The sequence below is a fragment of the Pezoporus flaviventris genome, unplaced genomic scaffold (genome assembly GCF_033815535.1).
Source record: "Pezoporus flaviventris isolate CSIRO_AGI_PZ_B2104156 unplaced genomic scaffold, CSIRO_AGI_Pfla_v1 ptg000020l, whole genome shotgun sequence".
Lineage (NCBI taxonomy): Eukaryota > Metazoa > Chordata > Aves > Psittaciformes > Psittacidae > Pezoporus > Pezoporus flaviventris.
In genome coordinates, this window is record NW_026892568.1 from 4,825,117 (window position 1) to 5,034,043 (window position 208,927).

Genomic DNA, 208,927 nt, shown 5'->3' on the forward strand with positions numbered 1-208,927 from the left:
CTGGCAGCAGATGAAGACCCGGCAACATGAGCTGTAAAGCAATCCTTGCTAAGTGATCCTAATGGTATCAGAATTTCACAACCGATTTAAAAATCAAGCATGATGGATACTCAGGATGCTTTGCTTTCACAGAAAGAATGGGGTCTTCCTTAGGAATGAATTCCATGTTACATACCAGTTGTTTTTTGTGACTCTTAGGAGGCACAACTGAGGGTGGTATTGCTCCCATTTTGGTTTAGGCTGGCTTTAGGCTACAGTTGGCCCAGTAAGTTGAGCTGCACTACACCACCAGCATTACCAGGGCTTCATATTAATTTTCTCCTCCAGCCAGCAAGATACTTCTCCAACGCAGACTCAAATGAACACAGCTGATGAAAAAGCTCAAGCTGAATGCATGGAGCACAGGTTACAGTTTACACAGAAGTCATGTTTTCTGTTTCAGCACTGGAATACTTCATACGCTTATAATAACTGAAGACATTGAAGTATTTCTTTTAGACATTAAGCTTGAATACCAACCATTAAAATCTACTTGCTTACACAAAACATTGGAGAAAGTTGAAACAACTTGCCTGAAAATTTATCAGGTACATTTATTAAGGAAAAACATTCAAAAAAGACATGTTCTATTAATTTATTTTTTTTTTAGCTTCCATATAAAATAAAAAATTAACTTGTTTGATTTTGCCAGCACACACATCTGCAGGTTACAACACCTAGGGGAAGATTAGTACAGAGAATTTAGTTAGTATCTGCCAGTTAGCCATCACAACATGCAGAAGACATGCTTCCAGTCTGACCGAGTTTAGCTTTCAACCATTAACACATTTTGGGGTCTAACAGAACTACTGTATTACTGTCAAGGCTCCAGGTCTTTCCAGTTTCCCAAGAAGAGTACAATAAAATCCTGTCTGCACACAAACTATGATTCAAACTTCAGTAATTTATGTAACCTAAGCTGGAAAGTGAGCGTGGTCTCACGACTTCAGAACAGCATCAAGCCAAGTATCTGCCAGCCTACAGCTCTTTTTAACAGCAGTGCCTATGAGTTTGAGTTAAATATGTTAAGATTTTTAACACTGTTGTCAACAGGACTGAGCAGCAGTTTAGTTGAACTACCAACTCCCTGTAAAAGTATTATTGGAAAAGCAGAGATGGAGAAGACAGCCCTCACTCCTGCCCATCATGTGGAGCCTACTCCATGAGTGCTCCAGACAGAACAGTTTCGGATTACTCAGTATCAAGAAATTCTTACTGCCAGATATAAAAGAGTGGAGGTAGCAAAATCAAAATAAGGTTCCTCAAGACAACGTTGTCACAGTTTTAATGCTTGTACCTCAGTTTCTGGTTCATCTTCTCCTCTATCTTCTAAAAATCTGAATAATGTTTCAGCCTGAAGGGAAAAAAAAAAAAAAGTTGAGACATTTAAAATTTTTCAGTAACCTGTTGAGTGAACAACACAAAGAAGCAACCACTTCTTCACTGAGCCTGACCACCGCTCACAGGATGGCAGAATGGGTTTTGAGGTTGGCAGGGACCTCCAGAAGTCACCTGGTCCACACCTCTGCTCAAAGAAGGGCAAGAGATAGCTGCCCTGGGCCATGTTCAGATGGCTTTTGAGTATCTCCAAGGATGGAGTCTCCACAGCCTGAGCAATGTGTGCCAGCACTCAGCCACCCTCCCTCCAACGATGCTCTTCATTCTGCCTTTACAACTGGAACAAAGCGATGGCACAGATGTTAACACTGAAGCATAGATCATCTTTTAATCCTCTGAACTGTTTTTCTCATGGGAAGAGCACCCAATATCTGCCTTTCTGCAGCCTATGAATTTCAGAAAGGGACAATGACTTCTGTAGAGATGTCTGCAGCAGTATCCTATATTCAGCCAAACAAGCCTCACTCTCCAGAAAGGAAAGCCAACTCTGCACTCAGTAAAGTCATCAGGTAAAACTCAGTTCATTTGTCAAACCTTATCTACCAGTCATCTGCCCCATCTTACAAAATACAACCACGTTATCCGGGATTAATGAACCTAACTTAGTACATACCTAAATAACAAAGCTTTGCCTTTGTTATTTGCTATAGAGAAATAGCCACTTCTGGGAGAAAAGTCCATAGATTGAGCAAGATAAATCTGTTTTCTTCTGAACACTGGGAAGTTTGAGAATACAGTATACGAAGGAATGTGTACCTATTGAGAAACAGGTCATTAGTTACACCAATTAGGAAAAAAAAACACTAAAATTCATATTAAAGTACAAATTTAAAATAGAAGGTCAATGTTAAGTTCAAATGTTCGGTTATATTCCTATCCTATATCACTCGCATATAGAGTTCTAGAGAAAAGGTGCAGGGAACACATTCCAAAGCCAGTTATTACAACTCATTTATTTTCAAGTAATTACATGTAAGCAGTAAAATATGCTTCCAAACCCTCAGATTAATTCAATAGTTCCACTATTGTCTTGAATTCTGACAAGCATGGCAAAATTTTGAATAAACTATGGAAAACACCACACAGTAAGCCCAGTTAACAGCTGCTGAAAATTCACGTTGTATGCTGAGCTCTATTTACACCACTGAAATAAAGGCATTCTTAAAAGGGAAAAACAAAAGGGAAACTACACCATAAGATGTTATTTTCAGAACAACTTCCCTGAAAAAAAAACTTCATTATAAATGTAAGGTATCTTGTACATGAACTGATACGCTCTGTCTAGCAAACTGTGCAGTCCATCTGCTCTCGGTTATCAGTTTTGTCATGTCACCAGCAACATTTCTGATCAAGATACAAAAAGCTTGCACTAAAGCTGCACATACCAGTTTGACAGCCTCATCGGTTTCACGGGAAGCCACTGCCAGGATTTCTGTGGTGGGATTGAAGGTCACACACGTAGCAGATGTCACAAGGTTCATTATGGCTTTGACTGGCTTAGGACGGTGTTCTTTGAGACAGCCATCGGTAGTATATAAATTTACAACTCCAGAAGCTGAACTGCAGAAAGAAATTAACAAAGGCTGTATCAAGAAAACACATTTACAGCACATACTACCTTGTTATTTATAGTCACATATCCAATCATTTACTGAAGTTTGTAACAGTATTTTGTGTGGATCTTGATTTTGCTTTGGAGTTTATAACAGTATTTAGTGGAGTTTATATTTGGGATTCTTTTTTATTTATAAAGACACATGCTTAAGTGTGGAGAGCTTTGATAAGCCCATCTCTTTCACAGCATCAATTCAACGCAATGAGAGCTTGGTATCAAAAGACTCAAAAAAAATCAAAAGCTTGAATCTTTCAAATACCCTCTAAAGTTCATGTAAAATTCCTCTTCTACAGTGGACTAAGAAAATGCATACTGTACTTAATATGTGCTAGTCTGATTTAAAAGAATCCTTGCGCTAGTTGAACTTGCATCTTGGTAAGTACATGTGGGAAAACACTTTCAAGCTCGTGGCTTGAGTTGAAGCATGGTTTCAAATGCTAACATGCTATCTTGCAGAAGCCAAATTAGGAGCCTAGAAAAGAGAACTAGAAAAGGGGGAAGAGCCTCAATCAACATTTGTACTACAGAATTTGTGATTTCAGTCAGTATGATTTCAAAATTAGCTTCTAAAGCCATATATGGCAGCAGTAATACATTAGGAGTGATACTGGTGGTGTGCGTTATGGTATTTTAGATACACACAGAACAAATTAGGTTATTATCATAAAAGAGGCAATATTCATCTATTTACCTCTACTCTGACCTTATAAAAACAAACTTCTTTCATGTTTCCACACTCTCACCAGCCACCAGTAAGTTTACCGATGAACTTCTAGATGAAACAGGAGGAAGTTGTCAAATCCATGTCACTTACCCACATGCCACATACTGGTTATTTTTTGAAAGAGCGATGCACTTCCCTTCCAAAGAGCCTTCATCTTCAAATTTGTGTAGACACTTTCTGCTTCTCACATCCCAAATGAAAACTTCGCCTTCCTCTGGTTGCAGAACAAATCAGATCACAGAAACCATAGAGAGAGAACACATTTGTTGTCTGTTTTGTTATAATGAATTTCATTAGATGACAACTATTATCTCATTCATAACTATCAAATACAGGGTGTTTAAAGAAACAAAAACAAACAACTAAAGGCATACTAAAATAGTTAACTATTATTTAATAATTGATCATTTGGTTGTATTTTTAGGCCAGATACTGGCATAGTCTTTTAGCCGTCTTTGTAAAACAATGACTTAGAATAACTTATGCAACTTAAATAGGATTATGATTAGTGATGTTAGAGAGAATACTTACTTGAATAGCTATATACTTTACTGCTGTCTGGAGTGAAAGCTGATGCAGTGCATCTTCCATTTACTTTCATAGTGCTAATCAGCTCCTTTGTCTACAGGATGAACAACAATGGTAACAATGATTCTACCAAAAATCTGTAGTAAAGCTGCTGCCATACTCCTGTCCCACAAAAATACTGAGTTAGCTACACTGACATTAAAAGAACAACATCAACATTTTCAGTGCCTAAAGACCAGAGCACAAGCCCACGGTCATGAGTCCACGCTCAATTTGTTATTGCTCCATTACAGAAATGAGCATCCTTTTTAAGAAGTATTTTTCTTAGTAAAAGTTTAGAACGAAACCAGCTGTCATCGTATGGCATTTTGAAATTGAACTGAAGAAATTCTGTATGCATGATGAATCACAGTAGATGGCGTGATTCACGAACACAGTATATCGGCATGCACTAGTGCTGCTCCCAAAAAAGCAGTCTTATGTTTCTCCCACCCTCAGTTGCCTGTTTCCATGCTGACACCATTCCTTTTGCCAGCACAGTGTTCGTGCAAGCAGCTGACATACAACTGTTCCCAGTGATAGCTTAAAAACCTGTCAAACTCTGGCCTTAGCTACATACCTTAGTCTCATACCTTTGCTTTCACCAAGAGCTTTTAAGATTAAACATAACTCATCAGATTCAAGAGGGGAAAGATACCAAGGAAATAAAGCTACATGAACCACGAAGAGAAACTACCTTCATTGACAACAAGTGAAGGTAGCCTGAAGTTCCAGTTACAAGCATGAATGATCCATCTGGAGAGAGTTCGAAGCTTCTGAGGAATCTTTCCTCCACACCTTTAAAAAGAGATTCAGAACTTCAAATGGGCATAATTTACTTTTTCCTCAACTTTCAAAGACACAATGCATATGGATAAGACTGCTTCAGCTTTTCATTTCTGCAGTACACTGTCACAGTAAAGCTACAACTCAACTTTGTTTATGTGCAACAATTGGCTTTTAATATCCCAGATTAAAGCTACTGGTACACGAGTAGAGATCCCTGAAGACAAGTTAAAAATACAACCTCCAACAATTCACTGCATTTCCTTTTAAAGCCAATTCATATCCATCTCTATTTGAGACAGCTTCAACTACACCCAGACTCTTACAGCACTATGAAACGTACCTCTTACTTTCTGTATAGGAATGATATTTCCACTCATCATGTCATACACAAAGAACATTCTGTGGTGAGTACCAGTGGCTATAACATGCTCTCCATCAACACTGAAGCAAGCCTTATAAATTGGAAAACTCTCTAAGTAGATGCTCTGTATTTTTGGATTCTTTATACCATCAACCTTCAAAAACAAACAGATTCTATTAAGGAACATACCAAATACTTCTGCATAGAAAAATCATATCAACTAGCCAGTACAAGAGACTTAAACAGTAAGAGACAGACCAGTTCGAAGCATTAATCTCCTCTTCTCAATCTACAAATAACCTGGCTCTAGCTCTTCACCCTGTATATCAGGCACTCCCAGCCTTCCCGGATGTTATTTCACACCTTTTACCCTTCCCTGACTTGCACAGGCTGTGGTCAAATAGTCACTTCTATTGTGCTTCTCCAATGGAAATATTTATGTTGTATTGTTCTTTCCTGCAATCCCTACTTCAGATATACTTATAAAAAAAGTTCCATATTAGAGGCCATTTACATCCTATAGATTGAAATTCTTCACCTGAAAGAGCGACACGGATCGATCATGTCCAGCAGTCATGACTACTTGAGCAGATGGATGAAACTGCACGGTTGCCAGTCTTCCATCAGCAAAACGTTCCTGATTAGCAGGCAAGCAGATCCCCATCTGAAACACAGAGCAAGCAGTTAAAAGAACCCCATGTAACTGACATTTTTGCTTATTCTGGCGAACAGCAAATTTAATTGCCCTTTATTCTGCAAGAGCAAGATCTCAAACCCTGAACTTTTTGATGGCACAAGTAGAACAGACAAAGTTACTTCAATGCAGCAGTGTAGACAGAAGATGAACTAGCCAGCCGCTCTACTGACTTTGAAATTAACAGTCTGTGTAAAACTAGCTGCATTCAGACGTGTCTGAAATAGCTGTAGGACAGAGCTATACTGAAGAAGCACTCATTTAAAGCTGTCATTTCTCAAGGGCCATTTCAGAAGCCTCAAAGCTGTGGGACAATGATACCCCTCCTGTACAGAAATTAAAATCCTACAAGATGCTACTTTATCATACATAAAATGATTCTCATGTCAAACAACACATCTCAATTTGTTTCATGCTTCCATGATATGAACTGCTCAATCTGTCAAATTATTCACCCTCCAGGGTTTCCAGTTACAGAAACGAAGAAGAAATTCACACAATCACAAATTCTAACACTCAAATATCAACAAAGAAGCCAAAGCATGCATATGGGTCAAACTGAAGCGGAAAGATGAGGGTCGCCTTTACCTTCAAAATACCTCTTGGCAGGGACTCTGAATTTGTCACAAAATTGCCAGTCCTGCGCAGGAGATCATCATCTTCATCACTCTCACCTCATAAAAACAAAGTGCATTGAACATTCCCAAATCTTCATTCACGAATTCAAGGCATCATCATCATCATAGTTGAACAGACTAAATCCAAAAACACTTCCACATTAAAAGCTAGAAAATCCTTACAGAAACAAATTAAATCAAAGCACACTGAAGGAAGGAATAAAGCTGACTTTTGCAGCATATTAGCATACTACTGAATCTGAGAAAACATGAAAATATTTCAGCTGAATAGGAAAACACAGCAACACTTATTAGAGTAGTAATGGATTTATATTTACTATCACTTGCAGTCTTTTTGGATTTCTTCCTGTTTTCCAAGTCAGCCCAGGCAGGAACTCCTCCCATAGCTCGCTGAAACCTAGCAAGAGAAGGGTGAGGGGGTAAGAGGGGAAAAAAGAACTTTTTTGAGAAAGCAATTTCCTTCTATGCATTAAGTACTTACAAGATGTACAATCTGCAGGATCATTTGCATTTGCAACACTACAGAAGTTTGCTAAAATTTCACTCAGCTTTCTGTGTTTTGCTGACTTCCTAAATGTGAAACTAAAGCAAAACTGGTACCAAGCATTTAAGCACTCTTCTTTGGAGTGATACATGCTAATACCGTGACAACCCAAACACATCTACTTTGCTATTCCTATTTCAGCTCATTCTTATACACCATACTAAGGGAGCATCTTCAATCACACTATTTACAACACAGTGCATCACTACAACAAACTTTGGCGTAACTCCCTAGAAGACAAATTAGTTAGAGCTCCTCTCCTAAAACAAGTATTAAACCAGACAACATTAATGCATATTTTATTCATTATTCTTGGTATTAGTTTGGAATTACAAGCACTGCAGATACTGTAAGAAGCACTAGCTTTAATCAGGGCATATAAATACAGCAGGTAAAGAAGAAAGTGACTTTGAACAAGGCCAAATGCAAGGTCTAGCACATGGGTTCAGGGCAGTCCCAAGATGAACTATAGGCTGGGCATAAGAGCTTGAGAGCAGCCATAAGGACTTGGGGATGCTGGTTGACAAGAAGCTCAACATGAGCCAGCAGTGCACACCTGCAGACCAGAAAGTCAACCATATGCTGGGCTGCATCAAAACAAATAACAGCAGGCTGAGGGAGGGGATTCTCCCCCTCTACTCCACTCTCACACAACCCCAAGTGCGGTTCTGCACCAAGCTCTGGGGCCCCCAGCACACCAGAGATGAGGTCATGAAGATGCTGCAAGGGCTGGAGCAGCTCTGCTCTGGAGACAGGCTGAAAGAGCTGGGCTGGTTCAGCCTGGATGAGAGAAGGCTCTGGGGAGACCTTGTAACAGTCTCCCAACACCTAAACGGCACCTACAAGAAATCTGGAGAGGGACTTTTTACAAACGCCTGCAGTGACAGGTCCTTTCCAACCCAAACCACTCCAGGATTCTATGAACATCTCATAAGCTTATTTCATATTAAGAAAACTAACAAAACTCACTGTTCTTCAAGCCTTCTTTTTAGCTTTTTCTTAGTAAGGGTCTTCTCAGCATCGCTTTTCATGAAGTCTCTCCTATACCTATGGGTCATATCAACACTAGAGGGAAAAAACACATAAGAACATGAAGATTACTCAAACTGAAGCTGCTTTCTATTACTCTTAAGTATGACATCCAGTTCTTACCTTCAAACTTGAACTTACTTTTCCTCTGCTTCATCATCTTCATCCACCCAGGCTGGCTTTTTTGTCAGTAAATTACCTTTTGCTTCATTTTCTACTTCTGAATCACTGGAGTCCTTCTGGAGAGTTTCCCACTCTGGAGCATTAAGCTGAAAACAACCAAAGGGGCCATTTTAGCCCAGCTACGGATGGCTACAGGGAGATGCAGAGAGAAAAGATGCAGGGACAAAGAGACTGGGAAAGCTCCACAACGCTCCTGGTCGGGGCCTCAGGTGAGGCCCAGGGCAAGATCTGCCCGCGGGGCCCCGAGCCCTACCCGCTGAGGGCCAGCCAGGCACTGCAGCAAGTCATCCTCCTCCACGTTGACGCTGTCACCGAACACCAGTTCCTCCAGGTCCCGCTCCGCACCTGACGCGCAGGAGAGCTCCTTCAGGTGCTGGGCTCGGCGAACCGCCTCCGCGGCCGCCTGCCTGGCCGCCGCCCGCTCAGCTGCTGCAGCCGCAGCGGCCACCGCTAGGCTATCGCTCCGCCGCGTCACCGTTTTCGCCGTTTTCGCCATTTTCGCCGTTTTTTTCCCGTTATTTTTCTTCCTCCCGCCCGCGGGGGCAGCCGGGCCCGAACGACGCGGACCCATTCCACGCCGCATCCCTGCTCACCGGAACACGTGTTCGCAAGTCACGTGACATTTCATCTATACCCTCCCTAAGCCCTGTTCCCGGGGTGTGATAGGCTCGTGCCGCTGCCCCTCCTTAGCCCACGTGATTCCGGACGCTGTCGTCTGCCATAAGGCACTGTCACGTGATCTTTTTTCTTTGCCTTTCTTCCTCCACCCTCCCACTCCGCTTTCCGCGTGACGCGGCCCATGGCCGGGCGGCTCCATTGCGGGCCCAGAGAGGGTTCCCCCTTCCCGCGTGACAACAGCCGCCGCTCACCGGCGGCCCCACGGCTGCCCTAAGTTTTCCGCCGTTCCCCAAAAGGCAAAACGAGCCCCGGCGGAGCTGCTTTTGCGCCCTCAACCTCTGCCCCTGAGCCGAGCTCCCCCCCCCGCTTCCGAATGGTTTCCCCCAGAGGGCTGTACGGAGGGCGAGGAAGCCCCAAACAGGCTGGAGGCCAATGGTTGCGCGCCGCGCCTGCGCAGCGCCGCCATGCTAATGTTGTTGATGTTCCGGCGCACGGAGTTGGGGCTCTTCCTCCGGCGCGCTGAGAGGCTGAACTTTGCGGGCCGCCTCCTGCCCCGCCGGGCCCGGCCCCTCGCAGGGGGAGGCGGCAGGCGGAGGGGGCCGAGCCGAGGGGAGGGGGCAGAGGCAGCGGGCGTCTCCTGCCCATGAGGGCCTGATGGAAAACACAAAGGACCTGGTGAGTACCACAGCCCGGGGAGGGGGGGGGCGTGCTGAGGGGGCGAGCGGCTCCTGCGCCGCCTGAAGACAGCGGTGGAGGGCAGCCTGAGGGGCTAATGCCTGTGCCCGAGATCGGCCGCGGTCCCTGTGTGTGAGGGGAGCAGCTCCGGCACCCCCGGTTTGTGGGGGGGGGACGGCGCGGCTCTGTAAGGGGCCGCGGAAAGTTGCTTGTGGGCAGCCCCGCGGAGCCGAGCCGTGCTGCGGGGAGCCCCCGGGCGCTGTGCGGTGCCCCGGAGCCGGGGGTGAAGGGGTAAAGCCGGTCTGTCACCCGCGGAGGGGCCGCGGGCACGTGGGGGCGGGCAGCGGCGCGTCCCCTTTGTTGTGCGGGCGGAGCGCTGCCCCGGCCCCTAGGGCCGCGCTGGGTTTTTCTCCTCCCTCTCCTCCTGCTTCCTGCCGGCTCTCGGGATCGACAGGGAAAAGTTTCAGGCAGTCTCGTCCTGAGCGGTTCAGGCGCACTCGGACGCGGTTCTCGCAGTGATCCGCCGAGGTGCTGGCTTCTCAGCAACTTCCTTCTGTCGATAAAGCCTTTAAGGTTTAGTTTTCCAGTGGTGCTCATTTCAAGTGCTGTAGAGCATCCTTGAATATTAGCACTTCAAAAGCTTAGGGTTGTTTGCATCCAGTTCCCACCTCTATATAATTTTAATGACTATTAGTATCGTGACTTTGTTCTCGATGTGAAGAGCTGTAAACCCGTGAAACCAGTTTCACTTTCAGGCTGTTGCTGGGAATGTTTTAAAGTGTAGCAATTTCTGACCAGTGTGGCTTTAAAATAGAAAAGTCCTATTACAAAGCATATGTTGATTATGGTTAGAAACTACTGCGTGTGAAAAAGTAGTTCATTTGAAAATAATGATTAAAAATGTGGGTGGCAGCACTTGTGATTGTTTTCTTCACCTTTAGAAGCAGTTAAGGCTTCAGGGCAGTCTTCTGTGTATTAAACTAAAATTACTTTGCAGGTTTGAGAACCTGTATTTGCTCATTTGTTGCATTTGTTTATAACAGTCTGATTTTGCGGGTGAGGAAGGGCAATAAAAAGGCTGAGTCCAATCAGGATCGTCAAATGGGCACTAAACCAATATATTCCTTTTAAGAAGGCTATCAGCTTGGTAGGTTAGCGGTCTCTCTGCTCGTTGTTTCTGCCTAGGGATCATATTGAGGAAGTGTGGAATGTGAGCTATAGGGAAGCATAGCAGAGATGTGTGCTCTCCTAAATGGTAGTTATTGTTTATGCCACAAGAATAGTTGAGGTGGTGGTGTTGAGAGCATAAAGGCTTGTGCACAGGACTGTAGACTGAAATTAAGAATTCTCTTCATTGTTGTTCCCTAAAGAAGATCTAGATGACAATGTAGACAAAAGTTCCCTCTCCTTAGCCTTCATTTCTCTTACCTTCTAAAATTTGATTCAATTTTGCAAGGCTTTTGATACCTTCTGCAAAGTACTACTGCATACCTTCATTTCTCAGGTAAGTTTCACTGGGCATGTGTAATGTTTTGCTGAATCTGGCTCTGAGCACATGGAATGAATTCTGGTGTTGAAGACTTTAGTTTTGGGTTGGTGATGGTTTTTGGGTTGTTTTATTTTGCATTCAATTAGTTTGCTTTCTTTTGTTTTTATTGGAAACACAGTGTTTAAAGCAAAGTATTTGCCTCTTCCAGATACTCTTGCAAAAGCTTTGTAGAAGCGTAATGGAGTTTGTAAAAGATTTTCCGTTTTCTCAAAGCTCAGCTATTTCACATATTAATCATTACCTCCCCTCCAAAATCGCCTGCTAATTTGATATATTTTTTTATGAAAGAGTCTCCCCTCATGTGTGAAACCCTCTGGGGAAGAGGCTATGGACAAAACCATTGGCAAACAGCAGAAACTGGCTTCAGACAAAATGCTGTCATACATAGCAAATGAAGAGACAGGAAAAAACATTTCTGTAATTTTCCAGCAGAGATTTTACTTATAATAAGAGTGGAAGGCACATTTCCAGATAGAGGTGAGTTGCTTATATTAAAAAAAGTAAGTTTGGTTGGTTCTGATTTCCAGGAATCCCGAGATGTTTAGCGTTGGGTTTTTTTTGTTTGTTTGTATGTAACAAAAGCTGAAAGTATGTTTTCTCTCAATTGGTACCATGTTTGAATTTTCCTTTTTTGTCATGCTACAAGGCACAATTAGATTTCAGTTCCTCGGGGGGCAAGCTAGGATTACTATGGTAAATTATTTTGGCCAGTTTATGGTCAGAAGAGTTGTAATAAATTAGTTCTCTCATCTTGTTTCCTTAATGCTGACATCCAGAGCTAAAACTAAGCTTGTAGCATAAAACATCCATGAACTTTGGAAAACAAAAGCTGTGCATCAGATTTAATACCGACTTGGAAATCCACAATGGGAAATTCACTGTCTCTGAAGGATAGGTGATTAAAGTAAATCTGTCTTATCACAGGCCTTTGGCTTGAAGGTTGTGGTGACCTCACTGTTGACCTTGGCCTCAGATACCATCTGTCCATACTTCTGTCATGTTTCGGGGGGTTAGAGCTGAATATAGAAAGTGATGCCTATCTGTATAGGTGCTGGTAGGCCTTTGTTAAGTTACAGCTCATGTACTCGAGCTATAAATTGTGCCATTCTGAATTCAAGCACTGAATGAACTCAGTAGTAACAACAATGGGTATGAGTGGTTTAAAACCTTCCTGTGGTGGTGGATCATCTTGCTTTGGCCAGGATGCATTTACTTGGGGGCAAGAGATTTGCTTATTTAATAATGGGGTTTTTTTGTATAGCAAGTTTTCACCTTGAAAACACTTTAAGTTTTGCCAATACTTGAGCATAGTCTTCATCAAGACACTAAAACAATTTTCTGAGTAAGTATTTGATGTCTAACAAACACTAAATGGTGTTTTGGGTGTGCATTGTTCACCCTTTGTGACCAGTTTTTTTGTGCTGAAAGAGTAGTAGAGAATGTATGATACAGTGTGCTGATATCAAATTCAATTGCATCTATATAAGACTATGTGTTAAAGAGGGTGAGAAACTAGTTATTTAGAGTTGCCTTCCTGCTTTTAGAGAAACCAGTTTCCTTAAGTATATTCTTTTATCGTGCCATTTGCCTTGTGTAATGGTTAATTAAAAATCTATCTTAAAAATACATTGTTGCCAAGTATTCACAGGGAGCAGAGGAAGAACAGGAAAGTGGGAAGTTGGGCAGAGTAAGAAAGCAGTTCTTAAGAGCTCCTTTCCCCACCCACCCCTTCAATAAAGAAAAGTATGCAAGAAAACCCCCAAGCAAATAGTGGTACAGGCTTATTTGCCAGTCCTGCTTACCCGGGAGCTTTTATTGCTCTTTAAAAATCTTCCCTGTTGAGGAGCTGGTAATCTTACTAGGAAAATAAGTCTTAGCCAGTATGCCTGAAAGTTTTCCTTGTTCTTTTCTTTGTGCATTGCTTCTGCTTAACATACTGGTAGATTCTGCTAGTGGGGGTTTAGCTGCCACTCTTTTGGTACTAACCAGCTACAAGGTTCTGTGTTTTATAGTAAGCCAGGTTCTTGCACAAACCCTGTTTTTTAGACAGGCAGGATGCTGTTCCCTCACTGAGGGACACTAATCTGGTTCAGTTTTGAGGAAATGATTTTGAGCGTGATTCTTAATGCTAAATCCAGCTTCTCAGAGTAGGAAATTCTTTTGTTCTCTTCTATGCCTATATTGTGAAACATGGTTGTAATTGTTAGATTAAGTTACTGCTACTGTTAATCTCTGGTGGCTTTTCTGAGTAGAAGACTGCATTCTCACGGACAATGTCTCAGAATTCAGTGAGAACACCTTGCAGGGTAATAAACTATTCTTTCTGATGCCTCCGTTCTCAGAGGTCCCATAGCTACCATGGTCAGACAAACAAGGCACTGCTAGTCAGCTAGTAGGGCACACTGCTGCTCATCACTTGCAAGGCAGGGATTGCCAGCTGCTGCTGTTGCTGAAGCAGCTGCTTTATCTCTGTTATGGCTTGGTTTGAGGCATATATTGCCCTTCCTATTTTGACCTTTGAGTTCAGAGCTGGGCGCCTGCTTTTTTCCATTTCGGATGTTAGAGGTCCTATTCTTTTGCAAACTCCATCAAAGTTCTGCAGGAAGTGTTGTTGGAGATTCCACATGGTGTTCCCTTGTTTCTAAAAATGCTGTGATTCAACATGGGTTAAAAAGAACCTTGGTGGTTTTTATTATCAAAATAGACATGTTTTGATCTGCTCTAGCAAAATGCCAGCATAGGTATTTGCATGTCACCTTCCCTAACTTCCACCTACTTCTGTGCACAAAGTACTTAGTATTTTTTTGTTGTTGGAAAAAATACACCTTTTCCAAGTCTCACAAAACATATTTTGAGTAGTTTCCCCAGAACTGAAGTCCAGATAATAGCTATAAATGAAAAATGTCCTTCTTAAATGATCTGGCAAACAAGGTAATATTCAGGCAAAAGTTTGACCAAAAATATTCTATTAATTTTTAAAACAATAACCAAAGCTGCAGTATTGGCTCACTCGTACCTTGAACTGAGACACTTTAGCCAAATATAAAGGGAAAAGTGACATGAGACTTGTTTTGACTGTCATTAAACACAACAAACTTGATGATTGTTACTTAGGAATTTGTATGATGCTGAAGAATTATTATCTTAGTAGGGGGTCCAACTTTCCATATAGAAAATGTTTTCTTTCTCCTCTGGGGATATTTTGGCAAAGATGGCTTGGCAGTAATTTTGAAGTTCTAAATATATGTGATGCAGAAAAAGAACACAAAAGAGCCAACTGCTTATGGTATCTGCGATTGTAATCGTGTACCATGCTTCCACTTGCTTACGGTAGCCCGTCTTCCCTCTGTGCCATTGGTCTCACCTCCAGCTTCCCATTTCTCCTTTCACCTTTTCTTGCCCTGGGAGCAGTACTGGCTAGAGAGTTTCTCAGCTGTAGTACTGGGAGTTGGAGGGACTGGGAATGGGCTTCACATCTGTTCCTTCTGAGCTGCTACAGCATTTCAGACCTCTGTCAGCAAAGTACTGGGCAAAGCAGAACTGCCATGTTAGTCCAGATTTCTCCAATGGAAAAGGGATGTCCCAGAACTGCCTGCACTAAAGGGTTGAAGTATTCCTTTATGTGGGATGAGGCCCTAATCTCTAGGGAAATCAGATCAGCTGATTTATGAAGGCTGAGTGAAGAAGAAAGGAGATTGTCTGGATTCTGAAACCCATCCATAATCATAGAATCCTAGAATGGTTTGGGTTGAAAGGGACCTTAGAGGTCATCTAGTTCCAGTCCCCTGCCATGGGCAGGGACACCTTCTACTAGAGCAGGTTGTTCCAAGCCCCATCCAACCTGGCCTTGAACACTGCCAGGGATGGGGCAGCCACAGCTTCTCTGGGCACCCTGTGCCAGTGCCTCAGCACCCTCGCAGGGAAGAATTTCTTCCTGATACCTAATCTAAGTCTCCCCTCTGTCCCCCTTGTTCTGTCACTCCTTGCCCTTGTAGAAGGCATCCTGATACTCTGGTGTGGTGAACAGCTCATGTAATAATTGTGTTTTATTTCTTAGCAGAGACTGTGGTCAAGGGAAGTTAAATACTGTGAGACATTAAGGAGTTTGTGAAATCGTGAGGATGATGACTAGTCTTCATGTTCTGATCTGTAAATTACTGGCACTGTTGGCAGAACACTGTATCCATGGCAACGTTGTGCTCAACTTCTGCCTTGATCCATGCACACGTGCACAAACAAATAACTGATCTTGGCTCTTGATGGCTCACAGCATCAGTAATATGGCACCGGGATCACTCCTTGCCAGTGCAGGTCAGGACTCGGTTTTGTTCCGTCATCACTCGGTGTTCCCTCCGATGACTGTGATTGTTACCCTTGCTACTTCAGGCAGATGTCAGTTCCTTCAAGGGATTGTCAAGTTATGCCCTATGCTAAGTTTTGATGGGTTTTGATATCATTGACTCATTGGCTGAGGAACATGTGCATAATTAACATTGCACTGATTCTATTGTTGTTTTATTTCAGAGCTGCTTTAAGTGTGTTATATCTGTTTACCTTATTGCATAACCTTTTGTGTTTACTGGGTTTTTTTGTTTCTTCTTTTAATGGAATGCTAGGATTGGATCAGTGTGGAAACCAGGTTTTCCCTTTTAACTATAAGGAAATCCTTCCATAATAGGATTTAGTCGAATTGCAAAGGAGAATGGAGAATATTATAATAAAGGGATAGCACGGCAGGAAAAGGCTCGGATGAGATCCAACAATAAAATTGTTCAGGCGTATACTCTCTAGGAAAGGGATTTGGGGAATTACTGTGATGAAATCTTAAAGCTATGAATCCAAGTGCAATTTAAGAAGCGAAAGTCCAGTCAACATTATTATTTTTCTGTCCACAATGGCTTTTAAATAAAATTAGCTCTTGGAAAAGGAAGTAGAAGCAAAGGCTTTCATAATAGTTTTTTCTTGTTTCTTGGCTGTACTTCGTTCTCCCAACTTGTGTTTCTATTGTAGAATTTTCCTTTGTCTTCTCTTTATCTGTTATTTCCTCTCAAACTTCATAAATACTATTGAGAAGAATGGAAATGCTTTGATTATTTCTTTTTTAGCTTAATGAAGGCAGCTCATGTAGCTTCAGTCTTGTTTCTATAGAGCTGTGCAAGATATTAATGAAGTGAAAATTTGCACTGTATTAAAATGCATGTATTGGATGTGCAGCAGAAAGAAAATGTTTATGCTTCAATGTCTTGTGATTTCCAGCAAAGGCATTGTTTATACTTCAGTGTCTTTGCTGGAAATTGCTTCACTCTTATGCATTCTTCCAAACTGTGTGGTTTTATTTGACCTTAGTTTTTTGGGATTTAGGAAAACTCCATTATGTAACAAGTTTTTGTGTGACAGTGGCAAATTAGTCACCTTTCTATCTTTCAGCATTTATACGGACTCTATTGCCATAGTAACTGAGCTCTTCATAGTTGTTAATGTATTAATCCTCAGAACATCCCTGTGAGGTAGAGAGGTATTCCTGACTCGCACGTGAGACGTTGAATCAGAGGGAAGCCGGGTGATTTATGGATAACCCCACAAGCCAAGGAGAGCAGAGATATACTCTCATTTCTGTTCCTGTGGCATAAGTGCCCTCTTGGTTGAACTGCGTTTTCTCTGCCCAGCTTTCTCAAATGAATGAATTTTAGTGAAATTGGCTGCAGCCATCTGGAATGGGCTCATTTGCATATAAGATCTGTGGAGCTGTCATTATTCAGCACATCAGGTTTAATGAACTCTAAAGATACCACGGAAGAAAATGTATGGACTGCTACTGTGTATTCTCAGTGGATTGTGAGAGAGATTTTTCTTCCTTGGTATCACAATACTGAAAATTGGCTGGTTTTAATATCAGTGTAGTATACCAATACTAATTAAATTGGCAATATATGGTTCCTATCTCTGTGCTCATAGAGCAGTTTGTTATTACATCTGCTTTTGAAGGCTGACTGACCTTTGAAACTTTTTAAGCTTGACTTTTGGAAATATTTGCATTCAGAATCCTCTGCTATTCTTGGGATTTTTTTGTTTGTTTTGTTTTTAGACAGAACATACTTCACGTGCAGAAAGGAAAAGACGTGATTCATTCGGGATGTTTGACGGTTATGATAGTTGTAGTGAGGACACCAGCAGCAGCTCCAGTTCAGATGAGAGTGAAGAGGAGGTTGCTCCTTTGCCGTCCAGTCTCCCAATTATAAAGAACAATGGACAGGTCTATACTTATCCAGATGGCAAATCTGGCATGGGTAAGTAGGTGGTGCATGAATACAAAGAGTCTGATACTGGTATTTTTTAGTCTGTGTTGTAAGTTGTGAGGGTCCAATCCTAGATGTTGGCCCTTATTGAAAAGGGATCAAAATGTTTGTTTTCAGAGGGAAAATACAGTTTGTTTTGGGAGGGGGAATTGTTTGATTTTTAGCTAAACTGAAATGAGATTAGTTTTGAAAACTGCTATCAGGAAAGAAAGAGAATGGGAACATCCACCTTCCCTTCAACTGTGTGTTGTGTGTATATGCCCATGCATGTGTATGTTCTTATGTACATTGCTTCTACTCTTTGAGCTTTGAGGAAAATGTCGGAGTGTTCTCTGTGCTTGGGCATATATTCTCTCTACCCTTTGTTATATATACGATATGTTAAAATATATTTCTTCCTATACTAGGAAGACTTCATTACTGCTACTGTATGAAGTCTGTTAGTGTATACCTGTTCACCACCCACTGTGAATTGTAAAAGGGATTATTTTTATCATTGATGAAAAAATATTTTAGCCAGAATCATTAGTGATTAATAGAGCACTCTCTGGTTAGGATCTCGGTATTGTCCTCTTGGCATAAGTTGGTCCACAAACTCTTATTCATCAGTGGGTGATGCTGCCAACCTCTAAAGCATGTGACTACAGCTAAAAGTGGTGGGCTGGGGTACTTTAGGTATACATAATACATATAATGATAATATTATATAATTTATGATTCAGAAAAGAGATCCCGTTTCATTGTGGGTAGGAAGTATTAAATATTTAGAGGAAATCAAGATTGGCAGACCCAGATTCAAAGCAGATGTTTGAGAACCATGGAAACACAGAAATCTGCTATGGCTGGGTCATTCATTTTTGCAACCAGTGCAAAATTAATAGGGAGCAGAAAGGAGGAACTGTTTCACCAATGGTTCGCAGTGTTTCACTGACGTTTGTGCTGGTGTTCTTATTTGAAGTCAGGGTTTTGGTGCAATTCTCATGTTCAAAGCCTCAAACTATTTGGTGATGCCACCTACAGGACCTTCCTCGTATCGTTTTCTGATTTTTTTTTTTTTTTTTTTTTTTTTTTTTTTACTGAGGTCTTTATTACACTCTTTAACATTCGGCTTTTTCTGTCCTGGTCAGCTACATGCGAGATGTGTGGAATGGTTGGTGTCCGTGACGCTTTTTACTCTAAAACGAAACGCTTCTGCAGTGTATCGTGCTCTAGAAGTTATTCATCCAACTCCAAGAAGGCCAGCATTCTGGCCAGGCTTCAGGTAGCGGTACAGACACCATTTTCCTTATATACTTATTATAGTCTGTATTCATAAAATGTCTACATCAGTAAGACTTGCCAGCTGTTTTAAGATAAGTCAAGTTTCTTTACACATTGAAATTTTCATATAAGTGATTTTGTAAGCCAGAACTGTATTAGTAACAAAAAAATTGCTTTCATAAGCAGAGCAAATTACAGAGAATATTGAGTCCTTATTTCATTTCTGCTGCAGTGGCCCTTCTGCAGGAAAAAGATGAGGAAAAATCTTCAGTCTGCAATGTAGTGACTTTAAATTCCATGCATGTCATAGCCAAGATACTCTCTGGCTTTAGAAAGCATGAAGATTTACTTAGCGTTGTTGTGATTTGGTTTTGAGGGTGCTCACAACTATATAGATTTGCAAAATGGGGTCTGGTCTGTTCACCTAAAATATTAAGTAATCATAAAGGTGTATTTATAACATTGCAGAAAAGAGATAGAAATGTCAAAAAATACCATTATATCCAGTCTCAAGTTTATTGCAACAAATGCCATAAGTATAAATTAGATGAAAAGTTCTTCCTTTTGACCTGCTTTTAAAATATATCTTTTTTTCAGGTAAACAACAATGAATCTATAATGCTGTTCAAGTCGGAATACTAGTACAAAAGGCATTTTTGGACGTTCTTTGCTGCTGGTTTTTAAACTTACTAATTATTATATGTAATTTTGTGATACTTAGATGAGTTCCATTCTATGTTGGTCTAATTGTAGTTAAATCTACCAGAGATATACTACAGAGCTATGGAAAGTTCCTGATGGGAGTTTGAAAAGACTTTATTTACTTAGCTTTTTTTGTTTTAGGGTAAACCTCCAACAAAGAAGGCTAAAGTTCTACAGAAACAACCTTTAGTGGCTAAATTAGCAGCATATGCTCAGTACCAAGCAACTTTACAAAACCAGGCAAAGACTAAAGCAGGTAATGGCATTATGAACATTGCTGAAACAAATTCTTGGTAAGGCAAGATTCATTAGCAGCTTCCTAAATAAAATAACTTTCTCTTAGCAGCTGTCCCTGTGGAAGGTTTCAGCTGGGGTAACTACATCAATAGCAATAGCTTTACAGCAGCTCCTGTTACCTGTTTTAAACATGTAAGTATTTTTCAATATGTGCTATCCTTTTGTGTGTGTGCGTGAGAGAGAGAGTCCCTGTTAGTTCTGTAATTAAGCTTTGCAAAATACTCGTATCCAAATATGCTTCATGGCCTTGACTGTGAAACTTATAAATTGTGTTAGTGTGACTACTTTTGATTTTGATCTGTCCTTTAAAACCATTCTGAACACCATCACTTACTCTTATGATGCTGCCATAATCAAAGCAACATAAAAGGATTCTTAAACATGTATCAAGTTATTTATTCAAGGCGCAAAATCATCAAATGCACTATAGAGTAACAAAGCAATTCATGCTGTGTTAGAAAAAGTTGCAAAAGGCTTTCTAGATCACATCAAGCTTGCTCCATTATGTTGCACTGATCGTTTGGTTACGTATTTGTATTTGAGGTTTATTTTTTCCTTAGGTTAGTGAGAGTCTCCCTGAGAGTCATGCTGCCAGGTGGTGTAGAAATAGACAAAAACAAAGGCTTTTTGTAAATCTGAAATTAGAGGTTGGTTTTCTCTGATTTAGAGTTAGAACATTCCAAACAAAGAGTTCTCAGTTATTACAGAATGTAATTAGGGATGAGGAAAATATTTAGCAGCATCTGTCCTTAATGTGCTTATTAAACTCCAATTATTAAATCTCTTTAAACATTGTCAGGACTTTCTGTTTCATAAGAAAAGACTTTCTGACATGGTGTTTTCTCACTTTTTATTTGGGACGTTGCAGTGTTCATCTTCTTACAAAAGTTTTATGTTGCTCAAAATTATCTGATGAAAACTGCAGTCAAAACAAACATTTTTGTTTCATGGAACTTTTCCATAAGGGAGAAGAGACACATTTTCTGTCCAGTTCTGGAATTCATGCTGAGCCCTGTCAAGCCGTAAATCAGTAGGAGTTGAGGGCTCGTGGCAGTTGGCTCTTTCTGAATAGCACCATTTATGCTCAGAGGCCTTCACCATTGCCCGGGACAGAGCCTTGCATTAGTAGAACTTCATGAACTTGTATCAAATTCCGTGTGCTGAAGTAAGCACTTTGCTTCCACTGTTATATACATGCTGTAATAACCGATTTCATAAGTAAGTATCAAAAGATATTGTTTGATAATGTGAGCTGTGCCGTTACAACAAATTCTTCATGATGTATGGTATCCTTAATTAGATACAGCTACAATAGTTAGGTCACTTGTAATATGGACCATTATAGCATAATTTACAAGGAGTTCATCTTTCTTACTGCTCTCACTAAGTCAAATGGTATGACAATAATGTGAGCAGATACAATACTGATGTTAGCATTTTTACCTTGAAAATTTTCACAAGCTACATGGCAACAGTGCTATTAAGCCTCAATGTTGTTCCTTTTCTGTCCCTGTTTTCCTTTTTCACAAGTAAAATGCAACTCCTGCAGACTCCTTAGGAGATTTCTACTTCTTTGGTGGGCATTAGTTAGTATTTAAGGTGTTATTTGTATTTAGTTTTACTGAAATTATTTCATTGAAAAAGATTATTTAAACCAGTCGGAATCTGACAAGACATTGGTAATCTCTTGTTAAACCCTTCTCTCTCTTCCGTTCTCCATTGATGATTAAAAGAAACAATACTCTTTTTGTCTGTCTGGAAAGATTATTCCTGTTTTCTGTGTGCTGTATCGCTTTGATTCATTAAAGTTTGTACTGATGTTTGTTAGTTTTATGGATTCCATGCACATCTTGTGTGTGCCCATAAGAATGAACATAGAAATTTACTCTGTTCAAAACAAAAGTTTTGAGGTGACAAGAAAATCACAACGTACACTTCAATTTGTTGTTAAATGAAATATGTATCTAGTTATACTGGGTGTATCTATGTGGATATTTGGTAGGGAACATTGGCGCAATATTAAAGAAAAATTAAGGGAATTATGAGATGTGGGATTTGACTTATTAATATATTTATTTTTAATGACCTGGCATACCAGTATTTCAGGTCTAATGTAATTTTCCCAGATCAGTTCTTTTTTTGCCTGGAGAATTATTTCCTTTTCAATTTAAAACAGTTACATTTTAGAATTAACACATTTGAATCTTGAAGTTCTATCTCTTTCTTTGTATGAGAGAATTTCAAAGTCTTTTGATGTCTTTAATGTGTTTTGTTTTTTTTATACTTCCCCATTAACATCATCCTAGACTCAGTGCTTTGTACAGTAATGAAATTTACTAGCAGTAGTACAATTACACCCCTTTATAGTTTGGTAAACTGAAGTAGAGAAGCTGCTTTGGTTTATGTCATATAGGAAGCCTGTGACAAAGCCAGAACTACTGTTTGTGCACCTTCAGCCTCTTATTTTCTTTAGTTGTGTTGAATTGCCTTCATCAGACACACAACAGTAGCTGATACGAGGAGGAAAACTCCTTAGTTTCATGTTTTTAATATTGTGTTATAGCTTAGTCACATGCACTCTGCTCATTGCTAACCTCCATTCCAATTTCACTTTCTTCCAAACAGTTTCTACTTTTTTCTATATTTGCTTTGATTAGCTCAAAGCATTCCTAGAACAAAAGCAAATGCAATGCTTTGAGTGATTTTCAGTACTACTTAATGCACAACTTTATGCACAATTAGTAGTCATTATTCTTTTCCTCTCTGTTGCTAGTGAGATGCATGTTTCCTGAACTTAAGAATTTTTCAGTCTTTCTTCCATTTGAGTGTTATTCTGAGCAGAAATACTTCCATTCTCCTGGTTTCTTTGTTACAAAAATAAATATATAAAGGAATGTTTTGCTCGAAGGGAGCTGTTCCAGGGTTTTACACTAGGTGGCAGTGCCTTGCTGTGAGCTCTTCCTGTTAAACGTCTTGCACGTTGTCTTCTCCGGCATTGCCCTTTGTTGGGGTTCTGTTCACACACAAGGTTAGGCATAGTATCCTCACACTGAAGGAATTGTAGCAGCACTTTGCCATTAAAAGCCTGATTCAAGTTTTCAAGTCTGAAATCATGGCAATGTCGGTGCCATCCAAAACCTTCAGAAGCCAATTATTTAACCCCAAGGTATTTGCTCAACTGGGCACACGGACATAAGTAGCCTTTAGGCGCTCCTGTCAAACAGGCCCTTCCTGATTGCAACTTACCTTGCAGAGAAGGCAGCTGCCACTCACAGATAAACCCTCCCAGTTCATCTCCCGGAGCAGGAAGTGATGAACCAGATTTTCCTTGTTTGGGAGTGACACGAAGTGGATCTCTTCGTCACGAGTCTGAAAGGTAAATTTGTTCTTACCTGTAAATTGTGGTTCTGCTAGTTCGCACTATGCCAATCCAGACTTCAGAGTTGCCCTTCCAGCCAGCACTTACACAGTGCTTTTTGAGTTTTTTATAGCACTGTGCAAACATTGATTGATTAATTAGATGAAGACAGAGAAGACATGAAGGAAGATGGCTGTTACAGCCCTGGTTGATCCAGTCTTCCTCCCTTAATATTCACAATGACTGAGAAAGACAAAGGTGGAACAGTATACTAAGTATACTGTAAACCACCAGTCCAGGACAGCAGCGTAATCTGGCATTTCAGTAGTGATGCTACACAGGATGACTTCCTTATCCTAAAGGGTGGGCCATATGGATTGGTGTAGGAGAACTAGCAGAACCAATATTTTCACAGTCAAGGACAAATTTAACTTTCTGCTATTTCCCTCTATACCAATCCACGTTTCCATTACCAATTGATGTGAGAAGTGTTTCCATATACTTTTCTCTCCGAATCAGCTGAATAGATGAGCAGGCAGTAAAATATATTTTGGTTAAGTTCAGCTGGATTATGAAATTATTCAGCACTATTTTTGACTGTTTGCCCTCATTTGTATGTCTATAGAAGGCAACAAGATTTACTAAAATATGCACTTTGAAAAGTTTATTTCCCCAATTCAGAAATCTACATGTGTCAATTTAGAGCTTATAGTGAACGTGTGATAGGACTTGATTAAGAAGCTGTATCTGCAGATTTTGTATGTGAAAGTAAGCCATCATCTTTGGAGCTGGTTTTTTTCATCTCTGCCAGATGGCAGAAAAGAGCTCTGCAGTCTAGTCTGGTGTAGATGGGACATAGCAGAACATGAAGAGACCAGGCTTCAAGAATCAGAAACTGGCATACTTGTAATAACTTATTTTTCCTTTAATAGTTAAAACTATTTTTGGTTTTGCATGCCTAGCCTCAAGTATTTCTACTAGTGCAGGGTATCCCTTTTTAAGCTAAGTTTGGCTTTTAGTGCTGCTAGTCGGCTGTTGCTGATTACCAGCAAAATTCCAGTCATTCGGGATTAATCAAAGTTTCACTTGGAGCTCTCAGCCAAAACTTTATGAAGTTGGAGGCTGTTCTCACTGAGAGTAGGTTCTCTGTGTTTGCAAAGAGCTTTGTAAATAAGACACAGCCTTGGAACACTGTCTGCACACTATGGTGCAGAACCAGAGGGTCCCTTCAGTTGTCCCTGTGATACCTGAATATTCTCTGAACTGATAAAAATATATTTGCTCAGAACACCTATGAAGTTATATGACTGTTGTTCTGAAATACCCCAAATCTGAATATTTCCCTTCTTGGTGGTCTCAAGTTTAATCTACACTGCATCATTTTCTGTTTTGTTACCAACCTAACTTCAGTTGAGTCACTTGTAAGGTTCTTCAGCACTGTGCATTTCTGATATCTCTACAGTACCATCCTTGACTATCTTTTCATGATGCTCAGTTCAACAAAACTAGCTTTTTTGAGGTAGCAAACTAAATGCAGCTTATTTCCAGTTTCCATAAATCCTTGGTAGTTTATCAGGCATGTATTCCTTTCTGTTATTAACATGTTAGTGTGAGCCTTGAGGACAGTGTGAGGAATCTAGCAGAGCGTTTCCTTTTGGCATTCATCAAAAAGGTGCCACTTATAAGCACCTTCTGATCTTTTGCTTACTTGATGGAATGATCACTTGCCCCTTCCTCTGAAAGGACGTGAGCCAGTGAGTGATGAGCCCCACCATAATAAATCACTGGGATAGAGTCAAAATGTAACTTTTAGGCATTTTTTTCAGGAACATTTCTGCTTTATGGAATTTAAAGATTTTGGTGTCTGTCGTACAGGTATAAATTTATAAAGTACCATAATTTTGTTGTAAGTAGAATTGCAGGGGAATTACACCATTCCCATTAGAAGCACTAGCTTGCACCTACTTGAAACAGTAAAGCTGACCTGTGAGTATATGCAATATTTATTTGTGCTTTACAGATTTTTAGACTTGAAATCTTATAGTTTTTCCAGGAAAAACACAGTAATAATTGTCAACAATTACAATACTGCACATAAGCTTCAAATCAAAACTAGGTTTTCACAGAGTGTTTTCTAAACGTAAGCTTATGTTTTATCATGTATTTTGATTGTTTTGTCTTAAGACCTGCAAAAACACTGATATAATAACAAATTAATTATTTTAATGTGATGAACTGGTGTCTTTCTCCCCCCACCTTAAATGATAGGCACCTATGGGGACATGCTGGGGTGATATCTCAGAAGGAGTGCGGGTGGAGGTTCCAAACACTGACTGCAGCCTACCTACCAAAGTCTTCTGGATAGCTGGAATTGTAAAATTGGCAGGTAAATTTATTTTATTTGAAATTATTAAAATGATCAAAATAACTGTGTGAAGGGAGCTAATGATTGAGTCAGTGGTCACCTGGTTAGTATAATTTTAGTATAATCCCAGTGGTTAGGTTATTAGAGCTGCATCAATAGGTTAAATGTTTTAGCACTATCACTATGTTATATACTGTTCCCCAGGGTCTTCAGTGATGCTTGAGAATGCCTGGGGCTTTTTTTTGTATTTTGGGTTGGTTTTGTATTGCCTCAGTGCAATAAAAGTAGTGCAGAGTGAGAAGTAGACTGTATAATGGCAAGTAACTGTTATTGGTTAGAGTTAAAAATTCAAGACCACATAGCTATGGTATGAAAAAAACAGATCCTGTAGGTAATAAATTAATTTTGTTGTCCTACACTTTACTTCTAAAGGGTTATAAAATTTTTAATTAAAATTTGACTTGCATGATGGCGCATGCACACTTACTGAAACTATCCGTTCTGTGCATCAATAGCATGCAGACAAGTGCCATAAGAATAACATTCTATAAAAAGTCATAGTCTAGGAAATCTCATGTAATATACATTAAGATTGGCAAAGAAAAGCTAATATGTACTTTATAATCTTGTTCAATTTTTATCTGCTTTACATGGGATTGCTTTCTTTCAGGCTACAATGCACTGCTAAGATATGAAGGCTTTGAAAATGATTCAAGTCTTGACTTCTGGTGCAACGTTTGTGGTTCTGACATCCACCCAGTTGGTTGGTGTGCAACCAGTGGGAAGCCCCTAGTTCCTCCTCGAAGTATGTAAATAGTAGCCTTACCCATTGATATGAAGGTTGCTTTATTACACTAGATTTGCTCATGGTCCAGATACCAAAGTATTTTCTTACCATAGCAACTCTATCAACAGTTACGAATAAATCATTTTATTTTGTGGAAAAATAAAGACTCGACTGATGCTGAAAGTGTTTCTTGGAGTAGCCCATCTGATGTGACTTAAAGCTTTTAAGATGCAGGTGGAAGCAGTTAGCTGATCAGTGATGTGATCATGCACTGATTTTATTTATATTTAGTCATTACATTCTTTGCCCTGATGTACCCATAAACTAATCTTGGGTAGCATTCATTCTCTAAAGAGGTTTTTGTCATTATTGTCATCCAGGCTTTTTAATAGTCATCTGGGATTTCTTCTTTACATATTCCAGACTCTAATGTTGTCTCTAACGGACACAATTAAAAATCAGTGGCTTATTTTTTCCCCTTCATTTGCAACAGCCATCCAACACAAATACACAAACTGGAAAGCTTTTCTAGTGAAACGACTTACTGGTGCCAAAACACTTCCTCCTGACTTTTCTCAGAAGGTAAGGCTGATGCAATATCAATGATGTAATGTAACCAAAATTGCAGCACAATGTGAAGAACTGAAGTATCTTTCAATGGCACATAGCTCCTTTTGATACAGTAGTTTCTTCCCTTAAATACAGTTTTCCTTACAATCTCTGTTCTCCATTTATGTCAGCACTTGTCAGTATGTGTTTGGAAAACTGTTTCCTCTGGCAGAAAGTAATTTTCTTTTAAAATTTGTTAGTCTGTTTTAATTTTAAAATACCCCAATTTAAAAATAAATGAATAAACCCCAAACCAAAAGTGCCAGTCAGCTACCCTGTGATACATAAAACCAATTAAAACTAATTTTTCTAATTCAAGAATGGGTTTTGTCATGTACTATTTCAAGAAACTGAACAAAATGCATTCATATAGCATGTACCTAGATGCAATAAAGGACATGCTTTTAAATGTTAATATATTTCATCTGCTCTGGACTAGATTTTTTTGCTGTCTGTAGGTCATATCTTTTAAGTGTGGCAGCTGCCTGTATATAGTGTGCTGTAAGTTTACTTCCTAATATGATGAGATATTACATAGCTTTCAGTAGGAATATTGTTGTCTTACACTGCATCTAGTATTAAAGAGTGAAGAACAAGGAACACATTTCTGCAGTTGTTCATTTCTAGTTAAAAATTGGCTCTGTTGGAAGCCAAATTAGATTGGCAAGATCTCAATACTTGGATTTAACAATGGAAATGGCAAGTGACAAATACTTACTTTTAAACAGAATGTGTGTTCTCAAGGCATATTAACATCTATTTCCATTCTTTTTCTTTCTTTTTGATATATTATCAGGAAATATGTTTGTGAGTGACCAGTTTTAATTATGTTGAAGGTTTGTTTTCCATGCCTTTTATATTAAATTATTTTAATTCTATTTTGTATTTTGCGTGGATGAAAAAATAGAAAAACAATCTTGGGGAGCTTGTTAAAATAATTTTTCAATGTAATTTTATCCATTTTTCACAACTGAGCAAACGTTCATTACATCACTGGAAGATTCCTGTAACCTATGTGAGAACTGTTATTAGAGGCTGTACTTGATACAATTAGAGCATTGTAGGATCTATTCTACACTTTTTTGAAGCTTTTCATTCTTCCCCATGAACAGTGAAATACAAGAGTAGTCCTTTGTGTCATTTTTGCAGGTTGCTTAGAAAGTACTTGAATTAAATGAGAAGCACATTGATACCAGCTTTACTTGCAGAAGACACATGGCTAAAGAAAACCACAGTATATTCTTACTGAATGGCTTTTTCTCCCTATTACTTTAAGGTGTCTGAGAGTATGCAGTATCCCTTCAAAACTTCCATGAGAGTAGAAGTTGTTGACAAAACACACCTTTGTCGAACAAGGGTAGCAGTTGTAGAATGTGTCATTGGGGGACGATTAAGATTGGTGAATGAAGAAAGTGACGACAAAACTGATGACTTCTGGTGCCATATGTACAGTCCCCTCATACATCATATTGGTTGGTCTCGAAGTATAGGACACAGATTTAAAAGATCTGGTAAGCTTGTTGTGGGTTAGAGGTGTCTTTGTGGGCAGTATTGGCTTGGAGATGTCCGACTTAAGCAGTTCTGTCACTTTACATAATTAATAAAACTATCTTGAATAATGATCTTTAAAAATTTATAGTGTGGTCCAGGGGGTTTAACAGTTATATTACATTTGGGAGTTTAAGTTACAAGTATAAATGGTATATTTTATAGCATTGGAAAAAAGCAAATTAATTATAGGTTGATTTGTGGTATGTCAATGGGATGCAGCAATAACCAGAGGTTAACAAACTGTCTAACCAGGAAAACCTTGAACTACGTTATTCAAACATGGTAAACCTCATGATGATACCTGGAATTACAGAGTCTTGCTCCACAAACTCCTCATTTCTTCACATCTGCCCTTGTACAATGCAACATGGATAAAGTCTGGTTTTTAATATTTCTCTGCTCTGTTGAGCTTGTGTCTCTTGTCGAAAACAGAATTCCTGTAACACATGCACAAGGCATCCTTCGAGGGAAGCCTTCAGTTTTCCAAGTGCTTCAACTTTGACTGAAACCATTTAGAAATAAGAGTGATTAAAGAAATCAAGAGCAGTGCTGCTTCCCAAAAGTGGTGTCTCTAGCAGAGTTCCAGGGGTTGCCCTTGGAAAGTAGTATTGAACAGTTGGCTAAACCCAGCTATATATAAAACCGTATCCTTTTCTGTCATAACATAGTGCAAAGTAGTTACCAGTTTCTTGCAAAAGCTTCTCTGTGCATTTGCATCAATTCTGTGACATAATCAAGTGGTCTTGTAAATATTGGATTTGGGGTTTTTCTATAAATGTGATGGTGTTGTAGAGGTATTGCAGGAAGACATCAATAAGGAAAATAGCTGGATTATGGCCTTCAGAATTTTGTGGCAATCCCATTATAAACTATGTGCCTCCCATGCTAGTGATTGCACTGTTTAAGTTAACATTCAGAATGCATACTGTCTGCTATTAACAAAACTTCTGAGTAACATCTACTATTATTCCTTGTAGATATTACAAAGAAACAGGATGGACATTTTGATGCACCCCCACATTTATTTATGAAGGTGAGTTTGCTGGCAGGAACACTCTTTTCTCAGAGTTGATTTAGGACTTAAGTCCAGCCCAGCACGTTACTTTTATTCAAGCTCTTGCCTCATTTGGCCTCCTTAACATAAGCAGGGATGATACAGCAGGTATTTCCATCTGTTGCTTTGGCAGTGTGGGGTTACGTTTTGTTCCAGGCTTATTAGAGTCTTAGCTTCTGGTGCTGTTATCTGATTCTTTAGGTAAAAGAGGTTGATGCAGCTGGAGAATTTTTTAAAGAAGGGATGAAATTGGAAGCTATAGACCCCTTAAACCTTTCGGCAATATGTGTGGCAACCATTAGAAAGGTAAGAAAGCAAATGTGTATTTTGGGAAGCTAGACAGGAATCCTTTATTTATTCAGTTTTATTCAGGCTTGAAACGAACTCAAAACCAAAATAAATGCAGTTCATTCGTGTAGTGGATGTTTATGGAATATGTCCAGTCACTGCTTACATACAACTACTATGAAAAAGACAGTATTCAGGTAAATTTTTGTTTTGACTTTAAACCCTGGAAATTCAGCCATACCTTTAATTAGAGCATGTTTGTGAGATTGATTGTGCTAATTCTACCAAGTATTTTGCAACTGAAACCTCATCTTGCTTACTTGCAGAAGCCAATGAAGACATTTTAAGGGTATACTTCTTTCCTAGCTTGATTGAAAGGGAGCTCATCCATGTGAAATCTATTTTAAAAGAGTAAGAAAATGAGAAGTAGCTTAGCAGAATTGTATAACCTTACCAGTGAGGAGTGCAGTTACGATTTTGAGTCTTTTGTCTCATTAATGGTGTACAGAATATCTTTGCAAGCTAAAGAGTAGGCTGAATTATAGGGCTTTAGAAGTAGAACTGATGTTCATGACTAGAGATCAGGAAAGGGAAATGTTCATCTCCTAACTTTGCTGTTAACAAAGGTACATCTGACAATAGTGCACCCAGACCTGGAGACAGGTATGATCTGAGATTTTTTTGTTCTGTTGCAATTGAATGTCCTTCTAAGTGTGCTTCCATTATGATTGAGTTACTTTTCACTCTTTTGAAACATGGCATGCTTTCTTTCTAGCCTTATCACACAGTTCAAGGTATTTAATGTAAAATTTTGTTTTTCTTCACAAAGGTTTTAGCAGATGGCTATCTTATGATTGGGATTGATGGCTCAGAAGCAGCAGATGGGTCTGATTGGTTTTGTTACCATGCCACTTCCCCTTCTATTTTCCCTGTTGGTTTCTGTGAAATTAACATGATTGAACTAACTCCACCCAGAGGTACATATAGCATTCTGACCACATTTTATTTTGAATATTTTTCAGTGATATTGTATGTGCCATATGCTTTGTTTCTTAACTCATTCGACAAAATTCGTGTCACTTTTTAGGACTTTCTCAAGTCTGAAACAGATACAACAGCGTAACTTCAAAGTAATCTACAACAGAGATGACAAACCTCCCATTTAGAAAGAGTCAAATTGAACATTGATTCTCTGGCTAAAGTAATTTGCTTTTGCTGTCAGAAACTGAGGATAGCCATTGGTTGAATGGTACATCCATTAAGTGAATGGGAAGTATGCTTGTTACTAAAAGGACTGTTTAGAACATGGCTTTGCTTGGGAAGTCCTGGCCATCAAAAGGATTGAGAAGCGTTGTAAAGAATCTCAGGCTTAGTCTAATTCACAGCAATACCAGAATATGCATAAACTTGAGCTTTGAGGAAGTAACCGTGGGAGCTGTATGTTGCATAATCCCTTCCGTGAGAGAAAGCTGTCTGTCCACTAGCACATATGCCTACAGAAGACTGTATTGCCTTCATTCTTCCATTTTATTGTCTTGGTCTAGTGATTTATAAAGGATTGTTACTAGCTGTGTAACAGCAGATAATAATGGTTTTCTATTTATTTTATTTTCTCCATTCTCATTCTTGCAGGCTTCTACTTCATTGAATTGATTTTCTAGGTAATAACGACAAAGACAGTGTAATGCAACATGAAGAAAATAATTTCATATCATTTTCATTATTGCACACTAATGAATCTGTCATTGCTGAGTATGTGGAAAGTGCAATTGGACAGATTTACTGCTATTTTTCAGTCAGTTCATATAGTGAATTTATTGCCTACAAATTCATGGGCATAATCAGCCCTAAAAAATAGGTGGTGCAAGAGTCTCTTGAAATAAAGTGAGAGGAAAAAGCATGCATATCAATACCTATCAGTCAGTTTAGAAAGAAATACATCAAGTTGCTGATACAGAATAGGAAAACCGCTTCTTGCTGTGATGAAACTCGTTCTCATTACTTTTCAGACACTACTTACGCTATAGAATGTGAATTTTGTTGTTAGCACATTTATGATTCTTCTGTGTTTCTTTTATCATGGCAACTTTATCCTTTCTATACCTGTATTTTTTCCCTTTTGTTGCAGTTTTCCATAGTGGTTCTGTATCACCCACTGAGCCATGATTAAAAATTGCACACGCAATAATCTAAAAGTCATTTGAAAGAGGAATTAACAGGAGTAAAATACAGAACATAATGCACATTAACATATTTAATAGGATCACAGTAATCAAAGCTTCTTAGTTCTTACGAGAGGTGTATTTTGCTTTCCAAGTAATGGGCTTGAAAATGGAGTTTCTGAATTCTGACTACTCCAGCAAGGACCACGTGCACATGTCTGTAGTGTGTGGTGAGAAGTTAAATAAATTGCATAGAGATATGTTGATCTAGCCAGGAGCTGTGCATTAACAGGAAAGCATTAATACACAGCACTGATACATTACTGCCCTTAGTGATTTTTAGCTTTTCAGCTACATCTATTCATGCAAATATTGCATACCTATTGTGAACACTTTTCCAGATTGCATGTAGCGGTGCAGATAAGTCACTGTGAAATCATTGGACTTTATACTCATTCCTTCCAAACATCTTCATCTCAGGCTGGAATCAGTAGAAGATGCTTAGACACTTTGAAGAATGGAATTGCATTTTGGGCTGCCTCATGAGTCTGAGTCAGCAGAACTGAGCTAAGACCCAGTGGGAGCTCTCTGCCCCCCCTAGATGAGATCCAGCCGTTTCCTGTAGCTCCACATGCCCTGCCCATTGCACTCAATCTGTTCAGGATGTTCAACGCTGCTTATGACTACCAAGAAATCTTTCAAGCTGTTGTTGCTCCACCTAGAGTTTGAGAACTGTTGGTTTAAGTAGCTGTAGAAGTTGCCCAAAAGTCCTGCTTATTTTATGCATATTCAGTAGGCAGACAAAACCTAAATATATTTGGGAGATTTTTCTTTATAATACCCTTTAAAATTAAAGGGAAAAGATCCTGTAATTTTCCATGTTATGGCTGGGTTTACGTTTACTTTAAAATATTCATGCTTGTACTTACCACTCTGTTCCTAACAATTCAGGTGTTTAAATAGTGGAGCTCTTTCCCCCTAGGAAAGACACTGGATGTGCTTAATTCCATGATCTGTTCTGGGTCATTTGTGTGGGGTATTATAGAGATCAAGGATCTACGTGGACAGAAAGCTTCAAGTATGAGTGATTAATTGTAACATTAAATGACACTTTCCATGTTATCCAGAGGCTCATTCATCTTGTTTGTTGCAAGTGGGCAACATCCAGGAGACTGTCTTGCCCTTTAGACAAAGCTCAGAGGGTGGAAGTTTCTGATGTTAATGTTTTGTTTCTTTGTTGTCTTTTTAGCCATAACACAGTGCCAGTAAGGTATTTTTGTTGTTGTTCTTATGCCTGATGTTTGCAGTTGATGTATGTAAATATTGTTTCCAATTCACAGGTTATGCAAAACTCCCTTTTAAATGGTTTGACTACCTCAGGGAAACTGACTCAATAGCAGCACCTGTAAAGCTCTTCAACAAGGTAATAAACATTCTACATCTTTAAATGGAATTAGCATTTTCTTTACATTTCTATTTGTAATCAGTGGGATTGACCCATTTCATTAAGTGCAAATTTGAAAAACTAAGGCAACAGAGACTTACAGAAGTAAGAACCAGTTAAATCTATTAAGCTTCAATGTTTGTGAAATGTGAAGTAGAGTGTATATGAAACTTGGTATTTCCCTACATGAATTTAACTGAAACACTTATTCCAGTATTGTGCTTAAACCATTTCAGTTAACATGTTTGCTTACTGCTTTTTGCCTTATTTGCTTTTCCAGGAAGTTCCAAACCATGGGTTTCATGTTGGAATGAAACTGGAGGCTGTTGATCTGATGGAACCTCGCCTGGTATGTGTGGCCACAGTAACTCGCATTATCCATCGTCTTCTGAGAATACACTTTGATGGATGGGAAGATGAGTATGATCAGTGGGTGGACTGCGAGTCCCCAGACCTCTATCCAGTGGGATGGTGTCAGCTAACTGGATATCCACTACAGCCGCCAGCGCCACAGTGTAAGTTCCTGCCTTGTCAAGAACGTAACAGTTGCTTCTGGTCCTTGTTCTTCAGTGATGATTTTCTGTAACTTCATCCTTTTCAAGTCGGGTCCCCAGCCGTAACAAAAAACAGAACAAGGTCTTGCTAATGCTTGGCAGTATACAGTTCTGATCTTTCCCACCTTGACTTGTAAAGTACTTCTGGGTGCTTTTGTGGCTACTATTTCTTTTAATGCCAGAAGATGCTTGTTTGATGCAGGGGGAAAAACCTGCTACTTACTCATCAGTTGTGGATGATATCACTGAGAGTTTCTGTTGCTTTAAGTTTGCAAATATACATGCTTTACATACTGGATTTGGTGGAACTCTGTGTGTGCATTGCTATTCATGTGCAGAAGTATTTATGTGGTAAGTGCATCAAGACTAGTCCTGCCAGGTTAAGTTATATGATTATAATTGATAACTCTGTTTCTGCAAACTTAGCATTTAGTGAGAGGGCAACAGTAGTTTCTGTTAGTAATTTAATGGGAGGCTTTTTCCATAACAAACATACTCTGCTTTTGTTCAGTCACTAGGGGAAAACTTTAGTAACTGTGTAACAGCTTTGATACGTTCTGAAGTGGTTTTCCAAAATTTAAAGTTTAATTCTAAACTTTAATTTAGAATTTTGAATCCTTTTGCAGCATCAAGAGACAGCCAGTCGAGTTCCTCGAAACAGAAGAAAAAAGCTAAATCACAGCAGTATAAAGGACATAAAAAAAGTGGGTGACAAAGTAGCATTTGCACTTTACCTGTTGTTTAAAAAGTTTGTGGTCTCTCTCTAAGTGCCTATTCGATTTGGGAATGTTTGTGTGAAAACTGGTGTTATGCTTAAAGGTGCAGTATGCCATAAAAGAAACTTTTTCACTGAGAATAACCCATTTTTGTAACTAGCAACAAGGTAGATGTTGCTGCTAATAACCTGTATTAATTGTAGATGGACAACTGTTACAATAGTTGTGATATTCACACATAATTTTAATTTAATAATACATTGACTGTGTAGGTGGACTGCCTTACACAGAATACTCAGGTATCAATTAACACACTTTTACCTCTGCTTTTTGTAACACAGGTGTAGCAATAAGAACCAAGTTACTCGGGTCAGAAAGAATGAGTTGTAGAAAACTTACATTACCATCTACTTGGTTCAGTTTTAACACGAAAGTGACTTATTTGCTGTTTAATTTTTTTTATCTGAGACATCTGTGGGAATCTGTATGTAAATAAGATTTTGATATGGTTATTTTCAGAAGTAATAAACAGCACTGCTGGATGTGACTATTCTTGTCACAGTAAAACATAGTGATGACGTATTTAAGAATCTGAAGCATTCAGATTCTTTCCACAGTAATTGTTTCTTTTGGGATCAAATTATCTTCAAAGTTCACAACCAGTTTGAAATTGCACAAATGCACATTTTGCATTTGTTCATCTTTTTATTTCCATGATGGTTGGTTTAAGCTGAAAATCTGTTTTATATGAGTAAAATACAGGGTGTAGAGATAGCCAGTGGTGGGACCTTCTCCCACCATTCTTCTCAGGAAATCAGATGCATCTATATTCTCTCCTCTAAGCAATATTATGGTTTCATATGGCAGTTTCATTCCAAAGGTTCTCAAGTCAGTTTTCCAATAATCTGATAGTTTTGAAAGGCAGCTACCTCTTGAGTAAAGAGCAAGAGCAATAACAGCCGTTGTACAAGAAATGCTTGTGCAAGAGGTGATGAGACTATAGACCTACCCTGTGTTCTTAAGAGCTGCACTGTTTTCAAATGATGTCTACCTCAAGTTCTTACAATATCTTTCTTTAAGAAGAACCAATTGCAACTCGGGGTGGGAGGTTTTTTTTCTGCTACATGAGAATGAGGTTTGTCCTTATAAAAGTAGATAGTCTTGTTCCAGACAGCCTAAGTATGTATTACATTTGGAGCATCAACTCATTATGCTCATTCTCTTGATGTTTTCTTAAAAACTAGAGTATTGAATAGAAGGTGCATTATTTTACACTGCAGACATCTGGGCAGATCAACTACAGAAAACTCAAGACACATTTGTGTGAGCTTTAGCTCTATTTCATCTACTTCTCTCGTTTCAAATCTTACTATGTTTGAACAGTAGTTTGTTGTAATAAGATGAATTCACTGATTCCTGTTCCATCGCAGATGTAGCTGTCAGGGAAGGGCCCATTGGCCTGGGATAGGAAAAAAAAGATACCTTGTTTCTGAGTAGGAGCTGAAGCTAAACTCTTGAGTCAGGTCTGCCCTAGCTTCCTGCAGTGATTCTGAGAATTGTGTCAAATGAGATTAAAACTCTAGTTTTATCTCGGGCTTTCCCTGTGATAGAAGGATTCACTTCAGTGAAGGACTGTGCTGCAGTTGTGTAGGACTAATGTCTTCCCAGTCCATTTGTGAATGGATCTATTAAGGCAATCTAGAACCTGCTTCACTAGTCATTGCCGAAAGCAGCCTTTGCCATTTTGATCTTTGGACGTAAAGAGAAGTTGACCAGTGAGTGCCACAGATAAAGCAGGTTTCTGGGAAGTTCCTATGACCTCCTGTTAGGTGCCTCAAACATTGCACTGTTTCTGCTTTCTGCTCTTAGAGGAAATAAACAGTAAAATGCAGATCCTCTTCAGAATCTTGCAGTGGTATTTTCTAAATAGAATTTGGGTACAGAAGAGCTGAAGCTGATCTGAGAACATCAGTCTGAAAAGCTATGAGTGCTGTTGCCTTAATCTAGGGAAAGGTGCCTATACCACTAGTTGCCTTTGTGTAGGACCTGTTTTTGAATAATTCTGGGCTGTCTGAGCAAATTTTTAGCACACTTTGCTAGACCATCCTGCTCCTTACCTCATCCCTCTCCTTTCACCCAACAGCTCTGCAAAAGTTTCTTGATATCTGTCTTTGTAAGTGCAACACAAACACTGTAAAGGAAATTCCTCTTATCTAGTGCCATAGGAAGATTTATTCCAGGGGAATTCATTCTTCACTTCTTACTATCTGAAGTAAATTTGGGCTGTGAAAACAAGGAAGAACTTCCAGTGGTTTTGGAGAGTCTACTAAGAAATCTATTTAATCATCAGAAGATGAGAGAACAAGGTCATGAAGAGTTATAGTTGGCTGCCTCCTACGTGTTTGTTGGTTTTTTCCTAAGTAGGTTATGGCAACAGAAGTGCTGAGTCACAGGAAACAATCCTGAGAAAATGTTTTCTGTAGCCTTATATTGTTCAGTACTTGTAAATAAAAAATAGTCTTATTTGAAAAGGATTTCAGTCATAAAACTGTATAATGCAGCAGTAATGGAAAGTAACCACAGATTATTGACAGGAAACTCTCTTAATTAAACTAGATTATTTTTAGCACAGAGAGGTGTTACCTCCACATATTTTCTCATGTACTCACAAGGCACTCCAGAATGTCTTCAGGTCATTCTGCTGTGGATAATGATGAAGACAGCTAGTGCAGTATTTCATCTCCTTGCTGACTCCATTGAGAAGTGAGTAGCTTGTATTCAGTATGAAGCAGAACTGATAATAGTGAACTCTGCTGTAATGGGATCATGGTAAAAGAGAAGGAAGTTTGACTCCTGTTCTACTGTGCCACTACAGAAACTGGTATAACCAGCAGGATTAACACTCACATAAACACTGAATTTCTCGGTGAACAGTCAGAGCTACCTAATGCACTTTAACCCAAGCGTTTATTTTAGTTTGACTTGATGTTTAGAGAGGAAGATACCAGTTGGGAAGAAACCTGTCAGTTTGTCCAGCCCACCCATGACAGGTGAGGTGCAGAGGAGCTTCTCTGGTGATGAAGAGTTGATTCCTCCTCCATATCGAACCCTTCCAGCAGAGACAGCCCCGGAGGCCTTCCAGCCTCCCAGGACTAGCCAAGAGTTCAGTCCCAGCCTCAAAACAGGTAACTAGCCACATCAGCCTCTGTTACTGCAGAGGGAAATGATGGACAGGGTGGGGAACTACCCATAGTCTAGCATGTAACATGCTGACTCATCAAATCTCTTTTTCCTTTTTGTTCTTTAAGTTTTGGTTGGTTTTTATTTTTTTCTGTTAGAGAGCCTCTCAATCTCACTGACACACCATGTCACTGAATTAATCATAGGAAGCTATTGCAGCTGGGTTAGAACTTCATAGCAGGTCATATTGCAGGTTGTTGAGGCACAGAGGAACTCTGCAGAGTTTTAAAATGCACTCTATAACTGAATGGTAGTGAGAATTTGGGAAAACTTGATGTAGGCAGGGAGTTAGCGTGGATTGTATTTTGCAGAGGAAATAACTGTAGACTGACTGCTTTTTGTTTTCATGTCAGAAAAGCAGTTATTTGGGAAGAGACCTTAAAAATGGAAGATGATTTGAAAAGTTGTGGGTTACTAATATAGGAAATACTTAGGAAGTAATTTGTCCTTTCAGATTTTGATCTTGTCATAAAACCTGGCTTCTTTTAAGTATCAACAGTGCAAGTGTGCATCTGTATGAGTAAGCAGAGAAAAACTCAAAAAAAAATTATTTATCAGTAATATTAAGTGGATTAAAGTTTTGGGTTTATTTAAGGATAGTTTATGTAACGTAATCAGTCCACTGCAAGGACCTGTTAGGGTTTTTGTCTCTTCCCTTTTCCTAACATATGGCAATAGGCTGTAGCAACTAAACAAATACATCTAACAAATGTGGTTTAGTGATGGGATCTGCTGGACAAATGAGATTATGTTCTCCCTGCAGGACAGTTACCAGGTTGATAGATTTAGCTTCATATTTGCTTGATTTACACTCCTGTAAACTTGCTAAAGTTCAAGGAGGCTGCCAGTATTGGCACTTCCCTTGGCTGTAGAGCAGTCAGAACAGTTCTTGTCCATCTGTGTCTGTTAACACACCGGGACACAGTAACCTGCTTGCCTTCTTTAAACCCTAAGGACAAATCTCGACTCTTCTCCGCACATCTCTCAATGCTTCTCAAGAACTTCATTTTTACTCCAGGTTGCTGCTCATGTACCTGTCCTTTAGCAAAGTCTTTGATGCAGAAGAGAAGCCTTGCTTAGGAGAGAATGTTCTGGAGCGCTTGTTTCTGCACAGCTTTTCTTCTCTTACTGCAAATCTGCACCAGTATTGCATTCATGTAGTGCACAGACACACAGTCTGAGTGTTCTGTGTCACTCAGTATCTGAGTTCCTATGAAACACCCCTATTCCTTTGTTTGTGACACCCAGTGCTTTCTATGATCATTTTGGGGTAACTTTTTAAAGTTCTGAATTTTGGTGAGGCTGGGAAAAATTACTTGTGTTATAGGCTTGTTATTATCCAAAGGTCTTTAAGTCTGGGGAAGAGGAGGCCATAACCCTGATATGGTATTATAAGTTAATGTATTTGAGATCAGCTGGAATGTATTAATTGCATAGGTAATCCTCAGCATCATGCACTGCCTCGTGTTTTAGTAGCCATAGAAAGGATGTAGGCACATTGCAGGAGATGTTTGATTTGGAGGATTTGGCTTTGAATGGAAGTACTGGAAGATTAGTAGCAAGAGGCATCTGCTGTAAAGCGTCTTGTCTCATGCTCATTAAAGAGCTCTTGCCTTTTGTACTGTCATAAGCACAGGAGGAGGTTTCGGTACTTCATCTTAGTAGTATGAAGTGGTTTTGCTCTGTTCCTTTGCATGCACGAGTACCTCTCATCTTTCAGTCATATGAAATGATCTTTTAAGCACTGAAATGCAACTGTTGTACTGCCTCACTTTTGAAAAGAGCCCATAGCCAGCCTGGCAGAGGAGGAGAGTGTTAGAAGAGACTCACCCTGCTTCTGCACATACTCTAGACCATGCTGCTCCATTCCATGTTGATGTTTGGGGGGTGAATGACATTGCATGAGACAGTCTTCCTCTATCTCCAGGCAAATCACTGCAACTGTTTAAAGGGGGGTACCTTGTGCAACTGCATTGCTTTTACTTACAACATGATCGGTCAGTTCACTTCCATTAGACTTTTTATTCTTTCAAGTAACTTTTGTTGTATAGCTGTAGTTAAGCTTTTCTCATAGAGGACTGTAGTTAAAAGCTATATAATAGGGACAAATGAAGCTAAGTGTTATTAAATATCTAAATGTAAGGATTTCAGTTCAGATTAGCCATAGGCAAGCCAAATTATGGAGACTGCTATTACTCTTGTACCTGCAGAAGCATTCTGCAAGTACTGGGGAGAGGAGAAAAAGAACATGCCTGGTGGAGGTTAGATTGTATCCCTGACCTCTGGGTAGCGTTTGCTTGAGGTATTAACAGCATATTCAAGTATCCCATTATGTGTCTTATTTAGACAGCATGTTTTTTTGCCCTCCACAGATCAAGATTCTTGATCAGAATTGGGTGTGATTCAAGGGAAAGTGTTCAGAAGAAGAAAAAAGGCAGCCAGAAACTGGGCTTTGTAGGTGGGAGGATTAAAGTAATATTAATAAAATTAATAATATTAAATTAATATTTTAATTTAATGTAGCACAAGAGTTTGTTTCCACAGGGAAGATGACATAGAAAAATAATAAAAGAACAATCAAATGGCTTTTAAGTTATTGCAGGGTTGCTAGTAGCAACTAGCTAGTAACTAACTAGTAGATTATGGGTTGGGTTTTTTTCCCCTCACTGCATATTTCTGCATTTTCACACACAGATAATGCATAGAAACTGTGTATTCAGAAGCTGTAATGTTCTTCTCATTCATTCAGTCAGAGAACCATTATTTGTTTATAACCAACCCTAACCCTTTAATGTGGGTACTGCACCTTTAATGAAAGACATAACATGTTTTATTTTGAGTGTTGCTTTCACTGTGTTCATATTTTGGTAATTGTCACTATTCATTAATGAAACTGGAAAAGTAATTATGACATTGCTATTCATAACATCTATTTTTATGTCTTAGATCTCATTTCTATTTAATTTGCACAAAAGAAGAGAGAAGATTGAAACTACAAAAAAAAATGTTTTGCTTGAATGAAACTTCTGGGATCTTAAAATGTTAATGATACATTGACAAAGATTTCATAATATATTTTCTTATCTCACTTAGACCACTGACAATAATTGAGCTAAGTAATGTGAGTTTAGATTGTATATGGCCAACAGTTAATCTTACTCTTACTTGTATAAAGACTAAATAGGAGGTAAACAGTAAAATAAGTGTCTGAGCAACATCGTTATTCCTGTGCTTCAACCAGTGTTTTAAAATACTGAATTCTGCAGAAAACCCTGTAGAGAATATATTACTGTATGTAGTTTGTTCAAATATGTTAATATTAGAGCATAACTTAATGTTTAATTTATGGTCAGAAAGCATCTGCTTTCAGTAGGATACTGAGTGTTAAAAGAAGAATGCAGAATATAAGGAAATGGGAAATCTGGGATCTGTTCCCAGTTTAAATAATATTACATAAATTTAAGGAAAATTTTACTTCCTTTAAAATTTATACATCTTTCATGTTCATCTTTAATTTTTAGTGACTTCATTGCAACTGAAGGAGGAGTTGCTAGACGGGGAAGAATACAGCTTCCTTCAAGGAGCATCTGATCAGGAAAGCAACGGATCTGCCAGTTACTACATCAAACAAGAACCATGAGGCAGCTCAGAGAAGTGAGGGGCAGAGAACTGGTGACAGGAAAAGCCTTTCTCCAAGCCTGACTGATTTTGCTCCCACTTGGAGGGTGCAGTTCAGGTGACTGTACCTGGGGCACTTTGCTAACTGTAGATGAGTTAGACTCAGTCCAGAACTTTTTTTGGAAGGGCGGGGAAACTATTTTAGTGAAAAAGATTTTTCAATTTATTAAAAAAACGGGATAAAAAGGACACTTTTGTGTTGTATTTGAAGCTTTTGAAAGAATTTTGTAATATTTTCAAGTTCAGATTTATTGTGCATTGTTAACAAGAACTGAAAATCTAATTTTTTGGTAAGATTAAAGTTTAATTAGCATGATTGTGGGAAGCGGTTGGAGGAAGCTATAGGTGCAAATACAAAAGAACTGTCATTACAAATGAACCTTTTTGGTACAAGTTGGGGAGACTTTTAGACTCTTGTGAACTGCACTGGTCACGCCTCTGTTTTTTTGGTTTATTTGGGTTTTTTAATTGTGAAAATAAGGCATTTAAGCCCTAATTTAGAGGCATAAATTGTTTGTGGAAGATAGTCATGTAAAGCTCTACTCAATGAGTAGCCCCAGTTGCAACGGAGCCATCGCCTGAGGATTTTAACTTTTCAAGATGTTTTTCTTTAGTTTAAAATACCTTTATATATATATATAAGATTTTTTGTGGTTTTAAGTTCCTTAGGGTCTGATTCAGTGCCCGTCAATATCAGTAGCCTTGTCTCCAATGACTGCAGTGGTCATTGGATTGGGACTATGAAGCTCTTCTCTGTACATGAATGTCTGTAGACTTGGAATGCTTCAGCAAATGTTTACAGAGCCCTATGCCAAACTGGAACTTCAGCAAATCCCCTTATTTGAAAGATTGATTTTAGCTATAAATTTAGACTAAAGAAGAAACTTAGACAAACAGTAGCTCAGGCCTCCCTTAGTCATGGGAAGGAACTTCTGAGTATTCCTTCTGATGTTTTTTCCCATTCAGAATAACCCAGCTGTTTCCTTACCATCTTACATGTTTATTTGTGAACATTCAAACCTGATGTTCCACGTGGTTTCAGGTGAGCTAAAAGGAGCCATACATTGTAGGTTAAAAAGAGTTCCGTTCCGCACAGCCTGCAATATTCCTTTCTTGCTGCAATAGCATAATATGGAAGGTGAGACTTGAGAACAGTATGTAAATCATATGCTGTCTAGTATATAATTCATAAACTGGATTTGCTTATTGCCTGGAATCCTTGTGTCTCACTTCTAGTATCCCATTAGCCCCACCTGCTTAACTGTCCAGGTTTTTTAAAGGCAATGTGAAAGGGTGGGAACAACTACCAGTATAATCCAGAGTATTTAGCATGAGCTCTTAGTTCGGATTCCATCCTTCCATGTTTTTTAACCTTTGTACTTTTTTGTAACTGATGTCATTCATGGTGTTGAATAACGAAATTGTTCAACCCTGCAGAGCTGTGACTGGGAAAATGTGCATCAAGAGCTTTAGCTTTTACCAGTAAGGTTCATTAACTAAACTCTCAGGAATTAACTGCGTATGTTCTACAAGTGCTTCTGGGTCTTCACAGGTCCCCCTTTCAGAGCAGTACAATGATCATCTGACTCTTGACCGTAAATTAGGGCTTAAAAGAGAAACTAATCAAAATGATTAACATCTGTGTTCCTACAGCCTAAGAAATGCTTTAAGGATATGAACCCACAGAGCCCCAGGAGACCATTTTTGTATATTGTTGTTTAAGCTTAAAAAACAAACCAAGTGCATAGAAAGTTGAAAACCAGCAATTTGATTATTTTCTAAAATATTGCTCTAACTTTGGGTACATAGTATTGGTGATATGCACAGGTTTACCTCATTCTATGCAAGAGGGGTTAATTATGTAAAGTTTTGTATTTACTACTGGAAGTAAAACTGTCCTGTATAGTGTAGGAATGTCTGGAATTCTTTTCTCCCTTACTGGTAACGTTTCTTAAATCATGACCCCTGTTTACCAACAGCTTCTTATATTGACAGAATCTGGTTATCCGATGATAAGTGTCTGTAACTTCAGATGGTGAAGACATTTTAGCTTTCTAAAATAGCCATAAAAAGGACTTTGTCCGGCTTGGTAGACTTCGAATATGTTATGTCAGCTTCTGACGTATCCACAGCTTTTCTTTTGAACAGCCTGGATTGGAGGAGTAGGATTAGAGACCATTGCAATGACACTTTGAGCCTTGACTAACTTCTTTTTCCCCCGTGTTCTCAATTTTAACCTACTTTACAATCCAGCTCTGCAAGCACTGACGTGGTTTGGTAAGTACCTCGCTATTGATTTTTATTGTTTATAATGCAGAGCCTTGCAGATTGTCCCAGTCAAGCTGAACCAAGGTTGGCACAATCTTGCTTTCTTCTCTCATCTTCTGACTTAAGTCAAAAAACTGTTGCATTAATTTGTGTTTTATTATGTGGAAGCTCAGGCTGCTAATAAGGTATATTGCCAAGTCTGTGAACCTTGGGCTTCTGTGTGTTGCCCAGGCTTGTACCTGACTTCTAAGTTACGGTTTTCAAATGTCAAGAGGGAAAACTAGCACTTACATTGAACACACTTCCTGTGTGGAGAAATGTTAAGAATCAGATTTGAAGTCTCTCAGTCTTTATAATGTTCTTTTAAAATGGGTATTTTATTCACTAAACACTAAAGGATGTGAGTTGAAGCATTTTCGGATACATGTGTAGCTTCAGTATGAGTTGGGTGAAATCTCTCATGTTTCTGAATTCCAGATGTACCTTAATTGTCAAGTACAGTGAAACCTGTCCAAAGCAAACCATGTAAAGAGCCAATTGAAGTCACTTCGGAGAGGATTAAGGAGAACCCAAGCAAAATTATGCTGGGTATTTAGAGTAGTCTCTTAAGGAGCAGGCAGCTGGCTGTGGTACCCACGGAGTAGGCTTCACTGTAGTCAGTAACATGGCTCTTGGTGTGTTTATCTTCACTTTAAGCCATGTGAGGTGGCTAGAAGAGCAGCCAAGCATTGGACATCTGAAATCTTCAGTGGGGTCAAACTGATTTCAGTATTGGGCACAGCTGGTGTTCATACGCCTACGGTAGTGCAAGTGGTAACTTACTTTGTGGCTACCCTTCTGTTACTGCTCGGAATCCTTCTGCTGGTCTTTGGGTTTTATGTTATTTTCAATACAGGTCTTTTAACCTTGCTGCATCTGAGGAAAGCTAAAGCAGTTACCGATTCCTTGTCCTACGGATACTAACACGGGTTTCAGTGTTTGTTTGGTTTTTTTATTGTTGTTTTTATGTGATGTGAATACCCTCTCCCGTCAATATTTGTACGATGGTGCTAATATATTTGGTAACAATCCTTTATTGGGAAGGGATTTTAAAAAAAACTGTGATTGAAACTGAATTTTTCTTCCTTTTCATATTTAACACAAAAAACCACAGCCATTTATACAAGCAAAAGGCATCAGCTTTGGCCCCTGGGAAAACGTTGGGGGCGGGAATCAAGATTAAATGGGATTTTTACATCATTTCTGTATGTATTTGATATATAGATCAATATCTGTACAAATTTAATCTTTTATTTTCTTGGTAATTTGTGTGGTCAATGAGAGAGTTATTTAAAGCTTTCTCATGCAGTGTACATAACTAAGTGAAAAAAATGCTTTTGGAGAAATTAATGTTCCTTTCATTTTTATGAGACTGCAGATTTTCAGCATGGATGTGAAAAGCATTAAAATTATAACTTTGTGTACAAGATGAAAATAATTCACTAAATTTGCCTTTTTTACACAAAATAAAAATGACAAAAAGTCTTTTGCTGAATAGTGATTTGTTTCGCTGTAGAATGCACCCCTTGGCATGTACATAAACACATTCCAGCTTGCTTTCTTTAGTGGCTTTAAACTGACAAGAAGGGGAGATTTGAGATGAGTTTATGCAGTTCTTCCCTGTGAGGGTGGTGAGGCACTGGTACAGGGTGTCCAGCAAAGCTGTGGCTGCCCTATCCCTGGCAGTGGACTCTTATTTCACAGTTGGTATTAATAGCTGTGTAGGAAGGGACATTTTTGTCATGGGGTAGCACTCATTTTTCTTCTAGTTCAGTTCTGCTGTGGTGGGAGTAGCTCGAGCATCCCTTCAGGCCTCCCTTTGCAAGCTGGCTTTGTGACTAATGTACTTTTGCAGCATTCAGAGCAACGGTGTAGTCAACAAAAGTCACTGGATTATTATTGATATGCCTATATGTGATAGACAGTTGGTGTTAACTAATCCTCCTACACAAGGCAAATACTGAACAACCAAGTCAGCTGTTTTATGTGGCCACCTGAACACAGCAGACTGTTTTACAGTGAACACACCACAACACAATTACTTCATATGAATTTATTTGACAGTGCTGAAAACGACTAAGATAACCGTGGTTGCTCCCAGGTAGTAGCTGGAATGAGATGATGCGTTTAGAAGGCACAAGTTACTGTGGCAACTCAATTCACTCATAGATCCAGTCATGTGCACAAGACTTGAAGTCAACGAGCTCTGCCGGTTTGAACCACAGGTTGATCTCCTTCTGCGCGCTCTCCACAGAGTCACTACCGTGAATGATGTTTCTGGGGAAGGAGAGAAGCACATTGTTCACATAAAAACGCACTTCATCAACCTAAGAAGTTCTTAAGCAAAACCATGAAGCATCTAGAGCTGCACGACTGCTACTGCAGGTACAATGCTCAGACACCCCCTCTGGAAATGCTACTGAAGCCTGGCAGGGTGACTACAGCTACTGTGCTACAACAGCCACTGCCGCCGACTGATCTTACACAAAGCTCTGATGAGGAGAGGCTGTTCAAAACAAATCAGTTTTGTGCCAAGCCATTTCCTTAAGTAGCAGTTAAGGGTTGCGACCTGTAAATAGAACACCATCAGACCAGGACAGCTACCCACAGTCTTGACTCTCTAGAATCAAAGACTACCACTGTGGAGTTGTTAATCTCTATTGGTAACAAGCTGAGCACAAACCTTCCTACTTGAATGCAGAAGTCACCACGGATGGTACCAGGCTTGGAGTCTGCAGGGTTTGTTTCCCCCAGCATCACTCTCCCAGTTTTAACCACATTGAGTCCTTCCCATACCTTAAATAAAAACAAACAAATCCCATTTAGCATTGCTTACACGAAATACCAAAGATTAAGCTTTGCTAATCACACACTTTGCACAGAAACAAGGGCTCTACCATGAAGAAAATTAACCCAGCCTAGAGCCTTTTCACTACCTAAATGGGCTGACAAGAGGGACTTTTTTTACAATGGCCTGTAGGGACATGAGATCTTAGGCAGAAGTTCTTCCCTGTGAGGGTGCTGAGGTGCTGGCACAGGGTGCCCAGAGAAGCTGTGGCTGCCCCATCCCTGGCAGTGTTCAAGGCCAGGTTGGACACAGGGGCTTGGAGCAAGCTGCTCTAGTGGAAGGTGTCCCTGCCTGCTCAGGGCAGGGGGTTGGAACTAGATTCTAGGATTCTCTCTTAGGCCTGTAACAACGACTTAAGAAAACACACAGGGACTGAAAGTGACTGTGAAAAGGACTTTCACCACTGTGACTCCAGCAAAGATGCTTCACCACACCTCAGTTAACTGATGTACAAGGCCAACTTCAAAACCCTTCTGTTGGCCAGGGTAAGGGCAGCCTGAGCAGGTGCTCCTCATCGGCTACAGTGAGAACTGGAGGAGAAGCTATTAGGGCAATTGTATTGTTTTGGGGGCAGTGCAGAAGAGTGACACAAAGATGGGTTTCTGACCCTTTTTTGCCAAAAACAGAAGATCATTTGGTGCATGCTAAGCATTTTAATGCGTACTTTATACATGCACACTTTCTTGTTAATACATAGTAACTTCCTATGTGCTTGTCTTCACTATTTTGCCACTACCAGAACTGTTCAGGGTGAGAAAGTGTTACTGCAACAGTATCTCTGAGTATTTTACATTTACAGAGCAAGATGAATAAGAATGTAGCCCTCAAGTAAAACAAAGCCACTTACCATGGCCACAACAGGTCCAGAGTTCATGTATTTAACCAAACCAGGGTAGAACGGTCTGTCTTTCAGGTCAATGTAATGTTGCTTCAGAAGGTCTTCAGAGGCCTTTAAAAGAGAAGTTGTAACATTATGTATCGTTCCACAAAAGGTATCACTGCTGCGAGACTACAGCATCAGAGATGGGATCCATCAGTCATTAACACTACCGGCAGCTGCTGCAATGCTGTTACGGGTTTCAATGGAAGTTCCTAATGTACAATCAGAGGAGAGCACAATGCACTATCGTCAGTGCTGTGCGGCGTCAAACTATTTGCATTACAGCAACCCTCCGAGCATCTGGATCTGTGGATGTCATTCCCCAACGCAGCCTTCCACTCAAGGTCACTTCCTCGCTCTCAGTTAGGTGCCATTAACCCATTTGAGCACAATTTGTCTGCTTGGGAAATGGCAGATACCAAACGTTCGTGCGCGACCCTCAGCTCGGCCTCACGGCTGAGGCAACCCCGGATCCCCGTTCTGATGCAGGAGGAGCCGGACACACGTGTGTGTGTGCGCGGATGCAAGCACCGCTTCGGGCAGGCGAGGGGCAGCGCCCGGCGCAGGGGACTTACGTGCACCAGCTTCATGGCCACGAGGCGGAAACCCTTCTGCTCGAACCGCTTGATGATCTCCCCCACCAGCCCGCGCTGGACGCCGTCGGGTTTGATGGCGATGAAGGTGCGCTCGTTGTTGGCCGCCATCGCGCTGCGGGGCACAGGGGAGCGATCGGCCTCAAGGTCGGCGGGACCCGGAGCCCGCCCCGCCCGCGCACACGTGGCACCGGGATCGCGGCGTGCCCCGTCCCGTCCCGTCCCGTCCACCCCCTCCCGGGCCCCGCTCCCGCCCGGCCCCGCCGCTGGCCGGGACGAGGCCCGCAGGCCGCTGCCGCCGCGCCCGGCACTACGGAAGCCCGCCTGCCTTAAGGCGCAGGCCGCTGGCGAGGCCCGCACCCCTCACGGAGCGGACTGGAGCCCGGAGGCCCGGGCCTCGCCTCGCCTCACCTCTCTGGAGCTCCCGCAGCCGCTGCTTTCCCCACCGCAGCCGCCGAAGGAAGAGGAGGAGGCGGCTGCGGGCGGTCTCCGGATCCCCCGCCCTGCGCAGAGGAGGAGCCGCCGGGCCTGCGGCGCTTGGGGGCGGGCCTGCCCGGGCTGGGGGCTCGCTTCGGCGCTCGCCCGCCCACTCCCGCCAGAGCGGGGCCTGGGGCTGGTCTGGACCGAGCTGGGGCTGGTGGCGGCCGCTGAGCCCTGGCCGGGGCCCCGCCTGGCAGGCGGCCGGGCCGTGTGTGCCAAGCGGCACCTGTCGCGTTGGAGGGGGATTCGCTTGCAGCTGCAGCGCTGGGGCCATCGTTGTTCTCTGCAGTGCCCGCACTGAGGACGTTTGGTTGCGCTAAATCAGGTTTGGCTCGCAGGGTCCTGCTTTGCCGTTCTCAGAGGCAGCCCCACGGGCTGCTGACCCAGCAGCACCCTCACAGCTGCGGGAAATGGTGTCCTCGCAGAACAGGGGTGCTGGAGCTGTAAGCCACGCGAGTTACCGGTGGTTCTGTGGGCATGCGGGGACATGAAGCTGCGAAGTGTCAAAATGCAGGTGTAAAATTGCACAGCCCCTGGCCTTGCGTGGTAGCAACAGTGAGAAGAGTGGAGCTACTGTTCATTATGTTTACTATGTGGCCTTTTACTAATCCACAGCTTGAGCTGGTTATGATCGCGTGCCACAGGTGCAGCACTAGTGCCTTACCCTGTGCGGCACTTGTGCAGTCACAGGACACTTGGTGAAACTGGATGTGCTCACTGCGCATGAGGATGTGGGCACTGACCCACACTGCAGATGAGGAGTGTGGGCACTGACCTCCTCTCAGTCCCAACCCATGACACTCAGCAGCCGCTTTCTGTTGCTCTCCAGATAACCCAGATTTCTCCATTTTGTAGTAAGCAGATCAAGAAAAAGAAATCTCAAGTAATCCTTTGAGCAAAAGGGGGACTGGAGACTCATCTCGTGCACAGGTTTGTTTCAGCTTCCCTTTTCTCCATCAGCTTTTAACTTAGTTATGTATCTTCTGTAACACTGAATATTTTCAGAAGAGAAGCTACAACTTCACCTACAGTTTGGTAGTCAGGGAATTGTTCCCTCTCTTTATAGTCACTGATTAGACCTAAAACAGTACCATGAAAATTTCCTTTTATTTCACTTAAGAAACAGCGAATGTTGTTTTGTTATGCACCGTCTCTTTTTAGGAGCTAGGTATCTTCATCAAGTATCACAAGCATCGAATTCAGCATTCGTTACACAGCTCAGTATCTGACAACTCACTGTAGGAAAAAACATGTAGGAGTTTGGACAGCTGATTTAATGAAACTCTCTTGCTTTTATTGAATACAAGGTTGCAGGTAGATAAATACATCATGTTGACCCCAACACATTTCTTGTTCCTTATCCAGTGAGTATTTGTTGTGAAAAGTTCTGCCAGAGGTTGATGATGTTTTCTGATAGGAGCAGACGCCTCTACTGCAATACATTCAGCATTATTACAACTCTGTTTCTTTACATGAATGGATAAATTACAAAAACTAATTCTAAAGTCACTTCTGAAATACCTTATCCAAAAGCAGCTTTGTAATTCCAACTAAGAGCACAAATAACATAGCTCAGTTATCAGCTGTTCAGTCAGTAAAGCAAACCACACCGTTGCCAGAGGACTGCTAGAGTAAAGTGCTTGAAGGTAGATCTGCTTCATCCATCCTCACATTAATCTTCTTTTCACATAAAAGGGCATTTAGGAAGCTTGGCCGATTAATCCTCCCCTAAAATGCTAAATAAATCCCATGTGGGGGAACCAAAGCCAGTTAAAAGGGTGTCAATCCCAAGGAAAATTCTCATTTTACTCAAAGCTCTGCTCTGTGTATGGGCACAGCACACTGCAGAGAAATACATACCCTTTCTTCTGCAGTGTATTGGGCACGGGGAGCCACTTCACTTGATATCAAGTTCAATCTGCAACATTTGGGCACGTTATCAATATATTACTAGTTGTCCCCTAACAATTTAACAATGTAAACCTTTGACACTGATCCATTTGCATATTTATTTACCCAATAAATTATTACCTTTTTTTTTCCTATTTACCAAAATACCCCTTTTGTCTACAGAGTATTTTTGAAAAAAAAACACATGTATTATATGCTCTGTGTTTTAATATCACACCTCTCACCCTCAGAAGCATCTTTTTCAAAGTATATTTCCATCTCTAACCTGGCAGCTTTTTAACCAAAGCAGCAGCAAACACTGGCTATATTTAATATTCACAACCAAGCGATCTCGCAGGTTTCTGAGGCAGGTTTCTACCCGTGTATATGAGGGGCTCTGCAGTAGCTACAGGCTGGCAGCTCCTCACAGGCAGTGAGGATATCAGCAGGAGCAGCCTTGGTTTTATTCATAGATCCATTCATGAGCACAGCTTCGGTAATCAACCAGTTCCTCAGGAGCAAACCATAAATTGATCTCTGTCTCAGCACTTTCAACAGAATCACTTCCATGAATGATGTTCCTAGGAAAAGAAAAGGTGGGTATAAAAGTAACATAATCCTCAAGTGCAAAACAAAGTAAGCATCTTTTTTTGAAGAGGTATCCATTGTGGAGAGAAGTTTTAAGTAAGTGTAAAGTAGTAGTGAGGACAGAGCATGCAGTCCCAGCTTTGCTCATCATTTTTGTCAAGAGGGGAGACCAGAATTCAATTTCCATCCTTAGGTAATAACATTACATGGGCAGAGGGAACGGGAGCTCCTTCCGTAAGACAGAGAAGGATGGAACACAGTTCCTACATGCATCATGACATACCACTGGACACATTCAGTGTCTTTAGATGATATCAATCATTGCAAAACATACCTTCCAACCTGAACACAGAGGTCACCACGGATAGTGCCAGGCTTTGAATCGAATGGATTAGTTTCCCCCAGCATCACTCTTCCTGTCTTAATCACATTAAGACCTTCCCACACCTTAAAGAAAATATCAATTGAGATCAGTAGATGAAGAGTTAATCAAACCCTCCCCGATGACACAATGCTGTCCATCACAGCACAGATACCATCTGAATATTTGTAATAACAAGACATACTTTATCTCTGATTTTCCATCAGCTTTTTGAAGTGTCTACTGAAGTTCTCCCCTCCCGCACAAAACCTTTTCCCACTGAGGGTGGGAAGAGAATGATTTTAAATCTCAGTATGGTAAATGGCCTCACAGTGCTGCTCGCTGAAGGTCTAGATCTCCAGCTTAACTATGTTACAAATACACTATCAAGGAGAAAAAAAGAAAACCCTTCTAATAAAGCCAGATAGAAAAAAACTTTCAAAGTTGCTGTCACTTAGGAGTACAGTAAATCTATTCTGCCATTGTTTTTCAGCTTGCTTAATGCATGGCATTTCACAGTGGGGTTTTGTGCAGGTTTACTGTCTCTCAGTGTCCCCACTTTTGTCCCACCTTTACCCTTGCCCTCCTCCTCAACATAGTGACCCAGAGCAGAAAAAGCTTATGAAAAAGGATTAAAGGAGTTAACATCTCATCTTCCCAATGACAGTATTTGAGTGGGGATTTTTAAGTCCTTTAAACAGAAATAAACCAGAATTACGCAAGTAAGACAACATTACTGCAGGTACAACAATTAAATAGTATATTTTTCTTAGCTGAGCTTCGTTCTCAAGAACTCACCATGGCTACCACAGGGCCGGAGTGCATGTACTGCACCAGGCCATCGTAGAATGGCCGGTCCTTCAGGTCAATGTAGTGCTCCCTCAGAAGTTCTTCAGAGGCCTGCATTAAAAACCAGCCAACCATCAAAAAACGCTTACTGTAAGAACTTAAGAGCATGCTAAAATCACACAGATTAACCACAGAGCATGGCTAATCCTGAAACTTGCATGCACTTGAAAATGCAGCATTTCTGGTATCTTCCTAGAAGTACTTCTGGTCACTATGGATTTGATCAGTTTGCTTCAGCCACAGCTCAACTTAGAAGAGTATCTTTCACCAACACAGACTACTTCTGTGAGCTGGTATTTGTTAAAGCTATTCAGAGACATTTATTAGGTATAGGATGCCCCTAAAAGAATATTCTCTTCTGACTAAGGACATCAGGTTACTAAAATTAGCGTGCTTAGCACGTCTAAAGCATTTAGCCAGAGCTGGGAATTGGAACTGTTCCAAAACCATTCAGGTTTAATTGTTCTGTAGACTACATCTGCCATTACAACATGCTGCTCTGGTGTAAGGGTGCAGTTGGTATGCAAAAGGAGATGTACAAATGCAGGAAAGCTTACGTGTATTAATTTCATGGCCACCAGTTTGAAGCCTTTCTGTTCAAACCGCTTGATGATCTCTCCCACCAGACCCCTCTGGACCCCATCAGGCTTGATGGCAATGAAGGTGCGCTCGGTGATAGAAGCCATCGTCCTAATGAGAAAGGGAATAAAAGGTGTTATTCCAGGATCAGCAAGCAAATACAGTCACAGCCCTGTGTCCTGCATAGCATCAGCTCTCGTTAGAACCATACTGTCTGCATCTGAAGGTCAGTAACCCGGGATCTGCACCGGTTTGACAGTCACTCACTCTGCGTGGGTTTACACAAGTGCTACGCAAGGAAGTTTAAAACGATGACAGTGTGGCAAGCCTGCAATTAGCAAGTATTAAAGCAGAATGTATGGTAAGGACTGTCACAGATAGAGCTCCAAGTGCCGCCCGGGACGCTCTCACCTGCGATTTCAGGCAAAGGAGGTTGAATAAGTCCCTATGTGTAACTTTGATGTGTAAAGCGATGGGTCAGTTTTGAACACGGTTTCTCTGCATGTGTGTGTCTGTAGGTAGGGATGTATCCGCTGTGTGTGTGGGGGTATGCGCGTGTAGGTCCCCCCACCCGTGTGCGCAGGTAAGGCACAGGAGCTCGGGGAAGCCCTCCCGAGGGGCCCGCAGGGGACGCGGTCAGTGACCGGGCGCAGACCAGCGCTGCCCGCACCGCCCCTGTGCCCCACGGAGCCGCGGGGGGGGGAGGATTCCGGGCCCGGCCGAGCCCCACCGCCCCTCTTCCCCCCGCCCCGTCCCGCCGCCCGTCTCACCTGCAGCGGGCCCCGGCTGGCTCTGTGGGCCCGGCGCTGCCGCCGCTACCGGCTTAGCCCGGAGCCACCCCCGCCGCAAGCCGAGCCGGCCGGTTGCCATGGTGACAGCGCGGCCTCCCGCCTGCAGGGGGCACCAGGCCGGGGCCCCGGGTGTCGCCGCTCCAGCCGCCCGGCTCTCACCGTGCTCCGCAGGCCTGGTGTGCAGCCCGCGGCCCGGAGCGGTCGCTGCCGGGAGTCGAACCCCTCCGGCGGGTACTGAAGGTGCGGGTGCCCGGCAGAGGCGTTTGTAGGCGTTGCAGCGTTAGCTGCTGGGTTTCAGTCCTTATTTCACAGAAGGCGCTTACAGTTATGTTAATAAACCCCTGATTTTGCTCTGCTTTCCTTAAGTGTCCGCTTTAAAGAAGGCAGTTGGGTTTGGCTTGTGGTTGGTTTTCTTGTTTGGTTGTTTTGGGTTTTTTTTTCTGGTTATACTGTATTAGCTCTCCGAGTCAAAAGGCCCTTCAGCAATTTACCACTCAATCGTTTTGCCCTGAGCATTTTATTCCCTTTGGAGAGAGCCCAGGATAAAACATCCGGATCCCCAGTTCTTGCATTCACAGCGTGTGCTGCTGGGAGGAAATCTGAGCTGCTCCTGGGTTTGTTTCTCCAAATGGGATGAATTCCGTGGGCTCCACTCCATGTCCCTTCGTGAAAGGAAGATAATGTGGATTTCACTTCCCTCTGGGCAGGACTTACAAGGGATAAGTTTAGCATTTTGATAGGGTGGATTTCCTTCCTTGGGATCCCTTCGCCTCAATCCTATACACATCCATGTCTCAGTTCTAGTTCTGATGGGAGAATCTGGATCTGACACAGCATCTATTCAGATAACATTTACTAGTATTTGGGGGTCTTTTTTTCCCCCAGGTATCATCATGCTCCAATGTACTCATTTTCTCATGGTCTCTGATTCAATGTAAGATGTTTAAAACCCCCACATCATTGCAAATCACCCCCACAGCATTGTACATTCCAGCAAGTTGTGTCCCGTCCCGTTCCCCCCCCCCCCAAGTCATTTTGGATTTGAAGTTTCTCTCTGGATAATGTCAACCCACTATAGTCTGTTGTATCGATACCCATTTATTTAACCTATTTCACACTACTAAACCAAACATTAATGCTGTAATCCTCACTAAGGCAAAATAATCTTTAACAATAGAAAAAGTCTCTAGAAACAGGATGCTTAGAAAAATAATCACTTAAAAGCAGCAATAGGACATCTATTTACAGCCTTGGTAAAACTATGTCATTTAACGATTACAGCTTAGGACCTGCCAGAAGGTGGGCAAGCACTGTCTGCAGCTTTCCCATAGATCTGCTCTGTGATCTTTGCCAAGTCTTTTAACCTCATTAAATAAGGGTCATCTTTGGCACTTTTGAGATTAATCCACGATTAGCAGAGCATGTCGTGCATTGCGCAGTACACGAAACACCGCAGAAGTGTTTCCTTGTTAGTGTTAACTGTATAAATGAGCAGTTTTTGCTGGTTGAAAATTCTACCAATATTACTAAATTACATTGAAAATCCCATATTTAGCTAAAATGCAAAGAAGGAGACAGTCTAGCCAAGTAACTTCCTAAAAGCAGACCATGGGGAGAGAAAGCAAAGACCTTCAGAGAGTTCAGTGAGTGAACTAAGTATAATGACGGAGCTCAAGGCATTTACATATTACTTGAAATCAGTAGAGATTTTTAAAGCCGGCCTGAGGCAAAAGGCTGTGAATGTCTCTGAAGGTCAGCAGAATTCCAACAAAGCTCCTGGCTCTGCTGTTGTGGCTGATCGCAGCTCACAGCCCCTATCTGTACCACTCACAGCATTTGAGGAGTACTCACTGGGACTCAGTTTGTGCTGTGCACTGCTTGCTCCTCATAACCACACTCATAAGTCTGATGTCTTTTGTTGCTCGTGGTTATACTACTCTTCCCTTAGTGCAGCATTGCTATTATTTATCTGCTTTTAGCTTGATTTCTGTTGTGCTTTAAGGTATAAAGCACCACAGAATTAAGCTCTTACAAAGATTTCTTCATCTGGGTAATGTCCCAGTGAAGCTCTTCTCACCCCATCCTGATCCAAGGGGTAGTTTCCTTCCCTAGTAAATTGCAAACCAATTTACTTTTGAACAAACTGGTATTTCTAAGAATAAGGAATATAACTTTTCTTGTTAACCAGAAAAATAATTTCTTTCATAGGCAGTTCTTTCTCCAAGAGTATAATGACATTTTACTCCAGTAGTTACCACAGCCAGCCACTGCTTTCAAGCTACAAAACCTATAGTATCAGGTTTCTTCGTGCTGTTTCATATGCTTGATTAGTTTACTAACTTGACAGGTCATCATCAAGGTCCTTTAATCTCCTGGCAAGCAACTAGGGTATCATTCTGTAACCTGTCCTATTTTTAGTCCATCCCCGAGTTTCTGGTCTCACACTGACTGTGAGGTGCACATCATAAAACACAATCACAATGGAAAGACTATTAATAAGATATATATTTACACCACTTAAATTTGTCTCCCAGGTAATTTTTCTGTTGTTCATCTTTTGAAATACTTCATTTATCCATGTTAGAACCCCCCCAGCTGACTAGAAATAAAATGTGAGCACAAATGGCTCTTTTCTACTTGTACTCATCAGTCTGATTGCAACTCTAATGGCAACAGCCTGCCTGTTTCATGACAGACTTGCTCCAGCTGTGAAAGAAAACCACATCTATCCATTTTGCTAATAGAAACAGGACAAAAATAGCATATCCTCAGAGACCCCGTCCCTTACAGGCTGTCGGCAGACACCTTGACCCATTTCTGCCATCTGTCAGAGCGGATGTCTTCTGAGCTGATGCACTTGTGCAATTTGCCCAGTGTGATGGCAATAACTGTAAAACTCTACATAGGGAAAAGGATCTCTGCTGCAATTCAAGATGATTGGTGTTTGCATCCCCACAGTAATCTGCAGCTGCTTAGAGCTGTCCTCACATTATGGGGTATTCCACATGAATAGCATGGTGAGCTCAAGGTTAAAAGTCCACTGCAATTAGCTACGGGCTGGTAGCCTTGTCCTGGGAGCAGAACTGAGTTACCTCTGGGCTTCGGCTGTTTGCAGGCTTCCTACAGGATTTATTCATGCTCAGGTAAAAAACCACAAGTCAACAACCCCCACCCCAAAGGCGCTCAGTGTCCTCCGCGATACAAACAACTGCAGTGAAGGGAAATGATGTATGATTTCAAGGGAGAGAGGAATTCTGAGCTTCCCTCAGCACTTCTGCAGCAAGTAAAGACTCTAATCTGTAGTAGACAGCAGGCAAACAAGGAGAAGTTGCAGTTTTCCACAGCGGATAACTGCTGAAGAAAAATAGTAAAAAAAAATTGTCTTTTCATAGGGATCATTTCCAGTAATTTAAATGAAAATTGCACTTGAGGAAATGAGAGTAGGAAATTACACACTGTATCTTTTTAAACTTATTTTTTAGCTAAAATGATTTAACAATTCAAGGGCAATCAGCTTTTCTTTTCTTTTGCCATATTTAGAAATAAATGTGTACTTTAACTGCCTATGCCCTGGCTTCACTATGTTAAACATTAGCTTAGGAGGATGGTGTCTAAACAGAACTTCCAAGAAATCCAATATATGGGGCTGGACTCTTTTCTTCTTCCTCATTATTCCTGTGCAGGTCCACTAGCTTAGTGCATAAGAAGACAACAGAGCATACATGTTTAAAGCATTGTTACTTGTCTTAGAATCAGTCCACGTGAGAGCAAACACAGTGCTAACCTCTAGTGCTCTCCAGTGGAAAACAATGCCATCACCTCAAAGTTCACCACTTCTCATTGCTTTATTCAGTGCTGCCATCGGGTTCCTTAACTCCCTTGTACACAAAATACTCCTACTTAATGAAAAATAGTGATTTTCCCAATTAGGAATTGTGTCCTAAAGGTTGTGCCAGGGGAGGTTTAGGTTGGATATTGGGAAAAATGAAGGGCTGTCAAGCACTGGATCAGGCTGCCCAGGGAAGTGCTGGAGTCACCATCCCTGGAGGTGTTTAAAAGACTGATGTGTAGATGTGGCACTGAGGGATGTGATTTAGTGGTAGACTGGGCAGTGCTGGGTTAACGGTTGGACTCGAGGATCCTAAAGGTTTCCTTTTCCTAAAGGATTCTATGATAAAAGTAAGGGATGTGAAGCAGCGCTGAAGCTTTTCAATCTCAGAAGGTGTTTTCAACTTTACTATGAATGTCTAGAATAGCTCATACCATTCCCATGACAAAGCACATGATCCAGAATGCACTTCACTGTCCCAAATCCCTGGAAAACCAATCTTAGTAACTGCAAGATGCTTTCTAAGCCGTGTTATTGCAAATAAACCAGGATTCCTGATACCTGGAGACCTTATCAGAAATAAGGGTTCCTTTCGCTGTCAGATGAGCCAGCACAGCAACCCAGGAGGGGTTTGGGAGCCGCCAAGTCCTGAACCCTGGGTTTAGCACCGTCAGTCATTCCCACATGAGTCACTCCATCTGTTTATGCCTCTGTGGGTGCAGCAAGTAAGTAACGGCGCTTCCCGGGAGCTGTCAGTAGCACCTCCTCACATCTTCCGTTCAGAGATGAAGGTTTAATCACGCGGCCCCCCGGGTCGGAGCTCGGCCTCCCGCTCCACAACCCAACACCCTAACGCCGCACTCCGTGCCAGCAGAGCTCCGCCCCACACCGGGCGCATCGCCTATGGCTCCGGTGCTCCCACCCCGGCCCTGCGGAACCCGATGGAGGACGCGGCGGCACCAGGACCCCTCCATCCCCGCAGCCGCCGCCATGGCCCCACCCGCCCGGCGCGGCCCCGCCTCTCCCGCCTGACGCGCGCCCCGCCCCGGCGCGGCGGGTGAGGTCAGTGCCGTGCGCCGCCGCTGTCCGCCCCCCGGGCTGCAGGCGAGGCCCCGCCGCAGAGGCAGGAGGAGCCGCCGGGAGCGCGCTGAGCTGCTGCCGCCCCGCCGGGCCCCGCGAGGGAAGGCGCTCGCCGGCAGCCATGGAGCTGGCGGACGGCGTGGTTTACCAGGAGGACCCCGGCGGCCCCGGCCCCGCCATGATGTCGGAGAGGGTGTCGGGGCTGGCGGGCTCCATCTACCGCGAGTTCGAGCGGCTCATCGGGCGCTACGACGAGGAGGTGGTGGCCGAGCTGATGCCGCTGGTGGTGGCCGTGCTGGAGAACCTGGACTCGGTGTGCGCACACAGCCAGGAGACCAGCGTGGAGCTGGAGCTGCTGCGGGACGACAACGAGCAGCTCCTCACGCAGTACGAGCGAGAGAAGGCGCTGCGCAAGCAGGCCGAGGAGGTGAGGGCGGGCGCCGGGCCCGGAGCCGGTGGAGGGCGGGGGCCCGTTCCCGAGGCGGGCGGTGGCTCCGCGCTTCTTCCTCCGCGCAGGCGGGGGGCACTTCCTGCCCGGCGCGGCGGCGGTGGGGCTGCCGAAGGCGGGGGGGAGCTGCGGCACCCGGGCCCGGGGAGCGCCGCGGCCCGGTGGCGGCTCCTGCCGGTTCCACGGAAGGAGGCCCCGGCGGTGCGGGCTGTATCTGCCTGAGCGGCCCGGGGCCACCGAGGGACGGGTTCGGGTCTTGATGCGTTTGTGGAGCGGGCAGGCGGGGAGCGCCGTCCCTGCCCGTGCCGCGGGAGAGCCGGTACGTGGTGCTCCGGGCAGTACCGGGTGGCCGGGGAGCGCGGTCGGTGACGGAGCTGCCGTGTGTGTCCTGTCCCTAGCACCGCTTCTCTTGGAGGCCTCTTAAGTAACTCTGCCTAAGTGCTGGTCAGCAGGTTCAGAGGAGAAAAGCAGCCCTGCTTTGCAGAGCAGACGAGGACCCACGGACTGTCTTCTCTGCTCTTCCACTTTCCCTTTGGATTTTCCCCTTGTCAGGAGGCAGGTTGTTCGTGTCAAAGCGGTTGTAAAGGGTATTTACAACCAACAGGGAGAATGCATGGGAAAACCCATGGAAATCTCTGCTGTGTGAAGTTCTTCGGAGTTGGTGCATAGAAGCTGCAGTCAGCAACAGGTGGTGCAGGCTGTTCAATGACACAGGCTCTGCCTTTGGGTGTTGCTGCAAAAACTGAAATAAAAATACCTAAGAACTATTTCAGCATAAATAAGCTTGTGAAGCATTCTTTTCTGCGAGATTATAAAGCACTACAATAGAAAGCGGCTCTGCAGGACAACTTCCTCCAGTTCATTGTCTTGCTAAACTCCTGTAGGGAATTGGATTGACAGCATTATCTGTAACAGAACAAGCCATCTTATAAGTCTATTTCCAGACTTGGTGTTCTGTGCTTATCTCTGTGGGGTGTTTAGTTTCTAAATTTCCCCAAAATCAGAATGACAACACCAACACTGAGGGGTGGAGACAATATTGACAATGAAATCTAATTGGGAAACTTCAGCCCTGTACAAATATTTGTACATGGTACTGTTACAAGTGAGGGCAAAATGTTGTCTGCACATTGTTGCAGTGCTTTATCAGTTTGTTACAATCAGTGTGGTGTGAACTGTGTCCCTCCAGCTCTTGGACCAATAGACCGTTCCTCTTCCTTGTCAAACATGGGTTGTTGTAGGATGCCGTATGGATTTCAGTCTGGGGCCTGTTGCCATAAAGAATCAGTTGCTAGTTCTGACACAAGCTGCATGTGAAAGGCTTTTTTAGCAAACACTTTATTAAGAGCATAAGAGGACTGATAAGTATTTTCTGAACTAATTAATGAGAAAATCAATTGGGCTTAAAACACAGGCAACACTTGCCAGGTTGAAAACAAGCAGGACTTGGGAAGAGCAGCAGAAACATAATGTGATGAAATAGAATATGGTGCTAATTGTGGCAGTGTGGCTCTGCAGGAGCTGTATGTACTGATGCTGGTAGTGTATTTCGCTGCCATCCCTGTTCCTTTGTGTCATGTTACATTAACTTGAAGGCACTGGTGTTATGTAGTCTAAAGACTAGTACTCATGCTGCAAGACACTTTACTAATGCTTTCCAAAGTGCAGTTAGACCAAAGACCATGTTTTCACCTGTAAGCACAAAGGTCACCTGTTATGTGCTGTGCATATGTGAAGGTGTCTGTCATAGATACAGCACAGTATGTTCATGACAGGTAGATGGTTTATTCAGGTCTGATCATTGCACATTTTTTATGAATGTGGAGATAATCTGATGGGTGCAGTATGGTTGAAACAGAAGGAAGGACATGAATATAGCACTGTTTTTCTTGGACAACAAGTTACTGGCTTAGTGTGTAACTTTCCTTGTGGAGGTTGCTTGTGTAAGCTGACAGCAAAATGGAGAATTTTGAGCTACTAAGTTCAGTATTCCATACCATCTGTTCTGACTGCCCTGAAGAATTAACATATCCCTTTTTACTTTCTGCTTGCTGCTTAGGAATTTTTGTTTGCAGCAGTATCTAGATGAATATGAATAGCTTATTATTTGAATAGGCATCTCCTTATATCATTATCCATGTTACTAAAGACACATCGTGAAAGCTGTTGCCTGTGGGCTTCTGTTAAGGTGATTTCAGAAGTTCTGGGCCTACTTCTCAGTCCTCTGGGCAGCAGTCATCATCTTTTTAGTTGCTGTGAAGTCCCTTGTCTGACTCTTACCATGGTATGTTTTGTGATATGACTGAAGTAATAGAGGAACCAGCTGTTCTGCTTACAGTTCTGCATAACTCATCTTCCCACTTAGTGAATGCTAGGCAGCACACCCTGCCACAAAGAAGTGGGAGAGGAAGAACATTTTGGGGTTCTGCTATTTTATACACTAGTAAGCTTGACTCCTCTAGAAGTACATGGCTCCATACCTGCGTGTATGGTGCTGGCAGAAGGTGGTTTGTGTAGACTTGGTAACAAGATAAAATCTGCTCCTTCTAGCCATGTCAGGCTGTCCAGTGTATCTTTTAGCTTCTCTGCTGTTGGTGGAATTAAGCTGTTCTTGAGATCTTATGTTAAATATGTGGTTGCTACTTCACAACCATGAAAAAGGATTCAACACCATGAAAATCAGTCGAGGCAGCCATCAAGTTCACTTTTCTTACTGTTCCCAAAGTTAACTTTCTTTCTTAGGATTGTATGTTAAGTAAACACTCTGCAGTAAGAGTTTTAAGTATTTTATGGGAGAACAAAACTGAGATCCATTGTACAGAAAGTTTGCTAAAGTAGTGTGAAAGTTACTATGTTGTTTTCAGGAACATGTGTTTTTCTCTGCCCCAAGTCCAGCTGAGCTGGCTTTGTAGTTAATTCTCTTTACCTACTCCAGGAAGAACTTGCCATTGGCTGAAAGGCTGGCATTCACTGCAGTAAAAATTACTGAAGGGCATGTCATAGGGTAATGAAGACTGCCAAGTAGGTGGAACCCTGACATCGGATACGCTTGGTGTTGGAACTGGATTGTGTGACTGGAAAGCAAGTTAAAATATAAGGAAACAGAAGATAAATGGAGGAAAAGATGTTTCATTTGGCTGGCACTATATTCCTGAGTGATTAAATGGTTGTATGCATATGGGAGGACTCCAAATGTGTATGCTGTGTTGTTCCATTGTGTAGTCTGAGTTTGTATTTATTACAGTGTTTATTGCTGGAAACTTTAAGTAGATTAAAATGGATGACAAAGACTGAACCTTATTGGTGAAGTACTTTTTATTGGAGGTCTTTAAGAGCAGGGTAGGCAAATGTTTGTCTGAAATGCCATAGTTGATACTTGCCTGGAGAAAATGGGAAGGATTAAATGGGAGTTGCCAAACATAGTTTCTGAAGGTATCACAGGCTTGGATTTCAGCAGCAGGCACATGCAGGAGGAGGCGTGCATCATATCCTGTGCTTATGCCTCATCATATCCTTATCAAAATTAGGATCCAGGCATCAACACTGAACATCTGAGCCTTGAAACAAGCCAACCTGTTAAGGACCATTCTAGCCATATATTCTGTAATGGTGTGGTATTGGGTGTGATTGTTTTAGAGATGGATATCCTTCAGCTTGTTCTTAAAGAAAAAAGCACCAAGAATGTCTCACTTCTTGTTAGAGTTGTAAGATACGGCGTTGTGGCTTAGGCAGGATGTCAGTTAAAATGAGGAAAGCTAGAAGTTTGTCTGCCTTGTTATTTTGTGTAACCAGTAGCTCAGGATGAAACAAGAGTATGTCTAATATCCATATTTTGAGTGGCTAACATGTTCCTACATATGTTGTTGCATTTATGTTAAACAGCGCAGGTGGTGTCCAATGTTTGAATATATTGTCAAGGTAAATAAATAAAAGAAGAAAAAGGTCTTTCAGTGTGGGTGCTCAGCCTACCTTTGGCTTGCCTGGTCCTGCTGTCATAGAATGGTTTGGGTTGGAAAGGACTTCAGGATCATCGAGTTCCAGCCCCCCTGCTGTGGGTAGGGATGCCTCACACTTTAGTCATACAAGTGTACTCATGACAAGGTGATCGATATTCTAGGGCTCTGCCTCTGTTACCACCACCGGAAGAAGAGATGAAACCAAATAGAAACAAAGTCTAAAGTATTCAATCCATGATTTGATAAGGTGTAGTTTTCAGCAGAGGAAAAACAAGTTATCCAGCTCTACTTATAAAAATGCTTTGAAGAGATGTAACTTAAATTCTAACTTGAACAAATCGAAGGTAAACTAGTGGAAGGTAACAAAAGCATATAATACAAATCTTGTTTTAATCCTTGCGGTTGAAGGACTTCAGAGGAAATATTGTCTATCTTTAGTTCCATGAGTAACAATGACATTGATGACTTTGAACGGCTGTTTATTCAAAAGTGTAATCGTCACTGGTCTTTTGCAAGCTAAGACACATCTGACTTTGGGAAATCATCAGAGAAGCAACTAAACAAAGATGTTACAGTTCTGTAATTCTTCTTTCATATTTTCCCATGTTGAATGTAACAAACCATGTGGGTCTTTAGCCTCAGTGCCAAATTTGTGTCAAACTTTGAAGCCCTTTTCTATACGGGAGCCTGCTAAGAATAAGCCAGACATGACTTGAATATTTAATATAAAAGGGGCAAAACTTTTGTATCATTTGCTGCCAAGGAGACGTGGAACAAGTTGAAAGTTGGAGTTTTTCAGCACGGCACTGACAAATTAATCTTCCCAAACTTTGTGTTGAGGGGGGTGAAAGACTTTTCCACATCTCTCTTTTTCTGAAGCGGGAGAACTCATTACAGAACCCAAAGCAATGCTACCTGGGCTCATGTCAGCTGTTTCTCAATTGTTTCATGGTTTAGCTTCAAGCACAGTCATATGAACACCATCCCTAGTCCTGTGATAGCCTTGTCTGAAAGGAACTCTTGTTCCACTTCATAGATTTTGATGCATTTCTGCAATCCAAGTAACATTTTAAGCAGAACCTCTTCTGATGACCCTGCTGAAGCTGTTTTCATAGGGTTACGAGTGTCTGCTTTTGTAAAAGCTATAGAAGTGGCTAAAGCTCTTTAAAAGTCAGTGTGAACATTTAAAGTATTTTTTGCCGCGAAGTTTTCCTAGCAATACGCAGGAAAACACATTCAAATCACCTATAACATCCCTTTTTTTAAGTTGCTGCCTCCTCTGTCTCTTTGCTTCCATGTGGTACCCAGCTGCAGGTTGCTTTCTCACCCTTCAGCTATCTTGGATGTCTGGGTTTTTTTTGTGCAAAGGCTTGTTCTGTGCTCTTCCTCCCTGTATAACGGGCCTTCTGCGTAACTTGTGTTTTGTGGCCTTGCCTTCCCTTTGCAGCGCAGAATAGAGTGTACTACATATCCAAAGATATCGTTGGCTCCTGGTGTTCTTTGTGCTAGCAGTACATGTTGAATTTCTGAAGGTTTTGGTTAAGAAAAATAGCAAAAAAACCTGCTGTTATGATGAACTGGGAACTTTAATGCAATAAAACATAAACACTGATGTATGCAGCAGTGAGACACAAAGGAAGCCAAGGTAAGCAGCAGAGGATGGTGATCAGCACAATTGCAGAATGCTTGGGAATAGTTTTCTTTGCAGTTGGATGATTGTAGGAGATGGTTATTAAGTATTTGATGAATACTCTAAGCATTTATCATTTATATATCAAATGATAAAAGATTGGGTGGGAATGAAAAGACAGCATGTCATTTTGGTTTGCCCTGTTGCTGGCGTGTCCCTACTGCAGTGTCAGTCCCCTTGTGGTTTACAGGTGAGGATAAGCTTCACCAGTGTTCAGTCACATCTAAGGATGCTAAGACTTTCTGTATTCATGTGCAGTGTTGGCAGGCAAGTGTGTGAAGTTAGGGAAGGAGGAAATAATTCATATTTATGTTAGTCCCAAGCAGTCTTCATTGAAGTCGTTGGCGCTTAGTTGATAGCGATTACACAGAGTAGCCAAGGTGGGATGCTTGACTGGTGGATGCTGGGCTAAAATAGGGTTCTTCATGTTTAAATGTGGGCTGTAGATGTGTTTAGGTAACCTGCTTGCACCCTTCCCTGCTGTGAAGGACTGCTGTCCTGTTTCCTACATGCTGCTTAAAGTGGAAGTCTTTTTAAAAATGAATCTAGGAATGATCTCTTTTCTTTCTTTTCGGAGAAAGAACTTTGCTCAGGCTTAAAAAAACCCAAACCTGTCATTAATTGTTGACTTTAACTTCACTTTTTTTTTTGTTTAGAAATTCATCGAGTTTGAAGATTCTCAAGAACAGGAGAAAAAGGACTTGCAGACCAGAGTGGAAGCACTAGAATCACAGACGCGACAGCTCGAGCTAAAAGCGAAAAACTATGCTGATCAAAGTAAGTAAAATATATTGCACTCCCTGTAACTGATGGTAGTGTGTGAACTTCTGTTCTGTGAAATGATAGCACAGGTATTTAGCACATGTATTGTCTGATACCTGTATTTTCACAGATAACTGGGTTTAACTCTTGTGTAACATTGTTTTCCTTAATATTAAGGCAAACAAATCAGATATAAGCTTGTGACTTGTAATCTGATTCTTCTGCTATCCTACTTGTGGTTGTTTTACCTTTAGACCATGCCATTTTCATATTTACCTACTTTTTCAGGAGAAAACCTGAACGTGTAGAACTTGTTCCCTGGTTAGTGATTATAAAACAAGCAAATTTTCTTCCCATTAAACTGTTTGTGCTGGAAATAAATGTAGCCTTCAGGTTTAGAAGCACTACTGGGATGAGAATGCTATTGATGCCAATTTTCATTAGCTTTTGTATAATTTCTGCTGCATTATTTATTTCTACAAGGCACTTAGTTTTTACAGAAAGAGTTAGGGGAGAATACTTCCACTTCTAGAGATGTTCTGTGTAATTTACAGAAGCTTGTGTAAGTTTTGGAAGAAGGATAACAATGATCAGTTCTCCTGATACACTGGAAGTTACAGCGTGAATACACTGCAGCTTAGACATTCTGCTGAACTGCTTCTTAGCCAGGTACAGTCATTGAATGAAGCTGAATCACCAGCTTTTCTACTACTAGTTGAGTAAAGAGTGGAGGAAGAAAAATACTCAACGCCACACAAATCTCGTTTCATCTCTCTCACCGCCAGTCTTAAATTGAAGATGGAAGACCTATGCTGCTAGTTTTTTCTGTGAGTGTTAATCATGCAATGAAAGTTCTGATTTCTGTTTTCATTTATCCTTTTTGGCACAGTGTAGAAATAGTAATCAATATGAATTAATGGAACATTTTGTCAAGCTTCTGAGCTAACTTCTCTTGACATGAGACTATCTTGTCTATCAATTATTATACAGCTTTTATTGCTAGGCCATACAGAAATGTAAAGCAAGACTGAAGCAAGCCTGATAAGGTTGAGATAAGCTCAGTTGCAAGAAGCAGAGTGTCAGTTGTCAAAGTAGCCCCTTTTCACAATTCTTTCTTCCATTATTTCTACTCAGCCACCTTCTCTGCCCATAAGGCAACAAGCTGTAGCTCTCTTTTGGAACGGAAGGTATAATAATCTTCCTGTAAAGTTTAATTTTCAGTGGCATGAGTGAGTCTATAGCAGGGTAGAAGTACTAGTGCACGAGTGTTAAGATTAAAGTGGGTGACGTGCAGAGCTGAGCCTTTCTGAAACCTCAGTTGTTTAGAATGTTGTTGGCAAATCTTAGAGGTGTGTACTTCAGGTCCATTGCAGTTAAAACATTCTTGGATTCTGTACTGTGATGGAGGAACCCTTCAAGCAGTCTTTTCTAGTGAAGACAGGGATGATTGTTTCCCAGGAATGCATCTTTAAAGGTCAAGTCAAGCTAAAATGGAGAATTGAAAGCATATTGTAGAGACTGGTATCAGAAATGCTGTGTTGCTTGTGAATAGGAATGTGTATGTATTTAAAAGCAACAGCAAAGGGGAAAAGAAAACATTGGAAGGAGAGCCGAGTGGTCTGTTTTCCTAACGAAGCACACTGTTTCCAGAAGGCCTCTGCTCTAAGCCTGCAGCTCAAACAACTTGTTAATGGGAGACCCTGTACTCTAACAACAAGATTATGGTGTCAAGATTGCCTGATGTCATATAAGCCTTTACTTTTTCTATTACTGTAATAAAAAGTACAAAGTAGATGCACAGAAAACTAATTTGAATTCCTGGCAATGTATGTGGCAGCACACCTGGAGTTTCTCTTACACAGAAGTTGCACTTACCATATGCTGATGTGCACAGCACTGTTCTATGTTGTTCTGCTAATCTGTTATTGTGAATTTCTTGGTTTTGCCTTGAATATTAAGCCTTCAGTGTATGATTTAAAAGTTTTAATTACATTGTGTGTATATATATGTGTGTGTGTATCTTTATAATGGGATACATTTGCATGAGAAACTCAGTTGTTCTGATAGAACCGCTGAGTGTTGGCTAGAACTGCTTGGTGTTTATTTGTAAGAAATAGTGTTGGTGAAAACAGTTGTACTAACTTAAAGTTCTGGCGTTGGAGCACTGACTTTTAAACAGTTCCAAAATGGTTTTATTGAAGAAAAACCTCTTGTGATGGCTAAGATGTGACTCTGGAGAAGCAATAGGGTTGTGTTGAACATTGAGTTTTGCTTATCATTTGGGTTGGTAAGTTGTCTGAGACAACATGAAAGACTGTTGCAGAGATTTTCACATGCTGCTGATGCAGAGCAAGATCAAAGGGGGTTTAAGCACAGCTGTTGAGTACCTAATGAATATTATGCAAGTGAACTGGGTTTTTTAGCACTCTCCATTTCTAGGGTATGAAAACTATATGAGTGTACATATTGATGAAGTAGTCTAAATTTACCTTTTGTTTTCTGATTTATAGCAAGGTGATTTGTATGTCCTATGATAACAGAGGTACCAATGTGTCATTTTAACTCACTGGATGCAGCTACAAGTCATCTCGCTATATTTTTCTCTTCTACTTCCTATGCTACTACTGCCTGTGCACCTGAATTAGTCTGTGGTATTGCCAATTGGTACCCTGTCAACATGGAGAATGGTGATAGTATTATCGCTGATAATGGGAATTGCAAAGCCTGGCACACAGCAAGTAAGCAAATAATACCAGGCTTTGCTCTTTTTGTGTCAGTGCAGAGTCTTAGATAAGCAACATCAGTTTATGACATGATGACAACAAGAAAGACTTGTCGCCTCATGTAGTACTTTAACTACCAGACTTCCTGCTTCTTGTAGACCACTTCCTGTGCTCTGTGTTTTTCCTCAAACAACCAAGGCCTGTAAGAACAAGTTTTGTCTATTAAAGCATTTTAATTCATTGCCATAAACACTGTCCAACCTAGAGCATGTAGTGAAGGCAAGTTAGCCCTGGGATAGGGCAGCTCTTAAGTTATATGGTCTGGTTCCACATGATTGTATATGCTTAAATGTGCATGCCAGATAAAATTGCTCAAGAACCCACAATTTTGTAATGTCTTGAATTATAAGTGCTTGGTTTTGCAATCTTTGTGGCTCTCACACTAAAGAAAAAGAAATAATTGAAGTGCAAATAAATATTTCTTTTTCTTTATCATGTGGGATTGCATTAATAGCTATATATGCAACCAGCTGGGTGGGGATAAATCTGCCATTTGAAATTGAAGAAGTGAAATAAGCTTATTTTGTCAATCAGTTTCTAAGTTCCTGTGGTTCACTGATGGTTTTCATTGCATTACAAACTCAGGCAGTTGCTTTCAGCCACCTCCTAGATGGGTGAACTACCCTACTCTGCTTTTCTGTAGGAGAAAATGGAAAGAGGGAGCAATGAGTGTGTGATCTGGTGACACTGCTGGGAGGAGTGTGAGCCATGGTAGGTGATGAAATCCTGAGTGCTGGGTATTGAGTTACCAGTCTTGTGTGATGTGTAGCACTCGGTCCTCATATTTGGTGCATTGTGGTGGGTGCCTAAGTTTGCTGCCAAAAAAGTGTGACGTGTTGCATCCTGGGATGTGTTGGTAAACTTCAAACTGCTTAAAGGAGAGCAGAGGTGTAAGGATTTGTGACTTCTATTTGAGTGCAGGAATGTGCTGCAGTGGTGTGGGTCGCTGGCCTGTGATCCACCTCCTCGTCTCGTTTTGCGCTACTGCTCTTCTCCTTAACCATCTGTGGTACCTCTGCCCTCACGTCAATGTGTGCTGGCTCTCAGCTCTACCTGTGCAGGGACCAGAGGAAAGCACCTATGCTCTCAGGGGGTCTGTGGCTTGTGGCAGTTAAAGCAAGTTAAATATCACAGAGTTCCTGGAGGTTTGTGTAGGGATGGTGTTGGTTCAGGCAGAGTTTTTGGAAGTGGGTTGTCAGCACGCTTGTGCTGAGTGTGAGCAAACGTCTTATTTTGGTTTCGTGACTTGACTTTCATGGATTATCTTTCTCAACAGCAGAGGGCAGCTCTGAATGGTGTGGAGGGGCACGGAGCATGGAAATGCCAGGGTTCCAAAAACATATTCAACATAAATGTTTAATACTTAACATTATTAAATTTATATTAAACGTTATTAAATGTTTAATAATGTTAAATATTAATAAATTTAATAATGTTAAATAAATTTAATAATGCTTAATACTTAAATTTTTCTCTTCTCCTTCCCTTCTGCTCAGTGATGAGTCTGAGGCAGACACCAGTCTTGATACAGTTTTATGTGTTTCTTACAAGAGGTTGTATATATCTGACTTTAACATTATTTCAAGTCTGCTGTGGTGAGACTTCTTCTGCTTGTAATTAGTTTGCAGCGTTGGAATGCTTCAAATTTCAGCCTTTAATCTGGAAAACCAGGCACATGGAGCTGTTAAAATCTTGTAATAGAAATCCACAGCTCTCTTGTCGAGGCACACTCTAAGGGCACATGATACTGCTTTGGATACTGCTCAGTCTCCAGTTACTGAAGGGGATAAGAGCCTTTCGTGCTCATGTGATGTGCTACTGAGCTCTGGGGGCACTACAGAGGTTTAATTTATTTCCCTTTCTTGCCTCCCTTTTTGGGAACGTTGTTTCTTTCTATGTATTACAGGCTGTGAGTTAATTATTTTGGCATAGAAGACACCTGTAGGGTGTTTGGGCTTACTACAGGAATGAAACAGTTTCGGGTGTGCTTTCTGGAGGGATCCTTCTCAGAGTAACTTACTTATAAGAGTATCTGAAAAGCATGATGTCTGCATGGTTGAGGTTCTTTCAGATGGAGGTGGTAGGCTGTGGGAGTAGAAAGATTTGGTTCCTTTTCTGGATCTGCCTAGTGTTGAATTACAACCAAGGTAATGTACTGCATTTGACAGGACAAACAAAACGCTCATGTATTTCCATAGCTCAGTTTATTAAATCTTGGCTTTTTAATTTCTGCTCAAGTGAGATGATATTTGGGGAAAATAAAAAAGGTTTTTTAGGCAAACAGAAACCTCAAAACCCGACAAAACAACGAAAAACCAAGAAGCAGCTCTTGCTTTTCAGAAACCGAATGTTGTGACGCAACTGTTGGGGTGATTGTATTTCCTATGTCAGGTGACATTACGCAGCAATTGCTGTTGCTTGCTGTAGGTTTTATTTGGAATATGAGACGAACGTTTTGGCAGCCGACCTAAAAACATGCAGATTTGATTTCCTTGGAAGCTTAGCAGAACTATCGCTTTTGTCGGCTTCAAGGGAAAATGCAAGACCCAGTTCTGTTATCTGCAGATGTTATTTGGTATTTGATTTTCATCTGAGCTAAGCAGATACCAGCATTACGGTAACATACACCCAGGTAGACAGCCTCTTGATATAATCTGAAGGCATCTGATACTCTGAGATACACCTGCATAGAGCTGCAGCAGCAAATTAACACAGACCTGTCTAGTTAGGAGGGAGACTTAATGCAAACTTTCAGCTGGGAAAGCTCGTTTTGGTTTTGACTCGAGTTGTGATCTGTGCACATGGTGATGTGAATAAGTAAACTGGCATGAAATACATCTGTCGGTAATGCTATTTCTAGGTATGGCTCAGCCCTGTATTTATTCTAAGGAATACAAGAAAGCTTTTCAGTAGGTCCTTGAAAGAAGTTGAAGAGTTAAGGTTTGTTCAGTGGGGGTCTGGATTGCGCCTACTTAGTTTTCAAAGGCTGAAACAGCAGAACTAATCTGCTGTCCAACAAAGAAGAAACAACAGCTTGGCTTCTTGTATTTCTTCATTAACAAATTAGGAGCTTACTGTTTACTGCTTCTTTCTCTGTGCAGCAGTTTCTCATCCACATGGGTTTATTTACAAGCACATTCCCCACTGCCCTTCCCTCCACTGTGCCTTAGGTATCATTGGTGAAACTTGAAGAATTACAGAATCCCAGACTGGTTTGGGTTGGAAGGGACCTTAAAGCTCACCCAGTTCCATCCCCCTGTCACGGGCAGGGACACCTTCCACTGGAGCAGGTTGCTCTAAGCCCCGTCCGACCTGGCCTTGAGCACTGCCAGGGATGGGGCAGCCACAGCTTCTCTGGGCACCCTGTGCCAGTGTCTTGCTATATTGAGTGTTTCAGTAAGGGGAGATGTGTGAGCATCAAACTCTATTTGAAAGGAAGGCTTTGTTTCGGACTAAAGCATTTCTCAGTTGCCTTCTTGCTGCCTTATGCTGGGAAGTCACAGGAGTACCTGCTGTGCGTCTTGTTTCTGGAGTCAGTAGCCAGCAGATGGAGCAGGGGGTACAGTAACAGAGTCATGCTACAAGGCTGGAGGTGAAAATAAAATGGAGTAGAAAATTAGAGCAGCCGTTGGCCTGCTTTAAAGTTGTCTATTAATATACATGAACAAAAGTGATGAGAGGAGGTTGAAATCCACTGACGTATAATTAACTGCTCATATCCTTTTTTAAATGAAGAAGTATTGTGCTAGTGGTTTAGGTGTTGGAGTTTGTTATAATAATTCTGTTGCTGTACATGTCGCAGTCATGAAGAAAATGGCTTTAAATGTCTTCTGGAATTTTAAGTCCCTGTGTTGTCGCTGGTTATCTGGTTTTAAAAACTGGTCTAGTCTGCTGCAGCTTCTGTGCTCAGGCTGACTTCATGTTGGATTTCCTCAAAAAGTGACTGGTTTCAATAGCCAAATGTATAAATGGAGCCTCCCACTGTTTTCAAAACAGTCAGTCAAAACTTTTCTCATTGAAACGCTGTTTTGACCAGAGATTTGGAGTGAAGTTGGTGCTGGATCCAAATGCTTTTTAACCTGATTTTGAGTAAAAGCTGGCTTGTATATATCCTTGTTCATCTGAATTTCAAACCCTGAGAGGAATCTCCTGGCATATGGTTGTCTTTGTATTAGAAGTTGTAGCAGAACATTTAAGGAGATCTTTTAAGTTCTGTATCAGGTTTGTGGTGATAAATTTCACTGATCTTGTGACTCGGAGACATAGTGAATACTTGAACAGTCCAGAAGCGTGAGAGATAAGACCATGCAGCTGTATGCATTGATACTTGCTATCAAAAGAGCATTCTTGACAGCTAAATTATGTTTGTATTTTAAAGTGCCTTGCTTTTAAACTGAGAAGTAGACTTCTAGTTTGCAGTACTAAGAGCTACTTGAAGATGTCAGTCTTGCTAAGGAGTGGGATTTATCACTTGCTTTACAAATCAGTTTTCTGTGCTGCTTATTTCCAGATGTTATCTCTTTCAGGTTAAATACTTGTTTGATAGCTTCAGCCCCAGTTTCAATCCATGGTTCAGGTGTGTGCTCTTCAGCAACTACGTAATAGGTCTAAAGGTCTTATTGGATCCTGAGATTGATTATGCTTGATCTATGTCTAAACTTTAGCATAGGACCTGCTTTTAAGAATGGAGCTGGACGAAAGCTGTGCAAGGAGAGCCTTCAGATAGTCTAGTGCTAGGAAAGTCTCATTAATGAGCTGGATCTCTGTCCTGGCTTGTGTAGCAGGAATTTGTAATTCCTCTTGAAGGCATTGTACCAGTTGGATTTGGCATTCTAGCAGGTGTGTTTCTCTTTCTCCCCCTCAGGCTTATCAGCAGTTTGAGGCAGAGGACAACATACAGATGGAGGGTGTTCCAATCTTGGTAAAAGCCATCAGACTTGGGAGGTAAGCTCTGATTTTTGAACAGGCAGGGCGGGCAGCTTTGCTGCCTCATTCCTCGTAACGCTGTCAGGAGGCAGAAACTCCAGAGGCTTCTCTCTAGATTGCTATATTTAATCTCCCGTTTTTAGGTGTGATTGGTTTGATTTGAGAGAACTCGATTAGGTTTGGTACTTCAGGTCACTGAATGTGTTAGGATATTGCCAGTGCTGGAGAAGGTTGGAAGTAGCCCTTAGGCATGAGTTTGTGGTGTTGCTCCAGTGGGGTGCTTCTTCATCAGCCTTAAAACTACTGGAATATTTGCATTTTATGCTCGTACTTATGATGCTGGAAGACCTTCAGAATTTTTCCATGTAGACTTTAACCATGAGTAGTGAAACTTTTTTGATGTATGTTATATTCTGCACATGTAATGTCTTACACAATGAACTTTTGCTGTCTTCTGTGATTTTAACAAGGATATAATGGCTTTATAAAGACATTACAACAAAAAGAATGGATATTTTGCTTTTAGGATATACATCGTCAAACTTTTTATCATCTGCTTGACATCTTAGTGGGGAAAGTCTTAGACTGAAATATCCGAGGAGCTGTTTTTGTTGTTAGTGAAGTCAGATCGATGGGAACTGTGTCTGGCTGCTGCTTTGCAGACCCAGCATGTCGGGCAGTGCCAGTGCCCAGCTCCATTCCTCCTGAGGGGGGATGTTATCAGCGTGGTGCCAGACTTCCACTCTTTGTGTGCTGGTGGAGTAAAGTGGAACTGCGGACAATTGGTTTTAAATGTACTTGTAGGTATCAGTGGATGGTGTTTTATTTTGGTCTCCTATTTAGTTACCTGTTACTGTTGATGGGAATATACCTTTAGTAGTGGCTTAATATGTTTCTCCATGGCTTTGGGGCAAGAATCTGGTGGTCTTCCTCAAAATCCTTCTGGCTGTTCTTCACTAGGTTCAAGTCTCTTTTATGTTCAAGTCTGTAGTGGTCTCCAGCCCTCAGGGAATATTTGATCCTCTTCCAAAGTGTTTAGCTGGAAAAGAGAAACATACTCTGTTGGTTGTTTTGTCAAGATCAAGGCATGTTTTTGGTAGAATAGATTTCCGGTGTTGTGTATCGTCCTGCTGGTGTTGGAAAAGCCTGGTTTGAGGATTATTGATGTGGTGTCTGTTGTGGGTATATAAACTTAGTGTGCATCTGCTTACCACTGGAACTTCCAGCTCTAGGACTGTAACATGTTACGCAGCTGGAAGTGGCTTCCAGAAGAAAATGCTGAATGTCAATTACATCATCTTCTAGGGCCTTTCTTTTAACCTTTGTAAGTAACAAAAATAGTTACAGGATTAATGGAGATACCCTCTTTAACGATGCAGTACCCATAACAATGTATATTTGTCTTCTGTGACTTGGGGAGCTACTTAAAATTGGACTGCAGAGGGAGAAAATGGTGTGCTTTCTTATGGAACCTCAACCCTTGTGTGAACTGTTTGTTGTGTCCGTGATGGCAGGAAACACTTTTGTGGATTTAAGGAAGGTAGCTACAAAGAAGGTGTTTGTGACACCAAATGTGGTGTTAGTCTTCATTGAGAGTGCTGTGTCAAGTACTTTTTCCCAGAATGCACTGGATAAAATTAATCTCTAGGAGCTGGCTGTGCTGTCTAGACACGAGCATACCAACAGCCTCGGGGTGCATCACTGTGGTTTCTTTGCCAGTTCCTGGTAAGGCGGTATTGAACCATGATTTCCCATCCAGCATGGAGCAGTGGTGGTTCCCAGGAGGCAGTGTGGCTGCCGGCCTCCCCCTGGGTGCTTGTTTCTAGGAGAGGGACCTGGTTTCACGAAGCATGAAGCCAATTAGTCATGCAGTCTGCACTTTCTGACTTCAGGCTATTTGCCTCTCCTAAAGCAGGTTTAGCACAGTGGAAGCATTTCCAGGCCCTTGGTCTGCGGGGAAGGAAGACGTGCTGGGAGCTGTAATGCAGAGCCCAGAGATGGTGGATTCCCAAGTGAGCTCGGCCATTGCTGGTTGGGGTATGGGCAGCTAAAGCCATTGAGTTCTGCCTTGTAGCTGCTGACGGGTTGTTGCTAGGATGGCTGCGATGGTCAGCTGTTGTAAAATGTAATTACTTCTGACTACAATGCTGGTGGATAAATCTGTTTTGTCACATCTTCACTTTGTAACTATGAATTCTGACACTTGTTTCTGTAGGCGCTTAGCACAAACTTCCATATAACCTCCCTTTAAATGTATGAGGAAGTTTAAAACATCCGTTGCCTAAAACTAGTAAACTAAAATCTTCCATTCATTAGGTGTTGTGTGTCAAAAACAGTGTATGTATGTATTGTGCTTTTATGTTTTTATGTATGTTGTGCTGTCAGAACTTGTACATACGTACAGCTATTTGACCTAAAGGGGTTTTTGTTTAGTTTGATAACAATGCAGAAATGAAAGTGTTCAGTCTTGTGTTAGTATAAATCAAATTTGATACAATAGGTATTTATAGGTGGAGTGCAAAAGGTGTTGTTAAGGAACTTAATGTTCTTACGAGAGCAAGATTAGATTAGGAGCTAACAATGTTTACACAGGTTTGAGTGAGTGGACAATTGTGTATTCTGGTTCCAGCATTTGGTTCTGGCAGAGATTGTTTTTTCTTAATTGAAAATACTTGCAGTAAAGTATTGTGCCCAAATACAGAGGTAAGGAGCAAAAAGCAATGGCATAGTGAAAATTCATTTCAGAAGACCCAGTTGGCACTATGAAGATGTGCAAATGGCAGACAAGGTGCTGGCATTTGTCCTCAGATAACGTGCATTTGGCAACGAGTCTTTGGAGATGGATAACTATGAATTTCAAGTTTCCCAGGGGTATTTAAACGTGCAAGTGGAATAAGAGAAGCTCAGTTATGGAACTTGAAATGTCCTTATGTTGCATAAATATCGTGCCTAGAAGTACCTAAACAAATAGATGGAAATTGATTCTAAGCAGCAAAAAAATGTTTTCTGTTTTGAGTAGAAACAGTAAGTTGTGGGAAGAAAATTCTGAATTCCTTCAGCTTTTCTGCAGGTTAATTGCACGGGGCCATTGCAGTTTGTTACAGTTAATCTGTTAATATGGACTCATTGTCTCAAAGTTCTACTAAATCTGCTAGGTGTATTGCTCGTTTCTTGGAATACCTACAGAAATATTCAGATATTTTCTTTTCCTTAATCTATTGCCTTTAATGCTCAGTGGAATATGAGTGGGTGCCAGCAGAACTCTTCATTTCTGTACTACAGCATATGACTTGCAGCTATTTTAGACAATACCTAGTTCTGATTTGCCCTAGTTAAACACCTCTGGAGATGATGGGTTCTAGGAAACCAGTGTGGAGCCTTAGCTGGAGCTCACAGCTCTCATCTGAGACTGTAGGTACATGATGTGGCTTCTCCCTCTTCCTGTGATTCCCATGTGCGCATGTGAACCAGGCTGGATTGATGGGAGCAGTGGTGTCCTTGAATATAAAAATCCCCTCTCATTGGACTTCCAGTCAGCTAGGGAAGATAAGGTTGGGTTTTTAATGAGAATTGCAGATTGTAAGCTTGTGCTGCTGTTGATGTACTTGGGAAACTCAAGCAATGAGAGTTTAAAAACACAAGAACCAACAAGCTTTATATCCTGGTCTTTGTTCTTCACTGCTAAGAATACTCTTATCACTGATCTGGTTGCCTGGTCCCAGGCAAGTCCATCTTATTTACTAGAACTCTGCACTGAATTTTAATTCTTGTGTATTTTTCTTCCAGTTAGCAGACTTGAGGAGAGGGAAGCAGAACTCAAGAAAGAATACAATGCACTTCATTCAAGACATACAGAGGTAGGTTGTTATGCCATGGTAAATTCAGGGAATCTGTAAAAATGTAATCTGTGGAAAACTCTTGTGAGCAGCTGGGAAAATTACTGGATGGATTGGTTTATTCACTGATGCTTGGATGCTTGTATTGCTAATGTTAGTTGTAACCGGGCTTCATCTGGCTATGTAGTTTTTTCCTCATTTACATCTAAGTGTCTGTTTCTCCACGTTAGTTTGATTATGCATTTGTCCATTTTGTAGCTTTGTCAGAGAATCAGAAGTTTTAAAAAACAGGAATTTACTTTTTCCTATTTCAAAGTTGGTTCTTCAAAGAAATAGGAAGGCAATTGCAATTTCAGTACTCTGCAGCAGTTTTCTGTGCTGGTTTTACTTGCACCGTGGAGGGAACAAAAACTCACCTCCTACTGAGATTCATGATTAAAGGAAGTCCCTGCCAGACTAATTGATAGCTGTTGAAAACAGGGTTTGCTAATGAACATGGGAGAAGTTTGACTCTGTTAAATAAATAAGCCACAATTTTCAAGTTGGTTCTAAAGCATAAAGGGACTTGCAGTGCTTTGATTTTTAGTAGCAGGTCATCTTCCCCATGCACCAAAGCTTGCTGCCTGACTGGTATACTTATTTTAGTGAGGGAATCATTGTTCTCTGAATAATTCTTACTAATCTGAAGTCCCAGTATCGAGTACAGTTCTCTTCCTTGCTCTGATTGGCTTTGTTTGAGAGGTAGACTAGCTGCTTTTAGATCATCACCCTCAAGAAAGGGAATGCAGTGCTGACTGTTCCTAATTCAAAAGACCACATATGGGGAAAGGGAAAGCAAATACAGATGTCACATTTGGTTACCTTTAATACTTCCTTAGCCATCTTAAGATGAGCTGACAGCAGCTGAAGGTGGCTTGGAACCACAACTAGCATGTAGCTTGAGTATTGTGTGGCAAGACTTCTATAGCTCTTAAATGAAAATATTAATGTATTTTCTGAAATCTTAATGTATTTAACATCATGTTTGTTACTAAATAACAGCTGTAGAATGCTGCATCTGTTGAAAATGGAAATCTAAGTAAACTGAAAGGCTTAATGCTCCCTAATTAGTTTTACACCTTTTTGAATTGGAAGTACTGTGTGCTTGCAGGGTTTTGGCTTATTTTAGTTAGAACATCTGAGTACTATTACTATAGAAATGGCACTAACTGAATGTATTGGGCACCATTAATTCAATGAAATGCTAATGAAATGTTCTGGATATCTTTTTACGTAGGTCTTGCTCCAAAACGGACAACAGCCTCTGCTGGTTTGATTCCAATTTATTAAATGCTTTTGCATCTTAAATTCACTTTCTTTGGTGTAGGGAGAGGTGTTTCCTTGGGCTTTATTGTTACTGAGGTGACTATGTCCTTTCTTCATAAAGAAATAGGTTGTAATGCAACATGGTATATTCACACCTCTGTGCTCCTACGAGCAGGTCTCATGCTTTCTGCACTTCTTACTTCTTTCTGTCTTTGCTTCCCCAGTCTCAGCATTATTTATTTTTGTCATTTTTAATGTTTCAACTCCCCCTTTGTTTAGAAAATACTTGGCTTCTAAAAACAAACACCTTCAGGTTAGGGTGTTTCTGCTTTTGTCTACATAGACTTGGGTCCCTGCTTTTAGGTGACAGGCGTGTGTACATGTTACTTACTAGAAATGCACACAAGTCTCAGGCCACCAGCTGGCAGCTGCTGAAATGCAGCAGGATATTGAAGATAGAACATGGAGATTTGATGGGGGACTGGGTTTGTGGGCTGTGAAAGCTTGGGTCTGGGCTGGGAACTAAGGACAAAGAACAGCTACCAGTGGTGTGGTTGTTGATAAAAGGTTGGGAGCCTTTCTGACAACCGTGTGACTAACCTTAGGAAGTTAACTACCTGTTCCTTATTTGCTGAGACATTTTTGAGTGCAATGAGAGACTGTTGTGAATCTTGGACAGTATGGGCTTCCTGCTATATCTCGCTTTAGTCATGGACTGAAATGTCAGGAGGTCAGCACCTTAATGCTGGTATCTGCTGAGTGTTTAAGACCTGGGGACTGAAATCCCTGGGGCCTGGAGAGGACTGGTAACAGCACCCATCTTGCCCTATCCCCTTTGATTCCCTGGTTCCCTTTCTCCAAATGAATTGTAGTGTGTTAGGTCTGTGTAGTAACTTTTTTAATGCAAGATACTTCGGCAAATATCCAACCTACTTTAAGCATTAAGTTACGAACTTTATTGGCTTAAATATTTCTATCACAATACTTGTTTCTGAAGCCTTTCATGTCCTTCTAGGAAGGAATATGTTTTTCCTTCTGAATCAGCTTCACCATTGTCTTTGCAAGTGATCCAGCTTTGGTACTTACTGCCATGGCAATTGTTTTTATTTCAATTGACCAAATAATGAGCAGAGCATTAGAAAGTGGGTTTTTTTGGGTAGCTCTAAGATGTTGGCAGTGATTACTTTGACAGATGTCTTGTTAAAAATGCAGCCTGACTACATTTTCTGCAATCTGGATTTCTAGCAGTTTTCCTCTAATTCTGCCTGTCTTCAGTATTTGCTTCCCTCTATTCTCCCTTGATTCTTAAATTTAGAGTGTAGTATTTCAGACTGTGTCTTTCTGTTCCAACTCTTGAGTTCACTGAGGTTCTGTAGCTGTGTCCTCTTTTGGCACTAACCCTACTTGCCTTTAAGAGGAAAATTTTTCACAATGAGGACAATCAGCCATAGGAATAATCTCCCCAGGGAGTGGTGGGTTCTTCACCATTGGACACTTTTAAGATTTGCCTGGGACATCTAGTCTAAGTCATGCGTTGTCTGGAAAGGTTGGACAGGATGATCCTTGAGGTCCCTTCCATCCTCATGCTCTGTAATTCTATGCTTCTGTCTGTGGTTACCTCTTTGCCACAAGATCACTGCTCTGCAAGCTTGCTAGCTCAGCAGCTCACAGGAGTTTCACCTCAACAGTTTCAGTTGAATGGACCAAGACCTACATCAACTGACCCACGGAAAGCTACACCTGTGATGTGAACTGGAGAGCTGAATCCTTCACTGCAGCGTCATTGAGATGTATACACGGTGTCTCTGCAGCTGCAGCTCGGTAGAGCTCTGGGAAGAGCCTTTAGCCTTCTTCACCCTTCCTTTAAATTAGCTTCTGTCTTTCTCGTTGCTCTCCATAGAGTGGGAGATGAGCTAATGGGTTTGAATGCGATGTATTCCCTTAAGCTTCCTCCCCCAGTAAGTCTGTGCTTGAGCTAACTGCCTGGATTTTAAATGGACTGGAGTATGATAACCTGAGCAGTTGCATTGGCAGGTTGGAAGGTGGAGTGTAGCTGCGCATTGTAGCAGGTAGTGAAGAGCATAAATGTTCAGTCAGAACAGAATGTACACATGCAGCCTGAACATATTCTTACATCTGTATCATGATCCCCTGCTTAGCTAACATACTGTCATCCATGGTCTTCCTCTGCTTGCAGCATATCTTGATCTTGTGCTGATCTTCCTCTGTTCTAATGCTCTCAACAGATGAGCAATAAAACAGTATGCTGGAATCTAACTATGCAAAGTCTTGTTTCTGTCTTTCTCTGGCTACAAAGGACCAGATGCGGGAAGCAGTAATAGAGCCACAGTGCTGTGTGCTCTAAGATAGATTAGACTTCTGCGCCAGAAGGCTAATCCAGAAATCTTCAGACTTTTGCTTTACAGACTTAGAAAGGAATTTTGCTACTCAGTTATGAATTTATCTCATACTATTTTATTAAATAGAAAACTGACTTGTTATACTGCCTGTCTAAAGGCAGTCCTGTCTTCTTACATACCTCTTGGTGCTTTTTTACCTTTGCTGCAAGAGATGATGCCCTGCTGCTAGTGACTTTTAGAGCAAGCCCACTGAGTTAGGAGGAAAACTATTTTTGCATAGTTGATGGGGCACGCTTCATAACTATGGTGCTGGTGTCCTAAAGGCTTGGCAGAAGGCTGTTTTATGACTCAGTTGGGAAAGTGAGGCAAAGCAGTACTGTAGCATCTACTTGAGATTTAACTAACACCTGTGGCATCTCTATCACAAATTTCCAAAGTAACATTCCTTTTTTTCCATTTAAGGAAGTGTTTCTTTTTATCCTTTGGGAAACACAAAACTAAGATGGTTCAGTATCTCTTTCCCTGACACAGAATATGGGCTTAGTTTAATGAAGCATAATTGGGCCATGGAAGTTTCTCTGTGTTTTGCACTGATACAGTGTGACAGAGCAGCAAGCCTGTCTCTGGCACTGGGAATGGATTTTGTTGGGTTCATCTGGTTAAGTGTATCCCCAGCAAGTCCCTGTGCAAGGAAACAGCCTTCTAAGTGGATTTGACTAGTTACAGTTGTGGGTAAGGATGGGTACCAGTCCTGGTGTTTTTGAGATGAGACTTAAGCTACCTGTTCAAGCAAATAGTTTTTCCAAAGCTTTATGCTAAGTGTTAGCAGCTTGATTTATGAAGCCTGGATTTAACATCTTTGCATGCTGTTGTATCTGCCAGCAACATCATCTTGTATGTGGATAAAGGTGGGCCAAGCTCACCAGTGGGAATGATGCTTTTACTTAGGTGACAAGCTCACCACGAATCCTGAAAGGTAAAAGGTAGTTACATGGAAGTGTTTAGGACTTGTGTTCTGCATCAAGTTGATTCTAGAAATGTCTGTTACCTTAATAAATCTAGATTATGTGGGGCACAAAAAGATCTATATATACACAGTTGGTCACACATTCCCAAAGGGAGGAGCCGCTTGTGCCAAACTTGATGGAGTCAGCAGAGCAAACAGCGAGGGCTGTAGCACTGAGCCTGGTCTGACACCAGAAGAATTACAAAGACCTGTCCTGGGGGAGTTAAAGCGTTGACACAAAAAGGAAGGAGGAGTGAAAGAGAGAGGAAGGTATAAAGGAGATGCTCTCAACCTGGTTAAGGAAAAGGTGCAGGTAACAGTAACCACGAGATGATGTATTCACATTTGTTTGTGACAAAGTACTAAGGTTTTGTGCGTTGAGAGTGGTCGTATTTGTAAGGGCAGGAATAGAAACTAGTGACAGGATGGTAACTGTCGTTCAGTGAATGAAGTTTAAGACTTAGAGAAACCTCTGGCACTTTTTGCAGTTGTAGACGTTGTCACGTGCCACATGAGGAAACCAATCTGAGTGCTTTTGAGATGGACAGACATTGCATGGTTGTCACTTGCATTCAAATGGAATGGCTTTTATATTTGGACTTTAACATCTTTAGAAGCTCCTTGTGGTCAGTTTGTACACGTTGTGCCCTGAAATGAGCTAACATATGAACTGTGAAGTGCTGTTAACTAAGGTAATTCCTCTAAATTCTGAGTTTATCTTTAATCCCCTCAGCTAATATGGTAGTTGAGCAATGTAATTAACTACAACAGTGGGAGATGGTCAGTATTTATGACATCTTCTTTGGAACATTTGATCATATTTGAAGTAGTTGCAGATTTCAGGGGCAGCCAGGTGAGCTGTCAGGAGAAAAAGGTTATTCTATGATTGCACACTGACTGCAATTCTTACAGAAGAGAAAGGCAGTAGATGTAGTCCTTTATTGATCAGCTGTACCTTAGTGTAACTTCATTAAGAATTCTCCTGAGTAGAGAGCAATTAAATCAATCTAATTCTATTTTTAAATTGTAATAGTAAAACACTTTGCTTTGGATAGCTGAGTAATCTCAAAGCATAGCAACACTTGGATCAGATTTTTGAGCTCTGAGAACTCTGGTGCGTTAGTTCATAGGTTTTATTTGGATCAGGATGGTGCTTCAGGGATATGCTGAACCTCAAAGTAATTTAAATTGAGATAATCCATGGAGGTTATCTGGTTCAGATCCCAGTGGTTTTGGGGGGACTCTTTAAAGGTTTGATGTAGATGGGCAGTGAGCTGCCTTCCCAGTAAACTACAGTATTTAATTTAGTATTTCAACTGGTTTCTAGTAGTTGTGAATCCATGTGCTATGTTTCTACAGATTTGCTTATTCTGCCATCAGCATCATTTTCATCTGCAGAACAACACTAAACCACATAGTCCTTTGAACTGACCTACCCTCCAGCCTCTGTATGTGGATAATAAATGTGATGAGACATTTCAGTAAACAAGAGAACAGGCTGAGAGGAGGGAATCAAGTAGGTTAAACCATGTACTTTACAAAACATGGAAGTTATGCAGGTTTTACTGACCCTGCTCTTTTTTCCCCGATGTGTTAGTTGTTCCCTGGAAGGGTACTGGTTACGTAGCTCCTGTTCAGTAGCTAAAAAGCACCACACATGTTGTGTTTAACATTTTACTGTGAGAAACCAATTAGTGTGCTGCAAATTAAAGTGTTTGCAGGCACATCAGCTTTTGTTCTGTAATATCTCCTTTTCCTGGTGAGGGGATACATGAACAGATAAAGCAGAGCCTAGATACAGAATGGTCTAATGTGGGTTTCAAAGTCATGCATTTTTTTTCCTAGGATTTCTAAACTAATTTGGATTACAGTAAACCTGTGCAAAACTGCACTGGAACCATTGGAACATTGAATTTTAGTTGCTTTGGAAGAAACAGGAAAACCAAGAAATATGGATAGTTGAAAGTGAAGCTTTCAATTCTTTCGAATTGCTTCTGTGTGTGAGCAAGCATTAAAAAAATCAGAAAACAAATAAGATGATCCTAGTGAAATGCTGCATTTCTATCATTTTGTTGGAGGATAACTGTAAGCTTTTGACAGCAGTTAAAGTATATTATATAATGTTTCTCTAAAAATAGCAAGAATTTTTTCTGGTCTGATTTATATTATTTAGTTCAGGTGAATGCTGGGAAAACCAGGATCTGTACATAACCAGTACTTATTTTATAGACTCTCCATCAATCAGGGTATCTTAAGCCAGTTTACTCCAGCAGAAAAATCCAAGTAGGTATTCACATACAGCTAATGCTGGCAAACAGTGTTTGTGGAGAAGCTGATGGTAACTGAAGGTAGTAGTATCTAAAGGTCAAGCGTATGGACTTCAGACGCATCAACCCTGACTTGAAAGTAACGTGGAGATGCAGGTTTCAAGGTCCTGCTGAATTTAGTTCTAGTAAGTGTAACTGCCCCCAGAATGAAACGTTATGTAGTATTGGTTGTGGTAATAAAGCTCTCCTAAAAGCGTGTGTATAGTCTCTCTACAATACCAGAAGACACTAGTTTTATGGAACAGGTATTTTTTTTCCATAGGAAGCCATTAAGATACAACCTGAATACCTCTCAGGAAGAAAAGTACACTGAAATCTTCTGCAGTGCACCTGTGATTTGTTTCTTTTTCTCATGTACTGAGTGCCCTATTCATCTGTGAATGTGAGGGCAGAAATGCTAAAAATACCATGTCTCATGTAGGCTTCTCTTCGGGCTTTCCCAGCTTTCATTTCAAGGACATAATACGTCCAAATTAACCTTTTGGAGTGATGCAGCGATACCTGCAACTTCTCCCAGTGCATGTCCTGGATCAGTTACACGCTGAGCAGCATCATCCTTTGGCTGATTGGAATCCGGGTCTGTTAAATAAGTCATGACTGCAGGAGTTAGCATGTTGGCCTGGGGCTGTTGCTCTTAAGAGAAAGAGCAAGCAAGAAAAACTCTTCAGTGCTGAAAATCCACCTGCACTTGCTCATTTTTGAGATGTCAGTTTAGATGATGTAAAACCAGGCTTCACTTCTAGGAAATACAGAAAGCTTCAATTTGAATATTAGCAGAAAAAAAAGAGATGCTGACTTCAAATTTCTGCCAACAGAAATAACCCGAGTCTTAGATTGTCGATTTATTACGCTTAATATTTGAAGTACATGTTGTCTGACCTTCACAGTACTTTGCAATTAGGTTGTAGGCTTGTTGTGTCACACGATAAATGTTAATATCTGCCAGATATAGAGGTCTTAAACAGCCTCCAGAATGGATTTGACCATGGTACTTCTGTTCAAAACTCCTTTGTAATATCACATGCACTTTGTGTGCCCTTAAGATGTTCCCTGTGCGTGAATGCACAAGTAAGTTCTCCAATTTATTTATTATGGGCTTCTCTTCTGGTTTGTGGTTTTACACGCTGCATAATTTTGCTGCTTCTTTCACCTATGGCTTTAATGCTTCTGAATGCCTTTACTATTTTTAGCATTACAGGGGGAGATTATATTGTACTGGCCAAGAATTATGTGGTTGTAGTAGAAGTAGATGTAGTTAAATATTTCTTGTTGTTTCTCTGTCCTTTTAAACAGATGATTCACAATTATATGGAGCACTTGGAAAGAACTAAACTTCATCAGCTAACAGGGGGTGATCAGCTCGAATCCACACCACACAGTAGAATTAGGTAAGCTATTGCTCTCACCCTGAAATGAAAGAGAAAAAATCCGTTCATTTGTGTTTGCAAGACTTTGTTCTTTAATCCTACAACAACGGTTTGGCTGAATCAGAAAGATTTGTTGTATGATTGGAATGTGGTAAGAGAATAGTGTAGAAATCGGTAGAAAGAGGCTTTTGCTGTTGCGCTGTTAAATGTCGAGATACACTTTGTACATCAGCCTTAAATGATTTTGGCTTTTTGGAGTGTTTGCATTCAGGTAGGCAGGGAAAATGTCAGCAGCTGTCCCAAAATAATGGCTATCCTGCCATGGCTTTGTGTACGGGTTGGTGGAGGTGTGCGTCGTGAGACCCGCTTGTTCTAAGGGCTTGATGTGAATATATTATGCAGATTTTGAAGCTTTCTAGCCTATGAACTCTGCGTGGAAGGAGGGGAGAATAACTCCAGGGCTGGCTGTGTCTCTGCGTTGCTGCATCGATGCTGCGAGGGGGAGGAGAGCGGTGATGTCATTGCTCTGGAGCTGCTGCAGAAGAGTGGAAAGCTGCTGCTGATGGCATTGTTTTTGTGGCAGCGGCTGAATGACAGACTTTGCCTACAAAGATACACCCTTGGCCCCTGTGTAGCCTTCTCGGTTCCGGCGTTTCACCATGCCAGCACAGCGCCATGAATCCTGGATGCATGCTGCTATTTGTGTTTGGCTTCGTTGGCGGGGCGGTGGTCATTAATTCTGCTATCCTGGTGTCTCTCTCGGTTTTGCTGCTAGTGCACTTTTCTATTTCTACTGGTGTGCCAGCTCTGACGCAGAACCTACCAAGGATACTCAGGTACTCTGCCCTACTGAACCTTGGCTTCATGTGCTCTATGTTCTCTGCTTTCCATTTTCCTTTCATGCAGAAAGAGCAAGGATAAATTAGAGGTGTCAGTTGTGTATAGATTTCAAATTCTTTTGTAAACTTGTTTATGGACTGGGATATAGCAATATAGGTTTTTTTATACGCTCAGATTTCATTGCCTTCTAAGTAAGTACAAGGTCAGTTTATGTGTATCTCTTAGAAAGGTATTACAATGGTTTATTGTAGCCTGCAGAAAAAGCTGCAATAATGTCAAGGATAAAGCTCCTGTTCGGTGTATTGTCAGGTACGTGGCTGGTCTTGATAGCCATAAATGTATACAGTCTGAGGCCTTGTACTATTAAATTTCACCTTTTACAGTCCAAACACCTATGTAAGATCAGTTAACTGATGATCACAAACCCACAGAAATTAGTTGATCATATTATTTTTAAGAAACCTGATTATTGGTCAGTGAGGGGAAAAAGAAAATCTTTATTTAAGCATCAGGGCTATTAAAGCTCATTCACTATTGTTCAGCCAAATGTTATCCTCTCCTCTTTTTCTATACTTGTATGGCTAGTTGCCAGCTCTGTCTGTCCCCCCTCAAGTTATGTTCTGTTTGTCCTAGTTGCCTGGAGCAGTAGCAGAGATGCATTAGAATGTTGTGACCAAAAGTAATCTTGACATGGTTTAGTGCTGCAATTACCAATGGAGAAGAGCTGGGAAAGTTTTAAAATGCAGCTTTCTGACCTGAAAACTTGACATACTTTAACTGTGGGTGTAAATTTAATAGTAAACCTTATGTATAAAGTGGAAAATGCTGGGAAAATAGTGTTCTCTGAGAGCTGTGTGACTAATACATGGTATATGTAGACTTTCTGTAGTAGATGCATTTAACGTCCATCTCTCAGCACAGAAGAGTTCTTCCAAAGGTTAAAAGCCAATCAATAGATGAAAGAAATACCAGTTATTAATAACTGAAAATAAATATGTATGAATATTTAAATACAAAGAAATACAATAGATTTGAAGCATAACTCTGTAGATTGATCTAGTTGGTAAGGCTGTGTTTGCTTAAAAGGAGGGGGGGAAATCCAAACCCGAAACAGATAACCACCAACTCTAAAAAAGCAAAGCAAAATATTGAGCTTCAGTAACTTTTATTAGACTTTATATTGAAGCAAGCAGATGGCTTAAGAAGTAGGGGTTTTGCAATGTGCTTTTGTTCCCCTAGGGAATATTTAATGGGTTTGAGGGGTTTTTGAGGAAGCAATGCTTTTTCCCGCCCTTAGTAATTGCTTTTAGGAATTGCAGGAATTGGGCTGCAGTTCCTTAGTCTTCATTTAAAAAAGATAAAAATACAGGATGAAGGAATCTAATTGTAGAAGAATTGTTTCTGCTTTTCAGATTTTATAACGCAGCATCTGGTTGCTTATCCTAAATGCTTCAATACCTCACTTCAGAATATTAGTTTAGACTTTAAAAACACGTGCCTGCCTCCCGCTCGCTGCTGTATTTCAAGGTGTTTCTCGGACACTGGAGGAGTAGAAGGGGTTCTTTGCTTCCCAGCCAGCAACCAGGGAAATAAGTTGAAATTGCTTCAGTTGAATTGGGTAATTTCTTCTAATGCAGATACATGAATAATAACCTTCATTCCCAAATTACCCCCCCCCTTTCAAATTTCGTTCACTCCGTCGCCTTGCAGTGCACCTGAACTATGTTTTAGCACATCAAAATATGTTCAGTATAAAATTGATGTAAAACTATTCCATAAAGAAGGCAAATGTCAGTGGTGTGTGTGTTTTTTGTCACTCATTTTGTTTAAATTCTCTCTTCTGAAGACCACAAAGAAGATGGGCTTTGTGGCATATCCTGCAAGTAAGCAAATCTGCCTGCTCTGAGCCATTGCTCTGGGAGGCGTTTCCCAGGGCGAATGCACAATGTAGGCTTTATCACCGGCTTTCTCTGCCCCTGAAGGGCAGCTTTTTCCTCCTCTTGTTGCTGGATTCCTTAACCAATGAAAGGGTTTCAGGCTGTCTTTCGACATAATCTAAGCTTGTGTGGCGTGTCTTTTGTTCCCCACACACATTAGAGTGGTGGGAAACCTGAAGAAAAGCAGAACCTGTTAACAATAGCAGGAACCCTTGGAATCAGATTCTCTTTAGTTCTGTGGCTGTTTTTCATGATGACTTCTCAGCACACTTAGTTTGCAGGTGCTGAACAGTATCTGATGCTTTTTATTTTCTAATCCTGACTGATCTTGCTTTACTTTGCTAAACCACCTCGAAATTAGTGACCTAACTTGAAATAATATTTATGAAAGGCCAAGATAGATGTGATGTGAGAATTAGTTGCTAAGATTTTTGTGACAAGGGGCATCTTTGTTATACCTGTACTGGAAAGGTTCATGCAATTAAAATTGTTTTGCTCTTTGAACATTGTTTTCTTGGCAATGTAAAATTAACAAAAGGAGTTTATTGCTTAATTGCTAAATACAATCTGTTCTTGGCTACGTTTTCTTATATGTAACAGGAAAAAAAACCCAAATCCAATGAAATTTATAGGATTTTTTGCTTTTCAATATTCCCTGTAATGCTTTTGCATATAATTCATATGCAAGTACTAATTCTGCACAGAATTTTACCTAGGTTGTGTTTCATTCATGAAAAGCCTTGCAAAAGAAAGTATATGTGGTTGTGATTTGCCATTTATGATGCTGAAATGTGAGATCTTAATAGTTTGGATTATCTCTGCAGGGTACTCTACAAGCAATGTTTTCTCAAGCATAATTTTCTGCCATCGCTTATGCACATTTTTATCTTTGTCTTCAGTATCCTTAGAGCTGTGCTAGTTGATTACAGTCCTTTCTTCTGTGTTTCATTGTTCTGACTGAACAAATAATTTGCTTTATCTCAATTCTATGCCTGGCTGGTATTTTTCCTTTTCAGGGCTGGCTGTAGCATCCTCTGAATTGCATTCTGCACACTGTTTTTGTCTCTTGCTAGCAGGAAGAATTAATCCTTTTGTTCACTGGTCACGCTACTGATGGCAGGATTGACTTGGGGATATTCTTTTTTAGAGGGTCAATATATGAAGCTTTTGACTTTCCAAACATTATTTGCTATAGGGAAGTGATAAAGGTAGCAGAGATGGTGAAGAGTTGAGATGAAGTAATTTGCCTTACTAACACAAGCTTTTGTATAGCTTTAGGGTGAAGTGAGAGTGTTAAGACTGCTCAGTTTTTGGCTATGCTAGTTTTTAACATCTGTAATTCCTTGATCCAGTTGTTTTCAGTTACACAAATCCATGTAATTCCTGTGATCTTCAGGAGAAAGATACCATGCGTTTTGAGAAGAGTTGGACTTCAGGCTGATTTTTTACAACTTCAGCAAATGCTTCAGTTAAGGATTTAGCTTTTGCTGTTGGTGGTACTGTATCTTGCATAAAATGTGCAAAATGATCTTTCTAAGAGTTGCTGCTAAAAACCATAGTTTGAAATAAGGAAGCAGTTTCATCTTGCATTCCTCTTTGTATTGCAATTCTGTAAAACTTTTATTGCTATAGGTTAGCTACAGTACAATCAATAACTGCTATCTAAAGCCATGGAATAGACTGTTTGCAATCAGATGATGTGAAATGCTGTAATAGCATTCGGTTTGTACATTGTGTATTTAATAGAGCACAGTGTATGAATGTTTGAACCTATAATTTTACCAATTCCCAGCTGGTTTCAGAGGTGTGCAGGAGAATCAATAGTGGGACATCTGAAATGGCTGATGAAACCTGTCTGTCTCTTTCAAACAGAAAGGAGCGTCCGATATCACTGGGCATCTTCCCATTACCTCCAGGAGATGCACTGCTTACGCCTGACACACAGAGAGAAGCGGGGGAAACGCCTGGGTCAGAGCACTGGAAATTCCATGAGCTAAGCCAGCCACGGTCCCACACAAGCCTGAAGGTGAGCACTCAGCTTGGCTGCCTTACGTGCTCGGAGAAGCTCCCATAAACAGGTTATAGGTTGTTGGTGGGGAAAGAAAGCAAATCTAAGAGGAGCTCGGAAAACCCTAGATCACCTTTGTATGAGCCAGATATGTTGCTTACTCAAATGAGCTTTGAAGGAACTTACTGGAAGAAACAGAGCTTGGGTTGTGTTTTCCAAGTGAGTGGTAATACAGGCTACATCTTCTCTTACTCATAGGAGTGGGTTTTTTCTTTCTAAGGAGCCTTTCCAAAAGGTCAGTCACTTGTTCTTTACGCATTAGATATGTAACTAGATAGTTGTAAACGGGTCTGTTGGTTTATTACTGTTTTAGAAGGAAAGCTTTGATTACTACACAGGCAGTACTCTTAAAGCAGCCTCTGTTACTATCAGGCATAGAGCGTAGGTATACCACAGAGCTGAGAATGACCTAACTTTCCTAAATTAGGCAGTGATTATGATTTCCCTTACATGTAGCTTGGCCATAATTCCTGCAATTGTTCAGTGTTCCAACAGTGAGCGGGTGGCATAGAACAAGCTGCAGACATGGAAAAATGGGGGAGTGGTGGTGGAGTGTGATGAATCTGGCAGTCAGGACTAGGGTGCACAGCGGGAGGAGGGAGCTGCAGGGTGGCGAATAACCCCACAATGTGTAAAGTCTCCCTATATATTTATGTCAATGAGGGTTTTTCTTTGGAAGACTGTGAATGTACTGTTAGTTCTGAAAAGGCAGTCAGCTGAGGGGAATTTCCTCTGAAGTGAACTTCATACCTAGCAGGGAAATACTAAACTGATAAGAATCAAAAAGCTAACCACAAATCATTGGAACCCAGTTTTTTTTTCTCCTAAAGGTCATATGGAGATAATCTGAAGTATAAGTAATGGTTAATTATAACCATATCAAAGTAATAAAAAGGAGTTTGGATCAAAAAAATCTGTCACTTAAGCTCTTGGCTAGGACCATTTGTGTATCTTAAATTTGTCCTACACCAGTTAACATCAATAGATTAACAGACTTCACAAGAGCTGACTGAAATACAGCTTCAGAGTAGGTGGAGACAAGGTATAAAGGGAATTCTCTGATCCCATCCTGTCCCCTGAGAAAATTATATTGGTTACTATATATTGTCAAAATAGGCTTCTTGGTGTAGTTCTAAAGATAATGCACTGCTAAAAGAGAATTCACAGCACAGACTGTTATCTTTCAAACCTAGTTAGGGTAAGTTGATTAGGTCCAAAGCAGCATCTTTGGTTTTAGATGAATGTAAAGTACTTCTGAAGTCATAACCAGGATTTGAAACTTTTTTCTCTGAGTACTTTTATTTCCTCTGAATACTTTCAACATGAAGTATAAGGCACAAGCAAGATTCTGCTGCTTTGAGGCATCTGTTTTTGCTTTCATGCATGAACATTTAATTAATGGTGTCTCTTCTAAAAGTATCACAAAGAGAAGGTGTCAGGAGAAACGCAGACGGAAAAGACCGAGTACTCTGTAGCTCGTATAGTAGTGACATTGCTGGATATCGTTGTAAGACAACGATACAGTTAGCTACCATTCATTCTCTTCTGCTTATTTCTCCAAAGCATTGCAGATGAGCTGCTACTTCAGATTTAATTATCTCATTTTTAAACTAATTGTCCTTTTCCAGGCAAAGTCTTTTGGCAACATTGCCAAAAAAGTCCGAATTGCTAAGCCAACATAGCAGTGACTTTCAGATGCTTAGGCTTTGAGATATTTTGATTAATTCATTGTCACTTAATGGAATTGTTTCATTTTCATTAGTTGTAGAACAAACATTCATGATTGTTTAATCAGCAGTCTGCAAGAGTTAGCTAACAAAATAAAAAATGCAGTAAAGTCAGGAATGTAAAATAGATGGGATTATTTGAAATTCCCATACGGAAAAGACCATTCTCTTCGCTGGTTTCTCTTGTGCTATCAAGCTGTTTTTCTTGAGCTTTGTGTTGGAAGTCGGTGATCAGTCTGTGCTGCATCAGTTAGTGGATGCTTTCGGAATACAAAGATGTAGAAATGTTTGAACAGAGCCAACAGCTCCACTGAGGTTTTATTCCTTGTTTGTGTGAGCTCTGGAGTCCCTTGGTGAGGGGTAGCATTTCCTCCCTCCTGTATCTGCTTGCTGAAGTATGAATCATTATCCAGTGGCTGAACTTCACCAACCCAAGAGGCAATTGAGTAAATTGTGTAGCTTTCCTTCCTTTCTTGTCTTAAAGGGACACATTGAGAGATGCATTTAGGGGCATTTGTTATTTGACTGTATTTGTGAATAATTTTGTCAGAATATCAAATATTATTAATTGTGGGGTTTGTATTTTACTAAAAAAGGATGGAACCTGGAATAATTGATAGGCAGGTTTTGAAATGCTGAATTTTGTGTCTAGGGCTTGCAAATTCCATGTGGGGATGTCATTATAGGATAAAAGCTTTATATTGATGCTGATAAACAGAAATGTGTGTTTTCCTGCCTACCCCCATGAATTAAAATCTTACCTTTCCAGGAAGTTCCAAAAGTAAATGTTTTGAGGTTATAATTCTTGGTAATCTTATCCTGTGTACAAATAGGGGAATGTGTGTCTGTATGCAGGTCTTACTTTCTTTTAAATAACCTTAAAATTCAGTTTCCCTTCCTTTTGAAAAAGGGATGCTGGCAGTATGATGAATTTGTGCTACATAAAACCTAAACTTGCTTCATTCCTGCCAGGTTCAGGTTTCCTGAGCCAACAGATACATTCTCCTTAAATGTCACAGACTTGTCTGGGAGCTTTGCTTTCACCTTCAGTTCCCAGACAAGACCCTAAAAGAACCTGTTATCAAAACTTACCAACCTACCTTCACTTTGCACATACCAGCCTCCTTGTTTCACCTTGATCTTTACCAAGGAGATTCCTCTAACTGTATGCTAGAAAATACTGGCCTAAACAGACTAATTTGTTTTCATATCTTCAGTGAGCTCATTTGGTGTTACGTCTGTTTAAGTCATAATCAAGACCTCTGCATGTTGGTGTGGCTCTCGTGCTGAATGGGGGGTAAAATGTGAATGAGAGGAGACAAGCTGCAGAAGAGGGCTGTTAGTAATATCAGGTAGTAGCCTCTAGTTATGTCGAACACAGTCACCTCCCCTCGAGCACAGTGCCTGATGCAGCCCTGTCTGAGTAATGGTCGTAATTGTGAGTCCAGGAGCTGGATTAATAGCCAGACTTGTGGTTCTTGATGCACTGTCACTGACATGTAAACTGTTGCCAGTAATCAACTTTTAAGGAGGAGCTGTTTACCAATATTCCATAGTTGATCTGAATTTAACCAGACAAGCAGTCACTGCAGCTCAGTGTCTCCTTCCCAATGTCATCCAGGGCTTAGAGTTAAGATTGGGAAGCATGTAAAAACAGTCTGAATGCAAATACTGTACATGTATATCAGTAAAGTCATTGTTCTGCATCGGTGCTTTAATGTTGACTTTTAAGATGATGATTGAAGGTATCATGCACATTTAGCAAAATTGATTTGATACCAGCTTTGGGAAGATTGAGCAGTTCATTGTGCAGCTAGGAGGATTACTAATAAGGGAATACTGCCTGTTGTCTAGGAGGCTTTACCAGAAAACCACCATAAAGTTGTGACTGTTACTATCACCTGAGGTCAAACATTAACATTAAAAACAAGGGCATGTTTTATGTGGCTATAGCCTCCCTAAGAGAAGTGAAACAGCCATAGTCTAAAGATGAATCTGGCAGTACTGGCTTATTCTTCCCAGTCCTGTTTCTTTGCATTTGTGTATTCTTTTGTAAAATACAGTAATTTTGTTATTTGTTCTTCTGTTTATATGTCAAACTGTTCTAATAATTCGAGTTCATTTTTTTAATGGCAATTGCTGTATTTTAGGATGAGCTCTCTGATGTTAGCCAAGCAGCCTCAAAATCTACTACTCCAGCATCCACAGCTGCTTCAGATGTACCTGTACTGCCTGCTGAAACTCCTCAGAAGGAAGATGTTGAAGGGCTTGCAAAGGGCGCAGATATGCCGAATGAGAAGCTGGACATAGGCAAGAATATTGAAGTACAGGTAGCTCAAGAGACAAGAAACGTGTCCACTGGTGAGCTGCTTTAACTCTTTAGTATATGTTTCCTAAGGAGCTCATTTAGTCTGTTATGAAATACCTTAATTATTGTGTCACAAATGAGAAATCATTTTTGACTCTGGTTTTAGGAATACAGAGTTTTGGTAAGAGATACAGGTCTGTTGTTTATGGGTAGCTTTAGCCCTTATTTTTCTAGAATAAGAATCATTTATGACATTTCCTTGTAAACAACAGAAGTGACACTCATCCAGACATAAAAATTCATGAGATGATAGACATCTTCTTGGTTTGAGTTGCAGACATAGTGGGAAGTAACTGGCATTGGATGGCATATGGTGAATTCAGGAGATACTTAGAAATTCCACTGTCTGCACTATCAAAATCTGTAGGTCTTAATTAATTACCTTGATAAGTCCTTGAACAGAAGTTTACTGAACTGGTGATAGATTAGTAGCAACTGCATGCAGGTAATGTCGTTAAGTGTGGTGATCTTGTTTATGGAGATGTACCACTTGCTTTTCCCTAGGTGGAAATGAAAATGAAGAAAAATCTGAAGTTCAGGCAATCATTGAATCAACTCCTGAGTTGGATATGGATAAAGATCTCAGCGGATATAAGGGTTCTAGGTGAGTTGTGTGTTATGATCGGAGTAGGAAGACCGATTTTTAGAAGGTACCAGCCTTCAGTTTGGAACTTGTGACTTGTTTAGAAACTTTACCAGACTGAGATCATGCTTTATATAATGAATCTCCTACATCTGTGGCCTTATTTCCCCAAGTTCCTTCTGAGGTTTTAACTACAACAGCAGTTCTTTATTCTCTTGCTACACCTGATGAATGTTCAGGGTATTTCATTTAACAGCTCACTTAAGAATGTTTACCTATTCTTTCTGTATTTCAAGCAAAGGGTCTAACTAAAAGGCCTTTTCTCAGTAGATCCAGGTTTCAAGGTACTAGCAGTTTCCAAGCTGGGACCTTGTGTTTTCACCCATATCTTTAAAATCTGGATTTATGGTTGACTTTCCAAGGTTACAGCATTTGTTCATCAGATTGTGATGGAGGAATCCCAGTGTTAGCAGAATGCATTTGTCTGAGTCTGCTTCATTGCAGGCTTTTCCTTGTGAAGTATGGCATTTATTTCGTAAGCTCTAGAGCCCCATGAAATAAATGCACAAATACTGTTTGAATAGTGTGTGTGGGGTGCCTGATCTTTTAGGCAACCCTGGAAAAAATTTAGGGTCTAGCCCCAAGTCCTTCAAATACATTATGTATCTGTGTATTTCACTCCTGTGATGAGGTAGAGAGAAATTACCTTGTATACTGAAGGTTAATGGCATAAAATCGTTGTGTGAAAGGAGCCCCTTTTCTGGACAGAGGAATATTTGATCTCTGTTTGGTTCTCTTGCATTCCTGTTATATGAAATGACCTTCAGTTTGGCTGAGCTGTTTGTTCTTCAGGCATTCAGGCTGACTAAGTCCTGACAGGGCTGAATTTCTCTGTGCCTAAAGGTGATACACTCTAATTTATTAAAGTCCTGAGCAGCTCAGTATCAGCAGCTACCTCAAGTTTGGGATCCTGATGCCAAAGTAATAATTGAAAATAGAATCTAGGACTCTCTGCCAGCTGAAAGCTCATGAGAATTTTACTTCTGGATTTTTTTGGGGAGGTAACAAATGAACTGGTAAAACCAGAGATGGAGCTTTCTTCATTGTGGGAATGTTTTCCTTCTGCTTTTTGATGTCTTGTTTTAATTCTTTGAATAGCACTCCTACCAAAGGCATAGAGAACAAAGCATTTGACCGTAACACAGAGTCACTCTTTGAAGAGCTGTCATCTGCTGGTTCTGGCCTAATTGGAGATGTGGATGAAGGTGCAGATTTACTGGGTAAGAAAGGTTATTTAAAGATGCAGCTTACAGGAACTTTTCTTGTTAGTGGAGTGCTTAATTATCCTTGCTGGATTTACTGTTAGGATTCATTTGCATTAAAATCATTTGAGTATCATCTGAAGATGGTCACTGGAATGCAAAATAGCAGGAGAAAGTGTTTGTTGTTTCTTTCAATATAATGATACCAGCCTTAATCTTTTGGGGCACTTCTCTGTGGTATTCTCTGTTTCAGTTTTCCCTCTGTTCTCTGACACAAGGGTTTTTATCTCAAACGAGGATGTCTGTCTTGAGCTGGTTTTAAGTAGTTTAATGCAGATTGTGCCCAGTCTTTAATGGCCGGGCTGTATCACCTCTCTATGGAATTTAACTTGTAGGAGAGGATTGCAGCAGAATGCAGTCGTGGTAATTTGAGAATCAAGCCATTAACTGGAAGGGGAGGGGAAACCCACACTTCTCCCCCTGCTACTTGTGTGCTGACTGAGCAAAATACAAGTTTTGGGAATATGAGTTGATCAGGAGCAAAAAGGTCATTAAAGGCATCTTTCTGTAAACAACATGACAAGATATTTCTGGCTATATTGATGTTCAGGCCTCATTTTGAGATGATGAAAGCTGGTACTATGGAATGTATGAAATGCAAATGCAACTCGAAACGGGTTGTATACAGAAAATCAGCCATTTGCTTTTGTTGTCTGGCGCGGCAGAAATACAGATTGTCAGTAGTATTACTTAGAACTGTTGTGTGTGCAATCTGGATTTCTGGTTGTTCAGTGTTCCACCAGAAACTTACTATACATCAAGTAGGTGATGTTTCTGCAGAGTTTTACTCACCAGGGGTAATGGGCCTATCTCCAGTCTGAGATGGCTTTTCTTTGTCACTCTGCTGGCTTGAGCAGTGAGGACCATTACATCCTTGTTGGAACATACTTAATCCAAACCTCTTGCACTCTGTTGTCATATGGCCAACTAATGACACATTCTGCATGCAGAAATGCAGATACTGGGGAAATACTAACTTCATCCATTAGCTATGTGATTAATTATTTAAAGAAATCGAATTACTGTTAGGACTTCTGATAATAGATGCTTTGTTTTCCATGGGCAAAAATAATAACCTTTTTAGTGTAACCTATCAAAATACTGTCACTGACTACTTTGCCACTAAACTATTACAGTGTGTGCAAAATGAGCCCATTGTTATAACTGCATTTGTAACATAGAATGTGCTGGTCTAAAAGTTTTACTATACAGTCATCATTTCACTCTGAGCACAACCATAGTCCAGATTACTCTCTATTACTTAAGAGCCCCATCTACAACCAGGATAACCAGTGTGTTGCGAGCATTTGGATCTGTTCTAAGAAAGCATTAAAATTCAGTTTGGAGTTCTGTCCAAGTAGTTAATTGGGATTCTCTAATCTGTTTTCTCTTGGGCTGCATACCCAGGGGAATATTCTGGTGTGTATGCTTCTTTCTTAACACAAGTTCACTGAAACCTGTTGCTTCTGCAGTTAGGCTGTTCTTGGCTGCTGCGCTCATCAAATACATTCTCTGCATTTTTTCCCTGCTTGGTAACATATTTTTTTTTTGCCTTTGCACTCTGGCTTTCTGATTTTTGTTCTTGCATTATAAAGGGAGTTGAAACCTGGTGGGAAGTGATCCCAGGTGCTTTTATCTGTGAATACTGGAAACATTTAAAAAGCAATAACCACTTGAATAAAACCTCTCAATGAGTGTAGTGCACAGGATATATCCAAATATTGGTAAAACAGCAATAGCTGATCCAAGTTCCTTCGCTATTAAATGTAATTTAAATCCAAAACTCAGAGAGAGGAATTCCAAAAGTGGGAACTTTGGCTTCCATGTTTACTTCTAGATGCCCTTTTTTGTTGTCCAAATATCCAAGTCATCTCTTAGCAAACTTACTTGCAAGATTGTGCTCATACAGTAATTTAAAAGGCTTCCATCATTAATTTTTCCATTAGTTAATATTGGATCAGCATAATTCCTGTTGTCAGTGTAGTGATTATTTTTGCTGTGCAAGATGCAAAATAATTAGTTTTTTGCCTGAAAGTTTTTATCTTTTTTTGTATATATATTTTTCTTTAAATCCTGCAAATTTTGTGATTTTTAGGCATGCAAACAGGAGGGTGAGAAATTGATTTTTCCATAGTAGCATTTTGATTTGAAACTCTTACTGAATGGCTTCGCGTTTCTTCCAAGTACTGGGCTTCTAAATTATTTTGCAGAAAATGAGTTAGACTTTTCTTAGGTTACTGGTTTTTATAAGAGTCTAACCAGTAGAAATGGTTGTGACAAACTTTAACATCTGTCTCTTGTATAAATCCTGCTTCTAATCACATCCCATTGCCCTTTGATTTCTTTGGTAGCGCCTTTGTTTTAATTCGCTCTTACCTCATAAGTCTAAATCTTCTATTGCTCTTCGCTCATACTACACCTTACATGAACTGTTTCTTGTTCTTGTTTTTGCTCTACATGGAATGCATGGGCTTTAAAGACCATAATTTCTTTGGTAAGGTATCATTTGCTCTGGGGAAATCTGCAGGGCTTTTACAATCTGAGCTTTATAATTCAGCATGTCTTGTGTCTATAACTGGTATACTTTTGTGTTTAATGTGGTATAAAAGACAGCTGAGCATTTTAAACGTAGCTTTGTGTGCTGATACTTCTCAGTAATGCTGTGGTTGTTTTGATTTAGTAGTACTATAATCTTCAAAGTGGATAGAGTAGGTGGAGATAGCACTAGGCTCTAGTCTGTGGCTAGCCAGGGTTGCCTTTAAACTGTAATTGAAGTCAGACTGGGAAGAAGGTGGAGGGAAAAGCTAATTGTAGAAGGTACGTCAGTCCTGAAACTTCAGATAGCTCACAGCCTTACTGACAAACTTGTCATACCTACAATTCAGCTGGTTTTAGACAGTGGCAAAACATAAGTTTTATAAAAGCATCCATTTTATCTGCTAATTTCATATGTTTGTTTCCTTTAAAAAGGAATGGGTCGTGAGGTTGAAAACCTTATTTTGGAGAACACTCAGCTGTTGGAGACAAAGTAAGTGAGAATATAGGATGTAAAAAAAATCCTGGCCTTCTCTGTTGTATTTTGTTCTATCTTTAATATCTTCATACACAGAAAATGGAAGTTATACAAATGTACTTTCAGTTCCAAGAGTAGTGGTGCTCCAAGTAGTTTGAGTCTGCAGGTCTATCTGGCTAAATATATAGCTTAATTATTCTAGAATTCTGGTATTATTCTGGAAATTAGGGATCTAAGAAGCCAGAGCTGCTTTTTGTTACTGCTACAAGAAATGCAGTACTATGTCCTAGTGTGATCCACTCCCTGTACAGTTACAGGTGTAACTGCAGAAGCTAATCCTTTGGAGCACTCTTGAGAAACCTCTAAGCAAACTGTTCTGATTTATCAGTCCTTTATTTTCTAATACAGAGTTGTGAATGTGTTTGGGCATTAGAGATTTGAGGGGGAGAGAGTTTGACCTGGTTTAGAGAGCTGTACTTTTTACAGCAGCTCTGTGTAAGAAACTTGTAGGCCTTCAAGAACGTGTGTCCACAGTCATCCTTGTAATGGTGTATTTTAAATGTTTGTGTAGAAATGCACTGAATGTAGTGAAGAATGATTTGATAGCAAAGGTGGATGAGTTGACCTGCGAGAAGGATGTACTACAAGGTGAATTGGAGGCTGTAAAACAAGCAAAACAAAAGCTTGAAGAGAAGAATAAGGAACTGGAAGAAGAGCTGAGGAAGTAAGTTTAATGCCACGGTTGTAAAAAAGATGGATAAAAAAGCCCCACTGTGGTATCTAATGCAGCTATCTTTCATTTTGTATTTAGAGCTCGTGCAGAAGCAGAGGAGGCAAGACAGAAAGCTAAAGAGGATGATGATGTAGGTGTATGTGTGTATGTGGGTTTTTGTATTTATAATTTACAGTGGGACGTTATAAGCTCACATGTGTTGAGTGAGTGCTGCTAAACTTTACTGCTTAATCAGTAGTGAACTTCCTCTGTGTATAGAAAAGATAGAGGATCTAAAGAGCACAAGTAAACTTAAACACACCATGTCTAGTTTTCTTTCCTTCCTCTCTGCCCATTATTGTTACGTTCTTTATATTGAGCTGGTTTTATTCAGATTATGCTACATACAAAGGATGGGAGGAGAGGAAGGTAAAAGCAAGTCAGTTTTACAAAGCCCCAAATGATTTGGAATCTGGAGTTGTGCCCTAAACTGACTCTTACTGGAAAGCAGAGGCTGACTCTGCAAGGCCCTACTGTGCTCCTTTGTTTGTCCTATGTTTGTTTTTTTGTGTGTTCAGAGTGATGTCCCCACTGCTCAGCGGAAGCGTTTTACTCGTGTTGAAATGGCCCGTGTTCTGATGGAAAGAAATCAGTATAAGGAGAGGTTGATGGAGCTTCAGGAAGCTGTCCGATGGACTGAGATGATAAGGTAAAAGGCTCTTCCTAGAGCTCCTTGGATTTTACAGACTTTTGATTTATATTTTTTTTTAGCTGCAGAGTGATCTGGTCAGTGGGTTTTGAGGCCTTAATTGGCCTTCTGCTTGTATCCCCACATGCCCATGAACAACTTTGGTTGTAAGTTTAAACCTCATAGCAGCCTTCCAGTACCTGAAGGGGCCTACAAGGATGCCAGAGAGGGACTCTTCAGCAGGGACTGTAGTGATAGGACAAGGGGGGATCAGTTTAAATTTAAACAGGGGAAGTTCAAGTTAGGTATAAGGAAGAAGCTCTTTCCTGTGAGGGTGGTGAGGCACTGGAACAGGCTGCCCAAAGAAGTGGTAAATGCTCCATCCCTGGCAGTGCACAAGGACAGGTTGGACAGAACCTTGGGTAACACGATCTAGTGTGAGGCATCCCTGCCCATGGCAGGGAGCTGGAACTAGATGATCTTAAGGTTCTTTCCAACCCTAACTATTCTGTGAATCTAAGTTATGGGCATATAATTTAACATTGTCTAAATAGGTTCTTGGTGAGACCTCAGTGAAGATGCATTACTTTGTATGATGTACAGTAAGCATCCCTTGAAGAAATATGTGTATTCTGGAACAAAACTTGGTAATTGTAAATAAGATTAATTTGGTGGGCAGGAAAAATTGATGTGTGTGTGTGCGCGCACATCTTAAAACAGTGGGTCCAGTTGTCTAAACAGGAATAACATACAGTCTTCAGACTGAGTGTAATCCATTTGTAAGGACTTATCTTAAACAGCTTTAAAAGTGTGCAAGGTTTATTAAATAAAAACACTAAAGATGGTCATTTGGTCTAATTTGCATCCTGAATATTGAGTTGTCTGGAAGGTATGATTTTCAAAGCAAAAGTGTTCTGCTTTGGAGCTCAGCCCAGCTCGTTCTTGACACTTCCCACATGTCCAGAGGGAACACTGTCATTTGGTGCCGCCTGCTGTCAGGCAGAACAATGGCATTTGATTTTTCTGTTGTCCTCAATCCCTGTGAGCCATTTGAGTCTGAGAGGAAGAATACGAATTCCCAAGCAGACATGGCCTGCTTTTCTATAGGTCTTTATCTGCTGTAGAAATCCTCTCCTATCTCTGTTACTGTGTCTGTGGCTTCAGGAGCAATCACTTTGTAATTTTTTTCAGTGATGTGTTGAAGAATAAGAGGTTTTAAAATAAAAAGCAGTGGTTAAAATATTAAAGAAGTAGGAGGCAGAGGAATTTAGGATGGTTTCCTGTTTTCTTCTAGCTGTTTTCATTGCAAAGTGTTACACAAATTTGTCTCTTCTGTCTGAAAAGCACTCACCAGTTGTGTGTTTGATGCAAGTAAATGTGGATGATGTTTCCTGTGTTACTCCAGTTCACTTAGTGAGAATTGCAGTATTGTGCTCTGATCAGAAAAGAAGTGGCAATGGGAAGAAACAGGCTTTGATACTTTTGATGTGTTATCCTGTTTTTTTTTTTTAAGAGTTACACACTGTTCCTTTCCTTTTTTTAATTAATGCTTACTCAGTAAAGTTGGAATTCATTTCTTGTAGAGCATCGAGAGAAAATCCAGCCATGCAAGAAAAGAAGAGATCAAGCATTTGGCAATTGTAAGTATTGAAACGCAGCTCACTGGCGAAACCAAATAAAAGACCCTCACTAATTAGCTGGCACATTTCTATATGTTAGCTAATTATCTTTTGGCAGATGAAGATGTCTTAACTCTTCTCCTCTTGTTACCTAGCATGCCAGCTCGGTAAGGCTGTTCTTGAAGACAGAATGTATCGTAAGCTGCATCACGTAGTGAATGGCTGTGCACTTTGTGAAGTTAAATGCCAAAGTGCTGTATTTTTTTATTCTAGCCTGATATGCACCAGGACTCTTGTTCTGATTGTTATATTACTATTCTTTTTAATGGTGAAAAATAGAAACCTGAATAGCTCGTGTGGATTGCATTTATTTCAGCTTCCTTCTGTGAAGTCCAGCTTAATGGTTGTTTAATCTCTCCATTCTAACTTCAAGCTCTTTAAATATGGAAGTGTTATTCACAACAAAATAACTTGTCAAATAATGCTTTTGATTTAGTGGTTTGCTGATAACTGTTCTCTTTTAGCCTGGGAAATGGAGTTTTTAAAGTGCTCTGTGCATGAACTAATATGCTTCATAAAACTGTCTTCCAGATGTGATGCTCACATCCTAATTTTGTTGGTTCCCTGTAGATGCTCATTCAAGATGCAGATCCCATTAAATCAATAGACAAATGGGATAATAATTCCTTGAGAATTTTTCTTACTGACATGAGTTTCTATGCTTTGAGAGTGTTGCTGAGTGTGGTGGCTGATGCTATGTTGAGCTCCAGTTTTAGTCTAACTGGCTTGAGCAGGCTAGCATATGCAGTGTTTTGTCTGCATAGTTAAATTTAGATGCAACTTGCAAGTCTTAATTTCCATCTTTGTTTTCTTCTAGCTTTAGCAGGCTCTTCAGTTCATCTAGCAATACAGCTAAGAAACCAGAACCTCCTGTCAATGTAAAATACAATGCTCCAACCTCACATATTACTCCATCAGTCAAGAAAAGAAGCAGCACCTTATCTCAGTTACCCAGTGACAAATCTAAAGCCTTTGAATTCCTCAGTGAAGAGTAAGACATTTGCTTTTATCATCCTAGATATGCTTTATCAAGTATTCTTTTATTCCTCTGAGATAAATAGTATGCTGATAAGTGAAGTATAATGTTCTGAAATGAGTGTTGATACATAAGAAATTAACATGGTGCAGACTGAAAGGCATTGCTGGATGAGAACTTTGGGAGCCTGGCAGTAGTATTCTATTTGGTAAATATCACTGCCTTTCATAAAAGTGCATTTAGGCACAGGATGCAGCACTTGGTACACTTTTATATACAAGTGGTATAGCTGAGCAATAACTGTACAGGTACTTTCACTTTAAATTCAGTGGAAAAATAGAACAACATGAGTCAGGCTAGCAAGTGTCTATTATTTTTCCCTCCTGTCCTTCTTTTTTGGCAATGTATACTTTTGGCTTACAACTTTTAAAGCTTCTAGTGGAGGTACATGACCCAAGTTTATTGTCTTTAAGGATGCTGATAACAGACTTTCTGGTTTTGCCTGTCTTTCACAGGTCTCTTAGAAATAGCCTACAGGAAACCTGGTGTTCTGTAGGTGATGTGTGAGAAACTAGCGATCTCTTTGGTAACCCAGTGCTTCCACAGAGGTCTTGTATTGAGTTTGACAGCAACTCCCACTAAACAAAAGATTTTAAAGAACATAAATAATAGGTTCTTTAATAATGATTCTTCCCTAGAACTGAAGCCAGTTTAGCCTCACGCAGAGAGCAGAAGAGAGAGCAGTATCGCCAAGTGAAAGCACATGTTCAGAAAGAGGATGGTAGAGTGCAAGCATTTGGCTGGAGTCTACCTCAGAAGTACAAACAGGTATAAGGCTCATGTTTTCAAATGTAGTGGTAACAACTTCATGTTTTGTGAAATTTGAACAGGGAATAATTTAAAAGCTTGTGCTTTGTGGTTAAAAGAGTCTTTCTAATAAAAACCACAGGGCAAAGCTCTTAATTGTGTTTAATGAAGTCTGATCAATTGATTCCAAAGATTGTAAAACTCTTTTAAATAGGAAAACCTTTCTGTTTCTTCTTTTTTTCCCTAGGTGGCAAATGGTGGCCAGGGTGACAATAAGATGAAGAACTTGCCTGTACCTGTTTACCTGAGACCTTTAGATGAGAAGGATACCTCTATGAAGGTAGGGTGTACTTACAGTGATGATAAAGAGACTCAGATACCCTGTAATTTGAATAGTCTTATTTTGGCCTCAGTTGTTTTCTTTTTTTAAATAAAGATGTTTCTTTCTAAAGCATAGGCGAATTGTAAGTTAAGCTTCAGTAGAAATGTACATGACTTCAAGGTTAATGAATTCCTTAAAATGGACTACATATATATAGTGATTAGTAATCATTAATAAGCATTTTTGAAGTTTAACATGTAAGTGAAGTATTTATTTTTCTTTCAAGCTGTGGTGTGCTGTAGGGGTAAACCTGTCAGGAGGGAAGACACGGGACGGTGGGTCTGTGGTTGGTGCTAGTGTGTTCTACAATGATGTGGCTGGTACGGACGCAGATGGCAACAAGCAGCAAACAGGATCTCAAAGTAGCTTAGACAGACTAGATCAAGAGCTCAAGGTAACGTCACCTGAAAGGCATGTTGAATAGTTTATATAGTTAAACATCTTTACAAAATGTTAATCTACAGTTATATGATAATCAGGCTTATTACAATTAGGCTTATTTTTCTTGGGTAGTCACCACCCCAAGTTGTTTGGGTTATTGAATCCAGCTACAAAAATACTGGGATTATTTCCTGTGTACCAGCTTGCTGGCAAATCTGAGGAGCAAATCAATTTTGCATCAAAATCATGCACTTCTCATACTAGTCCTGCCAGCTTTAAAAGGCATTTGTTGACAGAATTGTTCATGTTCTGACTGCCATTTAAAATAAGGGATTTTAGGTGTCTCTGGCATTATTTAAGCATGTGTTAGTCTTCATGTTTTCATGAGGAAGCAATGAATAGAATTCATATTAAGAACATAAAAACAAACCTTAACTTGGAAGTGCTCTGGGACATCACATTAATCTGTGGTGATACTGAGTATGGTAGCTGGCATGTAATTATGTTCTTATGTAGCTTTATACTTGTCTAATTGTGTAATTGTGCAGTATAATTTTCTATAGTTTTCTACACAAGCATAAAATATGAAGGGGTCTTGTATTCCAGATATGTAGAGAACAAGTACCTATATGTGTTTTTACAATGGCATTAAAGATATTTAACGTATCATATTTATGTATCATTCAGTAGTTGGTAATGCAAGAACATACAAAACCAAAGGTAATAGTTCTATTCTTGTCCCCCTTGCTGTTGTTTTTCACTTCTGTTTTGCCTTTATTCTCCTTCAGGACCAGCAGAAGGAGCTGAAACATCAGGAAGAATTGTCCAGTCTAGTTTGGATCTGTACTAGCACACATTCTGCTACAAAAGTTATCATTATTGATGCTAATCAACCAGGAAATATTCTGGACAGTTTCATTGTTTGCAATTCTCACGTGCTTTGTATTGCCAGTGTACCAGGTAAAGACCTGTGATGGTTTAGCTCTTACTTTAACTGCGTCTTATTTGGATTTTCTTATGCAATGAAGGACCAAAGATGGGGTAATTGGTTTAATAAAATGTCACTGTAACAGCAAGAAAAAGTGTTTAGTTGTAGAGGAAACTATTGGATTTCTCCTGTTCCACTCTTTGGTTACTTTCTGACCTGAATTAACTCAAAGGTAGAGAGGTGTCAATGACCAAGACTATTTTGTCTGCTATATTATAAATTGTGCAATAGTGCCAGTGCTGTATGGAAATAAGCAGTTGGTACTTGTTGACACATCATAAAGGAAAAATGTTGGCTTTTTAGACCTTCAGCCTCTTGGAGATAAGGAGCAGATCTTGGAACTTCCTATAGGGGGAATCCTTGTTACATTGAGAGTGTATGTGGATAGTGTACTGAGGGTAGTGTAATAGGAGGATATTATAGTTCTGGAGAAGAACTGATTGTGCTTTTGGATTTCTTGGGTTTTGGCTTATGCTTATTGAAGATGATGCTTTTACTTTGTGAGCTTTGTCAGCATCTTTAATGTCTGCTAATCATGTTAATATAGGATCGTAGATAGGTATCTGTGTGTTGAATCTCAGTTGCTGGAGAGTTCATTCAGTTTGAAGCTTAGTTTGTGACTAGATAGAAAATTGAGTCACCTTTATCCCTTCAAGAAGTGTGAGTTTAATCTCTTTCAGGAGCAAGGGAAACCGACTATCCTGCAGGAGAAGAAGGGTCTCAAGAAGCAGATCCCAGTCAAGTGGACAAGTCCTCTCTGTGTGGAAGCATGACTAGCAACAGCTCTGCAGAAACGGATAGCTTGCTGGGAGGAATAACAGTGGTTGGCTGTACTGCAGAGGGTGTTACAGGGGCGCCTGTAGCTCATGATGCAAATGGTGCCTCACCAATGACAGATAAACAGTCAGGTATGAAAACCTTACGTGTGCCAGGGATGGCCAAACACCACGAGGTGTAAGTGAAAGATTAATGGTGTAAGTATTTAATGTAACTGCTTCCTGTAAGCAGTGGTAACATGAAACAAATACCAAATATAGGAAATGGTTTGGAAGTCTGACATATTTGCACTGCCTAATTGTAGCTGAACACTTTGTGGAGGTGACATGAAATGGGCGTACAAAATGCCTTCTGTAAAAGACTTTTCAGAGAAATCTTAACTTGTGCTTGGTCTGAAAAGAGCTTTTAAGTTATTCAGTATTTGAAGTGCAGATCTTGCTGACAAATATTAGGGAGAATGTGAATGCCTTCAATCTTATAAAGTCTTAATAGAGATTTAAGTGAAGCTGCTTGCTTTACTGGTATTCTTAATACTTTGTATGCCCTTCAGAGCTGTATGGTGATATGATTGTTAATGGGTATGTGGTTGTTGGATTTGTTCACCGCTATTCTAGTTAATCACTTAAAGGGCAATCTGTACTGTGAGTCACTGGTTGATACTTCAAATACATTTGACACTTGTTGACACAGTGTAACCTACTAAAGTTTGGGTGTTTGTAATCTGATTTTTTTTCAGATGAACTCTAAAATCTGGATTGTGACCATCTAGTTATTACAGCTGTTCACTTAGTTCTGGCTTACTTAAATAAATAAGAACAATTTCACAGCTGTTAAGCTTTTCAATTTTTTTGTTCCATAGATACTGCAACTGAAAGTAATTCAGTAGATGAGAGCATTCCAACAGCAGAGGAGGCAACAGAAGCAACAGAAGTCAATGCAGGGACAGAAGACACAGCTGATATTGCACAAACTGGAGTCTACACAGAGCATGTCTTTACAGATCCTCTGGGAGTGCAGAATACAACAGAGGCATCTCCAGTGTACCAGCCAAGGTACACAGTCTCAATCCTCATACCTCTTAAAATGTATTTAGAAAGAAAAATACTATGTTTGTAGGAACATAACGCAGGGATGAAATAACTACTGGGTTTTTTTTTTCCTTGTTAAGTATGTTGAGGTTTATATAAGTAGTCTTGGTATAAGACACTCTACACTTTGCTTGCATGGAAGGGTCACCTCTGTACAGTCGTTTGTCTGTGAACTCGTATCCCTTGAGTACTGATACCTCCACAAAGGAGTAGTGAGTGTCTACCACTTTGTCACCATGTCCTCTCACAGGCTTCATGTGAATGGCATCAGAGATGCCTGTTTAAGTTCTTTGTTTGATACCTAAATAACTTCCAGGCAACTGGTTCTTCAAATGTGTGTTGCTTTTCTCAGAATAGTCAATCTGTGAGTAGTTACAGGAGTGGAGTAGTTTGAAAGCAATCAGTACTTCAGATCTTCAGCAGTCTTCACTCTTCAGACACAAAAATATCATACAGCTTATTTATCTTAATGTGTACCTCTGCTGTGTCTCTTCTGCCATTCCCCAGGGATAACAATATTGACAAGTGTGAATGGAACCTGAATTTCCTTTTATAAGTAAACTTTTATAATTAACTGGAAGTTTTATAAGTAACTGGAAGAAATTCATTGTTATGGAGGCTTTCATCTTTATCCTTGTACTTTCCTGCTCAGTTGCTGGTTTTGTAAAATGCCTTATGTCCTTCAAAAGTCAGTGTAGAAACTTAACAGCAAAGAATTGAATGTCAAGGTTATAATCTGAGTAATCTGTGCACTTTATTCGATGTATTTTAACTGTGCTTTTTTTTTTAGTACTGAGTCAGAGTTATATAAAGATGTTGCAGTTTTGCCAAATGAGCAAGATCTTGTGAGAGAAGAAGCACAGAAGATGAGTAGCCTTTTACCGACAATGTGGCTTGGAGCACAGAACGGATGGTAAGAAAATGCTCATCTTGTTCAATTCATTTGGAAAAACTATTTTAAACTTGCTTCTTGTGCCTGCAGGCCCGATAACTGTCTCGAGTCAAGATTAAGTGTAAGAAGACCTCAAGAAAGCCAAAACTTTGTGCACTTTGCTACATTTAGGAATTACAAAATTCAGAGTGTTGTAGGTGATGAGCAAGCTCTTTTTGGTGGATAACACTTGAACCTGCAGAAAAGTTTTGCTTGGTTTTTTGTAGTCAAAGAAATTAAGGTCTTATGATCCCGTAGCGTTCAGTATGTTGTTACACGGGAAAGATATACTGCCCTTTTTACTGCAGTTGTATCTGCAAAGGAGTTATGTTTTAGGCCTCTAAAAAGCCATCCTGCTGCTTAGAAGCTTTTTCTATACGTATTTTTTAGTGGAAGATGAAAACTTATTTTCCCTTTGGTGGAATTCAGTTATAGGGGTTTTGCTTGTCTTTTTTTTTTCTGTCTGGTAGACCCTTCCTAGTGCTTTTAATCCCTCCTGATTTGTCTTTGCAGCCTGTATGTTCATTCGTCAGTGGCGCACTGGAGGAAATGTGTTCATGCCATTAAACTTAAAGATTCTATTCTCAGTATTGTGTAAGTCCTGAAAGATGTAAATCGTAATCAACCTTTGTTAAAATATTTGCAAATTAGTTTTATATTTCCTCCTTAGATATTGGGAATGTCAGTTGCCATAAATGCATGCATGTTTTTCAAGGGGCAGTAGAAAACATTTGGGGAGTAAGGAAAATAAGAGGAATCTTCTGTCTGTTGGAAGTACTGTAGGTCAAAATGATCTGTAGCTGTATACTTGGTATGCTTAGTGGTTGTATGCTCAAAACAGATGTAGGTTGTTATCGGCGTTTTCTTCAGGCATTGTAGCTAGATGTGTTTTAAGCTTTCTGCACTGGATTTTGAAGCCTTGTTACTGTCGCTTCTCTTGAGCTATATTGTAGAAATCAAAACACTAGGGCTAACATCACTATAAAAAGCATGCTGAAATCTAAAATGTTTATACCTTTGAACTTGCAGTTTGAGAAATGCAGTCTAATAGTGTATATTCTTGTGCCTCCTTTTTTTCCCAGACATGTAAAAGGAATAGTATTAGTTGCACTAGCTGATGGAACACTAGCAATATTTCACCGAGGAGTTGGTAAGCATTCTGTTGGATCTTGAAACTAGTGAGGTTGGAACAGCATTTAGGGAAGAAATGTGCCATTTAGAAACAACGTTTTGAAAATGTATTCCCCAATGGCCTTTTTTAGAGATTGGAATCTTGAGAAATCTTCCAAGTATTTTAGTTGCAGTTTTGGGTACCATTTTGCACTGTTGCGGTGCATTCCTAGAATCCTTTCATACTCTGAGAAGGAGGAGAATGGGATCTATCTGAGCTAAATAGTGGAAAGCCTGTTGATAAAGCCATCATCTCTTCTGCTGCTTTTGTCATGCTCAATAGTCATGTCTTCTGTTTTGTTATTGGTGTTAATAATTGTCTGTGGCCAAGTCCTTCAGTGAGAATTTTGTGAACTCAAAGTCTCGGTGGTTTATAAACTTCAAGGATCTTGAGTGAATGTCAGTGATGATCTGTGGCTTAGCTCAGTCTACAGAAGAATTTTGCTTGGTGTTGAATGACCAAATTTAGTATGTTTTTAGGAGATTTTGGGTGCCTTTCTTAAGATCTTACAGCATCTTCTAAAAAAATCTTGATGTACTGGCCAACATTTGTGTTCAGTCAAGCAGCGAGTGCCTAGTGCTGTGTGGGTAGTTGCTTGTTGTAATGTATGCTGCTGCCTGTCCAAGTAAAGCATTTAGCACTAGGTAATTTGCTGGTTTTAAAAGTGTTTTGTTGTGTTTTGAACATGAGTCAGTGTACAACCTTATTATACTAAAAACGAAGTAGCATTTGGGATGTTGGTCTAACTAGGGTTTTTTAATGAGGAGTCTAGCCATAAATTTGCATTGATATATCCAGGGTATTACAGTGCTTTTAAAAAATAAGACTGTTAAGATATTTGCCTGTACTTTGAAGTTATTTTTCAACTCATAGGAACCTGTGCTTTGTTTTGTTTCTAACTTTTCCTTCTGTTTTTAAAGATGGTCAGTGGGATTTGACGAACTATCACCTCTTAGACCTCGGCCGGCCGCATCATTCAATAAGATGCATGACAGTGGTACATGACAAAGTGTGGTGTGGGTACAGGAACAAAATCTATGTTGTTCAACCAAAGGCCATGAAAATAGAGGCAAGTTAAAACGGTGTTTAAAATAATTCGTTGTTAGATTTTTAATGCCATCACGTGCCACAGCTCAGACTCCAGAGAACAGTTGTTTGGTCATCAGTACAGAAACAAGCAACCGAACAAATTTGTCTTGGGGAAAGACTATTACATTTTCTTAAGATATTTTCATTGTTTAGGAAAACTTTAAGCCATGATGAGACAGTTCTCATTTATTGAAACCAATTTGGGGGTTGGAGGTAGTTCTCCCCTTCTAGCTGGCCAGGACCTGGAAAGTGTCTTAGTGCAGAGTTTGTAAGGGTAGCTCCCAGCCTGTTCTCTACATGCATGCCTCATTATGTCCTCCACCCACCCTAACCTTCTCTATAATCTGTCTTTGCATACTTCAGAGGTTTGTAAGTGTTAATCTTGGGTGTACTCTCCCTCCAGTTATGGAATAGTTTGTTTATATAAGGTGTGTAAGCTGGTGTTTCTGCAGTGTTGTGTGTGTACCTGACATCTCAAGTACAGAACGGATGTAAGGTTTCTGAACCATTAGCAGAATTAGCACTTCAGGTTTTGTTAATTGGCCTGACGCGTGGGTCAGACCATTTGAGAGTGACTGCTCAGCTCTTCTGAAAATATCAAGCGCCTAACTGATAATCTGTTTCTGTGAAGACTATATATATGTATATGGGAAAACCAAAGTGAAGGAATGCATACAACAGTGGAATTGTTTGTGTACCTTGCATGGTGGGTTTGTATGCAACAGCAAGGCTTAACAGAACTAGGAAGAAAACTACTTTTTGGGCACATGTATCGTGTGCTGTGACAGGAGGACCTCATAACAAAAAGGTGCCAGGTTAAATGGAGGCAGAAGCCAGAGTAGGCTGGGATATGATATGTAAATGAAGACCTAGTAGGAAACTACGGCTTTGAGATCACACTCCAGGGAAGGGTATCAGCATTTTTTTACTATTAATTTATCAGCATTGTATGGCAGTTGTAACTTAAGCTTAACACCATCTGCTAGCGATCTTGTAAATTAAAGGGTCGTAGTTGACTTAAGAAAATGGCCAGTATTGGCTCTGAGAGTAACAGAAGTCTCTTACTCTTTCTTGTTTCATCTTCTAATTTAAACTCTGATCTTTTATAGAAGTCGTTTGATGCACACCCAAGAAGAGAAAGCCAAGTGAGACAGCTGGCATGGGTGGGTGATGGGGTATGGGTGTCTATTCGTCTGGACTCCACCCTGCGTCTCTATCATGCGCACACGTATCAGCATCTACAAGATGTGGACATTGAACCTTATGTAAGCAAAATGCTAGGTAAGTTGATAAGAAAAACTGTTGTATTCTTACACCTCTTGCTGTCTGGAGCTTTCTTTTCCTGTTATGGATCAGACGGTTCTCATGGCAAACTAAGGGGAAGGGTGGATTGAAGTCACATCCTGTTTGTGACAATTTGAATCTGGAAGTAGAAGCCTAAGTCAGTCTTTAAAGCATGATGAGGATGATGGATCTTCTGATACAGCCAGCTGGTCCTATCTGGTATCTAAGGTGTCCTTAAAAGCTCAGAACTAATGAGGAAAATGGTGATTGGGTTGGGCAGGCATCAACAGAGATGCTAAAATCTTTCTCTTTTTTTACTGTACTGATGCCTTATTTTAAATCTTAAGAGTGGGAAGAATTCATTACTTGCCTGGAAAAACTGCCTCTTTTTCAAGAAAACACAAATGCAAAATGGCAATTTTTTATTGATCTTGAAGCTAATAATCTTTCTGAGATTTTTTTTTTTTCCATTAATGTTCATGTAAGAGCAGTTTGACCACCTACATAACTCAACAAATAAAGGTCATGAGATACCCTTTACAAGTAACTACTGAGCCATTGCATTTAGCTGCTCAGCTGCCTTCTGCTTCCCTCATAGTGCTAATGGATGAGAAATCAATTTTAATGGATGGGAAACCATTCTCTTACATCTGTAAACTCACCTTTTGTTTTGTTTGAAAAGCTACCCTGGTACTGTAAGCCCCAAAAGATTTTCCTCTGCAGCATTATGGAGCATTATTTGTGCTTTCTCACAGTTAGTGTTAGTCTCCTTCTGTGTAGGTTCACAACTTAATTGCTGTAGCCTTTTAGGCTATCTTTACAACTTAAATATTCCTCTACCTTGTTTCTGTTTGAAGTGGGAGGGAATTACTTGTCTGCGTGGTTTGGGAGTTGGAGTTAAGATTCTGTTATGGAACTAAAATTATTCTTGCTCATAATTTTTGATGAAAAGCATCTTTTGTTTTTAGGTACTGGTAAACTGGGATTCTCATTTGTGAGAATCACAGCTCTTATGGTGTCTTGTAATCGTTTATGGGTAGGAACAGGAAATGGTGTCATCATCTCCATTCCATTAACAGAAAGTAAGTAAAATACAAATGAATAGCACTGTGCAATATGTTGTAGACACAAAGAGAATATTTAACGCCATTCAGATGCTTGCTAATGGATAGAAAGCTTTACTGCCAGGTGTGAATCCTTCAGGTTTGTAACAGATTGGGCCTGTGTGGTGTTCAGCAGCTAATCTGTGCACGTGGTTACAATTACTCTGAGAAAAAAGCACATCTCCAAAATCTCCTGTACTTCAATTTGAGCAGAGTTGCTGTAGCTTGAATGAAAGAGTCACTTTGAAGCTTTGGAGCTGTTACAGATATTAGCAGCATTTATAGAAGTTTATTGTTTGTAAGTGATGACTTTAGTTTTCTAATTAATGTTATTTTTGATTACCATGTGGTCACCAAAATAGTTTTTTGTTTGATTAGAGCAAGTTGGTGGTGTTGCTAATTTCATTTGCTTTAGTTCATGAGAGTTCATCACAAAGCTGGTATAAAGGACTGGAACAGCAGTAGTACTGACTGCATTAAAGGATATATTCAAAGTTACAGGAGTTCTAAACACATTCTAAAACAGAGCATGAACTTCAAGGTAAAATTCCAATAATGCACATCCAGGTATTTGCTTAATATCAGACCCCAAACTCTTGTCATAGCCTGAAACTACTTGGGGGTGGGAGATGGAGCATTCAGACATGGACAGTTGAGCCTTGGGAGAAGGAAACAGTCTAGTTCAAGGGCAAAATAAACCTTAAATAGGTAAAGTTTGGGAAGAATCTGTGTGTAATTTGATTGCATTTAAAACAAAAACCCCAGTGCTTGTGCCTGAGAGTAATGTTAAAACACATGGACAGAAGTTTCAAAAAATAAAATGCAGACGTTTGATAGTCCTGGTTGTACTGTTGCTATATAGAAAGTACAGTCTGACAGGTGTCATTTTAGTGTAATTTAATAGGAAAAACTCTTCATGGTGTATCTGCTTTGTTGAACAGCACATACATGCGTTGTTTCTCACACTGTTCCATTACATTGTCCATCCATTCAGTAAATGTCTTTTTTTGCATTGCATGAATATATTAAGGGCAGACTTTCTATCATGAATTTGAATTACTTTAAATCATGCTTTCAAAAATTAGAGCTCTTAATTTGCGTCAAGCTTAATTCAGTGTTTCCAGAGGAGTTTGCTTTTAGCATGGTAGTGAATATGAAATCAACCCTATTAAAGCTGTTCACTTTAATTTCAGTTTTGTTGGTTGTTCATGAATCAGAACAACTCGTTGGGGATAGCCTGAGAGTGGGTTTGAGAACCTTTGTTGCAAATAGTCATGGTTGTCAAAAGCAGTCACGTCCTCAAATCAGCAGTCATGTATTTTAGTTCCCTGGGTCTCAGTAGCAGGGCATCTTCGAGATCTGCAGGTGATGTTTCAAAAGGCACTTGGAAACATGAATTGTTATTTACCACTTTGGTAGCCTTCTGCCAAGGAAAGAGCGAAAGGGGAAACGCTGATAATCAGTAATGAACTTTGTGGTGACAAAGCACATACAAGTGGCAGTGCTTTTGTTCATTTTGTACTGAAACTCTATGACAAGATGCTGTTCTTTGACTTTTTATTGAATCATCTGTAATTAGGTATTTACTGGTTTTAGGAGCTAAAATTTTAAGCTCTACCTTATCAAAAACCAAAATATGAATGGTGGGTTCTCATTAATCCTTCTCCTCTACTGTCATACCTATCCATTTCCCCTTTCCTCCTTTCTCACTTTAGCTGTAATCCTCCACCAGGGACGTTTACTGGGGCTGAGGGGTAAGTGCAGATCCTGAACAAAAATCTATTTTCAGGCTTCTAATAGCCACTTCAAGGCTGTTTCCCACTCCTTATAGATTTACCCTTTGTATGTTCCTAAATGTTTTTCCACTTGCAGTTACTGCATTGCAGCAGTTTTATGTTTGCTAAATGGCCACCAATCTGCTCAGCAGTTTAGCATATCATCCTGTGTTGCAGCTGAACTTTCATCCAGACTTTGTTTTTCTTCCAGCCAATGTGATACCATACCTTTATAACTTTGTCATTAATCCACATCATTTACTGTCTTGTTACGAATCACTGTTTCTTTCACTACTCTGATAGTCTTTGGAATGGAGATGGCTTGTATGTCTAGCATGAGTACTTCTGTTTTAATGGATTTTAAAACTTTCTGGTTAAAAAGTAGATGTAGAATGATAATAGGGTAGCTCCTTCATGCCCACAGGTGGCTATATTTAGAGACTTTATACTGGCAAGGGGATACCCTATGATTAGTTGGAATGAAACTGTCTTTAATTATATGCTTAAGTACATTGAATTTGCTCTTACAGAAACACATTAGTGGTACTTATTTTTCCATGGAAGATACAGTCCTTCCACAAATTATTTCCTTCCAAAAGTAGGGTATTGAAATCTGGTGTTTATGCTAGACTAATAAGTATCCTGCTCCATTTTCTGATGTACTTAAAATAACGAAGCATGCAATCTTTTTTCTTTCCAGCTCTGTCTTGAATTGGCATTGCTGCCCTCCTGTTTCATTTTTACCTAAGTTGGCTTTAGCTTTTAGATGGTACCATAAGGTTTCTTAACAAATAGTCAGTTCTTTAATTTGTATTTTCAACTGAAAACCACTTCTTTTACAGCTAATAAGGCAGCAGCAGGCTCTGGAAACCGTCCTGGGAGTGTAATACGTGTATATGGCGACGAAAACAGTGACAAAGTGACTCCAGGAACATTCATACCATATTGTTCAATGGCACATGCACAGCTTTGCTTCCATGGGCACCGTGATGCTGTTAAATTCTTTGTGGCAGTACCTGGTGAGGTTTTATTACCATTCCTCCAGTGCAGTTTCTTTTTCATCCTCATTTGCTTAGTTAAACGTAGTGTTTAGGCAAAGATAGCAAGTGTATGAAATCATGCAGTCAGAAACAATTTATCTTTTATTTGCAAGACCTGTCTGACTCCCAGGTGTTTAATGGGAGGAAAAGGGTTTGGTCACAAAGAAAGAAGTGCTTTGCTTCCATCTGGGCAAAAGGTACTATGATAAGTGAGCACTTACCTATTAAGAAGGCAGTCAACTTCTAATTAATGTCCAATTTAAGAGGCTGATACCATGCAGGAAGGATGAGCTACTGAGGGAGTAGCCCCCGGGGAAAGACTGTCAGCTGAAAAAGCAAAGAGTTGCCTAGAAGGTGCAGTGCTGTTTGAATGGCCCCTCGGCTCTTCTGTGCACCTTGTGTGCTGCAAGTCAATGACAGAAGTTTGCCTGATGGGCTGGCATGCATTGAATCATTTCAGTTGTGTGTCTGAAAGGCTTTAAGTCTGTTTTAATGTCGTTCTCTAGATCTGCATGCCTGGGCTGTGAAAAATATCAGGAGGCTTTTTATTCTTTGATTTCCATTGAGCTGACCTGAACAGATTCTTCATCTCTTTAGAGAGATGAAATCAGAGCAAAGCTCTGTCCCTTGCTGAATTGATACTAGACTCCAAAGTTAAGTGTATCGTTAGGTATTATGTCATCTAGTGACCAAATGGAAGCGGTGGTATTCTGCAGGATGTGACATAAAAATATATTCTCTTTTTAATCCAGGTCAGGTTGTTTGCCCACAAAGTAGTAGTGGTGGAACAGAGCTAGCAGCTGATAAAGCGGCCCAAGAGTCCTTCAACCAGAGTCCCTTAAAATCAATGTTGGTGATAAGTGGTGGAGAAGGATACATTGACTTCAGAATGGGTAAGAAAACTGAACTTAAAGTTAGTTATAACCTCTTCATACTGCAAGGTCATTAACCAGATAATAGCTTGCGTTGTGATTGCAGGGTGCATTTGTGTGGCCGGTCAGTATATGGTCTTTACTAAGCAAGCATAAGAGTAGAAGTATTTTTATTCTCACACACACACCCCTTCAGCTTTTTCTCCTCCCAGGAAACCATGACCTCTGAGATGACTGTGGAAAAAGGCTTATTTGAAACTGGTTTGGAGTCATGCACCACCTTACAGTTTATGCTTTCGTTCTTCTCTCTCAAACTGCTGGAATACATGTCCCTTGGTTACTGATGATAAAGTCAAGTGTTACGTGAAGGACACTGAAGCTAAAATTTACTCGTTTTTGAGTGGAAAGGGAAAAAGTTCACATACCTTCTCATGCCCTTCTGATTCTGATCACTGCTTTTCTTGACCAGCACTGTGGCATGCTCTAGCCCATAGAAGATTTCTTGTTTAAATGTTTGTTTGTACTTTGTTTTAATTGAAGCTTTTGGGGAAATAAAGTAAGAGTGGTTGTGGTTCTGTGCTTAGAATCTGCAGCTGGAGACCTTAGAAAAAGGGTGTAAAAAGGAGTCACTACTCCTGGGTTTGACCCTTTGCCTAAATCTGTCTAGAGTGCCTTGTGCTTTTCAAAAACAACCAAATGGCAAAAAACCCCACAAAAACCACAACAAAGAACAGCCCATGAAGGCCAGACCAGATTCTGTCACCCCACTGCTCAGTGATAAACAAGTTCCTGCTGTTAACCCTGCTGGAATTACATGGGAGGCAGGGCTTGAGCAATTCTGTGCCACACTCTAGTGAGTACTAATACCTCTGCACTTGTTCCAAGCAAGCTGGTATGGCCACATACCAGATGGGCATTGTGCTGTCCTTGTGGCATGATACAAACCTATGAATGTGTCAATGCTAGAGCTGCATTATCTCAGCCATTATCACATTATTGCAGCAATGGCTTGAGCAAGTTAAGGCTATTCTGTGTTTAGATTCCTCAGTCTTCCAAAGTAGCCTAACCAGAAAACCAGCCAAGCTGTGACTTGAAACCTTCCTGAAGTTGTAGGTTGGTTCCAATTTCATCTGATTAAACTGATATTCTGCTGTATCACAAGACTGCCTCTGTGTTATTACTGTCTAGGTGCAGTTCTGTTCAGTGGCTAGTCTGTCACCTTGATCCAAGTCAGCTCATATCACCAAGAGTTTAGATGCAGTTACAGAACTGCTTTTCTCTTTTGAAGAGCAGTAATGGAGAATAGGCTTAGGGCTGTCTTGTGCCATTGTGTGCAGAGCTGTGACAAGCTGTGAACAAGTGGAAGGAAGGGAAAAGGTGAAGTGTGTAGAATATGGGTACTGGCAGAACTGCAGTTAATTTGGGGAGCTGGAATTGAAGAATATGACCATCAGAATACTTGGCTCTGAAATAATTATGCAACAGACTTGCCATCTGTAATGTATATAGTCACAATCTTGAATCTGATTTTATATAAGCATATGGCAACTGCTGTCTTTTAGTGTATTTCCTGTAAATCTAGATGCTACTTGTCTCGTTTCAGTTGGTGTTAATACTATTCTTTATTGTCAGCCTGAATCAAAGCTGTTGTTTTTCAGGTGATGAAGGTGGCGAATCTGAACTCCTTGGAGAAGCTCTACAACTTGAACCTTCTGTAGCCAAAGCTGAGAGGAGTCACTTGATAGTGTGGCAAGTAATGTGTGGCAGTGAGTGAGGAGCCTGTAGGATGCAGCTGGAGACCTTAAAAAAACATGAGAAAAAAGGCAAAAAAAAAAAAAGCTTCTGCATGTTTTTTATTTTGTGAAACCTGTTTCACTACATGATGTTGAAGCGTTTCTTTGCTGTTTAACTTTATATTGCAAATCTGTCATACCTTTAACTATACAGGAATTAGCTTGTGCTGTTTTACTGCACCCATGTTACATGGAAGAGTATAATGAAATCAGATCTTTCTCAAAACTGGTGTGCACACCATAGTAAGCAACTGAGACATTAGTTTTACTGTACCACAGCAATCTAATGTAGCTCACTTCTTGGGTAGTCTCACTTGAGTTCAGCTTTATTACAACTGAGCTTCAGTTCACTGTATAATGCATTGAGTAAAACAGCAAAGTTATTCCCAGAGTATTAAGAAAATGGACAAATTATAAGATGGATTATTAAGACTCATCCAAATACTCAGTGAGGGCTAAAGCACACTGTAAATTTCCGCTTTTGTTTCCAAACTTGGCAATTCTTGCTTTTACATAGTGTAAACGGTTTAATTTGTTCCATCCATCAGAATTTCTGGGGGGAAGAAGAGATTGTATAGGAATTAAGATGACAATATTTAAATAAAATCATGTGTGTTCACTATTGAACCTCTAAAGTTTGAGAACTGCTGCCCTCGATGAGCAATTTCTGAGCATAGCATTTTTCCATCTCCCTGACATGGAACTATTCGGTTTGCAAAGGGTATTCTTAGGATGATTTAAATTTGGAAGTAACTGTAAAATTATTGACCAGGGGATATGTTTTGTTCTTTTCTTGTCTTAATTCCTTCTGTCCTAAGCACTAGAATGATCTTCTCTGCCTAGCTGGTCAAACTCATGAGGCACTACATGTGTGAAGGTTAGAGACCTCAATTAGAGCATGAGAAAAGACTGAGGGTGTAGAGGAAAAATGCGTTCTGCCCAAGTGAGATTGTAAAGGAGCTTTAGTGCCAGAAAATTAGGTAGAAAATGTATTTTTTTGGTAGTTGCATATCCCAATTAATAGAAAAAGAAAAAAAAAATGAAGCAACAATGTTAGCAGGTAACACTAACTTTGAGTACATTGATGGAAGTCTGGAGACTCTAATATTAGGCTGACATTCTGTCTACTCACCATCTATTTTTTTGAACCATAAGTGTGAGTTGAAGACTGTCTTCCTTTTACTTTGAATTTCTTACACTCAGCATCAGCCCTAAGTTAAACACTTCATGATTTCTGTACTTCAGAATGCTTTTAATCCCAGATTTGTGCTTTCATTTAGTCTCTGGAAAGTCAAAGTTTTGAGGGGTTTTAACAAACATCTGGCATTTGCCCCCCAAAAAAGGCTGGGACTGTTCAGATTAGCAGAGAAAGGGAGTGACTTGATGATGGGAGAGAACTGAACAGTTTCAGAGGAGTAAATATAGAAACACTTTTATAAAACTGCCTAAAGATTTTTATGCAATAGGAGCAGTTCTGGTCTATCAGGCAAACATGTGTTTATATATTTTCTTAATTTTTTAAATGAACACATTTAGCTGAGGTCTATTGTGTAAATATATATTTAGGCAGCTTTTTCAAATGCATATCATAGCTGATAAACCAGAAAGCCTCCATTCAGGTCTATTGGTTAGATTTATATGTATAAATACTTTTTAAGCAACATATTTTGTACACAGCTGTTCTCTCGTAAATATGTATTTAGGACATGAACTATGTAGTAAAAGAATCCTTATTAAAGATATCTAATATCTTGGTAGTATTTTTCTCTTCAGAATGCCAAAAGTGATGAGAGCATGTTGTTCGTAATTTGCTTTCCAAATTCATCTTTAACGTCACTCTTCAAGTACTTTGGCTTAAATATGAAGTCTGGGAGCTTTTCAAAATCATACAAATACAGAAAGTAACCTGAATAAACACTCTTGGACCTATTTAAAGCTTACATAGACATGTATGCTGAGCCTGAAGCCCATCTCAGTTAACTTACAAAATTGGATGTCAAAGCAAAACGCTGTCTGGACTTTCACTGTTGTGCAGAATCTTCACTGTGAGTGGTGCAGTTCCATTGCTTCTCCTGCCATTTCCTGTAATGGTTTTGTTTCCTCTTTGGGAGGCACAGTCTCCAAAGCTTCTGCTCACTGGTTGATTGTCACATTCTCATGTTCTCAGAAAAACAAAGCGCACAATTCCTTGGTTCTTGTGTAGCATTTTATGTGTCATTGGTGATGAGCTGTTTTCTCGGAGCGGCTTTCCTGCTGTATCAAACAGAGCAGTTCAGTCTGGCAAGTGTGTACCTGGTCTTTTGCCAAATGTATCTGGTCCACCGTGCCGTTTCAGTCACCTCAGTGGGCCGACTCCTGCAAATATTTCAGAGAATGATTGTTTCTGTCCAAAAGTGGAAGGGTTTTAAAGAACACTGTAGGATAACGATGTACCGCTGTGGGTGTAGATAACAGGCACGTGCACTTCTCTGTATTCCTCATTTGAAAACTTTATCCCCTGTCCTAAGGTACAGTAGATTAAATGGGTCCCTATTGTCGTCACAGTGCACTGGGATTTCTAAACCCTCCTTCAGATGGCTTTGAATGGTGAATAAAGCACTCAAAACCCTGGGCATCGAGATGACAATACACTCCTACAAATCCGTCTCAAGAATGTGTTTATGCATACACTCATGTGATTAAAGCATCATATAAATAGGAGCTAATCTCTTGATAGCTACAGCTTGTGAATAGTTTGGGAACATTTCGAGCACAAAATATGCAGCACATTACTTGCCTGGGTAAGGGTGTTTGCATGGTAAAGGTGAAATGCGTTGTATAAGCTGCTGCATTGTCCATTTCTTGTAAAGGTCTTCCTGCGTTGGATCAGATAGAGCTGACAGAGCGTAGACACTTTATCATAGGCTGCCTTAGTAACAAACAAATGTTAAACCTGTTTTATTATACTAACTGTTCTAAAGAACGTGTGTCTTTTAAAATGCTGTGTAACTGAATATTTATTTCCATGTGAGTATTATAAAAGTTACCAAAGGATTAAACCTGACTTAGCACTCTTGTAAGTGGCCCTGTTGAGGCAGTGTCTTGTGACGGCCCTGCTCTGTAAAACAAGACACGATAAACTCAAATCCAGTTCTTTAGGGAAATGAAATGGGGGGGGGGGTCTTTTTCTAACAGGGTTATGCCATATTGTAACCACCCATGTTGCACCTCAGAGCATTTTTCTATACACTTAATGTCTCTCCCGCCCTCTAACAAGATTAAGTTTCCTTTATTAATTTCTGTTGATGCACATTTCTCAATCTTTTAAGCATATATTTTAAAAAACATTTTATGGTCTGTAATTTTTGGAAGTTTTGTCTGTTGGGACACTTTACGCTGAATTTTACTTGCCTCTGTAATCTGAGATGGATACTACAGCGTTAAACTTGCTGTCTGTTAAAACTTGAGGCTTCTTTTCTGTGAGCAGAAAAGCTCATATAGCAGTGTAGTTATTGCAGTATTTATTTCTATTATTGAATCCATGGGGTTCAGAATGTAACTTTGTACATGAAATATATATAAATATGTATATGAAACATGCATCGGATTGGTGTGTTCTTTGTAATCTGTTACATTTGAAGGTTTTTGATGCTACCAGAAGGCATAATCATGGGGTATTTTACACTAGCAGCCAAATGCTGCCGTTGTCAATAGAGGCAGCAATGTATCTGAGTCAGCCCACACCTAGTGTAACCCTGCTGTCTCCTCCTGGACCCAAGTCAAAATGCTGAAGAACATCTTTGTTCACTGACTGAGTGATGCCCTGCATTGATGGGGTAGGAATCTAGATGAGATCTGCCTAACTGCAGCTCTGGTCCTGGTCCTGGAATCTGGTGGTCAAGTTTTCTTAGCACCTTACCAAAGATCCACCTAAGCTCACATACACGGTGGCTCCGTACTCTGGAGCAAAGGAAGCAGCCTGTTTATAAGGCAGAAGAATGAGGACTCGGTGACAGGAGACTCATTCCCACTGCAGAAACAGGACACTTGGCTAGAGCCAGGGTTTAAGTTTTTTGTGGCTCATCTGCCCCTTTCTATCCACATTTGTCCCTGATCGGTATGTGACAAGTGGCTGTGCTGCTGGAAATACTTGGTTAACCTTGGGTATAATGGAGTGGGGGGACCTTGGTGTGCTTGGGCACAGTGCTGTCTGGTCCCTGTGCAAGCAGATGTTGCTGTTGTTCCTCTCCCAACAGTAGTGAAGGGCCCATGTAAAGTCCTTTTGTTGCTTTTGAATATCTGTAGGATGCAAATACTTGCAGGTGCAAATGTAGGAGTTGGTTCAGAAAACATAAAGTGTCCTGTTACCAGAGCTGCACAAACTTGAAGTGGAACCATCTTAGTGATTAAAACAGTATCTTTTTGCTCATTTACTTGAGTTTTCTCACAAGATTTTTGCCTCTCCAGAACAGCTGAACTGACAAAGTTCCCTCCTGGCAGTGTTCATTCTCTGGATGTATCCGTTCACATGGCGTGTCACATCATTGCAGCATGTGTATGTATGAAATGAGAGGAAGCATCATCCATCTTCACTCTGGGGATGTTTAAGCTCTTCTGGCAGCCCCTCAGGTCTGTGGGTAAGTTAATGGAATTGTGAAGTAGGCTAAGGTGTTACAAAGGATAGCTGGAGGCTGAAGTTTGAGGCCATTATAAATACCCATGTCCTTCTGCAGTGAACGTGGTGATAACAGGGAAAGTGACTGCAGTTTCTGTAACAGATCTTTAGAAAGTTCTCTCAGTTATATCGATCTCAATTTGGAATATGTAAAATGTTAATAATCATACAGGAAGTGAAAAGGTTTAAATGTGGATGTGTTTTGCTGGAACTTGAACCTCAGGCTTAGAGAGAATCAGAATTTCCCTTTTTCTACAATGACAAACCAAACTGAGATTCTTTTTACCATCACCCCCTATTTTCAGTATGCTGTCATCTGTTTGAAAGCTGCCTGAGCAATGCAGCTTGTAAAGATTATTTAACATTATGATCTCCTAATGCACAAGTGCCCCTTAATTCTGCTGTAAATCAAGCTTTGAGAGGGCCTTGGGCTGTACCCCAGTTCATGCATGGCTTTGGGACTTGTTGCACTCTTCAGAATCCCAGAATGGTTTGGGTTGGAAGGGACCTTAAAGCTCACCCAGTTCCAACCCCTGCCACGGGCAGGGACACCTTCCACTAGAGCAGCTTGCTCCAAGCCCCTGTGTCCAACCTGGCCTTGAACACTGCCAGGGATGGGGCAGCCACAGCTTCTCTGGGCACCCTGTGCCAGTGCCTCAGCACCCTCACAGGGAAGAGCTTCTGCCGAAGAGCTCATCTCAGTCTCCCCTCTGGCAGGTAAAAGCTCTTTTCCTTTGTTCCCATCACCAGATGCCCTTACAAAAAGTCCCTCTCCAGCTTTCTTGTCAGCCTCCATAGGCACTGCAGGGCTGATTTTGCATGCTTCCACTAGAAAAGCTTTTTTTGCAGTGACAAACCCAAGGATGCGAATTGCCTTCTTGCTTTTCAAAACACTGAATTGGTGGTGGGAAGGGAGCTGATGAGAAGTGGCGTGGGTTGCTGCTTGTTATCTGCTTGTGCTTTTAGGCAGGATGGAAGCCCCAGGTTTGTGCACTGTGTTCAGACACAAGGTGGTGCTCTTACAATTCAAAGGCAACACGGAGACCTAGAGGGAAAACGGGCTGGAGTATCCTCTCCTCCCTGCCTTTCTCCCAGCATCCAAGTTCCCGTTTTCCTCTAGCCTTCAGGATAGTCCAGCTCCAGTTTGCAGGAGGCATGTTAAGGACCCAGCTGCGTTCATACCTGCCTGCAGAACTGCAGTTGAAAAGCCACAAGCCAGCAGCAGGTTTGGCTGTAGCAGTGAAGGGGATGATGCTTCTCACATGTACCCATGGACCTTTCCAGCCCCAATGGACTTTAGGCTCTGCAGGCGGGTTCTGTTGTCACCCCTGTACAGAGCATCACTGCTTTGTTGGCTCTCAGCTCTGGAACTTAAATGAGTAAAGAAAAGAAAACCCAAACCATGTAAGTTGGAAACCCTCCCAGACTTCACATCTGCTTTTCAGTTCCACCTCTCTGCATGTGGGGACATGGGGAGTGCTGCATCCCAGCAGTGCTGGCCCTGCCCTCACTCTGTGCTGGTGGGGATGGAGCTGCCACCAGCCAGGTCCCAAGTCTGGTGCCATTGTCACTGTCTCATAGCCTGGTTTGCAGGCCTAGTTCTTGAGGTCTCCTGTTAACATAAGATGAGGCTGATGCTTGCTTTGTGTTTAAGGGGGAAAGATGCTGGTAAGTGCTGTATTGGGTCAGACCATGCATCCCGCTGTCCTGTCTGATAGTGGCTGACAGCAAATGCCTGCTGGAAAGAGCAAGAACACCTATGATCCATAGGTCACCCCACACCCTGCTACGCTTTTGGGCTTGAAAACTCCGCTTGTACCTTGTGGAAACAAGTGGATTGATGGGAAATGGTGCAGCTGCTTGCATCTCAGCAGGAAATTGGAGAGCATATTGGTTTGTGAAGGCAGCGGGAATGCCTCTGGATGTGGTAAACACTGAGAATGAGATAAAGCTTTACATTTCTTCCACCAGTTCTGTTTGTTCAGGCATCAGGTGGATGCTGCTGCAGGGATGTGGCTGCCACGCACGGCTCTGTCCCTGCTCGTGTGGGGCATTTGGGATTTGCTCCCCGGGATGGCAGAGAGATGTCTGTGGGGATGAGGAGCACGTGGCCACGTGTGAGGAGTTTCAGTCTTTGAGGTGTATTGGTTCTGGCTGGGGTCCAGTTAATTTTCTTCATAGTATCTGGATGGGGTGATGTTATGGATTTGTGCTGAAAATGGTGCTGATAACGCAGGGATGTTCTGTTTCTGCTGAGCAGTGCTTGCACATTCAAGGCCTTTGCTGCTTCTTATTCTCCTCTGGCAATGAAGAGGCTGGGACTGCACAAGATGTCAGGAGGGGACCAGGAGAGCTGACCCCAACTGACCCAAAGGATATTGCATGCCACATAGCATCATGCTCAGCATAGAAAGCCGGGCCATAAGATGGAAGGGGGAGGATCTTTGGGGTGATGGCATCTGTCTTACCACACAACCATTACGCCTGATGGAGCCCTGCTCTCCTGGAGATGGCTGAACACCATGGGAAGTGCTGAATGAATTCATTGTTTTGCTTTGCTTGCATGCATGGCTTTTGCTTTACCTATTCCTAGAATCATAGAAACGACTGGGTTGGAAAAGACCTTTGAGATCAAGTGTCTGTATTAAACCCTAACCACAACACAGGCCAGATCTGGGGATGTTTGAGGTGGGAAATTGCATGGGAAAACAGTGTTTAGGGCTGATGGGGGAGGCTGAATCCAGGAGAGAAAAGGTGCTGACGACTTCTTTTGGCTCCCAATTGATGTGTTCAATGAGAGAACAGCAGGACGCGTGTGTGGGCAGGGAAAACCGAATTCTTGTCAAAATTGGCCAGAAGATAATGAAAATCCCTGGGATGAGGAAGGTGAATTGTGTGCCATCCACAGAGCCATCAGAGCCTGGCTGACTCACTTGCACGTAAACACTGTGTGGGTGCTTACTAGCAGAAAAAGCTCTTCTGCCCTTTACAGATGTGTCTGCCTCCCGTTCCTCCTGGGAAGGAAGGATGCTGCAGCCGGGGGGCCTGTGCCCAGCCAGAGATGCAGGGGGTTCAGGACCAGTCCTCAGAGCCACATTGCAAGGATACCAGAGCGGAGGTCCCCATCCTTGCCTTGCTGCAGGGGCTGTAGTTTTCCACGTGTGGAAAAGAACATTTCAAGAGGAGGAGATGGCACCAGGCACATCCCTGGCAATGTCTGGCAGTGCCGTTGCTCTGAAACACCAGGATGGAGCAAAGGCTTCATGCAGTGGGGTAAGGAAACAGTTTTGCTGCCTTTTGGGTGACGGCACGTCGTCAGCCTGACCTGCCTTTGGCTCGACGCAGCGCGTCAGACGCCTGGCTACTGCAGGCGTTGTTGAGAGCTGTTCCTCAGCCAAATCTCTGCACTTTCCAGGGGGCTCGAAGGTCATTTCTCCATAGCAACCCACAGCAAATGTCACGATTGGGCCCAAGGCATGGCTGAACTGCTGCTGTGAGCAAGGCGTGGGTGTGCAGCACAAGCCAAGGTGGAGCTTGTGCCATGATCCCTGTGGGGATGCTCATCCAGGTGAAAGCTGTGGCTCTTCGGCCCCTTCCAGCCTGTGCTTTGCTACACTCCCGGTGTGCACGCTGCGGGCTCTGACGATTGAAAGCTCTTTGGCACTGGGAGGGCAAAACAGGGATGCTCTTATGAAAAGGAGTAATTGTAATCACTGCGGGGCTTGTCAGAGGCATCTGAGCCCCTCTTGTGGTAGTGGGGAGGGCAGGAGGGATGGTTCATCACCAGAGCGGGTCCCTGGAGGTTCCCTCCAACCATTCAGCTGGGAAGTTATACAAATGGGTCAGAAACTGCAAAAGGAAGCACAGAGGAAACTTGGGAGGAATGAAGAGACTTTAACAGAGCTCTCGGGAGCCAGCAGCATCGGGGTGACAGCAGCACTTGGGTGTTGAAAGTGTTCCCGTTGGGGATTCGCAAGCACCGTAAGGTGTGATTTTAAAGGAGACAAAGGAAGGAGAACTGAACCACAGTAGGGCCTTAAGGGGTGTTTTCAGCCTGTGAAGGGAGGCAGCGCTGGGCTTGCCCTGCGGAGGAAGTGGAAATCTGTTTCTATATGGTTCTAGCACACTTTGCTGGGCAACTTGTGTCTGCAGCAGCCAGGCTGCATGATCCCCATCTAGGCCATGCTGCTTAGTGCCTGCTCAGTGTTGCTTTAGGCTGGGGTTTATATCATAGTTATATACAATACATACATGTATACACCATAAAATATTGGTCTGTTCTCAGGCTGTTCCCAGAAAGGAAACCAGAGCTAAAGCACCAGTTGAGAGGGTGATGCTTCACAAGAGCTGCACATCAGGCACAGGTTGGAGGGGTTTCAGTGCTGGTGGTCCTGCTTCTCCAGGTACTCCACACCCCAAATACTGCCCTTAGAGCACCATGCACAGCACGCCTTCCTGCAGGGAAGCTGTGGTGCTGGGACAAGAGACACGGGAGGTTTCTTGCATCTCCACAGCTGCTGCAGTTTCCCGTCTTGTTTGTACAGATTCCATTCTTTCAGTGTATCTCACACCCTGCATGTGCTGAAGCGGGGCAGCTCTTGTCACTGCTCATCAGAAACTAAATAAATCACTGGTGCGGCAAACCCTGCCTTCCCCTCCAGCTGTGAATCACCCTGCACACTGGCACTGCCTTCCTCAAGGGCACTGAAGTTACTCATGGAGCAGCTGGGATGAAGCCATTGCCCTGCAGCTGGTGCAGGTGGAGTCTGGGGTTACTCAGACTTGGGCTGCTTTGCACCCAGAGGTGGGGGCTGCTGCATGAAGGCATCGGGTCCTGGTGTGGGTGCTGATGTTTGCCCGCACGTGCGCTGCCTGCACAGCTTCAGCAGCTGGGGCCAAGCCAGCCTGGAGGGTTAATCAGCCTTGGGATGTGTGATTGTGGGGCATAGTGGAGTAGTCCTGAGAGCAGGGCACTGATTTCTGTCATGGGTATGGCCCAACTGGCCGCAGGCCCTGGTGCCGTGGTACTGCTCAGAGCTCCTGGAAGGGCCCCTCCTAAATCTGGGCAAATTCCTGGCAGATGGAGCAATATCCCGTGGGTCAAAACTGCCAGTGCTGGCTGGAAGCACAGGGTGCTGCTCCTTAATGCTGGTGCTGGACATGGAGTGAATCTGCAGGGAAGCCTCCAAGGTGATGTTGGCATCAGGGCGGCTTGTGATGGAGAGATGCTCTGGGGTCGCCTGCAGCTCTGCCATGGCAGCAGAAACACTGTAATTCCCTAGGTCAGGTCCTCTCTGGAGCCAGGTCCTTCTGCAAGCAAAGGGGTGGATGCAACCCCCTGTTGAATTTACCTCTTTAACCATTTTAACTCGCTGTCATCTAAAAGGGTGGGTGAGGGCTAGGTAAGGAATGCTATCACCATCCCGCCCTGCAGACACCTGGGGCCAAGACTGGGGTGAGGTTTTCCCACTCATGCACCCTGGTGAGAGGCTGAGTGTGGGTGCTCCCTGGCTCTCCTACACCTTGGAGCCCCCCATTTCTGAGCCCTCCAACTGCTCAACCTCACCACATCTTTAACAGAGCCCAAATCAAGAAACGCTGCAAAAGGAGCTCATCGGGGTGCTGGAACAGGAGCCCCATCCAGGGCCAGTAGTAAATAAAGTTACATAAATCGGTAGGTCATAGTTCTAAGTCAGCTTTTTGCAGGCCATAAATCCACATTTCCTGGGTTTTATAGCTTCTGGTTCAAAATATATAAATACTATGTGACTGGAATAAGCCACTTGATCGTCTCGTAACACAAATCCTGTGCTGGGAAAAGCTCCTCATCCCATGATCAGGGGGTTGTGCTCTGTGGGAAGCCCAGGGATGCTCCTAGAGGAAAGCTGGGTGCAAGCAAAGACTGAGGCCTTGCCACACATCTGTATGCTGTAACCAAGGGACTCGGTCAGTGCCACATCACCGGATGGTGACGTGATGTTGGCTTTTCCCTCTAGATAGCGTCAGCTTCCAGCATCTTTGTTTCTGCAGGTTTTATGGCTGTGGGGAGTGCAGGAACCTATTGGCTTTTAAGAGCTTGGAGTCATTTAAGGTTTTATTTGCCTGACAGCACTGCACTTCCAGGGATGCTTTAGGAAGTGGGGTAATTAAATGCTGTTATCAAACACACTCACTTGGGGAATGCTAAACATCTGCTATTGGTTACTGCAATTCAGGGACTGTCCTGGTCTGTTCAGGGCTGTGACAAGTGCTGGAGCTGAGCCAAACACCAGGAGCTGAGTTGGTGGCCCAAGGATGGGCACCCAGACCGGGCTGTGCACTGATCATCCTGGAGCAGGTCTCCAGTTCAACATCCCTGCTGGATGAGTGGCTTTGGAAGCATGCTCTGGGTGCGTTGTGTTGCTGTGGGGTGCTTGGGGCACCAGGGATACTCACCCCAAATATGACCCCTGGGCTCAACAGCCTCAAGCCTGCAACCTTCTAAGCATGCACTTAAAGTCGCAGCACATGACTTCAATGGGGCCATTCATGTGCCCACAGGAAGCATCCGCTTCCCTTCTTGTGAGATTAACAACGCTGCAAGCCTTAAATCAGGGCACGAGAAGGGAGGAGAGAAGTGAGGTTTGCCCTCAAAATACCACGAGTTCCTTCATTGCCATGAGGGCAGCAGTGATGGGTTCAGACTTTGGTAAACTGGGGAAGCATCTTGCTGCTTTCCCCCTTCCTGATGACGTTCTAGCTGAGCTTAGCGTGGGTCAGGCCGTTAGGATCAGAGGACCTGTTAACAGCAGTAGCTGCTTGAAAGACCTCTGTGCTGGAGATTCAAATCTAGAAGAGGGACCTATGGAGTCCCTGGAGGTACCTGTGTTATACCTGAAGCAAGTCAGCTTTTTGCACCACTGACTCAGGAGTAGACGTAAATGTCATGGATGAGGCATCCCTTCAGCTGGGGCTTCCTAGGATGTCACACAAAGCAAGTCAGGGCAGTCTCACCCTTTTCACAGTCAATGAAGAAAGCGTTCTTGCTTGCAATAACTGCAGGAGACTGCTCCCACATCTCCCTTGGTCTTCCATCACCTACGCACCGTGGTTATCTCACTCCTGCTCCTCTCATCCCATATTTTCCAGTCATTTCCATCCCTCTCTGGATTTTGCCTCCTCAGTTCAGCCTGGGCACAGCACATCAAATGTGTCAGTCCCCATGAGGTTCCCTAAACCATGCAGCACAGGGGACCTTGCTCCCTGGTCTGCTCCTGAGGGTCTCCTCCCTGCCTGCCTGCTCCTTGGCTGTTATTTTTGCTGAGGTTTTTGTGCTAACTTTCAGCTCATGCTGCACTTTGACTCATTTTAATATTGTTACTATCTCAAACCTACTCCTTGTCACATGCGTGGGGAGTAGGCAGGAGACATCCAAGAATCTGAAGCCAAAATTAGGGAGAATTGAGAGAAAATAAAATGATGACTTTCAAGCTCTTCTGACTCAAACCCAGTCTAGCTCTGCAGGCACAGCAGGCCTCCAGGGCACTCAATGGGATGCATCCTTTGGGGTGTACCCTTGGGCCTGCAGCCAACACCAGTCTCCTCTTCCCAGCCCCAGTGCTGTGCTTGTGCTGGTCAGGACTGCACTGGCCATGCCATGAAATCCAAAGTTCTTCTACATCTGAACCCCGGATGGCTCCAGTGTCCTTCAGCCCGCTTATACACCCTATATAGACCATGCAGAAGCAGCACCTGGTGGCAGGGATAGGAACTGTGAGAGCAAGCTGCGTGCTTACTGACAAGAAAGCGTTGGGTTTGTTCACCCCAGCATAAATGTGCTGTGTATCCATCCCCAGCATCCTCCACATCTCCTGCTGCTGGAGCCCATCTGTCCGTCCCTCTGCTAGGAGCAGGGCTTCCCCTGCCGCCAGCCCCTTCACATGATGCATCAGCCTGCGCCTGGTACCCACCATGTAACGTATGGGATATGTGAATCCACTGGGGCAGTGGATGTACATTCCCCTAAGGTTTCTCCTTACGTTACCGCATGAGAGGTAAGAGGCTCCATACCGGGTTTAACGCAGGCATGTGTGGGGATGTAAGCTTGGGGAGCTGGCATCTGGCTGGGTACCAAGTGAGCTGATGTGAAGGTGTCAGTGCCTGGCTCTCCCGCTGTGGTCAGGGGCAGTGTTGGTGCTCAGGTCGAGTCTCAGCCTCTCTCCAGACAGCTCAGCTTCATCTGTGCCATGCAGGGGCAGTTCCCAGCACATGGCTTGCACCAGACTTCTTCACAGGTAATGGGGAACACCAAAACCCACCACGTTCTTTATGGCTCCTGGCTGCTTTAACTTCACTTGGGATCATGGCGATGAAGTCATGGATTTGTTGTTAAACCCCTTACCTCTTTCATTCTGGTTTTAGCTGCTGCTTGTTCTCAGAGCTGAACTGGTTTTGAATGCCCATCTCCCAGTCTGAGCCTTCCTGGTCCCTGAAAAGAAAATGGATTCACTGAGGGCTGTTGTTGTGATGTTGAATCTCTCCTCTATCGCAATGTCATAATGTTTGAGGCAAGTGTTTCCAGGGAAGAGCAGCTCAGTTACATAATTCTGTTTCCAGAGGCATTAAAGAGGAAACTTTCCACTTGATCTCATGCACAATATCCTGTTTTAACAGAAACCAAATATGGGGCATAAATTGACTTGAGAGGTACCTTTTAACCGACCGTGGTATTTTCGTCTGACTACTACAGTGCATCATTAGGTATGGGCTGTTGGGTGAACCCTGGACCCATAGGGCTATGGGGTAAGCATAGTCACAGGGCTGAGAGCTGAACCTCCTTCTGCATCAATGTTATCCCACTTGGTTCTTGCTTTTCCCTGCTGGAACAGGGCACACAGAGGAATGGGTGGTCCCTCTTGGCCAGGGGGATGCTCTGCACCACATGGACATGTTGGGAGAGCAGGCATGGCCCGAGAGGCTCCATGGAAGGGGGCAGGACACATCCAGGCCTTTGGCCTCGATCATTTCAATCACTGTGCACCAAGTAGGGTTTGGGCAAAAGCTTGGATTGCAACCAAGCCAAGCACCCAGTGCTGGGCCCAGCGGGAGGCAGACGGCTGCACTGGAAGTCTCTATGGCAGGAGACCAGGACCATGGCAGTGGGCTGTGCCCAAAGCAGTGGTGCTCCAGCCTTTACTCACCCTGCAGGAGCGGTGGATCACCCCCTGGAAGAACCCCATCTCCATGGTGGGGGTGACAGGAGTGTGGTGGCCCCAGCGTGGGGCAGAGGGGGGTAACACCCCACTGGTGCCCAGCATCAGCCGACCAGGGGTCTGTCCATGCATCAGCTATTTCCAGTGGCGTGCCGCGAGCCCAGGACACGCCGTCTCGGCTGCTAAACCCCTGTGAGTTTCCTATTGCTGGAGAGGCACTCGCTGATGCCCCAGGGGCGGTTAATTCTGACCAGGAGCCCTGATGGATCGTATCACCTCTATTTTTGGTGCTCTCACTTCTGCTGCGAGCCCTCGGCCTCTCTCTATTTGTCCTTTTATTTTCAGTTTCTTATTGCTGTTTCCTAAACTCGTCTCAGCACAGGTGGGCAGCAGCTGGGGAGGTATTTTTGTCTCTATGTGGTACAAGGAGATGGCTACAAGGGTGCGAGGGGATGGTACCGCTCCGATGGGCAGCTGAAACCCAGACGGGGCTACAGATGGTGTATGGCAGCTGAGCCCAAAGCCAGAGCCCCCATTCCCAGGAATCACCCGCGTCCCAGTGCTGTGGGGATGCTGCAAACAGACTGTGGTGGGTCCCTCTTGGCCTTTTCCAAATGCATCTGAGGATGCGGGAGGGGGGTGTCGTGTTGGTTTGGGGGTTGCACAGCTGAGCTTGGTGAGCTCTGGGTAAGGGAAGATGTATCCCTACTGCAAGCGCATCACTAGCATGGCTCTTCCTGCACAAATGCTATGGGATCATGCAGAGACAAGGGAGCAGAGGGTGACAAGGGCACAAGTAGAAGAGCTCAGAGTCCTTCCCTGCTCCAGCCAGGGACACTGGTGCTGTGTCACCCCTGTCTTGGCACCGGGGCCTCTGGCAGGGACCCAGTGAGCTGGAAGGGATGAGAGGAGGAAACCTGGCCCTAGGGGTGAGAGCAGGGCTGGGAAAGGAAAACCCCATCACTGCTGGGTGCTGACGGGGCACGGAAACAGCCGGTGCTCAGTTCCCTGGAGAGCAGGCACACAGCATGGACACGGGTAGGGAAACCCTCCCTTGGAGCGAGCGGCCCAGGCAGTGCCCGGTCCTCCAGGCATTCTCCCAACTTCTTCCTGCCATTCCTCTGGGCTTCCCAGCATCGCTCCATCCCCTCCACACATCAATCCCTTCCTCCTCTGCAGGCCAAGAGCTCATCTGGAGGCTCTCAGAAGGATTTAAGACTTTGGCAGAGGAATGGAAGGTTTCTGCAGCGAGGTAAAGCAGCTCTGCTGCTCCGGGCATGCTGTTGGTCTGTAAATGCATGGCCCTGACCAGCAGGCTGGGATGTCCTGCAATGTCTTATAGAAAAACCAGAGCGTTACCTGTAAAACAGAAGTGCCATTTGCACAGGTGAATGGTGGATGTCTGTGCTGTGGGCACACAGCTCATCCTGATGCAGTGCGTGTAGCTCCGTGACTGCACTGCCCCAGTACTGTTGTGTCACTGCCCGTGCACCCCCAAGTGACCCCACAACTTAACAATGCAGATTCACTTTATGAACATTCAACCCCCCTCATTTGACCGTAATAAATCAAGCACGCAGCCCTGAAGCAGAACAAAGGGAAGGCACAGCTTAAGCCTGTGTACAGACAGCCAGGATGTGTACAGGTGGTGAGCACCAGAAACTGAGTCCTCTCCAAAGCCATGACAGCGTTCCAAAAGCCTTTGCAGGATGTGGTCCTTTTCAACCCTAGCTATTTTGTGTGTTCCCGGAGAGGATGCTTCCCGGCATCAGAGAGTGCAGCCCGTCTGCACTCAGGGCTGCTCAGCCACAGGCAGTGACTGTCCCTCTGCTAACTGAAGTGTGAGGAATACATCTGAGGTGGTGCAAGACATCTGCTTACCTCTAAATGAGCTTTTCCAAACTCAGTTGTATTTCTTCTCCCACAACATATGCTCAGGTGAAGATGAGGACGGGATCAACGATAGATGGAAGAAGCAGATGCGACAACAACAGGGGTGGGTTGGGGCTGGGGGAAGCAGAATCTGACATCGTGCTGTATTTGTGGAGTCTATAACTGACAGGAACATTTTGGGGCTGTGAATACAAGCTGACGTATGCGTGTATGTGCATGCAGTAATCCTGCTAGGACAGGACATGCCGATCATCTTCAGGAGAGGGAATTTTAGGCAGTCTTTTCCAAACAAAATCAGCGCCTAGGATTTGTTGTCGCCATGCATTTATCTTTTTGATTGTCCCTGATTTTCGTGGTTTATTGTAGCAACCTTGGTGCTAAGATTGGGTTTGTTTAGCGCACTTTTCATGATCCAGCTTCCCTTCTGCTGGTTGCTGGCAGCTCTTGAAGCTGCTCCAGGCAGGGGGTAGGACCAAGAGCGGGGTTTTGGTGTGAGGCATAGAATCATAGAAAGGTTTGGGTTGGAAAGGACTTTAGGATCATCCAGTTCCAACCCCCTGCCATGGGCAGGGACCATTGTCAGCTGGATGCTTCCATCAGTCTTCATGGACAGAGACTTAAGTTTTAGCAGCAAGGAGAGGATGGCTGCAGTCCTGGGATGGGTGTCAGAAGGGACCATGGGAGTCTCCTTGACTGACAGGCAGATCACAGCAAATGTAATACCGTGGTGTTTCTGCTGCTCTGTTGAAAGCACAGGCTGGTGATGTACAGCACTTACACACTGCGGATAGCGAGTGGAAGCAGAGGGCTCTGAGCACACAGAGTCCCTGTGTGTGAGATGTACATCAAACCAGATGGGGTGGGAGGGCCAGATGCACAGTGAAGTGACAGGGCCAAAACTTCAGTCCTTTGAAAGCTTCTTTTTCCCCACTTAGCCCTTATGTGAACAGGGAAATTAATCCTTTGGAGTGCTAAGTATGATTTATTGCATGCACTGTGTCCTGCCACCCGTTAATTCAGGTGGCAGCGGCAAGGCCTTTCCCTGTGTATTGGGTTAGTACGAGGAGGTTCACCAGAGCCCTGGGCAAGGCATTCCAGGAGGATTGCCAGTGAGAATGTCCCTGTATCTCTGAATAGATAAACTGGGTGAGAAACCCAGGTTCAAAGAGGCAGGTGAGGCAGCCTGGGGATGTGCTGCAGAGAGACCTGACTCCATGCTGCTCTTCTAGGCTAGAAACAACTTCAGCTTCTGTTCATGGGCTAAACCATAAAGGGAGAAGTGTGTGGTGAGGGTTGTGCTCACGATGGGCTGGAGCTGTGGCTGGAAGCAGCTGCAAGTTTCTCATGGGTTGGGCCCTCGTCCTCGCACCCCGCAGACTCTTTCCATTGCACAAAACAGCCATCAAACCTTCTAGACCTGGTCTCCAGTGCTTTGAGATAGGCTCAAAGCTCACCCGAGCCCGCGCGGCCGCAGTGGGTGTGAGAATGCAGCAGGTTGGCTGGTTTTGGTCAACGAGTAAAATCAAAACACACATGTCCTGGAAGGACGCCGGTACCGGTGTGTGACCCTTCCACCCGGGACAGAGAGGGTGACAAAGGGGGACCTGCTGTAGCACCCGTCTCCATTAGGAGCCAATCTCCCTAATAGCCGGCATAGTGGTGTCTATGCGGGGGCCCCTGTGCTTCGCTAGGCACAGGGCATTTGGATAGAGATATTGCTTTTATTGCCTTTGTCATGTGTTCCCTCTTTTATTTTAGGGCATGGCTAAAACAGAACACAGAGTAAGATTCCCAAGGACTGAGGAAGAGGGATGAAAGCCTGGACTCACCAATCCTCCAGCCTAATGAGCTTTGCTATCATCCTATCCTAAGAAGGACAGCAGCAAGTTTGGAAGCTGAGGATGCTATTTTGGCAAGGAGAGGTAAAACCATAGCAGCAGGAGCTGGCTTGCTTGTATTCTGATTTTTAAGTGGTGATGAAGGGCCTGTCCCCCACGGGTCCCCAATGCTGTCAGCTCCAGCAGCTCCCAGGTATTCAGCTGAGAAGTACTTGGGAGACAGAGGTTCACCAGAGCGTTCAAGTGCGTGCCCATTGGAATGGCATCTGAAAACACGGCTCAGCAGCTCGCTTTCATTTGGGAAACACCCCAGCTCAGTAGGCATGTTTTACTGGGAAAGAGACTTTCAGTGCTGAAGAGTAGGATGGAGTTTTCTGCAGTGTAATTATATGGGTGTGAAGGCTTCAGCCTTTTTTCTCTATCTGCCTCCTGGCATTGTGTGACTAAAAGAAAATCTGGGGTCTGTTTTTTTTTATCTTTTATAGTTTCTTACCATTACTGCAACAAAAAGAGTCCTCCAATATTGACATTAAAAGGCCAATGGCAGGGAACAAGCTGAACTTCAGGCTTCAAAAAGGATTTCTAACTCACAGCATCTGAGCGGTCAGGACAGGGCTGACAGAGAAAAGAAACCCAATTGCCCTTTTCCTTCAGCTGCAAAGGCCAGTTCATGTTTGTGTCTGTACAATGAGGGATCAGGGAGGGAATCTGGTTTGTGCTGGAGGCCGGGGGCTATGTCACTGCAGCAGCATCCAGCCGGAGCGCTGCGTAATCCCCTTCCCTTCGGAGCGCCTTTCCCTGCCCTTTTACAGACAGGGCAGCAATGCCTGTCTGGGCTTGCTGGTGGGATTCCTTGGATCAAATGGCTCCATCCACACCGTCCGCGTTGCTCCTGCCTCTTTGCAGCACCCCGAGCAGCTGTGCTTGATGTCACCTAAACAGTGAAGCCCTTTGGGATGGATCATGCCCCAGAAAACACTTGAAGCTTTCAGAAAAGCCTGGGGTGCTGTTAGCTGCCCCCCGGCACTGCTCAGGTTTTCTTTACCGCAGCAGCTCTTACTTCATATATTTATTTACTGCTCATAACAGCAATGCTTTCTGCTTCTGTTCTGCTGCTTCAGGCCATGGGCTTTTTGAAGATAAGCTGGAAGCAGAGCAGTCGCTGGCCACTGACACCGGGAGGAGTTTGGATGAGGGCTTACCCTGCTTTGCTTGCCTCTCTTTATCATCAGCCAAACCAAAACCTTGGATCTAGCTCCCCATGAATGGTGGTAAACTTTGGATCCGAGCTCCTGCAATAAGCCGTTGTTTGCCCTGGCTGGCAGTTTAAGACTCTGTATAAAAGATGTTTCTAGGTATTTTTTCTAAACGGAGAATGACAATAGAAAAAAGAGCCTTGTGCAGCCAACTCATGCGTCCAACTCTTTGGCTTTCCATGGGAAATGAGTAACTGGAATGAGACAATGAGATAAATAACATTTAACTGGCATTGTAATGAACCTCGAGCAGTCTGCCCCTATGGGTAACCTGCAAATTATCTCCGTTGCTGTTCCATGAGATTTTCAAAGAGGCCGTGGGTTATTCACCAACCCCCCTGAAACAACTGGAATTGAACAACAAATTCCCAGTGGTCTCATTTGAAAACACCAGCCCTATCCCTATAGGGAGGTAGAGCTCCAGGTTAAATGCACCATAAAAAGGCTTGGATTTCTTTGTGTAGGATGGCAGCGCAGAGAGGGAGGATGATTATGTTATGCGTCATTAACAGACCATGGAGCCCATGAAGCCATGAGGTTTTGTTACTTGTTCCTGGATAGCTGCGAGGTTAATTTGGCCATGAAAGCTGAGGTGGGTTTTGCAACGAGCCCTGCTTGCTGTTACGAGTACTGCCAACAGCAGGCTGAGATGGCTGGAAGAAAGAGTGTAACGTAAGACCTGGCAAAGGATCCTCGTGGTCCTTGAGAGGCAGACGGGGATGTGCGCACTGCAGAGACCCAAGTGTGTGTCCAGAACACCAAGCTAGCTATGAAGCAGCCGTGTCAGCCAGCAGACATGGTGTGGCTGGGCAGGTTATCCACCCCTGGAGCTTGGGCAGGTTTTGCAGCCCGTGCTGAGCTCTGCCTTGCTGTGACTTGCTGGCAACACCAGCTTCACCATCAGAGCCCTCTGGGCAATGGGGTGCTGCCTGCATTGCCAAAGGCTCAACCTTGTTCCTGGGGTTGGAAGAGAAACCACCCTGAAGATCTGACAGCTCTTCCAAAACTACTTTCGAGTTAAGTGTTGGGGGATTTGGCATAAAGCTTATGAAGGAATTCTCCTCATCCTGGTGTCAGTGCAGCCTTCTGGCTGCTTGAAATTTTAGGAGGAGAGGAAAGGAGGGAGATGTCTGGAGCTGCCCCATCCTACTGCCTTAATTCGGATATGAAATACCAGGGAAGACAGTCTTCTGGCTGTACATATTCCCAAAGTGCAGCGAAGGAGTCAAGTGGGGATCACTCTGGGCAGCATCTCTGTGTTGTGTCTGTCCAGCCTCCAGGAAGCAAAAAGCAGAAGATGCCGAATCCCTCCCAGTCCAACCAGTGTGTGCACACCCAGAAGCGCACATGCAACCAGACCAGAAACTGGGCTCTGGGAAAGGACATGCAGCAGACACATCACACTGCACGTGTGTTTGTTTCTAAGATCATCCCTTCATCATTTCTTCATTAAGAAGCAAATGGCATTTTCCATCTCAGGAGCTCTCGCTTCGCAGTTCTCTAGCAACCCTCCCAAGTGTTAATTAGATGATCTTTATGATTTCTCCATTAAGATGCTAAGATACACAATCCCCATTTTGTAGGCAGACAAACTCTAGCAAAGCAAAACACCGCTCTTGAGCCCATGAGGTTGGGTCTGGCTGCCCCACCTGCCACTGCGTGGAGGATGAGATGGTGAAGTTATTACTGCAGAGTCAAGGGGATGTTTCCATGACTCGTAAATGTACCTGCAAGCTTGCAAAGGGTACACTGGAACATGCATGCAACTGTTTGGTATTTGTCAGCAAACTGGGATTGCTTACCCATTCGGAAGGAAAAAACAAAGGCAGCAAAAGTAATAGGAGACATAGCCAAAAACTTAGCAGGTCTACAAACAGGACTCCCTGGATTTATTTACCTTACTCTGTTGGTAAGGCCACTTTTCCTGTATGAGCAGTAACACAATTTCCCCCCGCTACGTCAGGTTCAGATATTGTGTGTTTAAGGTTTTATGAAGACTAATTATGTTTATGCCATACAGTAGAGTTTTACCAGCTAGATGTGGATTTCCAGGAAGAGAGGTTATTTCCTAAGGCATTGGGTAGGGCTCAGTCCAGTAAATGAGAAGCTGACTCCCTTGGCTCTGCTCTTCAGGGCATTTCTTAAAGTGCAGTCTTGGATCACACTGTTCTTATAGCATTAAAAATAACCAAACCAGTATCAAGTGAATTGCAGGAGCAGGCAGAAAGGGGGTAATAAACAAAGTTAAACCAGCCTGATAACAATATCCTCTTCCCAGACAAGAATAAGCACTACTCCGTGATGGGGGAATAGAAAATCCTTCTTGTGACAAGGCATTGATTTTCCCAAAAAAGAAAGGGAGAACAAACTGCAGCCGTAATGCAGCATGTGTGAGCACTGAGAGGGTATAACGATGACAACACTGAGTAAGTATCTCATCTGCAAAAGCTCTGGCTGCATGACCTTTAGCAGCATTCAGGATCGTGTGTCTGTTTAGGATGTCATTAAATGAGAGAGGCTTCCTCCAACTGAGCAGTGTGTAGAAGTAATTGGAGTGGTTTTGAAGGGTGAGATTCCAGACTGGCTAGTTAACGAACTTGGAAAAGCTACATGTCAGTAATAAACCCAACACAAAAAGAGAGGCTTGCATGGTGGCTCTTTACTCCGTGTTCAAGTGAGTAACCAGGTTTCCATCACTTGAGGTCCCAGTGCTTGGTGTGATACAGATCCAAAGGCGGGATATGAATGTCTTTAAGGCAAATTTAGATCAGCTGGAATAGTCCTTAGGATCTTGGTAGTTGAGCTCATGGTGAGCGGATGGCTACGTGACCACTGACAGCTTTGCAGCTCTGTGCAGGAGGGAGAAAGGAGAGACTGCAGGGAGCTGCGGGTGCTCAACCCAAGGATTAGTACTCTAAAGCTAAGGGTAAGTTCTGAGTGGCATTTGAAAGCCACTTTCTAGAGTAGAATAATGAGAGTGAAGAATTGTAAGATAGCTTGAAGACTGACATTAATTACCCACTAATTTTCTAGCTGTGATCCATGAAATACTCGTTGCTGATCCCCAGACAGATGGCTAGTCACATAGGACGGGCTTCTCCTCTTTATTTCCATCTGCTAGATTTCATTAAGCCAGCTAAAAATAAAAATATCCTGAATGTTATTTTTCCATGCAAGTTACTGCTGCAGTGATTTGATGCGGCTGTGAATAGGAGTTTCCAAGCGACAAGGTTTTCTTAATTAATTTGTGATCCGTGGCATGAAAAGTGACTGCAAACCCCTCCACGTAGACTCATCATGAGCACCACACTTGCTTCTAAGTGCTGTTTATCCGCAAGAGTCAGTTAAAACCTCTTTTTTTCTGGTAAAAGGGGAGAGAAGAAGCTGCTGGCTCTTCTGTGCAGAACCATTTTTGGGTTCTAACCAGTTGTAGATGGTGCCTACGAAATGGAGATGTAATCAAGGAGATCCCTCAGGCATGAAGTCTTCATTCCCTCTAAGTAGTAGGAATATCTCCAGGAACAGCTTTCCTGCCCAGCTCCAAGCCTCTTCTCAGCTAGCACAGTGCCTAAAAGCCTCTTTGGAGGAGAACGCATTTTTGGGAGTTTTTTTGGTTTTGTCTTGCACAGATTTTTTTGGCTTTAATGCATCTTTGTGTGTGGGGAAGGTGGGCTCGTGCACATACAGCTCTACCAATGTCAGTGTTCAGTTCCTTATGTGTTAAAATGTTTTCCAGGGAACCTAAGGTCCCCTCTATTCAGATTGCAACTTACAGTTTTCCAAAAGGGGCGTAAGCCTGAACCATGTCAGTGTTGATAATACTTTCTAGTCCTTTCCTGCCTTTCCCACAAACTCTATCAGAAAGACAAATACTCTCCCTATTTGATGAAGAAGCTTTAGCGTGTTTTAGAACAGGGAACTGAGATGTGGCCCAGATGCCCCACAATGAGGGCAGAAACAGGGAGCAGGGAGCCCAGCAGCAGCAGCTTGGTGTGATGAGGAGCTCCAGAACTCAGCTAACACTTGCTCTCCAGAACTTAAAATGAAATCTGGGGCTGATAACTCAGACCTGGGCTATTTTTACTCTCAACTACACAAGCCATTGCCGTAGACTTCCGGAATGGCGATCACAGATGCTTACGAGAGATGAACTCAATTACTTTACCCTACTTTTGAAAGTCTAAAGCAAGCATGCTATTTTAGACCACCCAACTCAAAAGTGCCACTAGTACTGTGTCTTAGTGACACTGCCTATGACACAGGCGAGGACCTTTGTTCTCACCCCTCCTTTATTAGTTGCTTCTGCTTAGAAAAGGAAGCAGTTTCCTCACCCTACTGGCAGTGTTCCCACGAGGAAATTCCTCCTCCCAAGCCGGACTATGAAGCCAGTCATACAATCCTTCCTTCTCTCGGATCACACTGTTTTCCTATTTGCTCAGGCTCTTGCTGCTCACCCCAGCCCATCACTCGAGGAGAACCTTTGGCTTCATTCTTGTGTCTGTTCTTCCTCCTCCAAGAGCAGTTATTTGAGTTCCACCCTAAGATCACACTGACTTAGGCCCCAGTTTAGCAAAGAATTTTATCACACGCCTAAGTGTAGTTGACTTAGACCTTCAATCTGTTTTTAGCTTATCAGAAGCATGGGTGGGTAAAGCCATCATCCTCTTACGCCCTCTTGGCTCCCGTGAGGTTGACCGTTGATGAGCCAAGAGTGTATGTGCATAAGAGTGTATGAGCAGAAACTGAGATAAGGAGCACTGCTGCCCTGGAGTCCATCCAGCATGGTGGCTTGTCTTTTAAGACCTAATTATCTCCACACAACACTGCAGAGGTGTCAGCAACATGGCTGTGACACACTGCAGGTTATTGGGTACTTCTACCCCAACTCATAGTAATTAAGTTAGTAATTAAACCTTGGGCAGTTTGTGCCTTGCTCAAACTTTGCCTTGGATTTTTGGAACCCTGAATAGGGACTTGAGGATTAATTCTTAAGCTTAGGAGCAGAGAATGTGGCTGAGGTTGGCAAAGAGCAGTGACTGTCCAGAGGAAAACAGTCCCGTAATACTAGAGTCAGTATGTTATTCTGCTTAAACTCCAGTGAACTTGGACATAATAGAACCTCATTTTCCTGTAGGGCCTCATCAGATCAGTACAAGGGTTAATGACAATAGTTAAAGAAACAGAAAGACATAATGGATTTTGCTTAGCCACTTATAACCTTTACCTTCAAAGTCTGGTGCACTTAATTCAGATCATATAAAAATTCCAGTGGTAAAGGGTGGAGAAAATTGAATGTTGAATGAAGACTTTTGTTTTCCTGAGCAGAGCTGAAATGAAGAAGCTGGGTTGTGGCGATCAGATTTCTCCTATAGGTCAGAAGTTCAATGTATCATCAGATTTCATGTCATGGGGCTGTTCTGTTTCTAATTGCAACCAGCCCGGACTCTGTGCATCAGAGAGCTTTTACTCTGGGCTCCTTCCATAAGATATATATTGATGTCGAAGTAGTAACTAAATCACTTTAAATGTATTTTTAAGAGTGAATCATTACCTTCCAGTTCTACAACATACCAGAAAATGAAATTAGATGCTGGCTTATGTTCATATAATATATAAAAGCTGATACACTTAACTGGATCGTTGCTACCCCAGCTTTATTTTGCACAAATTTAACACAGGCATTAAGCTATGAACCTCTGGTGGCTATGGTCTGAGATTCAAAGATATCTGGAAACTCATGGCACAGAGGAACCAAACCCCTGAAAAATCCAAGGGCCCAGGCCCCATTCCCAAATGCCACCTATGGGGATGGATGAAATGCATTTGAGCTGAGTGTAGCTCATGCCATTGGTGAGAAGGGGATCTGCGCAAGCAGCACTCCGCAGCACAGGTCCTGAGTGATCCCACTCCATAACCAAGTGAATTATTTATACGTCCTGGGAAGAGAAACTATGGGCACATCTCAAGCTGAAATGAAAACAAACAGCTTAGCACTTATCTGATAGCTGGCTTTTTGAATAATTTAGGTTCATCAGAGACACCCATGGTAGAGAAGCGTGACCTCCTATGGACTGCCATCCATCTGCAGGATTAAATGAGACACAGTGAGCGCAGGAGCTGTTTGGCCAAATCACAGCGTTAAACAGAGGAACAGGAGATGTTACACAAGGATGATGTGGGGCAACAACTGAGAATCGAGTTACAGGATCTCACGTTGGTCCCGTAGCTAATGAAGGTTAATCTGCCAAGCCTAAACCAGTTTTACTTTGCATCTGTCTTCTGCTGGGTGCCTTTCAGCCCACCTCTGCTTTAAGATGTCTTTGTCTCATGTGGTGATTAACTCTCAGAGAAGTTTTATCCTTCCTACATCCAGAACAAACCATCTTGAGACCTGCAATGCATTCCCCTCTTAATAAATCATCTTCTAAACATTTTCATACTGAAAATAGGGCTTTCATGGGTTTCAGCATACTCTGGTTTCCCATGTTAGGAAGAATGAAGCTTTTGCTGGGGCTCTAGGACAGCTTTGAGATGTATCTTGGGAGAACAGTGCCAGCCAAGAGGAGCAGGACTGCACAGAAGACACGTCTGTGCTCCTCAGATGCTATGAATTTCTCTTAAAGCCAAGAAACCTGAAACTGCAGTGGTAAGTCAGACTTCCTCTGGAGATGGAGTCGAGGCAGGCTAATTTTAGTCATCACGCACTATGCAAATCACCATTCCATAGCTGAGTTTACTTTCTCAAGTGCTGACAGCCAGACTTGCTGCAGGGAATAGACTCTTCATATGGGTCTTCCAGAGGTTTGAAACCAGCTCTTTGGTTAGTGGTGCTACGTTCACATGAAGGGGGTGTGTGCTTGAAGGGGCCCTACTAGAAAGCAGAGTTTCCATAGGGAAGGTATAGATGAGTGGTTTAGGTCATATGTTGGTTTTCTAACTGGCCAGAATTAGCTGTTAGTGGGTTTTCTGGAATATATTTTTGGTTCTATGTGTAATTTTTCCTTGCAAACTTCCCTGATGAGCTGCATACCATGGGCCCACAGGAGGTGATGGGAGTGCTGGTATCTGGATCCCTCGCAATATCTGTAGATAAAGGAAAGAGATCACTACTGGGGTTTAGATTTATTCCCTAAATATTTGGCACATTCACTGAGTTCACTTTTAACTGGGATTGATCTGCTAGGAAAAGGGTAATTCTTAAAAACCTATATTATTAGGCTGTGATTCATGGCACCCATTTAAAGACAGAGGCAGATAAAGGGAATGTGGAGCAGCAGAAGCAAGGCAGGGTACACCTCCAGGAAGCCCTGGCTTTAGCAGGGACAGTAAATTGTTATGTTTTTCTTCAATGTTAAAAAGCTTTAGCATGCAGACTTTCATCTGATAACTTTCATAATGTCTCTATCACGAGTCAGACTAGGACTGAATTGTTCTTTGTGTTTAAAAGAAACAATACTCCATTATTTCTTATCAACCTATCATAGATAGCTTCAGAAACTTTCCTTTCTTAACTTCAAGAATAACCACTTCCAAGTTTGATGTCTTACCCATAACCTTCAAGGCATTTATCCCTCCAAGCAGGTCTGCCTGGAGGTGAGCTTGGGAAGGGGCTTTGAATCCTGAACTCAAAATTGAGGCTGGAGATTAAAGCAGGAGCTAGTTGTCCACTGTGAGTTTGTTTTAAAAGGCGTTCCTATGTTCTGTGGCTGATCTTGAATCTTTAACTTAAGTCCTTTGGATCTCAGGCCTGAAATGTAGTGAGTGGTCAGAATTTCTCCTTGAAATCTGTTGCAGGCTTTGGGGGGGGGGTGGTAAAAATTTGGATTAAAAATTGGATTAAAATGGAATTAAAAATCGTGCATAGCAAAATCTGATTTAGATATAGCGTCTGTGAAATATCTGACTGCATTTGGGGCATGGAAGGCACTGTCACTGTATTCCTTCAAAGGCAGGGAGCTGTTGCCTCGTGCACTTATTTCCACTTATGTGAGCAATCCGGTACTTTGTAAGAGCCCGGCGATGCTCAAAGACGCCACCAAGATTAACACAAGCGGGATGTATATGGAACACGTGGCAGCTCCCCATCGGAAGGGTGGGACTGAGGGAAGATATCTTTCCCATTGTAGGAGCCCGGGACCATCCCAGAGGAATGGCCTGGGGGAGAGGCGCGGGAGCCCGGCGGCCGCTGGATGTCAGTGGTTCAACGCGGAGCTCACGGATGGATGCTCACAGGAGGGGGCTCAGGGGGCTGGAGGCCTTGTGGATACGATTCACCCGCTTAAATCGCAGGATCTTCCTAAATCCATGTCCCATGGATGCGGAGCCGCGTCCCAAACCCAAGCCCACGGAGCAATAAAGAGCTCCTGTGGAGATCAATGGTGTGTTTGTGCTGCTGGGTGCTCCATCAGCCGAGCAGAAACACCCGCTTTCGGTACGGCTGCTCTCCGGTTTTGTATGTTTTCAGTGTCATTTCATCACCCCTCAGCTTCCTATTAAATCTGACCTTTCCACTGCACTTGAATGGGGAAAGGTAATCACCTACTTTGCTTTCTTTGGGGTTTTACGTCATTGCATATGACAGGTAGATAAATGTATCTGGAAAACAGTGTTGCATGTGAGACTAGGCAGGCAAGACTATCTGCGAGTAGGTCAGGATCCACTTGAAGACCTGCCAGGCCTGCCTCAGCAGGAATCTGTTTTTCAAGCTGGATATTTAACTCCCACTGGCCCCCGTGAAAACTAGTGATTGCAGAAAACCTTTGCCTTTGAACAGTGCAAAGAGACATCAGGTCCCCCTTGCAAGCTGCAAGTAAGGCCATGACTGAGCACGGAGAGGCTTCTGTGATTTGTGATGCTACAAAGAGCTGGCAAGTTACAAAGGAATATTTCAGGTTTCATACGGCGGCTAGAGATGGATCTGAATACGCTGTTGTGCAACCCTTGGACTGCATCTGAGACTGTGTGTTGCACAAAATAAACATCACTCAGAAGGGGTTTAATACCTACGTGCAGCATAAGCATCAGGGCTTCCTGGGGGATAACAATAACCTCACACAAACTGCTGTGTTCGAGCACCCTTACAGAAACTTAAGGCAACTCTTTAAGTAATGCCACTATAAAATACACCCATCAAGGGTGGATTTGATCTGCTGGGCACTGACAGTAGTAATTGCTGTGACATGGTGGTAAATCTGAAATGATGACAAAGCAGCAAAGGTGTGGGAATGCAGCGTGGCTGCTCTTTGGGTCAAACAATAAATAGCTTCCTTACAGCAGTGTGTATTTTATACGTCCAGGAGCAGAGCGAAAGGGCCTGCACTGTGCTCTGTGTTGCTACAACTGTTTATTCTTATTGCTCTTTAAGGGATCTAGATCAGGAGCCATCCAGAGGTACCCAGATATTCAGGATATAACCTCAAATGCAACAACAAGGGGCTGAGGGTCAGCTGCAGCAAATGCAAGGGCAGGGCTCCCACCCCTTGGGGTTTGAAACCCCTTAATGAAGAAAATGGCTCGGTATCACAGCTTATACTTCTCATTTTACTCATGTAGCAGCTCTACTTAACACTGAAGTGATTACCCAGTAAGTTAACTTGATACTAAAGCATCACCCAACAAAAACAAAGGCAGTTTAGCTAAAACTGGTTTGAAAATGCTCATTAATTAAGGTAATTTGAATTTGCATAAGACAGAGGCTTGCTAACACTCTTCCCCCCCCCCCCTTCTTATCTAAATGGGACTAATTATTTCTCTAATTATGATGTGATTGTGTGGCTCTGGGATCATTGATTACAGATGGGCTTCCTCACCTTGGTGTTTTGTCTGAGTCCAAGCAGAAGAGAGGGATGCTCCTCTGGGATGTGCTGCTACTCCTTTTGGCTGCAGGCTTGACCTTAAAAAAAGAGGAAAAGAAAAAAGTGAGTAAGCTGAGCTATTTATAGTTGAGCTAATTATTTTGATGTGATATGACAGCAGTAGAGTCTGTTTTCTCTTCACTCAATTAATGGCAATGGAAAAAAGCATTCAATACCCTTTTAACAGGATTCACTGGCTACAATACAAACCTTCGCTTAATGTTGTAAGATGCAGGATTTTGCAGTACAGCAGTGGGGGGGCATGGTGCTGTCTTGTGTTTCTGGGTGATGCAGGAGAAGCTTCAATGTGAAGAGCTGCAAGGGGGCTGCTGTTATTACAGACAAAACCATCTACTACTAGTGAGAAGGTAGCACACAGCAAGCCTGTAAAATGATAGAGGTCAAAGCTCAGGTATGTTCTAGGATAGTTGGTGGATACCAAGGAGTGCTGAGGTGCTGGCACAGGGTGCCCAGGGAAGCTGTGGCTGCCCCATCCCTGGCAGTGTTCAAGGCCAGGTTGGAGGCAGGGGCTTGGAGCAAGATGCTCTAGGGGAAGGTGTCCCTGCCTGTGGCAGGGGTTGGAACTGGAGGAGCTTTAAGGTCCCTTCCAACCCAAACTGTGATTTGGATTTTTAAGTAGCCAAAGCTTTGCTATTTGCAAGTGGGGAAACTGAGGCAGGGGCAGTTAACTTGGCAAAGCAAGTAAATGAGCAGAGAGTGATGACCTTGGTCTGTGGTCTCTGACCCAGCCAGAGAATCAGCTTTACACTGATCTTCAGGTGGATTTACATTGTGCTTTTCATTGTCCTCCCCTGCATTTGTGCTGTTCCCATGCACAAACCCTGGGAGTGAGTCCTGTTGGGCAGAAAATACACTGGGAAAAGTGGAGGGGACTGGGGGGGATTTCCTGGATGTTCTTTTTGCTGTCTGTTACTGAAGATTCCATATCAAAACCCACCCTGAGCACCGTGATGTGTTTTCTAGGTCTCTGGGGAAGCTGCTGGTTCAGCTACCCCTGGTCTCTGTTTTCGAGCTGGACAAGAAGCTAGATTCTTATTCCTTTTTGGCATTATACATATATATGATAAATATATATGTATATAAATATATATATAAAAATTTTGGCATAAAAACCCAAATATGGAGCAGATCCTTATTTTTAACCATGACAGAATTCAAAATCCTAAACTTTTGGGAGTTATTTCTGGTGGAAAAGCACTTTACTGCTGGGGCTCAGGTCTTGCTCCCCCTCCAAGGCTTATAAAATAGCTTTTCTCCCTTGCTCCTCACCACCCTCAGCTTGTCCCTCTCTGTGACCACACAACTCCTGCCAGAGGATCCGTTGTGTATTACAGGGCTTTCTCCACTGCTGCAAGAGAGGAAGGAGAAAACCCGTGCTCCCTCCTCCTTTTAAGGCTTTGATCGTATCCATGGGACCTATGCACTTCTCCGGTTGCTTCTGGTGACCTTTCAGGCTCTGGGAAAGCAGGTGCTGTTTGCGAAGCCCTTACGTGACTGCCGCTTTGTTTCCCATGTATTTATGTTCTTTAAACATGTGGGTCAGGCAGCTGCAGGTACAGTGCAATATTCATGAGAGGCTCTGATTTATGCAGGCGCAAGGCTGTGCAGAGGGATTACAGGGCACTGAACGTTACATGCAGCTTTAATTTCTTTTCAGGACCAAAGGATACAGCCAGAGTTTCTCTAAGTTGGGATTTATGAGAGCCTCATTCATGCATGTTTTAAAGGGCCCCTGTATCTCCAGCCTTGCAAAGCCGCTGCTCTGAAGGATGGGGCGAGCAGCTTGCTCAGCCACTGCCGGTTAGCAAAAGTCGATGTAAAAACACATCCAGGGCAATTACTTTGACACCCAAACGGCCTCTGCGTGCAGAGTCGAGGCACTCGGGCAGTATTTATGCAGCATTTACGCAGCCTCAGCACTTCTCTGAGTTACAGAGGCAGAAAGAAACTCCATGAAATATTTAGAGTCTAAAACCTGAGCAGGGATTTCTGTGCAGTGCGGTGCCAGCGCTTAACTTCGCGGCTTCTAAAAGCTGCTCCAGTGCAAATGAAGGAACGGGATATTTGTGGCAAGTCTGGGCATCACCTGGGCCTCCGAACTTCCAGTTCTGTGCTCCACACTGACACAGCTCAGCCCTGCTCTGACTTAAACTTTGCGCTTAAATATAGCCCTGTAACATAACATGTGTGTCTGATGCAGTGAATTATCCAGCCCTCTCCTGCTTTGGGCATTACACGTTGACTTACATGTACTTGCATCCCACATGGCTATTTTGGGGAGGGAAATGATTCTTTGGAAAGTCACCAAAGTTTCTGTAATGGAACTGGAACCTTTGTACATTCAGAAACCTGATAATGGGTTTCTGGTGGGAGATGCCCCCTAAACACCAGTTTAAAGCACTGAGCCTGGCACTCTCTGAGTGTCTCCAGCCCCAGAGTCCCTGGCGGACGGTGGAGGGACCTGCTCCACTCTCCACAAGCACAGTGAGAAGTCATTGCCAAGCCTAACAACTCAGAACAAGGCTCATGCTTGGTGTTCCAGGATGGGGTCAATGCATGGTCCTGCCAGTGAGCCCCGAGTCCTCATCTCATGGATGCTGCTGTTGCAAACATCTCCGAGCCCAACCTGGGCAAGTGGAAAAAGCTTTCCCCACCTCCTGCAGCCAGCGTCTTCAGCTTCTATTTCTGCAGAAGGGGAGCTTTCCATCTCCCCTCCCTGCCGTGCCACCCGGGAAAACAAAAAGGCACTGCTAACATCTGCTCTTTTCTCCTCCTACATGCAGGCTCTTTCTCGGCTCTCTATTAAACCCCTTCCCACACAGCGGCGTAGGCAGGCTTATGCACATACATCTCGGCGTACAATCCCTCCCGTCCCTTGGGAGCAACATGTGCAACAGTGACTGGGAAGGGTTTATTTTTGTTCTTCACTAAGACTTTGGTTAATGGGCTTCTCGGGCTCCAACCGCACCTACTCCTCTAGTGCTCAGCAGGGCTGACATGGAAGCTCATGGAGACGCTGCCAGTGGGTGGAAATGGATGCAGAGCCGTATGTAGAAGTTTCCCATTGCAGTGCGATGCTCAGGTGCATTTACTTCTACCAAGAGGGGTTACTAAGGAAACAAGGAGCCATTTTCAGGGATAAAAATAGCAGCTATTTCTAATGAGCAACAAAAGCCATACTTGTCCTTCACCTTTGATGTGATGGGGCCTGTTCTTTGGTCTCTTGTAATTGAAAAGTGTCTGATTTCAAACCTTGTCCCAGTCCTGTCCCTGGGGCCCACAGCTGTGGCAGGGTGCCGAGCCTTCACCATGAAACACATGAGCTCTGAGTCACTCCAGCTCTTGGCAAAGGGAAGAGGAGAATCCATCTGGGCTCGTTCCATCCTGAAAAACTTGCCATGTTTCGCAATTTGCACATTCTTTCTCCTCTCATTGGAACGGTTTGGCTGCTCCTGAAGCTGGCATGGAAAAATCCCCATCAAAATAGATTGTGCAGAGAAGTTTAATCCGAGAGGTTCAAAGCTAAACAAAGCCGGCTGCTGCGTGGAAAGCTCTGCAGGAAGATGCTCAGCTTTTCCCCACAGCCCTCATCAAGCCTGGCTGACAATGTACGTAGCATCCTAGCTAGGATGGGGATAAAGTTACGCTGTCAACAAGGCAAGAGAGGAGCAGAGGTTTGCCTGAAGGCCACATAATAAAGGCAGAGGTTTGAAGGCACTGGAAGAGGTAGGATGTGCTGCTCTGGTCTCTTCTTGCAAGGCCCAGAGGCAGGACTTGCAGTGCTGGGCTCAGACCGTGCAGACAGGAATGGAGAGGGCTGATCTCCAGCCCACCCGAGGCTTGCTGAAATAAGTGATTTACTGGGTCAGAAATAGCAGTTATCCCTGGAAACACAACAGGATGATTAATTGCACCACGAGGCATTGATAGCTATGTCAAGAGTACCTACTTCATAACATCAAAACAGAAAGGGTTTGAAGATAGAGCGCTACTCTATAAGGGGAAAAACTTCCTGAGTTAAGAAATCAGATCCGCAGACCTAAAACAATTCAGAAGAGGCTGTAAAAGAAACATGAATAGGAGCAACATCATTAAGAAGGAATGCTTCAAAAGGAATTCTAATCCCCACGTGAAGTTCTCCAGTATAAAAGAAGGGTTTTTTAATTCTAATTGTATTTCCTGAATAGTGTGTTTAGTTTGGGGGGATGTGACACAATTGTGTATTTCCCACCATTCAGAAAGTATAATTCCCCCAGTTATCACAAGGAACACTTGCTCATTAAAGAAATCAAAATCTAAGCTTGCGAACCCGCCGCCTTTTGCAGCGTGATTAACTTGCTGGCTTCCAGAGTATTTAATTCAAACAAAGAGAAAGTTCAAAGAGAACGGTTCAGTTTATCTGAGTGTATAATTCTTTTTCCTGGGAACACATTAAAAATACAACATAACAGTTTATGTTGGTTTTGATAGTTGTACAATGCCGTTAGATCACACCCAGGCCATCCTGAAGACATGCTGCTTTTAGGCTTTGCTATCAAGCAATTTTAAAACCCAATGCACTAGAAGCTAATTCCAGAAGAAAGGAAAGGAAAAGATTGTTTTTCTTCCACTTTCCTTATTTTTGCTATCAGTTGTGCACAAATGGAAATTGGGATAGGGGGAAAAAGAGAGGTGATTGTAGCAACGTGTCTATTTTGCAGAGGGAAAGGGTTGTGTGTTTGGGGTCTATATTATACCCGGCAGTGACAAACATTGCGTGTCCAGCTGTGATGCTTTCTAGTGATATAAAAGGTGTGTATGAAGCAGATCATGTTCCTCTAGAGGGATCAGTGCTTTTCCTGCAGGGAGATAATAGCTTTTACCCAAGCACTGAAACGTTGCTCCCATCAGACTGGATACAAAGGGCTGATCCAGAGCTGAAGCCTGTGAAAAGTCCCCAGGGCAGCTGCAACTTCGCCTTCTCTTGCAGGAGAATAAACTGTCTTTACCCAACTATATTTACCCAAGGGGCTGCGCTACTTGAGGGCTCTGTTTCAAATATAGCAGCCCCAAGGCAGGTCCCTGGGGGTGCGATGTGGTTACCCCTCCCAGGAAAGGAGTTTCTCCTCTGCTGATTTAGGGCTGGTTTAAAGTGGTGGTACTGAGGATGAGGGGAAATATAAAGGAAGTTTTCGGTAGGGAGTTTCATAGCTTGCTTCAGTATCCTATATATTGCTTTTAGGAAGCGTTTTTAACTGACCTGGAATACAGTCGCACAGTGTTGCCAGCAGTCACAGGCTGACCTGGGATACTGTTATTTCGCAGTTTTTAATAAGAGTGAAATGTCCCCAAATTATGGGTTGCACTGAATAGTGGTTTGGGTTTGGGTGGTGCGGTTTGTTTGGGGTTTTTTGTTGTCTTTTACACTATGCTGCTGTTTTAAAGCTATACCAGTGAGGCCAGTGAGCGTGGTCACAGCTTCCAGCTCAGTAGATCCTTCATTACTTACCTGGGAGAGGGGGAAGTGAAAATGTTTTCCTAAACAGCCCTGCAGGACACCCGATCTCTGGGCAGGTATCACTGTGCTGACCTCCGCATTGGCACCAGCACAAAATGCCCACTGGACCTGCCAGACCTCCTGGGTTCACAGGGTGGTCAGGACAAGCAAGTGATGGGAATATTTTTGGGATGAGCTGGGATTCCCCCTGGGATCCCAAATAGCACGAGCAGTCTCACTGTTTAAAATGAGTTTGAAGTCACAGAGTCCAACACTGGCCCATTCAGCGCCTGATGGCTGCTCCTTATCCAGCTCAATGTGACTGAGATTGAAGGTTGTCAATGAGAGAGAAATTAAAAGCCCCGTGAAGAAGAGTTCATGCTTAAAAAACCACTGGAGTTTGCCCAGATCCAGGTGATGTTTCCTGCCAGCAGCATGGCCAAACCAGCCCAGCTTCAGTCCCAAACTGAGGGCGGTGAAGAGCTGCAAAATACCTGGGTTTGAAACCTACTTGTACAAATAAATACTGAATAACCCAGGCTTCACCTGAATGCTCTGGTTTCTTAGAGGTGCAGCCCTAAAGGCCTGGCTGTGAACAAACATCATCTGAAAAGTGTCATAGAATCCAGACCGGTTCAGGTTGGAAGGGACCTTAAAGCTCATCCTGTTCCAACCCCTGCCACAGGCAGGGACACCTTCCACTAGAGCAGCTTGCTCCAAGCCCTTGTGTCCAACCTGGCCTTGAACACTGCCAGGGATGGGGCAGCCACAGTACGGTGTGCTTAGAGCATTCAATTAAAAATGAGAAAGATTGTGAATGTTAGCCCTTTGGTAAGGAATTATTGCTTGAATGAGGAGATCAAAAGCATGTCTGCTTTTTGCTTTCAATTTTTATTGTTTTATTTTTAATTTTTATTTTATTAAAACACACACAGACACACTGACAGTGTTGAAAGAACCACTTTAAACCCAAGGCAAAGCTTTTGAGCCTTCAAGAACTGCTGGCAGGGAGCAAACACTGCCATCTGCTCTTACTCCTGCATTGTCTGAGGGTTTAACTTCAGCCCTGCCTTGCTGCAGCCGTTCCCTGCTCTCCATGTAAAATGGACACATGTTAGCCTGGATCTGACGGCACAAACCCAAAAGTCCATGAGCTTTTCAAAGCCTTTTCTTGGGCTATTTCACTTTTCCACATATTCAGTATTTTGTTTCTAAGCACTTGATACTGGGTTGGATGCTGAAGGGATGATGGCCGGTGGGTCTACATTTAAGCCCATGTCCTGTACAGCAAGGGTCGCTAAAGGATGGGTCTTGTATCCCAAAGGAAGCAGGGCTGTCTTCAGCCAACATGTTTCTCAAAAGCTTTTTCATGAGGCATTGCTGAGCCTTCAAAACAGGGTTTTCCTGCAGTGGCAAATGTGAACACACACTCAAGTGTTCTGCTCTGCTGCAGGTAGAGCTGGCCAGTGCTGCTAGTAACCATGAATCCCAAGAGCAGCTCAGTCAGTGGCAGCACAGGACTCCTTTTCACTTGCCTCCTGCAAACCTTTGTGCCTCTGGGAATTGTAAAGCCAATGTGGGAAGTGCTGGTGTTGAGCAGACCTGAAAGTTTCCATTTCCCCGAGCATCTGTGCAGAAAAAACCATAATGAGAATAGTGGATTTATCCCATTCCAGCAATGGGCCAGAAAAGCACCGTGTGGCTCAGTAATACCAATGGTGACTCTGATTTTACTTTATATTTTTAAAAGCCTTTAAATATTTGCAGTGAATTGCCCAGGAAGGAATTTTATAAATTGCTCGTTTCCATGGTTGTTCTGATAAAAATTCAGAATCAAGTTTTGAGGAAAACACCTTGTTTGAGACACTTTACGGCAAGCACAAAGCTCCAACTCAGCTCAGCCAGCACCTGAGATTTATTTGTGCAGTTATAGTTAATAGGAAATGCAAGTCTCCTAAAGAAAGAACATTTTCTTCTCTAGCTGTTGGGGATCTCTGCAGACCATAAATGATATTAAAGGCCTTGTGCGTGCTCAGGCAGGTGTCTGGACAGGGGGTTGGGGTTTGGGTGCCTTTTTCCCTGGGGTGCCTCAGCTTGCTCCAAAGCTCTGCGTGGTTTGGGCTCAGACCAGTACAGGAACAGCCACGTTTCCTTCTGTTTGGGGTCACTGAGTTTATGCATCCAAGCTCCACATCAGCCCAAGTTGATGTGAAATGCTGCCAGCATGGCTCAGGATTTGAATGCTTGAGTCTAACCAGGAAATCTCCTTTTGATGAAAGTCGGGGAGGGGAGAGGGTATGATCTGTGTGTTATGTGCACTTCAGTGATTCCATCTCCAGTGATTTTATCTGCAGTGAGTTTAGCATTCAAAAGACCCATTAAAGAAAGAAAAAGTAAAGGTTTTTAAAGCAAAGTTCCAGTTCATGTAAACTGTGCCTAAACTTTACTATTTTGCATTAAGATATCTGAGAATGTGCAAACCCCATTTATCAAATCTTTTCCATGCTGGTTAAAACCCTCCTGTGCATCTCATAGAACCACAGACTGGTTTGGGTTGGAAAGGACCTTAAGATATCCAGTTTCAACCCCCTGCCATGGGCAGGGTTGCATCACACTAAACCAGGGCACCCAAGGCTCTGTCCAACCTGGCCTTGAACACTGCAAGGGATGGAGCATTCACCACTTCTTTGGGCAACCCATTCCAGCGCCTCAGCACCCTCACAGTAAAGAACTTCTTCCTTATATCTAACCTGAACTTCCCTTGTTTAAATTTAAACCCATTCCCCCTTGTCCTATCACTACATCTTCTTGTAAACCACCCCAGTGGCATTGAAGCTGAATCAGATCAAACCATGCTCACATGGGGATGATGCTGTCATGCGCCTCTTTGGGGAGGGCTGGTTCTGTATGGAACCCCATGCTGGGACGGGAGCCTAGAAAACCCAGGGACACTTGTCTGTGGCGGAGGTGTCAATAGGATAAGTTTGGATTTGCCCAGAGCTGGCTTGGCAGGGCTGAGAGATGAAGGTCATCAAGTAAAGGGATCTGGGGTTATTTATACACAGGGCGCCCACCACTGGGAGCACCAACATCTGATAGGGAGCTCCTCCAGACGGAACCCCCGTGCACCCAGGGACACGCACACAGCCTGCCCCAGGGTGCATCAGTTACCAGCAGGGTCCCTCCTGCTCGGGTTTGCAAATAACCCGCCTTGGGACACGACTGAAGGGCAAATGTGTGAGGCTTGAACCTGCCTGACCTGGTGGCAGCACTTGTGGCATGAGTTAGTGGGGGGAAATCTGTTGCAAATCAGGTCCCTGGGGCTGAAGCATCTTTCACCTGTGTGCAAATGCTGAACTAGCACAAGTCAAAGTTTCTTGTCTTAGAGCCCACTGCTGGTTTGTGCAGTTTGATGATTTCCTTACTTATTTTTGTAGTTATTTATTTCCATCCTCTAAAGGCTCCTGGCTCTTTAACTTTTTTGTTAATGGTGTTTTCTGAGCCTGTTTTCAAATCCAGTGTTTATGAAAGATGCCTTGCTTGAGAGGATGGGGTTTGAGGAGCACTTGGGCCTTATTCAGCAACAGCCCTTGATTATATTGAGTTTAATTTCACAAAGTAGTTAAGCACATGCCTAAAGCTAGGTATGTCCTTAAGTCCTCTGCTCAGCAAAGCATTTAAACATGTGCTTGCTTTAACCAGAGACAAGGGGCTTTTAGCATATGCTCAAAATACTCCCCTAACCCGCAACCTGAGCAGCTCTGGCACACTGTTACCTCCCTGCTTTTCCAGAACTGGTGGATCTGTCACACTGCTAAAAACATTACAAAAAAATAATCCTTAAAATATCCTATTTCTGGTAAAAAAGACACCTTGTCCCACAGCGTCCTCCCTGGTCTGGGGCCGCAGGGACCATTGCCAGGGCCGGGAAGGGAGGGATGCTTTCCAAGTGAGCGAAGCTCTGTGGTTGCTCTGACTGGCGTCTTGCTCTATATTTGGATGTTGTTGTACATGCAGAGCGCAGGTCCCTTCCTGAAGCATGTGGGTGTTGCTGAAATACAGATAAGTGGCCAGTGCAATTCGACCACTTTACTGCGTACACCTGAGCCCCTTTGCTGAATGTGCCCACTGTGGTGGTAGTTCCTGCAACCCCCTTTCTGCTCTAAGGCTTCAACAGCGTTAGCCTGTTTAAGATCATATCTCACTGGGGGGAAAGCTCACACTGGAGATGTTCTGGGTAGAGTCTGGCAGTTTGTCATAACAGTCAGCAGAGATGGTCTGATGCCCAGTGCAGCAAAGCCAGGCAGGATGGGATCAGCAGGGCTTCCCCTGGGATCACCTATTTGGTTCCTGGGCATCTCCTGTGCTGAGTTTCTCTGAAACCCAGGAGATTGGCAGCACTCGGACTCTCAAATCAAATTATCCTGGAAAGCAGAAAGGCTCCAAGCCCTGTCTGCGCCAGAAATCAGCGCTTTCTGGGATTCAGTAACAGCCTTAAATCACAGCTTCTGTAACCCACATTTGGAAAAAGCACCATTCAGATTTTTGGTCCAGAGCTGCATTGTGATGCAGCCATTCAAGAAATGCCCTAAACACAGTACCAGTGGCCAGAAGGGGTGACACCATCCTGTGTGTTATCATCTGGTGTGTCAGGCACCATCACCCCTGTGTGCAGGCACTCATCAGCTGTGGATAAATAAGGTCTTTCCTTCTGTATTTAAAATTAAAGATCCCTTTAAGAACAGTGCATTCTTCCTGCCATCTGCTCCCGTGCTGCTCTGTTGAGGTCACAGAGGGTACAGATAAGCATAGCGGGTGCTGGCTCCCATCCTGCGCTTGGAAACCAAAGGGGTTAGAGAGGTGCTTTGGGTCCATTCGCTGGCACTTTGGGTAAAAGCTACATTTTCCAGCATAAGGAACCTTCTTATTCTCCCAAATAAAAGCAGCTGCTGATCAGGTAGTTCCAGCACCAGGTGAAAGGCTGGGGACTGGGAAAAGAGAATAAATAGATAAAAAGTGCTGGCTTCCAGATGGGGATGATCCAAGCACCGCAAGAAAGATCAGACCCATTCCCAGCTATCCAGCCAAAGCTCACCCTTAGGATGGGACAAAGCACAAGTCTAGATCCAAAGAACTCTCAAGTGGTTAGGAGTCAGGAATCCACTCTGGTTGCTGAAGACGTCGTTCCCTCCTCACCTGCCTAGACCCCTCTCGTTTGCCTTGGCTGCGCAGCTCTATCAGTAGAGATTCCTTGGCTTTTCTTTTTGCCAAGGCATGGGGGACATTTAATAAAGCACATTTTTTTCCAGACAATATTCCTTCTCTGCAAAGCCCCGGGCTATTCCTGGCTTTTTAACAAGTCTTTAAAGAGAGGAAAAAAAAAAAAGAAAAGGAAAGTTGTTTGTGGTGCTAACGGTATGGAATGAGCTAAAGCTTTATGCCATTTTTAGCACTCTTGGAACAGAGAGAATTGGAGGAACTGAAAATATATGCTTAATCGCCCCCAGGAAAGGCTGCCATAATATTTTGGGTTGCATAAGCAAACGAAATTGGAAATCTGGAATGTATTCAAGACCTTTTGATCGGGGAGCTTTGCAAGTGCAGAAAAGTAAAAACACAGACAGATGGGGATTAGAGTTGAGCATCAGGAGAATAATTTCCTCTTTTAATTTCAGTTCCGCCAACATATAAAAAGCATTAACAATCCACTTACGTAACGTGCACCCGAGCCCAGCTATAGGAGCAGGAATGCTCGGTGTAATGAAGCCATTGCACAGCCCATGTTTGCTGCGTGGAGGTAGGAGTCACTTTGCACAAGCAAATGAACAACCCACCCCCCCCACTTCAAAATGTCCTGGCCAAAATTAGAACTAGTTATCGAGGCTAATAGGAGCTGCAGGGGGTTCAGGGGAAATTGGAGCCTGCTCTGAGATACTGCTGGGTTCATGAAATCCAATTGATGATGACTTGCAAACCCCAATCCACCCCGGTTTTTCCTCTATCTTTGTTGCTAAATCAGCTTCAGTGGGAGAAGGGAGATTAAGGCTGAGGAGCAAGTGGAGATATTTGTGCTGATTGTTTGATACTGGGAACAACAGTCCATCATATACTTTGTGTCACTCTAATAGTAGGATCTCTGAGAGAAGGCACTGCAATGTCCAGAGGCTGGTAAGAGCCCCACAGATTGGAGACTGCAAAGGCTGCCAGAACAGATGAGACTTCTGCTCTTGCCTGTTTTCCTCTTCTCTGGGGATATTTTTGCATACAGTGGATGATGCAGAGTGATGCAGAAAAAGTACTAAGAAAGAGGATGGTCTAAATAAGACCACTTACATTTTAGGATCAACTAACCAGATATGGCTCCTGAACAGGTTTTGAAGAGTCTCTGGTACCCCACAGTATCCATATTAAGAACTATTTGCCTACTGACATCAACTCCCCAGACTGCTGATGTCTGCAGCCTCTAGATAAAAGCCTCTTCTTCCAGGTAGCTATTTTTTGTTAATGTTCTTTTTTTGCACACAGATTGAACTGCAGTTACTTCTGCTTGCATTTCACTCTTATCACATGAACTTAGGTGGGAGTAGGACTGAGATTTCACAGACCGGTTCTGCTTTCCTTCATTTCAATTAATATCACATATGGGAAGACATCTGTATTTTTGGCATTGCTTTATGATACTCTGCATAGGCATGAGCTCAGAGGAGCTTTGAGGAAGTCTCTGCAGTGGGAGTGGAGCTGTCCTGGGTGTTTTCCTCCCGCCTTGAGAAATCCCCAAATTGGCCAAGACAAACCCTTGGAGCTCTCCTACCAACCACCCTTGCTCCGGCCTCTTGTGGGAAGGATGCAGCAAGGAAATCCCAACCTCCTGGCAAACCTGGAACAGTGTCTGAGGCATCCGGTAACCTCTGCAGATTAGAGCTGCTTGGAGGCTGCTGGTTTAGGTGCTGCACTGGGCTCAGGATTTGGGAATACACAGATTCCTACTGAATCATCGAGCAAGCATGGAGCCTTGCTGCTCATTGGACCTGGGGACCGTGGTTGATTTTGGACCACAAGAAGACCACAACAAGAGTCAGCCACGTGTGAGCGATGCTCTCCGGGCTGATTTGCTACAATAAATAAATAAAAACAAGACAGAAGCATTAAAAAATGAGGTTTTACATGACTGGCATGTCATTTCCATTCAAATGGGTTACACCGTAGGTGCACATGAGATCATAGGCTGCTATTTCAGGAGGAAACCTCTACTTATATAAATGTCTGATTATGCAACTGTCATGGAAACCAGAGATGATAAAGATGCATTAGATGAGCTTGTCCATTCCCTCAGTGCAGGATTGTTCCCAGTGGTTTATTTTTTGCTCAGGATTGTGAGAACCGAGCAGTGGCTGCTGGGTGTCTTGCTTGAGAAGAAATGATTTATAGTACAAGCTGAGCTGTCATTTTTCTAAAGGTGATTTGCTTTGGAAACTCAGCTATAGAAGCACTCAAAGTCACTGCCAGCATCCAGCAACCCTCACACCAGCATCTCATCCAGCCCTGGGCTTACATGCTCAGAGGACCATTGCTTTCATTGCCTAAAACACACACCAGTGTCTTAAAACCATTTCTCCAGCTTTCTGCCTGACCCTTCCTTAATTCTGATCCCCAAACTCTGCTGTCTTTCCAAATAATACTCAATTTTCCCTGTTTTTGCACCCTGCCAGCACGGCCCTCATTCACTGCTGTTGCTTAGCCAAGCTACACAAATTTAGGTCGTCTTAATCTGTTCTCATAGGTCAGTCTCTCAAGCCATGCTCATTTTTGCTGCCACACAGGGAAATCAGCGGAGATTAGTGTTTAATCTTCTTTCCCTGTTTAAAGAAACCCCAGGTTCTGTGCGTGTTCAATGGTTTTCCTGGGACTTGAAATTAAAATGTTTAAAAATAAATGTACTTCTATCTGCTTTTCTCAACGTTCACCTCCAGTTCCTCTCAGTCCCTGATTTGTCTGCTCTATTTCGGCCTTATTAGAAAATGGCTTTTATTTTTTTGCAGATTAAACTTCAGTTTGGTTTCTTATCATGGATTGCTATGTCGTGAGCTATGGTTTGGTCTCACCCATGCTAATCCTGCAGGATTAACCTGAACTGGTTTTAAACCAAACCCTCTGGGTTGTCCAGTCCCACCACAGTCGGGATTTGGGAGAATGTGTAGACAAAAAGATTAATCTGCCAGTGGTATTTACCCCTATTTGTGCAAACTCGTTCCTCTTTTACTGTGTTTTCTGCTGGCTTGCAATGTACTTGGTTGCTGTTGTTTTCCTTGAAGGTGATCGCCTTGCTTCTTAATCCCAGTGGTCACTGAACTCTTTTGCTCCCCTCATGTCTAAATTAGATAATGATATACCACCCCAATATGCATCTTCGGTTCTTAGGACCTATTTTGGTCCATGTTTAAAGAGTTTTAAACAGTAAATGCTTTTTATCTGTAGCTGGACTTCACCCAGGGTCGTAAGGCAAATTAAATTGAGGCTCCATCAGGTCCCAGCAAGGAAACAGACTGCAGAGGTGGGGCTTCTCCTCTGACAGGAGGTCCCATTCCCAACCCGGTCCTGTTCCTTAACCCTTGGTGGAAATGGCAAAGCTGCCACTGCGGAATATGGGGAGAAGCCAGTACCTGATGAGCAGGAACTCGAAATACAAAGGGGCTCTGCACTGAGTTGTTGCATCAGGCTTACAGGCTAATTCTGGTCTTGCTGAAGTCATTTGAAAAACTCATTTTAGTGTGGGCATGGCTCCTACTGACAATGCTGCCAAGCACCTCGGCACTAACCTACAACACCTCTCCTATCTCCCTGTGCAGCTCCAGGGCTATTTTAGCCAAGGCTGTCAGTTGAGCTGAATTGTTCCATTATGTGGTGGCTTTGCAATGTGGAAAAGTGCTCAGGAGCAACTGCTCTCTAAATGAGAGGAGAGTTGTTGAGTCTCTGGGGCCAATTCAGTCATTGATTTTTATTTATTTATTATTTTATTTATTCTTTTCCTGAGGCAGCTGATACGGGGAACAATTACAGTGGGGATTTTTCTCCACTACGGATCTCAATTGACCATGCAGTGCAGGGGTGCGTGCTTATTCCACATGAAACCCCGCTACGGGGCACTGCTTTCCAGCCACTACTGAACTGAGACAGATTTAACCCTAGAGATGGAAGTTCAGATTGTAATGTCTCGCCCCGTATATCCTTCCATCAGCGAGAAGACAATGAAACGCAGTGCTTATAGGGTGATTTATAAGAGCAAAGCACTCCAGCTACTCATCTTAAATCACAGTGATAGGGCTATGTATAGACAAGCAGACTATTTTGGAGCACTTCAGATGAGTTCCAGCCTCCTCTTTAAGTATTTAAGAGAAGTCCTTAAAAGCAAGAACCTGCTCTGTTACATTTCTTAAAAGACCAAGCACCCCCAGGGAGAACCTGCCTGGTCCCCTCCCCATTCCTCCACAGCCCACATTGCTGCTGTCCCCTCTTCCACGAATGGACACGTTTCCACAGGAATGATCCCTGAATTTCATCTGTAAGAGCCTTCTAAGTAATTCCAGCATGTGCTATAGTTAGGAAGTTAAAATCAAAGGCACAAGGACCAGCATATTTAATAAGATGGAAAAGGCTTTCAGCAAAATGAGAACCACATTGAAGGATTTGGGAGTTTCTCCTGTATGGATTCCGAAAGGGGCCACGGGTTTGCAGTGCACTGGCAAGCACAGAGATGCTGTGTATTCAGCATAGGCAGTAATTACATCTCCTCTTTCTAAATTATGTTATCAGGAAACATCTATATTGTTTGCATGGGGCTCGATTACGCTCTGAGAATAGAATGTTCTCTGCATAAAGAGCACGGCTGGAGTAAATCAATGAGGATGCACTCAGCAACATCAATTAAAGGTAATATGAGTCTTTAGCACAGGAGCAGGGAGCTAGCAGAGTTTGAAATTCCTATTTTCCCAAGCCTGCCTCCATCCTAGGAAAGTGACAATGCAGAAACCACTCAGAAATTCATAAGGTTTAAAAATAAAACACACGTCTCCTCTCATCCTCATCTTCACTTGGGTTTTTACTCGGTGCTGTTTCTCAGCGTAGCAGATGAATGTAACGTTTTCCTTCGCGAGATCTCAAACTTCTGCTGGCTTAAGGCCTTGCCCTTCTGCAAGTGTCACTAACTGAGTACCTTGGTTTGGGAGTATCTGCTTTGGGACCCCTGCAATCTGATTTCCTGAGATGCCATGAGCCCATTGCTGCTTCCAGTGGGAGCTGAGGTTTCCCAGCCCTGCTGAAAATCAGGTCCTAGGCTCCTTCAGGCCAGCACCAAGGAGTCTCAGGTTTTCAAAGTTAACAGTTGCCTCTAAATATAAAACAACAGCAAAGCTATAATGGAAGTGGGAAAAAAATCCATACCTTTTGCCTTCCTAATATGTTATACCTGATGCTCACTGCAGAAGGGTTAGAGATCTGACCCTTTGGACATGGTTAGTTAGGGAGAGGTCCACTGGTCCCAGTGATTTCTGGTTATTTAGGAAAAAGGGAAATTAATGTGAGTTTTCCTTCAGCCTATTAATTCTGCACCCCCATCACAGACATTAATTCAAACATAAAACCTGAGCCTGAGTTTGAGCCTCCCCTGTGCTCAAAGCAGTCCGTGCCCAGGGTTCTTGTTCAGGCCCATTTGTTACCTGCGTGACATTCATCCATCATCCTGATTGTAATGGTGAGAGGGGGAAAATGTCCTCCTGGCTACTGAGAAGAAAAAGGACCTTACATAGAATTTATAATCTCCCTCATCTGAGCTAATTATTCAGGAAAGGGTATTTTTCACTGCAAGAAGCCCAGGCAAGCAGATTCCATTCATAACTCAAATACCAAACAGCTTGAACACCTTTGGGTTTAGTGGCTGATTTTATAAATATTAAGGGGGGGGGGGGGGGGTAGGTTTGTTATTTTATGGTGTTTTGTCAGTGCTCTTTCCCTTCGGGCAGAAAGCTGCTCCCTCTTCGTCACAGCCTCGATAATGAATTGCAGTGTACAAAGCCGGTCATACAATACGCAGCGGCGGCAGCGCGGAGCGAGAATCTTTGGGAAGAGTTTCCATAGAAACATTGACGTCCTCCTGGCGAACAGGACACCGAGTTCCTTCAATGGGAGGTATGGGGTTTTAAAGGAGCAGTGAGGTGGCGGGAAGCCAATCCAGCAGAGCTATGACTCTGCATCTCCCAGCTGAATGGGGGGGGGGGGGGGGGGGGTAGTGGTGGTTTGAGCTGGTGGGATCAAAAAAAAGACATAAAATAACCCAATTACCCTCACATTAGCAAAATGTCGGATTTGATGGTTGCTGCGAGAGCAGTGCTGTGCATAGGCTGGTAAATAATTAAACTGCTGACCGCAGAGTGCAGTCAAAACCCATAAATCCTGCAGGCTGTGAAGTAGCAGCTTCTAAGAAACCTTGTCAGGTTTTGTCACAGGCTCCATCCCCAGAAGCCTTAAATTCAGCACAAATGGGCATGACGCAGGCATAAAGCTCCCAGGACGAGCAAGGTTGCACCCTGGCGATGCTCACCCACCCCTCCCCTCCCCTGCTTGTCTTGGACCAAGACAAGTGTTTTGCTAGTGTTCCAGCTCTGTGTTTTAAATAGCCTCGTGTCTACCCAGCTCAATAGTGGCAGAGCAGCCCTGTCTGGAAGAGGCTGTTTCTAGAAGGAAAACAGTCAGAGGAAATGTTTTTGCCAGAAACGTTGGAAATCATACAAAACAAAAAGGGAGCGTGCACAAGAATTCACCGCCGAGCGCTGCCGGGCGGGTTTGTTCAGGCTCACAACACGCTTTGTTTCGGAGCCATCCCCAGATCAGATTAATGAAGATGACAGACGTCCCTTCTCAGAATGTGTGTGACCCATCCCAGGGCCACGTTTGACACCCAGGGACATGAACTGGAGCCTTCCCACTGCCTGCAGGGGCTTTGGCTCCAGACCCAGGAGTCTGAAGTAGCAAGCAGCCATCTGACCCAACCTGGTCGCTCTCAGCCTTCATGGCTTCCTCCAGCTCTTTGACTCCAAGCTGGATATCTCTACCACAATTCAGACAACTCTCTGGTGCAGTCCAATACATCTCACTTAGGGTCTTATGTGGATGACTCTCCCAATTACCCAATCATCTTCCCATGGTGAATTGCACAAGGAGAGAAACTCTTCCTCTATGTCTCCCCAGCACTGATATCGCAGGGGTGACCAGAAAATCCCTGTGGTATGTGATTTTCTTTGTGAAGGTGAGGTGGAGATTGAGTGTGCTCCAAGCGTGGGGCTTGAGGGGAGCTTCGCTACCTGCAGGAGCTGGTGCCATGCTCTTCATCCTGCCTTATCCTCTCTGCTTCTGTTATTAGAAAGTACCTTGTAGCTTTGCATACTTCTAGGTTTTCTGTGCACAGCTTAAAGTCTCTCCAGAGTGAGAGACTTTTTATTTAGGAGGAAATACAAAGCATCCACAGCCCCATTAGGGTTTAATGGGAGACTGAGGTACTCTGTACCTTCTGTAATCTTCAGCTACGCACCAAAGGCTAACTCCTCTTGTGTGGATATTGACCTTAATCACTTGGCCTTTGCAATGCTCAGAAAATGTGGTTATTTATACTTCTGCTATTGCAGTACTGGAAACTCTGTGCTGAAAGCTAAATTATTTCAAATCTATATGGTTATGATGCTACATGAAGTTCTGGCTCATCACCTTATAACAAAACCATCCATTTATTCAGTGGGCTTCAGGTAAGACCTGGATACAGGATATGGAATTAATCTATTTGGAGAATGTTTGCATGAAGATTATTTTGGTTAAACCTGTTCAGCAAGATTCATTGTAGACACAGAAAAACAGAACAGTCAGTCAGCAAGTCAGGGGATCTCAAGGAAGTGTCTTGAGTTTTAGGGACTTAACTTGGATAGTTTCAAAAGATGATGGCAGGAATTACTTACAAGGGAACAGGAAGAGAGGGAAAGAAAGACGTGTGTCTTCCTGAGCAGTACCTAGCTCTTTTCATCTGTTAGTCTCAAAGTGTTCTGCTACAGTATAAAAAATACTTTATCCTCTCTTGCAGATGCAGAAATAAGGAGCAGTTTAGAATGAAAGCCATATTACTTGAGCTCTTCGTCCTTATTTACAACCTAGGTGAATGCGAAGGCTCGTTAATTCTTTCTTGATTAACATCACTTTATAAGGTGTTCAGCTAGCACGGAGATGAACTCCATTTCGATACCCAGGCAGGCTGGATTTGCATGCTCCAGGAAGGGCAGAAGACAAACCTGACCCACACACCCACCACGATAAGGCTGCTGGGTCAGAGGTGGGGCTGGGGACAACGCCTGGTGCTGCCACCCCGAGAAGCAGGGACTGAGGTGTGCCCAGCACCTTGCTGCCCGACCTCAGTCACAGCACACAAGGCCCTTGTTTGGGCATGGACCTATTTGTACACACACAAAAAGAGAGCCCTTAATTATACTGAATTAGGAAGAAATAGAATTAAAGCAGGGGGCCACGTTGGGTTGGCTGCAGTTGTACCCTCCAAGCACTTTGACGTGGTATTTCTGCAAGAGCGAGCACTAAGTGGAATTACCTACTTGAGCAATATTAAACTGGCACACCACAGCAGCCCGAAATTTCTTCTAAACCAAAACTTATTACAGCCCCTCCTTTGCCAGAGGTGCTTTTTCTTCCAGATTATCCGCAGAACACTGGAGCTGGGTGTGCATTCTTTATTCGTGAGGCGCTTTTAACCAAGACAAAGGCATTGCTCCCTTCAATGCTTACGAGGCCCTTGGCTGAGCAAACCCTCTTTAGAGACACTTAATTGAGGAAAACTCATCGTGGAATAACAAATAACTCCCATTAAGGGCAGATTTATCTGCAAGCTGAAGGGAACAGGGGCTGTAAGGAACCATGCCCCTTGCTGAGGGGCTACAGCGATGACTCAGTGAATCCCAGCAGGCTCATGCTTAGCCAAGGGATGCTACAAATATTTCTGCATACTTCTTAAAACTCATTTTTGACTTAAAAAGTGAGAAGAGAGCCAGTTCCCTTTCCATGTAGCTTGTAGTCAAGAGCGGTCGAACGCATTATAGATGTTGATATCCAGGTGGCTCTGTTTAGATGAAGCACTGGTATCCTGCTCTCTAGCTGAATCAGGAAAGTCTGTCCCTGCACCTGAGCCCACATGGTCATTCCCTTTAGGTGGAGCTTCTGGAACACTGCAGCCATGGGTAACTGCAGCCAGCAAACAGTTTGCAAATCCACCCCGCAAACCCACTCCTTCTCCTGGACCAGAGCCTGTGCAAACAGCAAAGAAATGGTATTCTCTGTGATAGATTGTTTGAGCTTTCCTTCCAGCAGATCCTGCTTCTTTTTCACATCAGCTCCTCTCCTGAATCTAGGACGCGGGAGATGCTCAATCCTGCCTTCTGGGCTCTGGTCCATCAGCTTTGCAACGTTTTTGTGATACACCAGTAATCACAAGCTGCTTGCGTTAGATGGCACGCTATCAGCCAGCCTTACCAAAGGGCTCTTACTCTTTGATTGCGCCTTGTACTAGTAGAAAACAAAAGTATCTCTTTCAACAATGAATTCCCACTTTATCCTTCATAATGGTGGTGGGTTTCTATGCCTCAGACATGACACAAACCCATTGCAGGAGCCATTTTGAACACCCAAATTTCCTATAAACAGCTGAAGCGAGGAAGGAGGCCATTGCTTCAATCACTGGTGGAAGTGGAGAGCCTGTACTACAGAATAACATAAAGGAAGAACAGACTTAGTTAAAGATGGGAATTTGATACCAAAAATTAAGCATGGCCATAACAATTACAGCCATCTAGTGGGCAAAAGTTGTTTTTTCTAAATAAAAATAGTATTAATAGTCAATTTCAAAAGTAAAATACTTGGAAATGAAAGAGGAAGGAGAGCGTCCGTGCTCTCGTGGGGTTTTTATTATTCTTCAGGAATACATAAAATCTTCAATATTCTCCTTCTTGCATTGTAGTCTGCAAATATTAGGAAAAATAGATCTCATCTGGTGCTACTGTTTTAGTGAAGGACTTGCTGAGAATATCCAATGAAGTACATTGTTGTTGAAGGGACAGGGCTTTGTTAACAGAGATTTCCTTTCTCCAAATGGTTCTTACATTTTAAAGCTAGATATATGACAACATGAGCTTTAAGTTGATAGCAACAAATCAACAAGTTTCACACTGATTAAGTTTCTCTTTCTTCAGATGCTTTGTATGTATTCTTTTGGCTCTTGATGTCATCCATCATTCCAGGCTCCTCAGGCTTCACAGGGTATTTCATGTTCGATAGGATCTCTAGTGAGTTTCTATTGAAAAAGCAAACTGGAAAGAAAGTATTTCATCTAAATCTTTGCATATCAAAAGGAAGAAAAAGTACATCCCTTTCTTTATCTTACTTTTATATGGAGCATATGGGCTGAAATTATGAACTTCAGATCTGAATTCCAAAAACTCCAAAGCATTTTGATTTAGCCCATAATAAAACCTGGACTGGGATTTTGTAACAATGCTTTTTAATCCACCTCGGAGGAGGGAAAAGATTCTCTGTGAGAGGGTTTTGCTCTCTTAGAAGTTTTGGGGTTATTGTTTGGGTTTGGGTTTATTTTCTAAACTTAGTCATCTGTATTCAAGATTTTAAACCCGTATTTTAAGAACATATTTACAGAACAAACAAACCTTCTCAGAATAATCCCCACAGGCTTTTTATCGCATGCCTCAGAGTGGAAGAACAGGCTATAGGATCTCTTTACCCTACGACAAGAAATAACTGGCTGTGAATTTTGGAAATCCTCTTTGGCATGTGTTCAAGCCGGTATTAATGCAAACCGCCCCATGCCAATCTCCTGACTCATCCCGCACGGCAGCTCCTGACACTCATCCCATCCGTCGCCGGCCTTCCTAAGGAAGAAAACAAAGCAGCTCCTCCCTTCCTTCCTGCGAGCTCATGTGTTCGAACTGCGGCTGAATGGGGGCATCTTCTGTATTTCCAAGTATTTAACTTGGTGTCTGATGTGTGGATCTCGAAGGGGAGTTTGTCACTGTATAATTCATCTCGACTCCCAGGGCGCAGAGCAACTCATGGTGCATCCTTCTGCCAGCCTCAGTTTCATGTTCAGGGCATGAGACTCTCTTTGCAGCAAGTATGTTACAGTTTCTTTGCACCCCTGGTGCAAAACTCATTTAAGACAGCTATATGTCAAATATAGCATCATGTTGCTTCTAAATCCTATATATATATAGGACTCAATGATCCTTATGGGTCCCTTCCAACTCAAGATATTCTATGATATACGTAATTTCTATATTATTTACATAGTGTATAAATATCCAAGTAACCATTATCCATATGCAGGCAATGTTTGCGAAGGAAAATGCTGTTTAAATACCCCAGCCCTGCAGAATCTTGTGTGCTGGATTAAATCTCGGCCCACATTCGTTTGTGCTAATTCCAGGAGGGTTTTTCCCTCATCCTACAGGCGAGAGGTGAGGAGTGAAGGGCAGGGGTTCAGCTGCTCTATCTGTGAATTTCTTGACCTCTGACAGTTTGGGTTTTTTTTTTTAATCACAGCCTTTTCCAAGCATAGGCTGCACAGTAAAACATGCCATATAAAATCTCTGATAGATACAGAGCTAGATTTGTGATGCAGTTACTGGTATTTCATTAACCTTTATCTTGACAAGTGGAAATAACACACTGTGATTCAGGGTAAATTTTTCACTTGCAGAGAAAAATGGTGCCAAAGGAAAGCAAATGGGCTAGAAATTAATGAACACAAATCTCAATAGCAAAATTCAGATTCCAGCTGGACGTGGCCCCTGGTGCATGTTTTGGACATGTTGGGCTGTTGTGATGATGTTCTGGGGGTACAACAGAGCTGCGGCTTGCACATTGCTGAGGAGCCCAATGGCAACCACAGCCAGCACTGGGAACAGGGGTAGTCACCTCCAGGCTTCCTCCCTTGCTGTTTCCACCCAGATGAAGACACTGGCCTCAAGGATTGTCCACCCTTCCTTGGGCTGTGGTTCCTCCATGCTGCATTGGTCTATGGCCCCATGTTCTCACTAAGCTCAGCAGCAAGGCTCTTCTCACTCTGCAGAAAGGCTGCTCGTACTCACGATCCGGAGCACGTGGCTATGCAACCACCAAAACCCCAGGGAAAACCATTTCTAGGAGGGCCTGAGCTAAATACAGCCTCTCTTAGACTGCAGACTCACTGGTGGCCGGCAGAGTCCCCCAGAGGAGACAACAGAGCTGGTGAGTAATAAGGATAACTGATGTTTTTCCAAGCTGAAACCAACCTGACTCACCACTATTTTGTTTCTTTTATTGTTATTTGTGTTGCTCTGATGCCAGACAGCAGATCTCAGTTATTGAGCCCAGCATTTTATCACCATATAACAGGAGAAAGTGCCCACTTCCAAACTAAATCAGTAGGAGGGAGAGAAAGAAAAAGCAATGCCGCTTGCTCACTGCTGCCCTGTAATTTGGGGCTGAAAACCTCCAATGCTCTGCTCCCAGCTAAGCACCTTCACTCACCCATGGTGGCATATTTTCCAGCTGGCCTTGCCTTGTAAGCTTAGGTTTATAAATAGTCAATAAGGTAGTTGTCCAAATAAGAGATCTGCTTAGAGCACGTGTTTCTGGACCCCTCGTGCTCCAGGGAGTGCTCACTGCCGGGAGGGGCTGCTCATATCTGCAGCTTTCCATTGAGATACTGATCTGAGGCTGCAGGAGAGCAAAACTTGCCATCAGAAAATGAGCAGGAACAGGTAGATATACCACGGGTATGGCCGAGGCCACCCCTGCCCTATTCGCTCTGGCCATGCTGTCCTCCAGCGAGCAGCACAACCCTGTACAACCAGCTCCTGCTTCTCTCTTAGATGAAGTCAGGATCTATTCCTGGGCAGGACTGCTATGGAAAATGTCTCTCTGGAGCTGGTGTCTGCCAGGGATAATGTCCCTCTCAAGCCAGTATCTAGCACAGGATAAAATTCCTACTGTCTGTGATACACATCAGCCTCTTGAGGCTTTTGCAACACCCTTGGTGTTGCTGGTGCAGGGAGCAGTCATATCCACCATCATATCTGCAAAGCAGAAGATACTCCAAGGAGTTTAATAAAATATCAGGGTCTGGATCTGGTAACATCAATGGAGGCAGAATTATTCCCAGATCTAGAGAGAAAAGTACAAACAAAGAGAACCTAGATGTCAAAGAGACAAAAGCTGGATGGGAGATCAATGCAGAAGAGCTCTGTGAAAGGTCTGGGGTTTAATGAGAGATGAGTAGGATGGGACTTGGCACAGATCAAAGTTATTAGGAACAGCAGAGAAGAACATGAGATGCAGATAGTGAGAGGGGAGAGAACAGCTGGAATAGGAGGCTGGGAGGAAAGCGGGTAGAGGATTTTTGCAGCTTGGATGCTGCAGAGGACCAGGAGTGGTGGTCACCGTTCAGGACAGGCATCCCCACTGCTCCCAGCCTCTGTGCTGGGCCATTGTGGAGGCAACTGCTCTCGTTTTGGTTTGGTTTGGTTGTTTTAAAGCCCAGATGGGTTCACTAGCGGCAGCTCTAACTTCAGCCCAAAGCTTCAGGCCTCAGAGCACCTCAACAGATCACATCTTGGCTTGGGAAGACATGCCTGGCATGTTGGTCAGTGCTGGCTCCTGAAATGAATCATCATCTGTTCTGGAGAACTGTGCCTGAGTATTAGGACAATTATTGCTTTCTTCCAGCCTCGGCTGTGTAAAAATGCACTGCTTCTCTTTATGAGAAATTCTCATCTCATTCTGTCAGTCATCTTGTCTCAGCAGGGACAAAAATCCCCAAGCCCTGTCATATCAGAAAATGAGAAAATTATCAATATCTAAAGCGTATGTGAAAAACAAGAGCTCGTTCTCCATTGGGCAGAATGGATCTTGGTTGTAAAGTCTTACAAATGTTAGCAGCTTCTCAGACATTCAAAAATGTTAATGATCCTCCGGTACTAAAATAGCTTCCCATAGACTTCTCCATATTTAAAATACTGTCTTGCCCTCTGCAACCATCTAGAAGACTCTCTCATAGATGAATGGTTCCATACATCGCTTTATGTATTCCGAAAGCAGAGTTAGGATTAGTATATTCATGCAGACACAACAGGCTCTGATGATTGCCTGAGTATCTGGAGCTAGGATGGAGCTTCAGAGCCTGAAATCAGCTTAATAAATACTATCAGCTTCCAGTGAGCGTAGGAATAGAACAAAATCTGTCAATAGCTGCAGCTCTGAATAGGAATCCTTGAGAAAAATATATATCTCACTCCCTCATCTTTGTGCTGGCCCCATTACACTGCCCTGGGGAGAGAGTAGGGACTCAAGAGGTGACAGCCCCAAGCCCTGCAGCAAGAGGGTCCCTGCCTGCCCCAGGAATGACCCCCCCCTTCAGTCATAGGGGTGTCTGAGCCACTCCTTCAGTCCTCTTTCCCCTGAAGAGCAGCAGCTGGCTGCCCTCTCCTACAGCCATGCATAGATCCTTTTGCTGTCCAGGGGCTCGTGCTGTTGTTTCCTCCAAACAGCTGATTTTGGAGACAGCTCCCCATGGGAAACCTGGGTGCAGCTCCTCAGTTGCCTGCAGACTCCAGCAGACCTCCCTCCTTTGGCTGCACGCAGCTCCTGTCCTGGTGCCTTGGGCTGGGACTCATAAACATGCACCTCCAGATGCTTCAGCACAGCCCGGAGCAGCCAAAGCTGCCACATGCCAGCAGTCTTAATCACATCCCCAGGCATGCAGAAGAGTGGATTAATTCAGATCTAACCCTTATTAATGCTACCTGAAATGACAGGTTTGAGCCTTGGCACCTGTGAAGCTGGCTGGCTTGGGGCATGAGTGGAGGAACACAGAGGAACTCGCTGCTTCTACAGCACTCCTGTGGTAAGACTCACAATTACATTTGAATCTGTTGTGCTGTCTTCCTTTGCAAACATCTGTCCCTTTTGCTTTTAGGAGCCATTAATTGCTTTGTTTCCCTATCAGATTAGTTTGTTCCTCTCACTGTAGCTTTGGGCTTTTGCAGCTGAATGGGCCACAGGAGACTTGAGGATCAGGACTGAAGACATGGTACAACACCAAAAGGGCAGCTGGCGCTTAGCAGACACCACAAACCACTTAAAAAGTCTTTTGTTTATTAGCTATTGTTCAGTTAAATATAGTACCTGTAGCTTGAACAATGGGCAGTGGCAGAGTACGTGCTTTTTAGTGCAGTTATGGGCTATTACTGAGCACCGAGGTGCAGCTTTAACACCGGAGGCCAGAGGCAAAGTACAGCACTTTGCCTGGAAAGCCTTGGTGATGCCATAATAACCAGCCCATTAGCAGAGCCACCGAGGGGAGGACAGAACTGATGTTTATTGCCTTCCTGTGAGCCCACAGAGTGGTGAAGGTTATTTAAACAGCTTTGTGCAGGGAAAGGTGGATGTCGGCAGGGATTTGGGCTTCCAAGCCATGGGATGGGAGAGGGAGCTGTGGGAATGCTGCTCCAGGAGAGAGGTCCAGGGCACCCTGGATGCACCACCCACTCTGGGCTCCTCTTTCTTCCGTGCCAAGATGCTCCATATCCCAAGGAGAGCTTTCCTAACCTCCTTTGAGTCAGGATTTCTCAGATGGCTGAGCTGGAGGTAAGGGCTCCACTGCCCCTGACCTCCTGGGACCCCAGTCCCATCTCAGCTCAGCATCACCTCACACTCCCTCTGCTCTTCAGCTGCCTAGGGACAAGAAATGGGGCGTTTTCAGACACTTTAGCAAGTGCTGTCTCAACACTTGTGGTAGGACTCCAAAAGGAGTTACTGTTTGCATCCACCAATTCAGCGCTTTTTGGGCGCACCAAGTGAACAAAATGTGAATTATTATTGCTTTTTTTCCATGAATTTTCCCTGTTCTGAAGCTGAATGGAGTTTTCTGATCTAATTAGCCCTCTTTTTCCCAAACAAATATAATGGCTTTGAAAAATTGCCTGTACTTTTATACGCCCGACATCTGGTTTTGATAAAAAACCTGAAACTTTCTAACTGCTACTTGCGGTCTGGAGGAAGGGAGGGTGATATTTAGTACATGATCTTTGCCCTCATTTTGAAGAAAAAAACCCCAAACCATCAATTCTGCTGCTGGCAACTGCAAAAGCAGTTAGGCTGAGCTCTCTTTTAAGTGAACAAACACTTATGGATCTATTTATACCTGCCCTGAAGCAGACTACCGTAGGTGGAAATGCTGTAATTATTTCCTTTCCCTGCTTTCCACTGTCCTATACAGATCTCCTGGAGCAGCTTGTTAACAACTACAGCTGTACATGGTGAAATTAAAATCAAGCCAATGTTAATAACCCCACCAATTTGACTAGAAATGACTAAAACTGGAGGTAACAAAGGTGAGACAAGCTTGAGGGCTGCTAAGAGACAGCTTTTGTTGCTTAGCCCCATCTATCTAAGAAGGCTGAGAATTACAAATGATGATCATGGCTGGCAGCTGAGGGGGACAGGGACCTGATCCGTAGTGATGGGGAGATGCAATAACAAATTTCCTGTGTTCCTTTTTCCATTGGTGCACATTTTCAATCTAATTCCCCTCCCAAAAGAGTCCCTCTCCTTCGCTATCATCCTACTCTTCTCCCTCCCCCTTCTCCCTTGGTTTGTCTCTCAGAGCAGATGATCTCTTCCCCTCCCCAGGTTAACTCTAGTTTCAGTATCAAAGATCATTTAAGCTGAAAATAGCTTTTACTGAGTCCATGTTACAACCCAGGGGTGTCTGGTCACCAGATAGGATCTCCAGCTGCCTCTCAGACGGCGTGTCGGAGGGTTATCTGCGTTCCGGTACTCTCAGTACTATGGCCACAAGCCATTACGCTTCATTGCAATTCAGGAGGGTCGTGGACTCGGTTACAGCTGATTATGGACCAGGTGGGAGGAGCTGATGGAACAGGGGAAAGAAATTCATTAACATTCAGCAGGGCAGCCTGTTCTGTAAAGAGACTTTTCACTTTCATGGAAAGGAATAGGATTTAAGTGACCATAAATTTTTATCACTCTCGTTGGTACAGATTATTAGGAAATGGCTAGTGTTAATATTTACTATTGCCTTCTGGGGTACAGAGTCCAAATTACTCAGTTATGAAAATAAGCCCTATACTGTTTGGAAGAATGAAATGTTGCCCAAGTATGAAGTCATGATGCTTCTGGAGCAAGGGGATGGACGTGCTATAAATCTCTTGCAGCACAAGGGAATGGCACCTGTGAATTGCGAACAGAAGGTGTATCTGCAGCAGGAGTTAGATGTGCTCAGTATTTTAGTGGCCCCCTAAATGTGTATGAGCATCTTTACTTTGGGAAGATTAAGCATATCTAGCAGAGTGGCGGAGGGAAGGAACAATGAACTGGCTACGAGGAGAGCTACAACGAGTCCCTAAGGAGAGTCCTAGTAGAGATTTCAAAATCCTCACTACACTTGAAAAGTAAAATAGACTGTCTTGATGGCAGGAGATGCAAAAAAGGTAGCAATTCAGTGAAGTTTTACTGCAGTATATTTTGGAAGATCTGCCAGATGGCTGGCAGCAAGACTCTTAAAATCTGACTTTTTTTCCCAAGCCAGCTATATTATCATCCATCAGGCAGTCACTTTGGACTGACATTGCAGAGCGTGGCTGTCTCCTTTACGTTTGCCTTGCTCCTGTTTATTTCTAGCTGATTTATTTATATCTGGAACTGATACAAGTGGCACGATTTCTTTGTTTCATTAAAAGATTCCTTGATCTAAACTTTAAAAGATTTGTCTTCAGAGAGATCAAAGTCAACCAAGTGTATGTCTGGCATCCCTGGGTTCTTCTGATATCCCAGTCTTCAAGTAAATCTGGAAAAGGCATTTTGTTGCAGAGTAGTAAACTGTGGTGACTCGGTTAAAGTAGAGCTGGCCACTGAGTTCTTGCATCCTAGAACCTATCATCCAGGCTTCTTAATTATTGTTTTCTAAGAGGTGAAACAGTGTTGACAGAGCTTGCACTGTCAAACGCCAGTCAAGGTAAAACCCAGTGCCAACTGCAAGCATGGAAAATTACTTCCCACTGCCCAGCAACTCACAGTCAAGCAAGTAAAATACGATTTGCACAGCTGAGCAGAGGCATTGTCAGGGTGCTAACCTAGGAGCCAAGCACTCCTAAACCCCATCTGTCACGACCTGTTGCGTGCTCCTGGGAAAACTGCATGCAGCCAGATCTCTAAAAGAGACTATTAATTCTGGGTACCTTATTTATTAATTCTGGGGAGGTGAATCCCCATGTCCCCTGGTTTCTAGACCCAGCGGTGGCATGCTGTGACCAGGACAGAGCTCTCATCCCTTTCTATTGCTGGAGGACAGTGGAAGCTATTTCTCTCCATCTCAGCTCAATTACTCCTAGAATTAGCAGGTCTCGAGCGATCTTCTCAAGCCCAGCTCCTTGTTACCTGCCGGAGCCATTGAAATGGTGTTTGTGGTGCTCTGAAGAAGCTGAATAGAACTGCTGAGTGTTACTGTGGATGGTTGGAGTATGTCCTGGATATGAATCATCTTGCTCTTTCTGACCTACTGTCCTAATTGAGAGTCATTTGTTCCTTAGACGCTCGTCACTGTCTGGGCCATACCTTTGTGCAATGAAGCAGCAGCCTGGAGCTGCGGGTGATTGCCCAGCTCCCTCATTATGTGACAAATTAAAGGGGCTTTAGTAAACTGACATGCTGAATCATGGATCCTCCCCAAACGTGACCCCAAATCCCTGCCCCTTTGTTTTGCTGTTTTCTGTGGGAGGGTCAGGCCAGGACATGGCTTTCCTGATGGCTGTATGAATTTTACTGCTGGGCATGTTCCAGTAAAATCAGCAGCCTTAGAACAGGGATTCTGTGGAAGCTTTTTTTGTCAGCACCTTTACCTCATTAGTTATAGTTTAGAGCACAAGCCTCAGGGCAGGACCAGCACAGTTGCTCCTGTTTGATTACACGAGCATTACTGCTTCTTCAAAAACCTCTTGTCGCCTTGAGGATGAGTAACAAGAGATGTTCCAGCCTTGTTTATCCAGCACATTTAAGAAGTGTACTCTTCCCCAACCATCTTCTACCTTCTTTTTTTTTATTAAGGGGGGCCTGATTGCCTCCTTCAAGACCCCTGTGGTGAAAGTCTCCCTGGCCACATCCCTTTGAAGAATCTCTATTCGAGGGCTTATCTTCACTGCAGAATTAACTCAAGGCTCTCAGTGAAGGGTCCCCTGCCTCCCTGCTCTGCCCACACTCCTCCCAGAAGCCTAATGGTAAATTGCAGCTGAGCAACCCACCAGCTGCCACAGATGAGTTTAAATGCTGGAGCTGCCAGCACTGCTGCAGTGATGCAACCATCGGTACACATCGCTCCGTGCTGCAAATCCCATGGTGCTTTCCTCCAGCCTTCCCAGTGATGCTCTTCCTTTGTCATGCAAGCACTTCCCTGATTCAGCTGAATGGGGGACATTAATATTCCCACTGTCCCACGTGGATGTCCCTTGGACAGGCTGCTGTGAAGCATTTAGCAAGAACAATTTGGATAGGAATATTGAGCTCAAATGTCTGGGTTTTTTCCCTTTTTAAAACACTTCCTGTAATAGAGGTGACAGAGACCTGTCAAATGCAGCCTGGGCCAGGAGTAAGGAGCAACCCCCAACCCACCAGGGGAAGCCATGGATATTTTTATGTATTTTGATGCCACTTTTGAAGGGTTCAGCCTCTTTTTTTTTTGTCTCTCAGGACATGTTGCTTTCTTCATCACTCCTCTCTTTTTTTTTTTTTCCATTTTCTCTTCTAAATGTGCCTGCATTTTGTAAAGTTACATTGCAAAATCCGCCTTTGTGCAGATCAACAGGCAGAGATCAGATCCTTAATTCTGACCAGATTCTGACCCAGCTCTAAATTTCAAATTCACCCCTCCATTTCTGGTGTTTTTTTAAAACCAATTTTATTCTTCTATCTTAGGGGTTCATTTGTCTCTAGAGATACATTCCAATCAAGTTTCTCTTTACTCTGTGGAAGGAAGTACATGGAGCAAAGTTGATCTAACTTGGAGAACTTCTAGGTAACAGATGCCCAGTCTCCCAGTGGGAAGGAACAACGGCATTATTACCTCTCTATAGTTAGGTACAAATGAGATTTACCCTCTTCAGGGCAAGGCAGGTATGATTTATTACCATACAGGAAAGGTTAAAGATCCTGGTAAGGAACAAGGCTGGGCTGTGCAGAGACAAGTGCTTCTGGAGAACCTAAGCCTGATTGTGACTGCCAAAGGTACTCTTCATTTCTGAGCTATTACCTGATATGAAACCAGTCCCGTGTATAAAGGAAACAAATTTCAGCCTCTTCCCTCCCTGATTTTCAACAGCTACTAAAGGAATGCTTCAGTCAGCAGGAAAGGAGATGTTCATAGTTAGCTGGACACTAGTTGTGCCACTTCCATGACTGGTTCACTCCCAGATCCTCCACATCAGGGCTGGCATCTTCTGCACATCCTTGTGGGTGGGATTGCTGGTTAATAATTACCGTTTCCCCAATTATTTAGGTCGTGGCCCTTCTTCCACTCCTTTTTGTCACTACCTGAGTGACAGTCGGAAGAGAGATCACCCAAAGGCACAAGTGCCGGTTTGTCCTATTGCCACAGTCAGCTGAATTTGAGCTCTCTGCCCAGTATCCATGGCTCGGTTCACCTCAGATCTCTGGCACTGCTTCTTCAAATTGCCCTTCTTCCACTTACATTTCAAAACCTGAAAACTGTTGTGGATTTAAAGACAGTCATACAGTTACCTCCAAATGGAGCTTTGCGATCTGAGCCCATTTTCAAGAAGAAAACCCTATTTCTATTTAAAATACTCAGGGCTGTGTTTTCCTGCTCCTGTCTGCAGGTGCTTTTATTAAGAGTCTGCTATGAGCAGTGTCATGTATGTATGCAGCCTCAGATTTGACTGAAGTGAAATGGTGAGAATTTATGGAAAAGCATTTTGTGAGAAAAAGCATTCACAGCTATGTAGCCTTAGAAACTAGAGAGGTAGAGTTGGAGCTCGGAGAGTGGCTATGAATATGGAGAGCAAGAGTTGGAATAATCACAAGGAAAGCAACTGCACCAGGAAGGATGAAAGATGACAGTTTCAGCAGAAAATTCATCAAGATAACGAAGCAGGGGGAAGATGTCTTGTGGCAGCAGCTGGATTTGTAGCATCCAGCTTCAAACAGGAGCATGAAACCTAAGTTTGCTCGGAGGGGAGGAAAAAATCAATCAGAAGATTGCACACAGAATTGTGAAGCTGTAGAGAGCTCCAAGACACCTGGAGCGCTGCACCGTTTGCCCTAATCGGAGGGTGAGTCAGCACTCAATTATGTTCAGGCAATTTTATATTCAGTTTTCTCTGCGTTGGCGACAAAGCAATTTTGATAATATGGTCATACAGGAGAATCACCTTCTTTACAAATCCCAGCTACATTAGCTACAATAAAAAGTATGTCACTCCGAGTGCTCATTTCCCAGCGTCTAAGATAATCATCATGTGGGATCAAGAAGAAATCTCTTCTTCCCATTGCCAAAACCAATGTAATTGTGCAACATGGCTGTTTTATCCCTTCTTCTGAAGTTGTTAGTTACGGCTACTCTTGAGACTAGACAGATCCACTGCTGTGTGCAGCTACTGTCTGAAGGCTTGTGCATTAATAATAGCTTATGAGATAATAGGTCCTACTGGTTTGTAGGACAAGAGAAAACATTCTATTATAATGAAGTGGGTTATATGCATGTTGGTATGTGGGGATGGCTCAGCCTGTCCATCACATAGTAAAGACCTGGGACCTGTGAAATAGAAGAACCTGTATTCCCTCCTGCTGGTGCTTTATCAGCAAGTCTTCAGAGCACTGCCCTGGGAGATCTGATGATGTGGCTCCAGGTTTACACAGCGTTTTGCCATCAGTTCAGGGAAGATGTTATGCTAATCTGACCTTTTGCTTAATCTTTTAAGGCACGTATTATATTATTTAGGAGTGATTATACCTTTACCTTGGAGCAATTACACCTTTAGGAATCAGAAGTTGTAGAGGAAATGAGTGATTTACTATGCTTTGAATCAACAATTTAAACTGAATGATCATTTCAATGCCAGTGACAGATTCAGCCTTCCATGAACCACTCCTTACATGAACAGAACACATAAACTGTGTTAAAATCCACTTTGTGTGTCTCAGGAGCAAACACAGAGCTTGAATCGTCACTCCCTTCCATTATTCCTGTTGCCATGACCTAATGGACTTTAACAAGAGTTGAAATAAGGCCCAGATCTGGAGCACAGCAAACTTCAAGAGAAATTTCCATTGGCTTTTTTTTCCCCCCAGGGATAATACCCTTAAAGATTCAGGGTCAAACCTTCAGCTGTCATAAACTGGCATCTTTCCAGTCAACCAGCTCTTCATGTCTGCACAGATCAGTCACTGGGTTTCTGCTCATCTGAAAAGAACCACCTGTGTTGTTTTATTAATATGAAGACAGTTTTCAATGATCTCCCTCTCATGAGAATGATTTTCAGACTGCATTCATCAAGACACTGATATTTGAATGTATTTTATCTTGAACTCACCATCACCCACACTGTCACAGCCTGACAGCACAGCAGGTTAACTTGGTGCTTCTCAAATGAATGTTCTCAGACCCAGTATACATCTGTAACCTTTGGCTTTCCTAAATATTCTGCATATTTAGGAAAGAATGTTCTGGAAACCACATTAGGAAAGCATAAGAAAGATATTCTGCATGCCATCCAGTAGTCACTGACTAAACTCTCAAAGTCCTCTTGCTGATAATAATAATACTGCAAAGAGGCATAAAAAACTCAGTCAATGGCCATATGCTCTAGAAAAAAACAGACTCCCAATCCCTTGAAAGCTTAAGATATGGATGGTTTCTTCCTGAGCTCTGTTGTTCTTGGTTGCTTTAAGTTCTTAGTCAAGAACCAGGTGAGATCTAGGGATGGTAAAATCATATTTTGTTCTGGATTTTATTGCAAAAATTCAGGCATCTTCTCACTGCTTCTTTACAATTAATGGACAATGTGGGAAACATCCTTCCACCCCCTTTCAGTCAAGATGTATCTACCTTGTTTTCTGCAAAACTAGAGAGCAGTGAGGGGTTCATCTGATCCTTGTTCAGTGAAAAACAAACCATTCCTGGGAGAGCCAGAGGGCGCAGATTTGAAACAGTGGCTCCGAGGACATCATGGCCAGCAAGACAAAGTAGTATTGGCTGGATCTTTGCCTAAATAAAGTTGAGTTTCCATTCATTTCAAAGGGAGCTCCCTGGTAATCCTCAGATTATCTTTTTTTTTTACCCTAACTGAAATGAATGAGCAGAACTTGTGTGTTTTTCAGGCGTTTTTGGTACACAGAGCCCTCCATTGCTCCTTCAGTTTAATCTGACTGCGTAAAAGTCATTTCCTCATGCTCAGTTTTTCCCCATTTAGTATCTTTTTTTCATATTCAGTATCCTCAGGGAAAAGACTGAACAGTTTTCCTGGATTTTCCCTCTCAGGAAAAAGATTTTTCTCGTCTTCCTGGAAAACGCTAAACACAAAATTGTGCAGGAATTTCTTACTGAAGCTTTTCACGCTATCTCCATCTATCATAAACTGAAAGGGCAAAAGAGCAGACCTTCATCTTTAGTGCTTATTTTTGATGCCCATCGGAGCATCGGACGGAGAGCAGTCCTTGCAGTTGAAAAAGCAGCTTTCTGTCTCTTTAAAACTGTTTATGAATCATTGTTTGGAATGAGAGCATTTGAAGCTGATTAACTAAGAAGTTAGACAGCTATCAGCTAGGACAGTCCTACCCTCATGCTTTTATCCATCAGCAGGTACTGTGGAGCGAGCTGACATTAAACTGGCACAATCCCAGCGCAAAGGTGAACTCCAAGAAAAAAGTATACTGAATTTTAATAAAACTTTCCTCAAAGGTCAGCCTCTCTAAGGTATAAAATCAATCTTTCTCCCTTCCTTTTTCCTCAGCCCATTTATTCATAGCTATAGAAAATTCTGATACTCATATTTCTCATTCCCCCCCTTACAGTACCAATCTACCTGTGACCATTATTTCTCCCAGCATTTTTATTTAGGTGCCTTACTCCTCATTTCACTCTTTCACCTGGCCTTCTCTGTACCCCAATCTTAAAATGACACTTATCAGGCCTCCCTTCCAGAACAGATCCTGCCTCAAACCACCTTCAGGACCAAAAAAAACCCTTATAACTTCATCCTTGAAGGTGGCTTAAACTTTGGGAGGAGCACAGCTCTGGTGCAAAGCCTTTATTAAAGTGTGTCAGGTTTCTGTTTGTATTTCTCCTTCTTACCCAGCAGCTGCCTTCTGTGTCTTGCTCAGGACACCAGTAACATTTGCCAAGTAAGCTATGACATTAGTAGCATGCTGCTTAGAAGGGAATGGTGTCCTTGTGAGCTCTGAGCTCCTGCAGATTGACCCCCTTTACTGACATAGACCTAGCAAAATATTATAATTTTATCATCTTTTCTATTTTTTTTATTTTCTTTTTTCTCCCTTCCCCTCCCCTTCCCCTCCCATTCTATTTTCTTCTTTATCTTTTATCTTTCATCCTTTCACCTTTTTATCTTTTTTTTTAATTTTTCCCTTCCCTTCCCTTCTTCCCTTCCCTTCCCTTCCCTTCCCTTCCCTTCCCTTCCCTTCCCTTCCCTTCCCTTCCCTTCCCTTCCCTTCCCTTCCCTTCCCTTCTTCTTCCCTTCCCTTCCTTTCCCATTCTATTTTCTCCTTTCATCTTTTCTTTTATCTTTCCATCTTTTCAACATTTTTTTCTTTCTTTTCTAATTTTCTTTTTCTTTTTACTTTTTTAACCATTTTTTTGTGCTTTTTCATTTTTTTTTTGAAGTCATCACTGAATCCGAAGGCAATACCAGCTTAGCAGGGTTTTTTTTTCAGTGTGCTAGCTGCACAGAGCTGTAGATACCCAGATCTGGAAACTGCTTCTCAGTCCTTGGCATACAAGCTCCAGCTCTTGGTAGCCAAGTGTCTCAAATCTTGGCATCACCAGAGCCACCAACAGCACGAAGAACTGCTGGTGCTGGGGTTTGGCTTTGCCTGCCAAGCTGAGCTGTGTGGGGCAGGCCATACCCAGAGCATCTCATGAGAATCCTTATCTGGGCTCTTGGGCTTCCAGGACAGGACACATAGTGCTGGACTGTCCACACAGTCACAGCCCCTCACTGCTGTACCCTCTGTCCTCCATTCTCCCCCTTTGAACGCAACACTTCCCTCCTTCCCCTTCACAGGCTATTTCTCTGCCTCAGTAGTGAGATTAACTGTACCTCTGTTAAGACCGACAGACATTTATCTGACTGCTAGTTCCCCCCCTTCCCATCCTTTCCCTGCATGCTCCCACATCCCCAGGACACTAATCCCATTCCTCAACCCCCTGCACTGCAGCAGAACAAGTCTGGGCACGGCCTGGGTTGCTGTGGAGCCACAGAGCAGCTCACAGCAAGTCGCTGACTGTGGTTGTTTGACCTGGGGGTAGCAGTCTGCAAACAAGAGTTATGGCACACACATCCTGCCATGTGTGCATTTAACTTAGCATGTAATGCTGCACGCAGCAGCGCCTGCCAGCCAGCTGCTCCTGCGAGCAGGGAACTAACCATGTGTCCCCTTCACATTACTAGAGACAAGGTTGGGGTTCTCCTAGAAGATGACAGGAGAGGGTCCAGAGAAGAGCCACAAAGATGATCCAAGGATTGGGAAGCCTTGTGAGCAAAGGCTGAAAGAGCTGGGTTTGTTCAGCCTGCAGAAAAGAAGGTTCAGGGGGGACCTTATCACCATGTGCCAGTATTTAAAGGGTGACTGAAGAAGACAGAGACTCCCTTTTTCCAAGGAGTCAAGTGGAAAAGGTGAAGGGTGATGGGCACAAGTTACTCCTGGGGAGATTCCAACTGGATGCAAGAGGAAAATTTTTCACAATGAGAACAACCAGCCACTGGCATCATCTCCCCAGGAAGTGATGGGTTCCCCAGCACTGGACACTGTTAAGATTCAGCTGGACAGGGTGCTGGGACATCTAATTTAGGCCATGCTTTGCCTGCTAAGGGTTGGACCAGATGACATTGGAGGTCCCTTCCAGTCCTGGTATTCTGTGACTCTATGATGACAATGCCCCATGAACTTCTCTGTTTCAGCTGAATTCTGTTCTTTGTTATTCTTTATTCCACCAAACCAATGTTATACACACGCTAATTTTGTTGTTCCCATCTAAAAAAAGTCTTCGTGGTCAGAGAGCTCCTGAAGCTGGGCGACATCTGATGGGAACACACGCCCTCTGTAATCTGTAATTACAGAAAAATCACTGCTTCAGCTGGTACAGTGAAATGTAAGAAAATCTTGCTGCATTTCAGAATCATTGTTAAGATACATGCTGGAGAGCAGCCATGCTTGGTTGCTCACACTGATAGATGAGGAGAAAAAGGAACATGCATTAAAATCAGCAAATGGATAAAACTGGGCTAGAGAAGAATGAATACAATGGGGAAAACTTTCCATTTTTCCCAGTTCAAAGCCCAGGCTCCCACGCTAATGGAACTGTGTTCCTAAATAGGAAAATGTTAAAAAAGAGACTGTACTATATTTCAGAATGTACGTTACAAAGCTTTATGTCCACCATCAGAACAAATCTTACATATTCTGTAAGGAACAGCAATGTTCATTTAGCAGAGAAGATAAAAAGGACAAAGACAGGTGGTGGAAATCGTGAGCCTTGTTTTTTACTGCTCTTAAACTCTTGTTCATGTTGATATAGATAGGTACAAATTTTCTTTTTAATTCCTTCAAACAACTTTAAAGGTTAATAAACTGTATTTTGGCTTTAGAGATCTGTAAATAATGCTGATTTAGATTTTTAAAGAGTGTTATTAACTGAGGAACCAAACTGAGTTTGCTTTAGTAGACATAAGAAGGTCCTTTTATAGAGACTATATACTATATGTATTTATATATAGTATATAGTCTCTGGACCATAGTATAGGCACTATAGTCTCTACAAGGTCTTGCAGAAACGTAGTTCTCTGACAGTGTGGAGATCAGATTGCAGAGCCCATTGTTCAGTTAGTGGTGATGGCTGTCATGCTGCCCAACATCGCAGGACATGGCTATGAACACGGGATGAGATCAAAACCCTTCTCATTTAACACAGATTAAGAAAGTCTTCTCACTCCTCTCTGCCATGCTCTGAAATACTTCTGTTGATTTGCTCTGCTAAGGAGAAAAATGGTCAAGGTTTGTCAGGAAAGATGAGACTATACATATTTTTTTCCCTTTCTTTCAAGATTAATCTTTCAGTTGAACAGAATTGGCACCATGAGTAAAGTTTTGCTGCTGAAGTTGTTATTTTGTATTGATTGCATCCTTAAAGATTTTTTTTAGCAGGGAGGTTATTGCTGTGTATTAATCAAAAGGACTGAAAAATACAGCATGTCCTATCCTGACCTCTTTGTGGATCAAAAAGCCAGTTGGGGTTTTGAGAATACAAATGATCCTGGATTCGACCCTGGGTTTAGGTGCTAATAATTTAACATTATTACAGTTTGGCTACCTGCTGATGTGTTACACGTGGACAACAACGGTCACTGCAGTCTAAAAGTCAGATATACATTTTGTTTTCAGGCAAATGAGGATAAATTGAAACTACTAGGAACAGGTTTGACTCTTGCTGACCTGAAGAGGTTATTCTTAGGGCAATCGCTTGTCTTTAACATTTAACCTCAGATTTGTTCAATAGCCTGCGATGTTAGCACTGACTGCATTAGAAGCTTCATTTACAAAAGTACATCACCGGTTTTACAGCTTTAAAGGCTCCCACAGCTGCCTTGATTATGCATTAGCTCTGTATATTTAATTCCGTTCCTAATGCTTTTCATGTAGTGTCAAAGCCATTTAAAAGAGAGTCTCTGCTTCTACAACCTTCTTTATTTTTAGCAACTCAGCAGCACAAATTAGGTTTGTGAAGCTCCTCACGAAATCTCACCTGGAAACATTCATCTACGGTGTTATGCAGCTTTCCCCACTTCAAAGGGAAACGTGGTGCTGCTGCTACCCCAGTTAGAGCAGCACCGAGCACTGGGACATGTTGAACTGTGTTCACTGACACAGCCGATGTTATCTGTCAGCCTGCTCAGTGTTCCTTGTACCAGGGAGATTTCTAAGTTCTAATTTAAATAAACATCCCCCTCTGTATTTGTCTTTTCACTTTATCTGCTTTGGGAGTTATTTCCCATTGTCTCTTAACTGTTGTGGTAAAACTAATGACAACTCATTCAAAACAAGGATTCCGAGCCTCTCATTTGGATTGCCGGCTGTGCTCCAGCAATTCCCAGTAGCCTCCCAGTTGCCAATGCTTGTAATTTATAATCTCCGCGTTTTATTCTCCATTTGGGACACACAGTGATGACAGACGACACAACTTCCACTGAAGGCCTGTGCAACCCCTTATGGTTAAAAACGACTGCAAAGCAGGGGGGAAATCGTAACTATTTTGCTTCTAGATTCAGATTTTCACGTTGTTTGCAATACTGCAATCCTGAGAGCACCAACATTGATACAGCTGAATAAAACCTTTGTGGTTTACAATGAATTAGGCCTTCTAGCAGGATTTTTCAGCTGTGGAAAATCCCCACTGCTATCTTCCTCTGTTTAGCATTCCGGTTTTCAGGCTACTGCCTTCCAGTCTGGTATATACTCTAAGCTCCAAAGGGTTACAGTGCTGGCATTTCTTCCGACTGGCATTTCCAAATCTCTCCTGAGGCCCATGCAGCATTTATGCCAAAATGCTTTATTATTGTACAAACACAGAGCAGGAGGAGGAGGAGAAGAAAGACCAAAACCCTCCCCAGTTTGTGCTCCCAAACCAGGTCCTGCTCGCTGGTTTGCAGCCAACCATACCCACCCCGGCGCTGCGAACACCCGCAGGTGGATTTAAAGAGCAAAACCGGTGCTGTTTTAATGAGCAGAGGAGCCTGGCTCTCCCGCCACCGCGCCTGAGTTCTTAGCCCACAAGCCTCTCGGTGCGGGAGGAGGCGGCGGCGCGCTGCCTGGCCTGCCTCCCGCAGTGCATTCAGCCGGTAAAGCGAGGCCGGGCCGGTTAAAGCGAGGCCCACACCGGGCTCGCTGGCAGAGCGAGGGCGCAGGGGCCGGACGGGCGCGGGGTGCCGGCCCTCACAGCCCCGGACCTTCACTGGGTCCCTGAGGGGGCTCCCGCGCTTCTCCCCCCACCCGCGGGTAACTTTTCCCCCCAAAACCGGGGTGTGACGTCTGCCTCCTCCACACAGAGTGACCAATCAGGAGGCTACTCGGCGGGCAGGCAGCCAATCGGCCAAGCGTTGCTACCTGTGGGGAGTATTTTTAGCCACCGTGAGGGGTGGGGGGGGGGATCGAAGTGCGCCCCCTCCTCTGAGGGTGGCCATGGGGAGCCCGCCCAACGGGGGGCTGCGGGTGCCCTCGCCGAGCCCCGGCTGGCGTTGCCGAGGCCCCCCCCCCTTCGCCGCACGGCAGCGGCGGTCATGGGAGATGTAGTTCAGCGCCTTCCCCCCGCTCCCTGCGGAGGTGAGGGGCGCGAGGGCAGCGTTTGACGCCGTCAGTGACGCCACGGTGTTGTGAGGTGAGGCGCGAGCTGACGTTGAGAGCGGCCCCTGCACGACGGGGGGGGGGGGGGGGGGGGTTGAGGGCAGCAAACGGCCCTGCGCGGAGGGGTGGGCGGGGCCTGGCGGAGGGTGGGCGGGGCCAGACGGGGAACCAGCGTCGTTAAGGGAGGGGTTGATGGGCGGGGCCCGGCGAGGGAGGGGCGGGGCGAGGGAGGCCATATATAGGGGCGCGCAGGGCGGCGGGGCAGGAGCAGAAGCAGCGCAGCTGTGGCGTTAGAGCGCGCCCGCCGAGGGGGTGTGAGCAGCGCAGCCCTCCCCCCTTTCCCTCCCCCCCCTTTTTTTTTTTCCAACCCTTCCCCCTTCCCTCTTTTTTTTTCTCTGCCTTTCCCATCCCCTCCCATCCTCGCCGAGGGAACCGGCTCTCGGAGATGGGGGTCGGGTGCTGAGCCCCTCCCGCACCCCATCTCCACCCACCCCACCCCTCCCCGCACTCACACCCCCGCCGGGATCGTTTGCACTACCCCCCGCACACCCACCCGGGTGAGTACCGCTCGCTGAGGGCGGGGGGACGGCGCAGGCCGGTGCGGCCGTGTGCGCTGGGAGGGCCCCAGGCCGATGGCAGACGCTGAGGCGAGGGGTTGAGGCAGCCACCGCCCGGCCCCGGCCGTGAGGCGAGCGAGGGGTTGAAGCAGCCGCCGCCCGGCTCCTGAGGCGGGGGGTGAGGCGGGCGCGGCCCCGGCTGCAGTAGCGGGGGGCCTAAGGCAGCGGCCGTCAGGCCCCGTCCGCTGAGGCAGCGATCGGCCGGCCCCAGAGGCAGGGGTGTCGAGGCGGTCACGACCCCGAGGTGACGGGGCCTGAGGCGGGCACGGCCCCACGGGGAGGGGCAGGGCCGGGTGCCGCGGGGGCTGCAGCGGCACGGAAGCCGGTGGGGAGGAGGGTGAGGGGGCGGCCGGCAGCCCCACAGAAAGGGGGCTGTGGGGAGGGCACGGCCCGGGGGAGCCGGGCAGCCAGAGGGTCCCTCCCAAGGCGGTCCCTGGACGCGCTCGGGCTGGGAGGAGTGAGCGTTGCCGGCTGACTAATAGCTGCTGCTGCGCTGGGCCTCTCCGGGCAGCGCTGGCAACCGTCCTCCAGGACCCTGCCTCGCGCGGGGGGGCCCAAAGGGGTGTCGCTGGGCCTGTGTGCTGAGAATAAGGGCCTTGCAGTCCGTCCCCCCCTCCTCTTTCCAGTTATCTGCCTTCCTCTTGTTCATTTTCTTTCTTACGGGCTCAGAAAATGCTCTTCCTCCTCCTCCTGCTGTTGCCGGAGCTCCCAGGGCTGTGAGCAGAAAGCTAATGAGACCCGACTGCCTGGTTATGTAACTCCGCTCACTGCTTCAGGCTCCTGCCGGTGCTCTGCTGCTGGGGGGCTCGTGGCCTTGGGTCCCTGAGAAATACCGTCCTCTTTACATCAGAAAAGGACTTTGAAATAATCACACTGATTTGTTTGATCAGCTGTTTGCACCATGGATCAGTTTCAGGGCTTATGAAAATATATAGCGTCTGCCCGGTGCACCTTGAAAGAATCATTTTTGCCTTAAAGGACATGGGGGAAGGGAAACAAACCAGATGGATTAATAAATCATTTTTAAATGCCCCTTTTAACCACCCAGTCAGATTTTTCTGTACTGATTGTGTCCCTTTTGTAAATATCTTCTGTTTGCCCTTGATCTTTTCCTTATCCACACCCAGTGCTGATCCAGCAAACGTTTAAAGGTCGCCTTATCGTACAGGCTTTCAAACTATTCCCATACCATGTTGGGGAGAACACAAGTGGCTGGGAAATAGGGTTCCAGACTTTAAAAGGAGATTATTTGGAGCAAGAAATAAAGCAAGCATTGCATCCATATTGTTAAGGGATTTTGATACTGACTTTGATTTCTCTAATCTTTAGTGACAGCTACACTAATTTTGTTCCTAGTGATGCAGTGCAGAAAAACACACGCTGTTAATTGAAATTTTCATTGGGCGTTTAACTTGAGCCAAATATATATACATATATATAGGTTCAGTGGAACTTTTTGAACACAAAGGTGTCTCTTCTGGATGAATACCTTTATGCAAAGGTACTGCAGGATTATCGTTAACAGTATGTGTGCTCATCTTTGAATTTTGTCTCTTTTTTAACTTAAGCTAGCTAATTTCTCTTTTGTCCTTTGTGAAGGAGTGGCAACCATATTTTATATTAAATATAAAATGGAGTCGTGGTGGAGAAAAGCAGTCGGGTTTGAGGCTTGCAGAAGCCTTGTTAGCCCTAGTAACTTTCTAATCTGAACTACAGGCAGTGCAATATATCAATTTAGTATATATTAATATATTACATCTCATAATACAGAATAATTCGTAAAAAGGGAATTATTTGTGAATCGGTTTATTGTAATCGTTTTGCAGTCACTGCCACCCTTACGACAGGATCCGTGCATCTATTTTGTATGCATTGACTGCGTTATTGTAGCTATTCCAGGAAGAGTTCTTGTCTATGTGCAGCGGACATTTTCTCTTCAGTTACCATGATTTCACCAGCACACGTTTTATAGATGATTTGCTTGGACTTAAAAATGTTGCATAATTTCAGTTGTTTGGGTGAAATCTTCTAAAGCAATTGTTAACCTTCTTACAATTCTGCAGCTTAACAGTACAACCACTATGTTTGCAAACTTTAAAATGATAAACGACCCTTGGACTAAGACCTTTCAGGTTATACTAATAGCCTGGTGCTAAATTTTGCAGCTGAGTAGTATAAATCATCCAAACACGGGTTGGTAATTGAACCCTTGACAGGCCTGGCAGTTCTGTGATGTCTTAAACATTATCCTTGCTGCTCTGTGAATAGCTCGACAGCGAGCTCATGTGATTCTGAAATGCCCCATGCTGTATATGTAAACACTCGCCTAGTGCATCTTCCGCAGCATTGTCTGTAAGTCATCCTGAATGTAGTTGACATCCTTGCCTTCCGCAGGCCTTAGCATAAACAGTTCAATGCATGTTTTTTGACTTAAAGTAGCCTATTTTATGCAGAAGGCGAGGCTAAAAGAATAGGCCTCAGAGCTTGATCTTATGCTTTCCTTATTTGGATGTGTTTGCTTTTGTTTTTTCTTAAAGGAACAAGAGCACTCAAGGTGAAGGATAATAATCAACTAGGATCAGCACTTTGAATGAAATTTTGGTTCCCTGTGGCATCTTGAAGGCATTCTTCTTCGGGTTTTGAAGCAGACTTATAACTTTGTGGCATAGCAGCTATGCAGCTTGAAATCCAAGTAGCACTCAATTTTATTATTTCATATTTGTACAATAAGCTTCCCAGACGACGTGTCAACATTTTTGGTGAAGAGCTTGAAAGACTTCTTAAGAAGAAGTATGAAGGGCACTGGTATCCAGAAAAGCCATACAAAGGATCAGGGTTTAGATGTATACATATAGGGGAAAAAGTGGACCCAGTCATAGAACAAGCATCCAAAGAGAGTGGTTTGGACATTGATGATGTTCGTGGCAACTTGCCTCAGGATCTTAGTGTTTGGATTGACCCGTTTGAGGTTTCATACCAAATCGGTGAAAAGGGACCAGTGAAAGTGCTTTATGTGGATGATAATGAAAATGGATGTGAGTTGGATAAGGAAATCAAGAACAGCTTTAACCCAGAGGCCCAGGTGTTCATGCCAATTAGTGACCCAGCATCTTCAGTGTCTAGTTCTCCTTCTCCTCCCTTTGGCCACTCTGCTGCTGTGAGCCCAACTTTCATGCCCCGCTCCACCCAGCCTTTAACCTTCACCACTGCCACATTTGCTGCCACCAAGTTTGGCTCGACCAAAATGAAGAATAGCGGCCGTGGCAACAAGGTCGCCCGCACCTCTCCCACCAACCTTGGCTTGAATGTCAATGACCTGTTGAAGCAGAAAGCCCTTTCCTCCTCCATGCACTCTCTCTACGGGCTTGGCTTAGGCAGTCAGCAGCAGCAGCAACAGCAACAGCAGAAGACTTCTGCCCTTTCTCCTAACGCAAAGGAGTTCATTTTCCCCAACATGCAGGGTCAAGGTAGTACCGGTAGCATCTTTCCTGGTGACAGCCCCCTTAACCTCAGTCCTCTTCAGTACAGTAATGCCTTTGATATGTTTGCAGCCTATGGAGGTCTAAATGAGAAGTCTTTTGTGGATGGCTTGAATTTTAGTTTAAACAACATGCAGTATTCTAACCAGCAATTCCAGCCAGTTATGGCTAACTAAAAATAAACCGAAAGTGAAATACAAGTAAATACTATTGTACAAGTTAAAATGCACGTACCCAAGGGTGTATCTTTTTTTCCACCTCTTGAGATTTTTTTTAAGGCTTGTAGTATGAATACATTCAGGCTTGGTTAGATAAATACAACATGCATCATTTTTCATTTGCCAACCAAGCACAAAATTATTTTATACTGACTGTACATTACAAAAAATATACTCTCAAATATGGCCTCTTACAGTATTTAAGATATAGCAAGGACGTGGCTGATTTTTTTCACATGTGTATATATATATATGTCCCCAAACATATATGTATATATATTAAAAAAATTGGCACTAATAGGTGGGTTTATTGGTCTTTTTCTAATTGTATAATTTAATTTAGTACAAAGTTTGTAAAATATCAGAGTATATATATTGTTTCTACAACATGGTATTGCATTTATATCTTTTTACTACAGTGATCTGTGACAGCTGCAGCAGCTTCATGTTGTATTTTTTTTACTGAAATTGTAAGATATCCATCTTAAAGACATCAATTCTAAAAAACAAAAAAAGAAAAAAAAATAAAAAAGTTGTGTACAGAATATTCCTTAGTGGTGGAATTAAAATGTACGAAATATTTGCTTTTTTCAAAAGAAACACAAATTGTATTTTCTGTTAAAAGTTTAAAGATTTTTGCTATATATTATGGAAGAAAATGTAATCGTAAATATTAATTTTGTACCTACATTGTGCAATACTTGAAAAAAGGTATAAAAGTATTTTGAGTCAGTGTCTTACATGTTAAGAGGGACTGAAATAGTTTATATTAAGTTTGTATTAAAATTCTTTAAAATTAATGGGCTGCTGTGGTCTGTGTTTTTACTGTCCCGCTGAAGATCGGTGCTGCACTGGCGGTGCTAGTGATGCAAAACAGTCTGACTCGGTGCCTCACAGCGGACTCGATGGAGAGCACTGCTGCACTGATGCTCCACAATAACAGGTTGCTTTACCTAAAACACTCCTGACAGAGCAAAACTTGCACTTGTTTTTCCGTAACTGCAGCTCACTGAGGTCAAAAGGTAATTTTATATTTTCTTTCCTTGAGAGTTAAGGCTGTAAGCTGTGTGACTGTGGAGCTGTCGCGCGACCTGATCTATCTAGAAGGGACTCTGGTGATTCAATGAAAATTCCCTTTCCACGTCATCAGAGCGGATTTGAACCATTCTCTCCAGAGGTCCTAGGCCTGTGCGTCAGCGTTCTGCTTCTGTATTGGGGATTAATAGCTCAGAAACTACACTGAATAAAAGCGCTGATTTACAGTTTACTAAACTCACTGTAAACTTTCATTTTGGATGCTCTATTAAAAAGAGAAATGAAATGCAACTACAGTGAGAGATTATTTTGTTTTAGGCTTGTAGTTTTCATACTTTGAGGCTTGGTTAAATAAGATGAACCAAGGTTAAGATTAGATTTATTCAAAGGTTTTTATTTTAGTGGATTGTACTAAATTTAACTGAATAGGTTTTCAAAACCTGAATGTGAGTGGGAGGAGGAATAACTCGGAGGCTGACAAAGCAACTCTGCTTTTCCAGGGTTATTTGGAAGTTGCATCCCTTGCTCTTTCCCATCTGTCCAGCAGATAGTGTTCCTTGCTAGTGGACATTGTCAAGGGGAAAAGAAATTACTCTTTTTAACATATGAATCTAACAAATGTCACCTTATTTTCCACGACAGTTCCAATTGCACAGAGAAGATGCATGCCAAGTGGGTAGCCCTTTGGCTTACCGTGGTGAATTTTAAGCTGCAGGAGCTGCACAGGATTAAATTTATCAGAACTTCAGTACTCTAAAACTGGAGTTTAGGATGAAGATCAGCCCTTTCCTGTTTGATGCACTTGGTGTGCATTCCGTGCAGCGTACACCCCTAGTCTGGTGGCAGTAGCCTGGTGCTGTAGGAAGAGGGTATGTTCAGCATCAGTGCAAGCTCTTTGCCTTGGCTAGAGGCTGTGAAGAGATGGACGGGGTGGGTGGCGGTGCAGGATTGACCATGGTATCAATTTCTAGTGCCTTGACAACTGATTGAAAAGCAAGAATGGAGCAAAGATTTCTTTAGGTGTTCAGCTGTCTCTAACTGGCTCCTTTTTATTAGGTTTGCCCTCTGGTTTATCTTTCCACTAACAGCACATCAGTGGACAGAGCTATGCTTAAAAGTGCACCACTTGGTATCTAATTTTAATTGGATGATTTTGCTTTTAAAAGGAATTCGAGAAAAAAAAACAAAAGTGGATCTATTCCTGGGAAATGGAGAAATTTAACTGTGTTAATTCTATTTGTATGTTTTTATAGACTTCCTACAATTTTACTACTTAAAATACAATAAAATTACCTACATTGCCTACGAGGTGGAGCAGTGACAGTGGAGACTGTTCTACGTGCTCTGTAATACTTCTATTCCTGTGATTTAAACTGAGATCATTTGTCTTAAAGGTCATCGCGCTTATCCTCTTCCCATGCCGATTTGCTCCCTTCCACTTTGACCAGCCCTGCGCAGGAAGGATCTCTGGAAACAAGGTTATTTTTTGCAGCACCTTTTAATATAAGGATTTTCCTAAGCAGGGTTTGTTTGTGGTGCTTTGCAAGGAGACAAGCTGTCGAGAGAGCTTCCCGTTTGCTCAAAGAATGCAAATGTGAAGATTTTGAATGTTGTCTCTTACTCCTTATAGTAATTAAAGATGTGTGCTTTCTGTTCAGTCTACTTCACCCATTTATTTATCTTTTGCTAAAGCTTGGTGCTGAATTTGTTAGATAAATATTTACATTGCAACATTCTGTTCTAAATGAGCGCTGAGTCAATCTGGTTGAATTTGCACGCACCCAGTGTTTTGCTCTGGGGCTGTGCTGTCAGGTGAGTGCCTTTGCTTTGACAGAAAGGACCTAAAAGGGAGTGAGTGGGGAAAAGGGAGCCTTTGCTCAGTTGTGCAAGTTCTTTTGTATTTTCTCTTGTGAACATGCAATTTACTTCCTTAAAATTGCTGGTGTAAGTTAAACCTCGGAAGATGTCTTTAATTTACAGTGAAGAAAAGGGTAAAACCGTAAGTATGTGTCCCCTCAGTGCTGCTCAGTGTATTGGGTCTCTTCACGCAGAGCCCCACCCAAGCAGAAGTTCAGAGCACATCCATCCATAAGGCTCACTCAATTCAGCACAAGATCCTAACTTTTGAGCTCAGAGCACCTTGGCACGGTGGGGTGAAATGGGATCGCCAGACAGCTCTAGGCTGTGCTGCATCTTGTGGGTAGGTGACAGACCTTACTCTTGGTCACAAGTTTAGTAGTGTTCACCAAAATGAAATTGATGGGATTATGTCTGTAAAGAAGGGCCAGCTCACAGGTGGAGGTTACAATACCTAGTTCTGAAAGGATGTGAATCCAGAGGGCACAGGCAGGCCTGACACTGGAGTCTTGGTGAGTACAAGTTTTGTAATTCTCTCAACTTCAACTATGCTATCATGAGTACATATATCATTGGTATTCTAGTCAACTGCTAATCAACTAAGTTATCATCATTGATATATCACAGTGAGAACAATCAACCATTGGAATAATCTCCCCAGGGAAGTGATGCATTCCCTAACACAGGACACTTCGAAGATTCAGCTGGACAGGGTGCTGACACGTCTAGTCTAGGTCATGCCTTGCCTAGGAAGGTTGGACCAGATGATCATTTAAGGTCCCTTCCAGCCTCGTATTCTGTGATTCTATGATCTATGCAAATTGAGGACTGGGTGTTAGCCACAGGAAGGTGAATCCCTCCTTCATAATGCAAAATTAGCTGTTAAACATGGCTCATACAATCTCTTGCTACAGACAGCCGTGGCAGGTGATAACCCAGCTACAGCACGGCTGCCTACCCAGCTGTCTGCACCCTGTGCTCCCACTATTGCAATGTGCAAAAGCCTGTCAGTAGCAAACAGCCCCGCTGCATTTGTGAAATATCAAGTAACCAAACAATTAGTTGTTAAATCAGCTCTTTGGACCAGCATGGGATCAAAGCAGAGTTCAGTTACTGATCTGACACCCCAGACTGTTCTATTAACGTTTCAGGAATAAATACCTCAGAGTTTGTGTTGGTGGTTTTGGAGCAGATGAAGCAAACCGGCGGTTCAGCACTCCTTTTTTATATCATCAGCAAGTTGATTTAAAATGAGTGTACAGAGCTGGCTGCATTCCTCTCATGAGCTGCATAAAAAGTTCACTAAATCGATGTGCCAGAGCTGTAAAATCCTGCTGAAGGGATTGTTTCCAAAGATCAGTGAAAGGGATGGTTAAACTGTTACCGTGGCAGCGTGTCTATGACTTTTGTCCTCTTGGCTTTATTTTAGTGACGGTAGTAAGGAGTTTTGCTTTACAGAAGGGAAAAAGCATTAAGACTCAGGAACATAAACCACGTTCCCTTTGGCACTACGAGTTCTCTACCTCATAGACAAAATATGATCAGGGTGCAGAACGAATAGCAGGTGTAAAATATTTTTAGAAGAGCCTTGGCGTAGAGCACAGGCATCCCTGAGCCCCCATCCTTCTTTCTGTCAGCTTTTGTTTGTTAAAACCAATTTGTGCTACCGATGGCTGCAGTTCTGGTGGAACTTGCTGTAGTTTCAGTTGGTAATTTAGCACTTCAGAGGCCTGAAACGAGAGATCCTCCCCTCCTCTGAGAGCTGAGACACCATTACATTGAAACAGTCTGTCAGCTCCGTGCCCTCATGGAGCTCATTGTGCTGCATTCCCTCATCCCCTTTGGCTTTGAGATTACCTCTAGCATAAAACAAAAGAGGACTCTGGGAATGCTGTGCCTTAATTATTGTTTAGTGTGTCTGTGAGCTTCTTTGAGAAGGCTGTATCAACAGGACTGGCTAATGCAACTGAAACAAGACCTGCAAACCCACCTTTTTTTCCTTGGCAGAACATATCCATTCCCTGCTTCACCCATAATGCCTGCCTTTGTCTTCTCCCTCTCCCACAGCATCCTCGGAAGGACCAGCTTGTACGTTGCTCCCTTTGTTCACTGCCTCTTGCTGCTTGTCCTGCTGCACCAGGCTTTGATGCTGCTCTTCTTTTCACCCAGACTGCCCTTCTCACTGACCTCATCTCTTCAACTGCTTGATGCCAGGAACTGCCATGGGAGACCTCAGGACACAAGGCTCTAGCCACTGACAGGTACCCTCTCCCTCTGTCCCTTGCAGGCTAAGGCCTACTTGACTTCACTTTAAAGACATAGCGTAAAGACCTACTAAATGTCAGAATACAGTTAAGGATTATATTAGATGCTCAAAGTCTCACAAAACTGGCTGAATTTGCTGCTTGGGCAGCCTCATTCAGTAATGCAGCAGCCTGGGAGTTTTTAGTCATGTTGATGGAAATGAGAGGTGGCAAGTTAGTGAAGAACATGGCATAACAGATGACAACTCAGGCACCCCGTGTTCCAGATCTGACTCTGGGCAAGCCACTGCCCTTTCCTGTGTTGTTTTCCTCCTCTATCTCCATTGAAATTCACTTTTAGCAAGTGTCAGACATTAGCTGGCTGTCAATAAACAGCTTCATCCAATTTCTATGTGCCACAGGAACATCTGAGGTTGACCTACTGTTCCCACCTTTTGCTGCCTTGAGTCTCTGTGGCCTTTGAGAGCCTCCTCCATTGTACAATTCACTTGACGTGTATTAGATGACCTTTACATTTTGAAACAAGGCATGCATGTAGAAGTGAAGCCCTTGATTCTCACTGTCCATGGTGTATAGCATCTGATTCACCCACCATCAGAGCAGAAGGCCTCCAGAGCAGTGAGATCTCACATACCGACTATTGTGATTCTCTAAAAGAATTTCTGTGGGTGTTCCTACAGATATGGAAGTATATATTCCTCCAGTACAAATCATGTGAAAATTTTGCACCAGCCTACTCACTGAAGTTGCTGCTGGTCAAAATCAGACTTGCATACAGATTGTACAAACTAAAACAAATTCCCCTTTGGTTTTCATTAGACCATAGGGTTAAGAATCTCTTGTGCCAGCACACCCAGGGCTGCTAGGCTCTGCCACCAGCTGTGCTGTGAGCTGTCTGCCCGGTCTCCAACAGATTGCTTTAGCCTTGTCAAAAGTAGTTGTGGTGTTTTTAAGCCCATACTTGAGCCTTTAACTCCCTGCTGAATCTCAGATGTTGTACTGTATTACAATACAATATTGTATTGTAATAAATGTATATTGTATATATTGTAATAAATGTATATTGTATAATTGTATATTGTATTGTAATGTTGTATTGTATTACAATACAACTGCAAGGTATTTTTGAAGCCAATGGGTTCTCAGTCTGGCTGTGTCTCTCAGGATTAGTCAGGTACATAGATCCCCTCCATTTGGCAAGTTAGTGGGAAGAACGCAAAATTCCCAACTACCACTGTTGAAAATGTTAACACTGTTGAAAGTACTTTGCAGATATTTGTGAATCTCACATTATATTTATGAACTGCTTTGAGCAATAGGTCATATTTTACTTCAGAACAGTTGGCATTTCATTTTTGAGTCACACGTAAAGACGTTCTCCATTTGTGCCTTCACAGTGCTGTCCTTAAGGACTCATTTCAGTATTGCCAAACCAAATCACTGGAGAAATTAGAGCTCAGGCCTCCAATAATACTTTAGAATTCATGAGGTAACTGTAAATAGGAATCAACCTTGCACCATATTAATTTATCTTGTGAGTATCATGTTAAATAGGTTTCAGAATGTTCTGGCTTTTCTCTGCAAGTCCACTAAGAACTGAACTTTTATGTGAAAATTTAGATCCTTAGGAAATCAGAGCTTCCCTGGGAGTGACGCTTCACAGGAAACAAGATATCTAAGGGGCCATGATGAACTCAGAAGTGTGGCAATGAACCAAAGCTGCTTCATGGCGTCAGCTTTCTAAGTGATACAGAAGGACCAGGACCTACCACCGCCCTCCTGTCTGCGTGGTTTGCATGACAGATTTGACAGTCTGGTGGCAAACAACTGCAGACCAACTCACATGAACTTGTACAAGAAGGTAAAGGACAGAAACACTCGGTAAGAGACCAACCACTGCATTTCTGACCCCTCACTCCTGACCTTCAAGGAAGGTATCCGATGGTGATTCCAAAGACAATCTGAGACTAAAATGCCTGACTCTAAGATATAAAAGTCACACAGATACTGACTGCATATTACGTTACAGTTTTTGCTACCACCAGCCATCCCTAGGCAATAAATATTCCTGTCTTCTGTCTCTCTTGCTCTCTCTTTGTGCCATAAGTGACATTATCAGCTGTCCTCTGGTTAGTATCCTCCCTTTGATCAACAGGAACCCATCACCCCTTCTCACAAATTGCCTAATTCATTAATACGATGAAGTTTAACTCAGAACAATTATTCTCAGCCTGCATTTAGCTCTAAGGTTATTGCTTCTATTTCAGACCTAAGGAAGCCTTATGTGCCTGAAAGCATGTGTAGTTTCTCCAAGTACACCAGCTGACCTAATAAACGGTGTGCCCTCTCCCTGCCCTTGCCTCACTTACGTCTTGCACTGCCCTCACTACAACATGTCTGCTGCACTGCTGTGCTTGTTCCCATTCAGCTGAGTCTACAAATCAAGGCATAGCCTTGATGAGCTACTAGGGAGGTACTCTGCTAGCCCAGTTAATAGGAGCCAAGCTTAGGCATCACGTGGAGGAGATGCTCCATCTGCCAAGCCATCATCCCACCTTGTCTGGGATTGCCTTGCTTGTGGCATGTTGCTGTGGCCGGTGGGAGATAAGCAAAGTTGCTGGTGACACTGGAGACCTGTGAGCAAGGCTGCCTTGATGGCCACCTCAGGACGTGTTTGTGGATGATGAACTTTCGGAGGTCGGTACGGTTGTCTTTCCTTTTTTTCTCGGTGTCTCTGTGGTTTTAAGAGCGCAGCATTTGGCAGAGCTTAGCTGCCGGAGCCCAGATCAGTTAAATTTAGTGTCTGACCTCATCTTTACCAATCAATCCATTTTTCAGTGTTCTGATGTATGGACTCTCTCTTTCCTTGCTAAGTCTTTGAAAATCCTAGGTTACCCCTACTGATTTATCTTTCCATTTTCCTTCAAGGTCTTCCTTAATACTTGCTTTTCCTTCCCAAACCGAGCCACTCTCCCCCTTTTGCTTGTTTGAGGTCTGTGCCTCACCTGTATAATTTGCAGTGTATTATCCAATGGAGACTGTAATCTCTTCAGGGCAGGGCTGTGTCCCTCCCCAGACTCACAGTTGCCTGTTTTATTTTATAAGGTTGAATACGAAGGACAGAGATACAGGAGTATACAGACACTCCCAAGTAATACCCACTGTGTATTTTGTGATCTCTGTGCAAGAAACAAATGCAGGAACAATTGTTATTAGTAACATGGTTTACATTGTACCACGGGAGCCTTGAGAAGAAGTAGAGGCTTTAGGCAAAGCAGCTTCCTTTACAAAACACTTGTGGAACATATTTGTCTAAAAATACACATACTTGTGGTAGAGAATGATGTTCCTCTGCTCATCTATAGTTAATTGTCAATGGCAACACGGGACTTTTAAATCTTGTAAACAATCCTGCTGTAGTAATATCATCTGCTTTATCCTTTCCTTCTTTGCAGCATCCTAAAGCCCTTCCCAGGCTGATTTCCATGGCCTCTGTTGCTGTTGAAAGAGTCCTGCTCACTTGGCTCTACCACTGTGCCCGCAGAGGCTCAGAAAAGGAAAACGGATGGGGAGGAGGACGACCCTGTTCAGCTGCAGCAGAGGTAAGTGTGGGGAGAGCAACCTGAACTGTGCAGGACAGGTGTCTGCCTTCAGCACTCACTGAAAATGTTCCTCTGCACGTAGGCGCTGTGGGTAATATGTGGTTAATAGTGCATTCTCAAGTGCATTTTGGGCTGAGATCTCCAATGAGCTTGGCTTTCTGATGCCTGCACAAATGGACTCCACATACTTAAATGTCTGCCTGACGGAATTAGAAAATGAGCGATGTGTAAGAGGAGATGGGGATGGGGGAGGCTGACTTTGAGACGACTCCAAAAGCCAGAGTGGGTAGAGCTAGCATTTTGACTTTGCCTATTTTCCAGAGGGATCTGGGGCCATCCAGCCTGACCTTGCCACTGAAGGCATTGCTGTGGGGTGGCAACTGGCCCATTCCCTCTCCTGACACGTGTGTTTCCTCGAACAAAAGGCTCATTCCAGCTGGGAATGCTACAGCCGGGCTCTTAACGTTGTCCGGTTCCCAGCTGCTTTTTGGAAAGAGCAACTGTGTTCAAGTGCCCGCCTTTGAGTCACCTCAGTGGGGCACTGTCATCTTGGATAGTTCAGTCGTTATTATCTTGGATAGTTCAGGCTTTTGTCATATATAAAAAAGACACCTGTATTATTTGCAAGCAGTTAGTCATCTGCTGGCCACAGTAGGCTTGTTTTCCTTACAGATGTTTAGGATCACATCACTGTTACAGGCAGAGGGGAAAAATGTCTGTAGATGTTCGGATTAGTCACATAACTGCTGCAGTTATCTTCATTCAGAGCCTTTTCTTTCACTCCCAGTTAGAACTCCTGAACTTGAGGGCTGTATCCAGTCTCCAGCCTTTCCCATAATGACATTTACCTGGGCAGGCTGAAAGACAAAAGGGAGCTCAGGCTTTTATAACCTTTAGCCAGTTATTTCTTTACTTGGTTTACTTTTCATAACCACTTACTAAATCATGCAGTGGAGAGTGGGGAAGGAAAGTCTGTAACCTGCTCACCGTGCTTGCCTGCTCCTGGCTTCCAGCAGTGGTTCTGATTTCTCTGGCCTCCATTCCCCATCAGCATGAGGTATAATGCCGTTTCTCTGCCTTGCAGAGGAGCTGTGGGGTTTTCTCCTTGCTTGAGAGGCCTGGGTGACCCTGGGGTATGATACCACAACTGTCCTAACACACCTCCCAGTCAACAGCTGACTTTTATCCTTAGAACAGGCCCATGTGTTATCGCTGTCCCTGGCGTTGAGGTGGGGATGGAGCAGAAGAGAGGTGGATGGAGCAGAAGAGAGGTGGAGGAGCAGTCAGCCTTCCCCTGTGGAGCCAGGAACGAGGTGAGCCATGGACTTCGGCACCATGAAGGTTGGCCTTATTCTCCTGAGAAATGCGTGATCCCTCCCACAGCACAGGGAAAGAGAAAGTATTATTTGCTTTCCATCCATTCAATACCCTCTGCTTCATCAGGATGTGCTTAAACTGGGGACAACTGCTTTAGGGGGTGTTTTTAAAGGAGCTGATGCTGAGTGGGACTGAATGGCAGTGGCTGTCAGTTCATGTAGAAAGAGGCATGAATCCTTCTTTGCTGGGGATGACTGGAGCTGTGCAGTGCCCACAGCAAAGATGCGTAACACTCAATAGTTTCCTAGCAGTTTGGGATAAGCCAGTCAAGACAAAATGAAGGAAAACTGGAAATTGGTCTCTATTACTTGTAACTCTTTGAAGTCCTCTTAGAAGCGGACCCCAAAAGCCCACCAAAAGTCAATGGATTTATCCCGATGGTCCCTGTGTGGTGCAGTCAGCCCAGGGCGAAGGGTCTGTGCTGGGTGCTTTGCTGCTGCAGGTGTTGTTTGCATTTCAGAGGTCAGGTTCTGGGAGGCCACTTGCAGAGCAAATGCCTTTGCTGTGCACGTAGTCCTCATGAACTGGAAGAACCTGAAGTACTGGTAAAAAGGGGACCCTGCAGCCAGCTCCTGCCAGGATTCACTCGGGGATCCTTCTTTCCTTGTCCCTTCCAGAAATGAACTAACATTAGCTGGGAGGTGCCTTTCTAACGTGGCAGCTGGCCCACGAGGCTGTGCTGAGGCACGGCTGGGTCTAGGATGCACTAAAAATATAGGTGACAAATGCAAACATTGACTTTTGCTGGGGTGGAAGTGTGTCTGCGAGACGTGCCAGCGGGGCGGCCAGTGGTGCTGGGTGCTGTGGGTGCCAGCGGGGACACGTGCTCCGCATCTTGGTTGCTGTCTGTTGTGTCTTTTAAAGCAGTGATTTCAAATTGTAACAGCTTCATACGTTAAAATTGCAGCTTCTCCCTCATTGTGTTGTGGTCAACGTGTTTCAACAGGTAGAGGAGGAAACTGGAAGGGGGGAAATAAGGAAATGAAGAAGGAGGAAGGACGTATGGAAGGGGAAATGCCTCCACCCCCGCCCTGTTTCGTTTCATTTTAAGGTTTAAAAGCAAACCTAAGAATTCAGAAGGAGGTGCCCTGAGCCCCTGCTTGTGGCCAAAGGCAGGGCTCTGCTCCTCGTGCAGCCTCCCCGTGTGCCCGGAGCAGGGGACAGGGCAAGGTGACACAGGCGGGTGCCACGTCAGCAGCCAGCACGCTCCTGCCTGTGGCTGCCAACAAAGGTGGCCATTGAGAGCCTGCCCTCAGCGACTGTGCTGTGGGAACGGGGCTGAAACCACCGGCGTGGTGCTGTGCAGGCAGCTGAGGAGCCACGTGAGCTCATCATCTCCTCCTCTTCCTCCTCCTCCTCTCCAGCACAAGGTCTCCAGGGTGTCTGCGTTGCAGGCTGTGCGGTAGTGAGAGAGCTGGGTGGACATGGGCTCCCCCGGGTGAATGAGCAATACCCACCCAAGCACCCACAAAGCAAACGATGTGCTTTTCCCCAGCCCATTGACTGGGTTTGTCAGTTGAGGATGCAACAGCAGAATAAGGGGAAACGGAGCTTTTTATTCCTCTCCTTGCTAATTCCAGCCTGTGTGCGGCTCCAGCAGGAATGAGGGTATTATTTTTGTTTCAAGGCACTTCTGCTCCAGAGCATAAAGTTACTCAGCATTTGCAGGACCAGGTCATGGTGGGTATTTTTATGCCGTGTCTATTTTGCTCTGCCTCAGACTGACCCATTACTGATGCTTCCAGTGAGCAGGGGGTGAACACAGACAGTGCTTTGCTTGTACTTTGCAAATCAAAAGAGTTTTAGTTCTGTTTGCAAAAATGTATTCATGTTCAGATGTTCTTTGTGCAGAACTGAAAGCACCTGAACCCCTGCCAGGGAAGGTTTGGTGAGCAGAGAGTGTAGGAGCCTGGCTACCCCATCTTGTATAAACACACTGGTGTTTTTGGAAGCAGACCTAGAGGAGTTTGCAAATGCATTTATTTAAGTAGCCCAGCTGCTCCTACCAATAATGGATTCACAGGCTAATTGTGTATTTACTCAGCTCACAGGCCACTGAGTTTTACATGTTACATGATTTGCACAGATCGATGAGTAGCGTAGACACACAAGCTCACATCTGGAACACATGAGCCGTGAAGAAGGGATTTGCACAGTGACCCAGTTAGCACCTAGCAGCATCTGGATCTTCAAATCTGGTATTTGTCTTTCTTTTCTTGCAATGAACTGTTAGATGCTATAAGGCAGATTGCAGCAGTGCCCATTTCATAGGGCTGCATGACTCCTTCAGGATGCAGCTACCCAAAGAGCGAGGCTTGGGGCTGCTTCACTTCCCTGGCTGGCTAAGAAGGAAAACTCCATATGACAATAGCACAGCTGGACTGGGGACCTGCCCCACTCCCTGCTTTGTCAGGTACATGGAGATGCATTTAAATTCTAGCTATGAAAAAGTAGAGAAAAGAAATCTTTAGCCAGAAAAACTAGACCCTTATATGGGACATACGGAACAGAAGCAAACCCAAGGTCCTACGTAGAAGTACCCTTCTGAGCCCTTCAGGGTGTCTGAATCATAGGATCATAGAATGGTTTGGGTTGGAAAGGACCTTAAGGTTCCAACCCCCTGCCATGGGCAGGGTTGCTTCGCACTAGCCCATGCCACCCAAGGCTCTGTCCAACCTGGCCTGGGGTCCCTGTTTCTAGTTATGTGTCCGTCTCCCACCGCTTCCTCCTCGGATGACCCCTGAGGCTCTAGAAACCCCCCTTCTTGCCACAATCCTTTCTACAAGCAGCACTTTTCCCACCCGGCTCAGGAATGCTTGCAGAATGCAATCTCGGATGCTCGGGCATGAGCGTTTGCCCTGGAGCTTGATTTAAGGAGCTGTGCTCGCCCAGCAAAATCAGGCGCTGTTCCTGCGATACGCTCGCTTGAGCAGCCTGGTGAGAAAAGTGGAGGCCAGGAACTTAAATTCTATGACCTTGTAATGGCCAGAGGCTCAAACCCGTGATGGAAGCCTCACTGGCCAAGGCAATTACTAAAACCATGAGGAAGGAAAAAACCCCACAGCCCCCAAACCTGTCCTGTCTCCAGTTTGCCAACTGAACAACCTGTGAGCTGCTATAATTCTGCAAAAGATGCTCTCAGGAGTGGTTTTTACAGTGAAAACGGCCATAAGTAATGGCAAAAAAATGCATGTGTGTGTATTTTACAAAGCAAGGCGAAAAATTCCGTCCTCTTCAAGCCCGTGGTCTGTGAATAATTTGTGAACAAGAGAAGCAGCTCCATCTATCTTGCACAGTGTTTGTTACAAATCATTTGCTCAGGTGTAAATCTTCCTGCCAGGGTGGGAGCAGCAAATCCTCCTTCAATTTCGGTCTGCTAAAAAACTTCCATAGCTAAACAAGAGAAACTGAATCGGCAAGTAACACATTTAGAAGGGCATCGTGGGATGGATTTATTCCTGGTGCCCATGATGGAGGTGCTGGGTGATGGTCCTTATGAGTGGTGATGGTCTTTATGAGGCTGGGGGTGGCTGTGGGGCAGGATTCCTGGCTGGCACACATTGCTGAGCCACAGAGGCTTTTGCAGGCAAACAAAAGCCAAGCCAAAAAAAACCATCCCCAAAACCCACTTCCCTCCCAGAACATCCTCAGTGAGCAAGCAAAGAGCTGCTACCAAGGGAAATGCATCAGAGCATCCTATCTCTTTTTAATGCTCATGGGGAGTCCCTAGGTGACAACCCTGCTCCTCCTGACCCTCCTGTGAGTCTCATCAGGATTGATGGAGCTCCAAAAACTCCTGCTTTGGAGATTCTGTGGCGAAGTGAGGCCTTAAACTTCCATTCACAAATCAAAGTGAGAATAAGAGTTTAATGCTGGTGGTGGCAAAGGGACGTGTAAGCCTGGGATCGCTGACAGGCTCTGCCATCTGAAGGCAGATGAAAAGGGTGATCGCAACACTCAAGAATTTATTTATTTAAAAGCTATAACAAGGTTCCAAAGTGACGCTGGGAGATGGGACTCATGGTACCTAAATGCTCCTGTTTGCCAGCACGCTTAGAGTTCGCTGGGACTGATAGGCCAACAAGTAGGGGTTGCAGAAAGGTGGTTCAGCCCTTCCAGCCTCTACGGCCAAGACCAAGGATGTTCCACCGGGCAGAGGCACCGAGGGACCACTTGCTCCATCCCATCACCCATCTGTTTGGACTGTACGCTCCACACAGGTGAGTTGCAGCTCTCCATCACTGTTTGCAAAGTGTGGCCCCTTTTAGGCAGCCCCATAATACAAACACATTAAGTAAAGCCAAGCACAGATGTGGGCTGGACGGTAGAGGAGAAAAATGCCCATCACAGTATTTTCAGCACCATCAGAGACCCGATGGATAAGGGGATTTTGATGTAAGTCCTGTTATCACACCTGATAGATGAGTAGATCTGAGAAAGTCATTAACTTTTTCCCTTTTAATCTATGTTTTTTCTCTGCTGACTCTGGTCAAACCTGCTGTATCCACACCCAGCCCCTCCAGTGCTATGGCTCCTGTCCCTCCTTCCCCAAAATGCCAAGCCAACTGATAAAAGCAGCGGTTCCATTATGTCAGAGATAAGATCCTTTTGCCCATCTCTTGATGAGATGACTTTTGGAGTGAGCTAGCACAGTAAAAATTGTGAATTGCAAATAATATAATCAAATCTACAATTGGAGTTTCGTCCTGAGTTAATTACCTGAGTACTGTACATCTGTTAGCTACAACAAATCACAGCAGAAATGGAGAATCTGATTGCAATATTCACTTTTGGGATGATCTGCAGGTCAAGTATTATTCACTGAAGAGATTCATGAATAATTCTGAATAACTGGACCAATATATTTAGAAACTGTGCAATCTGCAAACAGGGAGAGGAAAAAGCCTCAAATAAATTATACATTGTGCCTTTTTCCTGCAGCTCTGGAAATGGATGTGATTGCCTTATCACACGCCCTGCTATGTCTATTTTTTCCCCCCGATAAACCCCAAAATCTCTCCTGATAAATTACTAACCCAACAAGGATTAAATCAGTCGAACAGAACCAGTCATCCTGCTCATAGCGAGCTGCTTTCCACTTGGAAAATCTAACTCATTCAGCCACGTGTGTGTGAAGCAGTTTGATTAACTGGGGCGAGGCGAATCTAACCCCAACCGGAGGATGCTGCACTTCAAAAGGCGAAGTAACCCAGGAGCAGGATCGCTGCCTACGAGGTCCCCAATCCGTGATGCCACACGCCACCTCGTGTCGGGCGCAGGGAGTAGCTGGGTGCTCCTGCCCCCATTTCCAGCCATCTGACATAAATTCAGGGCTGGGGGGGCAGTTTTGCTTGGTTCTCTTTCTTTGCACCCTTTGGGAGCGTGGGGAAGCCCTTGGGTCCTCCATGGTGCTGTTATTGCACGTTGGGTGCCGGTGCTTGGTTTTGGCTCATGTAATTGAATTACACGTTGGATGGAGAACATGACCCTGCCTGTTTGTGTGGTGAGTCCTGCTAAGGACAGTGGGATCTCCTCTGCCCCGCTGCTGTGTATAATATCCTGCTTGTACCTTGCTTTCTGTCCAGGCATGGAGTGACTTGGCCATGGCCAGCCTTGGAGTCATTACCGGATGGAGCTTTGTGATTCCCAAGCACCGTAGATGCAGGACCTGGAAGCGCCTTTTAAAAAGACTCCAGGCTCCAGATTTGGAAGGATTTGTGCCTGTGACCGTTGTCCTTCCTGCAGCACCAGCGTGTGCTTGTGGAGACAGATGGAGGTAAGGTTCCTGTTTGACGAGATTTGACTTTATGGGGTTGGGATGTGGCTGAGATTTTTCCAGTGATCTGAGGAGCAAATCTCTCATAGCAAGTAGCATTTTAATAGCAAGGCAGTAACCAGCCCGGTCTGAGCATGGTGTGCAAGTGCTGCTGGGTTTCTTGGATGTCCGTAGGCTTTTGTGCTTGTAAATGGGAGTGTTGCGAGTTGTCAAGCTGCTGATGCTGTTCTGAGAGGCGTGATGTGCAGGGCCTGCTCAGAGGGCTGCCTGCATGCTGGGGGCAGGCTGGGCTGGCCGGCCTGGTCAGATCCCTGTGAGAATGGGCCAAATGGGAACAGTTTGTTTGAAGCTATCATAGGAATGCACAGCTAGGACTCGCTTTCCCCCCTGATGCATATATTAATCAATATTGCATTTCATCTGCTGTTTTACCATCCTGACACTTGGTATTACAATGCCCGTCTAGAGCTCCTTACAATCAGCTTGTGGTTTTGCAGCCCTAAATAACTTGATCTCAGCAACAACCTTTGTAACCCATCCCTCTTCCAGACCATCTGCCTCAGGCAGCCCAGAGCCTTGCACAGGTCCCCTGGGATGCTGCCGATGACTTCCCTCCATTGTGAAAACTGACCTTTTGGTCTCACCCTTTCTTTCCGATGTTTTGACCGGTTGTTGGCTCAAGGGGCTGCCTTACCTCTCCCAGCAGGACAGCTAGATGTCTTCAAAAGCCTTGGGTGAGGAAGTTACT

General features: G+C 43.0%; 6 protein-coding genes and 1 long non-coding RNA gene across 21 annotated transcripts; 4 read left to right on the forward strand and 3 right to left on the reverse strand.

Moving 5' to 3' along the window:
- Nucleotides 1–568: 568 nt before the first annotated feature.
- On the reverse strand, nucleotides 569–9,164 carry UTP18 (UTP18 small subunit processome component). 3 transcript variants are annotated; one of them, XM_061455420.1, is made up of 14 exons: nucleotides 8,835–9,083; nucleotides 8,540–8,667; nucleotides 8,339–8,434; nucleotides 7,143–7,222; nucleotides 6,776–6,861; nucleotides 6,032–6,157; nucleotides 5,473–5,647; nucleotides 5,041–5,141; nucleotides 4,308–4,398; nucleotides 3,867–3,990; nucleotides 2,823–2,997; nucleotides 2,051–2,193; nucleotides 1,337–1,393; nucleotides 569–716 (listed from the first exon to the last, which is right to left on the reverse strand). In XM_061455420.1, the coding sequence occupies exons 1-13, from the start codon at nucleotides 9,075–9,077 to the stop codon at nucleotides 1,369–1,371; spliced, it is 1,593 nt and encodes a 530-aa protein (XP_061311404.1). In that variant the 5' UTR covers nucleotides 9,078–9,083; the 3' UTR covers nucleotides 569–716; nucleotides 1,337–1,368. The 3 variants fall into 3 exon arrangements, with proteins under 3 accessions (XP_061311404.1, XP_061311403.1, XP_061311405.1); XM_061455419.1 differs by lacking the exons at nucleotides 569–716; nucleotides 1,337–1,393 and adding an exon at nucleotides 1,563–1,714 and having other exon boundaries at nucleotides 8,835–9,164; XM_061455421.1 differs by lacking the exons at nucleotides 569–716; nucleotides 1,337–1,393; nucleotides 5,041–5,141; nucleotides 5,473–5,647 and adding an exon at nucleotides 1,563–1,714.
- Nucleotides 9,165–9,620: 456 nt separating this feature from the next.
- Nucleotides 9,621–45,574, forward strand: MBTD1 (mbt domain containing 1). Of its 8 annotated transcripts, none has more exons than XM_061455417.1 (17): nucleotides 9,621–9,874; nucleotides 11,712–11,900; nucleotides 17,509–17,710; nucleotides 18,847–18,986; nucleotides 19,823–19,937; nucleotides 20,025–20,110; nucleotides 25,605–25,722; nucleotides 26,372–26,506; nucleotides 26,982–27,070; nucleotides 28,374–28,608; nucleotides 29,626–29,681; nucleotides 29,904–30,008; nucleotides 30,820–30,967; nucleotides 33,493–33,575; nucleotides 33,877–34,111; nucleotides 34,777–34,854; nucleotides 41,628–45,574. In XM_061455417.1, exons 3-17 carry the CDS (start codon nucleotides 17,557–17,559, stop codon nucleotides 41,744–41,746), a joined length of 1,896 nt encoding a protein of 631 aa, XP_061311401.1. In that variant the 5' UTR covers nucleotides 9,621–9,874; nucleotides 11,712–11,900; nucleotides 17,509–17,556; the 3' UTR covers nucleotides 41,747–45,574. The 8 variants fall into 8 exon arrangements, with proteins under 8 accessions (XP_061311401.1, XP_061311394.1, XP_061311395.1 ...); XM_061455418.1 differs by lacking the exon at nucleotides 9,621–9,874 and adding an exon at nucleotides 11,044–11,378; XM_061455410.1 differs by lacking the exon at nucleotides 11,712–11,900.
- A 555-nt stretch (nucleotides 45,575–46,129) lies between these two features.
- LOC133270332 (nucleoside diphosphate kinase) lies at nucleotides 46,130–48,982 on the reverse strand. Its single transcript, XM_061455431.1, has 5 exons — nucleotides 48,824–48,982; nucleotides 48,395–48,527; nucleotides 47,787–47,888; nucleotides 46,775–46,887; nucleotides 46,130–46,368 (listed from the first exon to the last, which is right to left on the reverse strand). The coding sequence occupies exons 2-5, from the start codon at nucleotides 48,521–48,523 to the stop codon at nucleotides 46,251–46,253; spliced, it is 462 nt and encodes a 153-aa protein (XP_061311415.1). The 5' UTR covers nucleotides 48,524–48,527; nucleotides 48,824–48,982; the 3' UTR covers nucleotides 46,130–46,250.
- Nucleotides 48,983–50,897: 1,915 nt separating this feature from the next.
- On the reverse strand, nucleotides 50,898–54,083 carry LOC133270330 (nucleoside diphosphate kinase-like). The gene is made up of 5 exons (XM_061455430.1): nucleotides 53,930–54,083; nucleotides 53,138–53,270; nucleotides 52,530–52,631; nucleotides 51,705–51,817; nucleotides 50,898–51,363 (listed from the first exon to the last, which is right to left on the reverse strand). The coding sequence occupies exons 2-5, from the start codon at nucleotides 53,264–53,266 to the stop codon at nucleotides 51,246–51,248; spliced, it is 462 nt and encodes a 153-aa protein (XP_061311414.1). The 5' UTR covers nucleotides 53,267–53,270; nucleotides 53,930–54,083; the 3' UTR covers nucleotides 50,898–51,245.
- Nucleotides 54,084–58,830: 4,747 nt separating this feature from the next.
- SPAG9 (sperm associated antigen 9) lies at nucleotides 58,831–122,597 on the forward strand. Of its 5 annotated transcripts, XM_061455407.1 has the most exons (30): nucleotides 58,832–59,286; nucleotides 65,610–65,730; nucleotides 77,211–77,281; nucleotides 85,552–85,646; nucleotides 90,275–90,428; nucleotides 94,348–94,558; nucleotides 95,070–95,169; nucleotides 96,307–96,428; nucleotides 99,441–99,498; nucleotides 100,055–100,207; nucleotides 100,295–100,346; nucleotides 100,774–100,904; nucleotides 102,467–102,523; nucleotides 103,380–103,553; nucleotides 104,237–104,366; nucleotides 104,593–104,685; nucleotides 104,954–105,121; nucleotides 105,897–106,068; nucleotides 106,777–107,004; nucleotides 107,733–107,925; nucleotides 108,752–108,874; nucleotides 109,406–109,486; nucleotides 109,975–110,042; nucleotides 110,984–111,132; nucleotides 112,262–112,433; nucleotides 113,405–113,518; nucleotides 115,255–115,293; nucleotides 116,157–116,333; nucleotides 117,107–117,247; nucleotides 118,885–122,597. In XM_061455407.1, the coding sequence occupies exons 1-30, from the start codon at nucleotides 58,981–58,983 to the stop codon at nucleotides 118,998–119,000; spliced, it is 3,969 nt and encodes a 1,322-aa protein (XP_061311391.1). In that variant the 5' UTR covers nucleotides 58,832–58,980; the 3' UTR covers nucleotides 119,001–122,597. The 5 variants fall into 5 exon arrangements, 3 of the variants coding, with proteins under 3 accessions (XP_061311391.1, XP_061311392.1, XP_061311393.1); XM_061455408.1 differs by lacking the exon at nucleotides 115,255–115,293 and having other exon boundaries at nucleotides 58,833–59,286; XM_061455409.1 differs by lacking the exons at nucleotides 58,832–59,286; nucleotides 65,610–65,730; nucleotides 77,211–77,281; nucleotides 85,552–85,646 and adding an exon at nucleotides 85,884–86,461.
- A 40,682-nt stretch (nucleotides 122,598–163,279) lies between these two features.
- LOC133270334 (uncharacterized) lies at nucleotides 163,280–187,430 on the forward strand. Its single transcript, XR_009743748.1, has 4 exons — nucleotides 163,280–164,383; nucleotides 170,261–170,539; nucleotides 173,107–173,195; nucleotides 186,311–187,430. It is a non-coding gene; the product is annotated as an uncharacterized LOC133270334 (long non-coding RNA).
- An 859-nt stretch (nucleotides 187,431–188,289) lies between these two features.
- TOB1 (transducer of ERBB2, 1) lies at nucleotides 188,290–193,068 on the forward strand. Of its 2 annotated transcripts, none has more exons than XM_061455428.1 (2): nucleotides 188,290–188,511; nucleotides 191,109–193,068. In XM_061455428.1, exon 2 carries the CDS (start codon nucleotides 191,246–191,248, stop codon nucleotides 192,224–192,226), a length of 981 nt encoding a protein of 326 aa, XP_061311412.1. In that variant the 5' UTR covers nucleotides 188,290–188,511; nucleotides 191,109–191,245; the 3' UTR covers nucleotides 192,227–193,068. The 2 variants fall into 2 exon arrangements, with proteins under 2 accessions (XP_061311412.1, XP_061311413.1); XM_061455429.1 differs by lacking the exon at nucleotides 188,290–188,511 and adding an exon at nucleotides 189,166–190,072.
- Nucleotides 193,069–208,927: the final 15,859 nt, after the last annotated feature.

Bases quoted from the DNA above. Each gene is read 5' to 3' on its own strand.
- UTP18 (XM_061455419.1), bottom strand. From the start codon at position 9,164: ATGCGGCGTGGAATGGGTCCGCGTCGTTCGGGCCCGGCTGCCCCCGCG. The intron at 6,862-7,142 runs GTAAATATAAAT...TGTTTTTATGAG, and splicing joins CAAAAAGACTGCAAGTGATA to GTGAGAGTGATGAAGATGAT. The intron at 2,998-3,866 runs GTAAGTGACATG...TTCTTTCTGCAG, and splicing joins AACCAGTATGTGGCATGTGG to TTCAGCTTCTGGAGTTGTAA.
- MBTD1 (XM_061455410.1), top strand. From the start codon at position 9,854: ATGGAAAACACAAAGGACCTG. The intron at 9,875-17,508 runs GTGAGTACCACA...TTTTGTTTTTAG, and splicing joins TGGAAAACACAAAGGACCTG to ACAGAACATACTTCACGTGC. The intron at 30,009-30,819 runs GTAAGAAAGCAA...TTCTTCACAAAG, and splicing joins GTGTGGCAACCATTAGAAAG to GTTTTAGCAGATGGCTATCT.
- LOC133270332 (XM_061455431.1), bottom strand. From the start codon at position 48,523: ATGGCGGCCAACAACGAGCGCACCTTCATCGCCATCAAACCCGACGGC. The intron at 47,889-48,394 runs GTAAGTCCCCTG...TCTCTTTTAAAG, and splicing joins TGGCCATGAAGCTGGTGCAC to GCCTCTGAAGACCTTCTGAA. The intron at 46,369-46,774 runs GTTTGTGCTCAG...CTCCTTCCCCAG, and splicing joins TTCTGCATTCAAGTAGGAAG to AAACATCATTCACGGTAGTG.
- LOC133270330 (XM_061455430.1), bottom strand. From the start codon at position 53,266: ATGGCTTCTATCACCGAGCGCACCTTCATTGCCATCAAGCCTGATGGG. The intron at 52,632-53,137 runs GTAAGCTTTCCT...TTTTTAATGCAG, and splicing joins TGGCCATGAAATTAATACAC to GCCTCTGAAGAACTTCTGAG. The intron at 51,818-52,529 runs GTGAGTTCTTGA...ATTTTCTTTAAG, and splicing joins CCGGCCCTGTGGTAGCCATG to GTGTGGGAAGGTCTTAATGT.
- SPAG9 (XM_061455407.1), top strand. From the start codon at position 58,981: ATGGAGCTGGCGGACGGCGTGGTTTACCAGGAGGACCCCGGCGGCCCC. The intron at 107,926-108,751 runs GTACACAGTCTC...TTTTTTTTTTAG, and splicing joins TCTCCAGTGTACCAGCCAAG to TACTGAGTCAGAGTTATATA. The intron at 117,248-118,884 runs GTAAGAAAACTG...GTTGTTTTTCAG, and splicing joins ATACATTGACTTCAGAATGG to GTGATGAAGGTGGCGAATCT.
- TOB1 (XM_061455428.1), top strand. From the start codon at position 191,246: ATGCAGCTTGAAATCCAAGTAGCACTCAATTTTATTATTTCATATTTG.